Raw genomic sequence first — 288,358 nt, forward strand, 5'->3', positions numbered from 1 at the left:
TATGTGATGGAAAAACTTTTGCACCTTTATTGTATTTTATGCATCTGGCGTTGACTTCTAAGGCCCTAGCTATTCGATTTGGTGGAGCAACGCCCGAGAGTGGAGCCTAGGTTGCCCGGTACGTAGAAAAGACCATCACTTTCACACGGGTTGCAATTATTCCTGTTACAGGATGGAAAGACTGTTGTATTTTTATTGTATTTTATACTTCAGGCGTTGACTTCTAAGGCCCCAGCTATTCGATCTGGTCGAGCAACGCCCTAGAGTGAAGCCTAGGTTGCCCGGAACGTAGAAATGACCATAACTTCCACACTGGTTGCAGTTATTCGTTTTATACGGTGGAAAAGCTGTTGTATTTATATCGTATTTTATGCCTCTGGCGTTGACTTCTAAGGCCCTAAGTATTCAATCTGTTGGTGCAACGCCCAAGGGTGAAGCCTATGTTGCCCGGAAAGTAGAAATGACGTTAACTTTTATACTGGTTGTAATTATTCCTTTTATACGATGGAAAAACTGTTTTATTTATTTTGTATTTTATGCTTCAGGCGTTGACTGCTAAGGCCCTAACTATTCGATCTGGTTGCATAACGTCCTAGAGTGAAGCCTAGGTTGCCCGGAACGTAGAAATGGCCATAACATTCACACTGGTTGCTATCATTCGTTTTACACGATGGAAAAACTGTTATATTTATATTGTATTTTATGCTTCTGGCGTTGACTTCTGAGGCCCTAACTGTTCGATCTGGTGGAACAACTCCCTAGGGTGAAGCCTAGGTTGCTCGGAAAGTAGAAATGACCAGAAGTTTCATACTGGTTCTAATTATTCGTTTTATACGATGGAAAAACTGTTGTATTTATATTGTATTTTAAGCTTCTGGCGTTGACTTCTAAGGCCCTAGCTGTTCGATCTAGTGGAGCAACGCCCTAGAGTGAAGCCGAGGTTGCCCGGAAAGGAGAAATGACCATCACTTTCAAACTGGTTGCAATTAATCCTTTTATACGATGGAAAAGCTGTTGTATTTATATCGTATTTTATGCTTCTGGCGTTTACTTCTAAGGACCTAACTATTCGATCTGGTGGAGTAACGCCATAGAGTGAAGCCTAGGTTGCTCGGAATGTAGAAATGATCATAACTATCACACTGCTTGCAATTATTCGTTTTATACGATGGAAACGCTGTTGTATTTATATTGTTTTTTATGTCTCTGGCGTTGACTTCTAAGGCCGTAGCTATTAGATGTGGTGGAGCAACGCCATAGAGTGACGCCTAGGGTGCTCGGAACGTAGAAATAACCATTACTTTCACACTGGTTGAAATTATTCGTTTTATACGGTGGAAAAGCTGTTGTATTTATATCGTTTTTTATGCTTCTGGCGTTGACTTATTTGGCCGTAACTATTCGGTCTGGTGGAGCAACGCAACAGAGTGAAGCCTAGGTTGCCCGGAACGTAGAATTGGCCATCACATTCAAACAGGTTGCAACTATTCCTGTTATATGGTGGAAACACTGTTGTGTTTTTTTTGCATTTTATGGTTCGGGCGTTGACTTCTAAGGCCCTAACTATTCAATCTGTTGGAGCAACGCCCTAGGGCGAAGCCTAGGTTGCTCGGAAAGTAGAAATGACCATAAGTTTCATACTGGTTGCAATTCTTCGTTTTATACGATGGAAGAGCTGTTGTATTTATATTGTATTTTATGCTTCTGGCTTGACTTCTAAGGCACTAACTATTCGATCTGGTGGAGCAACTCACTAGAGTGAAGCCTAGGTTGCCCGGAACGTAGAATTGGCCATCACTTTCAAACTGGTTGCAATTATTCCTGTTATATGATGTAAACACTGTTGTATTTTTATTGCATTTTATGCTACGGGCGTTGACTTCTAAGGCCCAAACTATTCAATCTGCTGGAGCAACGCCCTAGGGTGAAGCCTAGGTTGCTGGGAAAGTAGAAATGACCATAAGTTTCATACTGGCTGCAATTATTCGTTTTATACGATGGAAAAACTGTTGTATTTATATTGTATTTTATGCTTCTGGCGTTTACTTCTAAGGCCCTAACTATTCGATCTGGTGGAACAACGCCCTACAGTGAAGCCTAGATTGCCTGGAACGTAGAAATGACCATCACTTTCACACGGGTTGCAATTATTCGTTTTATACAATGGAAAAGCTGTTGCATCTTTATTGTATTTTATTCATCTGGGGTTGACATCTAGGGCCGTAGCTATTAGATGTGGTGGAACAACGCCCTAGTGTGAAGCCTAGGTTGCCCGGAACGTAGAAATGTCCATAACTTTTACACCGGTAGCAATAATTCGTTTTATACAATGGAAAAACCGTTCTATTTATTTGGTATTTTATGCTTCGGGCGTTGACTTCTAAGCTCCTAACTATTCAATCTGTTGGAGCAACGCCCTAGGGTGAAGCCTAGGTTGCCCGGAAATTATAAATGACCATAACTTTCACACTGGTTGCAATTATTCGTTTATACGATGGAAAAGCTGTTGCATCTTTATTGTATTTTATGCTTCTGGCGTTGATTTCAAAGGCCCAGCTATTCGATCTGGTGGAGCAACGACCTAGAGTGAAGCCTATGTTGCCCGGAACGTAGAAATGACCATTACATTCACACTGGTTGCAATTATTCGTCTTATACGATGGATAAGCTGTTGTATTTATATCGTATTTTATTCTTCTGGCGTTGACTTCTTAGGCCCTAACTATTCCATCTGGTGGAACAACGCCCTTGGGTGAAGCCTAGGTTGCGCGGAACGTAGCAATGACCATAACTTTCACACTGGTAGCAATTATTCGTTTTATACGATGGAAAAACTGTTCTATTTATTTTGTATTTTGTGCTTTGGGCGTTGACATCTAAGGCCCTAGCTATTCGATCTGGTCGAGCAACGTTCTAGAGTGAAGCCTAGGTTGCCCGGAACGTAGAAATGACCATAACTTCCACACTGGTTGCAGTTATTCGTTTTATACGATGGAAAAGCTGTTGTATTCATATCGTATTTTATGCCTCTGGCGTTAACTTCTTAGGCCCTAACTGTTCGATCCGGTGGAACAACGTCCAAGGGTGAAGCCAACGATGCCCGGAAAGTAGAAATGACCATAACTTTCACACTGGTTGCAATTATTCGTTTTATACGATGGAAAAGCTGTGGCATCTTTATTGTATTTTATTCATCTGTGGTTGACTTCTAAGGCCGTAGCTATTAGATGTGGTGGAGAAACGCCCTAGAGTGACGCATAGGTTGCCCGGAACGTAGAAATAACCATTACTTTCACAATGTTTGCAATTATTCATTTTATACGATGGAAAAGCTTTTGTACTTATACTGCAATTTATTCTTCTGGCGTTGACTTCTAAGGCCCTAGCTATTCGATCTGGTCGAGCAACGCCATAGAGTGAAACCTAGGTTGCCCGGAACGTAGAAATGACCATAACGTTCACACTGGTAGCAAGTATGCGTTTTATACGATGGAAAAACTGTTTTATTTATTTTGTATTTTATGCTTCTGGCGTTGACTTCTAAGGCCCTAGCTATTCGATGTGGTGGAGCAACGCCCTAGAGTGAAGCCTAGGTTGCCCGGAACGGAGAAATGACCATAACTTTCACACCGGTAGCAATTATTCGTTTTATACGATGGAAAAACTGTTCTATTTATTTTGTATTTTATGCTTCGGGCGTTGACTTCTAAGGCCCTAAGTATTCAATCTGTTGGTGCAACGCCCAAGGGTGAAGCCTATGTTGCCCGGAAAGTAGAAATGACGTTACCTTTTATACTGATTGTAATTATTCCTTTTATACGATGGAAAAACTGTTTTATTTATTTTGTATTTTATGCTTCAGGCGTTGACTGCTAAGGCCCTAACTATTCGATCTGGTTGCATAACGTCCTAGAGTGAAGCCTAGGTTGCCCGGAACGTAGAAATGGCCATAACATTCACACTGGTTGCTATCATTCGTTTTACACGATGGAAAAACTGTTATATTTATATTGTATTTTATGCTTCTGGCGTTGACTTCTGAGGCCCTAACTGTTCGATCTGGTGGAACAACTCCCTAGGGTGAAGCCTAAGTTGCTCGGAAAGTAGAAATGACCAGAAGTTTCATACTGGTTCTAATTATTCGTTTTATACGATGGAAAAACTGTTGTATTTATATTGTATTTTAAGCTTCTGGCGTTGACTTCTAAGGCCCTAGCTGTTCGATCCAGTGGAGCAACGCCCTAGAGTGAAGCCGAGGTTGCCCGGAAAGGAGAAATGACCATCACTTTCAAACTGGTTGCAATTAATCCTTTTATACGATGGAAAAGCTGTTGTATTTATATCGTATTTTATGCTTCTGGCGTTTACTTCTAAGGACCTAACTATTCGATCTGGTGGAGTAACGCCATAGAGTGAAGCCTAGGTTGCTCGGAATGTAGAAATGATCATAACTATCACACTGCTTGCAATTATTCGTTTTATACGATGGAAACGCTGTTGTATTTATATTGTATTTTATGCCTCTGGCGTTGACTTCTAAGGCCGTAGCTATTAGATGTGGTGGAGCAACGCCATAGAGTGACGCCTAGGGTGCTCGGAACGTAGAAATAACCATTACTTTCACACTGGTTGAAATTATTCGTTTTATACGGTGGAAAAGCTGTTGTATTTATATCGTTTTTTATGCTTCTGGCGTTGACTTATTTGGCCGTAACTATTCGGTCTGGTGGAGCAACGCAACAGAGTGAAGCCTAGGTTGCCCGGAACGTAGAATTGGCCATCACATTCAAACTGGTTGCAACTATTCCTGTTATATGGTGGAAACACTGTTGTGTTTTTTTTGCATTTTATGGTTCGAGCGTTGACTTCTAAGGCCCTAACTATTCAATCTGTTGGAGCAACGCCCTAGGGTGAAGCCTAGGTTGCTCGGAAAGTAGAAATGACCATAAGTTTCATACTGGTTGCAATTCTTCGTTTTATACGATGGAAGAGCTGTTGTATTTATATTGTATTTTAAGCTTCTGGCGTTGACTTCTAAGGCACTAACTATTCGATCTGGTGGAGCAACTCACTAGAGTGAAGCCTAGGTTGCCCGGAACGTAGAATTGGCCATCACTTTCAAACTGGTTGCAATTATTCCTGTTATATGATGTAAACACTGTTGTATTTTTATTGCATTTTATGCTACGGGCGTTGACTTCTAAGGCCCAAACTATTCAATCTGCTGGAGCAACGCGCTTGGGTGAAGCCTAGGTTGCTGGGAAAGTAGAAATGACCATAAGTTTCATACTGGCTGCAATTATTCGTTTTATACGATGGAAAAACTGTTGTATTTATATTGTATTTTATGCTTCTGGCGTTGACTTCTAAGGCCCTAACTATTCGATCTGGTGGAACAACGCCCTATAGTGAAGCCTAGATTGCCTGGAACGTAGAAATGACCATCACTTTCACACGGGTTGCAATTATTCGTTTTATACAATGGAAAAGCTGTTGCATCTTTATTGTATTTTATTCATCTGGGGTTGACATCTAAGGCCGTAGCTATTAGATGTGGTGGTACAACGCCCTAGTGTGAAGCCTAGGTTGCCCGGAACGTAGAAGTGTCCATAACTTTTACACCGGTAGCAATAATTCGTTTTATACAATGGAAAAACCGTTCTATTTATTTGGTATTTTATGCTTCGGGCGTTGACTTCTAAGCTCCTAACTATTCAATCTGTTGGAGCAACGCCCTAGGGTGAAGCCTAGGTTGCCCGGAAATTATAAATGACCATAACTTTCACACTGGTTGCAATTATTCGTTTTATACGATGGAAAAGCTGTTGCATCTTTATTGTATTTTATGCTTCTGGCGTTGATTTCAAAGGCCCAGCTATTCGATCTGGTGGAGCAACGACCTAGAGTGAAGCCTATGTTGCCCGGAACGTAGAAATGACCATTACATTCACACTGGTTGCAATTATTCGTCTTATACGATGGATAAGCTGTTGTATTTATATCGTATTTTATGCTTCTGGCGTTGACTTCTTAGGCCCTAACTATTCCATCTGGTGGAACAACGCCCTTGGGTGAAGCCTAGGTTGCGCGGGACGTAGCAATGACCATAACTTTCACACTGGTAGCAACTATTCGTTTTATACGATGGAAAAACTGTTCTATTTATTTTGTATTTTATGCTTTGGGCGTTGACTTCTAAGGCCCTAGCTATTCGACCTGGTCGAGCAACGCCCTAGAGTGAAGCCTAGGTTGCCCGGAACGTAGGAATGACCATAACTTCCACACTGGTTGCAGTTATTCGTTTTATACGATGGAAAAGCTGTTGTATTTATATCGTATTTTATGCCTCTGGCGTTAACTTCTTAGGCCCTAACTATTTCATCGGGTGGAACAACGCCCTAGGGTGAAGCCTAGGTTGCGCGGAACGTAGAAATGACCATAACTTTCACACTGGTAGCAATTATTCGTTTTACACGATGGAAAAACTGTTTTATTTTTTTTGTATTTTATGCTTCTTGCGTTGACTTCTAAGGCCCTAACTATTCGATCTGGTGGAGCAACGCCCTAGAGTGAAGCTTAGGTTGCCCGGAACGGAGAAATGACCATAACTTTCAAACCGGTAGCAATTATTCGTGTTATACGATGGAAAAACTGTTCTGTTTATTTTGTATTTTATGTTTCGGGCGTTGACTTCTAAGACCCTAACTATTCAATCTGTTGGTGCAACGCCCTAGGGTGAAGCCTAGGTTGCCCGGAAAGTAGAAATGACGTTAACTTTCACACTGGTTGCTATTATTCGTTTTAGACGATGGAAAAACGGTTATATTTATATTGTATTTGATGCTTCTGGCGTTGACTTCTAAGGCCCTAACTATTCGATCCGGTGGAGCACCGCCCTAGAGTGAAGCCTAGGTTGCCCGGAAAGTAGAAATGACCATAGCTTTCACACTGGTTGTAATTATTCGTTTTATACGATGGAAAAGCTGTGGCATCTTTATTGTATTTTATTCATCTGGCGTTGACTTCTAAGGCCGTAGCTATTAGATGTGGTGGAGCAACGCCCTAGAGTGACGCCTAGGTTGGCCGGAACGTAGAAATGACCATTACTTTCACAATGTTTGCAATTATTCATTTTATACGATGGAAAAGCTTTTGTACTTATATTGTATTTTGTTCTTCTGGCGTTGACTTCTTAGGCCCTAACTATTCGATCTGGTGGTACAACGCCCTAGAGTGAAGACTTGGTTGCCCGGAACATGGAAATGACCATGACTTTAACACTGTTTGCAGTTATTCCTTTTATACGATGGAAAAACTTTTGCATCTTTATTGTATTTTATGCTTCTGGCGTTAACTTCTAAGGCCCTAGCTATTCGATTTGGTGGAGCAACACCCCAGAGTGGAGCCTAGGTTGCCCGGTACGTAGAAATGACCATTACTTTCACACTGCTTGCAAATATACATTATATACGATGGAAAATCTGTTGTATTTATGTTGTATTTTATGCTTCTGGCGTTGACTTCTGAGGCCTTAACTGTTCGATCTGGTGGAGCAGCGCCATAGAGTGACGCCTAGGGTTCTCGGAACGTAGAAATAACCATTACTTTCACACTGGTTGAAATTATTCGTTTTATACGGTGGAAAAGCTGTTGTATTTATATCGTTTTTTATGCTTCTGGCGTTGACTTCTTTGGCCGTAACTATTCGGTCTGGTGGAGCAACGCAACAGAGTGAAGCCTAGGTTGCCCGGAACGTAGAATTGGCCATCACATTCAAACTGGTTGCAATTATTCATGTTATATGGTGGAAACACTGTTGTGTTTTTTTTGCATTTTATGGTTCGGGCGTTGACTTCTAAGGCCCTAACTATTCAATCTGTTGGAGCAACGCCCTAGTGTGAAGCCTAGGTTGCTCGGAAAGTAGAAATGACCATTACATTCACACTGGTTGCAATTATTCGTCTTATACGATGGATAAGCTGTTGTATTTATATCGTATTTTATGCTTCGGGCGTTGACTTCTAAGGCCCTAACTATTCGATCTGGTGGAGCAACGCCCTAGACTGAAGCCTAGGTTGCCCGGAACGTAGAAATGACCATAACTTTCACACTGGTTGCAATTATTCGTTTTATACGATGGAAAAGCTGTGGCATCTTTATTGTATTTTATTCATCTGTGGTTGACTTCTAAGGCCGTAGCTATTAGATGTGGTGGAGAAACGCCCTAGAGTGACGCATAGGTTGCCCGGAACGTAGAAATAACCATTACTTTCACAATGTTTGCACTTATTCATTTTATACGATGGAAAAGCTTTTGTACTTATACTGCAATTTATTCTTCTGGCGTTGACTTCTAAGGCCCTAGCTATTCGATCTGGTCGAGCAACGCCATAGAGTGAAACCTAGGTTGCCCGGAACGTAGAAATGACCATAACGTTCACACTGGTAGCAAGTATTCGTTTTATACGATGGAAAAACTGTTTTATTTATTTTGTATTTTATGCTTCTGGCGTTGACTTCTAAGGCCCTAACTATTCGATGTGGTGGAGCAACGCCCTAGAGTGAAGCCTAGGTTGCCCGGAACGGAGAAATGAACATAACTTTCACAGCGGTAGCAATTATTCGTTTTATACGATGGAAAAACTGTTCTATTTATTTTGTATTTTATGCTTCGGGCGTTGACTTCTAAGGCCCTAAGTATTCAATCTGTTGGTGCAACGCCCAAGGGTGAAGCCTATGTTGCCAGGAAAGTAGAAATGACGTTAACTTTTATACTGGTTGTAATTATTCCTTTTATATGATGGAAAAACTGTTTTATTTATTTTGTATTTTATGCTTCAGGCGTTGACTGCTAAGGCCCTAACTATTCGATCTGGTTGCATAACGTCCTAGAGTGAAGCCTAGGTTGCTCGGAACGTAGAAATGGCCATAACATTCACACTGGTTGCTATCATTCGTTTTACACGATGGAAAAACTGTTATATTTATATTGTATTTTATGCTTCTGGCGTTGACTTCTGAGACCCTAACTGTTCGATCTGGTGGAACAACTCCCTAGGGTGAAGCCTAGGTTGCTCGGAAAGTAGAAATGACCAGAAGTTTCATACTGGTTCTAATTATTCGTTTTACACGATGGAAAAACTGTTATATTTATATTGTATTTTATGCTTCTGGCTTGACTTCTAAGGCACTAACTATTCGATCTGGTGGAGCAACTCACTAGAGTGAAGCCTAGGTTGCCCGGAACGTAGAATTGGCCATCACTTTCAAACTGGTTGCAATTATTCCTGTTATATGATGTAAACACTGTTGTATTTTTATTGCATTTTATGCTACGGGCGTTGACTTCTAAGGCCCAAACTATTCAATCTGCTGGAGCAACGCCCTAGGGTGAAGCCTAGGTTGCTGGGAAAGTAGAAATGACCATAAGTTTCATACTGGCTGCAATTATTCGTTTTATACGATGGAAAAACTGTTGTATTTATATTGTATTTTATGCTTCTGGCGTTGACTTCTAAGGCCCTAACTATTCGATCTGGTGGAACAACGCCCTACAGTGAAGCCTAGATTGCCTGGAACGTAGAAATGACCATCACTTTCACACGGGTTGCAATTATTCGTTTTATACAATGGAAAAGCTGTTGCATCTTTATTGTATTTTATTCATCTGGGGTTGACATCTAGGGCCGTAGCTATTAGATGTGGTGGAACAACGCCCTAGTGTGAAGCCTAGGTTGCCCGGAACGTAGAAATGTCCATAACTTTTACACCGGTAGCAATAATTCGTTTTATACAATGGAAAAACCGTTCTATTTATTTGGTATTTTATGCTTCGGGCGTTGACTTCTAAGCTCCTAACTATTCAATCTGTTGGAGCAACGCCCTAGGGTGAAGCCTAGGTTGCCCGGAAATTATAAATGACCATAACTTTCACACTGGTTGCAATTATTCGTTTTATACGATGGAAAAGCTGTTGCATCTTTATTGTATTTTATGCTTCTGGCGTTGATTTCAAAGGCCCAGCTATTCGATCTGGTGGAGCAACGACCTAGAGTGAAGCCTATGTTGCCCGGAACGTAGAAATGACCATTACATTCACACTGGTTGCAATTATTCGTCTTATACGATGGATAAGCTGTTGTATTTATATCGTATTTTATTCTTCTGGCGTTGACTTCTTAGGCCCTAACTATTCCATCTGGTGGAACAACGCCCTTGGGTGAAGCCTAGGTTGCGCGGAACGTAGCAATGACCATAACTTTCACACTGGTAGCAATTATTCGTTTTATACGATGGAAAAACTGTTCTATTAATTTTGTATTTTGTGCTTTGGGCGTTGACATCTAAGGCCCTAGCTATTCGATCTGGTCGAGCAACGCCCTAGAGTGAAGCCTAGGTTGCCCGGAACGTAGAAATGACCATAACTTCCACACTGGTTGCAGTTATTCGTTTTATACGATGGAAAAGCTGTTGTATTCATATCGTATTTTATGCCTCTGGCGTTAACTTCTTAGGCCCTAACTGTTCGATCCGGTGGAACAACGTCCTAGGGTGAAGCCAACGATGCCCGGAAAGTAGAAATGACCATAACTTTCACACTGGTTGCAATTATTCGTTTTATACGATGGAAAAGCTGTGGCATCTTTATTGTATTTTATTCATCTGTGGTTGACTTCTAAGGCCGTAGCTATTAGATGTGGTGGAGAAACGCCCTAGAGTGACGCATAGGTTGCCCGGAACGTAGAAATAACCATTACTTTCACAATGTTTGCAATTATTCATTTTATACGATGGAAAAGCTTTTGTACTTATACTGCAATTTATTCTTCTGGCGTTGACTTCTAAGGCCCTAGCTATTCGATCTGGTCGAGCAACGCCATAGAGTGAAACCTAGGTTGCCCGGAACGTAGAAATGACCATAACGTTCACACTGGTAGCAACTATTCGTTTTATACGGTGGAAAAACTGTTCTATTTATTTTGTATTTTATGCTTTGGGCGTTGACTTCTAAGGCCCTAGCTATTCGACCTGGTCGAGCAACGCCCTAGAGTGAAGCCTAGGTTGCCCGGAACGGAGAAATGACCATAACTTTCACACCGGTAGCAATTATTCGTTTTATACGATGGAAAAACTGTTCTATTTATTTTGTACTTTATGCTTCGGGCGTTGACTTCTAAGGCCCTAAGTATTCAATCTGTTGGTGCAACGCCCAAGGGTGAAGCCTAGGTTGCGCGGAACGTAGAAATGACCATAACTTTCACACTGGTAGCAATTATTCGTTTTACACGATGGAAAAACTGTTTTATTTTTTTTGTATTTTATGCTTCTTGCGTTGACTTCTAAGGCCCTAACTATTCGATCTGGTGGAGCAACGCCCTAGAGTGAAGCTTAGGTTGCCCGGAACGGAGAAATGACCATAACTTTCAAACCGGTAGCAATTATTCGTGTTATACGATGGAAAAACTGTTCTGTTTATTTTGTATTTTATGTTTCGGGCGTTGACTTCTAAGACCCTAACTATTCAATCTGTTGGTGCAACGCCCTAGGGTGAAGCCTAGGTTGCCCGGAAAGTAGAAATGACGTTAACTTTCACACTGGTTGCTATTATTCGTTTTAGACGATGGAAAAACGGTTATATTTATATTGTATTTGATGCTTCTGGCGTTGACTTCTAAGGCCCTAACTATTCGATCCGGTGGAGCACCGCCCTAGAGTGAAGCCTAGGTTGCCCGGAAAGTAGAAATGACCATAGCTTTCACACTGGTTGTAATTATTCGTTTTATACGATGGAAAAGCTGTGGCATCTTTATTGTATTTTATTCATCTGGCGTTGACTTCTAAGGCCGTAGCTATTAGATGTGGTGGAGCAACGCCCTAGAGTGACGCCTAGGTTGCCCGGAACGTAGAAATGTCCATAACTTTTACACCGGTAGCAATAATTCGTTTTATACAATGGAAAAACCGTTCTATTTATTTGGTATTTTATGCTTCGGGCGTTGACTTCTAAGCTCCTAACTATTCAATCTGTTGGAGCAACGCCCTAGGGTGAAGCCTAGGTTGCCCGGAAATTATAAATGACCATAACTTTCACACTGGTTGCAATTATTCGTTTTATACGATGGAAAAGCTGTTGCATCTTTATTGTATTTTATGCTTCTGGCGTTGATTTCAAAGGCCCAGCTATTCGATCTGGTGGAGCAACGACCTAGAGTGAAGCCTATGTTGCCCGGAACGTAGAAATGACCATTACATTCACACTGGTTGCAATTATTCGTCTTATACGATGGATAAGCTGTTGTATTTATATCGTATTTTATGCTTCTGGCGTTGACTTCTTAGGCCCTAACTATTCCATCTGGTGGAACAACGCCCTTGGGTGAAGCCTAGGTTGCGCGGAACGTAGCAATGACCATAACTTTCACACTGGTAGCAATTATTCGTTTTATACGATGGAAAAACTGTTCTGTTTATTTTGCATTTTATGTTTCGGGCGTTGACTTCTAAGACCCTAACTATTCAATCTGTTGGTGCAACGCCCTAGGGTGAAGCCTAGGTTGCCCGGAAAGTAGAAATGACGTTAACTTTCATACTGGTTGCAATTATTCGTTCTATACGATGGAAAAACCGTTGTATTTATATTGTATTTTATGCTTCGGGCATTGACTTCTAACGCCCTAACTATTCAATCTGTTGGACCAACGCCCTAGGGTGAAGCCTAGGTTGCCCGGAAAGTAGAAATGACCATAACTTTCATCCTGGTTACAATTATTCCAGCTATGCGATGGAAAAACTTTTGCACCTTTATTGTATTTTATGCTTCTGGCGTTGACTTCTAAGGCCCTAGCTATTCGATTTGGTGGAGCAACGCCCGAGAGTGGAGCCTAGGTTGCCCGGTACGTAGAAAAGACCATCACTTTCACACGGGTTGCAATTACTTCTGTTATAGGATGGAAAGACTGTTGTATTTTTATTGTATTTTATACTTTAGGCGTTGACTTCTAAGGCCCCAGCTATTCGATCTGGTCGAGCAACGCCCTAGAGTGAAGCCTAGGCTGCCCGGAACGTAGAAATGACCATAACTTCCACACTGGCTGCAATTATTCGTTTTATACGATGGAAAAGCTGTTGTATTTATATCGTATTTTATGCTTCTGGCGTTGACTTCTTAGGCCCTATCTATTCCATCTGGTGGAACAACGCCCTCGGGTGAAGCCTAGGTTGCGCGGAACGTAGAAATGACCATAACTTTCACACTGGTAGCACTTATTCGTTTTATACGACGGAAAAACTGTTTTATTTATTTTGTATTTTATGCTTCTGGCGTTGATTTCTAAGGCCCTAACAATTCGATCTGGTGGAGCAACGCCCTAGAGTGAAGCCTAGGTTGCCCGGAACGGAGAAATGACCATAACTTTCACACCGGTATTAATTATTCGCTTTATACGATGGAAAAACTGTTCTATTTATTTTGTATTTTATGCTTCGGGCGTTGACTTCTAAGGGCCTAACTATTCAATCTGTTGGTGCAACGCCCAAGGGTGAAGCCTATGTTGCCCCGAAAGTAGAAATGACGTTAACTTTCATACTGGTTGCAATTATTCGTTTTATACGGTGGAAAAACTGTTTTATTTATTTTGTATTTTATGCTTCGGGCGTTGACTTCTAAGGCCCTAGCTATTCGACTTGGTGGAGCAACACCCGAGAGTGGAGCCCAGGTTGCCCGGTCCGTAGAAATGACCATTACTTTCACACTGTTTGCAAATATACATTATATACGATGGAAAATCTGTTGTATTTATGTTGTATTTTATGCTTCTGGCGTTGACTTCTTAGGCCCTAACTATTTGATCTGGTGGAGTACCGCCCTAGATTGAAGCCTAGGTTGCCCGGAACGTAGAAAAAACCATTACCTTCACACTGGTTGCAATTATCCGTTTTATACGATGGAAAAACTGTTCTATTTATTTTGTATTTTATGCTTCGGGCGTTGACTTCTAAGGGCCTAACTATTCAATCTGTTGGTGCAACGCCCAAGGGTGAAGCCTATGTTGCCCCGAAAGTAGAAATTACGTTAACTTTCATACTGGTTGCAATTATTCGTTTTATACGATGGAAAAGCTTTTGTACTTATATTGCATTTTATTCTTCTGGCGTTGACTTCTTAGGCCCTAACTATTCGATCTGGTGGAACAACGCCCTAGAGTGAAGACTAGGTTGCCCGGAACATGGAAATGACCATAACTTTCACACTGGTAGCAATTATTCGTTTTATACGATGGAAAAACTGTTTTATTTATTTTGTATTTTATGCTTCTGGCTTTGACTTCTAAGGCCCTAACTATTCGATCTGTTGGTGCAACGCCCTAGAGTGAAGCCTAGGTTGCCCGGAACGGAGAAATGACCATAACTTTCACACCGGTGGCAATTATTCGTTTTATACGATGGAAAAACTGTTCTGTTTATTTTGTTTTTATGCTTCGGGCGTTGTCTTCTAAGGCCCTAACTATTCAATCTATTGGTGCAACGCCCTAGGGTGAAGGCTAGGTTGCGCGGAACGTAGAAATGACCATAACTTTTACACTGGTAGCAATTATTCGTTTTATACAATGGAAAAACTGTTCTATTTATTTTGCATTTTATGCTTCGGGCGTTGACTTCTAAGGCCCTAACTGATTGACCTGGTGGAGCAACGCCCTACAGTGAAGCCTAGATTGCCCGGAACGTTGAAATGACCATAACTTTCACACTGGTTGTTATTATTCGTTTTATACAATGGAAAAACTGTTATATTTATATTGTATTTTATTCTTATGGCGTTGAATTCTAAGTCACTAGCTATTCGATCTGGTGGAGCAACGTCCTAAAGTGATACCTAGGTTGCCCGGAACGTAGAAATGACCATAACTTCCACACTGGTTGCAATTATTCGTTTTATACGATGGAAGAGCTGTTGTATTTATATCGTATTTTATGCTTCTGGCGTTGACTTCTAAGGACCTAACTATTCTATCTGGTGGCACAACGCCCTAGAGTGAAGCCTAGGTTGCCCGGAACGTAGAAATGACCATAACGTTCACACTGGTAGCAATTATTCGTTTTATACGATGGGAAGACTGTTATATTTATATTGTATTTTATGCTTCTGGCGTTGACTTCTTAGGCCCTAACTGTTCGATCTGGTGGAACAACGCCCTAGGGTGAAGCCTAGGATGCCTGGAAAGTAGAAATGACCTTAACTTTCACACTGGTTGCAATTATTCGTTTTATACGATGGAAAAGCTGTGGCACCTTTATTGTATTTTATTCATCTGCGGTTGACTTCTAAGTTCGTAGCTATTAGATGTGGTGGAGCAACGCTCTAGAGTGACGCCTAGGATGGCCGGAACGTAGAAATGACCATTACTTTCACAATATTTGCAATTATTCATTTTATACGATGGAAAAGCTTTTGTACTTATATTGTATTTTAATCTTCTGGCGTTGACTTCTTAGGCCCTAACTATTCGATCTGGTGGAACAACGCCCTAGAGTGAAGACTTGGTTGCCCGGAACATGGAAATGACCATTACTTTAACACTGTTTGCAGTTATTCCTTTTATACGATGGAAAAACTTTTGCATCTTTATTGTATTTTATGCCTCTGGCGTTGACTTCTAAGGCCCTAGCTATTCGATTTGGTGGAGCAACACCCGAGAGTGGAGCCTAGGTTGCCCTGTACGTAGAAATGACCATTACCTTCACACTGTTTGCAAATATACATTATATACGATGGAAAATCTGTTGTATTTATGTTGTATTTTATGCTTCTAGCGTTGACTTCTTAGGCCCTAACTATTTGATCTGGTGGAGCACCGCCCTAGATTGAAGCCTAGGTTGCCCGGAACGTAGAAAAAACCATTACCTTCACACTGGTTGCAATTATTCGTTTTATACGATGGAAAAACTGTTCTATTTATTTTGTATTTTATGCTTCGGGCGTTGACTTCTAAGGGCCTAACTATTCAATCTGTTGGTGCAACGCCCAAGGGTGAAGCCTATGTTGCCCCGAAAGTAGAAATTACGTTAACTTTCATACTGTTTGCAATTATTCGTTTTATACGATGGAAAAGCTGTGGCATGTTTATTGTATTTTATTCATCTGGGGTTGACTTCTAAGGCCGTAGCTATTAGATGTGGCGGAGCAACGCCATAGAGTGACGCCTAGGTTGCCCGGAACGTAGAAATGACCATTACCTTCACAGTGGTTGCAATTATTCATTTTATACGATGGAAAAGCTTTTGTACTTATATTGCATTTTATTCTTCTGGCGTTGACTTCTTAGGCCCTAACTATTCGATCTGGTGGAACAACGCCCTAGAGTGAAGACTAGGTTGCCAGGAACATGGAAATGACCATAACTTTCACACTGGTAGCAATTATTCGTTTTATACGATGGAAAAACTGTTTTATTTATTTTGTATTTTATGCTTCGGGCGTTGACTTCTAAGGCCCTAACTATTCAATCTATTGGTGCAACGCCCCAGGGTGAAGCCTCGGTTGCCCGGAAAGTAGAAATGACGTTAGCTTTCATACTGGTTGCAATTATTCGTTTTATACGATGGAAAAACTGTTGTATTTATATTGTATTTTATGCTTCGGGCATTGACTTCTAAGGCCCTAACTATTCAATCTGTTGGAGCAACGCCCTAGGTTGAAGCCTAGGTTGCCCGGAAAATAGAAATGACCATAACTTTCATCCTGGTTGCAATTATTCGTTTTATACGATGGAAAAACTGTTGTATTTATATAGTGTTTTATGCTTCTGGCGTTGACTTCTTAGGCCCTACCTATTCCATCTGGTGGAACAACGCCCTCGGGTTAAGCCTAGGTTGGGCGGAACGTAGAAATGACCATAACCTTCACACTGGCAGCAATTATTCGTTTTATACGATGGTAAAACTGTTTTATTTATTTGGTATTTTATGCTTCCTGCGTTGACTTCTAAGGCCCTAACTATTTGATCTGGTGGAGCACCGCCCTAGAGTGCAGCCTAGGTTGCCCGGAACGTGGTAAAGACCATTACCTTCACACAGGTTGCAATTATTCGTTTTATACGTTGGAAAAACTATTCTATTTATTTCGTATTTTATGCTTCGAGCGTTGACTTCTAAGGCCCTAACTATTCAATCTGTTGGTGCAACGCCCAAGGGTGAAGCCTATGTTGCCCGGAAAGTAGAAATGACGTTAACTTTTATACTGGTTGCAATTATTCGTTTTATACGATGGAAAAACTGTTGTATTTATATAGTGTTGTATGCTTCTGGCGTTGACTTCTTAGGCCCTAACCATTCCATCTGGTGGAACAACGCCCTAGGGTGAAGCCCAGGTTGCCTGGAACGTAGAAATGACCGTCACTTTCACACGGGTTGCAATTATTCCTGTTATAGGATGGAAAGACTGTTGTATTTTTATTGTATTTTATACTTCAGGCGTTGACTTCTAAGGCCCTAGCTATTCGATCTGGTCGAGCAACGTCCTAGAGTGAAGCCTAGGTTGCCCGGAACGTAGAAATGACCATAACTTCCACACTTGTTGCAATTATTCGTTTTATACGATGGAAATGCTGTTGTATATATATCGCATTTTATGCTTCTGGCGTTGACTTCTTAGGCCCTAACTATTCCCTCTGGCGGATCAACGCCCTAGAGTGAAACCTACGTTGCCCGGAACTTAGAAATGACTATTACTTTCACACTGGTTGCAATTATTCGTTTTATACGATGGAAAAACTGTTCCATTTATTTTGTATTTTATGCTTCGGGCGTTGACTTCTGAGGCCCTAACTATTCGATCTGGTCGAGCAATGCCTTAGAGGGAAGCCTAGGTTGCGCGGAACGTAGAAATGACCATAACTTTCACACTGGTAGCAATTATTCGTTTTATACGATGGAAAAACTGTTTTATTTATTTTGTATTTTATGCTTCGGGCGTTGACTTCTAAGGTCCTAACTATTCAATCTGTTGGAGCAACGCCATAGGGTGAAGCCTAGGTTGCCCGGAAAGTAGAAATGACCATAACTTTCACACTGGTTGCAATTATTCGTTTTATACGACGGAAAAGCTGTTGCATCTTTAATGTATTTTATTCTACTGGCGTTGACTTCAAAGGCCGTAGCTATTAGATGTGGTGGAGCAACGCCCTAGAGTGACACCTAGGTTGCCCGGAACGTAGAAATGACCATTACTTTCACAATGTTTGCAATTATTCGTTTTATACGATTGAAAAGCTGTTGTATTTATATTGTATTTTATGCTTCTGGCGTTGACTTCTTGGGCCCTAACTATTCCCTCTGGTGGATCAACGCCCTAGAGTGAAACCTACGTTGCCCGGAACGTAGAAATGACCATTACCTTCACACTGGTTGCAACTATTCCTGTTATACAGTGGAAAAACTGCTGTATTTATATTGTATTTTATGCCTCTGGCGTTGACTTCTAAGGCCGTAGCTATTAGATATGGTGGACCAACGCCCTAGAGAGACGCCTAGGGTGCTCGGAACGTAGAAATGACCATTACTTTCACACTGGTTCCAATTATTCGTTATATACGATGGAAAAGCTGTTGTATTTATATCGTATTTTATGCTTCTGGCGTTGACTTCTTAGACCGTAACTATTCGGTCTGGTGGAGCAACGCCCTGGAGTGAAACCTAGGTTGCCCGGTACGTAGAAATGACCATAACTTTCACACTGGTTGCAATTATTCGTTTTATACGACGGAAAAGCTGTTGCATCTTTAATGTATTTTATTCTACTGGCGTTGACTTCAAAGGCCGTAGCTATTAGATGTGGTGGAACAACGCCCTAGAGTGAAGCCTAGGTTGCCCGGAACATGGAAATGACCATTACTTTCACACTGTTTGCAAATATACATTATATACGGTGGAAAAACTGTTCTATTTATTTTGTATTTTTAATGCTTCGGGCGTTGACTTCTAAGGCCCTAGCTATTCGGTCTGGTCGAGCAACGCCCTAGAGTGAAGCCTAGGTTGCCCGGAACGTAGAAATGACCTTAACTTTCATCCTGATTGCAATTATTCGTTTTATATGATGGAAAAACTGTTGTATTTATATTGTATTTTATGCTTCTGGCGTTCACTTCTTAGGCTCTAACTATTCGATCTGGTGGAACAACGCCCTAGAGTGAAGTCTAGGTTGCCCGGAACGTAGAAACGACCATTACCTTAACACTGTTTGCAAATATACGTTATATGCGATGGAAAAGCTGTTGTACTTGTATTGTAAGTTATGCTTCTGGCGTTGACTTCTTAGGCCCTAACTATTTGATCTGGTGGAGCACCGCCCTAGGGTGAAGCCTAGGTTGCCCGGAACGTAGACCATACCATCACATTCACAACGGTTGCAATTATTTCTGTTATACGATGGAAAAACTGTTGCACCTTTATTGTATTTTATGCTTCTGGCGTTGACTTCTTAGGCCCTAACTACTCGATCTGGTGGAGCAACGCCCTAGAGTGACACCTAGGTTGCCCGGAACGTTGAAATGACCATTACTTTCACAATGTTTGCAATTATTCGTTTTATACGATTGAAAAGCTGTTGTATTTATATTGTATTTTATGCTTCTGGCGTTGACTTCTTGGGCCCTAACTATTCCCTCTGGTGGATCAACGCCCTAGAGTGAAACCTACGTTGCCCGGAACGTAGAAATGACCATTACCTTCACACTGGTTGCAACTATTCCTGTTATACAATGGAAAAACTGCTCTATTTATATTGTATTTTATGCCTCTGGTGTTGACTTCTAAGGCCGTAGCTATTAGATATGGTGGAGCAACGCCCTAGAGAGACGCCTAGGGTGCTCGAAACGTAGAAATGACCATTACTTTCACACTGGTTGCAATTATTCGTTATATACGATGGAAAAGCTGTTGTATTTATATCGTATTTTATGCTTCTGGCGTTGACTTCTTAGACCGTAACTATTCGGTCTGGTGGAGCAACGCCCTGGAGTGAAACCTAGGTTGCCCGGTACGTAGAAATGACCATTACTTTCACACTGGTTGCAATTATTCCTGTTATACGACGGAAAAACTGTTGTATTTTTATTGCATTTTATGCTTCGGCATTGACTTTTAAGGCCCTAACTATTCAATCTGTTGGAGCAACGCCCTAGGGTGAATCCTAGGTTGCCCGGAACGTAGAAATGACCATTACATTCACACTGGTTGCAATTATTCCTGTTATACGATGGAAAAACTGTCGTATTTTTATTGTATTCTATGCTTCTGGCGTTTAATTCTAAGGCCCTAACTATTCGATCTGGTGGAGCAACGACCTAGAGTGAAGCCTAGGTTGCCCGGAACGTAGAAATGACCATTACATTCACACTGGTTGCAATTATTCGTTTTATACGATGGAAAAACTGTTTTATTTATTTTGTATTTTATGCTTCTGGCGTTGACTTCTAAGGGCCTAACTATTCAATCTGTTGGAGCAACGCCCTATGGTGAAGCCTAGGTTTCCCGGAAAGTAGAAATGACCATAACTTTCACACTGGTTGCAATTATTCGTTTTATACGATGGAAAAGCTGTTGCATCTTTATTGTATTTTATTCTTCTGGCGTTGACTTCTAAGGCCGTAGCTATTAGATGCGGTGGAGCAACGCCCTAGGGTGACACCTAGGTAGCCCGGAACGTAGAAATGACCATTACTTTCACAATGTTTGCAATTATTCATTTTATACGATGGAAAAACTGTTGTATTTTTATTGTATTTTATGCTTCGGGCATTGACTTCTTAGGCCCTAACTATTCGATCTGGTGGAACAACGCCCTAGGGTGAAGCCTAGGTTGCCCGGAACATGGAAATGACCTTAACTTTCATCCTGATTGCAATTATTCGTTTTATATGATGGAAAAACTGTTGTATTTATATTGTATTTTATGCTTCTGGCGTTCACTTCTTAGGCTCTAACTATTCGATCTGGTGGAACAACGCCCTAGGGTGAAGCCTAGGTTGCCCGGAACTTAGAAATGACCATAACTTTCACACTGGTAGCAATTACTCGTTTTATACAGTGGATAACCTGTTCTATCTGTATTGTATTTTATGTTTCGGGCGTTGACTTCTAAGGCTCTAACTGTTTGATCTGGTGGACCAACGCCCTAGAGTGAAGCCTAGGTTGCCCGGAACGTAGAAATGACGATATCTTTCACACTGTTTGCAATTATTCATTTTATTCGATGGCAAAGCTGTTGTATTTATATTGTATTTTATGCTTCTGGCATTGACTTCTTAGGCCCTAACTATTCGATCTGGTGGAGCAACACCCTAGAGTGAAGCCTAGCTTACCGGAACGTCGAAATGACCAGAACTCTCACACTGGTTGCAATTATTCGTTTTATACGATGGAAAAGCTGTTGTATTTATATCGTATTTTATGCTTCTGGCGTTCACTTCTTAGGCCCTAACTATTCGATCTGGTGGAACAACGCCCTAGAGTGAAGCCTAGGTTGCTCGGAATGTAGAAATGACCATCACTTTCACACTGGTTGCAATTATTCGTTTTATACGATGGAAAAACTGTTGCATCTTTATCGTATTTTATGCTTCTGGCGTTGACTTCTTACGCCGTAACTATTCGACCTGGTGGAGCAACGCCCTGCAGTGAAACCTAGGTTGCCCGGAACGTAGAAATGACCACTACTATCACACTGGTTGCAAATTATTCCTGCTATACGATGGAAAAGCTGTTGTATTTTTATTGCATTTTATGCTTCTGGCATTCACTTCTTAGGCCCTAAGTATTCGATCTGGTGGAGCAACGGCCTATGGTGAAGTCTAGGTTGCCCGGAACGTAGAAATGACAATAACTTTTACACTGGTAGCAATTACACGTTTTATACAATGGAAAACCTGTTGTATTAATTTTGTATTTAATGCTTCGGGCGTTGACTTCTAAGGCCCTAACTGTTTGATCTGGTGGAGCAACGCCCTAGAGGGAAGCCTAGGTTGCGCGGAACGTAGAAATAACCATAACCTTCACACTGGTTGCAATTATTTGTTTTATACGATGGAAAAGCTGTTGTATTTATATCGTATTTTATGCTTCTGGCGTTGACTTCTTAGGCCCTAACTATTCCATCTGGTGGAACAACGCCCTATAGTAAAGCCCAGGTTGCGCGGAACGTAGAAATGACCATAACTTTCACACTGGTAGCAATTATCCGTTTTATACGATGGAAGAACTGTTATATTTATATTGCATTTTATGCTTCGGGCATTGACCTCTAAGGCCCTAACTATTCAATCTGTTGGAGCAACGCCCTAGGGTGAAGCCTAGGTTGCCCGGAAAGTAGACATGACCATAACTTTCATACTGGTTGCAATTATTCGTTTTATATGATGGAAAGGCTGTAGCATCATTAATGTATTTTATTCATCTGGGATTGACTTCTAAGGCCCTAACTATTCGATCAGGTGGAGCACCGCCCTAGAGTGCAGCCTAGGTTGCCCGGAACGTAGAAATGACCATAACTTTTACACTGGTAGCAATTATTCGTTTTATACAATGGAAAAACTGTTCTATTTATTTTGTATTTAATGCTTCGGGCGATGACTTCTAAGGCCCTAACTGTCTGATCTGGTAGAGCAACGCCCTGGAGTGAAGCCCAGGTTGCCTGGAACGTAGAAATGACCATCACTTTCGCACGGGTTGCAATTATTCCTGTCATAGGATGGATAGACTGTTGTATTTTTATTGTATTTTATACTTCAGGCGTTGACTTCTGAGGCTGTTGCTATTCGATGTTGTGGAAGAACGCCATAGAGTGAAGCCTAGGTAGCCCGGAACGTAGAAATGTCCATATCTTTCACTGTTTGCAATTATTCACTTTATACGGTGGAAAAACTGTTGCATCTTTATCGTATTTTATGCTTCTGGCGTTGACTTCTTAGGCCGTAACTATTCGATCTGGTGGAGCAACGCCCTGGAGTGAAACCTAGGTTGCCCGGAACGTAGAAATGACCACTACTATCACACTGGTTGCAAATTATTCCTGCTATACGATGGAAAAGCTGTTGCATTTTTATTGCATTTTCTGCTTCTGGCGTTCACTTCTTAGGCCCTAACTATTCGATCTGGTGGAACAACGGCCTAGGGTGAAGCCTAGGTTGCCCGGAACGTAGAAATGACCATAACTTTCACACTGGTTGCAATAGTTCGTTTTATACGATGGAAAAACTGTTGCATCTTTATCGTATTTTATGCTTCTGGCGTTCACTTCATAGGCCCTAACTATTCAATCTGTTGGAGCAACGCCCTAGGGTCAAGCCTAGGTTGCCCGGAACGTAGAAATGACCATAACTTTCTCACTGGTGGCAATTATTTGTTTTACACATGGAGAAACTGTTCTATTTTTTTGTATTTTATGCTTCGGGCGTTGACTTCTAAGGCCCTAGCTATTCGATCTGGTGGAGCAACGCCCTAGAGTGAAACCTAGGTTACCCGGAACGTAGAAATGACCAGTACCTTCACACTGATTGCAGTTACTCCTGTTGTACGATGGAAAATCTGTTGCATCTTTATTGTATTTTATGCTTCTGGCGTTGACTTATAAGGCCCTAACTATTCGATCTGGTGGAGCAACGCCCTAGAGTGACGCCTAGGTTACCCGGAACGTAGAAATGACCATTACTTTCACACTGTTTGCAATTATTCGTTTTATACGTTGGGAAAGCCGTTGTATTTATATTGTATTTTATGCTTCTGGCGTTGACTTCTAAGGCCGTAGCTATTAGATGTGGTGGAGCAAAGCCCTAGAGCGACGCCTAGGTTGCCCGGAATGTAGAAATGACCATTACTTTCACAATGTCTGCAATTATTCATTTTATACGATGGAAAAACTGTTGTACATATATTGTATTTTATCCTTCTGGCGTTGAATTCTAAGTGCCTAGCTATTCGATCTGGTGGAGCAACGACCTAGGGCGAAACCTAGGTTACCCGGACCGTAGAAATGACCAGTACTTTAATCCAGGTTGCAATTATTCGTTTTATATGATGGAAAAACTGTTGTATTTATATAGTGTTTTATGCTTCTGGCGTTTACTTCTAAGGACCTAACTATTCGGTCTGGTGGAGCAACGCCCTGGATTGAAACCTAGGTTGCCCGGAACGTAGAATTGGCCATCACTTTCAAACTGGTTGCAATTATTCCTCTTATATGATGGAAACACCGTTGTATTTTTTTTGCATTTTATGGTTCGGGCGTTGACTTCTAAGGCCCTAACCATTCAATCTGTTGGGGCAACGCCCTAGGGTGAAGCCTAGGTTGCTCGGAAAGTAGAAATGACCATAAGCTTCATACTGGTTGCAATTATTTGTTTTATACGATGGAAAACCTGTTGTATTTATATTGTATTTTATGCTTCTGGCGTTGACGCCTAAGGCAGTAACTATTCGATCTGGTGGAGTAACGCCCTAGAGTGAAGCCTAGGTTACCCGGAACGTAGAATTGGCCACCACATTCAAACTGGTTGCAATTATTCCTGTTATATGACGGAAACACTGTTGTATTTTTATTGCATTTTATGCTTCGGGCGTTGACTTCTAAGGCCCTAACTATTCAATCTGTTGGAGCAACGCCCTAGGGTGAAGCCCAGGTTGCTCGGAAAGTAGAAATGACCATAAGTTTCATACTGGTTGCAATTATTCGTTTTATACGATGGAAAAGCTGTTGTATTTATATTGTATTTTATACTTCTGGCGTTGACTTCTAAGGCCCCAGCTGTTCGATCTAGTGGGGCAACGCCATAGGGTGAAGCCGAGGTTGCCCGGAAAGGAGAAATGACCATCACTTTCAAACTGGTTGCCATTAATCCTTTTATACGATGGAAAGGCTGTTGTATTTATATCGTATTTTATGCTTCTGGCGTTTACTTCTAAGGACCTAACTATTCGATCTGGTGGAGCAACGCCCTAGACTGAAGCCTAGGTTGCTCGGAATGTAGAAATGACCATAACAATCACACTGCTTGCAATTATTCGTTTTATACGATGGAAACGCTGTTGTATTTATATTGTATTTTATGCCTCTGGCGTTGACTTCTAAGGCCGTAGCTATTAGATGTGGTGGAGCAACGCCCTAGAGTGACGCATAGGGTGCTCGGAACGTAGAAATGACCATTACTTTCACACTGGTTGCAATTATTCGTTTTATACGATGGAAAAGCTGTTGTATTTATATCGTTTTTTATGCTTCTGGCGTTGACTTCTTAGGCCGTAACTATTCGGTCTGGTGGAGCAACGCCCTGGAGTGAAACCTAGGTTGCCCGGAACGTAGAATTGTCCATCACTTTCAAACTGGTTGCAATTATACCTGTTATGTGATGGAAACACTGCTGTATTTTTTTTTTGCATTTTATGGTTCGGGCGTTGACTTCTTAGGCCCTAACTATTCAATCTGTTGGAGCAACGCCCTAGGGTGAAGCCTAGGTTGCTCGGAAAGTAGAAATGACCATAACTTTCACACTGGTTGCTATTATTCGTTTTATACGATGGAAAAACTGTTATATTTATATTGTATTTTATGCTTCTGGCGTTGACTTCTTAGGCCTTAACTATTCGATCTGGTGGTGCAACACTGTAGAGTGAAGCCAAGGTTGCCCGGAACGTAGAAATGACCATTACTTTCACACTGTTTGCAATTATTCCTTTTATACGATGGAAAAGCTGTTGTATTTAAATCGTATTTTATGCTTCTGGCGTTGACTTCTAAGGACCTAACTATTCGATCTGGTGGAGCAACGCCCTAGAGTGAAGCCTATGTTGCTCGGAATGTAGAAATGACCATAACTTGTACACTGGGAGCAATTATTCGTTTTATACAATGGAAAAACTGTTCTATTTATTTTGTATTTAATGTTTCGGGCGTTGACTTCTAAGGCCCTAACTGTTTGATCTGGTGGAGCAACGCCCTAGAGTGAAGCCTAGGTTGCCCGGAACGTAGAATTGGCCATAACTTTCACACTGGTTGCTATTATTCGTTTTATACGATGGAAAAACTGTTATATTTATATTGTATTTTATTCTTCTGGCGTTGACTTCTTAGGCCCTATCTATTCGATCTGGTGGAGCAATGCCTCAGAGTTAAGTCTAGGATGCCCGAAACGCCGAAATAATCATTACTTTCACGCTTGTTGCAATTGTTCCTGTTATACGATGAAAAGACTGTTGTATTTTTATTGTATTTTATGCTTCAGGCGTTGACTTCTAAGGCCCTAACTGTTTGATCTGGTGGAGCGACGCCCTAGAGTGAAGCCTAGGTTGCCCGGAACGTAGAATTGGCCATCACTTTCACACGGGTTGCAATTATTCCTGTTATAGGGTGGAAAGACTGTTGTATTTTTATTGCATTTTATGCTTCGGGCGTTGACTTCTAAGGCCCTAGCTATTCGATCTAGTGGAGCAACGCCCTAGAGTGAAGCCTAGGTTGCTCGGAATGTAGAAATGACCATAACTTTCACACTGGTTGCAATTATTCGTTTTATACGATGGAAACGCTGTTGTATTTATATTGTATTTTATGCCTCTGGCGTTGACTTCTAAGGCCGTAGCTATTAGATGTGGTGGAGCAACGCCCTAGAGTGAAGCCTAGGTTGCCCGGAACGTAGAAATGACCATTACTTCCACATGGGTTGCAATTATTCGTTTTATACGATGGAAAAGCAGTTGTATCTATATCGTATTTTATGCTTCTGGCGTTTACTTCTTAGGCCCTAACTAAACGATCTGGTGGAACAACGCCCTAGAGTGAAGCCTAGGTTGCCTGGAACGTAGAAATGACCATCACTATCACACGGGTTGCAATTATTCCTGTTATAGGATAGAAAGACTGTTGTATTTTTATTGTATTTTATACTCCAGGCGGTGACTTCTGAGGCCGTAGCTATTCGATGTGGTGGAAGAACGCAATAGAGTGATGCCTAGGTTGCCCGGAACGTAGAACTGACCATCACTTTCACACGGGTCGCTATTATTCCTGTTATAGGATGGAAAGACTGTTGTATTTTTATTGCATTTTATGCTTCTGGCGTTGCCTTCTAAGGCCCTAACTATTCAATCTGTTGGAGCAACACACTAGGGTGATGCCTAGGGTGCTCGGAACGTAGAAATGACCATTCCTTTCACACTCGTTGCAATTATTCGTTTTATACGATGGAAAAGCTGTTGTATTTATATCGTATTTTATGCTTCTGGCGTTGACTTCTAAGGCCCTAACTGTTCGATCTGGTGGAACAACGCCCTAGAGTGAAGCCTAGGTTGCCTGGAACGTAGAAATGACCATTACTTTCACACTGTTTGCAATTATTCCTTCTACACGATGTAAAAGCTGTTGTATTTATATCGTATTTTATGCTTCTGGCGTTTACTTCTAAGGACCTAACTATTCGATCTGGTGGAGCAACGCCCTAGAGTGAAGCCGAGGTTGCTCGGAATGTAGAATTGGCCATCACTTTCAAACTGGTTGCAATTATTCCTGTTATATGGTGGAAACACTGTTGTATTTTTATTGTATTTTATGCTTCAGGCGTAGGCTTCTTAATCAGTAGCTATTCGATATGGTGGAGCACCGCCCTAGAGTGAAGCCTAGGTTGCTCGGAACGTAGAAATGACCACTACTTTCACACTGTTTGCAATTATTCATTTAATACGATGGAAAAGCTGTTGTATTTATATCGTATTTTATGCTTCGGGCGTTGACTTCTTAGGCCCTAACATTTCGATCTAGTGGAGCAACGCCCTACAGTGAAGCCTAGGTTGCCCGGGACGTAGATATGACCATAACCTTCACACAGGTTGCAGTTATTCGTTTTATACGATGGAAAAGCTGTTGTATTTATATTGTATTTTATGCTTCTGGCGTTCACTTCTTAGGCCCTAACTATTCGATCTGGTGGAACAACGCCCTAGGGTGAAGCCTAGGTTGCCCGGAACGTAGAAATGACCATAACTTTTACACTGGTAGCAATTATTCGTTTTATAAAATGGAAAAACTGTTCTATTTATTTTGTATTTAATGCTTCGGGCGTTGGCTCCTAAGGCCCTAACTGTTTGATCTGGTGGAGCGACGCCATAGAGTGAAACCTAGGTTGCCCGGGACGTAGAAATGACCACAACTTTCACACTGGTTGCTATTATTCGTTTTATACGATGGAAAAACTGTTATATTTATATTGTATTTTATTCTTCTGGCGTTCACTTCTTAGGCCCGAACTATTCGATCTGGTGGAACAACGCCCTAGGGTGAAGCCTAGGTTGCCCGGAACGTAGAATTGACCATAAATTTTACACTGGTAGCAATTATTCGTTCTATACAATGGAAAAACTGTTCTATTATTTTGTATTTTATGCTTCGGGCGTTGACTTCTAAGGCCCTAACTGTTTGATCTGGTGGAGCAACGCCCTAGAGTGAAGGCTAGGTTGCCCGGTACGTAGAAATGACCATCACTTTCAAATTGGTTGCAATTATTCGTTTTATACGATGGAAACGCTGTTGCATTTATATCGTATTTTATGCTTCTGGCGTTGACTTCTTAGGCCCTAACTATTCCATCAGGCGGAACAACGCCCTAGGGTGAAGCCTAGGTTGCCCGGCAAGTAGAAATGACCATAACTTTCACACTGGCAGCAATTATTCGTTTTATACGATGGAAAAACTGTTCTATTTATCTTGTATTTTATGCTACGGGAGTTGACTTCTAAGGCCCTAACTATTCGATCTGGTGGAGCAACGCCCTCGAGTGAAGTGTAGGTTGCCCGGTACGTATAAATGACCATCACTTTCAAATTGGTTGCAATTATTCCTGTTATATGATGGAAATACTGTTGTATTTTTATTGCATTATATGCTTCGGGCATTGACTTCTAAGGCCCTAACTATACAATCTGTTGGAGCAGCGCCCTAGGGTGAAGCCTAGGTTGCCCGGAAAGTAGAAATGACCATAACTTTCATACTGGTTGCAATTATTCGTTTTATATGATGGAAAAACTGTTGTATTTATATTGTATTTTATGCTTCTGGCGTTCACTTCTTAGGCCCTAACTATTCGATCTGGTGGAACAACGGCCTAGGGTGAAGCCTATGTCGCCCGGAACGTAGAAATGACCATAATTTATACACTGGTAGCAATTATTCGTTTTATACAATGGAAAAACTGTTCTATTTATTTTGTATTTAATGCTTCGGGAGTTGGCTTCTAAGGCCCTAACTGTTTGACCTGGTGGAGCAACGCCCTATAGTGAAGCCTAGGTTGCGCGGTACGTAGAAATGACCATCACTTTCAAACTGGTTGCAATTATTCGTTTTATACGATGGAAAAGCTGTTGTATTTATATCGTATTTTATGCTTCTGGCGTTGACTTCTTGGGACCTAACTATTCCATCAGGTGGAACAACGCCCTAGGGTGAAGCCTAGGTTGCCCGGAAAGTAGAAATGACCATAACCTTCACACTGGTAGCAATTATTCGTTTTATACGATGGAAAAGCTGTTGTATTTATATTGTATTTTATGCTTCTGGCGTTGACTTCTAAGGCCCTAACTGTTTCGTCTGGTGGAGCAACGACCTAGAGTGAAGCCTAGGTTGCCCGGTACGTAGAAATGACCATCACCTTCAAACTGGTTGCAATTATACGTTTTATACGATGGAAAAGTTGTTGTATTTATATCGTATTTTATGCTACTGGCGTTGACTTCTTAGGCCCTAACTATTCGATCTGGTGGAACAACGCCCTAGAGTGAAGCCTAGGTTGCCCCGAACGCAGAAATGACCATCACCTTCACACGGGTTGCAATTATTCCTGTCATAGGATGGAAAGACTGTTGTATTTTTATTGTATTTTAGACTTCAGGTGTTGACTTCTGAGGCCGTAGCTATTCGATGTGGTGGAACAACGCCATAGAGTGAAGCGTAGGTTGCCCGGTACGTATAAATGACCATCACTTTCAAATTGGTTGCAATTATTCCTGTTATATGATGGAAATACTGTTGTATTTTTATTGCATTATATGCTTCGGGCATTGACTTCTAAGGCCCTAACTATACAATCTGTTGGAGCAGCGCCCTAGGGTGAAGCCTAGGTGGCCCGGCAAGTAGAAATGACCATAACTTTCACACTGGCAGCAATTATTCGTTTTATACGATGGAAAAACTGTTCTATTTATCTTGTATTTTATGCTACGGGAGTTGACTTCTAAGGCCCTAACTATTCGATCTGGTGGAGCAACGCCCTCGAGTGAAGCGTAGGTTGCCCGGTACGTATAAATGACCATCACTTTCAAATTGGTTGCAATTATTCCTGTTATATGATGGAAATACTGTTGTATTTTTATTGCATTATATGCTTCGGGCATTGACTTCTAAGGCCCTAACTATACAATCTGTTGGAGCAGCGCCCTAGGGTGAAGCCTAGGTTGCCCGGAAAGTAGAAATGACCATAACTTTCATACTGGTTGCAATTATTCGTTTTATATGATGGAAAAACTGTTGTATTTATATTGTATTTTATGCTTCTGGCGTTCACTTCTTAGGCCCTAACTATTCGATCTGGTGGAACAACGGCCTAGGGTGAAGCCTATGTCGCCCGGAACGTAGAAATGACCATAATTTATACACTGGTAGCAATTATTCGTTTTATACAATGGAAAAACTGTTCTATTTATTTTGTATTTAATGCTTCGGGAGTTGGCTTCTAAGGCCCTAACTGTTTGACCTGGTGGAGCAACGCCCTATAGTGAAGCCTAGGTTGCGCGGTACGTAGAAATGACCATCACTTTCAAACTGGTTGCAATTATTCGTTTTATACGATGGAAAAGCTGTTGTATTTATATCGTATTTTATGCTTCTGGCGTTGACTTCTTGGGACCTAACTATTCCATCAGGTGGAACAACGCCCTAGGGTGAAGCCTAGGTTGCCCGGAAAGTAGAAATGACCATAACCTTCACACTGGTAGCAATTATTCGTTTTATACGATGGAAAAGCTGTTGTATTTATATTGTATTTTATGCTTCTGGCGTTGACTTCTAAGGCCCTAACTGTTTCGTCTGGTGGAGCAACGACCTAGAGTGAAGCCTAGGTTGCCCGGTACGTAGAAATGACCATCACCTTCAAACTGGTTGCAATTATACGTTTTATACGATGGAAAAGTTGTTGTATTTATATCGTATTTTATGCTACTGGCGTTGACTTCTTAGGCCCTAACTATTCGATCTGGTGGAACAACGCCCTAGAGTGAAGCCTAGGTTGCCCCGAACGCAGAAATGACCATCACCTTCACACGGGTTGCAATTATTCCTGTCATAGGATGGAAAGACTGTTGTATTTTTATTGTATTTTAGACTTCAGGTGTTGACTTCTGAGGCCGTAGCTATTCGATGTGGTGGAACAACGCCATAGAGTGAAGCGTAGGTTGCCCGGTACGTATAAATGACCATCACTTTCAAATTGGTTGCAATTATTCCTGTTATATGATGGAAATACTGTTGTATTTTTATTGCATTATATGCTTCGGGCATTGACTTCTAAGGCCCTAACTATACAATCTGTTGGAGCAGCGCCCTAGGGTGAAGCCTAGGTGGCCCGGCAAGTAGAAATGACCATAACTTTCACACTGGCAGCAATTATTCGTTTTATACGATGGAAAAACTGTTCTATTTATCTTGTATTTTATGCTACGGGAGTTGACTTCTAAGGCCCTAACTATTCGATCTGGTGGAGCAACGCCCTCGAGTGAAGCGTAGGTTGCCCGGTACGTATAAATGACCATCACTTTCAAATTGGTTGCAATTATTCCTGTTATATGATGGAAAAACTGTTGTATTTATATTGTATTTTATGCTTCTGGCGTTCACTTCTTAGGCCCTAACTATTCGATCTGGTGGAACAACGGCCTAGGGTGAAGCCTATGTCGCCCGGAACGTAGAAATGACCATAATTTATACACTGGTAGCAATTATTCGTTTTATACAATGGAAAAACTGTTCTATTTATTTTGTATTTAATGCTTGGGGAGTTGGCTTCTAAGGCCCTAACTGTTTGACCTGGTGGAGCAACGCCCTATAGTGAAGCCTAGCTGCGCGGTACGTAGAAATGACCATCACTTTCAAACTGGTTGCAATTATTCGTTTTATACGATGGAAAAGCTGTTGTATTTATATCGTATTTTATGCTTCTGGCGTTGACTTCTTGGGACCTAACTATTCCATCAGGTGGAACAACGCCCTAGGGTGAAGCCTAGGTTGCCCGGAAAGTAGAAATGACCATAACTTTCACACTGGTAGCAATTATTCGTTTTATACGATGGAAAAGCTGTTGTATTTATATTGTATTTTATGCTTGTGGCGTTGACTTCTAAGGCCCTAGCTTTTCGATCTAGTGGAGCAACGCCCTAGAGTGAAGCCTAGGTTGCCCGGGACGTAGAAATGACCATCACTTTCAAACTGGTTGCAATTAATCCTGTTATACGATGGAAAAACTGTTGTATTTTTATTGCATTTTATGATTCGGGCATTGACTTCTAAGGCCCAAACTATTCAGTCTGTTGGCGCAACGCCCCAGGGTGAAGCCTAGGTTGCCCGGAAAGTAGAAATGACCATAACTTTCATACGGGTTGCAATTATTCGTTTTATATGATGGAAAAACTGTTGTATTTATATTGTATTTTATGCTTCTGGCGTTCACTCCTTAGGCCCTAACTATTCGACCTGGTGGAACAACGGCCTAGGGTGAAGCCTAGGTAGCCCGGAACGTAGAAATGACCATAACTTTCACACTGGCAGCAATTATTCGTTTTATACGATGGAAAAACTGTTCTATTTATCTTGTATTTTATGCTACGGGAGTTGACTTCTAAGGCCCTAACTATTCGATCTGGTGGAGCAACGCCCTCGAGTGAAGTGTAGGTTGCCCGGTACGTATAAATGACCATCACTTTCAAATTGGTTGCAATTATTCCTGTTATATGATGGAAATACTGTTGTATTTTTATTGCATTATATGCTTCGGGCATTGACTTCTAAGGCCCTAACTATACAATCTGTTGGAGCAGCGCCCTAGGGTGAAGCCTAGGTTGCCCGGAAAGTAGAAATGACCATAACTTTCATACTGGTTGCAATTATTCGTTTTATATGATGGAAAAACTGTTGTATTTATATTGTATTTTATGCTTCTGGCGTTCACTTCTTAGGCCCTAACTATTCGATCTGGTGGAACAACGGCCTAGGGTGAAGCCTATGTCGCCCGGAACGTAGAAATGACCATAATTTATACACTGGTAGCAATTATTCGTTTTATACAATGGAAAAACTGTTCTATTTATTTTGTATTTAATGCTTCGGGAGTTGGCTTCTAAGGCCCTAACTGTTTGACCTGGTGGAGCAACGCCCTATAGTGAAGCCTAGCTGCGCGGTACGTAGAAATGACCATCACTTTCAAACTGGTTGCAATTATTCGTTTTATACGATGGAAAAGCTGTTGTATTTATATCGTATTTTATGCTTCTGGCGTTGACTTCTTGGGACCTAACTATTCCATCAGGTGGAACAACGCCCTAGGGTGAAGCCTAGGTTGCCCGGAAAGTAGAAATGACCATAACTTTCACACTGGTAGCAATTATTCGTTTTATACGATGGAAAAGCTGTTGTATTTATATTGTATTTTATGCTTGTGGCGTTGACTTCTAAGGCCCTAGCTTTTCGATCTAGTGGAGCAACGCCCTAGAGTGAAGCCTAGGTTGCCCGGGACGTAGAAATGACCATCACTTTCAAACTGGTTGCAATTAATCCTGTTATACGATGGAAAAACTGTTGTATTTTTATTGCATTTTATGATTCGGGCATTGACTTCTAAGGCCCAAACTATTCAGTCTGTTGGCGCAACGCCCCAGGGTGAAGCCTAGGTTGCCCGGAAAGTAGAAATGACCATAACTTTCATACGGGTTGCAATTATTCGTTTTATATGATGGAAAAACTGTTGTATTTATATTGTATTTTATGCTTCTGGCGTTCACTCCTTAGGCCCTAACTATTCGATCTGGTGGAACAACGGCCTAGGGTGAAGCCTAGGTAGCCCGGAACGTAGAAATGACCATAACTTTCACACTGGCAGCAATTATTCGTTTTATACGATGGAAAAACTGTTCTATTTATCTTGTATTTTATGCTACGGGAGTTGACTTCTAAGGCCCTAACTATTCGATCTGGTGGAGCAACGCCCTCGAGTGAAGTGTAGGTTGCCCGGTACGTATAAATGACCATCACTTTCAAATTGGTTGCAATTATTCCTGTTATATGATGGAAATACTGTTGTATTTTTATTGCATTATATGCTTCGGGCATTGACTTCTAAGGCCCTAACTATACAATCTGTTGGAGCAGCGCCCTAGGGTGAAGCCTAGGTTGCCCGGAAAGTAGAAATGACCATAACTTTCATACTGGTTGCAATTATTCGTTTTATATGATGGAAAAACTGTTGTATTTATATTGTATTTTATGCTTCTGGCGTTCACTTCTTAGGCCCTAACTATTCGATCTGGTGGAACAACGGCCTAGGGTGAAGCCTATGTCGCCCGGAACGTAGAAATGACCATAATTTATACACTGGTAGCAATTATTCGTTTTATACAATGGAAAAACTGTTCTATTTATTTTGTATTTAATGCTTCGGGAGTTGGCTTCTAAGGCCCTAACTGTTTGACCTGGTGGAGCAACGCCCTATAGTGAAGCCTAGGTTGCGCGGTACGTAGAAATGACCATCACTTTCAAACTGGTTGCAATTATTCGTTTTATACGATGGAAAAGCTGTTGTATTTATATCGTATTTTATGCTTCTGGCGTTGACTTCTTGGGACCTAACTATTCCATCAGGTGGAACAACGCCCTAGGGTGAAGCCTAGGTTGCCCGGAAAGTAGAAATGACCATAACCTTCACACTGGTAGCAATTATTCGTTTTATACGATGGAAAAGCTGTTGTATTTATATTGTATTTTATGCTTCTGGCGTTGACTTCTAAGGCCCTAACTGTTTCGTCTGGTGGAGCAACGACCTAGAGTGAAGCCTAGGTTGCCCGGTACGTAGAAATGACCATCACCTTCAAACTGGTTGCAATTATACGTTTTATACGATGGAAAAGTTGTTGTATTTATATCGTATTTTATGCTACTGGCGTTGACTTCTTAGGCCCTAACTATTCGATCTGGTGGAACAACGCCCTAGAGTGAAGCCTAGGTTGCCCCGAACGCAGAAATGACCATCACCTTCACACGGGTTGCAATTATTCCTGTCATAGGATGGAAAGACTGTTGTATTTTTATTGTATTTTAGACTTCAGGTGTTGACTTCTGAGGCCGTAGCTATTCGATGTGGTGGAACAACGCCATAGAGTGAAGCGTAGGTTGCCCGGTACGTATAAATGACCATCACTTTCAAATTGGTTGCAATTATTCCTGTTATATGATGGAAATACTGTTGTATTTTTATTGCATTATATGCTTCGGGCATTGACTTCTAAGGCCCTAACTATACAATCTGTTGGAGCAGCGCCCTAGGGTGAAGCCTAGGTGGCCCGGCAAGTAGAAATGACCATAACTTTCACACTGGCAGCAATTATTCGTTTTATACGATGGAAAAACTGTTCTATTTATCTTGTATTTTATGCTACGGGAGTTGACTTCTAAGGCCCTAACTATTCGATCTGGTGGAGCAACGCCCTCGAGTGAAGCGTAGGTTGCCCGGTACGTATAAATGACCATCACTTTCAAATTGGTTGCAATTATTCCTGTTATATGATGGAAATACTGTTGTATTTTTATTGCATTATATGCTTCGGGCATTGACTTCTAAGGCCCTAACTATACAATCTGTTGGAGCAGCGCCCTAGGGTGAAGCCTAGGTTGCCCGGAAAGTAGAAATGACCATAACTTTCATACTGGTTGCAATTATTCGTTTTATATGATGGAAAAACTGTTGTATTTATATTGTATTTTATGCTTCTGGCGTTCACTTCTTAGGCCCTAACTATTCGATCTGGTGGAACAACGGCCTAGGGTGAAGCCTATGTCGCCCGGAACGTAGAAATGACCATAATTTATACACTGGTAGCAATTATTCGTTTTATACAATGGAAAAACTGTTCTATTTATTTTGTATTTAATGCTTCGGGAGTTGGCTTCTAAGGCCCTAACTGTTTGACCTGGTGGAGCAACGCCCTATAGTGAAGCCTAGGTTGCGCGGTACGTAGAAATGACCATCACTTTCAAACTGGTTGCAATTATTCGTTTTATACGATGGAAAAGCTGTTGTATTTATATCGTATTTTATGCTTCTGGCGTTGACTTCTTGGGACCTAACTATTCCATCAGGTGGAACAACGCCCTAGGGTGAAGCCTAGGTTGCCCGGAAAGTAGAAATGACCATAACCTTCACACTGGTAGCAATTATTCGTTTTATACGATGGAAAAGCTGTTGTATTTATATTGTATTTTATGCTTCTGGCGTTGACTTCTAAGGCCCTAACTGTTTCGTCTGGTGGAGCAACGACCTAGAGTGAAGCCTAGGTTGCCCGGTACGTAGAAATGACCATCACCTTCAAACTGGTTGCAATTATACGTTTTATACGATGGAAAAGTTGTTGTATTTATATCGTATTTTATGCTACTGGCGTTGACTTCTTAGGCCCTAACTATTCGATCTGGTGGAACAACGCCCTAGAGTGAAGCCTAGGTTGCCCCGAACGCAGAAATGACCATCACCTTCACACGGGTTGCAATTATTCCTGTCATAGGATGGAAAGACTGTTGTATTTTTATTGTATTTTAGACTTCAGGTGTTGACTTCTGAGGCCGTAGCTATTCGATGTGGTGGAACAACGCCATAGAGTGAAGCGTAGGTTGCCCGGTACGTATAAATGACCATCACTTTCAAATTGGTTGCAATTATTCCTGTTATATGATGGAAATACTGTTGTATTTTTATTGCATTATATGCTTCGGGCATTGACTTCTAAGGCCCTAACTATACAATCTGTTGGAGCAGCGCCCTAGGGTGAAGCCTAGGTGGCCCGGCAAGTAGAAATGACCATAACTTTCACACTGGCAGCAATTATTCGTTTTATACGATGGAAAAACTGTTCTATTTATCTTGTATTTTATGCTACGGGAGTTGACTTCTAAGGCCCTAACTATTCGATCTGGTGGAGCAACGCCCTCGAGTGAAGCGTAGGTTGCCCGGTACGTATAAATGACCATCACTTTCAAATTGGTTGCAATTATTCCTGTTATATGATGGAAAAACTGTTGTATTTATATTGTATTTTATGCTTCTGGCGTTCACTTCTTAGGCCCTAACTATTCGATCTGGTGGAACAACGGCCTAGGGTGAAGCCTATGTCGCCCGGAACGTAGAAATGACCATAATTTATACACTGGTAGCAATTATTCGTTTTATACAATGGAAAAACTGTTCTATTTATTTTGTATTTAATGCTTGGGGAGTTGGCTTCTAAGGCCCTAACTGTTTGACCTGGTGGAGCAACGCCCTATAGTGAAGCCTAGCTGCGCGGTACGTAGAAATGACCATCACTTTCAAACTGGTTGCAATTATTCGTTTTATACGATGGAAAAGCTGTTGTATTTATATCGTATTTTATGCTTCTGGCGTTGACTTCTTGGGACCTAACTATTCCATCAGGTGGAACAACGCCCTAGGGTGAAGCCTAGGTTGCCCGGAAAGTAGAAATGACCATAACTTTCACACTGGTAGCAATTATTCGTTTTATACGATGGAAAAGCTGTTGTATTTATATTGTATTTTATGCTTGTGGCGTTGACTTCTAAGGCCCTAGCTTTTCGATCTAGTGGAGCAACGCCCTAGAGTGAAGCCTAGGTTGCCCGGGACGTAGAAATGACCATCACTTTCAAACTGGTTGCAATTAATCCTGTTATACGATGGAAAAACTGTTGTATTTTTATTGCATTTTATGATTCGGGCATTGACTTCTAAGGCCCAAACTATTCAGTCTGTTGGCGCAACGCCCCAGGGTGAAGCCTAGGTTGCCCGGAAAGTAGAAATGACCATAACTTTCATACGGGTTGCAATTATTCGTTTTATATGATGGAAAAACTGTTGTATTTATATTGTATTTTATGCTTCTGGCGTTCACTCCTTAGGCCCTAACTATTCGATCTGGTGGAACAACGGCCTAGGGTGAAGCCTAGGTAGCCCGGAACGTAGAAATGACCATAACTTTTACACTGTTAGCAATTATTCGTTTTATACAATGGAAAAACTGTTCTATTTATTTTGTATTTTATGCTTCGGGCGTTGACTTCTAAGGCCCTAAGTGTTTCGTCTGGTGGAGCGACGCCCTAGAGTGAAAGCTAGGTTGCCCGGAACGTAGAAATGACCATAACTTTCACACTGGTTGCTATTATTCGTTTTATACGAAAGAAAAACTGTTATATTTATATTGTATTTTATTCTTCTGGCGTTCACATCTTAGGCCCGAACTATTCGATCTGGTGGAACAACGCCCTTGGGTGAAGCCTAGGTTGCCCGGAAAGTAGAAATGACCATAACTTTCACACTGGTAGCAATTATTCGTTTTATACGATGGAAAAGCTGTTGTATTTATATTGTATTTTATGCTTGTGGCGTTGACTTCTAAGGCCCTAGCTTTTCGATCTAGTGGAGCAACGCCCTAGAGTGAAGCCTAGGTTGCCCGGGACGTAGAAATGACCATCACTTTCAAACTGGTTGCAATTAATCCTGTTATACGATGGAAAAACTGTTGTATTTTTATTGCATTTTATGATTCGGGCATTGACTTCTAAGGCCCAAACTATTCAGTCTGTTGGCGCAACGCCCCAGGGTGAAGCCTAGGTTGCCCGGAAAGTAGAAATGACCATAACTTTCATACGGGTTGCAATTATTCGTTTTATATGATGGAAAAACTGTTGTATTTATATTGTATTTTATGCTTCTGGCGTTCACTCCTTAGGCCCTAACTATTCGATCTGGTGGAACAACGGCCTAGGGTGAAGCCTAGGTAGCCCGGAACGTAGAAATGACCATAACTTTTACACTGTTAGCAATTATTCGTTTTATACAATGGAAAAACTGTTCTATTTATTTTGTATTTTATGCTTCGGGCGTTGACTTCTAAGGCCCTAACTGTTTCGTCTGGTGGAGCGACGCCCTAGAGTGAAAGCTAGGTTGCCCGGAACGTAGAAATGACCATAACTTTCACACTGGTTGCTATTATTCGTTTTATACGAAAGAAAAACTGTTATATTTATATTGTATTTTATTCTTCTGGCGTTCACATCTTAGGCCCGAACTATTCGATCTGGTGGAACAACGCCCTTGGGTGAAGCCTAGGTTGCCCGGAACGTAGAAATGACCATAACTTTTACACTGGTAGCAATTATGCGTTTTATACAATGGAATAACTGTTCTATTTATTTTGTATTTTATGCTTCGGGCGTTGACTTCTAAGGCCCTAACTGTTTCGTCTGATGGAGCAACGCCCTAGAGTGAAGCCTAGGTTGCCCGGTACGTAGAAATGACCATCACCTTCAAACTGGTTGCAATTATTCGTTTTATACGATGGAAAAGTTGTTGTATTTATATCGTATTTTATGCTACTGGCGTTGACTTCTTAGGCCCTAACTATTCGATCTGGTGGAACAACGCCCTAGAGTGAAGCCTAGGTTGCCTGGAACGCAGAAATGACCATCACCTTCACACGGGTTGTAATTATTCCTGTCATAGGATGGAAAGACTGTTGTATTTTTATTGTATTTTAGACTTCAGGTGTTGACTTCTGAGGCCGTAGCTATTCGATGTGGTGGAACAACGCCATAGAGTGAAGCCTAGGTTGCCCGGAACGTAGAAATGACCATAACTTTTACACTGGTAGCAATTATTCGTTTTACACAATGGAAAAACTCTTCTATTTATCTTGTATTTTATGCTTCGGGCGTTGACTTCTGAGGCCCTAACTGTTTGATCTGGTGGAGCAACGCCCTAGAGTGAAGCCTAGGTTGCCCGGAAAGTAGAAATGACCATAACTTTCACACTGGTAGCAATTATTCGTTTTATACGATGGAAAAGCTGTTGTATTTATATCGTATTTTATGCTTCTGGCGCTGACTTCTAAGGCCGTAACTATTCGATCTGGTGGAGCAACGCCTAGAGTGACGCCTAGGGTGCTCGGAACGTAGAAATGACCATAACTTTCATACTGATTGCAATTATTCGTTTTATATGATGGAAAAACTGTTGTATTTATATTGTATTTTATGCTTCTGGCGTTCACTTCTTAGGCCCTAACTATTCGATCTGGTGGAACAACAGCCTAGGGTGAAGCCTAGGTTGCCCGGAACGTAGAAATGACCATAACTTTTACACTGGTAGCAATTATTCGTTTTATACAATGGAAAAACAGTTCTATTTATTTTGTATTTAATGCTTCGGGCGTTGGCTCCTAAGGCCCTAACTGTTTGGTCTGGTGGAGCAACGCCCTCGAGTGACGCCTAGGGTGCTCGGAACGTAGAAGTGACCATAACTTTCATACAGGTTGCAATTATTCGTTTTATATGATGGAAAAACTGTTGTATTTATATTGTATTTTATGCTTCTGGCGATCACTTCTTAGGCCCTAACTATTCGATCTGGTGGAACAACGGCCTAGGGTGAAGCCTAGGTTGCCCGGAACGTAGAAATGACCATAACTTTACACTGGTAGCAATTATTCATTTTATAAAATGGAAAAACTGTTCTATTTATTTTGTATTTAATGCTTCGGGCGTTGACTTCTAAGGCCCTAACTGTTTGATCTGGTGGAGCAACGCCCTAGAGTGAAGCCTAGCTTGCCCGGTACGTAGAAATGACCATCACTTTCAAATTGGTTGCAATTATTCGTTTTATACGATGGAAACGCTGTTGTATTTATATCGTATTTTATGCTTCTGGCGTTGACTTCTTAGGCCCTAACTATTCCATCAGGCGGAACAACGCCCTAGGGTGAAGCCTAGGTTGCCCGGCAAGTAGAAATGACCATAACTTTCACACTGGCAGCAATTATTCGTTTTATACGATGGAAAAACTGTTCTATTTATCTTGTATTTTATGCTACGGGAGTTGACTTCTAAGGCCCTAACTATTCGATCTGGTGGAGCAACGCCCTCGAGTGAAGCGTAGGTTGCCCGGTACGTATAAATGACCATCACTTTCAAATTGGTTGCAATTATTCCTGTTATATGATGGAAATACTGTTGTATTTTTATTGCATTATATGCTTCGGGCATTGACTTCTAAGGCCCTAACTATACAATCTGTTGGAGCAGCGCCCTAGGGTGAAGCCTAGGTTGCCCGGAAAGTAGAAATGACCATAACTTTCATACTGGTTGCAATTATTCGTTTTATATGATGGAAAAACTGTTGTATTTATATTGTATTTTATGCTTCTGGCGTTCACTTCTTAGGCCCTAACTATTCGATCTGGTGGAACAACGGCCTAGGGTGAAGCCTATGTCGCCCGGAACGTAGAAATGACCATAATTTATACACTGGTAGCAATTATTCGTTTTATACAATGGAAAAACTGTTCTATTTATTTTGTATTTAATGCTTCGGGAGTTGGCTTCTAAGGCCCTAACTGTTTGACCTGGTGGAGCAACGCCCTATAGTGAAGCCTAGGTTGCGCGGTACGTAGAAATGACCATCACTTTCAAACTGGTTGCAATTATTCGTTTTATACGATGGAAAAGCTGTTGTATTTATATCGTATTTTATGCTTCTGGCGTTGACTTCTTGGGACCTAACTATTCCATCAGGTGGAACAACGCCCTAGGGTGAAGCCTAGGTTGCCCGGAAAGTAGAAATGACCATAACCTTCACACTGGTAGCAATTATTCGTTTTATACGATGGAAAAGCTGTTGTATTTATATTGTATTTTATGCTTCTGGCGTTGACTTCTAAGGCCCTAGCTTTTCGATCTAGTGGAGCAACGCCCTAGAGTGAAGCCTAGGTTGGCCGGGACGTAGAAATGACCATCACTTTCAAACTGGTTGCAATTAATCCTGTTATACGATGGAAAAACTGTTGTATTTTTATTGCATTTTATGATTCGGGCATTGACTTCTAAGGCCCAAACTATTCAGTCTGTTGGCGCAACGCCCCAGGGTGAAGCCTAGGTTGCCCGGAAAGTAGAAATGACCATAACTTTCATACGGGTTGCAATTATTCGTTTTATATAATGGAAAAACTGTTGTATTTATATTGTATTTTATGCTTCTGGCGTTCACTCCTTAGGCCCTAACTATTCGATCTGGTGGAACAACGGCCTAGGGTGAAGCCTAGGTAGCCCGGAACGTAGAAATGACCATAACTTTTACACTGTTAGCAATTATTCGTTTTATACAATGGAAAAACTGTTCTATTTATTTTGTATTTTATGCTTCGGGCGTTGACTTCTAAGGCCCTAACTGTTTCGTCTGGTGGAGCGACGCCCTAGAGTGAAAGCTAGGTTGCCCGGAACGTAGAAATGACCATAACTTTCACACTGGTTGCTATTATTCGTTTTATACGATGGAAAAACTGTTGTATTTATATTGTATTTTATTCTTCTGGCGTTCACATCTTAGGCCCGAACTATTCGATCTGGTGGAACAACGCCCTTGGGTGAAGCCTAGGTTGCCCGGAACGTAGAAATGACCATAACTTTTACACTGGTAGCAACTATGCGTTTTATACAATGGAATAACTGTTCTATTTATTTTGTATTTTATGCTTCGGGCGTTGACTTCTAAGGCCCTAACTGTTTCGTCTGGTGGAGCAACGACCTAGAGTGAAGCCTAGGTTGCCCGGTACGTAGAAATGACCATCACCTTCAAACTGGTTGCAATTATACGTTTTATACGATGGAAAAGTTGTTGTATTTATATCGTATTTTATGCTACTGGCGTTGACTTCTTAGGCCCTAACTATTCGATCTGGTGGAACAACGCCCTAGAGTGAAGCCTAGGTTGCCCCGAACGCAGAAATGACCATCACCTTCACACGGGTTGCAATTATTCCTGTCATAGGATGGAAAGACTGTTGTATTTTTATTGTATTTTAGACTTCAGGTGTTGACTTCTGAGGCCGTAGCTATTCGATGTGGTGGAACAACGCCATAGAGTGAAGCGTAGGTTGCCCGGTACGTATAAATGACCATCACTTTCAAATTGGTTGCAATTATTCCTGTTATATGATGGAAATACTGTTGTATTTTTATTGCATTATATGCTTCGGGCATTGACTTCTAAGGCCCTAACTATACAATCTGTTGGAGCAGCGCCCTAGGGTGAAGCCTAGGTTGCCCGGAAAGTAGAAATGACCATAACTTTCATACTGGTTGCAATTATTCGTTTTATATGATGGAAAAACTGTTGTATTTATATTGTATTTTATGCTTCTGGCGTTCACTTCTTAGGCCCTAACTATTCGATCTGGTGGAACAACGGCCTAGGGTGAAGCCTATGTCGCCCGGAACGTAGAAATGACCATAATTTATACACTGGTAGCAATTATTCGTTTTATACAATGGAAAAACTGTTCTATTTATTTTGTATTTAATGCTTCGGGAGTTGGCTTCTAAGGCCCTAACTGTTTGACCTGGTGGAGCAACGCCCTATAGTGAAGCCTAGGTTGCGCGGTACGTAGAAATGACCATCACTTTCAAACTGGTTGCAATTATTCGTTTTATACGATGGAAAAGCTGTTGTATTTATATCGTATTTTATGCTTCTGGCGTTGACTTCTTGGGACCTAACTATTCCATCAGGTGGAACAACGCCCTAGGGTGAAGCCTAGGTTGCCCGGAAAGTAGAAATGACCATAACCTTCACACTGGTAGCAATTATTCGTTTTATACGATGGAAAAGCTGTTGTATTTATATTGTATTTTATGCTTCTGGCGTTGACTTCTAAGGCCCTAACTGTTTCGTCTGGTGGAGCAACGACCTAGAGTGAAGCCTAGGTTGCCCGGTACGTAGAAATGACCATCACCTTCAAACTGGTTGCAATTATACGTTTTATACGATGGAAAAGTTGTTGTATTTATATCGTATTTTATGCTACTGGCGTTGACTTCTTAGGCCCTAACTATTCGATCTGGTGGAACAACGCCCTAGAGTGAAGCCTAGGTTGCCCCGAACGCAGAAATGACCATCACCTTCACACGGGTTGCAATTATTCCTGTCATAGGATGGAAAGACTGTTGTATTTTTATTGTATTTTAGACTTCAGGTGTTGACTTCTGAGGCCGTAGCTATTCGATGTGGTGGAACAACGCCATAGAGTGAAGCGTAGGTTGCCCGGTACGTATAAATGACCATCACTTTCAAATTGGTTGCAATTATTCCTGTTATATGATGGAAATACTGTTGTATTTTTATTGCATTATATGCTTCGGGCATTGACTTCTAAGGCCCTAACTATACAATCTGTTGGAGCAGCGCCCTAGGGTGAAGCCTAGGTGGCCCGGCAAGTAGAAATGACCATAACTTTCACACTGGCAGCAATTATTCGTTTTATACGATGGAAAAACTGTTCTATTTATCTTGTATTTTATGCTACGGGAGTTGACTTCTAAGGCCCTAACTATTCGATCTGGTGGAGCAACGCCCTCGAGTGAAGCGTAGGTTGCCCGGCACGTATAAATGACCATCACTTTCAAATTGGTTGCAATTATTCCTGTTATATGATGGAAAAACTGTTGTATTTATATTGTATTTTATGCTTCTGGCGTTCACTTCTTAGGCCCTAACTATTCGATCTGGTGGAACAACGGCCTAGGGTGAAGCCTATGTCGCCCGGAACGTAGAAATGACCATAATTTATACACTGGTAGCAATTATTCGTTTTATACAATGGAAAAACTGTTCTATTTATTTTGTATTTAATGCTTGGGGAGTTGGCTTCTAAGGCCCTAACTGTTTGACCTGGTGGAGCAACGCCCTATAGTGAAGCCTAGCTGCGCGGTACGTAGAAATGACCATCACTTTCAAACTGGTTGCAATTATTCGTTTTATACGATGGAAAAGCTGTTGTATTTATATCGTATTTTATGCTTCTGGCGTTGACTTCTTGGGACCTAACTATTCCATCAGGTGGAACAACGCCCTAGGGTGAAGCCTAGGTTGCCCGGAAAGTAGAAATGACCATAACTTTCACACTGGTAGCAATTATTCGTTTTATACGATGGAAAAGCTGTTGTATTTATATTGTATTTTATGCTTGTGGCGTTGACTTCTAAGGCCCTAGCTTTTCGATCTAGTGGAGCAACGCCCTAGAGTGAAGCCTAGGTTGCCCGGGACGTAGAAATGACCATCACTTTCAAACTGGTTGCAATTAATCCTGTTATACGATGGAAAAACTGTTGTATTTTTATTGCATTTTATGATTCGGGCATTGACTTCTAAGGCCCAAACTATTCAGTCTGTTGGCGCAACGCCCCAGGGTGAAGCCTAGGTTGCCCGGAAAGTAGAAATGACCATAACTTTCATACGGGTTGCAATTATTCGTTTTATATGATGGAAAAACTGTTGTATTTATATTGTATTTTATGCTTCTGGCGTTCACTCCTTAGGCCCTAACTATTCGATCTGGTGGAACAACGGCCTAGGGTGAAGCCTAGGTAGCCCGGAACGTAGAAATGACCATAACTTTTACACTGTTAGCAATTATTCGTTTTATACAATGGAAAAACTGTTCTATTTATTTTGTATTTTATGCTTCGGGCGTTGACTTCTAAGGCCCTAACTGTTTCGTCTGGTGGAGCGACGCCCTAGAGTGAAAGCTAGGTTGCCCGGAACGTAGAAATGACCATAACTTTCACACTGGTTGCTATTATTCGTTTTATACGAAAGAAAAACTGTTATATTTATATTGTATTTTATTCTTCTGGCGTTCACATCTTAGGCCCGAACTATTCGATCTGGTGGAACAACGCCCTTGGGTGAAGCCTAGGTTGCCCGGAACGTAGAAATGACCATAACTTTTACACTGGTAGCAATTATGCGTTTTATACAATGGAATAACTGTTCTATTTATTTTGTATTTTATGCTTCGGGCGTTGACTTCTAAGGCCCTAACTGTTTCGTCTGATGGAGCAACGCCCTAGAGTGAAGCCTAGGTTGCCCGGTACGTAGAAATGACCATCACCTTCAAACTGGTTGCAATTATTCGTTTTATACGATGGAAAAGTTGTTGTATTTATATCGTATTTTATGCTACTGGCGTTGACTTCTTAGGCCCTAACTATTCGATCTGGTGGAACAACGCCCTAGAGTGAAGCCTAGGTTGCCTGGAACGCAGAAATGACCATCACCTTCACACGGGTTGTAATTATTCCTGTCATAGGATGGAAAGACTGTTGTATTTTTATTGTATTTTAGACTTCAGGTGTTGACTTCTGAGGCCGTAGCTATTCGATGTGGTGGAACAACGCCATAGAGTGAAGCCTAGGTTGCCCGGAACGTAGAAATGACCATAACTTTTACACTGGTAGCAATTATTCGTTTTACACAATGGAAAAACTCTTCTATTTATCTTGTATTTTATGCTTCGGGCGTTGACTTCTGAGGCCCTAACTGTTTGATCTGGTGGAGCAACGCCCTAGAGTGAAGCCTAGGTTGCCCGGAAAGTAGAAATGACCATAACTTTCACACTGGTAGCAATTATTCGTTTTATACGATGGAAAAGCTGTTGTATTTATATCGTATTTTATGCTTCTGGCGCTGACTTCTAAGGCCGTAACTATTCGATCTGGTGGAGCAACGCCTAGAGTGACGCCTAGGGTGCTCGGAACGTAGAAATGACCATAACTTTCATACTGATTGCAATTATTCGTTTTATATGATGGAAAAACTGTTGTATTTATATTGTATTTTATGCTTCTGGCGTTCACTTCTTAGGCCCTAACTATTCGATCTGGTGGAACAACAGCCTAGGGTGAAGCCTAGGTTGCCCGGAACGTAGAAATGACCATAACTTTTACACTGGTAGCAATTATTCGTTTTATACAATGGAAAAACAGTTCTATTTATTTTGTATTTAATGCTTCGGGCGTTGGCTCCTAAGGCCCTAACTGTTTGGTCTGGTGGAGCAACGCCCTCGAGTGACGCCTAGGGTGCTCGGAACGTAGAAGTGACCATAACTTTCATACAGGTTGCAATTATTCGTTTTATATGATGGAAAAACTGTTGTATTTATATTGTATTTTATGCTTCTGGCGATCACTTCTTAGGCCCTAACTATTCGATCTGGTGGAACAACGGCCTAGGGTGAAGCCTAGGTTGCCCGGAACGTAGAAATGACCATAACTTTACACTGGTAGCAATTATTCATTTTATAAAATGGAAAAACTGTTCTATTTATTTTGTATTTAATGCTTCGGGCGTTGACTTCTAAGGCCCTAACTGTTTGATCTGGTGGAGCAACGCCCTAGAGTGAAGCCTAGGTTGCCCGGTACGTAGAAATGACCATCACTTTCAAATTGGTTGCAATTATTCGTTTTATACGATGGAAACGCTGTTGTATTTATATCGTATTTTATGCTTCTGGCGTTGACTTCTTAGGCCCTAACTATTCCATCAGGCGGAACAACGCCCTAGGGTGAAGCCTAGGTTGCCCGGCAAGTAGAAATGACCATAACTTTCACACTGGCAGCAATTATTCGTTTTATACGATGGAAAAACTGTTCTATTTATCTTGTATTTTATGCTACGGGAGTTGACTTCTAAGGCCCTAACTATTCGATCTGGTGGAGCAACGCCCTCGAGTGAAGCGTAGGTTGCCCGGTACGTATAAATGACCATCACTTTCAAATTGGTTGCAATTATTCCTGTTATATGATGGAAATACTGTTGTATTTTTATTGCATTATATGCTTCGGGCATTGACTTCTAAGGCCCTAACTATACAATCTGTTGGAGCAGCGCCCTAGGGTGAAGCCTAGGTTGCCCGGAAAGTAGAAATGACCATAACTTTCATACTGGTTGCAATTATTCGTTTTATATGATGGAAAAACTGTTGTATTTATATTGTATTTTATGCTTCTGGCGTTCACTTCTTAGGCCCTAACTATTCGATCTGGTGGAACAACGGCCTAGGGTGAAGCCTATGTCGCCCGGAACGTAGAAATGACCATAATTTATACACTGGTAGCAATTATTCGTTTTATACAATGGAAAAACTGTTCTATTTATTTTGTATTTAATGCTTCGGGAGTTGGCTTCTAAGGCCCTAACTGTTTGACCTGGTGGAGCAACGCCCTATAGTGAAGCCTAGGTTGCGCGGTACGTAGAAATGACCATCACTTTCAAACTGGTTGCAATTATTCGTTTTATACGATGGAAAAGCTGTTGTATTTATATCGTATTTTATGCTTCTGGCGTTGACTTCTTGGGACCTAACTATTCCATCAGGTGGAACAACGCCCTAGGGTGAAGCCTAGGTTGCCCGGAAAGTAGAAATGACCATAACCTTCACACTGGTAGCAATTATTCGTTTTATACGATGGAAAAGCTGTTGTATTTATATTGTATTTTATGCTTCTGGCGTTGACTTCTAAGGCCCTAGCTTTTCGATCTAGTGGAGCAACGCCCTAGAGTGAAGCCTAGGTTGGCCGGGACGTAGAAATGACCATCACTTTCAAACTGGTTGCAATTAATCCTGTTATACGATGGAAAAACTGTTGTATTTTTATTGCATTTTATGATTCGGGCATTGACTTCTAAGGCCCAAACTATTCAGTCTGTTGGCGCAACGCCCCAGGGTGAAGCCTAGGTTGCCCGGAAAGTAGAAATGACCATAACTTTCATACGGGTTGCAATTATTCGTTTTATATAATGGAAAAACTGTTGTATTTATATTGTATTTTATGCTTCTGGCGTTCACTCCTTAGGCCCTAACTATTCGATCTGGTGGAACAACGGCCTAGGGTGAAGCCTAGGTAGCCCGGAACGTAGAAATGACCATAACTTTTACACTGTTAGCAATTATTCGTTTTATACAATGGAAAAACTGTTCTATTTATTTTGTATTTTATGCTTCGGGCGTTGACTTCTAAGGCCCTAACTGTTTCGTCTGGTGGAGCGACGCCCTAGAGTGAAAGCTAGGTTGCCCGGAACGTAGAAATGACCATAACTTTCACACTGGTTGCTATTATTCGTTTTATACGATGGAAAAACTGTTGTATTTATATTGTATTTTATTCTTCTGGCGTTCACATCTTAGGCCCGAACTATTCGATCTGGTGGAACAACGCCCTTGGGTGAAGCCTAGGTTGCCCGGAACGTAGAAATGACCATAACTTTTACACTGGTAGCAACTATGCGTTTTATACAATGGAATAACTGTTCTATTTATTTTGTATTTTATGCTTCGGGCGTTGACTTCTAAGGCCCTAACTGTTTCGTCTGGTGGAGCAACGACCTAGAGTGAAGCCTAGGTTGCCCGGTACGTAGAAATGACCATCACCTTCAAACTGGTTGCAATTATACGTTTTATACGATGGAAAAGTTGTTGTATTTATATCGTATTTTATGCTACTGGCGTTGACTTCTTAGGCCCTAACTATTCGATCTGGTGGAACAACGCCCTAGAGTGAAGCCTAGGTTGCCCCGAACGCAGAAATGACCATCACCTTCACACGGGTTGCAATTATTCCTGTCATAGGATGGAAAGACTGTTGTATTTTTATTGTATTTTAGACTTCAGGTGTTGACTTCTGAGGCCGTAGCTATTCGATGTGGTGGAACAACGCCATAGAGTGAAGCGTAGGTTGCCCGGTACGTATAAATGACCATCACTTTCAAATTGGTTGCAATTATTCCTGTTATATGATGGAAATACTGTTGTATTTTTATTGCATTATATGCTTCGGGCATTGACTTCTAAGGCCCTAACTATACAATCTGTTGGAGCAGCGCCCTAGGGTGAAGCCTAGGTGGCCCGGCAAGTAGAAATGACCATAACTTTCACACTGGCAGCAATTATTCGTTTTATACGATGGAAAAACTGTTCTATTTATCTTGTATTTTATGCTACGGGAGTTGACTTCTAAGGCCCTAACTATTCGATCTGGTGGAGCAACGCCCTCGAGTGAAGCGTAGGTTGCCCGGTACGTATAAATGACCATCACTTTCAAATTGGTTGCAATTATTCCTGTTATATGATGGAAAAACTGTTGTATTTATATTGTATTTTATGCTTCTGGCGTTCACTTCTTAGGCCCTAACTATTCGATCTGGTGGAACAACGGCCTAGGGTGAAGCCTATGTCGCCCGGAACGTAGAAATGACCATAATTTATACACTGGTAGCAATTATTCGTTTTATACAATGGAAAAACTGTTCTATTTATTTTGTATTTAATGCTTGGGGAGTTGGCTTCTAAGGCCCTAACTGTTTGACCTGGTGGAGCAACGCCCTATAGTGAAGCCTAGGTTGCGCGGTACGTAGAAATGACCATCACTTTCAAACTGGTTGCAATTATTCGTTTTATACGATGGAAAAGCTGTTGTATTTATATCGTATTTTATGCTTCTGGCGTTGACTTCTTGGGACCTAACTATTCCATCAGGTGGAACAACGCCCTAGGGTGAAGCCTAGGTTGCCCGGAAAGTAGAAATGACCATAACTTTCACACTGGTAGCAATTATTCGTTTTATACGATGGAAAAGCTGTTGTATTTATATTGTATTTTATGCTTGTGGCGTTGACTTCTAAGGCCCTAGCTTTTCGATCTAGTGGAGCAACGCCCTAGAGTGAAGCCTAGGTTGCCCGGGACGTAGAAATGACCATCACTTTCAAACTGGTTGCAATTAATCCTGTTATACGATGGAAAAACTGTTGTATTTTTATTGCATTTTATGATTCGGGCATTGACTTCTAAGGCCCAAACTATTCAGTCTGTTGGCGCAACGCCCCAGGGTGAAGCCTAGGTTGCCCGGAAAGTAGAAATGACCATAACTTTCATACGGGTTGCAATTATTCGTTTTATATGATGGAAAAACTGTTGTATTTATATTGTATTTTATGCTTCTGGCGTTCACTCCTTAGGCCCTAACTATTCGATCTGGTGGAACAACGGCCTAGGGTGAAGCCTAGGTAGCCCGGAACGTAGAAATGACCATAACTTTTACACTGTTAGCAATTATTCGTTTTATACAATGGAAAAACTGTTCTATTTATTTTGTATTTTATGCTTCGGGCGTTGACTTCTAAGGCCCTAACTGTTTCGTCTGGTGGAGCGACGCCCTAGAGTGAAAGCTAGGTTGCCCGGAACGTAGAAATGACCATAACTTTCACACTGGTTGCTATTATTCGTTTTATACGAAAGAAAAACTGTTATATTTATATTGTATTTTATTCTTCTGGCGTTCACATCTTAGGCCCGAACTATTCGATCTGGTGGAACAACGCCCTTGGGTGAAGCCTAGGTTGCCCGGAACGTAGAAATGACCATAACTTTTACACTGGTAGCAATTATGCGTTTTATACAATGGAATAACTGTTCTATTTATTTTGTATTTTATGCTTCGGGCGTTGACTTCTAAGGCCCTAACTGTTTCGTCTGATGGAGCAACGCCCTAGAGTGAAGCCTAGGTTGCCCGGTACGTAGAAATGACCATCACCTTCAAACTGGTTGCAATTATTCGTTTTATACGATGGAAAAGTTGTTGTATTTATATCGTATTTTATGCTACTGGCGTTGACTTCTTAGGCCCTAACTATTCGATCTGGTGGAACAACGCCCTAGAGTGAAGCCTAGGTTGCCTGGAACGCAGAAATGACCATCACCTTCACACGGGTTGCAATTATTCCTGTCATAGGATGGAAAGACTGTTGTATTTTTATTGTATTTTAGACTTCAGGTGTTGACTTCTGAGGCCGTAGCTATTCGATGTGGTGGAACAACGCCATAGAGTGAAGCCTAGGTTGCCCGGAACGTAGAAATGACCATAACTTTTACACTGGTAGCAATTATTCGTTTTACACAATGGAAAAACTCTTCTATTTATCTAGTATTTTATGCTTCGGGCGTTGACTTCTGAGGCCCTAACTGTTTGATCTGGTGGAGCAACGCCCTAGAGTGAAGCCTAGGTTGCCCGGAAAGTAGAAATGACCATAACTTTCACACTGGTAGCAATTATTCGTTTTATACGATGGAAAAGCTGTTGTATTTATATCGTATTTTATGCTTCTGGCGCTGACTTCTAAGGCCGTAACTATTCGATCTGGTGGAGCAACGCCTAGAGTGACGCCTAGGGTGCTCGGAACGTAGAAATGACCATAACTTTCATACTGATTGCAATTATTCGTTTTATATGATGGAAAAACTGTTGTATTTATATTGTATTTTATGCTTCTGGCGGTCACTTCTTAGGCCCTAACTATTCGATCTGGTGGAACAACAGCCTAGGGTGAAGCCTAGGTTGCCCGGAACGTAGAAATGACCATAACTTTTACACTGGTAGCAATTATTCGTTTTATACAATGGAAAAACAGTTCTATTTATTTTGTATTTAATGCTTCGGGCGTTGGCTCCTAAGGCCCTAACTGTTTGGTCTGGTGGAGCAACGCCCTCGAGTGACGCCTAGGGTGCTCGGAACGTAGAAGTGACCATAACTTTCATACAGGTTGCAATTATTCGTTTTATATGATGGAAAAACTGTTGTATTTATATTGTATTTTATGCTTCTGGCGATCACTTCTTAGGCCCTAACTATTCGATCTGGTGGAACAACGGCCTAGGGTGAAGCCTAGGTTGCCCGGAACGTAGAAATGACCATAACTTTACACTGGTAGCAATTATTCATTTTATAAAATGGAAAAACTGTTCTATTTATTTTGTATTTAATGCTTCGGGCGTTGGCTCCTAAGGCCCTAACTGTTTGATCTGGTGGAGCGACGCCCTAGAGTGAAACCTAGGTTGCCCGGAACGTAGAAATGACCACAACTTTCACACTGGTTGCTATTATTCGTTTTATACGATGGAAAAACGGTTCTATTTATCTTGTATTTTATGCTACGGGAGTTGACTTCTAAGGCACTAACTGTTTGATCTGGTGGAGCAACGCCCTAGAGTGAAGGCTAGGTTGCCCGGTACGTAGAAATGACCATCACTTTCAAACTGGTTGCAATTATTCGTTTTATACGATGGAAACGCTGTTGTATTTATATCGTATTTTATGCTTCTGGCGTTGACTTCTTAGGCCCTAACTATTCCATCAGGCGGAACAACGCCCTAGGGTGAAGCCTAGGTTGCCCGGCAAGTAGAAATGACCATAACTTTCACACTGGCAGCAATTATTCGTTTTATACGATGGAAAAACTGTTCTATTTATCTTGTATTTTATGCTACGGGAGTTGACTTCTAAGGCCCTAACTATTCGATCTGGTGGAGCAACGCCCTCGAGTGAAGCGTAGGTTGCCCGGTACGTATAAATGAACATCACTTTCAAATTGGTTGCAATTATTCCTGTTATATGATGGAAATACTGTTGTATTTTTATTGCATTATATGCTTCGGGCATTGACTTCTAAGGCCCTAACTATACAATCTGTTGGAGCAGCGCCCCAGGGTGAAGCCTAGGTTGCCCGGAAAGTAGAAATGACCATAACTTTCATACTGGTTGCAATTATTCGTTTTATATGATGGAAAAACTGTTGTATTTATATTGTATTTTATGCTTCTGGCGTTCACTTCTTAGGCCCTAACTATTCGATCTGGTGGAACAACGGCCTAGGGTGAAGCCTATGTCGCCCGGAACGTAGAAATGACCATAACTTATACACTGGTAGCAATTATTCGTTTTATACAATGGAAAAACTGTTCTATTTATTTTGTATTTAATGCTTCGGGAGTTGGCTTCTAAGGCCCTAACTGTTTGACCTGGTGGTGCAACGCCCTATAGTGAAGCCTAGGTTGCGCGGTACGTAGAAATGACCATCACTTTCAAACTGGTTGCAATTAATCCTGTTATACGATGGAAAAACTGTTGTATTTTTATTGCATTTTATGATTCGGGCATTGACTTCTAAGGCCCAAACTAATCAATCTGTTGGCGCAACGCCCCAGGGTGAAGCCTAGGTTGCCCGGAAAGTAGAAATGACCATAACTTTCATACTGGTTGCAATTATTCGTTTTATATGATGGAAAAACTGTTGTATTTATATTGTATTTTATGCTTCTGGCGTTCACTCCTTAGGCCCTAACTATTCGATCTGGTGGAACAACGGCCTAGGGTGAAGCCTAGGTAGCCCGGAACGTAGAAATCACCATAACTTTTACACTGTTAGCAATTATTCGTTTTATACAATGGAAAAACTGTTCTATTTATTTTGTATTTAATGCTTCGGGCGTTGGCTTCTAAGGCCCTAACTGTTTCATCTGGTGGAGCAACGCCCTAGAGTGAAAGCTAGGTTGCCCGGAACGTAGAAATGACCATAACTTTCACACTGGTTGCTATTATTCGTTTTATACGATGGAAAAACTGTTATATTTATATTGTATTTTATTCTTCTGGCGTTCACATCTTAGGCCCGAACTATTCGATCTGGTGGAACAACGCCCTTGGGTGAAGCCTAGGTTGCCCGGAACGTAGAAATGACCATAACTTTTACACTGGTAGCAATTATCCGTTTTATACAATGGAATAGCTGTTCTATTTATTTTGTATTTTATGCTTCGGGCGTTGACTTCTAAGGCCCTAACTGTTTCGTCTGGTGGAGCAACGCCCTAGAGTGAAGCCTAGGTTGCCCGGTACGTAGAAATGACCATAACTTTCATACTGGTTGCAATTATTCGTTTTATACAATGGAAAAACTGTTCTATTTATTTTGTATTTAATGCTTCGGGCGTTGGCTTCTAAGGCCCTAACTGTTTCATCTGGTGGAGCAACGCCCTAGAGTGAAAGCTAGGTTGCCCGGAACGTAGAAATGACCATAACTTTCACACTGGTAGCAATTATTCGTTTTGTACGATGGAAAAGCTGTTGTATTTATATCGTATTTTATGCTTCTGGCGCTGACTTCTAAGGCCGTAACTATTCGATCTGGTGGAGCAACGCCTAGAGTGACGCCTAGGGTGCTCGGAACGTAGAAATGACCATAACTTTCATACTGGTTGCAATTATTCGTTTTATATGATGGAAAAACTGTTGTATTTATATTGTATTTTATGCTTCTGGCGTTCACTTCGTAGGCCCTAACTATTCGATCTGGTGGAACAACAGCCTAGGGTGAAGCCTAGGTTGCCCGGAACGTAGAAATGACCATAACTTTTACACTGGTAGCAATTATTCGTTTTATACAATGGAAAAACTGTTCTATTTATCTTGTATTTAATGCTTCGAGAGTTGGCTTCTAAGGCCCTAACTGTTTGACCTGGTGGAGCAACGCCCTATAGTGAAGCCTAGGTTGTGCGGTACGTAGAAATGACCATCACTTTCAAACTGGTTGCAATTATTCGTTTTATACGATGGAAAAGCTGTTGTATTTATATCGTATTTTATGCTTCTGGCGTTGACTTCTTGGGACCTAACTATTCCATCAGGTGGAACAACGCCCTAGGGTGAAGCCTAGGTTGCCCGGAAAGTAGAAATGACCATAACTTTCACACTGGTAGCAATTATTCGTTTTATACGATGGAAAAGCTGTTGTATTTATATTGTATTTTATGCTTCTGGCGTTGACTTCTAAGGCCCTAGCTTTTCGATCTAGTGGAGCAACGCCCTAGAGTGAAGCCTAGGTTGCCCGGAACGTAGAAATGACCATCACTTTCAAACTGGTTGCAATTAATCCTGTTATACGATGGAAAAACTGTTGTACTTTTATTGCATTTTATGATTCGGGCATTGACTTCTAAGGCCCAAACTATTCAATCTGTTGGCGCAACGCCCCAGGGTGAAGCCTAGGTTCCCCGGAAAGTAGAAATGACCATAACTTTCATACTGGTTGCTATTATTCGTTTTATATAATGGAAAAACTGTTGTATTTATATTGTATTTTATGCTTCTGGCGTTCATTCCTTAGGCCCTAACTATTCGATCTGGTGGAACAACGGCCTAGGGTGAAGCCTAGGTAGCCCGGAACGTAGAAATGACCATAACTTTTACACTGTTAGCAATTATTCGTTTTATACAATGGAAAAACTGTTCTATTTATTTTGTATTTAATGCCTCGGGCGTTGGCTTCTAAGGCCCTAACTGTTTGATCTGGTGGAGCAACGCCCTAGAGTGAAAGCTAGGTTGCCCGGATCGTAGAAATGACCATAACTTTCACACTGGTTGCTATTATTCGTTTTATACGATGGAAAAACTGTTATATTTATATTGTATTTTATTCTTCTGGCGTTCACATCTTAGGCCCGAACTATTCGATGTGGTGGAAGAACGCCATAGAGTGAAGCCTAGGTTGCCCGCAACGTAGAAATGACCATAACTTTCATACTGGTTGCAATTATTCGTTTTATATGATGGAAGAACTGTTGTATTTATATTGTATTTTATGCTTCTGGGGTTCACTTCTTAGGCCCTAACTATTCGATCTGGTGGAACAACAGCCTAGGGTGAAGCCTAGGTTGCCCGGAACGTAGAAATGACCATAGCTTTTACACTGGTAGCAATTATTCGTTTTATACAATGGAAAAACTGTTCTATTTATTTTGTATTTAATGCTTCGGGCGTTGGCTCCTAAGGCCCTAACTGTTTGATCTGGTGGAGCAACGCCCTCGAGTGATGCCTAGGTTGCCCGGAACGTAGAATTGACCATAAATTTTACACTGGTTGCAATTATTCGTTTTATACAATGGAAAAACTGTTCTATTATTTTGCATTTTATGCTTCGGGCGTTGACTTCTAAGGCCCTAACTGATTGATCCGGTGGAGCAACGCCCTAGACAGAAGGCTAGGTTGCCCGGTACGTAGAAATGACCATCACTTTCAAACTGGTTGCAATTATTCGTTTTATGCGATGGAAACGCTGTTGTATTTATATCGTATTTTATGCTTCTGGCGTTGACTTCTTAGGCCCTAACTATTCCATCAGGCGGAACAACGCCCTAGGGTGAAGCCTAGGTTGCCCGGCAAGTAGAAATGACCATAACTTTCACACTGGCAGCAATTATTCGTTTTATACGATGGAAAAACTGTTCCATTTATCTTGTATTTTATGCTACGGGAGTTGACTTCTAAGGCCCTAACTATTCGATCTGGTGGAGCAACGCCCTCGAGTGAAGCGTAGGTTGCCCGGTACGTATAAATGACCATCACTTTCAAATTGGTTGCAATTATTCCTGTTATATGATGGAAATACTGTTGTATTTTTATTGCATTATATGCTTCGGGCATTGACTTCTAAGGCCCTAACTATACAATCTGTTCGAGCAGCGCCCTAGGGTGAAGCCTAGGTTGCCCGGAAAGTAGAAATGACCATAACTTTCATACTGGTTGCAATTATACGTTTTATATGATGGAAAGGCTTTTGTATTTATATTGTATTTTATGCTTCTGGCGTTCACTTCTTAGGCCCTAACTATTCGATCTGGTGGAACAACGGCCTAGGGTGAAGCCTATGTCGCCCGGAACGTAGAAATAACCATAACTTATACACTGGTAGCAATTATTCGTTTTATACAATGGAAAAACTGTTCTATTTATTTTGTATTTAATGCTTCGGGAGTTGGCTTCTAAGGCCCTAACTGTTTGACCTGGTGGAGCAACGCCCTATAGTGAAGCCTAGGCTGCGCGGTACGTAGAAATGACCATCACTTTCAAACACGTTGCAATTATCCGTTTTATACGATGGAAAAGCTGTTGTATTTAAATCGTATTTTATGCTTCTGGCGTTGACTTCTTGGGACCTAACTATTCCATCAGGTGGAACAACGTCCTAAGGTGAAGCCTAGGTTGCCTGGAACGCAGAAATGACCATCACCTTCACACGGGTTGCAATTATTCCTGTCATAGGATGGAAAGACTGTTGTATTTTTATTGTATTTTAGACTTCAGGTGTTGACTTCTGAGGCCGTAGCTATTCGATGTGGTGGAAGAACGCCATAGAGTGAAGCCTAGGTTGCCCGGAACGTAGAAATGACCATAACTTTTACACTGGTAGCAATTATTCGTTTTACACAATGGAAAAACTCTCCTATTTATCTTGCATTTTATGCTTCGGGCGTTGACTTCTGAGGCCCTAACTGTTTGATCTGGTGGAGCAACGCCCTAGAGTGAAGCCTAGGTTGCCCGGAAAGTAGAAATGACCATAACTTTCACACTGGTAGCAATTATTCGTTCTATACGATTGAAAAGCTGTTGCATTTATATCGTATTTTATGCTTCTGGCGCTGACTTCTAAGGCAGTAACTATTCGATCTCGTGGAGCAACGCCTAGAGTGACGCCTAGGGTGCCCGGAACGTAGAAATGACCATAACTTTTACACTGGTAGCAATTATTCGTTTTATACAATGGAAAAACTGTTCTATTTATTTTGTATTTAATGCTTCGGGCGTTGGCTCCTAAGGCCCTAACTGTTTGATCTGGTCGAGCAACGCCCTCGAGTGACGCCTAGGGTGCTCGGAACGTAGAAGTGACCATAACTTTCATACAGGTTGCAATTATTCGTTTTATATGATGGAAAAACTGTTGTATTTATATTGTATTTTATGCTTCTGGCGTTCACTTCTTAGGCCCTAACTATTCGATCTGGTGGAACAACGGCCTAGGGTGAAGCCTAGGTTGCCCGGAACGTAGAAATGACCTTAACTTTTACACTCGTAGCAATTATTCGTTTTATAAATTGGAAAAACGGTTCTATTTATCTTGTATTTTATGCTACGGGAGTTGACTTCTAAGGCCCTAACTATTCGATCTGGTGGAGCAACGCCCTCGAGTGAAGCGTAGGTTGCCCGGTACGTATAAATGACCATCACTTTCAAATTGGTTGCAGTTATTCCTGTTATATGATGGAAATACTGTTGTATTTTTATTGCATTATATGCTTCGGGCATTGACTTCTAAGGCCCTAACTATACAATCTGTTGGAGCAGCGCCCTAGGGGGAAGCCTAGGTTGCCCGGAAAGTAGAAATGACCATAACTTTTATACTGGTAGCAATTATTCGTTTTACACAATGGAAAAACTCTTCTATTTATCTTGTATTTTATGCTTCGGGCGTTGACTTCTGAGACCCTAACTGTTTGATCTGGTGGAGCAACGCCCTAGAGTGAAGCCTAGGTTGCCCGGAAAGTAGAAATGACCATAACTTTCACACTGGTAGCAATTATTCGTTTTATACGATGGAAAAGCTGTTGTATTTATATCGTATTTTATGCTTCTGGCGCTGACTTCTAAGGCCGTAACTATTCGATCTGGTGGAGCAACGCCGTGGAGTGATGCCTAGGTTGCCCGGAACATAGAAATGACCATAAATTTTACACTGGTAGCAATTATTCGTTTTATACGATGGAAAAACTGTTATATTTATATTGTATTTTATTCTTCTGGCGTTCACATCTTAGGCCCGAACTATTCGATCTGGTGGAACAACGCCCTTGGGTGAAGCCTAGGTTGCCCGGAACGTAGAAATGACCATAACTTTTATACTGGTAGCAATTATTCGTTTTACACAATGGAAAAACTCTTCTATTTATCTTGTATTTTATGCTTCGGGCGTTGACTTCTGAGGCCCTAACTGTTTGATCTGGTGGAGCAACGCCCTAGAGTGAAGCCTAGGTTGCCCGGAAAGTAGAAATGACCATAACTTTCACACTGGTAGCAATTATTCGTTTTATACGATGGAAAAGCTGTTGTATTTATATCGTATTTTATGCTTCTGGCGCTGACTTCTAAGGCCGTAACTATTCGATCTGGTGGAGCAACGCCGTGGAGTGATGCCTAGGTTGCCCGGAACATAGAAATGACCACTACTATCACACTGGTTGCATATTACTCCTGCTACACGATGGAAGAACTGTTGTATTTTTATTGCATTTTATGCTTCTGGCGTTCACTTCTTAGGCCCTAACTATTCGATCTGGTGGAACAACGCCCTAGAGTGAGGCCTAGGTTGCTCGGAATGTAGAAATGACCATAACTTTCACACTGGTTGCAATTATTCGTTTTATACAATGGAAAAACTGTTGCATCTTTATCGTATTTTATGCTTCTGGCGTTGACTGCTTAGGCCGTAACTATTCGATCTGGAGGAGCAACGCCCTGGAGGGAAACCTAGGTTGCCCGGAACGTAGAAATGACCATAAATTTTACACTGGTAGCAATTATTCGTTTTATACAATGGAAAAACCGTTCTATTTATTTTGTGTTTTATGCTTCGGGCGTTGGCTTCTAAGGCCCTAACTGTATGATCTGGTGGAGCAACGCCCTAGAGTGAAGCCTAGGTTGCCTGGAACTTAGAAATGACCATAACTTTCACACTGGTTGCTATTATTCGTTTTATACGATGGAAAAACTGTTATATTTATATTGTATTTTATGCTACTGGCGTTGACTACTGAGGCCGTGGCTATTCGATGTGGTGGAAGAACGCCACAGAGTGAAGCCTAGGTAGCCCGGAACGTAGAAATGACCATAACTTTCACACTGGTTGCAATTATTCCTGTCATAGGATGGAAAGACTGTTGTATTTTTATTGTATTTTAGACTTCAGGTGTTGACTTCTGAGGCCGTAGCTATTCGATGTGGTGGAAGAACGCCATAGAGTGAAGCCTAGGTTGCCCGGAACGTAGAAATGACCATAACTTTTATACTGGTAGCAATTATTCGTTTTACACAATGGAAAAACTCTTCTATTTATCTTGTATTTTATGCTTCGGGCGTTGACTTCTGAGGCCCTAACTGTTTGATCTGGTGGAGCAACGCCCTAGAGTGAAGCCTAGGTTGCCCGGAAAGTAGAAATGACCATAACTTTCACACTGGTAGCAATTATTCGTTTTATACGATGGAAAAGCTGTTGTATTTATATCGTATTTTATGCTTCTGGCGCTGACTTCTAAGGCCGTAACTATTCGATCTGGTGGAGCAACGCCGTGGAGTGATGCCTAGGTTGCCCGGAACGTAGAAATGACCATAAATTTTACACTGGTAGCAATTATTCGTTTTATACAATGGAAAAACCGTTCTATTTATTTTGTGTTTTATGCTTCGGGCGTTGGCTTCTAAGGCCCTAACTGTATGATCTGGTGGAGCAACGCCCTAGAGTGAAGCCTAGGTTGCCTGGAACTTAGAAATGACCATAACTTTCACACTGGTTGCTATTATTCGTTTTATACGATGGAAAAACTGTTATATTTATATTGTATTTTATGCTACTGGCGTTGACTACTGAGGCCGTGGCTATTCGATGTGGTGGAAGAACGGCACAGAGTGAAGCCTAGGTAGCCCGGAACGTAGAAATGACCATAACTTTCACACTGGTTGCTGTTATTCGTTCTATACGATGGAAGAACTGTTATATTTATATTGTATTTTATGCTTCAGGCGTAGACTCCTAAGGCCGTAGCTATTCGATATGTTGGACCACCGCCCTAGAGTGAAGCCTAGGTTGCTCGGAACGTAGAAATGACCATAACTTTCACACTGGTTGCTATTATTCGTTTTATACGATGGAGAAGCTCACTTTATATCGTATTTTATGCTTCTGACCTTGACTTCTTAGGCCGTAACTATTCGGTCTGGTGGAGCAACGCCCTGTAGTGAAACCTAGGTTGCCCGGAACGTAGAATTGGCCATCACTTTCAAACTGGTTGCAATTATTCCTGTTATATGATGGAAACACTGTTGTACTTTTTTTGCATTTTATGGTTCGGGCGTTGACTTCTAACGCCCTAACTATTCAATCTGTTGGAGCAACGCCCTAGAGTGAAGAATAGGTTGCTCGGAAAGTAGAAATGACCATAAGTTTCATACTGGTTGCAATTATTCGTTTTATACGATGGAAAAACTGTTGTATTTATATTGAATTTTATGCTTCTGGCGTTCACTTCTTAGGCCCTAACTATTCGATCTGGTGGAGCAACGCCCTAGGGTGAAGCCTAGGTTGCCCGGAACGTAGAAATGACCATAACTTTTACACTGTTTGCAATTATACCTTTTATACGATGGAAAAGCTGTTGTATTTATATTGTATTTTATGCTTCTGGCGTTGACTTCTAAGGCCCTAGCTATTCGATCTAGTGGAGCAACGCCCTAGAGTGAAGCCTAGGTTGCCCGGAAAGGAGAAATCACCATCACTTTCAAACTGGTTGCAATTATTCCTGTTATATGATGGAAACACTGTTGTATTTTTTTTGTATTTTATGGTTCGGGCGTTGACTTCTAAGGCCGTACCTGCTTGATCTGGTGGAGCAACGCCCTAGAGTGAAGCCTAGCTTGCCCGGAACGTAGAAATGACCATAACTTTAACACTGGTTTCTATTATTCGTTTTATACGATGGAAAAACTGTTATATTTATATTGTATTTTATGCTTCTGGCGTTCACTTCTTAGGCCCTAACTATTCGATCTGGTGGAACAACTCCGTAGAGTGAAGCCTAGGTTGCCCGGAACGTAGAAATGACCATTACTTTCACACTGTTTGCAATCATTCCTTTTATACAATGGAAAAGCTGTTGTATTTATATCGTATTTTATGCTTCTGGCGTTGACATCTAAGGACCTAACTATTCGATCTGGTGGAGCAGCGCCCTAGAGTGAAGCCTAGGTTTCTCGGAATGTAGAAATGACCATTACTTTCACACTGGTTGCAATCATTCGTTTTATACGATGGAAAAGCTGTTGTATTTATATTGTATTTTATGCCTCTGGCGTTGACTTCTAAGGCCGTAGCTATTAGATGTGGTGGAGCAACGCCCTAGAGTGACGCCTAGGGTGCTCGGAACGTAGAAATGATCATAACTGTTACACTGGTAGCAATTATTCGTTTTACACAATGGAAAAACTCTTCTATTTATCTTGTATTTTATGCTTCGGGCGTTGACTTCTGAGGCCCTAACTGTTTGATCTGGTGGAGCAACGCCCTAGAGTGAAGCCTAGGTTGCCCGGTACGTAGAAATGACCATCACTTTCAAACTGGTTGCAATTATTCGTTCTATACGATGGAAAAGCTGTTGCATTTATATCGTATTTTATGCTTCTGGCGTTGACTTCTTAGGCCCTAACTATTCCATCAGGTGGAACAACGCCCTAGGGTGTAGCCTAGGTTGGCCGGAAAGTAGAAATGACCATAACTTTCACACTGGTAGCAATAATTCGTTTTATACGATGGAAAAGCTGTTGTATCTATATCGTATTTTATGCTTCTGGCGTTGACTTCTTAGGCCCTAACTATTCCATCATGTGGAACAACGCCCTAGGGTGAAGCCTAGGTTGCCCGGAAAGTAGAAATGACCATAACTTACACGGGTTGCAATTATTCCTGTTATAGGATGGAAAGACTGTTGTATTTTTATTGTATTTTAGACTTCAGGTGTTGACTTCTGAGGCCGTAGCTATTCGATGTGGTGGAAGAACGCCATAGAGTGAAGCCTAGGTTGCCCGGAACGTAGAAATGACCATAACTTTTACACTGGTAGCAATTATTCGTTTTACACAATGGAAAAACTGTTCTATTTATTTTGTATTTTATGCTTCGGGCGTTGACTTCTAAGGCCCTAACTGTTTCGTCTGGTGGAGCAACGCCCTAGAGTGAAGCCTAGGTAGCCCGGTACGTAGAAATGACCATCACCTTCAAACTGGTTGCAATTATTCGTTTTATACGATGGAAAAGTTGTTGTATTTATATCGTATTTTATGCTACTGGCGTTGACTTCTTAGGCCCTAACTATTCGATCTGGTGGAACAACGCCCTAGAGTGAAGCCTAGGTTGCCTGGAACGCAGAAATGACCATCACCTTCACACGGGTTGCAATTATTCCTGTTATAGGATGGAAAGACTGTTGTATTTTTATTGTATTTTAGACTTCAGGTGTTGACTTCTGAGGTCGTAGCTATTCGATGTGGTGGAAGAACGCCATAGAGTGAAGCCTAGGTTGCCCGGAACGTAGAAATGACCATAACTTTTACACTGGTAGCAATTATTCGTTTTACACAATGGAAAAACTCTTCTATTTATCTTGTATTTTATGCTTCGGGCGTTGACTTCTGAGGCCCTAACTGTTTGATCTGTTGGAGCAACGGCCTAGACAGAAGCCTAGGTTGCCCGGTACGTAGAAATGACCATCACTTTCAATCTGGTTGCAATTATTCGTTTTATACGATGGAAAAGCTGTTGTATTTATATCGTATTTTATGCTTCTGGCGTTGACTTCTTAGGCCCTAACTATTCCATCAGGTGGAACAACGCCCTAGGGTGTAGCCTAGGTTGGCCGGAAAGTAGAAATGACCATAACTTTCACACTGGTAGCAATAATTCGTTTTATACGATGGAAAAGCTGTTGTATCTATATCGTATTTTATGCTTCTGGCGTTGACTTCTTAGGCCCTAAGTATTCCATCATGTGGAAGAACGCCCTAGGGTGAAGCCTAGGTTGCCCGGAAAGTAGAAATGACCATAACTTACACGGGTTGCAATTATTCCTGTTATATGATGGAAAGATTGTTGTATTTTTATTGCATTTTATGCTTCGGGCGTTGACTTCTAAGTCCCTAACTGTTTCGTCTGGTGGAGCAACGCCCTAGAGTGAAGCCTAGGTTGCCCGGTACGTAGAAATGACCATCACCTTCAAACTGGTTGGAATTATTCGTTATATACGATGGAAAAGTTGTTGTATTTATATCGTATTTTATGCTACTGGCGTTGACTTCTTAGGCCCTAACTATTCGATCTGGTGGAACAACGCCCTAGAGTGAAGCCTAGGTTGCCTGGAACGCAGAAATGACCATCACCTTCACACGGGTTTCAATTATTCCTGTTATAGGATGGAAAGACTGTTGTATTTTTATTGTATTTTAGACTTCAGGTGTTGACTTCTGAGGCCGTAGCTATTCGATGTGGTGGAAGAACGCGATAGAGTGAAGCCTAGGTTGCCCGGTACGTAGAAATGACCATCACTTTCAAACTGGTTGCAATTATTCGTTTTATACGATGGAAAAGCTGTTGTATTTATATCGCATTTTATGCTTCTGGCGTTGACTTCTTAGGCCGTAACTATTCCATCAGGTGGAACAACGCCCTAGGGTGTAGCCTAGGTTGGCCGGAAAGTAGAAATGACCATAACTTACACGGGTTGCAATTATTCCTGTTATATGATGGAAAGGCTGGTGTATTTTTATTGCATTTTATGCTTTGGGCTTTGACTTCTAAGGCCCTAGCTATTCAATCTGTTGGAGCAACGCCCTAGGGTGAAGCCTAGGTTGCCCGGAAAGTAGAAATGACCATAACTTTCACACTGGTTGCTATTATTCGTTTTATACGATGGAAAAACTGTTATATTTATATTGTATTTTATTCTTCTGGCGTTCACATCTTAGGCCCGAACTATTCGATCTGGTGGAACAACGCCCTTGGGTGAAGCCTAGGTTGCCCGGAACGTAGAAATGACCATAACTTTCACACTGGTTGCTATTATTCGTTTTATACGATGGAAAAACTGTTATATTTATATTGTATTTTATGCTTCTGGCGTTGACTTCTTAGGCCGTAACTATTCGATCTGGTGGAGCAACGCCCTGGAGTGAGACCTAGGATGCCCGGTACGTAGAAATGACCACTACTATCACACTGGTTGCAAAATATTCCTGCTATACGATGGAAAAACTGTTGCATCTTTATTGTATTTTATGCTTCTGGCGTTGACTTCTAAGGCCCTAACTATTCGATCAGGTGGAGCAACGCCCTAGAGTGAAGCCTAGGTTGCTCGGAATGTAGAAATGACCATAACTTTCACACTGGTTGCAATTATCCATTTTGTACGATGGAAAAACTGTTGTACTTATATTGTGTTTTATTCTTATGGCGTTGAATTCTAAGTCCCTAGCTATTCGATCTGGAGGAGCAACGCCCTAGAGTGACGCTTATGTTGCTCGGAACGTAGAAATGACCATTACTTTCACACTGGTTGCAATTATTCGTTTTATACGATGGTAAAGCTGTTGTATTTATATCGTATTTTATGCTTCTGGCGTTGACTTCTTAGGACATAACTATTCAATCTGGTGGAGCATCGCCCTGGATTGAAACCTAGGTTGCCCGGAACGTAGAAATGACCATTACTTTCCCAATGGTTGCAATTATTCCTCTTATACGATGGAAAAACTGTTGTATTTTAATTGTATTTTATGTTTTTAGCGATGAATTATAAGTCCCTAGCTATTCGATCTGGAGGAGCAACGCCCTAGAGTGACGCCTAGGTTGCTCGGAACGTAGAAATGACCATTACTTTCACACTGGTTGCAATTATTCGTTTTATACGATGGTAAAGCTGTTGTATTTATATCGTATTTTATGCTTCTGGCGTTGACTTCTTAGGACATAACTATTCAATCTGGTGGAGCATCGCCCTGGATTGAAACCTAGGTTGCCCGGAACGTAGAAATGACCATTACTTTCACACTGGTTGCAATTATTCCTGTTATACGATGGAAAAACTGTTGTACTTTTATTGCATTCTATGTTTCGGGCATTGACTTCTAAGGCCCAAACTATTCAATCTGTTGGCGCAATGCCCCAGGGTGAAGCCTAGGTTGCCCGGAAAATAGAAATGACCATAACTTTCAAACTGGTTGGAATTATTCGTTTTATACGATGGAAAAGTTGTTGTATTTATATCGTATTTTATGCTACTGGCGTTGACTTCTTAGGCCCTAACTATTCGATCTGGTGGAACAACGCCCTAGAGTGAAGCCTAGGTTGCCTGGAACGCAGAAATGACCATCACCTTCACACGGGTTTCAATTATTCCTGTTATAGGATGGAAAGACTGTTGTATTTTTATTGTATTTTAGACTTCAGGTGTTGTCTTCTGAGGCCGTAGCTATTCGATGTGGTGGAAGAACGCGATAGAGTGAACCCTAGGTTGCCCGGTACGTAGAAATGACCATCACTTTCAAACTGGTTGCAATTATTCGTTTTATACGATGGAAAAGCTGTTGTATTTATATCGTATTTTATGCTTCTGGCGTTGACTTCTTAGGCCCTAACTATTCCATCAGGTGGAACAACGCCCTAGGGTGTAGCCTAGGTTGGCCGGAAAGTAGAAATGACCATAACTTTCACACTGGTAGCATTAATTCGTTTTATTCGATGGAAAAGCTGTTGTATCTATATCGTATTTTATGCTTCTGGCGTTGACTTCTTAGGCCCTAACTATTCCATCATGTGGAACAACGCCCTAGGGTGAAGCCTAGGTTGCCCGGAAAGTAGAAATGACCATAGCTTACACGGGTTGCAATTATTCCTGTTATATGATGGAAAGGCTGGTGTATTTTTATTGCATTTTATGCTTTGGGCTTTGACTTCTAAGGCCCTAGCTATTCAATCTGTTGGAGCAACGCCCTAGGGTGAAGCCTAGGTTGCCCGGAAAGTAGAAAGGACCATAACTTTCACACTGGTTGCTATTATTCGTTTTATACGATGGAAAAACTGTTATATTTATATTGTATTTTATTCTTCTGGCGTTCACATCTTAGGCCCGAACTATTCGATCTGGTGGAACAACGCCCTTGGGTGAAGCCTAGGTTGCCCGGAACGTAGAAATGACCATAACTTTCACACTGGTTGCATTTATTCGTTTTATACGATGGAAAAACTGTTGCATCTTTATCGTATTTTATGCTTCTGGCGTTGACTTCTTAGGCCGTAGCTATTAGATGTGGTGGAGCAACGCCCTAGAGTGATGCCTATGTTGCCCGGAACGTAGAAATGACCATTACTTTCACAATGTTTGCAATTATTCATTTTATACGATGGAAAAACCGTTGTATTCATATGGTATTTTATGCTTTTAGCGATTAATTATAAGTCCCTAGCTATTCGATCTGGAGCAGCAACGCCCTAGAGTGACGCCTAGGTTGCTCGGAACGTAGAAATGACCACTACTTTCACACTGTTTGCAATTATTCATTTAATACGATGGAAATGCTGTTGTATTTATATCGTATTTTATGCTTCTGGCGTTGACTTCTTAGGCCGTAACTATTCGATCTGGTGGAGCAACGCCCTGGAGTGAGACCTAGGATGCCCGGTACGTAGAAATGACCACTACTATCACACTGGTTGCAAAATATTCCTGCTATACGATGGAAAAACTGTTGCATCTTTATTGTATTTTATGCTTCTGGCGTTGACTTCTAAGGCCCTAACTATTCGATCAGGTGGAGCAACGCCCTAGAGTGAAGCCTAGGTTGCTCGGAATGTAGAAATGACCATAACTTTCACACTGGTTGCAATTATCCATTTTGTACGATGGAAAAACTGTTGTATTTTAATTGTATTTTATGCTTTTAGCGATTAATTATAAGTCCCTAGCTATTCGATCTGGAGGAGCAACGCCCTAGAGTGACGCCTAGGTTGCTCGGAACGTAGAAATGACCATTACTTTCACACTGGTTGCAATTATTCGTTTTATACGATGGTAAAGCTGTTGTACTTATATCGTATTTTATGCTTCTGGCGTTGACTTCTTAGGACATAACTATTCAATCTGGTGGAGCATCGCCCTGGATTGAAACCTAGGTTGCCCGGAACGTAGAAATGACCATTACTTTCACAATGGTTGCAATTATTCCTCTTATACGATGGAAAAACTGTTGTATTTTAATTGTATTTTATGTTTTTAGCGATGAATTATAAGTCCCTAGCTATTCGATCTGGAGGAGCAACGCCCTAGAGTGACGCCTAGGTTGCTCGGAACGTAGAAATGACCATTACTTTCACACTGGTTGCAATTATTCGTTTTATACGATGGTAAAGCTGTTGTATTTATATCGTATTTTATGCTTCTGGCGTTGACTTCTTAGGACATAACTATTCAATCTGGTGGAGCATCGCCCTGGATTGAAACCTAGGTTGCCCGGAACGTAGAAATGACCATTACTTTCACACTGGTTGCAATTATTCCTGTTATACGATGGACAAACTGGTGTATTTTAATTGTATTTTATGCTTTTAGCGATGAATTATAAGTCCCTAGCTGTTCGATCTGGTGGAGCAACGCCCTAGAGTGACGCCTAGGTTGGTCGGAACGTAGAAATGACCATTACTTTCACACTGGTAGCAATTATTCGTTTTATACGATGGAAAAACTGTTCTATTTATTTTGCAATTTATGCTTCCGGCATTGACTTCTAAGGCCCTAACTATTCAATCTGTTGGAGCAACGCCCTAGGGTGAAGTCTAGGTTGCCCGGAAAGTAGAAATGACCATATCTTTAATACAGGTTGCAATTACTCGTTTTATACGATGAAAAAACTGTTGTATTTATATTGTATTTTATGCTTCTGGCGTTCACTTCTTAGGCCCTAACCATTCGATCTGGTGGTGCAACGCCCTAGAGTGAAGCCTAGGTTGCCTGGAACGCAGAAATGACAATCACTTTCACACGGGTTGCAATTATTCCTGTTATAGGATGGAAAGACAGTTGTATTTTTATTTTATTCTATGCTTCTGGCGTTTAATTCTAAGTCGCTAGCTATTTGATCAGGTGGAGCAACGCCCTAGGGTGAAGCCTAGGTTGCCCGGGACGTAGAAATGACCATAACTTTTACACTGGTAGCAATTATTCGTTTTATACAATGGAAAAACCGTTCTATTTATTTTGTGTTTTATGCTTCGGGCGGTGACTTCTAAGGCCCTAACTGTTTGATCTGGTGGTACAACGCCCTACAGTGAAGCCTAGGTTGCCCGGAACGTAGAAATGACCATTACTTTCACACTGTTTGCTATTATTCATTTTGTACGATGGAAAAGATGTTGTTTTTATATTGTAGTTTATGCCTCTGGCGTTGACTTCTAAGGCCGTAGCTATTAGATGTGGTGGAGCAACGCCCTAGAGTGACGCCTAGGTTGCCCGGAACGTAGAAATGACCATTACTTTCACAACGTATGCAACTACTCATTTTATACGATAGAATAACTGTTGTACTTATGTTGTGTTTTATCGTTCTGGCGTTGAATTCTAAGTCGCTAGCTACTCGATCTGGTAGAGCAACGGCCTATGGTGAAGCCTAGGTTGCCCGGAAAGTAGAAACGACCACAACTTTCACACTGGTTGCAATTATTCGTTTTATACGATTGAAAAGCTGTTGCAACTTTATTGTATTTTATTCTTCTGGCGCTGACTTCTAAGGCCGTAGCTATTAGATGTGGTGGAGCAACGCCCTAGAGTGATGCCTATGTTTCCCGGAACGTAGAAATGACCATTACTTTCACAATGTTTGCAATTATTCATTTTATACGATGGAAAAGCTGTTGTATTTATATCGTATTTTATGCTTCTGGCGTTGTCTTCTTAGGCCCTAACTATTCGATCTGGAGGAACAACGCCGTAGAGTGAAGCCTAGTTTGCCCGGAACGTAGAAATGACCATAACTTTCACACTGGTTGCAATTATTCCTGTTATACGATGGAAAAACTGTTGTATTTTAATTGTATTTTATGCTTTTAGCGATGAATTAGAAGTCCCTAGCTATTCGATCTGGTGGAGCAACGCCCTAGAGTGACGCCTAGGTTGCTCGGAACGTAGAAATGACCATTACTTTCACACTGGTAGCAATTATTCGTTTTATACGATGGAAAAACTGTTCTATTTATTTTGCATTTTATGCTTCCGGCATTGACTTCTAAGGCCCTAACTATTCAATCTGTTGGAGCAACGCCCTAGGGTGAAGTCTAGGTTGCCCGGAAAGTAGAAATGACCACATCTTCAATACTGGTTGCAATTATTCGTTTTATAAGCTGAAAAAACTGTTGTATTTATATTGTATTTTATGCTTCTGGCGTTCACTTCTTAGGCCCTAGCTATTCGATCTGGTGGAGCAACGCCCTAGCGTGGAACCTAGGTTACCCGGAACGTAGAAATGACCAGTACTTTCATACTGTTTGCAGTTATTCATGTTATACGATGGAAAAACTTTTGCATCGTTATTTATTTTATGCTTCTGGCGTTGACTTCTTAGGCCCTAACTATTCGATCTGGTGGAGCAACTCTCTAGAGTGAAGCCTAGGTTTCCCGGAACGTTGAAATGACCATAACTTTCACACTGGTTGCTATCATTCGTTTTATACGATGGAAAAACTGTTATATTTATATTGTATTTTATGCTTCTGGCGTTGAGTTCTTAGGGCCTAACTTTTCGATCTGGTGGAACAACGCCCTAGAGTGAAGCCTAGGTTACCCGGAACGTAGAAATGGCCATCACTTTCAAACTGTTTGCAGTTATTCCTGTTATATGATGGAAAAACTGTTGTGCTTTTATTGCATTTTATGCTTCGGTCATTGACTTTTAAGGACCTAACTATTCAATCTGTTGGAGCAGCGACCTAGGGTGAAGCCTAGGTTGCCCGGAAAGTAGAAATGGCCAGTACTTTCACACTGTTTGCAGTTATTCCTGTTATACGATGGAAAAACTGTTGTATTTTTATTGTATTCTATGCTTCTGGCGTTTAATTCTAAGTCACTAGCTATTTGATCTGGTGGAGCAACGACCTAGAGTGAAGCCTAGGTTGCCCGGAACGAAGAAATGACCATCACTTTCAAACTGCTTCCAATTATTCCTGTTATATGATGGAAAAACTGTTGTATTTTTATTGCATTTTATGCTTCGGGCATTGACTTCTAAGGTCCTAACTATTCAATCTGTTGGAGCAGCGACCTAGGGTGAAGCCTAGGTTGCCCGGAAAGTAGAAATGGCCAGTACTTTCACACTGTTTGCAGTTATTCCTGTTATACGATGGAAAAACTGTTGTATTTTTATTGTATTCTATGCTTCTGGCGTTTAATTCTAAGTCACTAGCTATTTGATCTGGTGGAGCAACGACCTAGAGTGAAGCCTAGGTTGCCCGGAACGTAGAAATGACCATTACTTTCACACTGGTTGCTATTATTCGTTTTATGCAATGGAAAAACTGTTATATTTATATTGTATTTTATGCTTCTGGCGTTGACTTCTTTGGCCCTAACTGTTCGATATAGTGGAACAACGCCCTATAGAGAAGCCTAGGTTGCCCGGAACGAAGAAATGACCATCACTTTCAAACTGGTTGAAATTATTCCTGTTATATGACGGAAAAACTGTTGTACTTTTATTGCATTTTATGCTTCGGGTATTGACTTCTAAGGTCCTAACTATTCAATCTGTTGGAGCAACGACCTAGGGTGAAGCCTAGGTTGCCCGGAAAGTGGAAATGACCACAACTTTCACACTGGTTGCAATTATTCGTTTTATACGATTGCAAAGCTGTTGCAACTTTATTGTATTTTATTCCTCTGGCGTTGACTTCTAAGGCCGTAGCTATTAGATGTGGTGGAGCAACGCCCTAGAGTGATGCCTAGGTTGCCCGGAACGTAGAAATGACCATTACTTTCACACTGGTTGCAATTATTCCTGTTATACGATGGAAAAACTGTTGTATTTTAATTGTATTTTATGCTTTTAGCGATGAATTATAAGTCCCTAGCTATTCGATCTGGTGGAGCAACGCCCTAGAGTGACGCCTAGGTTGCTCGGAACGTAGAAATGACCATTACTTTCACACTGTTTGCTATTATTCATTTTGTACGATGGAAAAGATGTTGTTTTTATATTGTATTTTATGCCTCTGGCGTTGACTTCTAAGGCCGTAGCTATTAGATGTGGTGGAGCAACGCCCTAGAGTGACGCCTAGGTTGCTCGGAACGTAGAAATGACCATTACTTTCACACTGGTAGCAATTATTCGTTTTATACGATGGAAAAACTGTTCTACTTATTGTGCATTTTATGCTTCCGGCATTGACTTCTAAGGCCCTAACTATTCAATCTGTTGGAGCAACGCCCTAGGGTGATGTCTAGGTTGCCCGGAAAGTAGAAATGACCACATCTTCAATACTGGTTGCAATTATTCGTTTTATACGATGAAAAAACTGTTGGATTTATATTGTATTTTATGCTTCTGGCGTTCACTTCTTAGGCCCTAACTATTCGATCTGGTGGAACAACGCCCTAGGGTGAAGCCTAGGTTGCCCGGAACGTAGAAATGACCATAACTTTCACACTGGTTGCAATTATTCATTTTATACGATGGAAAAACTGTTGTACTTATTTTGTATTTTATTCTTATGGCGTTGAATTCTAAGTCCCTAGCTATTCGATCCGGTGGAGCAACGCCCTAGCGTGAAACCTAGGTTACCCGGAACGTAGAAATGACCAGTACTTTCATACTGTTTGCAGTTATTCCTGTTATACGATGGAAAAACTTTTGCATCTGTATTTATTTTATGCTTCTGGCGTTGACTTCTAAGGCCCTAGCTATTCGGTTTGGTGGAGCAACGCCCTAGAGTAGAACCTAGGTTGCCCGGTACGTAGAAATGACCATTGCTTTCACACTGTTTGCAAATATACATTATATATGATGGAAAATCTGTTGTATTTGTGTTGTATTTTGTGCTTCTGGCGTTGACTTCTTAGGCCCTAACTATTTGATCTTGTGGAGCATCTCCCTAGAGTGAAGCCTAGGTTGCCCAAAACGTAGAAATGACCATAACTTCCACACTGGTTGCAATTATTCGCTTTATACGATGGAAAAGCTGTTGTATTTATATCGTATTTTATGCTTCTGGCGTTGACTTCTTAGGCCCTAACTGTTCCATCTGGTGGAACAACGCCCTAGGGTAAAGCCCAGGTTCCGCGGACCGTAGAAATGACCATAACTTTCACACAGGTAGCAATTATTAGTTTTATACGATGGAAAAACTGTTTTATTTATTTTGTATTTTATGCTTCAGGCGTTGACTTCTAAGGCCCTAACTATCCGATCTGGTGGAGCAACTCTCTAGAGTGAAGCCTAGGTTGCCCGGAACGTAGAAACGACCATAACTTTCACAGTGGTTGCCATCATTCGTTTTATACGATGGAAAAACTGTTATATTTATATTGTATTTTATGCTTCTGGCGTTGACTTCTTAGGGCCTAACTTTTCGTTCTGGTGGAACAACGCCCTAGAGTGAAGCCTAGGTTACCCGGAACGTAGAAATGGCCATCACTTTCAAACTGTTTGCAGTTATTCCTGTTATATGATGGAAAAACTGTTGTGCTTTTATTGCATTTTATGCTTCGGTCATTGACTTTTAAGGACCTAACTATTCAATCTGTTGCAGCAACACTCTAGAGTGAATCCTAGGTTGCCCGGAACGTAGAAATGACCGTTACATTCACACTGTTTGCTATTATTCCTGTTATACGATGGAAAAACTGTTGTATTTTTATTGTATTCTATGCTTCTGGCGTTTAATTCTAAGTCACTAGCTATTTGATCTGGTGGAGCAACGACCTAGAGTGAAGCCTAGGTTGCCCGGAACGAAGAAATGACCATCACTTTCAAACTGGTTGAAATTATTCCTGTTATATGATGGAAAAACTGTTGTATTTTTATTGCATTTTATGCTTCGGGCATTGACTTCTAAGGTCCTAACTATTCAATCTGTTGCAGCAACGACCTAGGGTGAAACCTAGGTTGCCCGGAAAGTAGAAATGACCACAACTTTCACACTGGTTGCAATTATTCGTTTTATACGATTGCAAAGCTGTTGCAACTTTATTGTATTTTATTCCTCTGGCGTTGACTTCTAAGGCCGTAGCTATTAGATGTGGTGGAGCAACGCCCTAGAGTGATGCCTAGGTTGCCCGGAACGTAGAAATGACCATTACTTTCACAATGTTTGCAATTATTCATTTTATACGATGGAAAAACTGTTATATTTATATTGTATTTTATACTTCGGGCGTTGACTTCTAAGGCCCTAACTATGCAATCTGTTGGATCAACGCCCTAGAATGAAGCCTAGGTTGCTCGGAATGTAGAAATGACCATTACTTTCACAATGTTTGCAATTATTCATTTCATACGATGGAAAAACTGTTGTATTTATATCGTATTTTATGCTTCTGGCGTTGACTTCTTAGGACATAACTATTCAATCTGGTGGAGCATCGCCCTGGATTGAAACCTAGGTTGCCCGGAACGTAGAAATGACCATCACTTTCACACTGGTTGCAATTATTCCTGTTATACGATGGAAAAACTGTTGTATTTTAATTGTATTTTATGCTTTTAGCGATGAATTGTAAGTCCCTAGCTATTCGATCTGGTGGAGCAACGCCCTAGAGTGACGCCTAGGTTGCTCGGAACGTAGAAATGACCATTACTTTCACACTGGTAGCAATTATTCGTTTTATACGATGGAAAAACTGTTCTACTTATTGTGCATTTTATGCTTCCGGCATTGACTTCTAAGGCCCTAACTATTCAATCTGTTGGAGCAACGCCCTAGGGTGAAGTCTAGGTTGCCCGGAAAGTAGAAATGACCACATCTTCTATACTGGTTGCAATTATTCGTTTTATACGATGAAAAAACTGTTGGATTTATATTGTATTTTATGCTTCTGGCGTTCACTTCTTAGGCCCTAACTATTCGATCTGGTGGAACAACGCCCTAGGGTGAAGCCTAGGTTGCCCGGAACGTAGAAATGACCATAACTTTCACACTGGTTGCAATTATTCATTTTATACGATGGAAAAACTGTTGTACTTATTTTGTATTTTATTCTTATGCCGTTGAATTCTAAGTCCCTAGCTATTCGATCCGGTGGAGCAACGCCCTAGCGTGAAACCTAGGTTACCCGGAACGTAGAAATGACCAGTACTTTCATACTGTTTGCAGTTATTCCTGTTATACGATGGAAAAACTTTTGCATCTGTATTTATTTTATGCTTCTGGCGTTGACTTCTAAGGCCCTAGCTATTCGGTTTGGTGGAGCAACGCCCTAGAGTAGAACCTAGGTTGCCCGGTACGTAGAAATGACCATTACTTTCACACTGTTTGCAAATATACATTATATATGATGGAAAATCTGTTGTATTTGTGTTGTATTTTGTGCTTCTGGCGTTGACTTCTTAGGCCCTAACTATTTGATCTTGTGGAGCATCTCCCTAGAGTGAAGCCTAGGTTGCCCAAAACGTAGAAATGACCATAACTTCCACACTGGTTGCAATTATTCGCTTTATACGATGGAAAAGCTGTTGTATTTATATCGTATTTTATGCTTCTGGCGTTGACTTCTTAGGCCCTAACTGTTCCATCTGGTGGAACAACGCCCTAGGGTAAAGCCCAGGTTGCGCGGACCGTAGAAATGACCATAACTTTCACACTGGTAGCAATAATTAGTTTTATACGATGGAAAAACTGTTTTACTTATTTTGTATTTTATGCTTCAGGCGTTGACTTCTAAGGCCCTAACTATTCGATCTGGTGGAGCAACTCTCTAGAGAGAAGCCTAGGTTGCCCGGAACGTAGAAATGACCATAACTTTCACACTGCTTGCTATCATTCGTTTTATACGATGGAAAAACTGTCATATTTATATTGTATTTTATGCTTCTGGCGTTGACTTCTTAGGGCCTAACTTTTCGATCTGGTGGAACAACGCCCTAGAGTGAAGCCTAGGTTACCCGGTACGTAGAAATGACCACTACTATCACACTGGTTGCAAAATATTCCTGCTATACGATGGAAAAACTGTTGCATCTTTATTGTATTTTATGCTTTTAGCGATGAATTATAAGTCCCTAGCTATTCGATCTGGAGGAGCAACGCCCTAGAGTGAAACCTAGGTTACCCGGAACGTAGAAATGACCAGTACTTTCATACTGTTTGCAGTTATTCCTGTTATACGATGGAAAAACTTTTGCACCTTTATTGTATTTTATGCTTCTGGCGTTGACTTCTAAGGCCCTAGCTATTCGATTTGGTGGAGCAACGCCCTAGAGTGGAACCTAGGTTGCTCTGTACGTAGAAATGACCATTACTTTCACACTGTTTGCAAATATACATTATATATGATGGAAAATCTGTTGTATTTATGTTGTATTTTATGCTTCTGGCGTTGACTTCTTAGGGCCTAACTGTTCGATCTGGTGGAACAACGCCCTAGAGTGAAGCCTAGGTTACCCGGAACGTAGAAATGTCCATCACTTTCAAACTGTTTGCAATTATTCCCGTTATATGATGGAAAAACTGTTGTATTTTTATTGCATTTTATGCTTCGGGCATTGATTTGAAAGGCCAAAACTATTCAATCTGTTGGAGCAACGCCCTAGAGTGAATCCTAGGTTGCCCGGAACGTAGAAATGACCATTACATTCACACTGGTTGCAATTATTCCTGTTATACGAAGGAAAAACTGTTGTATTTTTATTGTATTCTATGCTTCTGGCGTTTAATTCTAATTCGCGAGCTATTTGATCTGGTGGAGCAACGACCTAGAGTGAAGCCTAGGTTGCCCGGAACGTAGAAATGACCATTACTTTCTCACTGTTTGCTATTATTCATTTTGTACGATGGAAAAGCTGTTGTATTTATATTGTATTTTATGCCTCTGGCGTTGACTTCTAAGGCCGTAGCTATTAGATGTGGTGGAGCAACGCCCTAGAGTGACGCCTAGGTTGCCCGGAACGTAGAAATGACCATTACTTTCACACTGTTTGCTATTATTCATTCTGTACGATCGAAAAGCTGTTGTATTTATATTGTATTTTATGCCTCTGGCGTTGACTTCTAAGGCCGTAGCTATTAGATGTGGTGGAGCAACGCCCTAGAGTGACGCCTAGGTTGCCCGGAACGTAGAAATGACCATTACTTTCACAATGTTTGCAACTACTCATTTTATACGATGGAATAACTGTTGTACTTATGTTGTGTTTTATCGTTCTCGCGTTGAATTCTAAGTCCCTAGCTATTCAATCTGGTGGAGCAACGCCCTAGAGTGACGCCTAGGTTGCTCGGAACGTAGAAATGACCATTACTTACACACTGGTTGCCATTATTCCTGTTATACGATGGAAAAGCTGTTGTATTTTAATTGTATTTTATGCTTTTAGCGATGAATTATAAGTCCCTAGCTATTCGATCTGGAGGAGCAACGCCCCAGAGTGACGCCTAGGTTGCTCGGAACGTAGAAATGACCATTACTTTCACACTGGTAGCAATTATTCGTTTTATACGATGGAAAAACTGTTCTATTTATTTTGCATTTTATGCTTCCGGCATTGACTTCTAAGGCCCTAACTATTCAATCTGTTGGAGCAACGCCCTAGGGTGAAGTCTAGGTTGCCCGGAAAGTAGAAATGACCACACCTTCAATACTGGTTGCAATTATTCGTTTTATACGATGAAAAAACTGTTGTATTTATATTGTATTTTATGCTTCTGGCGTTCACTTCTTAGGCCCAAACTATTCGATCTGGTGGAACAACGCCCTAGGGTGAAGCCTAGGTTGCCCGGAACGTAGAAATGACCATAACTTTCACACTGGTTGCAATTATTCACTTTATACGATGGAAAAACTGTTGTACTTATTTTGTATTTTATTCTTATGGCGTTGAATTCTAAGTCCCTAGCTATTCGATCTGGTGGAGCAACGCCCTAGCGTGAAACCTAGGTTAGCCGGAACGTAGAAATGACCAGTACTTTCATACTGTTTGCAGTTATTCCTGTTATACGATGGAAATACTTTTGCATCTTTATTTATTTTATGCTTCTGGCGTTGACTTCTAAGGCCCTAGCTATTCGGTTTGGTGGAGCAACGCCCTAGAGTAGAACCTAGGTTGCCTGGTACGTGGAAATGACCATTACTTTCACACTGTTTGCAAATATACATTATATATGATGGAAAATCTGTTGTATCTGTGTTGTATTTTGTGCTTCTGGCGTTGACTTCTTAGGCCCTAACTATTTGATCTTGTGGAGCATCTCCCTAGAGTGAAGCCTAGGTTGCCCGAAACGTAGAAGTGACCATAACTTCCACACTGGTTGCAATTAATCGCTTTATACGATGGAAAAGCTATTGTATTTATATCGTATTTTATGCTTCTGACGTTGACTTCTTAGGCCCTAACTGTTCCATCTGGCGGAACAACGCCCTAGGGTAAAGCCCAGGTTGCGCGGACCGTAGAAATGACCATAACTTTCACACTGGTAGCAATTATTAGTTTTATACGATGGAAAAACTGTTTTATTTATTTTGTATTTTATGCTTCAGGCGTTGAGTTCTAAGGCCCTAACTATTCGATCTGGTGGAGCAACTCTCTAGAGTGAAGCCTAGGTTGCCCGGAACGTAGAAATGACCATAACTTTCACACTGGTTGCTATCATCCGTTTTATACGATGGAAAAACTGTTATATTTATATTGTATTTTATGCTTCTAGCGTTGACTTCTTAGGGCCTAACTTTTCGATCTGGTGGAACAACGCCCTAGAGTGAAGCCTAGGTTACCCGGAACGTAGAAATGGCCATCACTTTCAAACTGTTTGCAGTTATTCCTGTTATATGACGGAAAAACTGTTGTGCTTTTATTGCATTTTATGCTTCGGTCATTGACTTTTAAGGACCTAACTATTCAATCTGTTGGAGCAACGCTCTAGAGTGAATCCTAGGTTGCCCGGAACGTAGAAATGACCATTACATTCACACTGTTTGCTATTATCCCTGTTATACGATGGAAAAACTGTTGTATTTTTATTGTATTCTATGCTTCTGGCGTTTAATTCTAAGTCACTATCTATTTGATCTGGTGGAGCAACGACCTAGAGTGAAGCCTAGGTTGCCCGGAACGTAGAAATGACCATTACTTTCACACTGTTTGCTATTATTCATTCTGTAAGATCGAAAAGCTGTTGTATTTATATTGTATTTTATGCCTCTGGCGTTGACTTCTAAGGCCGTAGCTATTAGATGTGGTGGAGCAACGCCCTAGAGTGACGCCTAGGTTGCCCGGAACGTAGAAATGACCATTACTTTCACAATGTTTGCAACTACTCATTTTATACGATGGAATAACTGTTGTACTTATGTTGTGTTTTATCGTTCTGGCGTTGAATTCTAAGTCCCTAGCTATTCGATCTGGTGGAGCAACGCCCTAGAGTGACGCCTAGGTTGCTCGGAACGTAGAAATGACCATTACTAACACACTGGTTGCCATTATTCCTGTTATACGATGGAAAAGCTGTTGTATTTTAATTGTATTTTATGCTTTTAGCGATGAATTATAAGTCCCTAGCTATTCGATCTGGAGGAGCAACGCCCTAGAGTGACGCCTAGGTTGCTCGGAACGTAGAAATGACCATTACTTTCACACTGTTTGCTATTATTCATTCTGTAAGATCGAAAAGCTGTTGTATTTATATTGTATTTTATGCCTCTGGCGTTGACTTCTAAGGCCGTAGCTATTAGATGTGGTGGAGCAACGCCCTAGAGTGACGCCTAGGTTGCCCGGAACGTAGAAATGACCATTACTTTCACAATGTTTGCAACTACTCATTTTATACGATGGAATAACTGTTGTACTTATGTTGTGTTTTATCGTTCTGGCGTTGAATTCTAAGTCCCTAGCTATTCGATCTGGTGGAGCAACGCCCTAGAGTGACGCCTAGGTTGCTCGGAACGTAGAAATGACCATTACTAACACACTGGTTGCCATTATTCCTGTTATACGATGGAAAAGCTGTTGTATTTTAATTGTATTTTATGCTTTTAGCGATGAATTATAAGTCCCTAGCTATTCGATCTGGAGGAGCAACGCCCTAGAGTGACGCCTAGGTTGCTCGGAACGTAGAAATGACCATTACTTTCACACTGGTTGCAATTATTCGTTTTATACGATGGTAAAGCTGTTGTATTTATATCGTATTTTATGCTTCTGGCGTTGACTACTTAGGACATAACTATTCAATCTGGTGGAGCATCGCCCTGGATTGAAACCTAGGTTGCCCGGAACGTAGAAATGACCATTACTTTCACACTGGTTGCAATTATTCTTGTTATACGATGGAAAAACTGTTGTATTTTAATTGTATTTTATGCTTTTAGCGATGAATTATAAGTCCCTCGCTATTCGATCTGGTGGAGCAACGCCCTAGAGTGACGCCTAGGTTGCTCGGAACGTAGAAATGACCATTACTTTCACACTGGTAGCAATTATTCGTTTTATAGGATGGAAAAACTGTTCTATTTATTTTGCATTTTATGCTTCCGTCATTGACTTCTAAGGCCCTAACTATTCAATCTGTTGGAGCAACGCCCTAGGGTGAAGTCTAGGTTGCCCGGAAAGTAGAAATGACCACACCTTCAATACTGGTTGCAATTATTCGTTTTATACGATGAAAAAACTGTTGTATTTATATTGTATTTTATGCTTCTGGCGTTCACTTCTTAGGCCCAAACTATTCGATCTGGTGGAACAACGCCCTAGGGTGAAGCCTAGGTTGCCCGGAACGTAGAAATGACCATAACTTTCACACTGTTTGCAATTATTCATTTTATACGATGGAAAAACTGTTGTACTTATTTTGTATTTTATTCTTATGGCGTTGAATTCTAAGTCCCTAGCTATTCGATCTGGTGGAGCAACGCCCTAGCGTGAAACCTAGGTTATCCGGAACGTAGAAATGAGAAGTACATTCACACTGTTTGCTATTATTCATTTTGTACGATGGAAAAGCTGTTGTATTTATATTGTATTTTATGCCTCTGGCGTTGACTTCTAAGGCCGTAGCTATTAGATGTGGTGGAGCAACGCCCTAGAGTGACGCCTAGGTTGCCCGGAACGTAGAAATGACCATCACATTCAAACTGGTTGCAATTACTCCTGTTATATGATGGAAAAACTGTTGTACTTTTATTGCATTTTATGCTTCGGGCATTGACTTCTAAGGCCCTAACTATTCAATGTGTTGGAGCAACGCCCTAGGGTGAAGCCTAGGTTGCCCGGAAAGTAGAAAAGACCATAACTTTCATCCTGGTTGCAATTATTCGTTTTATATGATGGAAAAACTGTTTTATTTATTTTGTATTTTATGCTTCAGGCGTTGACTTCTAACGCCCTAACTATTCGATCTGGTGGAGCAACTCCCTAGAGTGAAGCCTAGGTTGCCCGGAACGTAGAAATGACCATAACTTTCACACTGGTTGCTATCATTCGTTTTATACGATGGAAAAACTGTTATATTTATATTGTATTTTATGCTTCTGGCGTTTAATTCTAAGTCGCTAGCTATTTGATCAGGTGGAGCAACGCCCTAGAGTGTTGCCTAGATTGCCCGGAACGTTGAAATAACCATAACTTTCACACTCGTTGTTATTATTCGTTTTATACGATGGAAAAACTGTTATATTTGTATTGTATTTTATTCTTATGGCGTTGAATTCTAAGTCCCTAGCTATTCGACCTGGTGGAGCAACGCCCTAGAGTGATACCTAGGTTACCCGGAACATAGAAATGACCAGTACTTTCACACTGTTTGCAGTTATTCCTGTTATACGATGGCAAAACTGTTGCATCTTTATTGTATTTTATGCTTCTGGCGTTGACTTCTAGGGCCCTAACTATTCGATCAGGTGGAGCAACGCCCTAGAGTGAAGCCTACGTTCCTCGGAATGTAGAAATGTCCATAGCTTTCACACTGGTTGCAATTATTCATTTTATACGATGGAAAAACTGTTGTACTTATATTGTATTTTATGCTTCTGGCGTTCACTTCTTAGGCCCAAACTATTCGATCTGGTGGAACAACGCCCTAGGGTGAAGCCTAGGTTGCCCGGAACGTAGAAATGACCATAACTTTCACACTGTTTGCAATTATTCATTTTATACGATGGAAAAACTGTTGTACTTATTTTGTATTTTATTCTTATGGCGTTGACTTCTTTGGCCCTAACTGTTCGATAGAGTGGAACAACGCCCTAGAGTGAAGCCTAGGTTGCCCGGAACGAAGAAATGACCATCACCTTCAAACTGGTTGCAATTATTCCTGTTATACGATGGAAAAACTGTTGCATCTTTATTGTATATTATGCATCTGGCGTTGACTTCTAAGGCCGTAATTATTCCATGTGGTGGAGCAACGCCCTAGAGTGAAGCCTAGGCTGCCCGGAACGTAGAAATGACCATAACTTCCACACTGGTAGCAATTATTCGTTTTATACGATGGAAAAACTGTACTATTTATTTTGTATTTTATGCTCCAGGCGTTGACCTCTCAGGCCCTAGCTATTCGATCTGGTGGAGCAACGCCCTAGAGTGAAGCCTAGGTTGCCCGGAACGTAGAAATGAACATCACTTTCAAACTGGTTGCAATTATTCCTGTTATATGATGTAAAAACTGTTGTATTTTGATTGCATTTTATGTTTCAGGCATTGACTTCTAGGGCCCTAACTATTCAATCAGTTGGAGCAACGCCCTAGGGTGAATCCTAGGTTGCCCGGAAAGTAGAAATGAACATAACTTTCACAGTGATTGCTATTATTCGTTTTATACAATGGAAAAACCGTTCCATTTATTTTGTATTTTATGCTTCGGGCGTTGACTTCTAAGGCCCTAACTGTTGAATCTGGTGGAGCAACGCCCTAGAGTGAAGCCTAGGTTGCCCGGAATGCAGAAATGACCATAACATTCGCACTGGTTGCAAATATTCCTGTTCTACGATGGACAAACTGTTGTATTTATATCGTATTTTATGCTTCTGGCGTTGACTTCTAATGACCCAACTATTCGATCTGGAGGAGCAACGCTCTAGAGTGAAGTCTAGGTTGCTCGGAATGTAGGAATGACCATAAATTTCACACTGGTTGTTATTATTCGTTTTATACGATGGAGATACTGTTATATTTATATTGTATTTTATTCTTATGGCGTTGAATTCTAAGTCCCTAGCTATTCGATCTGGTGGAGCAACGCCCGAGAGTGATACCTAGGTTACCCGGAAGGTAGAAATGACCAGTACTTTCACACTGTTTGCAGTTGTTCCTGTTATACGATGGAAAAACTGTTGCATCTTTATTGTATTTCATGCTTCTGGCGTTGACTTCTAAGGCCCTAACTACTCGATCAGGTGGAGCAACGCCCTAGAGTGAAACCTAGGTTACCCGGAACGTAGAAATGACCAGTACTTTCATACTGTTTTCAGTTATTCCTGTTATACGATGGAAAAACTTTTGCATCTTTATTGTATTTTATGCTTCTGGCGTTGACTTCTAAGGCCCTAGCTATTCGATTTGGTGGAGCAACGCCCTAGAGTGGAACCTAGGTTGCTCTGTACGTAGAAATGACCATTACTTTCACACTGTTTGCAAATATACATTATATATGATGGAAAATCTGTTGTATTTATGTTGTATTTTATGCTTCTGGCGTTGACTTCTTAGGGCCTAACTGTTCGATCTGGTGGAACAACGCCCTAGAGTGAAGCCTATGTTACCCGGAACGTAGAAATGGCCATCACTTTCAAACTGTTTGCAATTATTCCCGTTATATGATGGAAAAACTGTTGTATTTTTATTGCATTTTATGCTTCGGGCATTGATTTGAAAGGCCAAAACTATTCAATCTGTTGGAGCAACGCCCTAGAGTGAATCCTAGATTGCCCGGAACGTAGAAATGACCATTACATTCACACTGGTTGCAATTATTCCTGTTATACGAAGGAAAAACTGTTGTATTTTTATTGTATTCTATGCTTCTGGCGTTTAATTCTAATTCGCGAGCTATTTGATCTGGTGGAGCAACGACCTAGAGTGAAGCCTAGGTTGCCCGGAACGTAGAAATGACCATTACTTTCACACTGTTTGCTATTATTCATTTTGTACGATGGAAAAGCTGTTGTATTTATATTGTATTTTATGCTTCTGGCGTTGACTTCTTAGGCCGTAACTATTCGATCCGGTGGAGCAACGCCCTGGAGTGAAACCTGGGTTGCCCGGAACGTAGAAATGACCACTACCATCACACTGGTTGCAAATTATTCCTGCTATACGATGTAAAAACTGTTGTATTTTTATTGCATTTTATGCTTCGGGCATTGACTTCTAAGGCCCTAACTATTCAATGTGTTGGAGCAACGCCCTAGGGTGAAGCCTAGGTTGCCCGGAAAGTAGAAAAGACCATAACTTTCATCCTGGTTGCAATTATTCGTCTTATATGATGGAAAAACTGTTTTATTTATTTTGTATTTTATGCTTCAGGCGTTGACTTCTAACGCCCTAACTATTCGATCTGGTGGAGCAACTCCCTAGAGTGAAGCCTAGGTTGCCCGGAACGTAGAAATGACCATAACTTTCAAACTGGTTGCAATTAATCCTGTTATACGCTGGAAAAACTGTTGTATTTTTATTGCATTTTATGCTTCTGGCGTTCACTTCTTAGGCCCTAACTATTCGATCTGGTGGAACAACGGCCTATGGTGAAGCCTAGCTTGCCCGGAACGTAAAAATGACCATTACTTTCACACTATTTGCAATTATTCCTTTTATACGATGGAAAAACTGTTATATTTGTATTGTATTTTATTCTTATGGCGTTGAATTCTAAGTCCCTAGCTATTCGACCTGGTGGAGCAACGCCCTAGAGTGAATCCTAGGTTGCCCGGAACGTAGAAATGACCATTACATTCACACTGGTTGCAATTATTCCTGTTATACGATGGAAAAACTGTTGTATTTTAATTGTATTTTATGCTTTTAGCGATGAATTATAAGTCCCTAGCTATTCGATCTGGTGGAGCAACGCCCTAGAGTGACGCCTAGGTTGCTCGGAACGTAGAAATGACCATTACTTTCACACTGGTAGCAATTATTCGTTTTATACGATGGAAAAACTGTTCTATTTATTTTGCATTTTATGCTTCCGGCATTGACTTCTAAGGCCCTAACTATTCAATCTGTTGGAGCAACGCCCTAGGGTGAAGTCTAGGTTGCCCGGAAAGTAGAAATGACCACATCTTCAATACTGGTTGCAATTATTCGTTTTATACGATGAAAAAACTGTTGTATTTATATTGTATTTTATGCTTGTGGCGTTCACCTCTTAGGCCCTAACTATTCGATCTGGTGGAACAACGCCCTAGGGTGAAGCCTAGGTTGCCCGGAACGTAGAAATGGCCATAACTTTCACACTGGTTGCAATTATTCACTTTATACGATGGAAAAACTGTTGTACTTATTTTGTATTTTATTCTTATGGCGTTGAATTCTAAGTCCCTAGCTATTCGATCTGGTGGAGCAACGCCCTAGCGTGAAACCTAGGTTAGCCGGAACGTAGAAATGACCAGTACTTTCATACTGTTTGCAGTTATTCCTGTTATACGATGGAAATACTTTTGCATCTTTATTTATTTTATGCTTCTGGCGTTGACTTCTAAGGCCCTAGCTATTCGGTTTGGTGGAGCAACGCCCTAGAGTAGAACCTAGGTTGCCTGGTACGTGGAAATGACCATTACTTTCACACTGTTTGCAAATATACATTATATATGATGGAAAATCTGTTGTATCTGTGTTGTATTTTGTGCTTCTGGCGTTGACTTCTTAGGCCCTAACTATTTGATCTTGTGGAGCATCTCCCTAGAGTGAAGCCTAGGTTGCCCGAAACGTAGAAATGACCATAACTTCCACACTGGTTGCAATTAATCGCTTTATACGATGGAAAAGCTATTGTATTTATATCGTATTTTATGCTTCTGACGTTGACTTCTTAGGCCCTAACTGTTCCATCTGGTGGAACAACGCGCTAGGGTAAAGCCCAGGTTGCGCGGGCCGTAGAAATGACCATAACTTTCACACTGGTAGCAATTATTAGTTTTATACGATGGAAAAACTGTTTTATTTATTTTGTATTTTATGCTTCAGGCGTTGAGTTCTAAGGCCCTAACTATTCGATCTGGTGGAGCAACTATCTAGAGTGAAGCCTAGGTTGCCCGGAACGTAGAAATGACCATAACTTTCACACTGGTTGCTATCATCCGTTTTATACGATGGAAAAACTGTTATATTTATATTGTATTTTATGCTTCTGGCGTTGACTTCTTAGGGCCTAACTTTTCGATCTGGTGGAACAACGCCCTAGAGTGAAGCCTAGGTTACCCGGAACGTAGAAATGGCCATCACTTTCAAACTGTTTGCAGTTATTCCTGTTATATGACGGAAAAACTGTTGTGCTTTTATTGCATTTTATGCTTCGGTCATTGACTTTTAAGGACCTAACTATTCAATCTGTTGGAGCAACGCTCTAGAGTGAATCCTAGGTTGCCCGGAACGTAGAAATGACCATTACATTCACACTGTTTGCTATTATCCCTGTTATACGATGGAAAAACTGTTGTATTTTTATTGTATTCTATGCTTCTGGCGTTTAATTCTAAGTCACTATCTATTTGATCTGGTGTAGCAACGACCTAGAGTGAAGCCTAGGTTGCCCGGAACGTAGAAATGACCATTACTTTCACACTGTTTGCTATTATTCATTCTGTAAGATCGAAAAGCTGTTGTATTTATATTGTATTTTATGCCTCTGGCGTTGACTTCTAAGGCCGTAGCTATTAGATGTGGTGGAGCAACGCCCTAGAGTGACGCGTAGGTTGCCCGGAACGTAGAAATGACCATTACTTTCACAATGTTTGCAACTACTCATTTTATACGATGGAATAACTGTTGTACTTATGTTGTGTTTTATCGTTCTGGCGTTGAATTCTAAGTCCCTAGCTATACGATCTGGTGGAGCAACGCCCTAGAGTGACGCCTAGGTTGCTCGGAACGTAGAAATGACCATTACTTACACACTGGTTGCCATTATTCCTGTTATACGATGGAAAAGCTGTTGTATTTTAATTGTATTTTATGCTTTTAGCGATGAATTATAAGTCCCTAGCTATTCGATCTGGAGGAGCAACGCCCTAGAGTGACGCCTAGGTTGCTCGGAACGTAGAAATGACCATTACTTTCACACTGGTTGCAATTATTCGTTTTATACGATGGTAAAGCTGTTGTATTTATATCGTATTTTATGCTTCTGGCGTTGACTACTTAGGACATAACTATTCAATCTGGTGGAGCATCGCCCTGGATTGAAACCTAGGTTGCCCGGAACGTAGAAATGACCATTACTTTCACACTGGTTGCAATTATTCTTGTTATACGATGGAAAAACTGTTGTATTTTAATTGTATTTTATGCTTTTAGCGATGAATTATAAGTCCCTCGCTATTCGATCTGGTGGAGCAACGCCCTAGAGTGACGCCTAGGTTGCTCGGAACGTAGAAATGACCATTACTTTCACACTGGTAGCAATTATTCGTTTTATAGGATGGAAAAACTGTTCTATTTATTTTGCATTTTATGCTTCCGTCATTGACTTCTAAGGCCCTAACTATTCAATCTGTTGGAGCAACGCCCTAGGGTGAAGTCTAGGTTGCCCGGAAAGTAGAAATGACCACACCTTCAATACTGGTTGCAATTATTCGTTTTATACGATGAAAAAACTGTTGTATTTATATTGTATTTTATGCTTCTGGCGTTCACTTCTTAGGCCCAAACTATTCGATCTGGTGGAACAACGCCCTAGGGTGAAGCCTAGGTTGCCCGGAACGTAGAAATGACCATAACTTTCACACTGTTTGCAATTATTCATTTTATACGATGGAAAAACTGTTGTACTTATTTTGTATTTTATTCTTATGGCGTTGAATTCTAAGTCCCTAGCTATTCGATCTGGTGGAGCAACGCCCTAGCGTGAAACCTAGGTTATCCGGAACGTAGAAATGAGAAGTGCATTCACACTGGTTGCTATTATTCGTTTTATACAATGGAAAAACTGTTATATTTATATTGTATTTTATGCTTCTGGCGTTGACTTCTTTGGCCCTAACTGTTCGATATAGTGGAACAACGCCCTAGAGTGAAGCCTAGGTTGCCCGGAACGAAGAAATGACCATCACCTTCAAACTGGTTGCAATTATTCCTGTTATACGATGGAAAAACTGTTGCATCTTTATTGTATTTTATGCATCTGGCGTTGACTTCTAAGGCCGTAACTATTCCATCTGGTGGAGCAACGCCCTCGAGTGAAGCCTAGGTTGCCCGGAACGTAGAAATGACCATAACTTCCACACTGGTAGCAATTATTCGTTTTATACGATGGAAAAACTGTACTATTTATTTTGTATTTTATGCTCCGGGCGTTGACCTCTCAGGCCCTAGCTATTCGATCTGGTGGAGCAACGCCCTAGAGTGAAGCCTAGGTTGCCCGGAACGTAGAAATGAACATCACTTTCAAACTGGTTGCAATTATTCCTGTTATATGATGTAAAAACTGTTGTATTTTGATTGCATTTTATGTTTCAGGCATTGACTTCTAGGGCCCTAACTATTCAATCAGTTGGAGCAACGCCCTAGGGTGAATCCTAGGTTGCCCGGAAAGTAGAAATGAACATAACTTTCACAGTGATTGCTATTATTCGTTTTATACAATGGAAAAACCGTTCCATTTATTTTGTATTTTATGTTTCGGGCGTTGACTTCTAAGGCCCTAACTGTTGAATCTGGTGGAGCAACGCCCTAGAGTGAAGCGTAGGTTGACCGGAATGCAGAAATGACCATAACATTCGCACTGGTTGCAAATATTCCTGTTCTACGATGGACAAACTGTTGTATTTATATCGTATTTTATGCTTCTGGCGTTGACTTCTAAGGACCCAACTATTCGATCTGGAGGAGCAACGCTCTAGAGTGAAGTCTAGGTTGCTCGGAATGTAGGAATGACCATAAATTTTACACTGGTTGTTATTATTCGTTTTATACGATGGAGATACTGTTATATTTATATTGTATTTTATTCTTATGGCGTTGAATTCTAAGTCCCTAGCTATTCGATCTGGTGGAGCAACCCCCGAGAGTGATACCTAGGTTACCCGGAAGGTAGAAATGACCAGTACTTTCACACTGTTTGCAGTTGTTCCTGTTATACGATGGAAAAACTGTTGCATCTTTATTGTATTTCATGCTTCTGGCGTTGACTTCTAGGGCCATAACTACTCGATCAGGTGGAGCAACGCCCTAGAGTGAAGCCTAGGTTACCCGGAACGTAGAAATGACCAGTACTTTCATACTGTTTTCAGTTATTCCTGTTATACGATGGAAAAACTTTTGCATCTTTATTGTATTTTATGCTTCTGGCGTTGACTTCTAAGGCCCTAGCTATTCGATTTGGTGGAGCAACGCCCTAGAGTGGAACCTAGGTTGCTCTGTACGTAGAAATGACCATTACTTTCACACTGTTTGCAAATATACATTATATATGATGGAAAATCTGTTGTATTTATGTTGTATTTTATGCTTCTGGCGTTGACTTCTTAGGGCCTAACTGTTCGATCTGGTGGAACAACGCCCTAGAGTGAAGCCTAGGTTACCCGGAACGTAGAAATGGCCATCACTTTCAAACTGTTTGCAATTATTCCCGTTATATGATGGAAAAACTGTTGTATTTTTATTGCATTTTATGCTTCGGGCATTGATTTGAAAGGCCAAAACTATTCAATGTGTTGGAGCAACGCCCTAGGGTGAAGCCTAGGTTGCCCGGAAAGTAGAAAAGACCATAACTTTCATCCTGGTTGCAATTATTCGTTTTATATGATGGAAAAACTGTTTTATTTATTTTGTATTTTATGCTTCAGGCGTTGACTTCTAACGCCCTAACTATTCGATCTGGTGGAGCAACTCCCTAGAGTGAAGCCTAGGTTGCCCGGAACGTAGAAATGACCATAACTTTCACACTGGTTGCTATCATTCGTTTTATACGATGGAAAAACTGTTATATTTATATTGTATTTTATGCTTCTGGCGTTTAATTCTAAGTCGCTAGCTATTTGATCAGGTGGAGCAACGCCCTAGAGTGTTGCCTAGATTGCCCGGAACGTTGAAATAACCATAACTTTCACACTCGTTGTTATTATTCGTTTTATACGATGGAAAAACTGTTATATTTGTATTGTATTTTATTCTTATGGCGTTGAATTCTAAGTCCCTAGCTATTCGACCTGGTGGAGCAACGCCCTAGAGTGATACCTAGGTTACCCGGAACATAGAAATGACCAGTACTTTCACACTGTTTGCAGTTATTCCTGTTATACGATGGAAAAACTGTTGCATCTTTATTGTATTTTATGCTTCTGGCGTTGACTTCTAGGGCCCTAACTATTCGATCAGGTGGAGCAACGCCCTAGAGTGAAGCCTACGTTCCTCGGAATGTAGAAATGACCATAACTTTCACACTGGTTGCAATTATTCATTTTATACGATGGAAAAACTGTTGTACTTATTTTGTATTTTATTCTTATGGCGTTGAATTCTAAGTCCCTAGCTATTCGATCTGGTGGAGCAACACGCTAGAGTGAAACCTAGGTTACCCGTAACGGAGAAATGACCAGTACTTTCATACTGTTTGCAGTTATTCCTGTTACACGATGGAAAAACTTTTGCATCTTTATTGTATTTTATGCTTCGGGCATTGATTTGAAAGGCCCTAACTATTCAATCTGTTGGAGCAACGCCCTAGAGTGGAACCTAGGTTGCTCTGTACGTAGAAATGACCATTACTTTCACACTGTTTGCAAATATACATTATATAGGATGGAAAATCTGTTGTATTTATGTTGTATTTTATGCTTCTGTCGTTGACTTCTTAGGCCCTAACTATTTGATCTTGTGGTGCACCGCGCTAGAGTGAAGCCTAGGTGGCCCGAAACGTAGAAATGACCATAACTTCCACACTGGTTGCAATTATTCGCTTTATGCGATGGAAAAACTGTTTTATTTATTTTGTACTTTATGCTACGGGCGTTGACTTCTAAGGCCGTAACTATTCGATCTGGTGGAGCAACGCCCTAGAGTGAAGCCCAGGTTGCCCGGAAAGTAGAAATGAACATAACTTTCACACTGATTGCTATTATTCGTTTTATACAATGGAAAAACCGTTCCATTTATTTTGTATTTTATGCTTCTGGCGTTGACTTCTAAGGCCCTAACTGTTGAATCTGGTGGAGCAATGCCCTAGAGTGAATCCTAGGTTGCCCGGAATGCAGAAAAGACCATAACTTTCGCAATGGTTGCAAATATTCATTTTATACGATGGAAAAACTGTTGTATCTATTTTGTATTTTATTCTTATGGCGTTGAATTCTAAGACCCTAGCTATTCGATCTGGTGGAGCAACGCCCTAGAGTGAAACCTAGGTTACCCGGAACGTAGAAATGACCAGTACTTTCATACTGTTTGCAGTTATTCCTGTTATACGATGGATAAACTTTTGCATCTTTATTGTATTTTATGCTTCTGGCGTTGACTTCTAAGGCCCTAGCTATTCGATTTGGAGGAGCACCGCCCTAAAGTGGAACCTAGGTTGCTCTGTACGTAGAAATGACCATTACTTTCACACTGTTTGCAAATATACATTATATATGGTGGAAGAACTGTTGTATTTATATTGTATTTTATGCTTCTGGCGTTCACTTCTTAGGCCCTAACTGTTCGATCTGGTGGATCAACGCCCTAGGGTGAAGCCTAGGTTGCCCGGAACGTAGAAATGACCATACCTTATACACTGGTAGCAATTATTCGTTCTATACAATGGAAAGACAGTTCTATTTATTTTGTGTTTTATGCTTCGGGCGTTGACTTCTAAGGCCCTAACTGTTTTATCTGGTGGAACAACGCCCTAGAGTGAAGCCTAGGTTGCTCGGAATCTAGAAATGACCATTAGTTTCACACTGGTTGCAATCATTCGTCTAATACGATGGAAAAGCTGTTGTACTTATATTGTATTTTGTGCCTCTGGCGTTGACTTCTAAGGCCGTAGCTATTAGATGTGGTGGAGCAACGCCCTAGAGTGACGCCTAGGGTGCTCGGAACGTAGAAATGACCATTACTTTCACACTGGTTGCAATTATTCGTTTTATACGATGGAAAAACTGTTGCATTTATATTGTATTTTATGCTTCTGGCGTTCACTTCTTAGGCCCTAACTATTCGATCTGGTGGAGCAACGCCCTAGAGCGAAGCCTAGGTGTTTCGGAACGTAGAAATGACCATTACTTTCACACTGGTTGCAATTATTCGTTTTATACGATGGAAAAACTGTTGCATTTATATTGTATTTTATGCTTCTGGCGTTCACTTCTTAGGCCCTAACTATTCGATCTGGTGGAGCAACGCCCTAGAGCGAAGCCTAGGTGTTTCGGAACGTAGAAATGACCATCACTTTCAAACTGGTTGCAATTAACCCTGCTATACGATGGAAAAACTGTTGTATTTTTATTGCATTTTATGCTTCGGGCGTTGACTTCTAAGGCCCTAACTATTCAATCTGTTGGAGCAACGCCCTAGGGCGAAGCCTAGGTTGCCCGGAACGTAGAAATGACCATCACTTTCAAACTGGTTGCAATTAACCCTGCTATACGATGGAAAAACTGTTGTATTTATATTGTATTTTATGCTTCTGGCGTTCACTTCTTAGGCCCTAACTATTCGATCTGGTGGAACAACACCGTAGAGTGAAGCCTAGGTTGCCCGGAACGTAGAAATGACCATTACTTTCACACTGTTTGCAATTATTCCTTTTATACGATGGAAATGCTGTTGTATTTATATTGTATTTTATGCCTCTGGCGTTGACTTCTAAGGCCGTAGCTATTAGATGTGGTGGAGCAACGCCCTAGAGTGACGCCTAGGGTGCTCGGAACGTATAAATGACCATTACCTTCACACTGGTTGCAATTATTCGTTTTATACGATGGAAAAGCTGTTGTATTTATATTGTATTTTATGCTTCTGGCGTTGACTTCTAAGGCCCTACCTATTCGATCTAGTGGAGCAACGCCCTAGAGTGAAGCCTAGGTTGCCCGGAAAGGAGAAATGACCATCACTTTCAAACTGGTTGCAATTATTCCTGTTATATGATGGAATAACTGTTCTATTTATCTTGTATTTTATGCTTCTGGCGTTCACTTCTTAGGCCCTAACTATTCGATCTGGTGGAACAACACCGTAGAGTGAAGGCTAGGTTGCCCGGAACGTAGAAATGACCATTACTTTCACACTGTTTGCAATTATTCCTTTTATACAATGGAAAAGCTGTTGTATTTATATCGTATTTTATGCTTCTGGCGTCGACATCTAAGGACCTAACTATTCGATCTGGTGGAGCAGCGCCCTAGAGTGCAGCCTAGGTTGCTCGGAATGTAGAAATGACCATTACTTTCACACTGGTTGCAATCATTCGTTTTATACGATGGAAAAGCTGTTGTACTTATATTGTATTTTGTACCTCTGGCGTTGACTTCTAAGGCCGTAGCTATTAGATGTGGTGGAGCAACGCCCTAGAGTGACGCCTAGGGTGCTCGGAACGTAGAAATGACCATTACTTTCACACTGGTTGCAATTATTCGTTTTATACGATGGAAAAACTGTTGCATTTATATTGTATTTTATGCTTCTGGCGTTCACTTCTTAGGCCCTAACTATTCCATCAGGTGGAACAACACCCTAGGGTGAAGCCTAGGTTGCCCGGCAAGTAGAAATGACCATAACTTTCACACTGGCAGCAATTATTCGTTTTATACGATGGAATAACTGTTCTATTTATCTTGTATTTTATGCTTCGGGCGTTGACTTCTAAGGCCCTAACTATTCGATCTGGTGGAGCAACGCCCTCGAGTGAAGCCTAGGTTGTCCGGTACGTATAAATGACCATCACTTTCAAATTGGTTGCAATTATTCCTGTTATATGATGGAAAAACTGTTGTATTTTTATTGCATTTTATGCTTCGGGCATTGACTTCTAAGGCCCTAACTATACAATCTGTTGGAGCAGCGCCCTAGGGTGAAGCCTAGGTTGCCCGGAAAGTAGAAATGACCATAACTTTCATACTGGTTGCAATTATTCGTTTTATATGATGGAAAAACTATTGTATTTATATTGTATTTTATGCTTCTGGCGTTCACTTCTTAGGCCCTAACTATTCGATCTAGTGGAGCAACGCCCTAGAATGAAGCCTAGATTGCCCGGAACGTAGAAATGACCATCACTTTCAAACTGGTTGCAATTAATCCTGTTATACGATGGAAAAACTGTTGTATTTTTATTGCATTTTATGCTTCGGGCATTGCCTTCTAAGGCCCAAACTATTCAATCTGTTGGAGCTACGCCCCAGGGTGAAGCCTAGGTTGCCCTGAAAGTAGAAATGACCATAACTTTCATACTGGTTGCAATTATTCGTTTTATATGATGGAAAAACTGTTGTATTTATATTGTATTTTATGCTTCTGGCGTTCACTCCTTAGGCCCTAACTATTCGATCTGGTGAAACAACACCGTAGAGTGAAGCCTAGGTTGCCCGGAACGTAGAAATGACCATTACTTTCACACTGGTTGCAATCATTCGTCTAATACGATGGAAAAGCTGTTGTACTTATATTGTATTTTGTGCCTCTGGCGTTGACTTCTAAGGCCGTAGCTATTAGATGTGGTGGAGCAACGCCCTAGAGTGACGCCTAGGGTGCTCGGAACGTAGAAATGACCATTACTTTCACACTGGTTGCAATTATTCGTTTTATACGATGGAAAAACTGTTGCATTTAGATTGTATTTTATGCTTCTGGCGTTCACTTCTTAGGCCCTAACTATTCGATCTGGTGGAGCAACGCCCTAGAGCGAAGCCTAGGTGTTTCGGAACGTAGAAATGACCATCACTTTCAAACTGGTTGCAATTAACCCTGTTATACGATGGAAAAACTGTTGTATTTTTATTGCATTTTATGCTTCGGGCGTTGACTTCTAAGGCCCTAACTATTCAATCTGTTGGAGCAACGCCCTAGGGCGAAGCCTAGGTTGCCCGGAACGTAGAAATGACCATAACTTTAACACTGGTTTCTATTATTCGTTTTATACGATGGAAAAACTGTTATATTTATATTGTATTTTATGCTTCTGGCGTTCACTTCTTAGGCCCTAACTATTCGATCTGGTGGAACAACACCGTAGAGTGAAGCCTAGGTTGCCCGGAACGTAGAAATGACCATTACTTTCACACTGTTTGCAATTATTCCTTTTATACGATGGAAATGCTGTTGTATTTATATTGTATTTTATGCCTCTGGCGTTGACTTCTAAGGCCCTAACAATTCAATCTGTTGGAGCAACGCCCTAGGGCGAAACCTAGGTTGCCCGGAACGTAGAAATGACCATTACTTTCACACTGGTTGCAATCATTCGTTTTATACGATGGAAAAGCTGTTGTATTTATATTGTATTTTATGCCTCTGGCGTTGACTTCTAAGGCCGTAGCTATTAGATGTGGTGGAGCAACGCCCTAGAGTGACGCCTAGGGTGCTCGGAACGTATAAATGACCATTACCTTCACACTGGTTGCAATTATTCGTTTTATACGATGGAAAAGCTGTTGTATTTATATTGTATTTTATGCTTCTGGCGTTGACTTCTAAGGCCCTACCTATTCGATCTAGTGGAGCAACGCCCTAGAGTGAAGCCTAGGTTGCCCGGAAAGGAGAAATGACCATCACTTTCAAACTGGTTGCAATTATTCCTGTTATATGATGGAATAACTGTTCTATTTATCTTGTATTTTATGCTTCTGGCGTTCACTTCTTAGGCCCTAACTATTCGATCTGGTGGAACAACACCGTAGAGTGAAGGCTAGGTTGCCCGGAACGTAGAAATGACCATTACTTTCACACTGTTTGCAATTATTCCTTTTATACAATGGAAAAGCTGTTGTATTTATATCGTATTTTATGCTTCTGGCGTCGACATCTAAGGACCTAACTATTCGATCTGGTGGAGCAGCGCCCTAGAGTGCAGCCTAGGTTGCTCGGAATGTAGAAATGACCATTACTTTCACACTGGTTGCAATCATTCGTTTTATACGATGGAAAAGCTGTTGTACTTATATTGTATTTTGTACCTCTGGCGTTGACTTCTAAGGCCGTAGCTATTAGATGTGGTGGAGCAACGCCCTAGAGTGACGCCTAGGGTGCTCGGAACGTAGAAATGACCATTACTTTCACACTGGTTGCAATTATTCGTTTTATACGATGGAAAAACTGTTGCATTTATATTGTATTTTATGCTTCTGGCGTTCACTTCTTAGGCCCTAACTATTCCATCAGGTGGAACAACACCCTAGGGTGAAGCCTAGGTTGCCCGGCAAGTAGAAATGACCATAACTTTCACACTGGCAGCAATTATTCGTTTTATACGATGGAATAACTGTTCTATTTATCTTGTATTTTATGCTTCGGGCGTTGACTTCTAAGGCCCTAACTATTCGATCTGGTGGAGCAACGCCCTCGAGTGAAGCCTAGGTTGTCCGGTACGTATAAATGACCATCACTTTCAAATTGGTTGCAATTATTCCTGTTATATGATGGAAAAACTGTTGTATTTTTATTGCATTTTATGCTTCGGGCATTGACTTCTAAGGCCCTAACTATACAATCTGTTGGAGCAGCGCCCTAGGGTGAAGCCTAGGTTGCCCGGAAAGTAGAAATGACCATAACTTTCATACTGGTTGCAATTATTCGTTTTATATGATGGAAAAACTATTGTATTTATATTGTATTTTATGCTTCTGGCGTTCACTTCTTAGGCCCTAACTATTCGATCTAGTGGAGCAACGCCCTAGAATGAAGCCTAGATTGCCCGGAACGTAGAAATGACCATCACTTTCAAACTGGTTGCAATTAATCCTGTTATACGATGGAAAAACTGTTGTATTTTTATTGCATTTTATGCTTCGGGCATTGCCTTCTAAGGCCCAAACTATTCAATCTGTTGGAGCTACGCCCCAGGGTGAAGCCTAGGTTGCCCTGAAAGTAGAAATGACCATAACTTTCATACTGGTTGCAATTATTCGTTTTATATGATGGAAAAACTGTTGTATTTATATTGTATTTTATGCTTCTGGCGTTCACTCCTTAGGCCCTAACTATTCGATCTGGTGGAACAACGGCCTAGGGTGAAGCCTAGGTAGCCCGGAACGTAGAAATGACCATAACTTTTACACTGCTAGCAATTATTCGTTTTATACAATGGAAAAACTATTCTATTTATTTTGTATTTAATGCTTCGGGCGTTGGCTTCTAAGGCCCTAACTGTTTGATCTGGTGGAGCAACGCCCTAGAGTGAAACCTAGGTTGCCCGGTACGTAGAAATGACCATCACCTGCAAACTGGTTGCAATTATTCGTTTTATACGATGGAAAAGTTGTTGTATTTATCTCGTATTTTATGCTTCTGGCGTTGACTTCTTAGGCCCTAACTATTCGATCTGGTGGAACAACGCCCTAGAGTGAAGCCTAGGTTGCCTGGAACGCAGAAATGCGCATAAGTTTCATAGTGGTTGCAATTATTCGTTTTATACGATGGAAAAACTGTTGTATTTATATTGTATTTTATGCTTCTGGCGATCACTTCTTAGGCCCGAACTATTCGATCTGGTGGAACAACGCCCTAGGGTGAAGCCTAGGTAGCCCGGAACGTAGAAATGGCCATAACTTTTACACGGGTAGCAATTATTCGTTTCATACAATGGAAAAACTCTTCTATTTATCTTGTATTTTATGCTTCGGGCGTTGACTTCTAAGGCCCTAACTGTTTGATCTGGTGGAGCAACGCCCTAGAGTGAAGCCTATATTGCCCGGTACATAGAAATGACCATCACTTTCAAACTGGTTGCAATTAATCCTGTCATACGATGGAAAAACTGTTGTATTTTTATTGCATTTTATGCTTCGGGCATTGCCTTCTAAGGCCCAAACTATTCAATCTGTTGGAGCTACGCCCCAGGGTGAAGCCTAGGTTGCCCGGAAAGTAGAAATGACCATAACTTTCATACTGGTTGCAATTATCCGTTTTATATGATGGAAAAACTGTTGTATTTATATTGTATTTTATGCTTCTGGCGTTCACTCCTTAGGCCCTAACTATTCGATCTGGTGGAACAACGGCCTAGGGTGAAGCCTAGGTAGCCCGGAACGTAGAAATGACCATAACTTTTACACTGCTAGCAATTATTCGTTTTATACAATGGAAAAACTATTCTATTTATTTTGTATTTAATGCTTTGGGCGTTGGCTTCTAAGGCCCTAACTGTTTGATCTGGTGGAGCAACGCCCTAGAGTGAAACCTAGGTTGCCCGGTACGTAGAAATGACCATCACCTGCAAACTGGTTGCAATTATTCGTTTTATACGATGGAAAAGTTGTTGTATTTATATCGTATTTTATGCTTCTGGCGTTGACTTCTTAGGCCCTAACTATTCGATCTGGTGGAACAACGCCCTAGAGTGAAGCCTAGGTTGCCTGGAACGCAGAAATGACCATCACCTTCACACGGGTTGCAATTATTCCTGTTATAGGATGGAAAGACTGTTGTATTTTTATTGTATTTTAGACTTCAGGTGTTGACTTCTGAGGCCGTAGCTATTCGATGTGGTGGAAGAACGCCATAGAGTGAAGCCTAGGTTGCCCGGAACGTAGAAATGCGCATAAGTTTCATAGTGGTTGCAATTATTCGTTTTATACGATGGAAAAACTGTTGTATTTATATTGTATTTTATGCTTCTGGCGATCACTTCTTAGGCCCGAACTATTCGATCTGGTGGAACAACGCCCTAGGGTGAAGCCTAGGTAGCCCGGAACGTAGAAATGGCCATAACTTTTACACTGGTAGCAATTATTCGTTTCATACAATGGAAAAACTCTTCTATTTATCTTGTATTTTATGCTTCGGGCGTTGACTTCTAAGGCCCTAACTGTTTGATCTGGTGGAGCAACGCCCTAGAGTGAAGCCTATATTGCCCGGTACGTAGAAATGACCATCACCTTCACACGGGTTACAATTATTCCTGTTATAGGATGGAAAGACTGTTGTATTTTTATTGTATTTTATACTTATAGGCGTTGACTGCTGAGGCCGTAGCTATTCGATGTGGTCGAAGAACGCCGTACAGTGAAGCCTAGGTTGCCCGGACCGTAGAAATGACCATAAGTTTCATACTGGTTTCAATTATTCGTTTTATAGGATGGAAAAACTGTTGCATTTATATCGTATTTTATGCTTCTGGCGTTCACTTCTTAGGCCCTAACTATTCGATCTGGTGGAACATTCCCCTAGAGTGAAGCCTAGGTTGCCCGGAACGTAGAAATGACCATAACTTTTGCACTGGTTGCTATCATTCGTTTTATACGATAGAAAAACTGTTATATTTATATTGTATTTTACGCTTCTGGCGTTGACTTCTTAGGCCCTAACTGTTCGATCTGGTGGAACAACGCCCTAGGGTGAAGCCTAGGTTGCCCGGAAAGTAGAAATGACCATAACTTTCACACTGGTTGCAATTATTCGTTTTATACGATGGAAAAGCTGTGGCACCATTATTGTATTTTATTCATCTGGGGTTGACTTCTAAGGCCGTAGCTATTAGGTGTGGTGGAGCAACGCCCTAGGGTGACGCCTAGGTTGCCCGGAACGTAGAAATGACCATTACTTTCACAATGTTTGCAATTATTCATTTTATACGATGGAAAAACTTTTGTACTTATATTGTATTTTATTCTTCTGGCGTTGACTTCTTAGGCCCTAACTATTCGATCTAGTGGAACTACGCCCTAGAGTGACGACTTGGTTGCCCGGAACATGGAAATGACCACTACTTTCACACTGTTTGCAAATATACATTATATACGATGGAAAAGCTGTTGTATTTATATTGTGTTTTATGCTTCTGGCGTTGACTTCTTAGGCCCTAACTATTTAATCTGGTAGAGCAACGCCCTAGAGCGAAGCCTAGGTGTTTCGGAACGTAGAAATGACCATCACTTTCAAACTGGTTGCAATTAACCCTGTTATACGATGGAAAAACTGTTGTATTTTTATTGCATTTTATGCTTCGGGCGTTGACTTCTAAGGCCCTAACTATTCAATCTGTTGGAGCAACGCCCTAGGGCGAAGCCTAGGTTGCCCGGAACGTAGAAATGACCATAACTTTAACACTGGTTTCTATTATTCGTTTTATACGATGAAAAAACTGTTATATTTATATTGTATTTTATGCTTCTGGCGTTCACTTCTTAGGCCCTAACTATTCGATCTGGTGGAACAACACCGTAGAGTGAAGCCTAGGTTGCCCGGAACGTAGAAATGACCATTACTTTCACACTGTTTGCAATTATTCCTTTTATACGATGGAAATGCTGTTGTATTTATATTGTATTTTATGCCTCTGGCGTTGACTTCTAAGGCCCTAACAATTCAATCTGTTGGAGCAACGCCCTAGGGCGAAACCTAGGTTGCCCGGAACGTAGAAATGACCATTACTTTCACACTGGTTGCAATCATTCGTTTTATACGATGGAAAAGCTGTTGTATTTATATTGTATTTTATGCCTCTGGCGTTGACTTCTAAGGCCGTAGCTATTAGATGTGGTGGAGCAACGCCCTAGAGTGACGCCTAGGGTGCTCGGAACGTATAAATGACCATTACCTTCACACTGGTTGCAATTATTCGTTTTATACGATGGAAAAGCTGTTGTATTTATATTGTATTTTATGCTTCTGGCGTTGACTTCTAAGGCCCTACCTATTCGATCTAGTGGAGCAACGCCCTAGAGTGAAGCCTAGGTTGCCCGGAACGTAGAAATGACCATTACTTTCACACTGTTTGCAATTATTCCTTTTATACAATGGAAAAGCTGTTGTATTTATATCGTATTTTATGCTTCTGGCGTCGACATCTAAGGACCTAACTATTCGATCTGGTGGAGCAGCGCCCTAGAGTGCAGCCTAGGTTGCTCGGAATGTAGAAATGACCATTACTTTCACACTGGTTGCAATCATTCGTTTTATACGATGGAAAAGCTGTTGTACTTATATTGTATTTTGTACCTCTGGCGTTGACTTCTAAGGCCGTAGCTATTAGATGTGGTGGAGCAACGCCCTAGAGTGACGCCTAGGGTGCTCGGAACGTAGAAATGACCATTACTTTCACACTGGTTGCAATTATTCGTTTTATACGATGGAAAAACTGTTGCATTTATATTGTATTTTATGCTTCTGGCGTTCACTTCTTAGGCCCTAACTATTCCATCAGGTGGAACAACACCCTAGGGTGAAGCCTAGGTTGCCCGGCAAGTAGAAATGACCATAACTTTCACACTGGCAGCAATTATTCGTTTTATACGATGGAATAACTGTTCTATTTATCTTGTATTTTATGCTTCGGGCGTTGACTTCTAAGGCCCTAACTATTCGATCTGGTGGAGCAACGCCCTCGAGTGAAGCCTAGGTTGTCCGGTACGTATAAATGACCATCACTTTCAAATTGGTTGCATTTATTCCTGTTATATGATGGAAAAACTGTTGTATTTTTATTGCATTTTATGCTTCGGGCATTGACTTCTAAGGCCCTAACTATACAATTTGTTGGAGCAGCGCCCTAGGGTGAAGCCTAGGTTGCCCGGAAAGTAGAAATGACCATAACTTTCATACTGGTTGCAATTATTCGTTTTATATGATGGAAAAACTATTGTATTTATATTGTATTTTATGCTTCTGGCGTTCACTTCTTAGGCCCTAACTATTCGATCTAGTGGAGCAACGCCCTAGAATGAAGCCTAGATTGCCCGGAACGTAGAAATGACCATCACTTTCAAACTGGTTGCAATTAATCCTGTTATACGATGGAAAAACTGTTGTATTTTTATTGCATTTTATGCTTCGGGCATTGCCTTCTAAGGCCCAAACTATTCAATCTGTTGGAGCTACGCCCCAGGGTGAAGCCTAGGTTACCCTGAAAGTAGAAATGACCATAACTTTCATACTGGTTGCAATTATTCGTTTTATATGATGGAAAAACTGTTGTATTTATATTGTATTTTATGCTTCTGGCGTTCACTCCTTAGGCCCTAACTATTCGATCTGGTGGAACAACGGCCTAGGGTGAAGCCTAGGTAGCCCGGAACGTAGAAATGACCATAACTTTTACACTGCTAGCAATTATTCGTTTTATACAATGGAAAAACTATTCTATTTATTTTGTATTTAATGCTTCGGGCGTTGGCTTCTAAGGCCCTAACTGTTTGATCTGGTGGAGCAACGCCCTAGAGTGAAACCTAGGTTGCCCGGTACGTAGAAATGACCATCACCTGCAAACTGGTTGCAATTATTCGTTTTATACGATGGAAAAGTTTTTGTATTTATCTCGTATTTTATGCTTCTGGCGTTGACTTCTTAGGCCCTAACTATTCGATCTGGTGGAACAACGCCCTAGAGTGAAGCCTAGGTTGCCTGGAACGCAGAAATGCGCATAAGTTTCATAGTGGTTGCAATTATTCGTTTTATACGATGGAAAAACTGTTGTATTTATATTGTATTTTATGCTTCTGGCGATCACTTCTTAGGCCCGAACTATTCGATCTGGTGGAACAACGCCCTAGGGTGAAGCCTAAGTAGCCCGGAACGTAGAAATGGCCATAACTTTTACACGGGTAGCAATTATTCGTTTCATACAATGGAAAAACTCTTCTATTTATCTTGTATTTTATGCTTCGGGCGTTGACTTCTAAGGCCCTAACTGTTTGATCTGGTGGAGCAACGCCCTAGAGTGAAGCCTATATTGCCCGGTACGTAGAAATGACCATCACTTTCAAACTGGTTGCAATTAATCCTGTTATACGATGGAAAAACTGTTGTATTTTTATTGCATTTTATGCTTCGGGCATTGCCTTCTAAGGCCCAAACTATTCAATCTGTTGGAGCTACGCCCCAGGGTGAAGCCTAGGTTGCCCGGAAAGTAGAAATGACCATAACTTTCATAATGGTTGCAATTATTCGTTTTATATGATGGAAAAACTGTTGTATTTATATTGTATTTTATGCTTCTGGCGTTCACTCCTTAGGCCCTAACTATTCGATCTGGTGGAACAACGGCCTAGGGTGAAGCCTAGGTAGCCCGGAACGTAGAAATGACCATAACTTTTACACTGCTAGCAATTATTCGTTTTATACAATGGAAAAACTATTCTATTTATTTTGTATTTAATGCTTCGGGCGTTGGCTTCTAAGGCCCTAACTGTTTGATCTGGTGGAGCAACGCCTTAGAGTGAAACCTAGGTTGCCCGGTACGTAGAAATGACCATCACCTGCAAACTGGTTGCAATTATTCGTTTTATACGATGGAAAAGTTGTTGTATTTATATCGTATTTTATGCTTCTGGCGTTGACTTTTTAGGCCCTAACTATTCGATCTGGTGGAACAACGCCCTAGAGTGAAGCCTAGGTTGCCTGGAACGCAGAAATGACCATCACCTTCACACGGGTTGCAATTATTCCTGTTATAGGATGGAAAGACTGTTGTATTTTTATTGTATTTTAGACTTCAGGTGTTGACTTCTGAGGCCGTAGCTATTCGATGTGGTGGAAGAACGCCATAGAGTGAAGCCTAGGTTGCCCGGAACGTAGAAATGCGCATAAGTTTCATAGTGGTTGCAATTATTCGTTTTATACGATGGAAAAACTGTTGTATTTATATTGTATTTTATGCTTCTGGCGTTCACTTCTTAGGCCCTAACTATTCGATCTGGTGGAGCAACGCCCTAGAGCGAAGCCTAGGTGTTTCGGAACGTAGAAATGACCATCACTTTCAAACTGGTTGCAATTAACCCTGCTATACGATGGAAAAACTGTTGTATTTTTATTGCATTTTATGCTTCGGGCGTTGACTTCTAAGGCCCTAACTATTCAATCTGTTGGAGCAACGCCCTAGGGCGAAGCCTAGGTTGCCCGGAACGTAGAAATGACCATCACTTTCAAACTGGTTGCAATTAACCCTGCTATACGATGGAAAAACTGTTGTATTTTTATTGCATTTTATGCTTCGGGCGTTGACTTCTAAGGACCTAACTATTCGATCTGGTGGAGCAGCGCCCTAGAGTGAAGCCTAGGTTGCTCGGAATGTAGAAATGACCATTACTTTCACACTGGTTGCAATCATTCGTTTTATACGATGGAAATGCTGTTGTATTTATATTGTATTTTATGCCTCTGGCGTTGACTTCTAAGGCCCTAACTATTCAATCTGTTGGAGCAACGCCCTAGGGCGAAACCTAGGTTGCCCGGAACGTAGAAATGACCATAACTTTAACACTGGTTTCTATTATTCGTTTTATACGATGGAAAAACTGTTATATTTATATTGTATTTTATGCTTCTGGCGTTCACTTCTTAGGTCCTAACTATTCGATCTGATGAAACAACACCGTAGAGTGAAGCCTAGGTTGCCCGGAACGTAGAAATGACCATTACTTTCACACTGGTTGCAATCATTCGTCTAATACGATGGAAAAGCTGTTGTACTTATATTGTATTTTGTGCCTCTGGCGTTGACTTCTAAGGCCGTAGCTATTAGATGTGGTGGAGCAACGCCCTAGAGTGACGCCTAGGGTGCTCGGAACGTAGAAACGACCATTACTTTCACACTGGTTGCAATTATTCGTTTTATACGATGGAAAAACTGTTGCATTTAGATTGTATTTTATGCTTCTGGCGTTCACTTCTTAGGCCCTAACTATTCGATCTGGTGGAGCAACGCCCTAGAGCGAAGCCTAGGTGTTTCGGAACGTAGAAATGACCATCACTTTCAAACTGGTTGCAATTAACCCTGTTATACGATGGAAAAACTGTTGTATTTTTATTGCATTTTATGCTTCGGGCGTTGACTTCTAAGGCCCTAACTATTCAATCTGTTGGAGCAACGCCCTAGGGCGAAGCCTAGGTTGCCCGGAACGTAGAAATGACCATAACTTTAACACTGGTTTCTATTATTCGTTTTATACGATGGAAAAACTGTTATATTTATATTGTATTTTATGCTTCTGGCGTTCACTTCTTAGGCCCTAACTATTCGATCTGGTGGAACAACACCGTAGAGTGAAGCCTAGGTTGCCCGGAACGTAGAAATGACCATTACTTTCACACTGTTTGCAATTATTCCTTTTATACGATGGAAATGCTGTTGTATTTATATTGTATTTTATGCCTCTGGCGTTGACTTCTAAGGCCCTAACAATTCAATCTGTTGGAGCAACGCCCTAGGGCGAAACCTAGGTTGCCCGGAACGTAGAAATGACCATTACTTTCACACTGGTTGCAATCATTCGTTTTATACGATGGAAAAGCTGTTGTATTTATATTGTATTTTATGCCTCTGGCGTTGACTTCTAAGGCCGTAGCTATTAGATGTGGTGGAGCAACGCCCTAGAGTGACGCCTAGGGTGCTCGGAACGTATAAATGACCATTACCTTCACACTGGTTGCAATTATTCGTTTTATACGATGGAAAAGCTGTTGTATTTATATTGTATTTTATGCTTCTGGCGTTGACTTCTAAGGCCCTACCTATTCGATCTAGTGGAGCAACGCCCTAGAGTGAAGCCTAGGTTGCCCGGAAAGGAGAAATGACCATCACTTTCAAACTGGTTGCAATTATTCCTGTTATATGATGGAATAACTGTTCTATTTATCTTGTATTTTATGCTTCTGGCGTTCACTTCTTAGGCCCTAACTATTCGATCTGGTGGAACAACACCGTAGAGTGAAGGCTAGGTTGCCCGGAACGTAGAAATGACCATTACTTTCACACTGTTTGCAATTATTCCTTTTATACAATGGAAAAGCTGTTGTATTTATATCGTATTTTATGCTTCTGGCGCCGACATCTAAGGACCTAACTATTCGATCTGGTGGAGCAGCGCCCTAGAGTGCAGCCTAGGTTGCTCGGAATATAGAAATGACCATTACTTTCACACTGGTTGCAATCATTCGTTTTATACGATGGAAAAGCTGTTGTACTTATATTGTATTTTGTACCTCTGGCGTTGACTTCTAAGGCCGTAGCTATTAGATGTGGTGGAGCAACGCCCTAGAGTGACGCCTAGGGTGCTCGGAACGTAGAAATGACCATTACTTTCACACTGGTTGCAATTATTCGTTTTATACGATGGAAAAACTGTTGCATTTATATTGTATTTTATGCTTCTGGCGTTCACTTCTTAGGCCCTAACTATTCCATCAGGTGGAACAACACCCTAGGGTGAAGCCTAGGTTGCCCGGCAAGTAGAAATGACCATAACTTTCACACTGGCAGCAATTATTCGTTTTATACGATGGAATAACTGTTCTATTTATCTTGTATTTTATGCTTCGGGCGTTGACTTCTAAGGCCCTAACTATTCGATCTGGTGGAGCAACGCCCTCGAGTGAAGCCTAGGTTGTCCGGTACGTATAAATGACCATCACTTTCAAATTGGTTGCAATTATTCCTGTTATATGATGGAAAAACTGTTGTATTTTTATTGCATTTTATGCTTCGGGCATTGACTTCTAAGGCCCTAACTATACAATCTGTTGGAGCAGCGCCCTAGGGTGAAGCCTAGGTTGCCCGGAAAGTAGAAATGACCATAACTTTCATACTGGTTGCAATTATTCGTTTTATATGATGGAAAAACTATTGTATTTATATTGTATTTTATGCTTCTGGCGTTCACTTCTTAGGCCCTAACTATTCGATCTAGTGGAGCAACGCCCTAGAATGAAGCCTAGATTGCCCGGAACGTAGAAATGACCATCACTTTCAAACTGGTTGCAATTAATCCTGTTATACGATGGAAAAACTGTTGTATTTTTATTGCATTTTATGCTTCGGGCATTGCCTTCTAAGGCCCAAACTATTCAATCTGTTGGAGCTACGCCCCAGGGTGAAGCCTAGGTTGCCCTGAAAGTAGAAATGACCATAACTTTCATACTGGTTGCAATTATTCGTTTTATATGATGGAAAAACTGTTGTATTTATATTGTATTTTATGCTTCTGGCGTTCACTCCTTAGGCCCTAACTATTCGATCTGGTGGAACAACGGCCTAGGGTGAAGCCTAGGTAGCCCGGAACGTAGAAATGACCATAACTTTTACACTGCTAGCAATTATTCGTTTTATACAATGGAAAAACTATTCTATTTATTTTGTATTTAATGCTTCGGGCGTTGGCTTCTAAGGCCCTAACTGTTTGATCTGGTGGAGCAACGCCCTAGAGTGAAACCTAGGTTGCCCGGTACGTAGAAATGACCATCACCTGCAAACTGGTTGCAATTATTCGTTTTATACGATGGAAAAGTTGTTGTATTTATATCGTATTTTATGCTTCTGGCGTTGACTTCTTAGGCCCTAACTATTCGATCTGGTGGAACAACGCCCTAGAGTGAAGCCTAGGTTGCCTGGAACGCAGAAATGACCATCACCTTCACACGGGTTGCAATTATTCCTGTTATAGGATGGAAAGACTGTTGTATTTTTATTGTATTTTAGACTTCAGGTGTTGACTTCTGAGGCCGTAGCTATTCGATGTGGTGGAAGAACGCCATAGAGTGAAGCCTAGGTTGCCCGGAACGTAGAAATGCGCATAAGTTTCATAGTGGTTGCAATTATTCGTTTTATACGATGGAAAAACTGTTGTATTTATATTGTATTTTATGCTTCTGGCGATCACTTCTTAGGCCCGAACTATTCGATCTGGTGGAACAACGCCCTAGGGTGAAGCCTAGGTAGCCCGGAACGTAGAAATGGCCATAACTTTTACACTGGTAGCAATTATTCGTTTCATACAATGGAAAAACTCTTCTATTTATCTTGTATTTTATGCTTCGGGCGTTGACTTCTAAGGCCCTAACTGTTTGATCTGGTGGAGCAACGCCCTAGAGTGAAGCCTATATTGCCCGGTACGTAGAAATGACCATCACCTTCACACGGGTTACAATTATTCCTGTTATAGGATGGAAAGACTGTTGTATTTTTATTGTATTTTATACTTATAGGCGTTGACTGCTGAGGCCGTAGCTATTCGATGTGGTCGAAGAACGCCGTACAGTGAAGCCTAGGTTGCCCGGACCGTAGAAATGACCATAAGTTTCATACTGGTTTCAATTATTCGTTTTATAGGATGGAAAAACTGTTGTATTTATATCGTATTTTATGCTTCTGGCGTTCACTTCTTAGGCCCTAACTATTCGATCTGGTGGAACATTGCCCTAGAGTGAAGCCTAGGTTGCCCGGAACGTAGAAATGACCATAACTTTTGCACTGGTTGCTATCATTCGTTTTATACGATAGAAAAACTGTTATATTTATATTGTATTTTACGCTTCTGGCGTTGACTTCTTAGGCCCTAACTGTTCGATCTGGTGGAACAACGCCCTAGGGTGAAGCCTAGGTTGCCCGGAAAGTAGAAATGACCATAACTTTCACACTGGTTGCAATTATTCGTTTTATACGATGGAAAAGCTGTGGCACCATTATTGTATTTTATTCATCTGGGGTTGACTTCTAAGGCCGTAGCTATTAGGTGTGGTGGAGCAACGCCCTAGGGTGACGCCTAGGTTGCCCGGAACGTAGAAATGACCATTACTTTCACAATGTTTGCAATTATTCATTTTATACGATGGAAAAACTTTTGTACTTATATTGTATTTTATTCTTCTGGCGTTGACTTCTTAGGCCCTAACTATTCGATCTAGTGGAACTACGCCCTAGAGTGACGACTTGGTTGCCCGGAACATGGAAATGACCACTACTTTCACACTGTTTGCAAATATACATAATATACGATGGAAAAGCTGTTGTATTTATATTGTGTTTTATGCTTCTGGCGTTGACTTCTTAGGCCCTAACTATTTAATCTGGTAGAGCACCGCCCTAGAGTGAAGCATAGGTTGCCTGGAACGTGGAAATGACCATTACTTTCACACTGTTTACAGTTATTCCTGTTATACGATGGAAAAGCTTTTGCATCTTTATTGTATTTTATGCTTCTGGCGTTGACTTCTCAGGCCCTAACTACTCGATCTGGTGGAGCAACGCCCTAGACTGAAGGCTAGGTTGCCCGGAACGTAGAAATGACCATTACATTCACACTGCTTGCAATTATTCGTCTTATACGATGGAAAAGCTGTTGTATTTATATCGTATTTTATGCTTCTGGCGTTGACTTCTTAGGCCCTAACTATTCCATCTGGTGGAACAACTCCCTTGGGTGAAGCCTAGGTTGCGCGGAACGCAGCATTGACCATAACTTTTACACTGGTAGCAATTATTCGTTTTATACAATGGAAAAACTGTTCTATTTATTTTGCATTTTATGCTTCGGGCGTTGACTTCTAAGGCCCTAACTGATTGATCTGGTGGAGCGTCGCCCTAGAGTGAAGCCTGGATTGACCGGAACGTTGAAACGACCATAACTTTCACACTGGTTGCTATTATTCGTTTTATACGATGGAAAAACTGTTATATTTATATTGTATTTTATTCTTATGGCGTTGAATTCTAAGTCCCTAGCTATTCGATCTGTTGGAGCAACGCCCTAGAGTGATACATAGGTTACCCGGAACGTAGAAATGACCAGTACTTTCACACTGTTTGCAGTTATTCCTGTTATACGATGGAAAAACTTTTGCATCTTTATTGTATTTTATGCTTCTGGCGTTGACTTCTTAGGCCCTAACTATTTGATCTGGTGGAGCACCGCCCTAGAGTAAAGCCTAGGTTGCCCGGAACGTAGAAATGACCATAACTTCCACACTGGTAGCAATTATTCGTTTTATACGATGGAAAAGGTGTTTTATTTATTTTGTATTTTATGCTTCGGGCGTTCACTTCTAAGGCCCTAACTATTCGATCTGGTGGAGCAATGCCCTACAGTGAAGTCTAGGTTGCCCGGAACGTAGAAGTGACCATAACTTTCACACTGGTTGCTATCATTCGTTTTATACAATGGAAAAACTGTTCTATTTATTTTGTGTTTAATGCTTCGGGCGTTGACTTCTAAGGCCCTAACTGTTTGATCTGGTGGAGCAACGCCCTAGGGTGAAGCCTATGTTGCCCGGAACGTAGAAATGACCAGTACTTTCACACTGTTTGCAGTTATTCCTGTTATACGATGGAAAAACTTTTGCATCTTTATTGTATTTTATGCTTCTGGCGTTGACTTCTACGGCCCTAGCTATTCGGTTTGGTGGAGCAACGCCCTAGAGTGGAGCCTAGGTTGCCCGATACGTAAAAATGACCATTACCTTCACACTGTTTGCAAATATACATTATATACGATAGAAAATCTGTTGTATTTATGTTGTATTTTATGCTTCTGGCGTTGACTTCTTAGGCCCTAACTATTTGATCTGGTGGAGCACCGCCCTAGAGTAAAGCCTAGGTTGCCCGGAACGTAGAAATGACCATAACTTCCACACTGGTAGCAATTATTCGTTTTATACGATGGAAAAGGTGTTTTATTTATTTTGTATTTTATGCTTCGGGCGTTCACTTCTAGGGCCCTAACTATTCGATCTGGTGGAACAACGCCCTAGGGTGAAGCCTAGGTAGCCCGGAACGTAGAAATGGCCATAACTTTTACACGGGTAGCAATTATTCGTTTCATACAATGGAAAAACTCTTCTATTTATCTTGTATTTTATGCTTCGGGCGTTGACTTCTAAGGCCCTAACTGTTTGATCTGGTGGAGCAACGCCCTAGAGTGAAGCCTATATTGCCCGGTACGTAGAAATGACCATCACTTTCAAACTGGTTGCAATTAATCCTGTTATACGATGGAAAAACTGTTGTATTTTTATTGCATTTTATGCTTCGGGCATTGCCTTCTAAGGCCCAAACTATTCAATCTGTTGGAGCTACGCCCCAGGGTGAAGCCTAGGTTGCCCGGAAAGTAGAAATGACCATAACTTTCATACTGGTTGCAATTATTCGTTTTATATGATGGAAAAACTGTTGTATTTATATTGTATTTTATGCTTCTGGCGTTCACTCCTTAGGCCCTAACTATTCGATCTGGTGGAACAACGGCCTAGGGTGAAGCCTAGGTAGCCCGGAACGTAGAAATGACCATAACTTTTACACTGCTAGCAATTATTCGTTTTATACAATGGAAAAACTATTCTATTTATTTTGTATTTAATGCTTCGGGCGTTGGCTTCTAAGGCCCTAACTGTTTGATCTGGTGGAGCAACGCCCTAGAGTGAAACCTAGGTTGCCCGGTACGTAGAAATGACCATCACCTGCAAACTGGTTGCAATTATTCGTTTTATACGATGGAAAAGTTGTTGTATTTATATCGTATTTTATGCTTCTGGCGTTGACTTCTTAGGCCCTAACTATTCGATCTGGTGGAACAACGCCCTAGAGTGAAGCCTAGGTTGCCTGGAACGCAGAAATGACCATCACCTTCACACGGGTTGCAATTATTCCTGTTATAGGATGGAAAGACTGTTGTATTTTTATTGTATTTTAGACTTCAGGTGTTGACTTCTGAGGCCGTAGCTATTCGATGTGGTGGAAGAACGCCATAGAGTGAAGCCTAGGTTGCCCGGAACGTAGAAATGCGCATAAGTTTCATAGTGGTTGCAATTATTCGTTTTATACGATGGAAAAACTGTTGTATTTATATTGTATTTTATGCTTCTGGCGATCACTTCTTAGGCCCGAACTATTCGATCTGGTGGAACAACGCCCTAGGGTGAAGCCTAGGTAGCCCGGAACGTAGAAATAGGCCATAACTTTCACACTGGTAGCAATTATTCGTTTCATACAATGGAAAAACTCTTCTATTTATCTTGTATTTTATGCTTCGGGCGTTGACTTCTAAGGCCCTAACTGTTTGATCTGGTGGAGCAACGCCCTAGAGTGAAGCCTATATTGCCCGGTACGTAGAAATGACCATCACCTTCACACGGGTTACAATTATTCCTGTTATAGGATGGAAAGACTGTTGTATTTTTATTGTATTTTATACTTATAGGCGTTGACTGCTGAGGCCGTAGCTATTCGATGTGGTCGAAGAACGCCGTACAGTGAAGCCTAGGTTGCCCGGACCGTAGAAATGACCATAAGTTTCATACTGGTTTCAATTATTCGTTTTATAGGATGGAAAAACTGTTGTATTTATATCGTATTTTATGCTTCTGGCGTTCACTTCTTAGGCCCTAACTATTCGATCTGGTGGAACATTGCCCTAGAGTGAAGCCTAGGTTGCCCGGAACGTAGAAATGACCATAACTTTTGCACTGGTTGCTATCATTCGTTTTATACGATAGAAAAACTGTTATATTTATATTGTATTTTACGCTTCTGGCGTTGACTTCTTAGGCCCTAACTGTTCGATCTGGTGGAACAACGCCCTAGGGTGAAGCCTAGGTTGCCCGGAAAGTAGAAATGACCATAACTTTCACACTGGTTGCAATTATTCGTTTTATACGATGGAAAAGCTGTGGCACCATTATTGTATTTTATTCATCTGGGGTTGACTTCTAAGGCCGTAGCTATTAGGTGTGGTGGAGCAACGCCCTAGGGTGACGCCTAGGTTGCCCGGAACGTAGAAATGACCATTACTTTCACAATGTTTGCAATTATTCATTTTATACGATGGAAAAACTTTTGTACTTATATTGTATTTTATTCTTCTGGCGTTGACTTCTTAGGCCCTAACTATTCGATCTAGTGGAACTACGCCCTAGAGTGACGACTTGGTTGCCCGGAACATGGAAATGACCACTACTTTCACACTGTTTGCAAATATACATTATATACGATGGAAAAGCTGTTGTATTTATATTGTGTTTTATGCTTCTGGCGTTGACTTCTTAGGCCCTAACTATTTAATCTGGTAGAGCACCGCCCTAGAGTGAAGCATAGGTTGCCTGGAACGTGGAAATGACCATTACTTTCACACTGTTTACAGTTATTCCTGTTATACGATGGAAAAGCTTTTGCATCTTTATTGTATTTTATGCTTCTGGCGTTGACTTCTCAGGCCCTAACTACTCGATCTGGTGGAGCAACGCCCTAGACTGAAGGCTAGGTTGCCCGGAACGTAGAAATGACCATTACATTCACACTGCTTGCAATTATTCGTCTTATACGATGGAAAAGCTGTTGTATTTATATCGTATTTTATGCTTCTGGCGTTGACTTCTTAGGCCATAACTATTCCATCTGGTGGAACAACTCCCTTGGGTGAAGCCTAGGTTGCGCGGAACGCAGCATTGACCATAACTTTCACACTGCTTGCAATTATTCGTCTTATACGATGGAAAAGCTGTTGTATTTATATCGTATTTTATGCTTCTGGCGTTGACTTCTTAGGCCCTAACTATTCGATCTGGTGGAGCAACGCCCTAGAGTGAAGCCTAGGTTGCGCGGAAAGTAGAAATGACCATAACTTTCATACTGGTTGCAATTATTCGTTTTATATGATGGAAAAACTGTTGTATTTATATTGTATTTTATGCTTCTGGCGTTCACTTCTTAGGCCCTAGCTATTCGATCTGGCGGAACAACGCCCTAGGGTGAAGCCTAGGTTGCCCGGAACGTAGAAATGACCATAACTTTTACACTGGTAGCAATTATTCGTTTTATACAATGGAAAAACTGTTCTATTTATTTTGCATTTTATGCTTCGGGCGTTGATTTCTAAGGCCCTAACTGATTGATCTGGTGGAGCGTCGCCCTAGAGTGAAGCCTGGATTGACCGGAACGTTGAAACGACCATAACTTTCACACTGGTTGCTATTATTCGTTTTATACGATGGAAAAACTGTTATATTTATATTGTATTTTATTCTTATGGCGTTGAATTCTAAGTCCCTAGCTATTCGATCTGTTGGAGCAACGCCCTAGAGTGAAACCTAGGTTACCCGGAACGTAGAAATGACCAGTACTTTCACACTGTTTGCAGTTATTCCTGTTATACGATGGAAAAACTTTTGCATCTTTATTGTATTTTATGCTTCTGGCGTTGACTTCTTAGGCCCTAACTATTTGATCTGGTGGAGCACCGCCCTAGAGTAAAGCCTAGGTTGCCCGGAACGTAGAAATGACCATAACTTCCACACTGGTAGCAATTATTCGTTTTACACGATGGAAAAGGTGTTTTATTTATTTTGTATTTTATGCTTCGGGCGTTCACTTCTAAGGCCCTAACTATTCGATCTGGTGGAGCAATGCCCTACAGTGAAGTCTAGGTTGCCCGGAACGTAGAAGTGACCATAACTTTCACACTGTTTGCTATCATTCGTTTTATACAATGGAAAAACTGTTCTATTTATTTTGTGTTTAATGCTTCGGGCGTTGACTTCTAAGGCCCTAACTGTTTGATCTGGTGGAGCAACGCCCTAGGGTGAAGCCTATGTTGCCCGGAACGTAGAAATGACCAGTACTTTCACACTGTTTGCAGTTATTCCTGTTATACGATGGAAAAACTTTTGCATCTTTATTGTATTTTATGCTTCTGGCGTTGACTTCTACGGCCCTAGCTATTCGGTTTGGTGGAGCAACGCCCTAGAGTGGAGCCTAGGTTGCCCGATACGTAAAAATGACCATTACCTTCACACTGTTTGCAAATATACATTATATACGATAGAAAATCTGTTGTATTTATGTTGTATTTTATGCTTCTGGCGTTGACTTCTTAGGCCCTAACTATTTGATCTGGTGGAGCACCGCCCTAGAGTAAAGCCTAGGTGGCCCGGAACGTAGAAATGACCATAACTTCCACACTGGTAGCAATTATTCGTTTTATACGATGGAAAAGGTGTTTTATTTATTTTGTATTTTATGCTTCGGGCGTTCACTTCTAAGGCCCTAACTATTCGATCTGGTGGAGCAATGCCCTAGAGTGAAGTCTAGGTTGCCCGGAACGTAGAAGTGACCATAACTTTCACACTGGTTGCTATCATTCGTTTTATACAATGGAAAAACTGTTCTATTTATTTTGTGTTTAATGCTTCGGGCGTTGACTTCTAAGGCCCTAACTGTTTGATCTGGTGGAGCACCGCCCTAGGGTGAAGCCTATGTTGCCCGGAACGTAGAAACGACCATAACTTTCACACTGGTTGCTATTATTCGTTTTAGACGATGGAAAAACTGTTATATTTATATTGTATCTCATGCTTCTGGCGTTGACTTCTTAGGCCCTAGCTATTCGATCTGTTGGAGCAACGCCCTAGAGTGAAACCTAAGTTACCCGGAACGTAGAAATGACCAGTACTTTCACACTGTTTGCAGTTATTCCTGTTATACGATGGAAAAACTTTTGCATCTTTATTGTATTTTATGCTTCTGGCGTTGACTTCTATGGCCCTAGCTATTCGGTTTGGTGGAGCAACGCCCTAGAGTGGAGCCTAGGTTGCCCGGTACGTAGAAATGACCATTACTTTCACACTGTTTGCAAATATACATTATATACGATAGAAAATCTGTTGTATTTATGTTGTATTTTATGCTTCTGGCGTTGACTTCTTAGGCCCTAACTATTTGATCTGGTGGAGCACCGCCCTAGAGTAAAGCCTAGGTTGCCCGGAACGTAGAAATGACCATAACTTCCACACTGGTAGCAATTATTCGTTTTATACGTTGGAAAAGGTGTTTTATTTATTTTGTATTTTATGCTTCGGGCGTTGACTTCTTAGGCCCTAACTATTTGATCTGGTGGAGCACCGCCCTAGAGTGAAGCCTAGCTTGCCCGGAACGTAGAAAAGATCATTACCTTCACACTGGTTGCAATTACTCCTGTTTTACGATGAAAAAGCTGTTGCATCTTTATTGTATTTTATGCATCTGGCGTTGACTTCTTAGGCCCTAACTGTTCGATCTGGTGGAACAACGCCCTAGGGTGAAGCCTAGGTTGCCCGGAACGTAGATATGACCATAACCTTCACACAGGTTGCAATTATTCGTCTTATACGATGGAAAAGCTGTTGTATTTATATCGTATTTTATGCTTCTGGCGTTGACTTCTTAGGCCCTAACTATTCGATCTGGTGGAACAACGGCCTAGTGTGAAGCCTAGGTTGCCTGGAACGTAGAAATGACCATTACTTTCACACTGTTTACAGTTATTCCTGTTATACGATGGAAAAGCTTTTGCATCTTTATTTTATTTTATGCTTCTGGCGTTGACTTCTTAGGCCCTAACTACTCGATCTGATGGAGTATCGCCCTAGAGTGAAGCCTAGGTTGCCCGGAACGTAGAAATGACCATTACTTCCACACTGTTTGCAAATATACATTATATACGATGGAAAAGCTGTTGTATTTATATTGTGTTTTATGCTTCTGGCGTTGACTTCCTAGGCCCTAACAATTTAATCTGGTAGACCACCGCCCTAGAGTGAAGCATAGGTTGCCCGGAACGTAGAACATACCATTACCTTCACACTGGTTGCTATTATTCGTTTTGTACGATGGAAAAACTGTTATATCTATATTGTATTTTATGCTTCTGGCGTTGACTGCTAAGGCCCTAACTATTCCAACTGGTGGAGCAACGCCCTAGAGTGAAGCCTAGGCTGCCCGGAACGTAGAAATGACCATAACTTTCACACTGGTTGCTATTATTCGTTTTGTACGATGGAAAAACTGTTATATCTATATTGTATTTTATGCTTCTGGCGTTGACTTCTTAGGCCCTAACTATTCGATCTGGTGGAACAACGCCCTAGAGTGAAGTCTAGGTTGCCCGGAACATGGAAATGACCATTACTTTCACACTGTTTGCAAATATACATTATATACGATGGAAAAGCTGTTGTATTTATATTGTGTTTTATGCTTCTGGCGTTGACTTCTTAGGCCCCAGCTATTTAATCTGGTAGAGCACCGCCCTAGAGTGAAGCATAGGTTGCCCGGAACGTAGAACATACCATTACCTTCACACTGGTAGCAGTTATTCGTTTTATACAATGGAAAAACTGTTCTATTTATTTTGTGTTTAATGCTTCGGGCGTTGACTTCTAAGGTCCTAACTGTTTGATCTGGTGGAGCAACGCCCTAGAGTGAAGCCTATGTTGCCGGGAACGTAGAAATGACCATAACTTTCACACTGGTTGCTATTATTCGTTTTAGACGATGGAAATACTGTTATGTTTATATTGTATTTTATGCTTCTGGCGTTGCCTTCTTAGGCCCTAACTATTCGATGCATTGTGGAACAACGCCCTAGAGTGAAGCCTAGGTTGCCTGGAACGTAGAAATGACCATCACTTTCACACGGGTTGCAATTTTTCCTGTTATAGGATGGAAAGACTGTTGTATTTTTATTGTATTTTATACTTCAGGCGTTGACTTCTAAGGCCGTAGCTATTAGGTGCGGTGGAGCAACGCCCTATAGTGATGCCTAGGTTGCCCGGAACGTAGAAATGACCATTACTTTCACAATATTTGCAAGTATGCATTTTATGCGATGGAAAAACTTTTGTGCTTATATTGTATTTTATCCTTCTGGCGTTGACTTCTTAGGCCCTAACTATTCGATCTGGTGGAACAACGCCCTAGAGTGAAGACTAGGTTGCCCGGAACATGGAAATGACCATTACTTTCACACTGTTTGCAAATATACATTATATACGATGGAAAAGCTGTTGTATTTATATTGTGTTTTATGCTTCTGGCGTTGACTTCCTAGGCCCTAACTATTTAATCTGGTAGACCACCGCCCTAGAGTGAAGCATAGGTTGCCCGGAACGTAGAACATACCATTACCTTAACACTGGTTGCAATTATTCCTGTTTTACGATGGAAAAACTGTTGCATCTTTATTGTACTTTATGCTTCTGGCGTTGACTTCTAAGGCCCTAACTATTCCATCTGGTGGAGCAACGCCCTAGAGTGAAGCCTAGGTTGCTCGGAATGTAGAAATGACCATAACTTTCACACTGTTTGCAATTATTCCTTTTATACGATGGAAAGGCTGTTGTATTTATATCGTATTTTATGCATCTGGAGTTGACTTCTTAGGCCCTAACTATTCCATCTGGAGGAGCAACGCCCTAGAGTGAAGCCTAGATTGCCCGGAACGTTGAAATGACCATAACTTTCACACTGGTTGTTATTATTCGTTTTATACTATGGAAAAGCTGTTGTATTTATATCGTATTTTATGCTTCTGGCGTTGACTTCTTAGGCCCTAACTATTCGATATGTTGGAGCACCGCCCTAGAGTGAAGCCTAGGTTGCTCGGAACGTAGAAATGACCATTACCTTCACACTGTTTGCAATTATTCCTTTTATACGATGGAAAAGCTGTTGTATTTATATCGTATTTTATACCTCTGGCGTTGACTTCTAAGGACCTAGCTATTCTATCTGGTGGAGCAACGCCCTAGACCGAAACCTAGGTTGCTCGGAATGTAGAAATGACCATAACTTTCACACTGGTTGCAATTATTCGTTTTATACGATTGAAAAACTGTTGCATCATTATCGTATTTTATGCTTCTGGCGTTGACTTCTTAGGCCGTAACTATTCGATCTGGTGGAGCAGCGCCCTGGAGTGAAACCTAGGTTGCCCGGTACGCAGAAATGACCACTACTATCACACTGGTTGCAAATTATTCCTGCTATACGATGGAAAAACTGTTGCATCTTTATTGTATCTTATGCTTCTGGCGTTGACTTCTAAGGCCCTAACTATTCGATCAGGTGGAGTAACGCCCTAGAGTGAAGCCTAGGTTGCTCGGAATGTAGAAATGACCATAACTTTCACACTGTTTGCAATTATTCCTTTTATACGATGGAAAAGCTGTTGTATTTATATCGTATTTTATGCTTCTGGCGTTGACTTCTTAGGACATACCTATACGATCTGGTGGAGCAACGCCCTGGAGTGAAACCTAGGTTGCCCGGAACGTAGAAATGACCATTACTTTCACACTGGTTGCAATTATTCCTGTTATACGATGGAAAAACTGTTGTATTTTAATTGTATTTTATGCTTTTAGCGATGAATTATAAGTCCCTAGCTATTCGATCTGGTGGAGCAACGCCCTAGAGTGACGCCTAGGTTGCTCGGAACGTAGAAGTGACCATTACTTTCACACTGGTAGCAATTATTCGTTTTATACGATGGAAAAACTGTTGTATTTATTTTGCATTTTATGCTTCCGGCATTGACTTCTAAGGCCCTAACTATTCAATCTGTTGGAGCAACGCCCTAGGGTGAAGTCTAGGTTGCCCGGAAAGTAGAAATGACCATATCTTTTACACTGGTAGCAATTATTCGTTTTATACAATGGAAAAACTGTTCTATTTATTTTGCATTTTATGCTTCGGGCGTTGACGTCTAAGGCCCTAACTGATCGATCTGGTGGAGCATCGCCCTTGAGAGAAGCCTCGGTTGGTCGGAATGTAGAAATGACCATAAGTTTCACACTGGTTGCAATTATTCATTTTATACGATGGAAAAACTGTTGTACTTATATTCTATTTTATTCTTATGGCGTTGAATTCTAAGTCCCTCCCCTATTCGATCTGGTGGAGCAACGCCCTAGAGTGAAACCTAGGTTACCCGGAACGTAGAAATGACCAGTACTTTCATACTGTTTGCAGTTATTCCTGTTATACGATGGAAAAACTGTTGCATCTTTATTGTATTTTATGCTTCTGGCGTTGACTTCTAAGGCCCTAACTATTCGATCTGGTGGAGCAACGCCCTAGAGCGAAACCTAGGTTGCTCGGAATGTAGAAATGACCATAACTTTCACACTGGTTGCAATTACTCGTTTTATACGATTGAAAAACTGTTGCATCATTATCGTATTTTATGCTTCTGGCGTTGACTACTTAGGCCGTAACTGTTCGATCTGGTGGAACAACGCCCTAGGGTGAAGCCTAGGTTGCCCGGAAAGTAGAAATGACCATAACTTTCACACTGGTTGCAATTATTCCTGTTATAGGACTGTCGAATTTTTATTGTATTTTATACTTCAGGCGTTGACTTCTGAGGCCGTAGCTATTCGATGTGGTGGAAGAACACCGTACAGTGAAGCCTAGGTTGCCCGGAACGTGGAAATGACCATAAGTTTCATACTGGTTGCAATTATTCGTTTTATACGATGGAAAAACTGTTATATTTATATTGTATTTTATGCTTCTGGCGTTGACTTCTGAGGCCGTTGCTATTCGATGTGGTGGAAGAACGCCATAGAGTGAAGCCTAGGTAGCCCGGAACGTAGAAATGACCATATCTTTCGCACTGTTTGCAATTATTCATTTTATACGATGGCAAAGCTGTTGTATTTATATTGTATTTTATGCTTCTGGCGTTGACTTCTTAGGCCCTAACTATTCCATCTGGTGGAACAACGCCCTAGGGTGAAGCCTAGGTTGCGCGGAACGTAGAAATGACCATAACCTTCACACTGATTGCTATTATTCGTTTTATACGATGGAAAGACTGTTACATCTATATTGTATTTTATGCTTCTGGCGTTGACTTCTTAGGCCCTAACTATTCGATCTGGTGGAGCATCGCCCTAGAGAGAAGCCTAGTTTACCTGAAACGTAGAAATGACCAGTACTTTCATACTGTTTGCAGTTATTCCTGTTATACGATGGAAAAACTGTTGCATCTTTATTGTATTTTATGCTTCTGGCGTTGACTTCTTAGGCCGTAACTATTCGATCTGGTGGAGCAACGCCCTAGAGTGAAACCTAGGTTGCCCGGAACGTAGAAATGACCATTACTTTCACACTGGTTGCAATTATTCCTGTTATACGATGGAAAAACTGTTGTATTTTAATTGTATTTTATGCTTTTAGCGATGAATTATAAGTCCCTAGCTATTCGATCTGGTGGAGCAACGCCCTAGAGTGAAGCCTAGGTTGCCCGGTCCGTAGAAATGACCATAACTTCCACACTGGTTGCAATTATTCGTTTTATACGATGGAAAGGCTGTTATGTTTATATTGTATTTTATGCTTCTGGCGTTGACTTCTGGGGCCGTTGCTATTCGATGTGGTGGAAGAACGCCATAGAGTGAAGCCTAGGTAGCCCGGAACGTAGAAATGTCCATATCTTTCGCACTGTTTGCAATTATTCATTTTATACGGTGGCAAAGCTGTTGTATTTATATTGTATTTTATGCTTCTGCCGTTGACTTCTTAGGCCCTAACTATTCGATCTGGTGGAGCAATGCCTCACAGATAAGTCTAGGATGCCCGAAACGCCGAAATGATCATTAGTATCACGCTTGTTGCAATTATTCCTGTTATACGATGAAAAGACTGTTGTATTTTTATTGTATTTTATGCTTCAGTCGTAGACTCCTAAGGCCGTAACTATTCGATATGTTGGAGCACCGCCCTAGAGTGAAGCCTAGGTTGCTCGGAACGTAGAAATTACCATAAATTCCACACTGGTTGCAATTATTCGTTTTATGCGATGGAAAGGCTGTTGTATTTATATCGTATTTTATGCATCTGGAGTTGACTTCTTAGGCCCTAACTATTCCATCTGGAGGAGCAACGCCCTAGAGTGAAGCCTAGATTGCCCGGAACGTTGAAATGACCATAACTTTCACACTGGTTGTTATTATTCGTTTTATACTATGGAAAAGCTGTTGTATTTATATCGTATTTTATGCTTCTGGCGTTGACTTCTTAGGCCCTAACTATTCGATATGTTGGAGCACCGCCCTAGAGTGAAGCCTAGGTTGCTCGGAACGTAGAAATGACCATTACCTTCACACTGTTTGCAATTATTCCTTTTATACGATGGAAAAGCAGTTGTATTTATATCGTATTTTATACCTCTGGCGTTGACTTCTAAGGACCTAGCTATTCTATCTGGTGGAGCAACGCCCTAGAGCGAAACCTAGGTTGCTCGGAATGTAGAAATGACCATAACTTTCACACTGGTTGCAATTATTCGTTTTATACGATTGAAAAACTGTTGCATCATTATCGTATTTTATGCTTCTGGCGTTGACTTCTTAGGCCGTAACTATTCGATCTGGTGGAGCAACGCCCTGGAGTGAAACCTAGGTTGCCCGGTACGCAGAAATGACCACTACTATCACACTGGTTGCAAATTATTCCTGCTATACGATGAAAAAACTGTTGCATCTTTATTGTATCTTATGCTTCTGGCGTTGACTTCTAAGGCCCTAACTATTCGATCAGGTGGAGTAACGCCCTAGAGTGAAGCCTAGGTTGCTCGGAATGTAGAAATGACCATAACTTTCACACTGTTTGCAATTATTCCTTTTATACGATGGAAAAGCTGTTGTATTTATATCGTATTTTATGCTTCTGGCGTTGACTTCTTAGGACATACCTATACGATCTGGTGGAGCAACGATCTGGAGTGAAACCTAGGTTGCCCGGAACGTAGAAATGACCATTACTTTCACACTGGTTGCAATTATTCCTGTTATACGATGGAAAACCTGTTGTATTTTAATTGTATTTTATGCTTTTGGCGATGAATTATAAGTCCCTAGCTATTCGATCTGGTGGAGCAACGCCCTAGAGTGACGCCTAGGTTGCTCGGAACGTAGAAGTGACCATTACTTTCACACTGGTAGCAATTATTCGTTTTATACGATGGAAAAACTGTTGTATTTATTTTGCATTTTATGCTTCCGGCATTGACTTCTAAGGCCCTAACTATTCAATCTGTTGGAGCAACGCCCTAGGGTGAAGTCTAGGTTGCCCGGAAAGTAGAAATGGCCATATCTTTTACACTGGTAGCAATTATTCTTTTTATACAATGGAAAAACTGTTCTATTTATTTTGCATTTTATGCTTCGGGCGTTGACGTCTAAGGCCCTAACTGATCGATCTGGTGGAGCATCGCCCTTGAGAGAAGCCTAGGTTGGTGGGAATGTAGAAATGACCATAAGTTTCACACTGGTTGCAATTATTCATTTTATACGATGGAAAAACTGTTGTACTTATATTCTATTTTATTCATATGGCGTTGAATTCTAAGTCCCTCCCCTATTCGATCTGGTGGAGCAACGCCCTAGAGTGAAACCTAGGTTACCCGGAACGTAGAAATGACCAGTACTTTCATACTGTTTGCAGTTATTCCTTTTATACGATGGAAAAACTGTTGCATCTTTATTGTATTTTATGCTTCTGGCGTTGACTTCTAAGGCCCTAACTATTCGATCTGGTGAAGCAACAACCTAGAGTGAAGTCTAGGTTGCCCGGAACGTAGAAGTGACAATAACTTTCACACTGGTTGCTATCATTCGTTTTATACGATGCAAGAACTCTTATATTTATATTGTATTTTATGCTTCTGGCGTTGACTACTTAGGCCCTAACTGTTCGATCTGGTGGAACAACGCCCTAGGGTGAAGCCTAGGTTGCCCGGAAAGTAGAAATGACCATAACTTTCACACTGGCTGCAATTATTCCTGTTATAGGACTGTTGAATTTTTATTGTATTTTATACTTCAGGCGTTGACTTCTGAGGCCGTTGCTATTCGATGTGGTGGAAGAACACCGTACAGTGAAGCCTAGGTTGCCCGGAACGTAGAAATGACCATAAGTTTCATACTGGTTGCAATTATTCGTTTTATACGATGGAAAAACTGTTGTACTTTTATTGTATTTTATTCTTCAGGCGTTGACTTCTGAGGCCGTAGCTACTCGATGTGGTGGAAGAACGCCATGCAGTGAAGCCTAGGTTGCGCGGAACGTAGAAATGACCATAACCTTCACACTGATTGCTATTATTCGTTTTATACGATGGAAAGACTGTTACATCTATATTGTATTTTATGCTTCTGGCGTTGACTTCTTAGGCCCTAACTATTCGATCTGGTGGAGCATCGCCCTAGAGAGAAGCCTAGTTTACCTGAAACGTAGAAATGACCAGTACTTTCATACTGTTTGCAGTTATTCCTGTTATACGATGGAAAAACTGTTGCATCTTTATTGTATTTTATGCTTCTGGCGTTGACTTCTTAGGCCCTAACTATTCGATCTTGTGGAACAACGCCCTAGAGTGAAGCCTAGGTTGCCTGGAACGTAGAAATGACCATCACTTTCACACGGGTTGCAATTATTCCTGTTATAGGATGGAAAGACTGTTGTACTTTTATTGTATTTTATTCTTCAGGCGTTGACTTCTGAGGCCGTAGCTACTCGATGTGGTGGAAGAACGCCATGCAGTGAAGCCTAGGTTGCCCGGAACGTAGAAATGATCATAAGTTTCATACTGGTAGCAATTATTCGTTTTATACAATGGAAAAACCGTTCCATTTATTTTGTGTTTTAAGCTTCGGGCGTTGACTTCTAAGGCCCTAACTGTTTGATCTGGTGGAACAACGCCCTAGAGTGAAGCCTAGGTTGCCCGGAACGTAGAAATGACCATAACTTTCACACTGGTTGCTATTATACGTTTTATACAATGGAAAAACTGTTATATTTATATTGTATTTTATGCTTCTGGCGTTGACTTCTGAGGCCGTTGCTATTCGATGTGGTGGAAGAACGCCATAGAGTGAAGCCTTGGTTGCTCGGAATGTAGAAATGACCATAACTTTCACACTGGTTGCAATTATTCGTTTTATACGATTGAAAAACTGTTGCATCATTATCGTATTTTATGCTTCTGGCGTTGACTTCTTAGGCCGTAACTATTCGATCTGGTGGAGCAACGCCCTAGAGTGAAAACTAGGTTGCCCGGAACGTAGAAATGACCATTACTTTCACACTGGTTGCAATTATTCCTGTTAGACGATGGAAAAACTGTTGTGTTTTAATTGTATTTTATGCTTTTAGCGATGAATTATAAGTCCCTAGCTATTCGATCTGGTGGAGCAACGCCATAGAGTGAAGCCTAGGTTGCACGGTCCGTAGAAATTACCTTAACTTTCACACTGGTTGCAATTATTCCTGTTATACGATGGAAAAACTGTTGTATTTTAATTGTATTTTATGCTTTTAGCGCTGAATTATAAGTCCCTAGCTATTCGATCTGGTGGAGCAACGCCCTAGAGTGAAGCCTAGGTTGCCCGGTCCGTAGAAATGACCATAACTTCCACACTGGTTGCAATTATTCGTTTTATACGATGGAAAGGCTGTTATATTTATATTGTATTTTATGCTTCTGGCGTTGACTTCTGAGGCCGTTGCTATTCGATGTGGTGGAAGAACGCCATAGAGTGAAGCCTAGGTAGCCCAAAACGTAGAAATGTCCATATCTTTCGCACTGTTTGCAATTATTCATTTTATACGGTGGCAAAGCTGTTGTATTTTTATTGTATTTTATGCTTCAGTCGTAGACTCCTAAGGCCGTAACTATTCGATATGTTGGAGCACCGCCCTAGAGTGAAGCCTAGGTTGCTCGGAACGTTGAAATGACCATAACCTTCACACTGGTTGTTATTATTCGTTTTATACTATGGAAAAGCTGTTGTATTTATATCGTATTTTATGCTTCTGGCGTTTTCTTCTTAGGCCCTAACTATTCGATATGTTGGAGCACCGCGCTAGAGTGAAGCCTAGGTTGCTCGGAACGTAGAAATGACCATTACCTTCACACTGTTTGCAATTATTCCTTTTATACGATGGAAAAGCTGTTGTATTTATATCGTATTTTATACCTCTGGCGTTGACTTCTAAGGACCTAGCTATTCTATCTGGTGGAGCAACGCCCTAGAGCGAAACCTAGGTTGCTCGGAATGTAAAAATGACCATAACTTTCACACTGGTTGCAATTATTCGTTTTATACGATTGAAAAACTGTTGCATCATTGTCGTATTTTATGCTTCTGGCGTTGACTTCTTAGGCCGTAACTATTCGATCTGGTGGAGCAACGCCCTGGAGTGAAACCTAGGTTGCCCGGTACGCAGAAATGACCAGTACTTTCATACTGTTTGCAGTTATTCCTGTTATACGATGGAAAAACTGTTGCATCTTTATTGTATCTTATGCTTCTGGCGTTGACTTCTAAGGCCCTAACTATTCGATCAGGTGGAGTAACGCCCTAGAGTGAAGCCTAGGTTGCTCGGAATGTAGAAATGACCATAACTTTCACACTGTTTGCAATTATTCCTTTTATACGATGGAAAAGCTGTTGTATTTATATCGTATTTTATGCTTCTGGCGTTTACTTCTTAGGACATACCTATACGATCTGGTGGAGCAACGCCCTGGAGTGAAACCTAGGTTGCCCGGAACGTAGAAATGACCATTACTTTCACACTGGTTGCAATTATTCCTGTTATACGATGGAAAAACTGTTGTATTTTAATTGTATTTTATGCTTTTAGCCATGAATTATAAGTCCCTAGCTATTCGATCTGGTGGAGCAACGCCCTAGAGTGACGCCTAGGTTGCTCGGAACGTAGAAGTGACCATAACTTCCACACTGGTTGCAATTATTCGTTTTATACGATGGAAAGGCTGTTATATTTATATTGTATTTTATGCTTCTGGCGTTGACTTCTGAGGCCGTTGCTATTCGATGTGGTGGAAGAACGCCATAGAGTGAAGCCTAGGTAGCCCGGAACGTAGAAATGTCCATACCTTTCGCACTGTTTGCAATTATTCATTTTATACGGTGGCAAAGCTGTTGTATTTATATTGTATTTTACGCTTCTGCCGTTGACTTCTTAGGCCCTAACTATTCGATCTGGTGGAGCAATGCCTCACAGATAAGTCTAGGATGCCCGAAACGCCGAAATGATCATTAGTATCACGCTTGTTGCCATTATTCCTGTTATACGATGAAAAGACTGTTGTATTTTTATTGTATTTTATGCTTCAGTCGTAGACTCCTAAGGCCGTAACTATTCGATATGTTGGAGCACCGCCCTAGAGTGAAGCCTAGGTTGCTCGGAACGTAGAAATTACCATAAATTCCACACTGGTTGCAATTATTCGTTTTATGCGATGGAAAGGCTGTTGTATTTATATCGTATTTTATGCATCTGGAGTTGACTTCTTAGGCCCTAACTATTCCATCTGGAGGAGCAACGCCCTAGAGTGAAGCCAAGATTGCCCGGAACGTTGAAATGACCATAACTTTCACACTGGTTGTTATTATTTGTTTTATACTATGGAAAAGCTGTTGTATTTATATCGTATTTTATGCTTCTGGCGTTGACTTCTTAGGCCCTAACTATTCGATATGTTGGAGCACCGCCCTAGAGTGAAGCCTAGGTTGCTCGGAACGTAGAAATGACCATTACCTTCACACTGTTTGCAATTATTCCTCTTATACGATGGAAAAGCAGTTGTATTTATATCGTATTTTATACCTCTGGCGTTGACTTCTAACGACCTAGCTACTCTATCTGGTGGAGCAACGCCCTAGAGCGAAACCTAGGTTGCTCGGAATGTAGAAATGACCATAACTTTCACACTGGTTGCAATTATTCGTTTTATACGATTGAAAAACTGTTGCATCATTATCGTATTTTATGCTTCTGGCGTTGACTTCTTAGGCCGTAACTATTCGATCTGGTGGAGCAACGCCCTGGAGTGAAACCTAGGTTGCCCGGTACGCAGAAATGACCACTACTATCACACTGGTTGCAAATTATTCCTGCTATACGATGGAAAAACTGTTGCATCTTTATTGTATCTTATGCTTCTGGCGTTGACTTCTAAGGCCCTAACTATTCGATCAGGTGGAGTAACGCCCTAGAGTGAAGCCTAGGTTGCTCGGAATGTAGAAATGACCATAACTTTCACACTGTTTGCAATTATTCCTTTTATACGATGGAAAAGCTGTTGTATTTATATCGTATTTTATGCTTCTGGCGTTGACTTCTTAGGACATACCTATACGATCTGGTGGAGCAACGCCCTGGAGTGAAACCTAGGTTGCCCGGAACGTAGAAATGACCATTACTTTCACACTGGTTGCAATTACTCCTGTTATACGATGGAAAGCCTGTGGTATTTTAATTGTATTTTATGCTTTTAGCGATGAATTATAAGTCCCTAGCTATTCGATCTGGTGGAGCAACGCCCTAGAGTGACGCCTAGGTTGCTCGGAACGTAGAAGTGACCATTACTTTCACACTGGTAGCAATTATTCGTTTTATACGATGGAAAAACTGTTGTATTTATTTTGCATTTTATGCTTCCGGCATTGACTTCTAAGGCCCTAACTATTCAATCTGTTGGAGCAACGCCCTAGGGTGAAGTCTAGGTAGCCCGGAAAGTAGAAATGGCCATATCTTTTACACTGGTAGCAATTATTCTTTTTATACAATGGAAAACCTGTTCTATTTATTTTGCATTTTATGCTTCGGGCGTTGACGTCTAAGGCCCTAACTGATCGATCTGGTGGAGCATCGCCCTTGAGAGAAGCCTAGGTTGGTCGGAATGTAGAAATGACCATAAGTTTCACACTGGTTGCAATTATTCATTTTATACGATGGAAAAACTGTTGTACTTATATTCTATTTTATTCTTATGGCGTTGAATTCTAAGTCCCTCCCCTATTCGATCTGGTGGAGCAACGCCCTAGAGTGAAACCTAGGTTACCCGGAACGTAGAAATGACCAGTACTTTCATACTGTTTGCAGTTATTCCTGTTATACGATGGAAAAACTGTTGCATCTTTATTGTATTTTATGCTTCTGGCGTTGACTTCTAAGGCCCTAACTATTCGATCTGGTGAAGCAACAACCTAGAGTGAAGTCTAGGTTGCCCGGAACGTAGAAGTGACCATAACTTTCACACTGGTTGCTATCATTCGTTTTATACGATGCAAGAACTCTTATATTTATATTGTATTTTATGCTTCTGGCGTTGACTACTTAGGCCCTAACTGTTCGATCTGGTGGAACAACGCCCTAGGGTGAAGCCTAGGTTGCCGGGAAAGTAGAAATGACCATAACTTTCACACTGGTTGCAATTATTCCTGTTATAGGACTGTTGAATTTTTATTGTATTTTATACTTCAGGCGTTGACTTCTGAGGCCGTAGCTATTCGATGTGGTGGAAGAACACCGTACAGTGAAGCCTAGGTTGCCCGGAACGTAGAAATGACCATAAGTTTCATACTGGTTGCAATTATTCGTTTTATACGATGGAAAAGCTGTTATATTTATATTGTATTTTATGCTTCTGGCGTTGACTTCTGAGGCCGTTGCTATTCGATGTGGTGGAAGAACGCCATAGAGTGAAGCCTAGGTAGCCCGGAACGTAGAAATGACCATATCTTTCGCACTGTTTGCAATTATTCATTTTATACGATGGCAAAGCTGTTGTATTTATATTGTATTTTATGCTTCTGGCGTTGACTTCTTAGGCCCTAACTATTCCATCTGGTGGAACAACGCCCTAGGGTGAAGCCTAGGTTGCGCGGAACGTAGAAATGACCATAACCTTCACACTGATTGCTATTATTCGTTTTATACGATGGAAAGACTGTTACATCTATATTGTATTTTATGCTTCTGGCGTTGACTTCTTAGGCCCTAACTATTCGATCTGGTGGAGCATCGCCCTAGAGAGAAGCCTAGTTTACCTGAAACGTAGAAATGACCAGTACTTTCATACTGTTTGCAGTTATTCCTGTTATACGATGGAAAAACTGTTGCATCTTTATTGTATCTTATGCTTCTGGCGTTGACTTCTAAGGCCCTAACTATTCGATCAGGTGGAGTAACGCCCTAGAGTGAAGCCTAGGTTGCTCGGAATGTAGAAATGACCATAACTTTCACACTGTTTGCAATTATTCCTTTTATACGATGGAAAAGCTGTTGTATTTATATCGTATTTTATGCTTCTGGCGTTTACTTCTTAGGACATACCTATACGATCTGGTGGAGCAACGCCCTGGAGTGAAACCTAGGTTGCCCGGAACGTAGAAATGACCATTACTTTCACACTGGTTGCAATTATTCCTGTTATACGATGGAAAAACTGTTGTATTTTAATTGTATTTTATGCTTTTAGCCATGAATTATAAGTCCCTAGCTATTCGATCTGGTGGAGCAACGCCCTAGAGTGACGCCTAGGTTGCTCGGAACGTAGAAGTGACCATAACTTCCACACTGGTTGCAATTATTCGTTTTATACGATGGAAAGGCTGTTATATTTATATTGTATTTTATGCTTCTGGCGTTGACTTCTGAGGCCGTTGCTATTCGATGTGGTGGAAGAACGCCATAGAGTGAAGCCTAGGTAGCCCGGAACGTAGAAATGTCCATACCTTTCGCACTGTTTGCAATTATTCATTTTATACGGTGGCAAAGCTGTTGTATTTATATTGTATTTTACGCTTCTGCCGTTGACTTCTTAGGCCCTAACTATTCGATCTGGTGGAGCAATGCCTCACAGATAAGTCTAGGATGCCCGAAACGCCGAAATGATCATTAGTATCACGCTTGTTGCCATTATTCCTGTTATACGATGAAAAGACTGTTGTATTTTTATTGTATTTTATGCTTCAGTCGTAGACTCCTAAGGCCGTAACTATTCGATATGTTGGAGCACCGCCCTAGAGTGAAGCCTAGGTTGCTCGGAACGTAGAAATTACCATAAATTCCACACTGGTTGCAATTATTCGTTTTATGCGATGGAAAGGCTGTTGTATTTATATCGTATTTTATGCATCTGGAGTTGACTTCTTAGGCCCTAACTATTCCATCTGGAGGAGCAACGCCCTAGAGTGAAGCCAAGATTGCCCGGAACGTTGAAATGACCATAACTTTCACACTGGTTGTTATTATTCGTTTTATACTATGGAAAAGCTGTTGTATTTATATCGTATTTTATGCTTCTGGCGTTGACTTCTTAGGCCCTAACTATTCGATATGTTGGAGCACCGCCCTAGAGTGAAGCCTAGGTTGCTCGGAACGTAGAAATGACCATTACCTTCACACTGTTTGCAATTATTCCTCTTATACGATGGAAAAGCAGTTGTATTTATATCGTATTTTATACCTCTGGCGTTGACTTCTAACGACCTAGCTACTCTATCTGGTGGAGCAACGCCCTAGAGCGAAACCTAGGTTGCTCGGAATGTAGAAATGACCATAACTTTCACACTGGTTGCAATTATTCGTTTTATACGATTGAAAAACTGTTGCATCATTATCGTATTTTATGCTTCTGGCGTTGACTTCTTAGGCCGTAACTATTCGATCTGGTGGAGCAACGCCCTGGAGTGAAACCTAGGTTGCCCGGAACGTAGAAATGACCATTACTTTCACACTGGTTGCAATTATTCCTGTTATACGATGGAAAACCTGTTGTATTTTAATTGTATTTTATGCTTTTGGCGATGAATTATAAGTCCCTAGCTATTCGATCTGGTGGAGCAACGCCCTAGAGTGACGCCTAGGTTGCTCGGAACGTAGAAGTGACCATTACTTTCACACTGGTAGCAATTATTCGTTTTATACGATGGAAAAACTGTTGTATTTATTTTGCATTTTATGCTTCCGGCATTGACTTCTAAGGCCCTAACTATTCAATCTGTTGGAGCAACGCCCTAGGGTGAAGTCTAGGTTGCCCGGAAAGTAGAAATGGCCATATCTTTTACACTGGTAGCAATTATTCTTTTTATACAATGGAAAAACTGTTCTATTTATTTTGCATTTTATGCTTCGGGCGTTGACGTCTAAGGCCCTAACTGATCGATCTGGTGGAGCATCGCCCTTGAGAGAAGCCTAGGTTGGTGGGAATGTAGAAATGACCATAAGTTTCACACTGGTTGCAATTATTCATTTTATACGATGGAAAAACTGTTGTACTTATATTCTATTTTATTCTTATGGCGTTGAATTCTAAGTCCCTCCCCTATTCGATCTGGTGGAGCAACGCCCTAGAGTGAAACCTAGGTTACCCGGAACGTAGAAATGACCAGTACTTTCATACTGTTTGCAGTTATTCCTTTTATACGATGGAAAAACTGTTGCATCTTTATTGTATTTTATGCTTCTGGCGTTGACTTCTAAGGCCCTAACTATTCGATCTGGTGAAGCAACAACCTAGAGTGAAGTCTAGGTTGCCCGGAACGTAGAAGTGACAATAACTTTCACACTGGTTGCTATCATTCGTTTTATACGATGCAAGAACTCTTATATTTATATTGTATTTTATGCTTCTGGCGTTGACTACTTAGGCCCTAACTGTTCGATCTGGTGGAACAACGCCCTAGGGTGAAGCCTAGGTTGCCCGGAAAGTAGAAATGACCATAACTTTCACACTGGCTGCAATTATTCCTGTTATAGGACTGTTGAATTTTTATTGTATTTTATACTTCAGGCGTTGACTTCTGAGGCCGTTGCTATTCGATGTGGTGGAAGAACACCGTACAGTGAAGCCTAGGTTGCCCGGAACGTAGAAATGACCATAAGTTTCATACTGGTTGCAATTATTCGTTTTATACGATGGAAAAACTGTTATATTTATATTTTATTTTATGCTTCTGGCGTTGACTTCTGAGGCCGTTGCTATTCGATGTGGTGGAAGAACGCCATAGAGTGAAGCCTAGGTAGCCCGGAACGTAGAAATGACCATACCTTTCGCACTGTTTGCAATTATTCATTTTATACGATGGCAAAGCTGTTGTATTTATATTGTATTTTATGCTTCTGGCGTTGACTTCTTAGGCCCTAACTATTCCATCTGGTGGAACAACGCCCTAGGGTGAAGCCTAGGTTGCGCGGAACGTAGAAATGACCATAACCTTCACACTGATTGCTCTTATTCGTTTTATACGATGGAAAGACTGTTACATCTATATTGTATTTTATGCTTCTGGCGTTGACTTCTTAGGCCCTAACTATTCGATCTGGTGGAGCATCGCCCTAGAGAGAAGCCTAGTTTACCTGAAACGTAGAAATGACCAGTACTTTCATACTGTTTGCAGTTATTCCTGTTATACGATGGAAAAACTGTTGCATCTTTATTGTATTTTATGCTTCTGGCGTTGACTTCTTAGGCCCTAACTATTCGATCTTGTGGAACAACGCCCTAGAGTGAAGCCTAGGTTGCCTGGAACGTAGAAATGACCATCACTTTCACACGGGTTGCAATTATTCCTGTTATAGGATGGAAAGACTGTTGTACTTTTATTGTATTTTATTCTTCAGGCGTTGACTTCTGAGGCCGTAGCTACTCGATGTGGTGGAAGAACGCCATGCAGTGAAGCCTAGGTTGCCCGGAACGTAGAAATGATCATAAGTTTCATACTGGTAGCAATTATTCGTTTTATACAATGGAAAAACCGTTCCATTTATTTTGTGTTTTATGCTTCGGGCGTTGACTTCTAAGGCCCTAACTGTTTGATCTGGTGGAACAACGCCCTAGAGTGAAGCCTAGGTTGCCCGGAACGTAGAAATGACCATAACTTTCACACTGGTTGCTATTATACGTTTTATACAATGGAAAAACTGTTATATTTATATTGTATTTTATGCTTCTGGCGTTGACTTCTGAGGCCGTTGCTATTCGATGTGGTGGAAGAACGCCATAGAGTGAAGCCTTGGTTGCTCGGAATGTAGAAATGACCATAACTTTCACACTGGTTGCAATTATTCGTTTTATACGATTGAAAAACTGTTGCATCATTATCGTATTTTATGCTTCTGGCGTTGACTTCTTAGGCCGTAACTATTCGATCTGGTGGAGCAACGCCCTAGAGTGAAACCTAGGTTGCCCGGAACGTAGAAATGACCATTACTTTCACACTGGTTGCAATTATTCCTGTTAGACGATGGAAAAACTGTTGTGTTTTAATTGTATTTTATGCTTTTAGCGATGAATTATAAGTCCCTAGCTATTCGATCTGGTGGAGCAACGCCATAGAGTGAAGCCTAGGTTGCACGGTCCGTAGAAATTACCATAACTTTCACACTGGTTGCAATTATTCCTGTTATACGATGGAAAAGCTGTTATATTTATATTGTATTTTATGCTTCTGGCGTTGACTTCTGAGGCCGTTGCTATTCGATGTGGTGGAAGAACGCCATAGAGTGAAGCCTAGGTAGCCCAAAACGTAGAAATGTCCATATCTTTCGCACTGTTTGCAATTATTCATTTTATACGGTGGCAAAGCTGTTGTATTTTTATTGTATTTTATGCTTCAGTCGTAGACTCCTAAGGCCGTAACTATTCGATATGTTGGAGCACCGCCCTAGAGTGAAGCCTAGGTTGCTCGGAACGTTGAAATGACCATAACCTTCACACTGGTTGTTATTATTCGTTTTATACTATGGAAAAGCTGTTGTATTTATATCGTATTTTATGCTTCTGGCGTTTTCTTCTTAGGCCCTAACTATTCGATATGTTGGAGCACCGCGCTAGAGTGAAGCCTAGGTTGCTCGGAACGTAGAAATGACCATTACCTTCACACTGTTTGCAATTATTCCTTTTATACGATGGAAAAGCTGTTGTATTTATATCGTATTTTATACCTCTGGCGTTGACTTCTAAGGACCTAGCTATTCGATCAGGTGGAGTAACGCCCTAGAGTGAAGCCTAGGTTGCTCGGAATGTAGAAATGACCATAACTTTCACACTGTTTGCAATTATTCCTTTTATACGATGGAAAAGCTGTTGTATTTATATCGTATTTTATGCTTCTGGCGTTTACTTCTTAGGACATACCTATACGATCTGGTGGAGCAACGCCCTGGACTGAAACCTAGGTTGCCCGGAACGTAGAAATGACCATTACTTTCACACTGGTTGCAATTATTCCTGTTATACGATGGAAAAACTGTTGTATTTTAATTGTATTTTATGCTTTTAGCCATGAATTATAAGTCACTAGCTATTCGATCTGGTGGAGCAACGCCCTAGAGTGACGCCTAGGTTGCTCGGAACGTAGAAGTGACCATAACTTCCACACTGGTTGCAATTATTCGTTTTATACGATGGAAAGGCTGTTATATTTATATTGTATTTTATGCTTCTGGCGTTGACTTCTGAGGCCGTTGCTATTCGATGTGGTGGAAGAACGCCATAGAGTGAAGCCTAGGTAGCCCGGAACGTAGAAATGTCCATACCTTTCGCACTGTTTGCAATTATTCATTTTATACGGTGGCAAAGCTGTTGTATTTATATTGTATTTTACGCTTCTGCCGTTGACTTCTTAGGCCCTAACTATTCGATCTGGTGGAGCAATGCCTCACAGATAAGTCTAGGATGCCCGAAACGCCGAAATGATCATTAGTATCACGCTTGTTGCCATTATTCCTGTTATACGATGAAAAGACTGTTGTATTTTTATTGTATTTTATGCTTCAGTCGTAGACTCCTAAGGCCGTAACTATTCGATATGTTGGAGCACCGCCCTAGAGTGAAGCCTAGGTTGCTCGGAACGTAGAAATTACCATAAATTCCACACTGGTTGCAATTATTCGTTTTATGCGATGGAAAGGCTGTTGTATTTATATCGTATTTTATGCATCTGGAGTTGACTTCTTAGGCCCTAACTATTCCATCTGGAGGAGCAACGCCCTAGAGTGAAGCCAAGATTGCCCGGAACGTTGAAATGACCATAACTTTCACACTGGTTGTTATTATTCGTTTTATACTATGGAAAAGCTGTTGTATTTATATCGTATTTTATGCTTCTGGCGTTGACTTCTTAGGCCCTAACTATTCGATATGTTGGAGCACCGCCCTAGAGTGAAGCCTAGGTTGCTCGGAACGTAGAAATGACCATTACCTTCACACTGTTTGCAATTATTCCTCTTATACGATGGAAAAGCAGTTGTATTTATATCGTATTTTATACCTCTGGCGTTGACTTCTAACGACCTAGCTACTCTATCTGGTGGAGCAACGCCCTAGAGCGAAACCTAGGTTGCTCGGAATGTAGAAATGACCATAACTTTCACACTGGTTGCAATTATTCGTTTTATACGATTGAAAAACTGTTGCATCATTATCGTATTTTATGCTTCTGGCGTTGACTTCTTAGGCCGTAACTATTCGATCTGGTGGAGCAACGCCCTGGAGTGAAACCTAGGTTGCCCGGAACGTAGAAATGACCATTACTTTCACACTGGTTGCAATTATTCCTGTTATACGATGGAAAACCTGTTGTATTTTAATTGTATTTTATGCTTTTGGCGATGAATTATAAGTCCCTAGCTATTCGATCTGGTGGAGCAACGCCCTAGAGTGACGCCTAGGTTGCTCGGAACGTAGAAGTGACCATTACTTTCACACTGGTAGCAATTATTCGTTTTATACGATGGAAAAACTGTTGTATTTATTTTGCATTTTATGCTTCCGGCATTGACTTCTAAGGCCCTAACTATTCAATCTGTTGGAGCAACGCCCTAGGGTGAAGTCTAGGTTGCCCGGAAAGTAGAAATGGCCATATCTTTTACACTGGTAGCAATTATTCTTTTTATACAATGGAAAAACTGTTCTATTTATTTTGCATTTTATGCTTCGGGCGTTGACGTCTAAGGCCCTAACTGATCGATCTGGTGGAGCATCGCCCTTGAGAGAAGCCTAGGTTGGTGGGAATGTAGAAATGACCATAAGTTTCACACTGGTTGCAATTATTCATTTTATACGATGGAAAAACTGTTGTACTTATATTCTATTTTATTCTTATGGCGTTGAATTCTAAGTCCCTCCCCTATTCGATCTGGTGGAGCAACGCCCTAGAGTGAAACCTAGGTTACCCGGAACGTAGAAATGACCAGTACTTTCATACTGTTTGCAGTTATTCCTTTTATACGATGGAAAAACTGTTGCATCTTTATTGTATTTTATGCTTCTGGCGTTGACTTCTAAGGCCCTAACTATTCGATCTGGTGAAGCAACAACCTAGAGTGAAGTCTAGGTTGCCCGGAACGTAGAAGTGACAATAACTTTCACACTGGTTGCTATCATTCGTTTTATACGATGCAAGAACTCTTATATTTATATTGTATTTTATGCTTCTGGCGTTGACTACTTAGGCCCTAACTGTTCGATCTGGTGGAACAACGCCCTAGGGTGAAGCCTAGGTTGCCCGGAAAGTAGAAATGACCATAACTTTCACACTGGCTGCAATTATTCCTGTTATAGGACTGTTGAATTTTTATTGTATTTTATACTTCAGGCGTTGACTTCTGAGGCCGTTGCTATTCGATGTGGTGGAAGAACACCGTACAGTGAAGCCTAGGTTGCCCGGAACGTAGAAATGACCATAAGTTTCATACTGGTTGCAATTATACGTTTTATACGATGGAAAAACTGTTATATTTATATTTTATTTTATGCTTCTGGCGTTGACTTCTGAGGCCGTTGCTATTCGATGTGGTGGAAGAACGCCATAGAGTGAAGCCTAGGTAGCCCGGAACGTAGAAATGACCATACCTTTCGCACTGTTTGCAATTATTCATTTTATACGATGGCAAAGCTGTTGTATTTATATTGTATTTTATGCTTCTGGCGTTGACTTCTTAGGCCCTAACTATTCCATCTGGTGGAACAACGCCCTAGGGTGAAGCCTAGGTTGCGCGGAACGTAGAAATGACCATAACCTTCACACTGATTGCTCTTATTCGTTTTATACGATGGAAAGACTGTTACATCTATATTGTATTTTATGCTTCTGGCGTTGACTTCTTAGGCCCTAACTATTCGATCTGGTGGAGCATCGCCCTAGAGAGAAGCCTAGTTTACCTGAAACGTAGAAATGACCAGTACTTTCATACTGTTTGCAGTTATTCCTGTTATACGATGGAAAAACTGTTGCATCTTTATTGTATTTTATGCTTCTGGCGTTGACTTCTTAGGCCCTAACTATTCGATCTTGTGGAACAACGCCCTAGAGTGAAGCCTAGGTTGCCTGGAACGTAGAAATGACCATCACTTTCACACGGGTTGCAATTATTCCTGTTATAGGATGGAAAGACTGTTGTACTTTTATTGTATTTTATTCTTCAGGCGTTGACTTCTGAGGCCGTAGCTACTCGATGTGGTGGAAGAACGCCATGCAGTGAAGCCTAGGTTGCCCGGAACGTAGAAATGATCATAAGTTTCATACTGGTAGCAATTATTCGTTTTATACAATGGAAAAACCGTTCCATTTATTTTGTGTTTTATGCTTCGGGCGTTGACTTCTAAGGCCCTAACTGTTTGATCTGGTGGAACAACGCCCTAGAGTGAAGCCTAGGTTGCCCGGAACGTAGAAATGACCATAACTTTCACACTGGTTGCTATTATACGTTTTATACAATGGAAAAACTGTTATATTTATATTGTATTTTATGCTTCTGGCGTTGACTTCTGAGGCCGTTGCTATTCGATGTGGTGGAAGAACGCCATAGAGTGAAGCCTTGGTTGCTCGGAATGTAGAAATGACCATAACTTTCACACTGGTTGCAATTATTCGTTTTATACGATTGAAAAACTGTTGCATCATTATCGTATTTTATGCTTCTGGCGTTGACTTCTTAGGCCGTAACTATTCGATCTGGTGGAGCAACGCCCTAGAGTGAAACCTAGGTTGCCCGGAACGTAGAAATGACCATTACTTTCACACTGGTTGCAATTATTCCTGTTAGACGATGGAAAAACTGTTGTGTTTTAATTGTATTTTATGCTTTTAGCGATGAATTATAAGTCCCTAGCTATTCGATCTGGTGGAGCAACGCCATAGAGTGAAGCCTAGGTTGCACGGTCCGTAGAAATTACCATAACTTTCACACAGGTTGCAATTATTCCTGTTATACGATGGAAAAACTGTTGTATTTTAATTGTATTTTATGCTTTTAGCGCTGAATTATAAGTCCCTAGTTATTCGATCTGGTGGAGCAACGCCCTAGAGTGAAGCCTAGGTTGCCCGGTCCGTAGAAATGACCATAACTTCCACACTGGTTGCAATTATTCGTTTTATACGATGGAAAGGCTGTTATATTTATATTGTATTTTATGCTTCTGGCGTTGACTTCTGAGGCCGTTGCTATTCGATGTGGTGGAAGAACGCCATAGAGTGAAGCCTAGGTAGCCCAAAACGTAGAAATGTCCATATCTTTCGCACTGTTTGCAATTATTCATTTTATACGGTGGCAAAGCTGTTGTATTTTTATTGTATTTTATGCTTCAGTCGTAGACTCCTAAGGCCGTAACTATTCGATATGTTGGAGCACCGCCCTAGAGTGAAGCCTAGGTTGCTCGGAACGTTGAAATGACCATAACCTTCACACTGGTTGTTATTATTCGTTTTATACTATGGAAAAGCTGTTGTATTTATATCGTATTTTATGCTTCTGGCGTTTTCTTCTTAGGCCCTAACTATTCGATATGTTGGAGCACCGCGCTAGAGTGAAGCCTAGGTTGCTCGGAACGTAGAAATGACCATTACCTTCACACTGTTTGCAATTATTCCTTTTATACGATGGAAAAGCTGTTGTATTTATATCGTATTTTATACCTCTGGCGTTGACTTCTAAGGACCTAGCTATTCTATCTGGTGGAGCAACGCCCTAGAGCGAAACCTAGGTTGCTCGGAATGTAAAAATGACCATAACTTTCACACTGGTTGCAATTATTCGTTTTATACGATTGAAAAACTGTTGCATCATTGTCGTATTTTATGCTTCTGGCGTTGACTTCTTAGGCCGTAACTATTCGATCTGGTGGAGCAACGCCCTGGAGTGAAACCTAGGTTGCCCGGTACGCAGAAATGACCACTACTATCACACTGGTTGCAAATTATTCCTGCTATACGATGGAAAAACTGTTGCATCTTTATTGTATCTTATGCTTCTGGCGTTGACTTCTAAGGCCCTAACTATTCGATCAGGTGGAGTAACGCCCTAGAGTGAAGCCTAGGTTGCTCGGAATGTAGAAATGACCATAACTTTCACACTGTTCGCAATTATTCCTTTTATACGATGGAAAAGCTGTTGTATTTATATCGTATTTTATGCTTCTGGCGTTGACTTCTTAGGACATACCTATACGATCTGGTGGAGCAACGCCCTGGAGTGAAACCTAGGTTGCCCGGAACGTAGAAATGACCATTACTTTCACACTGGTTGCAATTATTCCTGTTATACGATGGAAAAACTGTTGTATTTTAATTGTATTTTATGCTTTTAGCCATGAATTATAAGTCCCTAGCTATTCGATCTGGTGGAGCAACGCCCTAGAGTGACGCCTAGGTTGCTCGGAACGTAGAAGTGACCATAACTTTCACACTGGTTGCTATCATTCGTTTTATACGATGCAAGAACTCTTATATTTATATTGTATTTTATGCTTCTGGCGTTGACTGCTTAGGCCCTAACTGTTCGATCTGGTGGAACAACGCCCTAGGGTGAAGCCTAGGTTGCCCGGAAAGTAGAAATGACCATAACTTTCACACTGGTTGCAATTATTCCTGTTATAGGACTGTTGAATTTTTATTGTATTTTATACTTCAGGCGTTGACTTCTGAGGCCGTAGCTATTCGATGTGGTGGAAGAACACCGTACAGTGAAACCTAGGTTGACCGGAACGTAGAAATGACCATAAGTTTCATACTGGTTGCAATTATTCGTTTTATACAATGGAAAAACTGTTATATTTATATTGCATTTTATGCTTCTGGCGTTGACTTCTGAGGCCGTTGCTATTCGATGTGGTAGAAGAACGCCATAGAGTGAAGCCTAGGTAGCCCGGAACGTAGAAATGACCATATCTTTCGCACTGTTTGCAATTATTCATTTTATACGATGGCAAAGCTGTTGTATTTATATTGTATTTTATGCTTCTGGCGTTGACTTCTTAGGCCCAAACTATTCCATCTAGTGGAACAACGCCCTAGGGTGAAGCCTAGGTTGCGCGGAACGTAGAAATGACCATAACCTTCACACTGATTGCTATTATTCGTTTTATACGATGGAAAGGCTGTTACATCTATATTGTATTTTATGCTTCTGGCGTTGACATCTTAGGCCCTAACTATTCGATCTGGTGGAGCATCGCCCTAGAGAGAAGCCTAGGTTACCGGGAACGTAGAAATGACCAGTACTTTCATACTGTTTGCAGTTATTCCTGTTATACGATGGAAAAACTGTTGCATCTTTATTGTATTTTATGCTTCTGGCGTTGACTTCTTAGGCCCTAACTATTCGATCTTGTGGAACAACGCCCTAGAGTGAAGCCTAGGTTGCCTGGAACGTAGAAATGACTATCACTTTCACACGGGTTGCAATTATTCCTGTTATAGGATGGAAAGACTGTTGTATTTTTATTGTATTTTATACTTCAGGCGTTGACTTCTGAGGCCGTAGCTACTCGATGTGGTGGAAGAACGCCATGCAGTGAAGCCTAGGTTGCCCGGAACGTAGAAATGACCATAAGTTTCATACTGGTAGCAATTATTCGTTGGTTAAACAATGGAAAAACCGTTCCATTTATTTTGTGTTTTATGCTTCGGGCGTTGACTTCTAAGGCCCTAACTGTTTGGTCTGGTGGAACAACGCCCTAGAGTGAAGCCTAGGTTGCCCGGAACGTAGAAATGAACATAACTTTCACACTGGTTGCTATTATTCGTTTTATACAATGGAAAAACTGTTATATTTATATTGTATTTTATGCTTCTGGCGTTGACTTCTGAGGCCGTTGCTATTCGATGTGTTGGAAGAACGCCATAGAGTGAAGCCTTGGTTGCTCGGAATGTAGAAATGACCATAACTTTCACACTGGTTGCAATTATTCGTTTTATACGATTGAAAAACTGTTGCATCATTATCGTATTTTATGCTTCTGGCGTTGACTTCTTAGGCCGTAACTATTCGATCTGGTGGAGCAACGCCCTGGAGTGAAACCTAGGTTGCCCGGTACGCAGAAATGACCACTACTATCACACTGGTTGCAAATTATTCCTGCTATACGATGGAAAAACTGTTGCATCTTTATTGTATTTTATGCTTCTGGCGTTGACTTCTAAGGCCCTAACTATTCGATCAGGTGGAGCAACGCCCTAGAGTGAACCTAGGTTGCCCGGAACGTAGAAATGACCATTACTTTCACACTGGTTGCAATTATTCCTGTTATACGATGGAAAAACTGTTGTATTTTAATTGTATTTTATGGTTTTAGCGATGAATTATAAGTCCCTAGCTATTCGATCTGGTGGAGCAACGCCCTAGAGTGAAGCCTAGGTTGCCCGGTCCGTAGAAATGACCATAACTTCCACACTGGTTGCAATTATTCGTTTTATACGATGGAAAGGCTGTTATGTTTATATTGTATTTTGTGCTTCTGGCGTTGACTTCTGAGGCCGTTGCTATTCGATGTGGTGGAAGAACGCCATAGAGTGAAGCCTAGGTAGCCCGGAACGTAGAAATGTCCATATCTTTCGCACTGTTTGCAATTATTCATTTTATACGGTGGCAAAGCTGTTGTATTTATATTGTATTTTATGCTTCTGCCGTTGACTTCTTAGGCCCTAACTATTCGATCTGGTGGAGCAATGCCTCACAGATAAGTCTAGGATGCCCGAAACGCCGAAATGATCATTAGTATCACGCTTGTTGCAATTATTCCTGTTATACGATGAAAAGACTGTTGTATTTTTATTGTATTTTATGCTTCAGTCGTAGACTTCTAAGGCCGTAGCTATTCGATATGTTGGAGCACCGCCCTAGAGTGAAGCCTAGGTTGCTCGGAACGTAGAAATGACCATTACTTTCACACTGTTTGCAATTATTCCTTTTATACGATGGAAAAGCTGTTGTATTTATATCGTATTTTATACTTCTGGCGTTGACTTCTAAGGACCTAGCTATTCTCTCTGGTGGAGTAACGCCCTAGAGCGAAACCTAGGTTGCTCGGAATGTAGAAATGACCATAACATTCACACTGGTTGCAATTATTCGTTTTATACTATGGAAAAACCGTTGTATTTATATCGTATTTTATGCTTCTGGCGTTGACTTCTTAGGACATACATATACGATCTGGTGGAGCAACGCCCTGGAGTGAAGCCTAGGTTGCCCGGAACGTAGAAATGACCATTACTTTCACACTGGTTGCAATTATTCCTGTTATACGATGGAAAAACTGTTGTATTTTAATTGTATTTTATGCTTTTAGCGATGAATTATAAGTCCCTAGCTATTCGATCTGGTGGAGCAACGCCCTAGAGTGACGCCTACGATGCTCGGAACGTAGAAGTGACCATTACTTTCACACTGGTAGCAATTATTCGTTTTATACGATGGAAAAACTGTTGTATTTATTTTGCATTTTATGCTTCCGGCATTGACTTCTAAGGCCCTAACTATTCAATCTGTTGGAGCAACGCCCTAGGGTGACGCCTAGGTTGCCCGGAAAGTATAAATGACCATATCTTTTACACTGGTAGCAATTATTCGTTTTATACAATGGAAAAACTGTTCTATTTATTTTGCATTTTATGCTTCGGGCGTTGACGTCTAAGGCCCTAACTGATCGATCTGGTGGAGCATCGCCCTAGAGAGAAGCCTAGGTTGGTCGGAATGTAGAAATGACCATAACTTTCACACTGGTTGCAATTATTCGTTTTATACGTTGGAAACGCTGTTGTATTTATATCGTACTTTATGCTTCTGGCGTTTACTTCTAAGGACCTAACTATTCGATCTGCTGGAGCAACGCCCTAGAGTGAATCCTAGGTTGCTCGGAATGTAGAAATGACCATAACTTTCACACTTGTTGCAATTATTCGTTTTATACGATGGAAATGCTGTTGTATTTATATCGTATTTTATGCTTCTGGCGTTTACTTCTAAGGACCTAACTATTCGATCTGGTGGAGCAACGCCCTAGAGTGAATCCTAGGTTGCTCGGAATGTAGAAATGACCATAACTTTCACACTGGTTGCAATTATTCGTTTTATACGATGGAAACGCTGTTGTATTTATATTGTACTTTATGCCTCTGGCGTTGACTTCTAAGGCCGTAGCGATTAGATGTGGTGGAGCAACGCCCTGGAGTGACGCCTAGGGTGCTCGGAACGTAGAAATGACCATTACTTTCACACTGGTTGCAATTATTCGTTTTATACGATGGAAAGGCTGTTGTATTTATATCGTATTTTATGCTTCTGGCGTTTACTTCTAAGGACCTGCCTATTCGATCTGGTGGAGCAACGCCCTAGAGTGAATCCTAGGTTGCTCGGAATGTAGAAATGACCATAACTTTCACACTGGTTGCAATTATTCGTTTTATACGACGGAAACGCTGTTGTATTTATATTGTACTTTATGCCTCTGGCAATGACTTCTAAGGCCGTGGCTATTAGATGTGGTGGAGCAATGCCCTAGAGTGACGCCTAGGGTGCTCGGAACGTAGGAATGACCATAACTTTCACACTTGTTGCAATTATTCGTTTTATACGATGGAAACGCTGTTGTATTTATATCGTATTTTATGCTTCTGGCGTTTACTTCTAAGGACCTAACTATTCGATCTGGTGGAGCAACGCCCTAGAGTGAATCCTAGGTTGCTCGGAATGTAGAAACGACTATAACTTTCACACTGGTTGTAATTATTCGTTTTATACGATGGAAACGCTGTTGTATTTATATTGTACTTTATGCCTCTGGCGTTGACTTCTAAGGCCGTAGCTATTAGATGTGGTGGAGCAACGCCCTAGAGTGACGCCTAGGGTGCTCGGAACGTAGAAATGACCATTACTTTCAAACTGGTTGCAATTATTCGTTTTATACGATGGAAAAACTGTTGTATTTATATTGTATTTTATGCTTCTGGCGTTGACATCTAAGTCCCTAGCTATTCGATCTGGTGGAGCAACGCCCTAGAGTGACGCCTAGGTTGCTCGGAACGTAGAAGTGACCATTACTTTCACACTGGTAGCAATTATTCGTTTTATACGATGGAAAAACTGTTGTATTTATTTTGCATTTTATGCTTCCGGCATTGACTTCTAAGGCCCTAACTATTCAATCTGTTGGAGCAACGCCCTAGGGTGAAGTCCAGGTTGCCCGGAAAGTAGAAATGGCCATATCTTTTACACTGGTAGCAATTATTCTTTTTATACAATGGAAAAACTGTTCTATTTATTTTGCATTTTATGCTTCGGGCGTTGACGTCTAAGGCCCTAACTGATCGATCTGGTGGAGCATCGCCCTTGAGAGAAGCCTAGGTTGGTGGGAATGTAGAAATGACCATAAGTTTCACACTGGTTGCAATTATTCATTTTATACGATGGAAAAACTGTTGTACTTATATTCTATTTTATTCTTATGGCGTTGAATTCTAAGTCCCTCCCCTATTCGATCTGGTGGAGCAACGCCCTAGAGTGAAACCTAGGTTACCCGGAACGTAGAAATGACCAGTACTTTCATACTGTTTGCAGTTATTCCTTTTATACGATGGAAAAACTGTTGCATCTTTATTGTATTTTATGCTTCTGGCGTTGACTTCTAAGGCCCTAACTATTCGATCTGGTGAAGCAACAACCTAGAGTGAAGTCTAGGTTGCCCGGAACGTAGAAGTGACAATAACTTTCACACTGGTTGCTATCATTCGTTTTATACGATGCAAGAACTCTTATATTTATATTGTATTTTATGCTTCTGGCGTTGACTACTTAGGCCCTAACTGTTCGATCTGGTGGAACAACGCCCTAGGGTGAAGCCTAGGTTGCCCGGAAAGTAGAAATGACCATAACTTTCACACTGGCTGCAATTATTCCTGTTATAGGACTGTTGAATTTTTATTGTATTTTATACTTCAGGCGTTGACTTCTGAGGCCGTTGCTATTCGATGTGGTGGAAGAACACCGTACAGTGAAGCCTAGGTTGCCCGGAACGTAGAAATGACCATAAGTTTCATACTGGTTGCAATTATTCGTTTTATACGATGGAAAAACTGTTATATTTATATTTTATTTTATGCTTCTGGCGTTGACTTCTGAGGCCGTTGCTATTCGATGTGGTGGAAGAACGCCATAGAGTGAAGCCTAGGTAGCCCGGAACGTAGAAATGACCATACCTTTCGCACTGTTTGCAATTATTCATTTTATACGATGGCAAAGCTGTTGTATTTATATTGTATTTTATGCTTCTGGCGTTGACTTCTTAGGCCCTAACTATTCCATCTGGTGGAACAACGCCCTAGGGTGAAGCCTAGGTTGCGCGGAACGTAGAAATGACCATAACCTTCACACTGATTGCTATTATTCGTTTTATACGATGGAAAGACTGTTACATCTATATTGTATTTTATGCTTCTGGCGTTGACTTCTTAGGCCCTAACTATTCGATCTGGTGGAGCATCGCCCTAGAGAGAAGCCTAGTTTACCCGAAACGTAGAAATGACCAGTACTTTCATACTGTTTGCAGTTATTCCTGTTATACGATGGAAAAACTGTTGCATCTTTATTGTATTTTATGCTTCTGGCGTTGACTTCTTAGGCCCTAACTATTCGATCTTGTGGAACAACGCCCTAGAGTGAAGCCTAGGTTGCCTGGAACGTAGAAATGACCATCACTTTCACACGGGTTGCAATTATTCCTGTTATAGGATGGAAAGACTGTTGTACTTTTATTGTATTTTATTCTTCAGGCGTTGACTTCTGAGGCCGTAGCTACTCGATGTGGTGGAAGAACGCCATGCAGTGAAGCCTAGGTTGCCCGGAACGTAGAAATGATCATAAGTTTCATACTGGTAGCAATTATTCGTTTTATACAATGGAAAAACCGTTCCATTTATTTTGTGTTTTATGCTTCGGGCGTTGACTTCTAAGGCCCTAACTGTTTGATCTGGTGGAACAACGCCCTAGAGTGAAGCCTAGGTTGCCTGGAACGTAGAAATGACTATCACTTTCACACGGGTTGCAATTATTCCTGTTATAGGATGGAAAGACTGTTGTATTTTTATTGTATTTTATACTTCAGGCGTTGACTTCTGAGGCCGTAGCTACTCGATGTGGTGGAAGAACGCCATGCAGTGAAGCCTAGGTTGCCCGGAACGTAGAAATGACCATAAGTTTCATACTGGTAGCAATTATTCGTTGGTTAAACAATGGAAAAACCGTTCCATTTATTTTGTGTTTTATGCTTCGGGCGTTGACTTCTAAGGCCCTAACTGTTTGGTCTGGTGGAACAACGCCCTAGAGTGAAGCCTAGGTTGCCCGGAACGTAGAAATGAACATAACTTTCACACTGGTTGCTATTATTCGTTTTATACAATGGAAAAACTGTTATATTTATATTGTATTTTATGCTTCTGGCGTTGACTTCTGAGGCCGTTGCTATTCGATGTGTTGGAAGAACGCCATAGAGTGAAGCCTTGGTTGCTCGGAATGTAGAAATGACCATAACTTTCACACTGGTTGCAATTATTCGTTTTATACGATTGAAAAACTGTTGCATCATTATCGTATTTTATGCTTCTGGCGTTGACTTCTAAGGCCCTAACTATTCGATCAGGTGGAGCAACGCCCTAGAGTGAACCTAGGTTGCCCGGAACGTAGAAATGACCATTACTTTCACACTGGTTGCAATTATTCCTGTTATACGATGGAAAAACTGTTGTATTTTAATTGTATTTTATGGTTTTAGCGATGAATTATAAGTCCCTAGCTATTCGATCTGGTGGAGCAACGCCCTAGAGTGAAGCCTAGGTTGCCCGGTCCGTAGAAATGACCATAACTTCCACACTGGTTGCAATTATTCGTTTTATACGATGGAAAGGCTGTTATGTTTATATTGTATTTTGTGCTTCTGGCGTTGACTTCTGAGGCCGTTGCTATTCGATGTGGTGGAAGAACGCCATAGAGTGAAGCCTAGGTAGCCCGGAACGTAGAAATGTCCATATCTTTCGCACTGTTTGCAATTATTCATTTTATACGGTGGCAAAGCTGTTGTATTTATATTGTATTTTATGCTTCTGCCGTTGACTTCTTAGGCCCTAACTATTCGATCTGGTGGAGCAATGCCTCACAGATAAGTCTAGGATGCCCGAAACGCCGAAATGATCATTAGTATCACGCTTGTTGCAATTATTCCTGTTATACGATGAAAAGACTGTTGTATTTTTATTGTATTTTATGCTTCAGTCGTAGACTTCTAAGGCCGTAGCTATTCGATATGTTGGAGCACCGCCCTAGAGTGAAGCCTAGGTTGCTCGGAACGTAGAAATGACCATTACTTTCACACTGTTTGCAATTATTCCTTTTATACGATGGAAAAGCTGTTGTATTTATATCGTATTTTATACTTCTGGCGTTGACTTCTAAGGACCTAGCTATTCTCTCTGGTGGAGTAACGCCCTAGAGCGAAACCTAGGTTGCTCGGAATGTAGAAATGACCATAACATTCACACTGGTTGCAATTATTCGTTTTATACTATGGAAAAACCGTTGTATTTATATCGTATTTTATGCTTCTGGCGTTGACTTCTTAGGACATACATATACGATCTGGTGGAGCAACGCCCTGGAGTGAAGCCTAGGTTGCCCGGAACGTAGAAATGACCATTACTTTCACACTGGTTGCAATTATTCCTGTTATACGATGGAAAAACTGTTGTATTTTAATTGTATTTTATGCTTTTAGCGATGAATTATAAGTCCCTAGCTATTCGATCTGGTGGAGCAACGCCCTAGAGTGACGCCTACGATGCTCGGAACGTAGAAGTGACCATTACTTTCACACTGGTAGCAATTATTCGTTTTATACGATGGAAAAACTGTTGTATTTATTTTGCATTTTATGCTTCCGGCATTGACTTCTAAGGCCCTAACTATTCAATCTGTTGGAGCAACGCCCTAGGGTGACGCCTAGGTTGCCCGGAAAGTATAAATGATCATATCTTTTACACTGGTAGCAATTATTCGTTTTATACAATGGAAAAACTGTTCTATTTATTTTGCATTTTATGCTTCGGGCGTTGACGTCTAAGGCCCTAACTGATCGATCTGGTGGAGCATCGCCCTAGAGAGAAGCCTAGGTTGGTCGGAATGTAGAAATGACCATAACTTTCACACTGGTTGCAATTATTCGTTTTATACGTTGGAAACGCTGTTGTATTTATATCGTACTTTATGCTTCTGGCGTTTACTTCTAAGGACCTAACTATTCGATCTGCTGGAGCAACGCCCTAGAGTGAATCCTAGGTTGCTCGGAATGTAGAAATGACCATAACTTTCACACTTGTTGCAATTATTCGTTTTATACGATGGAAATGCTGTTGTATTTATATCGTATTTTATGCTTCTGGCGTTTACTTCTAAGGACCTAACTATTCGATCTGGTGGAGCAACGCCCTAGAGTGAATCCTAGGTTGCTCGGAATGTAGAAATGACCATAACTTTCACACTGGTTGCAATTATTCGTTTTATACGATGGAAACGCTGTTGTATTTATATTGTACTTTATGCCTCTGGCGTTGACTTCTAAGGCCGTAGCGATTAGATGTGGTGGAGCAACGCCCTGGAGTGACGCCTAGGGTGCTCGGAACGTAGAAATGACCATTACTTTCACACTGGTTGCAATTATTCGTTTTATACGATGGAAAGGCTGTTGTATTTATATCGTATTTTATGCTTCTGGCGTTTACTTCTAAGGACCTGCCTATTCGATCTGGTGGAGCAACGCCCTAGAGTGAATCCTAGGTTGCTCGGAATGTAGAAATGACCATAACTTTCACACTGGTTGCAATTATTCGTTTTATACGACGGAAACGCTGTTGTATTTATATTGTACTTTATGCCTCTGGCAATGACTTCTAAGGCCGTGGCTATTAGATGTGGTGGAGCAATGCCCTAGAGTGACGCCTAGGGTGCTCGGAACGTAGGAATGACCATAACTTTCACACTTGTTGCAATTATTCGTTTTATACGATGGAAACGCTGTTGTATTTATATCGTATTTTATGCTTCTGGCGTTTACTTCTAAGGACCTAACTATTCGATCTGGTGGAGCAACGCCCTAGAGTGAATCCTAGGTTGCTCGGAATGTAGAAACGACTATAACTTTCACACTGGTTGTAATTATTCGTTTTATACGATGGAAACGCTGTTGTATTTATATTGTACTTTATGCCTCTGGCGTTGACTTCTAAGGCCGTAGCTATTAGATGTGGTGGAGCAACGCCCTAGAGTGACGCCTAGGGTGCTCGGAACGTAGAAATGACCATTACTTTCAAACTGGTTGCAATTATTCGTTTTATACGATGGAAAAACTGTTGTATTTATATTGTATTTTATGCTTCTGGCGTTGACATCTAAGTCCCTAGCTATTCGATCTGGTGGAGCAACGCCCTAGAGTGACGCCTAGGTTGCTCGGAACGTAGAAGTGACCATTACTTTCACACTGGTAGCAATTATTCGTTTTATACGATGGAAAAACTGTTGTATTTATTTTGCATTTTATGCTTCCGGCATTGACTTCTAAGGCCCTAACTATTCAATCTGTTGGAGCAACGCCCTAGGGTGAAGTCCAGGTTGCCCGGAAAGTAGAAATGGCCATATCTTTTACACTGGTAGCAATTATTCTTTTTATACAATGGAAAAACTGTTCTATTTATTTTGCATTTTATGCTTCGGGCGTTGACGTCTAAGGCCCTAACTGATCGATCTGGTGGAGCATCGCCCTTGAGAGAAGCCTAGGTTGGTGGGAATGTAGAAATGACCATAAGTTTCACACTGGTTGCAATTATTCATTTTATACGATGGAAAAACTGTTGTACTTATATTCTATTTTATTCTTATGGCGTTGAATTCTAAGTCCCTCCCCTATTCGATCTGGTGGAGCAACGCCCTAGAGTGAAACCTAGGTTACCCGGAACGTAGAAATGACCAGTACTTTCATACTGTTTGCAGTTATTCCTTTTATACGATGGAAAAACTGTTGCATCTTTATTGTATTTTATGCTTCTGGCGTTGACTTCTAAGGCCCTAACTATTCGATCTGGTGAAGCAACAACCTAGAGTGAAGTCTAGGTTGCCCGGAACGTAGAAGTGACAATAACTTTCACACTGGTTGCTATCATTCGTTTTATACGATGCAAGAACTCTTATATTTATATTGTATTTTATGCTTCTGGCGTTGACTACTTAGGCCCTAACTGTTCGATCTGGTGGAACAACGCCCTAGGGTGAAGCCTAGGTTGCTCGGAATGTAGAAACGACTATAACTTTCACACTGGTTGTAATTATTCGTTTTATACGATGGAAACGCTGTTGTATTTATATTGTACTTTATGCCTCTGGCGTTGACTTCTAAGGCCGTAGCTATTAGATGTGGTGGAGCAACGCCCTAGAGTGACGCCTAGGGTGCTCGGAACGTAGAAATGACCATTACTTTCAAACTGGTTGCAATTATTCGTTTTATACGATGGAAAAACTGTTGTATTTATATTGTATTTTATGCTTCTGGCGTTGACATCTAAGGCACTAGCTATTCTATCTGGTGGAGCAACGCCCTAGAGTGAAGCCTAGGTTGCCCGGAACGTAGAATTGGCCATCACTTTCACACTGGTTGCAATTATTCGTTTTAGACGATGGAAACGCTGTTGTATTTATATTGTACTTTATGCCTCTGGCGTTGACTTCTAAGGCCGTAGCTATTAGATGTGGTGGAGCAACGCCCTAGAGTGACGCCTAGGGTGCTCGGAACGTAGAAATGACCATTACTTTCACACTGGTTGCAATTACTCGTTTTATACGATGGAAAAGCTGTTGTATTTATATCGTATTTTTTGCTTCTGGCGTTGACTTCTTAGTCCGTAACTATTCGGTCTGGTGGAGCAACGCCCTGGAGTGAAACCTAGGTTGCCCAGAACGTAGAATTGGCCACCACTTTCAAACTGGTTGCAATTATTCTTGTTATATGATGGAAACACTGTTGTATTTTTTTTGCATTTTATGGTTCGGGCGTTGACTTCTAAGGCCCTAACTATTCCATCTGGTGGAGCAACGCCCTAGGGTGAAGGGTAGGTTGCCCTGTACGTAGAAATGACCATAACTTTGACACTGGTAGCAATTATTCGTTTTATACTATGGAAAAACCGTTCCATTTATTTTGTGTTTTATGCTTCGGGCGTTGACTTCTAAGGCCCTAACTGTTCGATCTGGTGGAACAACGCCCTAGAGTGAAACCTAGGTTGCCCGGTACGCAGAAATGACCACTACTATCACACTGGTTGCAAATTATTCCTGCTATACGATGGAAAAACTGTTGCATCTTTATTGTATCTTATGCTTCTGGCGTTGACTTCTAAGGCCCTAACTATTCGATCAGGTGGAGTAACGCCCTAGAGTGAAGCCTAGGTTGCTCGGAATGTAGAAATGACCATAACTTTCACACTGTTTGCAATTATTCCTTTTATACGATGGAAAAGCTGTTGTATTTATATCGTATTTTATGCTTCTGGCGTTGACATCTAAGGCACTAGCTATTCTATCTGGTGGAGCAACGCCCTAGAGTGAAGCCTAGGTTGCCCGGAACGTAGAATTGGCCATCACTTTCACACTGGTTGCAATTATTCGTTTTAGACGATGGAAACGCTGTTGTATTTATATTGTATTTAATGCTTCGGGCGTTGACTTCTAAGGCCCTAACTGTTTGATCTGGTGGAGCAACGCCCTAGAGTGAAGCGTAGGTTGCCTGGAATGTAGAAATGACCATCACTTTCTCACGGGTTGCAATTATTCCTGTTATAGGATGGAAAGACTGTTGTATTTTTATTGTATTTTATACTTCAGGCGTTGACTTCTGAGGCCGTAGCTATTCGATCTGGTGGAGCAACGCCCTAGAGTAAAGCCCAGGTTGTGCGGAACGTAGAAATGACCATAACTTTCACACTTGTAGCAATTATTCGTTTTATACAATGGAAAAACTGTTCATTTATTTTGTATTTAATGCTTCGGGCGTGGACTTCTAAGGCCCTAACTATTCGATCAGGTGGAGCAACGCCCTAGAGTGAAGCCTAGGTTGCTCGAAATGTAGAAATGACCATAACTTTCACACTGGTTGCCATTATTCATTTTATACGATGGAAAAACTGTTGTACTTATATTGTATTTTATTCTAATGGCGTTGATTTCTAAGTCCCTAGCTATTCGATCTGGTGGAGCAACGCCCTAGAGTGAAACCTAGGTTACCCGGAACGTAGAAATGACCAGTACTTTCATACTGTTTGCAGTTATTCCTGTTATACGATGGAAAAACTTTTGCATCTTTATTGTATTTTAAGCTTCTGGCGTTGACTTCTAAGACCCTAGATATTCGATTTGGTGGAGCACCGCCCTAGAGTGAAGCCTAGGTTGCTCGGAACGTAGAAATGACCATAACTTTCACACTGGTTGCTATCATTCGTTTTACATGATGGAAAAACTGTTGTATTTATATTGTATTTTATGCTTCTGGCGTTCACTTCTTAGGCCCTAACTATTCGATCTGGTGGAACAACGGCCTAGGGTGAAGACTAGGTTGCCCGGAACGTAGATATGACCATAACCTTCACACAGGTTGCAATTATTCGTTTTATACGGTGTAAAGGCTGTTGTACTTATTTTGTATTTTATTCTTCTGGTGTTGATTTCTTAGGCCCTAACTATTCGATCTGGTGGCACAACGCCGTAGAGTGAAGCCTAGGTTGCCCGGAACGTAGAAATGACCATTACTTTCACACTGTTTGCAATTATTCCTTTTATACGATGGAAAAGCTGCTGTATTTATATCGTATTTTATGCTTCTGGCGTTGACTTCTAAGGCCCTAACTATTCAACCTGTTGGAGCAACGCCCTAGAGTAAAGCCTAGGTTGCTCGGAACGTAGAAATGACCAGAACTTTCACACTGGTAGCAATTATTCGTTTTATACGATGGAACAACTGTTCTATTTATTTTGTATTTCATGCTTCGGGCGTTGACTTCTAAGGCCCTAACTATTCAATCTGTTGGAGCAACGCCCTAGGGTGAAGCCTAGGTTGCCCGGAAAGTAGAAATGACCATAACTTTCATACTGGTTGCAATTATTCGTTTTATACGATGGAAAAACTGTTGTATTTATATTGTATTTTATGCTTCTGGCGCTGACTTCTAGGGCACTACCTATTCGATCTGGTGGAGCAGCGCCCTAGAGTGAAGCCTAGGTTGCCCGGCACGTAGAAATGACCATAACTTTCACACTGGTAGCAGTTATTCGTTTTATACAATGGAAAAACTGTTCTATTTATTCTGTAGTTTATGCTTCGGGCGTTGACTTCTAAGGCCCTAACTATTCGATCTGGTTTAGCCACACCCTAGGGTGAAGGCAAGCTTGCTCGGAACGTAGGACATACCATTACCTTCACACTGGTTGCAATTATTCCTGTTATACGATGGAAAAACTGTTGCATCCTTATTGTATTTTATGCTTCTGGCGTTGACTTCTAAGGCCCTATCTATTCCAACTGGTGGAGCAACGCGCCAGAGTGAAGCCTAGGTTGCCCGGAACGTAGAAATGATCATAACTTTCACACTGTTTGCTATTATTCGTTTTATACGATGGAGAAACTGTTGTACTTATATTGTATTTTATTCTTATGGCGTTGAATTCTAAGTCCCTAGCTATGCGATCTGGTGGAGCAACGCCCTAGAGTGAAACCTAGGTTGCCCGGAACGTAGAAATTACCATACCTTTCACACTGGTTGCAATTATTCCTGTTATACGGTGGAAAAACTCTTGTATATTTATAGTATTTTATGCTTCGGGCGTTGACTTCTATGGCCCTACCTATTCGATTTGGTGGAGCAACACCCTACAGTGAAGCCTAGGTTGTCAGGAACGTAGAAATGAACATAACTTTCACACTGGTAGCAATTATTCGTTTTATACAATGGAAATACTATTCTATTTATTTTGTATTTTTTGCTTCGGGCGTTGACTTCTAAGGCCCTAGCTATTCGAACTGGTAGAGCAACGCCCTAGAGTGAAGCCTAGGTTGCCCGGAACGTAGAAATGGCCAGAACTCTCACACTGGTTGCAATTTATCCTGTTATACGATGGAAAAACTGTTGTATTTATATTGCATTTTATGCTTCTGGCGTTCACTTCCTAGGCCCTAACTATTCGATCTGGTAGAACAACGACCTAGGGTGAAGCCCAGGTTGCCCGGAACGTAGAAATGACCCTAACTTTTACACTGGTACCAATTATTCGTTTTATACAATGGAAAAACTGTTCTATTTATCTTGTATTTAGTGCTTCGGGCGTTGGCTTCTAAGGCCCTAACTATTCGATCTGGTGGAACAACGCCCTAGAGTGAAGCCTAGGTAGCCTGGAACGTAGAAATGACCATCACTTTCACACGGGTTGCCATTATTCCTGTTATAGGATGGAAAGACTGTTGTATTTTTATGGTATTTTATACTTCAGGCGTCGACTTCTGAGGCTGTAGCTATTCGATGTGGTGGAAGAACGCCATAGAGTGAAGCCTAGGTTGCCCGGAACGTAGAAATGACCATAAGCTTCATACTGGTTGCAATTATTCGTTTTATACGTTGGAAACGTTGTTGTATTTATATCGTATTTTATGCTTCTGGCGTTTACTTCTAAGGACCTAACTATTCGATCTGCTGGAGCAACGCCCTAGAGTGAATCCTAGGTTGCTCGGAATGTAGAAATGACCATAACTTTCACACTTGTTGCAATTATTCGTTTTATACGATGGAAACGCTGTTGTATTTATATCGTATTTTATGCTTCTGGCGTTTACTTCTAAGGACCTAACTATTCGATCTGGTGGAACAACGCCCTAGAGTGAATCCTAGGTTGCTCGGAATGTAGAAATGACCATAACTTTCACACTGGTTGCAATTATTCGTTTTATACGATGGAAACGCTGTTGTATTTATATTGTACTTTATGCCTCTGGCGTTGACTTCTAAGGCCGTAGCTATTAGATGTGGTGGAGCAACGCCCTAGAGTGACGCCTAGGGTGCTCGGAACGTAAAAATGACCATTACTTTCACACTGGTTGCAATTATTCGTTTCATATGATGGAAAAACTGTTGTATTTATATTGAATTTTATGCTTCGGGCATTGACTTCTAAGGCCCTAACTATTCAATCTGTCGGATCAACGCCCTGGGGTGAAGCCTAGGTTGCCCGGAAAGGAGAAATGACCATCACTTTCAAACTGGTTGCAATTAATCTTGTTATACGATGGAAAAACTGTTGTATTTTTATTGCATTTTATGCTTCTGGCGTTCACTTCTTAGGCCCTAACTATTCGATCTGGTAGAACAACAGCCTAGGGTGAAGCCTAGCTTGCCCGGAACGTAGAAATGACCATAACTTTCACACTGGTTGCAATTATTCGTTTTATACGTTGGAAACGCTGTTGTATTTATATCGTATTTTATGCTTCTGGCGTTTACTTCTAAGGACCTAACTATTCGATCTGCTGGAGCAACGCCCTAGAGTGAATCCTAGGTTGCTCGGAATGTAGAAATGACCATAACTTTCACACTTGTTGCAATTATTCGTTTTATACGATGGAAATGCTGTTGTATTTATATCGTATTTTATGCTTCTGGCGTTTACTTCTAAGGACCTAACTATTCGATCTGGTGGAGCAACGCTCTAGAGTGAATCCTAGGTTGCTCGGAATGTAGAAATGACCATAACTTTCACACTGGTTGCTATCATTCGTTTTACATGATGGAAAAACTGTTGTATTTATATTGTATTTTATGCTTCTGGCGTTCACTTCTTAGGCCCTAACTATTCGATCTGGTGGAACAACGGCCTAGGGTGAAGACTAGGTTGCCCGGAACGTAGATATGACCATAACCTTCACACAGGTTGCAATTATTCGTTTTATACGGTGTAAAGGCTGTTGTACTTATTTTGTATTTTATTCTTCTGGTGTTGATTTCTTAGGCCCTAACTATTCGATCTGGTGGCACAACGCCGTAGAGTGAAGCCTAGGTTGCCCGGAACGTAGAAATGACCATTACTTTCACACTGTTTGCAATTATTCCTTTTATACGATGGAAAAGCTGCTGTATTTATATCGTATTTTATGCTTCTGGCGTTGACTTCTAAGGCCCTAACTATTCAACCTGTTGGAGCAACGCCCTAGAGTAAAGCCTAGGTTGCTCGGAACGTAGAAATGACCAGAACTTTCACACTGGTAGCAATTATTCGTTTTATACGATGGAACAACTGTTCTATTTATTTTGTATTTCATGCTTCGGGCGTTGACTTCTAAGGCCCTAACTATTCAATCTGTTGGAGCAACGCCCTAGGGTGAAGCCTAGGTTGCCCGGAAAGTAGAAATGACCATAACTTTCATACTGGTTGCAATTATTCGTTTTATACGATGGAAAAACTGTTGTATTTATATTGTATTTTATGCTTCTGGCGCTGACTTCTAGGGCACTACCTATTCGATCTGGTGGAGCAGCGCCCTAGAGTGAAGCCTAGGTTGCCCGGCACGTAGAAATGACCATAACTTTCACACTGGTAGCAGTTATTCGTTTTATACAATGGAAAAACTGTTCTATTTATTCTGTAGTTTATGCTTCGGGCGTTGACTTCTAAGGCCCTAACTATTCGATCTTGTTTAGCCACACCCTAGGGTGAAGGCAAGCTTGCTCGGAACGTAGGACATACCATTACCTTCACACTGGTTGCAATTATTCCTGTTATACGATGGAAAAACTGTTGCATCCTTATTGTATTTTATGCTTCTGGCGTTGACTTCTAAGGCCCTATCTATTCCAACTGGTGGAGCAACGCGCCAGAGTGAAGCCTAGGTTGCCCGGAACGTAGAAATGACCATAACTTTCACACTGTTTGCTATTATTCGTTTTATACGATGGAGAAACTGTTGTACTTATATTGTATTTTATTCTTATGGCGTTGAATTCTAAGTCCCTAGCTATGCGATCTGGTGGAGCAACGCCCTAGAGTGAAACCTAGGTTGCCCGGAACGTAGAAATTACCATACCTTTCACACTGGTTGCAATTATTCCTGTTATACGGTGGAAAAACTCTTGTATATTTATAGTATTTTATGCTTCGGGCGTTGACTTCTATGGCCCTACCTATTCGATTTGGTGGAGCAACACCCTACAGTGAAGCCTAGGTTGTCAGGAACGTAGAAATGAACATAACTTTCACACTGGTAGCAATTATTCGTTTTATACAATGGAAATACTATTCTATTTATTTTGTATTTTTTGCTTCGGGCGTTGACTTCTAAGGCCCTAGCTATTCGAACTGGTAGAGCAACGCCCTAGAGTGAAGCCTAGGTTGCCCGGAACGTAGAAATGGCCAGAACTCTCACACTGGTTGCAATTTATCCTGTTATACGATGGAAAAACTGTTGTATTTATATTGCATTTTATGCTTCTGGCGTTCACTTCCTAGGCCCTAACTATTCGATCTGGTAGAACAACGACCTAGGGTGAAGCCCAGGTTGCCCGGAACGTAGAAATGACCCTAACTTTTACACTGGTACCAATTATTCGTTTTATACAATGGAAAAACTGTTCTATTTATCTTGTATTTAGTGCTTCGGGCGTTGGCTTCTAAGGCCCTAACTATTCGATCTGGTGGAACAACGCCCTAGAGTGAAGCCTAGGTAGCCTGGAACGTAGAAATGACCATCACTTTCACACGGGTTGCCATTATTCCTGTTATAGGATGGAAAGACTGTTGTATTTTTATGGTATTTTATACTTCAGGCGTCGACTTCTGAGGCTGTAGCTATTCGATGTGGTGGAAGAACGCCATAGAGTGAAGCCTAGGTTGCCCGGAACGTAGAAATGACCATAAGCTTCATACTGGTTGCAATTATTCGTTTTATACGTTGGAAACGTTGTTGTATTTATATCGTATTTTATGCTTCTGGCGTTTACTTCTAAGGACCTAACTATTCGATCTGCTGGAGCAACGCCCTAGAGTGAATCCTAGGTTGCTCGGAATGTAGAAATGACCATAACTTTCACACTTGTTGCAATTATTCGTTTTATACGATGGAAACGCTGTTGTATTTATATCGTATTTTATGCTTCTGGCGTTTACTTCTAAGGACCTAACTATTCGATCTGGTGGAACAACGCCCTAGAGTGAATCCTAGGTTGCTCGGAATGTAGAAATGACCATAACTTTCACACTGGTTGCAATTATTCGTTTTATACGATGGAAACGCTGTTGTATTTATATTGTACTTTATGCCTCTGGCGTTGACTTCTAAGGCCGTAGCTATTAGATGTGGTGGAGCAACGCCCTAGAGTGACGCCTAGGGTGCTCGGAACGTAAAAATGACCATTACTTTCACACTGGTTGCAATTATTCGTTTCATATGATGGAAAAACTGTTGTATTTATATTGAATTTTATGCTTCGGGCATTGACTTCTAAGGCCCTAACTATTCAATCTGTCGGATCAACGCCCTGGGGTGAAGCCTAGGTTGCCCGGAAAGGAGAAATGACCATCACTTTCAAACTGGTTGCAATTAATCTTGTTATACGATGGAAAAACTGTTGTATTTTTATTGCATTTTATGCTTCTGGCGTTCACTTCTTAGGCCCTAACTATTCGATCTGGTAGAACAACAGCCTAGGGTGAAGCCTAGCTTGCCCGGAACGTAGAAATGACCATAACTTTCACACTGGTTGCAATTATTCGTTTTATACGTTGGAAACGCTGTTGTATTTATATCGTATTTTATGCTTCTGGCGTTTACTTCTAAGGACCTAACTATTCGATCTGCTGGAGCAACGCCCTAGAGTGAATCCTAGGTTGCTCGGAATGTAGAAATGACCATAACTTTCACACTTGTTGCAATTATTCGTTTTATACGATGGAAATGCTGTTGTATTTATATCGTATTTTATGCTTCTGGCGTTTACTTCTAAGGACCTAACTATTCGATCTGGTGGAGCAACGCTCTAGAGTGAATCCTAGGTTGCTCGGAATGTAGAAATGACCATAACTTTCACACTGGTTGCAATTATTCGTTTTATACGATGGAAACGCTGTTGTATTTATATTGTACTTTATGCCTCTGGCGTTGACTTCTAAGGCCGTAGCTATTAGATGTGGTGGAGCAACGCCCTAGAGTGACGCCTAGGGTGCTCGGAACGTAGAAATGACCATTACTTTCACACTGGTTGCAATTATTCGTTTTATACGATGGAAAGGCTGTTGTATTTATATCGTATTTTATGCTTCTGGCGTTTACTTCTAAGGACCTACCTATTCGATCTGGTGGAGCAACGCCCTAGAGTGAATCCTAGGTTGCTCGGAATGTAGAAATGACCATAACATTCACACTGGTTGCAATTATTCGTTTTATACGACGGAAACGCTGTTGTATTTATATTGTACTTTATGCCTCTGGCAATGACTTCTAAGGCCGTGGCTATTAGATGTGGTGGAGCAATGCCCTAGAGTGACGCCTAGGGTGCTCGGAACGTAGGAATGACCATAACTTTCACACTTGTTGCAATTATTCGTTTTATACGATGGAAACGCTGTTGTATTTATATCGTATTTTATGCTTCTGGCGTTTACTTCTAAGGACCTAACTATTCGATCTGGTGGAGCAACGCCCTAGAGTGAATCCTAGGTTGCTCGGAATGTAGAAACGACTATAACTTTCACACTGGTTGTAATTATTCGTTTTATACGATGGAAACGCTGTTGTATTTATATTGTACTTTATGCCTCTGGCGTTGACTTCTAAGGCCGTAGCTATTAGATGTGGTGGAGCAACGCCCTAGAGTGACGCCTAGGGTGCTCGGAACGTAGAAATGACCATTACTTTCAAACTGGTTGCAATTATTCGTTTTATACGATGGAAAAACTGTTGTATTTATATTGTATTTTATGCTTCTGGCGTTGACATCTAAGGCACTAGCTATTCTATCTGGTGGAGCAACGCCCTAGAGTGAAGCCTAGGTTGCCCGGAACGTAGAATTGGCCATCACTTTCACACTGGTTGCAATTATTCGTTTTAGACGATGGAAACGCTGTTGTATTTATATTGTACTTTATGCCTCTGGCGTTGACTTCTAAGGCCGTAGCTATTAGATGTGGTGGAGCAACGCCCTAGAGTGACGCCTAGGGTGCTCGGAACGTAGAAATGACCATTACTTTCACACTGGTTGCAATTACTCGTTTTATACGATGGAAAAGCTGTTGTATTTATATCGTATTTTTTGCTTCTGGCGTTGACTTCTTAGTCCGTAACTATTCGGTCTGGTGGAGCAACGCCCTGGAGTGAAACCTAGGTTGCCCAGAACGTAGAATTGGCCACCACTTTCAAACTGGTTGCAATTATTCTTGTTATATGATGGAAACACTGTTGTATTTTTTTTGCATTTTATGGTTCGGGCGTTGACTTCTAAGGCCCTAACTATTCCATCTGGAGGAGCAACGCCCTAGGGTGAAGCGTAGGTTGCGCGGAACGTAGAAATGACCATAACTTTCACACTGATTGCTATTATTCGTTTTATACGATGGAAAGACTGTTACATCTATATTGTATTTTATGCTTCTGGCGTTAACTTCTTAGGCCCTAACTATTCCATCTGGTGGAACAACGCCCTAGGGTGAAGCCTAGGTTGCACGGAACGTAGAAATGACCATAACTTTCACACTGATTGCTATTATTCGTTTTATACGATGGAAAGACTGTTACATCTATACTGTATTTTATGCTTCTGGCGTTGACTTCTTAGGCCCTAACTATTCGATCTGGTGGAGCATCGCCCTAGAGAGAAGCCTAGGTTGGTCGGAATGTGGAAATGACCATAAGTTTCACACTGGTTGCAATTATTCATTTTATACGATGGAAAAACTGTTGTACTTATATTCTATTTTATTCTTATGGCGTTGAATTCTAAGTCCCTCACTACTCGATCTGGTGGAGCAACGCCCTAGAGTGAAACCTAGGTTACCCGGAACGTAGAAATGACCAGTACTTTCATACTGTTTGCAGTTATTCCTGTTATACGATGGAAAAACTGTTGCATCTCTTTGTATTTTATGCTTCTGGCGTTTACTTCTTAGGCCCTAACTATTCCATCTGGTGGAGGAACGCCCTAGGGTGAAGGGTAGGTTGCCCTGTACGTAGAAATGACCATAACTTTGACACTGGTAGCAATTATTCGTTTTATACTATGGAAAAACCGTTCCATTTATTTTGTGTTTTATGCTTCGGGCGTTGACTTCTAAGGCCCTAACTGTTCGATCTGGTGGAACAACGCCCTAGAGTGAAACCTAGGTTGCCCGGTACGCAGAAATGACCACTACTATCACACTGGTTGCAAATTATTCCTGCTATACGATGGAAAAACTGTTGCATCTTTATTGTATCTTATGCTTCTGGCGTTGACTTCTAAGGCCCTAACTATTCGATCAGGTGGAGTAACGCCCTAGAGTGAAGCCTAGGTTGCTCGGAATGTAGAAATGACCATAACTTTCACACTGTTTGCAATTATTCCTTTTATACGATGGAAAAGCTGTTGTATTTATATCGTATTTTATGCTTCTGGCGTTGACATCTAAGGCACTAGCTATTCTATCTGGTGGAGCAACGCCCTAGAGTGAAGCCTAGGTTGCCCGGAACGTAGAATTGGCCATCACTTTCACACTGGTTGCAATTATTCGTTTTAGACGATGGAAACGCTGTTGTATTTATATTGTATTTAATGCTTCGGGCGTTGACTTCTAAGGCCCTAACTGTTTGATCTGGTGGAGCAACGCCCTAGAGTGAAGCGTAGGTTGCCTGGAATGTAGAAATGACCATCACTTTCACACGGGTTGCAATTATTCCTGTTATAGGATGGAAAGACTGTTGTATTTTTATTGTATTTTATACTTCAGTCGTTGACTTCTGAGGCCGTAGCTATTCGATCTGGTGGAGCAACGCCCTAGAGTAAAGCCCAGGTTGTGCGGAACGTAGAAATGACCATAACTTTCACACTTGTAGCAATTATTCGTTTTATACAATGGAAAAACTGTTCATTTATTTTGTATTTAATGCTTCGGGCGTGGACTTCTAAGGCCCTAACTATTCGATCAGGTGGAGCAACGCCCTAGAGTGAAGCCTAGGTTGCTCGAAATGTAGAAATGACCATAACTTTCACACTGGTTGCCATTATTCATTTTATACGATGGAAAAACTGTTGTACTTATATTGTATTTTATTCTAATGGCGTTGATTTCTAAGTCCCTAGCTATTCGATCTGGTGGAGCAACGCCCTAGAGTGAAACCTAGGATACCCGGAACGTAGAAATGACCAGTACTTTCATACTGTTTGCAGTTATTCCTGTTATACGATGGAAAAACTTTTGCATCTTTATTGTATTTTAAGCTTCTGGCGTTGACTTCTAAGACCCTAGTTATTCGATTTGGTGGAGCACCGCCCTCGAGTGAAGCCTAGGTTGCCCGGAACGTAGAAATGACCATAACTTTCACACTGGTTGCTATCATTCGTTTTACATGATGGAAAAACTGTTGTATTTATATTGTATTTTATGCTTCTGGCGTTCACTTCTTAGGCCCTAACTATTCGATCTGGTGGAACAACGGCCTAGGGTGAAGACTAGGTTGCCCGGAACGTAGATATGACCATAACCTTCACACAGGTTGCAATTATTCGTTTTATACGGTGTAAAGGCTGTTGTACTTATTTCGTATTTTATTCTTCTGGTGTTGATTTCTTAGGCCCTAACTATTCGATCTGGTGGCACAACGCCGTAGAGTGAAGCCTAGGTTGCCCGGAACGTAGAAATGACCATTACTTTCACACTGTTTGCAATTATTCCTTTTATACGATGGAAAAGCTGCTGTATTTATATCGTATTTTATGCTTCTGGCGTTGACTTCTAAGGCCCTAACTATTCAACCTGTTGGAGCAACGCCCTAGAGTAAAGCCTAGGTTGCTCGGAACGTAGAAATGACCAGAACTTTCACACTGGTAGCAATTATTCGTTTTATACGATGGAACAACTGTTCTATTTATTTTCTATTTCATGCTTCGGGCGTTGACTTCTAAGGCCCTAACTATTCAATCTGTTGGAGCAACGCCCTAGGGTGAAGCCTAGGTTGCCCGGAAAGTAGAAATGACCATAACTTTCATACTGGTTGCAATTATTCGTTTTATACGATGGAAAAACTGTTGTATTTATATTGTATTTTATGCTTCTGGCGCTGACTTCTAGGGCACTACCTATTCGATCTGGTGGAGCAGCGCCCTAGAGTGAAGCCTAGGTTGCCCGGCACGTAGAAATGACCATAACTTTCACACTGGTAGCAGTTATTCGTTTTATACAATGGAAAAACTGTTCTATTTATTCTGTAGTTTATGCTTCGGGCGTTGACTTCTAAGGCCCTAACTATTCGATCTGGTTTAGCCACACCCTAGGGTGAAATCAAGCTTGCTCGGAACGTAGGACATACCATTACCTTCACACTGGTTGCAATTATTCCTGTTATACGATGGAAAAACTGTTGCATCCTTATTGTATTTTATGCTTCTGGCGTTGACTTCTAAGGCCCTATCTATTCCAACTGGTGGAGCAACGCGCCAGAGTGAAGCCTAGGTTGCCCGGAACGTAGAAATGACCATAACTTTCACACTGTTTGCTATTATTCGTTTTATACGATGGAGAAACTGTTGTACTTATATTGTATTTTATTCTTATGGCGTTGAATTCTAAGTCCCTAGCTATGCGATCTGGTGGAGCAACGCCCTAGAGTGAAACCTAGGTTGCCCGGAACGTAGAAATTACCATACCTTTCACACTGGTTGCAATTATTCCTGTTATACGGTGGAAAAACTCTTGTATATTTATAGTATTTTATGCTTCGGGCGTTGACTTCTATGGTCCTACCTATTCGATTTGGTGGAGCAACACACTACAGTGAAGCCTAGGTTGTCAGGAACGTAGAAATGAACATAACTTTCACACTGGTAGCAATTATTCGTTTTATACAATGGAAATACTATTCTATTTATTTTGCATTTTTTGCTTCGGGCGTTGACTTCTAAGGCCCTAGCTATTCGATCTGGTAGAGCAACGCCCTAGAGTGAAGCCTAGGTTGCCCGGAACGTAGAAATGGCCAGAACTCTCACACTGGTTGCAATTTATCCTGTTATACGATGGAAAAACTGTTGTATTTATATTGCATTTTATGCTTCTGGCGTTCACTTCCTAGGCCCTAACTATTCGATCTGGTAGAACAACGGCCTAGGGTGAAGCCCAGGTTGCCCGGAACGTAGAAATGACCCTAACTTTTACACTGGTACCAATTATTCGTTTTATACAATGGAAAAACTGTTCTATTTATCTTGTATTTAGTGCTTCGGGCGTTGGCTTCTAAGGCCCTAACTATTCGATCTGGTGGAACAACGCCCTAGAGTGAAGCCTAGGTAGCCTGGAACGTAGAAATGACCATCACTTTCACACGGGTTGCCATTATTCCTGTTATAGGATGGAAAGACTGTTGTATTTTTATGGTATTTTATACTTCAGGCGTCGACTTCTGAGGCTGTAGCTATTCGATGTGGTGGAAGAACGCCATAGAGTGAAGCCTAGGTTGCCCGGAACGTAGAAATGACCATAAGCTTCATACTGGTTGCAATTATTCGTTTTATACGATGGAAAAACTGTTGTATTTATATTGCATTTTATGCTTCTGGCGTTCACTTCTTAGGCCCTAACTATTCGATCTGGTGGAACAACGCCCTAGGGTGAAGCCTAGGTTGCCCGGAACGTAGAAATGACCATAACTTTTACACTGGTAGCAATTATTCGTTTTATACGATGGAAGAGCTGTTGTATTTATATTGTATTTTATGCCTCTGGCGTTGACTTCTAAGGCCGTAGCTATTAGATGTGGTGGAGCAACGCCCTAGAGTGACGCCTAGGGTAATCGGAACGTAGAAATGAACATTACTTTCACACTGGTGGCAATTATTTGTTTTATACGATGGAAAAGCTGTTGTATTTATATCGTATTTTATACTTCTGGCGTTGACTTCTTAGGCCGTAACTATTCGATCTGGTGGAACAACGCCGTAGAGTGAAGCCTAGGTTGCCCGGATCGTAGAAATGACCATTACTTTCACACTGTTTGCAATTATTCCTTTTATACGATGGAAAAGCTGTTGTATTTATATCGTATTTTATGCTCCTGGCGTTGACTTCTAAGGACCTAACTATTCGATCTGGTGGAGCAACGCCCTAGAGTGAAACCTAGGTTGCCCGGAACGTAGAAATTACCATACCTTTCACACTGGTTGCAATTATTCCTGTTATACGGTGGAAAAACTCTTGTATATTTATAGTATTTTATGCTTCGGGCGTTGACTTCTATGGCCCTACCTATTCGATTTGGTGGAGCAACACCCTACAGTGAAGCCTAGGTTGTCAGGAACGTAGAAATGAACATAACTTTCACACTGGTAGCAATTATTCGTTTTATACAATGGAAATACTGTTCTATTTATTTTGTATTTTTTGCTTCTGGCGTTGACTTCTAAGGCCCTAGCTATTCGATCTGGTAGAGCAACGCCCTAGAGTGAAGCCTAGGTTGCCCGGAACGTAGAAATGGCCAGAACTCTCACACTGGTTGCAATTTATCCTGTTATACGATGGAAAAACTGTTGTATTTATATTGCATTTTATGCTTCTGGCGTTCACTTCCTAGGCCCTAACTATTCGATCTGGTAGAACAACGGCCTAGGGTGAAGCCCAGGTTGCCCGGAACGTAGAAATGACCCTAACTTTTACACTGGTACCAATTATTCGTTTTATACAATGGAAAAACTGTTGTATTTATATTGCATTTTATGCTTCTGGCGTTCACTTCTTAGGCCCTAACTATTCGATCTGGTGGAACAACGCCCTAGGGTGAAGCCTAGGTTGCCCGGATCGTAGAAATGACCATTACTTTCACACTGTTTGCAATTATTCCTTTTATACGATGGAAAAGCTGTTGTATTTATATCGTATTTTATGCTCCTGGCGTTGACTTCTAAGGACCTAACTATTCGATCTGGTGGAGCAACGCCCTAGAGTGAAGCCTAGGTTGCCGGAAACGTAGAAATGACCATTACTTTCACAATGTTTGCAATTATTCATTTTATACGATGGAAAAACTGTTGTACTTATATTGTATTTTATCCATCTGGCGTTGACTTCTAAGGCCGTAGCTATTAGATGTGGTGGAGCATCGCCCTAGAGTGACGCTTAGGGTGCTCGGAACGTAGAAATGACCATTACTTTCACACTGTTTGCAATTATTCATTTTATACGATGGAAAAGCTGTTCTATTTATTTTGTATTTTATGCTTCGGGTGTTGACTTCTAAGCCCCTAACTATGCGATCTGGTGGTGCAACGCCCTAGAGTGAAGCCTAGGTTGCCCGGAACGTAGAAATGATCATCAGCTTCACACTGGTTGCAATTATTCCTGTTATACGATGGAAAAAACTGTTGTATTTATATTGCATTTTATGCTTCTGGCGTTCACTTCCTAGGCCCTAACTATTCGATCTGGTAGAACAACGGCCTAGGGTGAAGCCTAGGTTCCCCGGAACGTAGAAAATACCCTAACTTTTACACTGTTACCAATTATTCGTTTTATACAATGGAAAAACTGTTCTATTTATCTTGTATTTAGTGCTTCGGGCGTTGGCTTCTAAGGCCCTAACTGTTTGATCTGGTGGAACAACGCCCTAGAGTGAAGCCTAGGTAGCCTGGAACGTAGAAATGACCATCACTTTCACACGGGTTGCCATTATTCCTGTTATAGGATGGAAAGACTGTTGTATTTTTATGGTATTTTATACTTCAGGCGTCGACTTCTGAGGCTGTAGCTATTCGATGTGGTGGAAGAACGCCATAGAGTGAAGCCTAGGTTGCCCGGAACGTAGAAATGACCATAACTTTCACACTGTTTGCTATTATTCGTTTTATACGATGGAAAAACTGTTGTACTTATATTGTATTTTATTCTTATGGCGTTGAATTCTAAGTCCCTAGCTATGCGATCTGGTGGAGCAACGCCCTAGAGTGAAACCTAGGTTGCCCGGAACGTAGAAATTACCATACCTTTCACACTGGTTGCAATTATTCCTGTTATACGGTGGAAAAACTCTTGTATATTTATAGTATTTTATGCTTCGGGCGTTGACTTCTATGGCCCTACCTATTCGATTTGGTGGAGCAACACCCTACAGTGAAGCCTAGGTTGTCAGGAACGTAGAAATGAACATAACTTTCACACTGGTAGCAATTATTCGTTTTATACAATGGAAATACTGTTCTATTTATTTTGTATTTTTTGCTTCGGGCGTTGACTTCTAAGGCCCTAGCTATTCGATCTGGTAGAGCAACGCCCTAGAGTGAAGCCTAGGTTGCCCGGAACGTAGAAATGGCCAGAACTCTCACACTGGTTGCAATTTATCCTGTTATACGATGGAAAAACTGTTGTATTTATATTGCATTTTATGCTTCTGGCGTTCACTTCCTAGGCCCTAACTATTCGATCTGGTAGAACAACGGCCTAGGGTGAAGCCCAGGTTGCCCGGAACGTAGGAATGACCCTAACTTTTACACTGGTACCAATTATTCGTTTTATACAATGGAAAAACTGTTCTATTTATCTTGTATTTAGTGCTTCGGGCGTTGGCTTCTAAGGCCCTAACTATTCGATCTGGTGGAACAACGCCCTAGAGTGAAGCCTAGCTAGCCTGGAACGTAGAAATGACCATCACTTTCACACGGGTTGCCATTATTCCTGTTATAGGATGGAAAGACTGTTGTATTTTTATGGTATTTTATACTTCAGGCGTCGACTTCTGAGGCTGTAGCTATTCGATGTGGTGGAAGAACGCCATAGAGTGAAGCCTAGGTTGCCCGGAACGTAGAAATGACCATAAGCTTCATACTGGTTGCAATTATTCGTTTTATACGATGGAAAAACTGTTGTATTTATATTGCATTTTATGCTTCTGGCGTTCACTTCTTAGGCCCTAACTATTCGATCTGGTGGAACAACGCCCTAGGGTGAAGCCTAGGTTGCCCGGAACGTAGAAATGACCATAACTTTTACACTGGTAGCAATTATTCGTTTTATACGATGGAAGAGCTGTTGTATTTATATTGTATTTTATGCCTCTGGCGTTGACTTCTAAGGCCGTAGCTATTAGATGTGGTGGAGCAACGCCCTAGAGTGACGCCTAGGGTAATCGGAACGTAGAAATGAACATTACTTTCACACTGGTGGCAATTATTTGTTTTATACGATGGAAAAGCTGTTGTATTTATATCGTATTTTATACTTCTGGCGTTGACTTCTTAGGCCGTAACTATTCGATCTGGTGGAACAACGCCGTAGAGTGAAGCCTAGGTTGCCCGGATCGTAGAAATGACCATTACTTTCACACTGTTTGCAATTTTTCATTTTATGCGATGGCAAAGCTGTTGTATATATATTGTATTTTATGCTTCTGGCGTTAACTTCTTAGGCCCTGACTATTCGATCGGGTGGAACAACGCCCTAGAGTGGAGCCTAGGTTGCCCGGAACGTAGGACATACCATTACATTCACACTGGCTGCAATTACTCCTGTTATACGATGGAAAAACTGTTGTATCTTTATTGTATTTTATGCTTCTGGCGTTTAATTCTAAGTCCCTAGCTATTCGATCTGGTGGAGCAACACCCTACAGTGAAGCCTAGGTTGCCCGGAACGTATATATGACCATAACCTACACACAGGTTGCAATTATTCGTTTTATACGATGGAAAGACTGTTCCATTTATTTTGTAGTTTATGCTTCTGGCGCTGACTTCTACAGCCCTAACTCTTCGATCTGGTGGAGCAACGCATCAGAGTTAAGTCTAGGATGCCCGAAACGTCGAAATGATCATTACTTTCATACTGGTTGCAATTTGTCATGCTATACGATGGAAAAACTGTTGCATTTTTATTGTATTTTCTGCTTCTGGCTTTGACTTCTAAGGTCGTAGCTATTCCATCTGGTGGAGCAATGCCTCAGAGTTAAGTCTAGGATGCCCGGAACGGAGAAATGACCATAACTTTCACACTGGTTGCAATAATTCGTTTTATACGATGGAAAGCTGTTGTATTTATATCGTGTTTTATGTTTCTGGCGTTGACTTCTTAATCCCTAACTTTTCCATCTGGTGGAACAACGCCAAAGGGTGAAGCCTAGGTTGCCCGGAACGTAGAAATGACCATAACTTTCACACTGGTTGCAACTATCCATGCTATACATTGGAATAACTGTTGCATCTTTATTGTATTTTATGCTTCTGGCGTTGACTTCTTAGGCCCTAACTATTCCATCTGGTGGAACGACGCCCTAGAGTGAAGCCTAGGTTGCCGAGAACGTTGAAATGACCATCACTTTCACACTGGTTGCAATTATTGCTGTTATACGATGGAAAAACTCTTGTATATTTATTGTATTTTATGCTTCGGGCGTTGACTTCGATGGCCCTACCTATTCGATTTGGTGGAGCAACACCCTACAGTGAAGCCTAGATTGTCAGAAACGTAGAACTGAACATAACTTTCACACTGGTAGCAATTATTCGTTTTATACAATGGAAAAACTGTTCTATTTATTTTGTATTTTATGCTTCGGGCGTTGACTTCTAAGGCCCTCACTATTCGATCTGGTGGAGCAACGCCCTAGAGTGAAGCCTAGGTTACCGGGAACGTAGAAATGACCAGAACTTTCACACTGGTTGCTATTATTCGTTTTATACGATGGAAAAACTGTTATATTTATATTGTATTTTATGCTTCTGGCGTTGACTTCTTAGGCCCTAACTTTTCGTTCTGGTGGAACAACGCCCTAGAGTTAAGTCTAGGATGCCCGAAACGTCGAAATGATCGTTACTTTCGCACTGGTTGCAATTAGTCATGCTATACGATGGAAAAACTGTTCTATTTGTTTTGTATTTTATGCTTCGGGCGTTGACTTCTAAGGCCCTAACTATTCGATCTGGTGGTGCAACGCACTAGAGTGAAGCCTAGGTTGCCTGGAACGGAGAAATAACCATAACTTTCACACTGGTTGCTATTATTCGTTTTATACGATGGAAAAGCTGTTGTATTTATATCGTATTTTATGCTCCTGGCGTTGACTTCTAAGGACCTAACTATTCGATCTGGTGGAGCAACGCCCTAGAGTGAAGCCTAGGTTGCCGGAAACGTAGAAATGACCATTACTTTCACAATGTTTCCAATTATTCATTTTATACGATGGAAAAACTGTTGTACTTATATTGTATTTTATCCATCTGGCGTTGACTTCTAAGGCCGTAGCTATTAGATGTGGTGGAGCATCGCCCTAGAGTGACGCCTAGGGTGCTCGGAACGTAGAAATGATCATTACTTTCACACTGTTTGCAATTATTCATTTTATACGATGGAAAAGCTGTTCTATTTATTTTGTATTTTATGCTTCGGGCGTTGACTTCTAAGCCCCTAACTATTCGATCTGGTGGTGCAACGCACTAGAGTGAAGCCTAGGTTGCCTGGAACGGAGAAATAACCATAACTTTCACACTGGTTGCTATTATTCGTTTTATACGATGGAAAACCTGTTATATTTATATTGTATTTTAAGCTTCTGGCGTTGACTTCTTAAGCCCTAACTATTCTACCTGGTGGAACAACGCCCTAGAGTGAAGCCTAGGTTGCCCGGAACGTATATATGACCATAACCTACACACAGGTTGCAATTATTCTTTTATACGATGGAAAGACTGTTCCATTTATTTTGTAGTTTATGCTTCTGGCGCTGACTTCTACAGCCCTAACTCTTCGATCTGGTGGAGCAACGCATCAGAGTTAAGTCTAGGATGCCCGAAACGTCGAAATGATCATTACTTTCAAACTGGTTGCAATTTGTCATGCTATACGATGGAAAAACTGTTGCATTTTTATTGTATTTTCTGCTTCTGGCTTTGACTTCTAAGGTCGTAGCTATTCCATCTAGTGGAGCAATGCCTCAGAGTTAAGTCTAGGATGCCCGGAACGGAGAAATGACCATAACTTTCACACTGGTTGCAATAATTCGTTTTATACGATGGAAAGCTGTTGTATTTATATCGTGTTTTATGTTTCTGGCGTTGACTTCTTAGGCCCTAACTTTTCCATCTGGTGGAACAACGCCCTAGGGTGAAGCCTAGGTTGCCCGGAACGTCGAAATGACCATAACTTTCACACTGGTTGCAACTATCCATGCTATACAATGGAATAACTATTGCATCTTTATTGCATTTTATTCTTCTGGCGTTGACTTCTTAGGCCCTAACTATTCCATCTGGTGGAACGACGCCCTAGAGTGAAGCCTAGGTTGCCGAGAGCGTTGAAATGACCATCACTTTCACACTGGTTGCAATTATTGCTGTTATACGATGGAAAAACTCTTGTATATTTATTGTATTTTATGCTTCGGGCGTTGACTTCTATGGCCCTACCTATTCGATTTGGTGGAGCAACACCCTACAGTGAAGCCTAGATTGTCAGAAACGTAGAAATGAACATAACTTTCACACTGGTAGCAATTATTCGTTTTATAGAATGGAAAAACTGTTCTATTTATTTTGTATTTTATGCTTCGGGCGTTGACTTCTAAGGCCCTAACTATTCGATCTGGTGGAGCAACGCCCTAGAGTGAAGCCTAGGTTGCCGGGAACGTAGAAATGACCAGAACTTTCACACTGGTTGCTATTATTCGTTTTATACGATGGAAAAACTGTTATATTTATATTGTATTTTATGCTTCTGGCGTTGACTTCTTAGGCCCTAACTTTTCGATCTGGTGGAACAACGCCCTAGAGTTAAGTCTAGGATGCCCGAAACGTCGAAATGATCGTTACTTTCGCACTGGTTGCAATTAGTCATGCTATACGATGGAAAAACTGTTCTATTTGTTTTGTATTTTATGCTTCGGGCGTTGACTTCTAAGGCCCTAACTATTCAATCTGTTGGAGCAACGCCCTAGGGTGAAGCCTAGGCTGCCCGGAAAGTAGAAATGACCATAACTTTCATACTGGTTGCAATTATTCGTTTTATACGATGGAAAAACTGTTGTATTTAAATTGTATTTTATGCTTCTGGCGCTGACTTCTAGGGCACTACCTATTCGATCTGGTGGAGCAGCGCCCTAGAGTGAAGCCTAGGTTGCCCGGCACGTAGAAATGACCATAACTTTCACACTGGTAGCAGTTATTCGTTTTATACAATGGAAAAACTGTTCTATTTATTTTGTAGTTTATGCTCCGGGCGTTGACTTCTAAGGCCCTAACTATTCGATCTGGTTTAGCCACACCCTAGGGTGAAGGCAAGCTTGCTCGGAACGTAGGACATACCATTACCTTCACACTGGTTGCAATTATTCCTGTTATACGATGGAAAAACTGTTTCATCTTTATTGTATTTTATGCTTCTGGCGTTGACTTCGAAGGCCCTATCTATTCGAACTGGTGGAGCAACGCCCCAGAGTGAAGCCTAGGTTGCCCGGAACGTAGAAATGACCATAACTTTCACACTGGTTGCAATTATTCGTTTTATACGACGGAAAAGCAGTGGTATTTATATCGTATTTTATGCTTCTGGCGTAGACTTCTTAGGCCCTAACTATTCGATCTGGTGAAGCAAGACCCTACAGTGAAGCCTAGTTTGCCCGGAACGTAGAAATGACCATAACTTTCACACTGGTTGCTATTATTCGTTTTATACGATGGAAAAACTGTTATATTTATATTGTATTTTATGCTTCTGGCGTTAACTTCTTAGGCCCTGACTATTCGATCGGGTGGAACAACGCCCTAGAGTGGAGCCTAGGTTGCCCGGAACGTAGGACATACCATTACATTCACACTGGCTGCAATTACTCCTGTTATACGATGGAAAAACTGTTGTATTTTTATTGTATTTTATGCTTCTGGCGTTTAATTCTAAGTCCCTAGCTATTCGATCTGGTGGAGCAACACCCTACAGTGAAGCCTAGGTTGCCCGGAACGTAGAAATGACCATAACTTTCACACTGGTTGCAATAATTCGTTTTATACGATGGAAAGCTGTTGTATTTATATCGTGTTTTATGGTTCTGGCGTTGACTTCTTAATCCCTAACTTTTCCATCTGGTGGAACAACGCCCTAGGGTGAAGCCTAGGTTGCCCGGAACGTAGAAATGACCATAACTTTCACACTGGTTGCAACTATCCATGCTATACATTGGAATAACTGTTGCATCTTTATTGTATTTTATGCTTCTGGCGTTGACTTCTTAGGCCCTAACTATTCCATCTGGTGGAACGACGCCCTAGAGTGAAGCCTAGGTTGCCGAGAACGTTGAAATGACCATCACTTTCACACTGGTTGTAATTATTGCTGTTATACGATGGAAAAACTCTTGTATATTTATTGTATTTTATGCTTCGGGCGTTGACTTCGATGGCCCTACCTATTCGATTTGGTGGAGCAACACCCTACAGTGAAGCCTAGATTGTCAGAAACGTAGAACTGAACATAACTTTCACACTGGTAGCAATTATTCGTTTTATACAATGGAAAAACTGTTCTATTTATTTTGATCGTTATGCTTCGGGCGTTGACTTCTAAGGCCCTCACTATTCGATCTGGTGGAGCAGCGCCCTAGAGTGAAGCCTAGGTTACCGGGAACGTAGAAATGACCAGAACTTTCACACTGGTTGCTATTATTCGTTTTATACGATGGAAAAACTGTTATATTTATATTGTATTTTATGCTTCTGGCGTTGACTTCTTAGGCCCTAACTTTTCGTTCTGGTGGAACAACGCCCTAGAGTTAAGTCTAGGATGCCCGAAACGTCGAAATGATCGTTACTTTCGCACTGGTTGCAATTAGTCATGCTATACGATGAAAAACTGTTCTATTTGTTTTGTATTTTATGCTTCGGGCGTTGACTTCTAAGGCCCTAACTATTCGATCTGGTGGTGCAACGCACTAGAGTGAAGCCTAGGTTGCCTGGAACGGAGAAATAACCATAACTTTCACACTGGTTGCTATTATTCGTTTTATACGATGGAAAAGCTGTTGTATTTATATCGTATTTTATGCTCCTGGCGTTGACTTCTAAGGACCTAACTATTCGATCTGGTGGAGCAACGCCCTAGAGTGAAGCCTAGGTTGCCGGAAACGTAGAAATGACCATTACTTTCACAATGTTTCCAATTATTCATTTTATACGATGGAAAAACTGTTGTACTTATATTGTATTTTATCCATCTGGCGTTGACTTCTAAGGCCGTAGCTATTAGATGTGGTGGAGCATCGCCCTAGAGTGACGCCTAGGGTGCTCGGAACGTAGAAATGACCATTACTTTCACACTGTTTGCAATTATTCATTTTATACGATGGAAAAGCTGTTCTATTTATTTTGTATTTTATGCTTCGGGCGTTGACTTCTAAGCCCCTAACTATTCGATCTGGTGGTGCAACGCACTAGAGTGAAGCCTAGGTTGCCTGGAACGGATTAATAACCATAACTTTCACACTGGTTGCTATTATTCGTTTTATACGATGGAAAACCTGTTATATTTATATTGTATTTTAAGCTTCTGGCGTTGACTTCTTAAGCCCTAACTATTCTACCTGGTGGAACAACGCCCGAGAGTGAAGCCTAGGTTGCCCGGAACGTAGAAATGACCATAACTTTCACACTGGTTGCAACTATCCATGCTATACAATGGAATAACTATTGCATCTTTATTGCATTTTATGCTTCTGGCGTTGACTTCTTAGGCCCTAACTATTCCATCTGGTGGAACGACGCCCTAGAGTGAAGCCTAGGTTGCCGAGAGCGTTGAAATGACCATCACTTTCACACTGGTTGCAATTATTGCTGTTATACGATGGAAAAACTCTTGTATATTTATTGTATTTTATGCCTCGGGCGTTGACTTCTATGGCCCTACGTATTCGATTTGGTGGAGCAACACCCTACAGTGAAGCCTAGATTGTCAGAAACGTAGAAATGAACATAACTTTCACACTGGTAGCAATTATTCGTTTTATACAATGGAAAAACTGTTCTATTTATTTTGTATTTTATGCTTCGGGCGTTGACTTCTAAGGCCCTAACTATTCGATCTGGTGGAGCAACGCCCTAGAGTGAAGCCTAGGTTGCCGGGAACGTAGAAATGACCAGAACTTTCACACTGGTTGCTATTATTCGTTTTATACGATGGAAAAACTGTTATATTTATATTGTATTTTATGCTTCTGGCGTTGACTTCTTAGGCCCTAACTTTTCGATCTGGTGGAACAACGCCCTAGAGTTAAGTCTAGGATGCCCGAAACGTCGAAATGATCGTTACTTTCGCACTGGTTGCAATTAGTCATGCTATACGATGGAAAAACTGTTCTATTTGTTTTGTATTTTATGCTTCGGGCGTTGACTTCTAAGGCCCTAACTATTCAATCTGTTGGAGCAACGCCCTAGGGTGAAGCCTAGGCTGCCCGGAAAGTAGAAATGACCATAACTTTCATACTGGTTGCAATTATTCGTTTTATGCGATGGAAAAACTGTTGTATTTATATTGTATTTTATGCTTCTGGCGCTGACTTCTAGGGCACTACCTATTCGATCTGGTGGAGCAGCGCCCTAGAGTGAAGCCTAGGTTGCCCGGCACGTAGAAATGACCATAACTTTCACACTGGTAGCAGTTATTCGTTTTATACAATGGAAAAACTGTTCTATTTATTTTGTAGTTTATGCTTCGGGCGTTGACTTCTAAGGCCCTAACTATTCGATCTGGTTTAGCCACACCCTAGGGTGAAGGCAAGCTTGCTCGGAACGTAGGACATACCATTACCTTCACACTGGTTGCAATTATTCCTGTTATACGATGGAAAAACTGTTTCATCTTTATTGTATTTTATGCTTCTGGCGTTGACTTCGAAGGCCCTATCTATTCGAACTGGTGGAGCAACGCCCCAGAGTGAAGCCTAGGTTGCCCGGAACGTAGAAATGACCATAACTTTCACACTGGTTGCAATTATTCGTTTTATACGACGGAAAAGCAGTGGTATTTATATCGTATTTTATGCTTCTGGCGTAGACTTCTTAGGCCCTAACTATTCGATCTGGTGGAGCAACGCCCTAGAGTGAAACCTAGTTTGCCCGGAACGTAGAAATGACCATAACTTTCACACTGGTTGCTATTATTCGTTTTATACGATGGAAAAACTGTTATATTTATATTGTATTTTATGCTTCTGGCGTTGCCTTCTTATGCCCTAACTGTTCGATCTGGTGGAACAACGCCCTAGAGTGAAGCCTAGGTTACCCGGAACGTAGAAATGACCAGTACTTTCACACTGTTTGCAATTATTCCTTCTATACGATGGAAAAACTGTTGCATCTTTATTGCATTTTATGCTTCCGGCGTTGACTTCTAAGGCCCTAACTATTCAATCTGTTGGAGCAACGCCCTAGGGTGAAGCCTAGGTTGTCCGGAACGTAGAAGTGACCATCACTTCCATACTGGTAGCAGTTATCCGTTTTATACGATGGAAAGACTGTTGTGTTTATATTGAATTTTATGCTTCTGGCGTTGACTTCTAAGGCACTAACTATTCGATCTGGTGGAGCAACGCCCTAAGGTAAAGCCTAGGTTGCCCGGAACGTAGAAGTGACCATCACTTTCAAACTGTTTGCAATTAATCCTTTTATACGATGGAAGAACTGATGTATTTTTATTGCATTTTATGCTTCTGGCGTTGACTTCTAAGGCCCTAACTATTCAGTCTGTTGGAGCAACGCCCTAGGGTGAAGCCTAGGTTGTCCGGAACGTAGAAATGATGTTAACTTTCGTACTGGTTGCAATTACTTGTTTTATACGATTGAAAAACTGTTGTATTTATATTGTATTTTATGCTTCTGGCGTTGACTTCTTATGCCCTAACTACTCCATCTGGTGGAACAACGCCCTATGGTAAAGCCTAGGTTGCCCGGAACGTAGAAATGACCATAACTTTCACACCGGTAGCAATTATTCGTTTTATACGATGGAAAAACTGTTCTATTTATTTTGTATTTTATACTTCGGGCGTTGACTTCTAAGGCCCTAAATATTCAATCTGTTGAAGCAACGCCCTAGGGTGAAGCCTAGGTTGCCCGGAAAGTAGAAATGACCATAGCTTTCATACTGGTTGCAACTTTCGTTTTATATGATGGAAAGCTGCTGTATTTATATTGTATTTTATGCTTCTGTCGTTGACGTCTAAGGCCGTATCTATTAGATGTGGTGGAGCAACGCACTAGAGTGACGCCTAGGTTGTCCGGAACGTAGAAATGACCATTACTTTCGCAATGTTTGCAATTATACATTTTATTCGATGGAAAAACTGTTGTATTTATGTTGTATTTTATCCTTCTGGCGTTGACTTCTTAGGCCCTAACATTTCGATCTGGTGGAGCAACGCCCTACTGTGAAGCCTAGGTTGCCCGGAACGTGGATATGACCATAACCTTCACACAGGTTGCAATTACTCGTTTTATACGGTGTAAAGGCTGTTGTGTTTATTTTGTATTTTATTCTTCTGGTGTTGACTTCTTAGGCCCTAACATTTCGATCTGGTGGAGCAACGCCCTAGGGTGAAGCCGAGGTTGCCCGGAACATAGAAATGACCATAACTTTCACACTGGTTGCAATTATTCGTTTTATACGATGGAAAAGCTGTTGTATTTATATCGTATTTTATGCTTCTGGCGTTGACTTCTTAGGCCCTAACTATTCCATCTGGTGGAACAACGCCCTAGGGAGAAGCGTAGGTTGCCCGGAAAGTGGAAGTGACCATAACTTTCACACTGGTAGCAATTATTCGTTTTATACGATGGAAAAACTGTTCTATTTATTTTGTATTTTATGCTCCGGGCGTTGACTTCTAAGGCCCTAACTATTCGATCAGGTGGAGCAACGCCCTGGAGTGAAGCCTAGGTTGCCCGGTACGTAGAAATGACCATAACTTTCATACTGGCTGCTATTGTTCCTTTTATACGATGGAAAAACTGTTATATTTATATTGTATTTTATGCTTCTGGCGTTGACTCCTTAGGCCCTAACTATTCGATCTGGTGGAACAACGCCCTTGAGTGAAGCCTAGGTAGCCTGGAACGTAGAAATGAGCTTCACTTTCACACGGGTTGCCATTATTCCTGTTATAGGATGGAAAAACTGTTGTATTTTTATGGTATTTTATACTTCTGGCGTTGACTTCTAAGGACCTAACTATTCGATCTGGTGGAGCAACGCCCTAGAGTGAAGCCTAGGTTGCCGGAAACGTAGAAATGACCATTACTTTCACAATGTTTGCAATTATTCATTTTATACGATGGAAAAACTGTTGTACTTATATTGTATTTTATCCATCTGGCGTTGACTTCTAAGGCCGTAGCTATTAGATGTGGTGGAGCATCGCCCTAGAGTGACGCCTAGGGTGCTCGGAACGTAGAAATGACCATTACTTTCACAGTGTTTGCAATTATTCATTTTATACGATGGAAAAGCTGTTCTATTTATTTTGTATTTTATGCTTCGGGCGTTGACTTCTAAGCCCCTAACTATTCGATCTGGCGGTGCAACGCACTAGAGTGAAGCCTAGGTTGCCTGGAACGGAGAAATAACCATAACTTTCACACTGGTTGCTATTATTCGTTTTATACGATGGAAAAGCTGTTCTATTTATTTTGTATTTTATGCTTCGGGCGTTGACTTCTAAGCCCCTAACTATTCGATCTGGTGGTGCAACGCACTAGAGTGAAGCCTAGGTTGCCTGGAACGGAGAAATAACCATAACTTTCACACTGGTTGCTATTATTCGTTTTATACGATGGAAAACCTGTTATATTTATATTGTATTTTAAGCTTCTGGCGTTGACTTCTTAAGCCCTAACTATTCTATCTGGTGGAACAACGCCCTAGAGTGAAGCTTAGGTTGCCCGGAACGTAGAAATGATCATCACTTTCACACTGGTTGCAATTATTCCTGTTATACGATGGAAAAACTCTTGTATATTTATTGTATTTTATGTTCCGCGCGTTGACTTCTATGGCCCTGCCTAATCGATCTGTTGGAGCAACACCCTACAGTTAAGTCTAGGTTGCCCGGAACGTAGAAATAAACATAACTTTCACACTGGCAGCAATTATTCGCTTTTTACAATGGAAAAACTGTTCTATTTATTTTGTATTTTATGCTTCGGCCGTGGACTTCTAAGGCCCTAACTACTCGATCTGGTGGAGCAACGCCCTAGAGTGAAGCATAGGTTGCCCGGAACGTAGAAATGACCTTTACTTTCACACTGGTTGCAATTATTCCTGTTATACGATGGCAAAGCTGTTGTATTTATATTGTATTTTATGCTTGTGTCGTTGACTTCTAAGGCCGTAGCAATTAGTTGTGGTGGAGCAACGGCCTAGAGTGACGCCTAGGTTGCCGGAACTTAGAAATGACCATTACTTTCACAATGTTTGCAATTATTCATTTTATACAATGGAAAAACTGTTGTACTTATATTGTATTTTATACTTCTGCCGTTGAATTCTATGTCCCTAGCTATTCGATCTGGTGGAGCTACGCCCTAGAATGAAACCTAGGTTACCCGGAACATAGAAATGACCAGTACTTTCACACTGTTTGCAGTTATTCCTGTTATTCGATGGAAAAACTGTTGCATCTTTATTGTATTTTATGCTTCTGGCGTTGACTTCTAAGGCCGTAGCTATTAGATGTGGTGGACCAACGCCGTAGAGTGACGCCCAGGTTGCCCGGAACGTAGAAATGTCCATTACTTTCACAGTGGTTGCAATTATTCGTTTTATACGATGGAAAAACTGTAATATTTACATTGTATCTTATGCTTCTGGCGTTGACTTCTTAGGCCCTAACAATTCGATCTGGTGGAACAACGCCCTAGAGTGAAGCCTAGGTTGCCTGGAACGTACAAATGACCATCACTTCCAAACGGGTTGCAATTATTCCTGTTATAGGATGGAAAGACTGTTGTATTTTTATTGTATTTTATGCTTCACGCGTTGACTTCTGAGGCCGTAGCTATTCGATGTGGTGGAAGAACGCCATAGAGCGAAGCCTAGGTTGCCCGGAACGTAGAAATGACCATAACTTTCATACTGTTTGCAATTATTCGTTTTATGAGATGGAAAAACTGTTGTATTTATATTGTATTTTATGCTTCTGGCGTTGACTTCTAAGGCACTAGTTATTCGATCTGGTGGAGCAACGCCCCAGGGTGATGCCTAGGTTGCCCGGAACGTAGAAATGACCATTACTTTCGCAATGTTTGCAATTATACATTTTATTCGATGGAAAAACTGTTGTATTTATGTTGTATTTTATCTTTCTGGCGTTGACTTCTTAGGCCCTAACATTTCGATCTGGTGGAGCAACGCCCTACTGTGAAGCCTAGGTTGCCCGGAACGTGGATATGACCATAACCTTCACACAGGTTGCAATTATTCGATTTCTACGATGGCAAAGCTGTTGTTTTTATATTGTATTTTATGCTTCCGGTGCTGACTTCTTAGACCCTAACTCTTCGATCTGGTGGAGCAACGCCTCAGAGTTAGGTCTAGGATGCCCGAAACGTCGAAATGATCGTTACTTTCGCACTGGTTGCAATTGGTCATGCTATACAATGGAAAAACTGTTGTATTTATACTGTATTTTATGCTTCTGGCGTTGACTTCTAAGGCCGTAGCTGTTCGATGTGGTGGAGCAACGCCCTAGAGTGAAGCCTAGGTTGCCCGGAACGTAGAAATGACCATAACTTTCACACCGGTAGCAATTATACGTTTTATACAATGGAAAAACTATACTACTTATTTTGTATTTTATGCTTCGGGCGTTGACTTCTAAGGCCCTAACTATTCAATCTGTTGGAGCAACGCCCTAGGGTGAAGCCTAGGTTGCTGGGAAAGTAGAAATGACGTTAACTTTCATACTGGTTGCAATTACTCGTTCTATACGATTGAAAAACTGTTATATTTATATTGTATTTTATGCATCTGGCGTTGCCTTCTTAGGCCCTAGCTGTTCGATCTGGTGGAGCAACGCCCTAGAGTGGAGCCTAGGTTACCCGGAACGTAGAAATGAACAGTACTTTCACACTGTTTGCAGTTATTCCTGTTATACGATGGAAAAACTGTTGCATTTTTATTGAATTTTATGCTTCTGGCGTTGACTTCTAAGGCCCTCACTATTCTATGTGGTGGATCAACGCCCTAGAGTGAAGCCTAGGTTGCTCGGAATGTAGAAATGTCCATAACATTCACACTGGTTGAAATTATTCGTTTTAAACGATGGAAAAACTGTTATATTTATATTGTATTTTATGCTTCGGCCGTTGACTTCTAAGTCCCTAACTATTCAATCTGTTGGATCAACGCCCTAGAGTGAAGCCTAGGTTGCTCGGAATGTAGAAATGACAATAACATTCACACTAGTTGAAATTATTCGTTTAATACGATGGAAAAGCAGTTGCATCTTTATTGTATTTTATGCTTCTGGCGTTGACTTCTAAGGCCCTAACTATTCGATCTGGTGGAGCAACGCCCTAGAGTGAAGCCTAGGTTGCCCGGAACGTAGAAATGACCATCACTTTCAAACTGGTTGCAATTAATCCTTTTATACGATAGAAAAACAGTTGTATTTTTATTGCATTTTATGCTTCTGGCGTTGACTTCTAAGGCCCTAACTATTCGATCTGGTGGAGCAACGCCCTAGAGTGAAGCCTAGGTTGCCCGGAACGTAGAAATGACCATCACTTTCATACTGGTTGCAATTACTCGTTTTATACGATTGAAAAACTGTTGTATTTATATTGTATTTTATGCTTCTGGCGTTGACTTCTTATGCCCTAACTATTCCATCTGGTGGAACAACGCCCTATGGTGAAGCCTAGGTTGCCCGGAACGTAGAAATGACCATAACTTTCACACCGGTAGCAATTATTCGTTTTATACGATGGAAAAGCTGTTCTATTTATTTTGTATATTATGCTTCGGGTGTTGACTTCTAAGGCCCTAACTATTCAATCCGTTGGAGCAACGCCCTAGGGTGAAGCCTAGCTTGCCCGGAAAGTAGAAATGACGTTAACTTTCATACTGGTTGCAATTATTCGTTTTATACGATGGAAAAACTGTTATATTTATATTGTATTTTATGCATCTGGCGTTGCCTTCTTAGGCCCTAGCTGTTCGATCTGGTGGAGCAACGCCCTAGAGTGGAGCCTAGGTTACCCGGAACGTAGAAATGACCAGTACTTTCACATTGTTTGCAGTTACTCCTGTTATACGATGGAAAAACTGTTGCATTTTTATTGAATTTTATGCTTCTGGCGTTGATTTCTTAGGGCCTAACTATTCAATCTGGTGGAACAACACCCTAGAGTGACGCCTAGGTTGCCCGGAACGTAGAAATGACCATAACTTTCACACTGGTAGCAATTATTCGTTTTATACAATGGAAAAACTGTTCTGTTTATTTTGTATTTTATGCTTCGGGCGTTCACTTCTAAGGCCCTAACTGTTTGATCTGGTGGAGCAACGCCCTAGAGTGAAGCCTAGGTTGCCCGGAACGTAGAAATGACCATAACTTTCACACTGGTTGCTATTATTCGTTCTATACGATGGAAAAACAGTTTTACTTATATTGTATTTTATGCTTCTGGCGTTGACTTCTAAGGCTCTAACAATTCGATCTGGTGGAGCAACGCCCTAGAGTGAAGCCTAGGTTGCCCGGAACGAAGAAATGACCATCACTTTCAAACTGGTTGCAATTATTCCTGTTAAATGATGGAAAAACTGTTGTATTTTTATTGCATTTTATGCTACGGGCATTGACTTCTAAGGTCCTAACTATTCAGTCTGTTGGAGTAACGCCCTAGGGTGAAGCCTACGTTGCGCGGAAAGTAGAAATGACAGTAACTTTCACACTGGGTGCAATTATTCGTTTAATACGATGGAAAAACTGTTATATTTATATTGTATTTAATGCTACTGGCGTTGACTTCTAAGGCACTAACTATTCGATCTGGTGAAGCAACGCCCGAGGGTGTAGCCTAGGTTGCCCGTAAAGTAGAAATGACCATAGCTTTCATACTGGTTGCAATTATTCGTTCCATACGATGGAAAAACTGTTATATTTATATTGTATCTTATGCTTCTGGCGTTGACTTCTTAGGCCCTAACAATTCGATCTGGTGGAAAAACGCCCTAGAGTGAAGCCTAGGTTGCTCGGAATGTAGAAATGACCATAAGTCTCATACTGGTTGCAATTATTCGTTTTATACGATGGAAAAGCTGTTGCATCTTTATTGTATTTTATGCTTCTGTCTTTGACGTCTAAGGCCGTAGCTATTAGATGTGGTGGAGCAGCGCACTAGAGTGACGCCTAGGTTGCCTGGAACGTGGAATGACCATTACTTCCGCAATGTTTGCAATTATTCATTTTATACGATGGGAAAACTGTTGTACTTATATTGTATTTTATGCTTCTGGCGTTGACTTCTTAGGCCCTAACAATTCGATCTGGTGGAACAACGCCCTAGAGTGAAGCCTAGGTTGCCTGGAACGTACAAATGACCATCACTTTCACACGGGTTGCAATTATTCCTGTTATAGGACGGAAAGACTGTTGTATTTTTATTGTATTTTATGCTTCAGGCGTTGACTTCTGAGGCAGCAGCTATTCGATGTGGTGGAAGAACGCCATAGAGTGAAGCCTAGGTTGCCCGGAACGTAGAAATGACCATCACTTTCAAACTGGTTGCAATTATTCCTGTTATATGATGGAAAAACTGTTGTATTTTTATTGCATTTTATGCTACGGGCATTGACTTCTAAGGTCCTAACTATTCAATCTGTTGGAGCCACGCCCTAGGGTGAAGCCTACGTTTCGCGGAAAGTAGAAATGACAATAACTTTCACACTGGGTGCAATTATTCGCTTAACACGATGGAAAAACTGTTATATTTATATTGTATTTAATGCTTCTGGCGTTGACTTCTTAGCCCCTAACTATTCCATCTGGTGGAACAACGCAATAGAGTGAAGCCTAGGTTGCCCGGAACGTAGAATTGGCCATCACTTTCAAACTGGTTGCAATTATTCCTGTTATATGATGGAAACACTGTTGTATTTTTATTGCATTTTATGCTTCGGGCGTTGACTTCTAAGGACCTAGCTATTCAATCTGTTGGTGCAACGCCCTAGGGTTGAAGCCTAGGTTGCTCGGAAAGTAGAAATGACCATAAGTTTCATACTGGTTGCAATTATTTGTTTTATACGATGGAAAAACTGTTGTATTTTTATTGTATTTTATGCTTCTGGCGTTGACTTCTAAGGCACTAACTATTCGATCTGGTGAAGTAACGCCCGAGGGTGTAGCCTAGGTTGCCCGTAAAGTAGAAATGACCATAGCTTTCATACTGGTTGCAATTATTCGTTTTATATGATGGAAAAACTGTTCTATTTATATTGTATTTTATGCTTCTGGCGTTCACTTCTTAGGCCCTAACTATTCGATCTGGTGGAACAACGCCCTATGGTGACGCCTAGGTTGACCGGAACGTAGAAATGACCATAACTTCCACACCGGTAGCAATTATTCGTTTTACACGATGGAAAAACTGTTCTATTTATTTTGTATTTTATGCATCGGGCGTTGACTTCTAAGGCCCTAGCTATTCGATCTGGTGGAGCAACGGCCTAGAGTGAAGCCTAGGTTGCCCGGAACGTAGATATGACCATAACCTTCACACAGGTTGCAATTATTCGTTTTATACGATTGAAAGACTGTTGTATTTTTATTGTTTTTTCTGCTTCTGTATTTGAATTCTAAGGTCCTAGCTATTCGATCTGGTGGGTCAACGTCCAAGAGTGAAGCCTAGGTTGCCCGGAACGTAGAAATGACCATTACCTTCACGCTTGCTGCAATTATTCCTGTTATACGATGAAAAAACTGTTGTATTTTTATTGCATTTTATGCTTCAGGCGTTGACTTCTACGGCCGTAGCTATTCGATGTGGCGGAGTAACGCCCTAGAGTGAAACCTGGGTTACCCGAATCGTAGAAATGACCATCACTTTCACACTGGTTGCAATTATTCCTGTTATACGATGGTAAGACTGTTGTATTTTTATTGTATTGTATGCTTCAGGCGATGACTTCTAAGGCCCAAACTATTCGATCTGGTGGAACAACGCCCTGGAGCGAAGCCTAGGTTGCGCGGAACGTAGAAATGACCATAACTTTCACACTGGTAGCAATTATTCGTTTTATACATGGAAAAACTCTTGTATATTTATTGTATTTTATGCTTCTGGCGTTGACTTCTTAGGCCCTAACTATTCGACCTGGTGGAGCAACGTCCTAGAGTGAAGCCTAGGTTGCCCGGAACGTAGAAATGACCATAACTTTCACACTGGTACCATTATTCGTTTTATACGATGGAAAAGCTGCTGTATTTATATCGTATTTTATGCTTCTGGCGTTGACTTCTTAGGCCCTAACTATTCCATCTGGTGGAACAACGCACTAGGGTGAAGCCTAGGTTGCCCGGAACGTAGAAATGACCATAACTTTCACACTGGTAGCAATTATTCGTTTTATACATGTAAGAACTGTTCTATTTATTTTGTACTTTATGATTCTGGCGTTGACTTCTAAGGCCCCAACTATTCGATCTGGAGGTACAACGCCCTACAGTGAAGCCTAGGTTGTCCGGAACGTAGATATGACCATAACTTTCACACTGGAAACAATTAGTTTTATACGATGGAATAACTGTTATATTTATATTGTATTTTATGCTTCTGGCGTCGACTTCTTAGGCCCTATCTATTCGATCTGGTGGAACAACGCCCCAGAGTGAAGCCTAGGTTGCCCGGAACGTAGAAATGACCAACACTTTCACACTGGTTGCAATAATTCCTGTTATACGATGGAAAAACTCTTGTATATTTATCGTATTTTATGCTCGGGCGTTGACTTCTATGGCCCTACCTATTCGACCTGGTGGAGCAACACCCTACAGTGAGGCCTAGTTTGTCAGGAACGTAGATATGACCATAACCTTCACACAGGTTGCAATTATTCGTTTTATACGATTGAAAGACTGTTGTATTTATTTTGTAGTTTATGCTTCTGGCGTTGAATTCCAAGGCCCTAACACTTCGACCTGGTGGAGCAATGCCTCAGACTTAAGTCTAGGATGCCCGAAACGTCGAAATGATCGTTACTTTCACACTGGTTGCAAGTATTCATGCTATACGATTGAAGAACTGTTGCATTTTTATTGTATTTTCTGCTTCTGTATTTGAATTCTAAGGTCCTATCTATTCGATCTGGTGGGGCAACGTACAAGAGTGAAGCCTAGGTTGCCCGGAACGTAGAAATGACCATAACTTTCACACAGGAAGCAATTATTCGTTTTATACATGGAAAAGCTGTTCTATTTATTTTGTATTTTATGCTTCGGGCGTTGACTTCTAAGGCCCTAGCTATTCGATCTGGTGGAGCAACGGCCTAGAGTGAAGCCTAGGTTGCCCGGAACGTAGAAATGACCATAACTTTCACACTGGTTGCCATTATTCGTTTTATACGATGGAAAATCTGTTGTATCTATATCGTATTTTATGCTTCTGGCGTTGACATCTTAGGCCCCAACTATTCCATCTGGTGGAACAACGCCCTATGGTGAAGCCTAGGTTGCCCGGAACGTAGAAATGATCATAACTTTCACACTGGAAACAATTATTAGTTTTATACGATGGAATAACTGTTACATTTATATTGTATTTTATGCTTCTGGCGTCGACTTCTTAGGCCCTAACTATTCGATCTGGTGGAACAACGCCCCAGAGTGAAGCCTATGTTGCCCGGAACGTAGAAATGACCATCACTTTCACACTGGTTGCAATAATTCCTGTTATACGATGGAAAAACTGTAGCATCTTTATTGTATTTTATGCTTCTGGCGTTGACTTCTTAGGCCCTAACTGTTCCATCTGGTGGAACAACGCCCTAGGGAGAAGCCTAGGTTGCCCGGAACGTAGAAATGAGCAACTCTTTCACACTGGTAGCAATTATTCGTTTTATACATGGAAAAGCTGTTATATATATATTGCATTTTATGCTTCTGGCATTGAATTCTAAGTCCATAGCTATTCGATCTGGTGGAGCAACGCCCTAGAGTGAAGCCTAGGTTGCCCGGAACGTAGAAATGACCATTGCTTTCACAATGTATGCAATTATTCATTTTATTCGGTGGAAAAACTGTTGTACTTGGATTGTATTTTATTCTTCTGGCGTTGAATTCTAAGTCCCTAGCTATTCGATCTGGTGGAGCAACGCCCTAGAGTGAAACCTCGATTACCCGGAACGTAGAAATGACCTGTACTTTCACACTGTTTGCAATTATTCCTGTTAAACGATGGAACAACTGTTGCATCTTTATTGCATTTTATGCTTCTGGCGTTGACTTCTTAGGCCCTAACTATTCGATCTGTTGGAGCAACGCCCTAGGGTGAAGCCTAGGTTGCCCGGAAAGTAGAAATGACGTTAACTTTCATACTGGTTGCAATTATTCGTTTTATACGATGGAAAAACTGTTGTATTTATATTGTATTTTATGCATCTGGCGTTGACTTCTAAGGCACTAACTATTCGATCTAGTGGATCAACGCCCTACAGTGAAGCCTAGGTTGCCCGGTACGTAGAAATGACCATCACTCTCAAACTGGTTGCAATTATTCCTGTCATATGATGGAAAAACTGTTGTATTTTTATTGCATTTTATGCTTCGGGCATTGACTTCTAAGGCCCTAACTATTCAATCTGTGGGAGCAACGCCCTAGGGTGAAGCCTAGGTTGCCCGGAAAGTAGAAATGACGTTAACTTTCATACTGGTTGCAATTATTCGTTTTATACGATGGAAAAACTGTTGTATTTATATTGTATTTTATGCATCTGGCGTTGACTTCTAAGGCACTAACTATTCGATCTAGTGGATCAACGCCCTACAGTGAAGCCTAGGTTGCCCGGTACGTAGAAATGACCATCACTCTCAAACTGGTTGCAATTATTCCTGTCATATGATGGATAAACTGTTGTATTTTTATTGCATTTTATGCTTCGGGCATTGACTTCTAAGGCCCTAACTATTCAATCTGTTGGAGCAACGCCCTAGGGTGAAGCCTAGGTTGCCCGGAACGTAGAAATGACCATAACTTTCACACAGGTTGCAATTATTCGTTTTATACGATGGAAAAGCTGTTGTATTTACATCGTATTTTATGCTTCTGGCGTTGACTTCTTAGGCCCTAACTATTCAATCTGTTGGAGCAACGCCCTAGGGTGAAGCCTAGGTTGCCCGGAACGTACAAAAGACCATAACTTTTACACTGGTAGCAATTATTCGTTTTATACAATGTAAAAACTGTTGTATTTATGTTGTATTTAATGCTTCGGGCGTTGACTTCTAAGGCCCTAACTGTTTGATCTGGAGGAGCCCGCCCTAGAGTGAAGCCTAGGCCGCTCGGAACGTAGAAATGACCATAACTTTCACACTGGTTTCTATTATTCGTTTTATACGATGGAAAAACTGTTGTATTTATATTGTATTTTATGCATCTGGCGTTGATTTCTTAGTCCCGAACTATTCGATCTGGTGCAACAACGTCCTAGAGTGAAGCCTAGGTTGCTTGGAACGTAGAAATGACCATCACTTTCACACGGGTTGCAATTATTCCTGTTATAGGATGGAAAGACTGTTGTATTTTTATTGTATTTAATACTTCAGGCGTTGACTTCTGTGGCCGTAGCTATTCGATGTGGTGGTAGAACGCCATAGAGTGAAGCCTAGGTTGCCCGGAAAGTAGAAATGACCATAAGTTTCATACTGGTTGCAATTATACGTTTTATACAATGTAAAAACTGGTCTATTTATTTTGTATTTAATGCTTCGGGCGTTGACTTCTAAGGCCCTAACTGTTTGATCTGGAGGAGCCCGCCCTAGAGTGAAGCCTAGGCCGCTCGGAACGTAGAAATGACCATAAGTTTCACACTGGTTTCTATTATTCGTTTTATACGATGGAAAAACTGTTATATTTATATTGTATTTTATGCTTCTGGCGTTGATTTCTTAGGCCCGAACTATTCGATCTGGTGCAACAACGTCCTAGAGTGAAGCCTAGGTTGCCTGGAACGTAGAAATGACCATCACTTTCACACGGGTTGCAATTATTCCTGTTATAGGATGGAAAGACTGTTGTATTTTTATTGTATTTAATGCTTCAGGCGTTGACTTCTGTGGCCGTAGCTATTGGATGTGGTGGTAGAACGCCATAGAGTGAAGACTAGGTTGCCCGGAAAGTAGAAATGACCATAAGTTTCATACTGGTTGCAATTATTCGTTTTATACGATGGAAAAACTGTTGTATTTATATTGTATTTTATGCTTCTGGCGTTCACTTCTTAGGCCCTAACTATTCGATCTGGTGGAACAACACCCTAGAGTGACGCCTAGGTTGCCCGGAACGTAGAAATGACCATAACTTTCACACTGGTAGCAATTATTCGTTTTATACAATGGAAAAACTGTTCTGTTTATTTTGTATTTTATGCTTCGGGCGTTCACTTCTAAGGCCCTAACTGTTTGATCTGGTGGAGCAACGCCCTAGAGTGAAGCCTAGGTTGCCCGGAACGTAGAAATGACCATAACTTTCACACTGGTTGCTATTATTCGTTCTATACGATGGAAAAACAGTTTTACTTATATTGTATTTTATGCTTCTGGCGTTGACTTCTAAGGCTCTAACAATTCGATCTGGTGGAGCAACGCCCTAGAGTGAAGCCTAGGTTGCCCGGAACGAAGAAATGACCATCACTTTCAAACTGGTTGCAATTATTCCTGTTAAATGATGGAAAAACTGTTGTATTTTTATTGCATTTTATGCTACGGGCATTGACTTCTAAGGTCCTAACTATTCAGTCTGTTGGAGTAACGCCCTAGGGTGAAGCCTACGTTGCGCGGAAAGTAGAAATGACAGTAACTTTCACACTGGGTGCAATTATTCGTTTAATACGATGGAAAAACTGTTATATTTATATTGTATTTAATGCTACTGGCGTTGACTTCTAAGGCACTAACTATTCGATCTGGTGAAGCAACGCCCGAGGGTGTAGCCTAGGTTGCCCGTAAAGTAGAAATGACCATAGCTTTCATACTGGTTGCAATTATTCGTTCCATACGATGGAAAAACTGTTATATTTATATTGTATCTTATGCTTCTGGCGTTGACTTCTTAGGCCCTAACAATTCGATCTGGTGGAAAAACGCCCTAGAGTGAAGCCTAGGTTGCTCGGAATGTAGAAATGACCATAAGTCTCATACTGGTTGCAATTATTCGTTTTATACGATGGAAAAGCTGTTGCATCTTTATTGTATTTTATGCTTCTGTCTTTGACGTCTAAGGCCGTAGCTATTAGATGTGGTGGAGCAGCGCACTAGAGTGACGCCTAGGTTGCCTGGAACGTGGAATGACCATTACTTCCGCAATGTTTGCAATTATTCATTTTATACGATGGGAAAACTGTTGTACTTATATTGTATTTTATGCTTCTGGCGTTGACTTCTTAGGCCCTAACAATTCGATCTGGTGGAACAACGCCCTAGAGTGAAGCCTAGGTTGCCTGGAACGTACAAATGACCATCACTTTCACACGGGTTGCAATTATTCCTGTTATAGGACGGAAAGACTGTTGTATTTTTATTGTATTTTATGCTTCAGGCGTTGACTTCTGAGGCAGCAGCTATTCGATGTGGTGGAAGAACGCCATAGAGTGAAGCCTAGGTTGCCCGGAACGTAGAAATGACCATCACTTTCAAACTGGTTGCAATTATTCCTGTTATATGATGGAAAAACTGTTGTATTTTTATTGCATTTTATGCTACGGGCATTGACTTCTAAGGTCCTAACTATTCAATCTGTTGGAGCCACGCCCTAGGGTGAAGCCTACGTTTCGCGGAAAGTAGAAATGACAATAACTTTCACACTGGGTGCAATTATTCGCTTAACACGATGGAAAAACTGTTATATTTATATTGTATTTAATGCTTCTGGCGTTGACTTCTTAGCCCCTAACTATTCCATCTGGTGGAACAACGCAATAGAGTGAAGCCTAGGTTGCCCGGAACGTAGAATTGGCCATCACTTTCAAACTGGTTGCAATTATTCCTGTTATATGATGGAAACACTGTTGTATTTTTATTGCATTTTATGCTTCGGGCGTTGACTTCTAAGGACCTAGCTATTCAATCTGTTGGTGCAACGCCCTAGGGTTGAAGCCTAGGTTGCTCGGAAAGTAGTAATGACCATAAGTTTCATACTGGTTGCAATTATTTGTTTTATACGATGGAAAAACTGTTGTATTTTTATTGTATTTTATGCTTCTGGCGTTGACTTCTAAGGCACTAACTATTCGATCTGGTGAAGTAACGCCCGAGGGTGTAGCCTAGGTTGCCCGTAAAGTAGAAATGACCATAGCTTTCATACTGGTTGCAATTATTCGTTTTATATGATGGAAAAACTGTTCTATTTATATTGTATTTTATGCTTCTGGCGTTCACTTCTTAGGCCCTAACTATTCGATCTGGTGGAACAACGCCCTATGGTGACGCCTAGGTTGACCGGAACGTAGAAATGACCATAACTTCCACACCGGTAGCAATTATTCGTTTTACACGATGGAAAAACTGTTCTATTTATTTTGTATTTTATGCATCGGGCGTTGACTTCTAAGGCCCTAGCTATTCGATCTGGTGGAGCAACGGCCTAGAGTGAAGCCTAGGTTGCCCGGAACGTAGATATGACCATAACCTTCACACAGGTTGCAATTATTCGTTTTATACGATTGAAAGACTGTTGTATTTTTATTGTTTTTTCTGCTTCTGTATTTGAATTCTAAGGTCCTAGCTATTCGATCTGGTGGGTCAACGTCCAAGAGTGAAGCCTAGGTTGCCCGGAACGTAGAAATGACCATTACCTTCACGCTTGCTGCAATTATTCCTGTTATACGATGAAAAAACTGTTGTATTTTTATTGCATTTTATGCTTCAGGCGTTGACTTCTACGGCCGTAGCTATTCGATGTGGCGGAGTAACGCCCTAGAGTGAAACCTGGGTTACCCGAATCGTAGAAATGACCATCACTTTCACACTGGTTGCAATTATTCCTGTTATACGATGGTAAGACTGTTGTATTTTTATTGTATTGTATGCTTCAGGCGATGACTTCTAAGGCCCAAACTATTCGATCTGGTGGAACAACGCCCTGGAGCGAAGCCTAGGTTGCGCGGAACGTAGAAATGACCATAACTTTCACACTGGTAGCAATTATTCGTTTTATACATGGAAAAACTCTTGTATATTTATTGTATTTTATGCTTCTGGCGTTGACTTCTTAGGCCCTAACTATTCGACCTGGTGGAGCAACGTCCTAGAGTGAAGCCTAGGTTGCCCGGAACGTAGAAATGACCATAACTTTCACACTGGTACCATTATTCGTTTTATACGATGGAAAAGCTGCTGTATTTATATCGTATTTTATGCTTCTGGCGTTGACTTCTTAGGCCCTAACTATTCCATCTGGTGGAACAACGCACTAGGGTGAAGCCTAGGTTGCCCGGAACGTAGAAATGACCATAACTTTCACACTGGTAGCAATTATTCGTTTTATACATGTAAGAACTGTTCTATTTATTTTGTACTTTATGATTCTGGCGTTGACTTCTAAGGCCCCAACTATTCGATCTGGTGGTACAACGCCCTACAGTGAAGCCTAGGTTGTCCGGAACGTAGATATGACCATAACTTTCACACTGGAAACAATTAGTTTTATACGATGGAATAACTGTTATATTTATATTGTATTTTATGCTTCTGGCGTCGACTTCTTAGGCCCTATCTATTCGATCTGGTGGAACAACGCCCCAGAGTGAAGCCTAGGTTGCCCGGAACGTAGAAATGACCAACACTTTCACACTGGTTGCAATAATTCCTGTTATACGATGGAAAAACTCTTGTATATTTATCGTATTTTATGCTCGGGCGTTGACTTCTATGGCCCTACCTATTCGACCTGGTGGAGCAACACCCTACAGTGAGGCCTAGTTTGTCAGGAACGTAGATATGACCATAACCTTCACACAGGTTGCAATTATTCGTTTTATACGATTGAAAGACTGTTGTATTTATTTTGTAGTTTATGCTTCTGGCGTTGAATTCCAAGGCCCTAACACTTCGACCTGGTGGAGCAATGCCTCAGACTTAAGTCTAGGATGCCCGAAACGTCGAAATGATCGTTACTTTCACACTGGTTGCAAGTATTCATGCTATACGATTGAAGAACTGTTGCATTTTTATTGTATTTTCTGCTTCTGTATTTGAATTCTAAGGTCCTATCTATTCGATCTGGTGGGGCAACGTACAAGAGTGAAGCCTAGGTTGCCCGGAACGTAGAAATGACCATAACTTTCACACAGGAAGCAATTATTCGTTTTATACATGGAAAAGCTGTTCTATTTATTTTGTATTTTATGCTTCGGGCGTTGACTTCTAAGGCCCTAGCTATTCGATCTGGTGGAGCAACGGCCTAGAGTGAAGCCTAGGTTGCCTGGAACGTAGAAATGACCATCACTTTCACACGGGTTGCAATTATTCCTGTTATAGGATGGAAAGACTGTTGTATTTTTATTGTATTTAATGCTTCAGGCGTTGACTTCTGTGGCCGTAGCTATTGGATGTGGTGGTAGAACGCCATAGAGTGAAGACTAGGTTGCCCGGAAAGTAGAAATGACGTTAACTTTCATACTGGTTGCAATTATTCGTTTTATACGATGGAAAAACTGTTGTATTTATATTGTATTTTATGCATCTGGCGTTGACTTCTAAGGCACTAACTATTCGATCTAGTGGATCAACGCCCTACAGTGAAGCCTAGGTTGCCCGGTACGTAGAAATGACCATCACTCTCAAACTGATTGCAATTATTCCTGTCATATGATGGAAAAACTGTTGTATTTTTATTGCATTTTATGCTTCGGGCATTGACTTCTAAGGCCCTAACTATTCAATCTGTTGGAGCAACGCCCTAGGGTGAAGCCTAGGTTGCCCGGAACGTAGAAATGACCATAACTTTCACACAGGTTGCAATTATTCGTTTTATACGATGGAAAAGCTGTTGTATTTATATCGTATTTTATGCTTCTGGCGTTGACTTCTTAGGCCCTAACTATTCAATCTGTTGGAGCAACGCCCTAGGGTGAAGCCTAGGTTGCCCGGAACGTACAAAAGACCATAACTTTTACACTGGTAGCAATTATTCGTTTTATACAATGTAAAAACTGTTCTATTTATGTTGTATTTAATGCTTCGGGCGTTGACTTCTAAGGCCCTAACTGTTTGATCTGGAGGAGCCCGCCCTAGAGTGAAGCCTAGGCCGCTCGGAACGTAGAAATGACCATAACTTTCACACAGGTTGCAATTACTCGTTTTATACGATGGAACAACTGTTGTATTTTTATTATATTTTACGCTTCTGGCGCTGACGTCTAAGTGCCTCGCTATTTGATCTGGTGGAGCAACACCCTAGAGCGAAACCTAGGTTGCCCGGAACGTAGAAATGACCATTACATTCACACTGGTTGCATTATTCGCTTTATGCAATGGAAAGACTGTTCTATTTATATTGTATTTTATGCTTCTGGCGTTGAATTCTATGTCCCTAACTATTCGATCTGGTGGAACAACGCCCTAGAGTGAAACCTGGGTTGCCCTGATCGTAGAAATGACCATCACTTTCACACTGGTTGCAATTATTCCTGTTACACCATGGAAGGACTGTTGTATTTTTATACTATTTTATGCTTCTGGCGTTGACTTCTTAGGCCCTAACTATTCGATCTCGTGGCACAAAGCACTAGAGTGAAGCCTTGGTTGCACGGAACGTAGAAATGACCATAACTTTCACACTGGTTGCAATTATTCGCTTTATGCGATGGAAAAACTGTTGTATTTATATTGTATTTTATGCTTCTGGAGTTGACTTCTTAGGTCCTAACTATACGATCTGGTGGAGCAACGCCCTAGAGTGAAGTCTAGGTTGCCCGGAACGTAGAAATGACCATAACTCTCACACGGTTTGCAATTATACATTTTATACGATGGAAAAGCTGCTGCATCTTTATTGTATTTTATGCTTCTCGCCTTGACTTCTAGGGCCGTAGCTATTCGATGTGGTGGAGGAACGCCCTAGAGCGAAGCCTAGGTTGCCCGGAACGTAGAAATGACCATTACTATCACACTGGTTGCAATTATTCAAGTTATACGATGGAAAAACTGCTGTATTTTTATTGTATTTTATGTTTCTGGCGTTGACTTCTAAGGTCCTAGCTACTCGATCTCGTGGGGCAACGTCCAAGAGTGAAGCATATGTTGCTCGAAGCGTGGAAGTGACCATTACATTCACACTGGTTGCAATTATTCTTTTTATACGATGGAAAAACTGTTGTATTTTTACTGTATTATATGCGTCTGGAGTTGTTTTCTAAAGCCCAAACTATTGGACCTGGTGGTGCAACGCCCTAGAGCGAAGCCTAGGTTGCCCGGAACGTAGAAATGACCATTACTATCACACTGGTTGCAATTATTCCAGTTATACGATGGAAAAACTGCTGTATTTTTATTGTATTTTATGTTTCTGGCGTTGACGTCTAAGGTCCTAGCTACTCGATCTCGTGGGACAACGTCCAAGAGTGAAGCATATGTTGCTCGAAGCGTGGAAGTGACCATTACATTCACACTGGTTGCAATTATTCTTTTTATACGATGGAAAAACTGTTGTATTTTTACTGTATTATATGCGTCTGGAGTTGTTTTCTAAAGCCTAAACTATTGGACCTGGTGGTGCAACGCCCTAGTGCGAAGCCTAGGTTGCACGGAACGTAGAAATGCCCATTACATTCACACTGGTTGTAATTATTCCTGTTTTTCGATGGAACAACTGTTGTATTTATATTGTATTTTATGCTCCTGGCGTTGTCCTCGAAGTCCCTGGCTATTCGGTCTGGTGGATCAACGCCCTAGAGTGAAGCCTAGGTTACCCGGAACGTAGAAATGACCAGTACTTTCACACTGGTTGCAGTTATTCCTGTTATACGACAGGAAAACTGTTGCATTTTTATTGTATGTTATGTTTCTGGCGTTGACTTCTAAGGTCCTAGCTATTCGATCTCGTGGGGCAACGTCCGAGAGTGAAGCCTAGGTTGCACGGAACGTAGAAATGCCCATTACTTTCACACAGGTTGCAATTATTCCTGTTATACGATGAAAAAACTGTTGTATTTTTATTGTATTTTATGCTCTTGGCGATGACCTCCAAGTCCCTAACTATTCGATCTGGTGGAACAACGCCCTAGAGTGAAGCCTGGGTTGCCCAGAACGTAGAAATGACCATACCTTTCGCACTGTTTCCAAATATTCATTATATACGATGAAAAGCTGCTGTATTTATATTGCATTTTATGCTTCTGGCGTTGACTTCTTAGGACCTAACAGTTTGATCTGGAGGAGCTCCGCCCTAGAGTGAAGCCTAGGTTGCCCGGAACGTAGAAAAGACCATTACCTTCACACTGGGTGCAATTGTTCCTGTTATACGATAGAAGGACTGTTGTACTTTTATTGTATTTTATGCTTTGGGCGTTGACTTCTAAGGCCCTAGCTATTCGGTTTGGTGGAGCAACGCCCTAGAGAGAAGCCTAGGGTGCCCGAAACGTAGAAATGGCCAGTACTTTCACACTGGTTGCAGTAATTCCTGTTATACGACGGAAAAACTGTTGCATTTTTATTGTATTTAATACTTCAGGCGTTGACTTCTGTGGCCGTAGCTATTCGATGTGGTGGTAGAACGCCATAGAGTGAAGCCTAGGTTGCCCGGAAAGTAGAAATGACCATAAGTTTCATACTGGTTGCAATTATTCGTTTTATACGATGGAAAAACTGTTGTATTTATTTGTATTTTATGCTTCTGGCGTTCACTTCTTAGGCCCTAGCTATTCGATTTAGTGTAGCAACGCCCCAGAGTGAAGCCTAGGTTGCCCGAAACGTAGAAGTGACCATTACTTTCACACTGGTTGCAATTATTCCTGTTATACGATGGAAGGACTGTTGTATTTTTACTGTATCTTATGCGTCTGCAGTAGTTTTCTAAGGCCCTAGCTATTGGACCTGGTGGTGCGACGCCCTAGTGCGAATCCTAGGTTGCATGGAACGTAGAAATGCCCATTACATTCACACTGGTTGCAATTATTCCTGTTATACGATGGAACAACTGTTGTATTTTTATTATATTTTACGCTTCTGGCGCTGACGTCTAAGTGCCTAGCTATTCGATCTGGTGGAGCAACACCCTAGAGCGAAACCTAGGTTGCCCGGAACGTAGAAATGACCATTACATTCACACTGGTTGCATTATTCGCTTTATGCAATGGAAAAACTGTTCTATTTATATTGTATTTTATGCTTCTGGCGTTGAATTCTATGTCCCTAACTATTCGATCTGGTGGAACAACGCCCTAGAGTGAAACCTGGGTTGCCCTGATCGTAGAAATGACCATCACTTTCACACTGGTTGCAATTATTCATGTTATACCATGGAAGGACTGTTGCATCTTTATTGTATTTTATGTTCCGGGCGCTGACTTCTAAGGCCCTAACTATTCGATCTGGTGGAGCAACGCCCTAGAGTGAAGACTAGGTCGCCCGGAACGTACAAATGACCATACCTTTCACTCTGGTTGCAATAATTCCTGTTATACGATGGAAAAGCTGTTGTACTTTTATTGTATTTTATGCTTTGGGCGTTGACTTCTAAGGCCCTAGCTATTCGGTTTGGTGGAGCAACGCCCTAGAGTGAAGCCTAGGGTGCCCGAAACGTAGAAATGGCCAGTACTTTCACACTGGTTGCAGTAATTCCTGTTATACGACGGAAAAACTGTTGCATTTTTATTGTATTTAATACTTCAGGCGTTGACTTCTGTGGCCGTAGCTATTCGATGTGGTGGTAGAACGCCATAGAGTGAAGCCTAGGTTGCCCGGAAAGTAGAAATGACCATAAGTTTCATACTGGTTGCAATTATTCGTTTTATACGATGGAAAAACTGTTGTATTTATTTGTATTTTATGCTTCTGGCGTTCACTTCTTAGGCCCTAGCTATTCGATTTAGTGTAGCAACGCCCCAGAGTGAAGCCTACATTGCCCGGAACATTGAAATGACCATTACTTTCACACTGGTTGCAATTATTCCTGTTATACGATGGAAAAACTGCTGTATTTTTATTGTATTTTATGTGTCTGGCCTTGACTTCTAAGGTCCTAGCTATTCGATCTCGTGGGGCAACGTCCAAGAGTGAAGCTTATGTTGCCCGAAGCGTGGAAATGACCATTACTTTCACACTGGTTGCAATTATTCTTTTTATACGATGGAAAAACTGTTGTATTTTTACTGTATTATATGCGTCTGGAGTTGTTTTCTAATGCCTAAACTATTCGACCTGGTGGTGCAACGCCCTAGTGCGAAGCCTAGGTTGCACGGAACGTAGAAATGCCCATTACTTTCACACTGGTTGCAATTATTCCTGTTATACGATGGAAGAACTGTTGCATCTTTATTGTATTTTATGTTCCGGGCGCTGACTTCTAAGGCCCTAACTATTCGATCTGGTGGAGCAACGCCCTAGAGTGAAGACTAGGTCGCCCGGAACGTACAAATGACCATACCTTTCCCTCTGGTTGCAATAATTCCTGTTATACGATGGAAAAGCTGTTGTACTTTTATTATATTTTATGCTTTGGGCGTTGACTTCTAAGGCCCTAGCTATTCGGTTTGGTGGAGCAACGCCCTAGAGTGAAGCCTAGGGTGCCCGAAACGTAGAAATGGCCAGTACTTTCACACTGGTTGCAGTAATTCCTGTTATACGACGGAAAAACTGTTGCATTTTTATTGTACTTTATGCTTCTGTCGTTGACTTCTAAGGCCCTACGTATTCGATCTGGTGGAGCAACGCCCTAGAGTGAAGCCTAGGTAGCTCGGAAAGTAGAAATGACCATCAGTTTCATACTGGTTGCAATTATTCTATTTATACGATGGAAAAGCTGTTGTATTTATATTGTATTTTATGCTTCTGGCGTTGACTTCTAAGGCACTAACTATTCGATCTGGTGGAGCAACGCCCTAGAGTGAAGCCTAGGTTGCCCGGAACGTAGAATTGGCCATCACTTTCAAACTGGTCGCAATTATTCCTGTTATATGATGGAAACACTGTTGTATTTTTATTGCATTATATGCTTCGGGCGTTGACTTCTAAGGCCCTAACTGTTCAATCCGTTGGAGCAACGCTCTAGGGTGAAGCCTAGGTTGCTCGGAACGTAGAAATGACCATAAGTTTCATACTGATTGCAATTATTTGTTTTATACGATGGAAAAGCTGTTGTATTTATATCGTATTTTATGCTTCTGGCGTTGACTTCTTAGGCCCTAGCTATTCCATCTAGTGGAGCAACGCCCTAGAGTGAAGTCTAGGTTGCCCGGAATGGAGAAATGCCCATCACTTTCAAACTGGTTGCAATTAATTCTGTTATACATTGGAAAAACTGTTGTATTTTTATTGGATTTTATGCTTCTGGTGTTCACTTCTTAGGCCCTAACTATTCGATCTGGTGTAACAACGGCCTAGGGTGAAGCCTAGCTTGCCCGGAACGTAGAAATGACCATTACCTTCAGACTGTTTGCAATTATTCCTGCTATACGATGGAAAAACTGTTGTATATATATTGTAATTTATGCTTCTGGCGTTGACGTCCTATTCCCTAACGATTCGATCTGGTGGAGCAACGTCCAAGGGTGAAGCCTATGTTGCCCAGAACGTAGGAATGACCATAACATTCTCACTGGTTCCAATTATTCGTTTTATACGATGGAAAAGCTGTTGTATTTATATTGTATTTTATGCTTCTGGCGTTGACTTCTTAGGCCCTAACTATTCGATCTGGTGGAGCAATGCCTCTGAGATAAGACTAGGATTCCCGAAACGCCGAAATGATCATTAGTTTCACACTGGTGGCAATTATTTATGCTATACAATGGAAAAACTGCTGTACTTATATTGCATTTTATGCTTCTTGCGTTGTCTTCTAAGGCTCTAACTTTTCGATCTGGTGGAGCAATGCGTCAGAGTTAAGTCTAGGGTGCGCGAAACGCCGAAATGATCATTACTTTCACACTGGTTGCAATCATCACTGCTATACGATGGAAAGACTGTTGTATCTATTTTGTATTTCGTGCTTCTGGCGTTGACTTCTTAGGCCCTCACTATAAGACCTGGTGGACCAACGCCCTAGAGTGAACCCTAGGTTGCCCGGAACGTAGAAATGAACATATCTTTCACACTGGTTGCTGTTATTCCTGTTATACGATGGAAAAGCTGTTGTATTTATATTGTATTTTATGCTTCTGGCGTTGACTTCTAAGGCCCTAGCTATTCGATCTGGTGGAACAACGGCCTAGGGTGAAGCCTAGCTTGCCCGGAACGTAGAAATGACCATTACCTTCAGACTGTTTGCAATTATTTCTGCTATACGATGGAAAAACTGTTGTATATATATTGTAATTTATGCTTCTGGCGTTGACGTCCTATTCCCTAACGATTCGATCTGGTGGAGCAACGTCCAAGGGTGAAGCCTATGTTGCCCAGAACGTAGGAATGACCATAACATTCTCACTGGTTCCAATTATTCGTTTTATACGATGGAAAAGCTGTTGTATTTATATTGTATTTTATGCTTCTGGCGTTGACTTCTTAGGCCCTAACTATTCGATCTGGTGGAGCAATGCCTCTGAGATAAGACTAGGATTCCCGAAACGCCGAAATGATCATTAGTTTCACACTGGTGGCAATTATTTATGCTATACAATGGAAAAACTGCTGTACTTATATTGCATTTTATGCTTCTTGCGTTGTCTTCTAAGGCTCTAACTTTTCGATCTGGTGGAGCAATGCGTCAGAGTTAAGTCTAGGGTGCGCGAAACGCCGAAATGATCATTACTTTCACACTGGTTGCAATCATCACTGCTATACGATGGAAAGACTGTTGTATCTATTTTGTATTTCGTGCTTCTGGCGTTGACTTCTTAGGCCCTCACTATAAGACCTGGTGGACCAACGCCCTAGAGTGAACCCTAGGTTGCCCGGAACGTAGAAATGAACATATCTTTCACACTGGTTGCTGTTATTCCTGTTATACGATGGAAAAGCTGTTGTATTTATATTGTATTTTATGCTTCTGGCGTTGACTTCTAAGGCCCTAGCTATTCGACCTAGTGGAGCAACGCCCTAGAGTGAAGCCTAGGTTGCCCGGATCGTAGAAATGAACATTACCTTCGCGCTTGTTGCAATCATACCTGTTATACGATGAAAAAACTGTTGTATTTTTATCGTATTTTATGATTCAGGCGTTGACTTCTAAGGCCGTAGCTATTCGATGTGGTGGATCAACGCCATAGAGTCAAGCCTAGGCTTCCCGGAACGTAGAAATGGCCACATCTTTCACACAGGTTGCAATTATTCCTGTTATACGATGGAAAAACTGTTGTATTTATATTGTAATTTATGCTTCTGGCGTTTACTTCTAAGGACCTAACTATTCGATCTGGTGGAGCAACGCCCTAGAGTGGATCCTAGGTTGCTCGGAATGTAGAAATGACCATAACTTTCACACTGGTTGCAATTATTCGTTTTATACGATGGAAACGCTGTTGTATTTATATTGTATTTTATGCTTCTGGCGTTGACTTCTAAGGCGCTAGCTGTTCGATCTGGTGGAGCAACGCCCTAGAGTGAAGCCTAGGTTGCTCGGAAAGTAGAAATGACCATCAGTTTCATACTGGTTGCAATTATTCTATTTATACGATGGAAAAGTTGTTGTATTTATATTGTATTTTATGCTTCTGGCGTTGACTTCTAAGGCACTAACTATTCGGTCTGGTGGAGCACCGCCCTGGAGTGAAACCTAGGTTGCCCGGAACGTAGAATTGGCCATCACTTTCAAACTGGTCGCAATTATTCCTGTTATATGATGGAAACACTGTTGTATCTTTTTTGCATTTTATGGTTCGGGCGTATAGTTCTAAGGCCCTAACTATTCAATCTGTTGGAGCAACGCCCTAGGGTGAAGCCTAGGTTGCTCGGAAAGTAGAAATGACCATAAGTTTCTTACTGGTTGCAATTATTCGTTTTATACGATGGAAAAACTGTTGTATTTATATTGTATCTTATGCTTCTGGCGTTGACTTCTAAGGCCCTAGCTGTTCGATCTAGTGGAGCAACGCCCTAGAGTGAAGCCTAGGTTGCCCGGAAAGGAGAAATGACCATCACGTTCAAACTGGTTGCAATTAATCCTTTTATACGATGGACATGCTGTTGTATTTATATCGTATTTTATGCTTCTGGCGTTTAGTTCTAAGGACCTAACTATTCGATCTGGTGGAGCAACGCCCTAGAGTGGATCCTAGGTTGCTCGGAATGCAGAAATGACCATAACTTTCACACTGGTTGCAATTATTCGTTTTATACGATGGAAACGCTGTTGTATTTATATTGTACTTTATGCCTCTGGCGTTGACTTCTAAGGCCGTAGCTATTAGATGTGGAGGAGCAACGCCCTAGAGTGACGCCTAGGGTGCTCGGAACGTAGAAATGACCATTACTTTCACACTGGTTGCAATTATTCGTTTTATACGATGGAAAAGCTGTTGTATTTATATCGTATTTTATGCTTCTGGCGTTGACTTCTTAGGCCGTAACTATTCGGTCTGGTGGAGCAACGCCCTGGAGTGAAACCTAGGTTGCCCGGAACGTAGAATTGGCCATCACTTTCAAACTGGTCGAAATTATTCCTGTTATATGATGGAAACACTGTTGTATTTTTTTTGCATTTTATGGTTCGGGCGTAGGCTTCTAAGGCCCTAACTATTCAATCTGTTGGAGCAACGCCCTAGGGTGAAGCCTAGGTTACTAGGAAAGTAGAAATGACCATAAGTTTCATACTGGTTGCAATTATTCGTTTTATACGATGGAAAAGCTGCTGTATTTATATCGTATTTTATGCTTCTGGCGTTGACTTCTAAGGCTCTAACTATTCGATATGGTGGAGCAACGCCCTAGAGTGAAGCCTAGGTTGCCCGGAACGTAGAATTGGCCATCACTTTCAAACTGGTCGAAATTATTCCAGTTATATGATGGAAACACTGTTGTATTTTTTTTGTATTCTATGGTTCGGGCGTAGACTTCTAAGGCCCTAACTATTGAATCTGTTGGAGCAACGCCCTAGGGTGAAGCCTAGGTTGCTCGGAAAGTAGAAATGACCATAAGTTTCATACTGGTTGCAATTATTCTATTTATACGATGGAAAAGCTGTTGTATTTATATTGTATTTTATGCTTCTGGCGTTGACTTCTAAGGCACTAACTATTCGATCTGGTGGAGCAACGCCCTAGAGTGAAGCCTAGGTTGCCCGGAACGTAGAATTGGCCATCACTTTCAAACTGGTCGCAATTACTCCTGTTATATGATGGAAACACTGTTGTATTTTTTTTGCATTTTATGGTTCGGGCGTTGACTTCTAAGGCCCTTACTATTCAATCTGATGGAGCAAGGCCGTAGGGTGAAGCCTAGGTTGCCCGGAAAGGAGAAATGACCATCACGATCAAGCTGGATGCAATTAATTCTTTTATACGATGGAAAAGCTGTTGTATTTATATCGTATTTTATGCTTCTGGCGTTTACTTCTAAGGACCTAACTATTCGATCTGGTGGAGCAACGCCCTAGAGTGGATCCTAGGTTGCTCGGAATGTAGAAATGACCATAACTTTCACACTGGTTGCAATTATTCGTTTTATACGATGGAAACGCTGTTGTATTTATATTGTACTTTATGCCTCTGGCGTTGACTTCTAAGGCCGTAGCTATCAGATGTGGATGAGCAACGCCCTAGAGTGACGCCTAGGGTGCTCGGAACGTAGAAATGACCATTAGTTTCACACTGGTTGCAATTATTCGTTTTATACGATGGAAAAGCTGTTGTATTTATATCGTATTTTATGCTTCTGGCGTTGACTTCTTAGGCCGTAACTATTCGGTCTGGTGGAGCAACGCCCTGGAGTGAAACCTAGGTTGCCCGAAACGTATTATTGGCCATCACTTTCAAACTGGTTGCAATTATTCTTGTTATATGATGGAAACACTGTTGTATTTTTTTTGAATTTTATGGTTCGGGCGTTGACTTCTAAGGCCCTAACTATTCAATCCGTTGGACGAACGCCCTAGGGTGAAGCCTAGGTTGCTCGGAAAGTAGAGATGACCATATGTTTCATACTGGTTGCAATTATTTGTTTCATACGATGGAAAAACTCTTGTATTTATATTGTATTTTATGCTTCTGGCGTTGACTTCTAAGGCACTAACGATTCGATCTGGTGGAGCAACGCCCTAGAGTGAAGCCTAGGTTGCCCGGAACGTAGAATTGGCCATCTCCTTCAAACTGGTCGAAATTATTCCTGTTATATGATGGAAACACTGTTGTATTTTTTTTGCATTTTATGGTTCGGGCGTTGACTTCTAAGGCCCTAACTATTCAATCTGTTGGAGCTACGCCCTAGGGTGAAGCCTAGGTTGCTAGGAAAGTAGAAATGACCATAACTTTCACACTGGTTGCAATTATTCGTTTTATACGATGGAAACGCTGTTTATTTATATTGTACTTTATGCCTCTGGCGTTGACTTCTAAGGCCGTAGCTATTAGCTGTGGAGGAGCAACGCCCTAGAGTGACGCCTAGTGTGCTCGGAACGTAGAAATGACCATTACTTTCACACTGGTTGCAATTATTCGTTTTATACGATGGAAAAGCTGTTGTATTTATATCGTATTTTATGCTTCTGGCGTTGACTTCTAAGGCCCTAACTATTCAATCCGTTGGACGAACGCCCTAGGGTGAAGCCTAGGTTGCTCGGAAAGTAGAGATGACCATATGTTTCATACTGGGTGCAATTATTTGTTTCATACGATGGAAAAACTCTTGTATTTATATTGTATTTTATGCTTCTGGCGTTGACTTCTAAGGCACTAACGATTCGATCTGGTGGAGCAACGCCCTAGAGTGAAGCCTAGGTTGCCCGGAACGTAGAATTGGCCATCTCCTTCAAACTGGTCGAAATTATTCCTGTTATATGATGGAAACACTGTTGTATTTTTTTTGCATTTTATGGTTCGGGCGTTGACTTCTAAGGCCCTAACTATTCAATCTGTTGGAGCTACGCCCTAGGGTGAAGCCTAGGTTGCTAGGAAAGTAGAAATGACCATAAGTTTGATACTGGTTGCAATTATTCTTTTTATACGATGGAAAAGCTGTTGTATTTATATTGTATTTTATGCTCCTGGCGTTGACTTCTAAGGCACTAACTATTCGATTTGGTGGAGCAACGCCCTAGAGTGATGCCTAGGTTGCTCGGAACGTAGAATTGGCCATCACTTTCCAAATTGGTTGCAATTATTCCTGTTATATGATGGAAACGCTGTTGTATTTTTTTTGCATTTTATGGTTCGGGCGTTGACTTCTAAGGCCCTAACTATTCAATCTGTTGGAGCAAGGCCCTAGGGTGAAGCCTAGGTTGCCCGGAAAGGAGAAATGACCATCACGTTCAAACTGGTTGCAATTAATCCTTTTATACGATGGAAAAGCTGTTGTATTTATATCGTATTTTATGCTTCTGGCGTTTACTTCTAAGGACCTAACTATTCGATCCGGTGGAGCAACGCCCTAGAGTGGATCCTACGTTGCTGGGAATGTAGAAATGACCATAACTTTCACACTGGTTGCAATTATTCGTTTTATACGATGGAAACGCTGTTTATTTATATTGTACTTTATGCCTCTGGCATTGACTTCTAAGGCCGTAGCTATTAGCTGTGGAGGAGCAACGCCCTAGAGTGACGCCTAGTGTGCTCGGAACGTAGAAATGACCATTACTTTCACACTGGTTGCAATTATTCGTTTTATACGATGGAAAAGCTGTTGTATTTATATCGTATTTTATGCTTCTGGCGTTGACTTCTTAGGCCGTAACTATTCGGTCTGGTGGAGCAACGCCCTGGAGTGAAACCTAGGTTGCCCGGAACGTAGAATTGGCCATCACTTTCAAACTGGTTGCAATTATTCTTGTTATATGATGGAAACACTGTTGTATTTTTTTTGCATTTTATGGTTCGGGCGTTGACTTCTAAGGCCCTAACTATTCAATCCGTTGGACGAACGCCCTAGGGTGAAGCCTAGGTTGCTCGGAAAGTGGAGATGACCATATGTTTCATACTGGTTGCAATTATTCGTTTTATACGATGGAAAAGCTGTTGTATTTATATTGTATTTTATGCTTCTGGCGTTGACTTCTAAGGCACTAACTATTCGATCTGGTGGAGCAACACCCTAGAGTGAAGCCTAGGTTGCCCGGAACGTAGAATTGGCCATCACTTTCAAACTGGCCGCAATTATTCCTGTTATACGATGGAAGCACTGTTGTATTTTTTTTGCATTTTATGGTTCGGGCGTAGAGTTCTAAGGCCCTAACTATTCAATCTGTTGGAGCAACGCCCTAGGGTGAAGCCTAGGTTGCTAGGAAAGTAGAAATGACCATACGTTTCATACTGGTTGCAATTATTCGTTTTATACGATGGAAAACCTGTTGTATTTATATTGTATTTTATGCTTCTGGCGTTGGCTTCTAAGGCACTATCTATTCGATCTGGTGGAGCAACGCCCTAGATAGAAGCCTAGTTTGCCCGGAACGTAGAATTGGCCATCACTTTCAAACTGGTTGCAATTATTCCTGTTATATGACGGAAACACTGTTGTATTTTTTTTGCATTTTATGGTTCGGGCGTTCACATCTAAGGCCCTAACTATTCAATCTGTTGGAGCAAGGCCCTAGGGTGAAGCCTAGGTTGCTCGGTAAGTAGAAATGACCATAAGTTTCATACTGGTTGCAATTATTCGTTTTATACGATGGAAAAACTGTTGTACTTATATTGTATTTTATGCTTCTGGCGTTGACTTCTAAGGCACTATCTATTCGATCTGGTGCAGCAACGCCCTAGAGTGAAGCCTAGGTTGCCCGGAACGTAGAACTGGCCATCACTTTCAAACTGGTCGCAATTATTCCTGTTATATGATGGAAACACTGTAGTATTTTTTTTTGCATTTTATGGCTCGGGCGTAGAGTTCTAAGGCCCTGGCTATTCAATCTGTTGGAGCAACGCCCTAGGGTGAAGCCTAGGTTGCTAGGAAAGTAGAAATGACCATAAGTTTCATACTTGTGGCAATTATTCGTTTTATACGATGGAAAAGCTGTTGTATTTATATTGTATTTTATGCTTCTGGCGTTGACTTCTAAGGCACTAACTATTCGATACGGTGGAGCAACGCCCTAGAGTGAAGCCTAGGTTGCCCGGAACGTAGAATTGGCCATCACTTTCCAAATTGGTTGCAATTATTCCTGTTATATGATGGAAACACTGTTGTATTTTCTTTGCATTTTATGGTTCGGGCGTTGACTTCTAAGGCCCTGACTATTCAATCTGTTGGAGCAAGGCCGTAGGGTGAAGCCTAGGTTGCTCGGAAAGTAGAAATGACCATAAGTTTCATACTGGTTGCAATTATTTGTTTTATACGATGGAAAAGCTGTTGTATTTATATTGTATTTTATGCTTCTGGTGTTGACTTCTAAGGCACTAACTATGCGATCTGGAGGAGCAACGCCCTAGAGTGAAGCCTAGGTTGCTCGGAATGTAGAAATGACGATAACTTTCACACTTGTTGCAATTATTCGTTTTATACGATGGAAACGCTGTTGTTTTTTTTTTGCACTTTATGGTTCGGGCGTTGACTTCTAAGGCCCTAACTATTCAATCTGTTGGAGCAACGCCCTAGGGTGAAGCCTAGGTTGCTCGGAAAGTAGAAATGACCATAAGTTTCATACTGGTTGCAATTATTCGTTTTATACGATGGAAAAACAGTTGTATTTATATTGTATTTTATGCTTCTGGCGTTGACTTCTAAGGCACTATCTATTCGATCTGGTGGAGCAACGCCCTAGAGCGAAGCGTAGGTTGCCCGGAACGTAGTATTGGCAATCACTTCCAAACTGGTTGCAATTATTCCTGTTATATGATGGAAACACTGTTGTATTTTTTTTGCATTTTATGGTTCGGGCGTTGACTTCTAAGGTCCTAACTACTCAATCTGTTGGAGCAACGCCCTAGGGTGAAGCCTAGGTTGCTCGGAAAGTAGAAATGACCATAAGTTACATACTGGTTGCAATTATTCGTTTTATACGATGGAAAAACTGTTGTATTTATATTGTATTTTATGCTTCTGGCGTTGACTTCTAAGGCGCTAACTATTCGATCTGGTGGAGCAACGCCCTAGAGTGAAGCCTAGGTTGCCCGGAACGTAGAATTGGCCATCACTTTCAAACTGGTTGCAATTATTCCTGTCATATGATGGATACACTGTTGTATTTATATTGTATTTTATGCTTCTGGCGTTGACTTCTAAGGCACTAACTATTCGATACGGTGGAGCAACGCCCTAGAGTGAAGCCTAGGTTGCCCGGAACGTAGAATTGGCCATCACTTTCCAAATTGGTTGCAATTATTCCTGTTATATGATGGAAACACTGTTGTATTTTTTTTGCATTTTATGGTTCGGGCGTTGACTTCTAAGGCCCTGACTACTCAATCTGTTGGAGCAAGGCCCTAGGGTGAAGCCTAGGTTGCTCGGAAAGTAGAAATGACCATAAGTTTCATACTGGTTGCAATTATTCGTTTTATACGATGGAAAAACTGTTGTACTTATATTGTATTTTATGCTTCTGGCGTTGACTTCTAAGGCACTATCTATTCGATCTGGTGGAGCAACGCCCTAGAGTGAAGCCTAGGTTGCCCGGAACGTAGACCTGGCCATCACTTTCAAACTGGTCGCAATTATTCCTGTTATATGATGGAAACACTGTAGTATTTTTTTTTGCATTTTATTGCTCGGGCGTAGAGTTCTAAGGCCCTAACTATTCAATCTGTTGGAGCAACGCCCTAGGGTGAAGCCTAGGTTGCAAGGAAAGTAGAAATGACCATAAGTTTCATACTTGTGGCAATTATTCGTTTTATACGATGGAAAAGCTGTTGTATTTATATTGTATTTAATGCTTCTGGCGTTGACTTCTAAGGCACTAACCATTCGATATGGTGGAGCAACGCCCTAGTGTGAAGCCTAGGTTGCCCGGAACGTAGAATTGGCCATCACTTTCCAAATTGGTTGCAATTATTCCTGTTATATGATGGAAACACTGTTGTATTTTTTTTGCATTTTATGGTTCGGGCGTTGACTTCTAAGGCCCTAACTATTCAATCTGTTGGAGCAAGGCCCTAGGGTGAAGCCTAGCTTTCTCGGAAAGTAGAAATGACCATAAGTTTCATACTGGTTGCAATTATTCGTTTTATACGATGGAAACACTGTTGTATTTTTATTGCATTTTATGCTTCGGGCGTTGACTTCTAAGGCCCTAACTATTCAATCTGTTGGAGCAACGCCCTAGGGTGAAGCCTAGGTAGCTCGGAAAGTAGAAATGACCATAAGTTTCATACTGGTTGCAATTATTCGTTTGATACGGTGGAAAAGCTGTTGTATTTATATTGTATTTTTTGCTTCTGGCGTTGACTTCTAAGGCGCTAACTATTCGTTATGGTGGAGCAACGCCCTAGAGTGAAGCCTAGGTTGCCCTGAACGTAGAATTGGCCATCACTTTCCAAATTGGTTGCAATTATTCCTGTTATATGATGGAAACACTGTTGTATTTTTTTTGCATTTTATGGTTCGGACGTTGACTTCTAAGGCCCTAACTATTCAATCTGTTGGAGGAAGGCCCTAGGGTGAAGCCTAGGTTGCCCGGAACGTAGAAATGACCATTACTTTCACACTGTTTTGCAATTATTCCTTTTATACGATGGAAAAGCTGTTGCATTTATATCGTATTTTATGCTTCTGGCGTTTACTTCTAAGGACGTAACTATTCGATCTGGTGGAGCAACGCCCTAGAGTGAATCCTAGGTTGCTCGGAATGTAGAAATGACCATAACTTTCACACTGGTTGCAATTATTCGTTTTATGCGATGGAAACGCTGTTGTATTTATATCGTATTTTATGCCTCTGGCGTTGACTTCTAAGGCACTAGCTATTCGATCTGGTGGAGCAACGCCCTAGAGTGAAGCCTAGGTTGCCCGGAACGTAGAATTGGCCATCACTTTCAATCTGGTCGAAATTATTCCTGTTATATGATGGAAACACTGTTGTATTTATATTGTATTTTATGCTTCTGGCATTGTCTTCTAAGGCACTAACTATTCAATCTGTTGGAGCAACGCCCTAGGGTGAAGCCTAGGTTGCTCGGAAAGTAGAAATGACCATAAGTTTCATACTGGTAGCAATTATTCGTTTTATACGATGGAAAAGCTGTTGTATTTATATTGTATTTTATGCTTCTGGCGTTGACTTCTAAGGCACTAACTATTCGATACGGTGGAGCAACGCCCTAGAGTGAAGCCTAGGTTGCCCGGAACGTAGAATTGGCCATCACTTTCCAAATTGGTTGCAATTATTCCTGTTATATGATGGAAACACTGTTGTATTTTCTTTGCATTTTATGGTTCGGGCGTTGACTTCTAAGGCCCTGACTATTCAATCTGTTGGAGCAAGGCCGTAGGGTGAAGCCTAGGTTGCTCGGAAAGTAGAAATGACCATAAGTTTCATACTGGTTGCAATTATTTGTTTTATACGATGGAAAAGCTGTTGTATTTATATTGTATTTTATGCTTCTGGTGTTGACTTCTAAGGCACTAACTATGCGATCTGGAGGAGCAACGCCCTAGAGTGAAGCCTAGGTTGCTCGGAATGTAGAAATGACGATAACTTTCACACTTGTTGCAATTATTCGTTTTATACGATGGAAACGCTGTTGTTTTTTTTTTGCACTTTATGGTTCGGGCGTTGACTTCTAAGGCCCTAACTATTCAATCTGTTGGAGCAACGCCCTAGGGTGAAGCCTAGGTTGCTCGGAAAGTAGAAATGACCATAAGTTTCATACTGGTTGCAATTATTCGTTTTATACGATGGAAAAACAGTTGTATTTATATTGTATTTTATGCTTCTGGCGTTGACTTCTAAGGCACTATCTATTCGATCTGGTGGAGCAACGCCCTAGAGCGAAGCGTAGGTTGCCCGGAACGTAGTATTGGCAATCACTTCCAAACTGGTTGCAATTATTCCTGTTATATGATGGAAACACTGTTGTATTTTTTTTGCATTTTATGGTTCGGGCGTTGACTTCTAAGGTCCTAACTACTCAATCTGTTGGAGCAACGCCCTAGGGTGAAGCCTAGGTTGCTCGGAAAGTAGAAATGACCATAAGTTACATACTGGTTGCAATTATTCGTTTTATACGATGGAAAAACTGTTGTATTTATATTGTATTTTATGCTTCTGGCGTTGACTTCTAAGGCGCTAACTATTCGATCTGGTGGAGCAACGCCCTAGAGTGAAGCCTAGGTTGCCCGGAACGTAGAATTGGCCATCACTTTCAAACTGGTTGCAATTATTCCTGTCATATGATGGATACACTGTTGTATTTATATTGTATTTTATGCTTCTGGCGTTGACTTCTAAGGCACTAACTATTCGATACGGTGGAGCAACGCCCTAGAGTGAAGCCTAGGTTGCCCGGAACGTAGAATTGGCCATCACTTTCCAAATTGGTTGCAATTATTCCTGTTATATGATGGAAACACTGTTGTATTTTTTTTGCATTTTATGGCTCGGGCGTAGAGTTCTAAGGCCCTAACTATTCAACCTGTTGGAGCAAGGCCCTAGGGTGAAGCCTAGGTTTCTCGGAAAGTAGAAATGACCATAAGTTTCATACTGGTTGCAATTATTCGTTTTATACGATGGAAACACTGTTGTATTTTTATTGCATTTTATGCTTCGGGCGATGACTTCTAGGGCCCTAACTATTCCATCTGTTGGAGCAACGCCCTAGGGTGAAGCCTAGGGAGCTCGGAAAGTAGAAATGACCATAAGTTTCATACTGGTTGCAATTATTCGTTTGATACGGTGGAAAAGCTGTTGTATTTATATTGTATTTTATGCTTCTGGCGTTGACTTTTAAGGCACTAACTATTCGATCTGGTGGAGCAACGCCCTAGAGTGAAGCCCAGGTTGCCTGGAACGTAGAATTGGCCATGACTTTCAAACTGGTCGCAATTATTCCTGTTATATGATGGAAACACTGTTTTTTTTTTTTGCATTTTATGGTTCGGGCGTGGAGTTCTAAGGCCCTAACTATTCAATCTGTTGGAGCAACGCCCGAGGGTGAAGCCTAGGTTGCTAGGAAAGTAGAAATGACCAAAAGTTTCATACTGGTTGCAATTATTCGTTTTATACGTTGGAAAAGCTGTTGTATTTATATTGTATTTTTTGCTTCTGGCGTTGACTTCTAAGGCACTAACTATTCGTTATGGTGGAGCAACGCCCTAGAGTGAAGCCTAGGTTGCCCTGAACGTAGAATTGGCCATCACTTTCCAAATTGGTTGCAATTATTCCTGTTATATGATGGAAACACTGTTGTATTTTTTTTGCATTTTATGGTTCGGACGTTGACTTCTAAGGCCCTAACTATTCAATCTGTTGGAGGAAGGCCCTAGGGTGAAGCCTAGGTTGCCCGGAACGTAGAAATGACCATTACTTTCACACTGTTTTGCAATTATTCCTTTTATACGATGGAAAAGCTGTTGTATTTATATCGTATTTCATGCTTCTGGCGTTTACTTCTAAGGACGTAACTATTCGAACTGGTGGAGCAACGCCCTAGAGTGAATCCTAGGTTGCTCGGAATGTAGAAATGACCATAAATTTCACACTGGTTGCAATTATTCGTTTTATGCGATGGAAACGCTGTTGTATTTATATCGTACTTTATGCTTCTGGCGTTGACTTCTAAGGCACTAGCTATTCGATCTGGTGGAGCAACGCCCTAGAGTGAAGCCTAGGTTGCCCGGAACGTAGAATTGGCAATCACTTTCAATCTGGTCGAAATTATTCCTGTTATATGATGGAAACACTGTTGTATTTTTTTTGTATTTTATGGTTCGGGCGTAGACTTCTAAGGCCCTAACTATTCAATCTCTTGGAGCAACGCCCTAGGGTGAAGCGTAGGTTGCTCGGAATGTAGAAATGACCATAAGTTTCATACTGGTTGCAATTATTCGTTTTATACGATGGAAAGGCTGTTGTATTTATATTGTATTTTATGCTTCTGGCATTGTCTTCTAAGGCACTAACTATTCAATCTGTTGGAGCAACGCCCTAGGGTGAAGCCTAGGTTGCTCGGAAAGTAGAAATGACCATCAGTTTCATACTGGTAGCAATTATTCGTTTTATACGATGGAAAAGCTGTTGTATTTATATTGTATTTTATGCTTCTGGCGTTGACTTCTAAGGCACTAACTATTCGATACGGTGGAGCAACGCCCTAGAGTGAAGCCTAGGTTGCCCGGAACGTAGAATTGGCCATCACTTTCCAAATTGGTTGCAATTATTCCTGTTATATGATGGAAACACTGTTGTATTTTTTTTGCATTTTATGGTTCGGGCGTTGACTTCTAAGGCCCTGACTATTCAATCTGTTGGAGCAAGGCCCTAGGGCGAAGCCTAGGTTGCTCGGAAAGTAGAAATGACCATAAGTTTCATACTGGTTGCAATTATTCGTTTTATACGATGGAAAAACTGTTGTACTTATATTGTATTTTATGCTTCTGGCGTTGACTTCTAAGGCACTATCTATTCGATCTGGTGGAGCAACGCCCTAGAGTGAAGCCTAGGTTGCCCGGAACGTAGAATTGGCCATCACTTTCCAAATTGGTTGCAATTATTCCTGTTATATGATGGAAACACTGTTGTATTTTTTTTGCATTTTATGGTTCGGGCGTTGACTTCTAAGGCCCTAACTATTCAATCTGTTGAAGCAAGGCCCTAGGGTGAAGCCTAGGTTTCTCGGAAAGTAGAAATGACCATAAGTTTCATACTGGTTGCAATTATTCGTTTTATAAGATGGAAACACTGTTGTATTTTTATTGCATTTTATGCTTCGGGCGTTGACTTCTAAGGCCCTAACTATTCCATCTGTTGGAGCAACGCCCTAGGGTGAAGCCTAGCTTGCCCGGAACGTAGAAATGACCATTACTTTCACACTGTTTGCAATTATTCCTTTGATACGATGGAAAAGCTGTTGTATTTATATCGTATTTTATGCTTCTGGCGTTTACTTCTAAGGACCTAACTATTCGATCTGGTGGAGCAACGCCCTAGAGTGAATCCTAGGTTGCTCGGAATGTAGAAATGACCATAACTTTCACACTTGTTGCAATTATTCGTTTTATACGATGGAAACGCTGTTGTATTTTGATTGTACTTTATGCTTCTGGCGTTTACTTCTAAGGACCTAACTATTCGATCCGTTGGAGCAACGCCCTAGGGTGAAGCCCAGGTTGCTCGGAAAGTAGAAATGACCATATGTTTCATACTGGTTGCAATTATTTGTTTTATACGATGGAAAAACTGTTTTATTTATATTGTATTTTATGCTTCTGGCGTTGACTTCTAAGGCACTAACTATTCGATCTGGTGGAGCAACGCCCTAGAGTGACGCCTAGGGTGCTCGAAACGTAGAAATGACCATTACTTTCACACTGGTTGCAATTATTCGTTTTATACGATAGAAAAGCTGTTGTATTTATATCGTGTTTTATGCTTCTGACGTTTGCTTCTAAGGACCTAACTATTCGATCTGGTGGAGCAACGCCCTAGCGTGAATCCTAGGTTGCTCGGAATGTAGAAATGACCATAACTTTCACACTGGTTGCAATTATTCGTTTTAGACGATGGAAACGCTGTTGTATTTATATTGTACTTTATGCCTCTGGCGTTGACTTCTAAGGCCGTAGGTATTAGATGTGGTGGAGCAACGCCCTAGAGTGACGCCTAGGGTGCTCGGAACGTAGAAATGACCATTACTTTCACACTGGTTGCAATTATTCGTTTTATACGATGGAAAAGCTGTTGTATTTATATCGTATTTTATGCTTCTGGCGTTGACCTCTTAGTCCGTAACTATTCGGCCTGGTGGAGCAACGCCCTGGCGTGAAACCTAGGTTGCCCGGAACGTATAATTGGCCATCACTTTCAAACTGTTTGCAATTATTCCTGTTATATGATGGAAACACTGTTGTATTTTTTTTGCATTTTATGGTTCGGGCGTTGACTTCTAAGGCCCTAACTGTTCAATCCGTTTGAGCATCGCCCTAGGGTGAAGCCTAGGTTGCTCGGAAAGTAGAAATGACCATAAGTTTCATACTGGTTGCAATTATTCGTTTTATACGATGGAAAAACTGTTGTATTTATATTGTATTTTATGCTTCTGGCGCTGACTTCTAAGGCCCTAGCTGTTCGATCTAGTGGAGCAACGCCCTAGAGTGAAGCCTAGGTTGCCCGGAAAGGAGAAATGACCATCACGTTCAAACTGGTTGCAATTAATCCTTTTATACGATGGAAAAGCTGTTGTATTTATATCGTATTTTATGCTTCTGGCGTTTACTTCTAAGGACCTAACTACTCGATCTGGAGGAGCAACGCCCTAGAGTGAATCCTAGGTTCCTCGGAATGTGGTAATGACCATAACTTTCACACTGGTTGCAATTATTCGTTTTATACGATGGAAACGCTGTTGTATTTATATTGTATTTTATGCCTTTGGCGTTGACTTCTAAGGCCGTAGCTATTAGATGTGGTGGAGCAACGCCCTAGAGTGACGCCTAGGGTGCTTGGATCGTAGAAATGACCACTACTTTCACACTGGTTGCAATTATTCGTTTTATAGGATGGAAAAGCTGTTGTACTTATATCGTATTTTATGCTTCTGGCGTTGACTTCTTAGGCCGTAACTATTCGGTCTGGTGGAGCAAAGCCCTGGAGTGAAACCTAGGTTGCCCGGAACGTAGAATTGGCCATCACTTTCAAACTGGTGGCAATTATTCCTGTTATATGATGGAAACACTGTTGTATTTTTTTTGCATTTTATGGTTCGGGCGTTGACTTCTAAGGCCCTAACTATTCAATCTGTTGGAGCAAGGCCCTAGGGTGAAGCCTAGGTTTCTCGGAAAGTAGAAATGACCATAAGTTTCATACTGGTTGCAATTATTCGTTTTATACGATGGAAACACTGTTGTATTTTTATTGCATTTTATGCTTCGGGCGTTGACTTCTAAGGCCCTAACAATTCAATCTGTTGGAGCAACGCCCTAGGGTGAAGCCTAGGTAGCTCGGAAAGTAGAAATGACCATAAGTTTCATACTGGTTGCAATTATTCGTTTGATACGGTGGAAAAGCTGTTGTATTTATATTGTATTTTATGCTTCTGGCGTTGACTTTTAAGGCACTAACTATTCGATCTGGTGGAGCAACGCCCTAGAGTGAAGCCCAGGTTGCCTGGAACGTAGAATTGGCCATGACTTTCAAACTGGTCGCAATTATTCCTGTTATATGATGGAAACACTGTTGTATTTTTTTTGCATTTTATGGTTCGGGCGTGGAGTTCTAAGGCCCTAACTGTTCAATCTGTTGGAGCAACGCCCTAGGGTGAAGCCTAGGTTGCTAGGAAAGTAGAAATGACCAAAAGTTTCATACTGGTTGCAATTATTCGTTTTATACGTTGGAAAAGCTGTAGTATTTATATTGTATTTTTTGCTTCTGGCGTTGACTTCTAAGGCACTAACTATTCGTTATGGTGGAGCAACGCCCTAGAGTGAAGCCTAGGTTGCACTGAACGTAGAATTGGCCATCACTTTCCAAATTGGTTGCAATTATTCCTGTTATATGATGGAAACACTGTTGTATTTTTTTTGCATTTTATGGTTCGGACGTTGACTTCTAAGGCCCTAACTATTCAATCTGTTGGAGGAAGGCCCTAGGGTGAAGCCTAGGTTGCCCGGAACGTAGAAATGACCATTACTTTCACACTGTTTTGCAATTATTGCTTTTATACGATGGAAAAGCTGTTGAATTTATATCGTACTTTATGCTTCTGGCGTTTACTTCTAAGGACGTAACTATTCGATCTGGTGGAGCAACGCCCTAGAGTGAATCCTAGGTTGCTCGGAATGTAGAAATGACCATAAGTTTCATACTGGTTGCAATTACTCGTTTTATACGGTGGAAAGGCTGTTGTATTTATATTGTATTTTATGCTTCTGGCATTGTCTTCTAAGGCACTAACTATTCGATCTGGTGGAGCAAGCCCTAGAGTGAATCCTAGGTTGCTCGGAACGTAGGAATGACCATTACTTTCACACTGGTTGCAATTATTCGTTTTATACGATGGAAAAGCTGTTGTATTTATATCGTATTTTATGCTTCTGTCGTATACTTCTAAGGACCTATCTATTCGAGCTGGTGGAGCAACGCCCTAGTGTGAATCCTAGGTTGCTCGGAATGTAGAAATGACCATAACTTTCACACTTGTTGCAATTATTCGTTTTATACGATGGAAACGCTGTTGTATTTATATTGTACTTTATGCTTCTGGCGTTTACTTCGAAGGACCTAACTATTCGATCCTTTGGAGCAACGCCCTAGGGTGAAGCCTAGGTTGCTCGGAAAGTAGAAATGACCATATGTTTCATACTGGTTGCAATTATTTGTTTTGTACGATGGAAAAACTGTTGTATTTATAGTGTATTTTATGCTTCTGGCGTTGACTTCTAAGGCACTAACTATTCGATCTGGTGGAGCAACGCCCTAGAGTGACGCCTAGGGTGCTCGAAACGTAGAAATGACCATTACTTTCACACTGGTTGCAATTATTCGTTTTATACGATAGAAAAGCTGTTGTATTTATATCGTATTTTATGCTTCTGGCGTTTGCTTCTAACGATGGAAAATCTGTTGTATTTATGTTGTATTTTATGCTTCTGGCGTTGACTTCTTAGGCCCTAACTATTTGATCTGGGGAGCACCGCTCTAGAGTAAAGCCTAGGTTGCGCGGAACGTAGAAATGACCATAACTTTTACACTGGTAGCAATTATTCGTTTTATACAATGGAAAAACTGTTCTATTTATTTTGTATTTTATGCATCGGGCGTTGACTTCTAACGCCCTAACTGTTGAATCTGGTGGAGCAACGCCCTAGAGTGAAGCCTAGGTTGCCCGGAACGCAGAAATGACCACAACTTTCGCACTGGTTGCAAATATTCCTGTTCCACGATGGACAAACTGTTGTATTTATATCGTATTTTATGCTTCTGGCGTTGACTTCTAAGGACCTAACTATTCGATCTGGTGGAGCAACGCTCTAGAGTGATGTCCAGGTTGCTCAGAATGTAGGAATGACCATAAATTTCACACTGGCTGCAATTATTCGTTTTATACGATGGAAAAACTGTTGCATCTTTATCGTATTTTATGCTTCTGGCGTGGACTTCTAAGGCCCTAACTATTCGATCTGGTGGAGTAACGCCCTAGAGTGAAGCCTAGGTTGCCCGGAACGTAGAAATGACCATAACTTTTATACTGGTAGCAATTATTCGTTTTATACAATGGAAAAACTGTTCTATTTATTTTGTATTTTATGCTTCGGGCGTTGACTTCTAACGCCCTAACTGATTGATCTGGTGGAGCAACGCCCTAGAGTGAAGCCTAGATTGCCCGGATCGTTGAAATGACCGTAACCTTCACACTGGTTGCTATTATTCGTTTTATACGATGGAAAAACTGTTATATTTATATTGTATTTTATTCTTATGGCGTTGACTTCTTAGGCCCTAACTATTCGATCTGGAGGAGCAACGCCCTAGAGTGAATCCTAGGTTGCCCGGAACGTATAAATGACCATTACATTCACGCTGGTTGCAATTATTCGGTTTATACGATGGAAAAACTGTTGCATCTTTATCGTATTTTATGCTTCTGGCGTGGACTTCTAAGGCCCTAACTATTCGATCTGGTGGAGCAACGCCCTAGAGTGAAGCCTAGGTTGCCCGAAACCCAGAAATGACCATAACTTTCGCACTGGTTGCAAATATTCCTGTTCTACGATGGACAAACTGTTGTATTTATATCGTATTTTATGCTTCTGGCGTTGACTTCTACGGACCTAACTATTCGATTTGGTGGAACAACGCCCTAGGGTGAAGCCTAGGTTGCCCGGAACGTAGAAATGACCATAACTTTCACACTGGTAGCAATTATTCGTATTATACGATGGAAAAACTGTTCTATTTATTTTGTATTTTATGCTTCGGGCGTTGACTTCTAAGGCCCTAGCTATTCGATCTGGTGGAGCAACGCCCTAGAGTGAAACCTAGGTTGCCCTTAACGTAGAAATGACCATCACTTTCAAACTGGTTGGAATGATTCCTGTTATACGATCGAAAAACTGTTGTATTTTTATTGCATTTTATGCTTCGGGCGTTGACTTCTAAGGCCCTAACTATTCAATGTGGTGGAGCAACGCCCTAGGGTGAAGCCTAGGTTGCCCGGAAAGTAGAAATGACCATTACTTTCACAATGTTTGCAATTATTCATTTTATACGATGGAAGCACTGTTGTACTTATATTGATATTATTCTTCTGGCGTTGACTTCTTAGGCCCTAACTATTCGATCTGGTGGAGCAACGCCCTAGAGTGAAGCCCAGGTTGCCCGGAACATGAAAATGACCATTACTTTCACACTGTTTGCAAATATACATTATATACGATGGAAAAGCTGTTGTATTTATATTGTATTTTATGCTTCTGGCGTTGGCTTCTAAGGTACTAACTATTCGATCAGGTGGAGCAATGCCCTAGAGTGAAGCCTAGGTTGCCCCGAACGTAGAAATGACCATCACATTCAAACTGGTTCCAATTATTCCTGTTATATGATGGAAGAACTGTTGTACTTTTATTGCATTTTATGCTTCGGGCATTGAGTTCTAAGGCCCTAACTATTCAATCTGTTGGAGCAGCGCCCTAGGGTGAAGCCTAGGTTGCCCGGAAACTAGAAATGACCATAACTTTCACAATGTTTGCAAGTATTCATTTTATACAATGAAAAAACTGTTGTACATATATTGTATTTTATCCTTCTGGCGTTGAATTCTAAGTCCCTAGCTATTCGACCTATTGGAGCGACGCCCTCGAGTGAAACCTAGGTTGCCCGGAAAGTAGAAATGACCATAACTTTCACACTGGTTGCAATTATTCGTTTTATACGATTGAAAAAGTGTTGTATTTATATTGTATTTCATGCTTCTGGAGTTGACTCCTTAGGCCCTAACTATGCCCTCTGGCGGATCAACCCCTAGAGTGAAGCCTACGTTGCCCGGAACGTAGAAATGACCATTACTTTCACACTGGTTGCAATTATTCCTGTTATACGATGGAAAAACTGTTGTATTTTAATTGTATTTTGTGCTTTTAGAGATGAATTCTAAGTCCCTAGCTATTCGATCTGGTGGAGCAACGCCCTAGAGTGACGCCTAGGTTGCTCGGAACGTAGAAATGACCATTACTTTCACACTGGTTGCAATTATCCGTTTTATACGATGGAAAAGCTGTTGTATTTATATCGTATTTTATGCTTCGGGCGTTGACTTCTAAGGCCCTAACTATTCAATCTGTTGGAGCAACGCCCTAGAGTGAAGCCTAGGTTGCCCGGAACGTAGAAATGACAATAGGTTTCATACTGGTTGCAATTATTCCTGTTATACAATGGAAAAACTGTTGCATCTTTATTGTGTTTTATGCATCTGGCGTTGACTTCTAAGGCCCTAACTATTGCATCTGGTGGAGCAACGCCCTAGAGTGAAGCCTAGGCTGCCCGGAACGTGGAAATGACCATAACTTCCACACTGGTAGCAATTATTCGTTTTATACGAAGCAAAAACTGTATTATTTATTTTGAATTTTATGCTCCGGGCGTTGACTTCTAAGGCCCTAGCTATTCGACCTGGTGGAGCAACGCCCTAGAGTGAAGCCTAGGTTGCCCTGAACGTAGAAATGAACATCACTTTCAAAATGGTTGCAATTATTCCTGTTATATTATATAAAAACTGTTGTATTTTGGTTGCATTTTATGCCTCGGTCATTGACTTCTAGGGCCCTAACTATTCAATCTGTTGGAGCAACGCCCTAGGGTGAATCCTAGGTTGCCCGGAAAGTAGAAATGACCATAACTTTCACACTGATTGCTATTATTCGTTTTATACAATGGAAAAACTGTTCCATTTATATTGTATTTCATGCTTCTGGAGTTGACTCCTTAGGCCCTAACTATGCCCTCTGGCGGATCAACCCCTAGAGTGAAGCCTACGTTGCCCGGAACGTAGAAATGACCATAGGTTTCATACTGGTTGCAATTATTCCTGTTATACAATGGAAAAACTGTTGCATCTTTATTGTGTTTTATGCATCTGGCGTTGACTTCTAAGGCCCTAACTATTGCATCTGGTGGAGCAACGCCCTAGAGTGAAGCCTAGGCTGCCCGGAACGTGGAAATGACCATAACTTCCACACTGGTAGCAATTATTCGTTTTATACGAAGCAAAAACTGTATTATTTATTTTGAATTTTATGCTCCGGGCGTTGACTTCTAAGGCCCTAGCTATTCGACCTGGTGGAGCAACGCCCTAGAGTGAAGCCTAGGTTGCCCTGAACGTAGAAATGAACATCACTTTCAAAATGGTTGCAATTATTCCTGTTATATTATATAAAAACTGTTGTATTTTGGTTGCATTTTATGCCTCGGTCATTGACTTCTAGGGCCCTAACTATTCAATCTGTTGGAGCAACGCCCTAGGGTGAATCCTAGGTTGCCCGGAAAGTAGAAATGACCATAACTTTCACACTGATTGCTATTATTCGTTTTATACAATGGAAAAACTGTTCCATTTATTTTGTATTTTATGCTTCGGGCGTTGACTTCTAAGGCCCTAACTGTTGATTCTGTTGGAGCAACGCCCTAGAGTGAAGCCTAGGTTGCCCGGAACGCAGAAATGACCATAACTTTCGCACTGGTTGCAAATATTCCTGTTCTACGATGGACAAACTGTTGTATTTATATCGTATTTTATGCTTCTGGCGTTGACTTCTAAGGACCTAACTATTCGATCTGGTGGAGCAACGCTCTAGAGTGAAGTCTAGGTTGCTCGGAATGTAGGAATGACCATAAAGTTCACACTGGTTGCAATTATTCGTTTTATACGATGGAAAAGCTGTTGCATCTTTATTGTATTTTATTCTTCTGGCGTTGACTTCTAAGGCCCTAACTATTCAATCTGTTGGAGCAACGCCCTAGAGTGAAGCCTAGGTTGCCCGGAACGTAGAAATGACCATAGGTTTCATACTGGTTGCAATTATTCCTGTTATACAATGGAAAAGCTGTTGCATCTTTATTGTGTTTTATGCATCTGGCGTTGACTTCTAAGGCCCTAACTATTGCATCTGGTGGAGCAACGCCCTAGAGTGAAGCCTAGGCTGCCCGGAACGTGGAAATGACCATAACTTCCACACTGGTAGCAATTATTCGTTTTATACGAAGCAAAAACTGTATTATTTATTTTGAATTTTATGCTCCGGGCGTTGACTTCTAAGGCCCTAGCTATTCGACCTGGTGGAGCAACGCCCTAGAGTGAAGCCTAGGTTGCCCTGAACGTAGAAATGAACATCACTTTCAAAATGGTTGCAATTATTCCTGTTATATTATATAAAAACTGTTGTATTTTGGTTGCATTTTATGCCTCGGTCATTGACTTCTAGGGCCCTAACTATTCAATCTGTTGGAGCAACGCCCTAGGGTGAATCCTAGGTTGCCCGGAAAGTAGAAATGACCATAACTTTCACACTGATTGCTATTATTCGTTTTATACAATGGAAAAACTGTTCCATTTATTTTGTATTTTATGCTTCGGGCGTTGACTTCTAAGGCCCTAACTGTTGATTCTGTTGGAGCAACGCCCTAGAGTGAAGCCTAGGTTGCCCGGAACGCAGAAATGACCATAACTTTCGCACTGGTTGCAAATATTCCTGTTCTACGATGGACAAACTGTTGTATTTATATCGTATTTTATGCTTCTGGCGTTGACTTCTAAGGACCTAACTATTCGATCTGGTGGAGCAACGCTCTAGAGTGAAGTCTAGGTTGCTCGGAATGTAGGAATGACCATAAAGTTCACACTGGTTGCAATTATTCGTTTTATACGATGGAAAAGCTGTTGCATCTTTATTGTATTTTATTCTTCTGGCGTTGACTTCTAAGGCCGTAACTATTAGATGTGGTGGAGCAACGCCCTAGAGTGACGCCTAGGTTGCCCGGAACGTAGAAATGACCATTACTTTCACAATGTTTGCAATTATTCATTTTATACGATGGAAAAACTGTTGTATTCATATTGTATTTTATGCTTCTGGCGTTGACTTCTAAGGTACTAACTATTCGATCTGGTGGAGCAACGCCCTAGGGTGACGCCTAGGTTGCTGGCAACGTAGAAATGACCATTACTTTCACACTGGTTGCAATTATCCGTTTTATACGATGGAAAATCTGTTGTATTTGTATCGTATTTTATGCTTCTGGCGTTGACTTCTTATGACGAAACTATTCGATCTGGTGGAGCAACGCCATGGAGTGAAACCTAGGTTGCGCGGAACGTAGAAATGACCATAACTTTTACACTGGTAGCAATTATTCGTTTTATACAATGGAAAAACTGTTCTATTTATTTTGTATTTTATGCTTCGGGCGTTGACTTCTAACGCTCTAACTGTTGAATCTGGTGGAGCAACGCCCTAGAGTGAAGCCTAGGTTGCCCGAAACGCAGAAATGACCATAACTTTCGCACTGGTTGCAAATATTCCTGTTCTACGATGGACAAACTGTTGTATTTATATTGTATTTTATGCTTCTGGCGTTGACTTCTAAGGACCTAACTATTCGATCTGGTGGAGCAACGCCCTAGAGTGAAGCCTAGATTGCCCGGAACGTTGAAATGACCATAATCTGCACACTGGTTGCTATTATTCGTTTTATACGATGGAAAAACTGTTATATTTATATTGTATTTTATTCTTATGGCGTTGACTTCTTTGGCCCTAACTGTCCGATGTGGTGGAACAACGCCCTAGAGTGAAGCCTATGATGCCCGGAACGAAGAAATGACCATCACTTTCAAAATGGTTGCAATTATTCCTGTTATATGATGGAAAAACTGTTGTATTTTTATTGCATCTTATGCTTCGGGCAATGACTTCTAAGGTCGTAACTATTCAATCTGTTGAAGCAACGACCTAGGGTGAAGCCTAGGTTGCCCGGAAAGTAGAAATGACCATCACTTTCACACGGCTTGCAATTATTCCTGTTATAGGATGGAAAGACTATTGTATTTTTATTGTATTTTATACTTCTGGCGCTGACTTCTAAGGACCTAACTATTCGATCTGGTGGAGCAACGCCCTAGAGTGAAGCCTAGGTTGCTCGGAATGTAGAAATGACCATAACTTTCCCACTGGTTGCAATTATTCGTTTTATACGATGGAAAAGCTGTTGCATCTTTATCGTATTTTATGCTTCTCGCGGTGACTTCTTAGGCCGTAGCTATTCGATCTGGTGGAGCAACGCCCTAGAGTGACGCCTAGGTTGCCCGGAACGTAGAAATGACCATTACTTTCACAATGATTGCAATTATTCATTTTATACGATGGCAAAACTTTTGTACTTATATTGCATTTTATTCTTCTGGCGTTGACTTCTTAGGCCCTAACTATTCGATCTGGTGGAACAGCGCCCTAGAGTGAAGACTAGGTTGCCCGAAACATGGAAATGACCATTACTTTCACACTGTTTGCGAATATACATTATATACGATGGAAAATCTGTTGTATTTATGTTGTAATTTATGCTTCTGGCGTTGACTTCTTAGGCCCTAATTATTTGATCTGGGGAGCACCGCCCTAGAGTAAAGCCTAGGTTACCCGGAACGTAGAAATGACCATAACTTCCACACTGGTAGCAATTATTCGTTTTATACGATGGAAAATGTGTTTTATTTATTCTGTATTTTATGCTTCGGGCGTTGACTTCTAAGGCCCTAACTATTCGATCTGGTGCAGCAACGCCCTAGAGTGAATTCTAGGTTGCCCGGAACGTAGAAGTGACCATAACTTTCACACTGGTTGCTATCATTCGTCTTATACGATAGAAAAACTGTTACATTTATAATGTATTTTATGCTTCTGGCGTTGACTTCTTAGGCCCTAACTGTTCGATCTGGTGGAACAACGTCCTAGGGTGAAGCCTAGGTTGCACGGAAAGTAGAAATGACCATAACTTTCACACTGGTTGCAATTGTTCGTTTTATACGATGGAAAAGCTGTGGCATCTTTATTGTATTTTATTCATCTGGGGCTGACTTCTAAGGCCGTAGCTGTTAGATGTGGTGGAGCAACGCCCTAGAGTGACGCCTGGGTTGCCCGGAACGTAGAAACGACCATTACTTTCGCAATGTTTGCAACTGCTCATTTTATACGATGGAATAACTGTTGTACTTATGTTGTATTTTGTCCTTCTGGCGTTGAATTCTAAGTCCCTAGCTTCTCGGTCTGGTAGAGCAACGCGCTAGAGTGAAACCTAGGTTATCCGGAACGTAGAAATGACCATTACTTTCACAATGTCTGAAATTATTCATTTTATACGATGGAAAAACTGTTGTATTCATATTGTATTTTATGCTTCTGGCGTTGACTTCTAAGGTACTAACTATTCGATCTGGTGGTGCAACGCCCTAGAGTGAAGCCTAGGTTGCCCGCAACGTAGAAATGACCATCACATTCAAACTGGTTGCAATTACTCCTGTTATACGATGGAAAAACTGTTGTATTTTAATTGTATTTTATGCTTTTAGCGATGAATTCTAAGTCCCTAGCTATTCGATCTGGTGGAGCAACGCCCTAGGGTGACGCCTAGGTTGCTCGCAACGTAGAAATGACCATTACTTTCACACTGGTTGCAATTATCCGTTTTATACGATGGAAAATCTGTTGTATTTGTATCGTATTTTATGCTTCTGGCGTTGACTTCTTATGACGAAACTATTGGATCTGGTGGAGCAACGCCATGGAGTGAAACCTAGGTTGGGCGGAACGTAGAAATGACCATAACTTTTACACTGGTAGCAATTATTCGTTTTATACAATGGAAAAACTGTTCTATTTATTTTGTATTTTATGCTTCGGGCGTTGACTTCTAACGCTCTAACTGTTGAATCTGGTGGAACAACGCCCTAGAGTGAAGCCTAGGTTGCCCGCAACGCAGAAATGACCATAACTTTCGCACTGGTTGCAAATATTCCTGTTCCACGATGGACAAACTGTTGTATTTATATCGTATTTTATGCTTCTGGCGTTGACTTCTAAGGACCTAACTATTCGATCTGGTGGAGCAACGCTCTAGAGTGATGTCCAGGTTGCTCAGAATGTAGGAATGACCATAAATTTCACACTGGCTGCAATTATTCGTTTTATACGATGGAAAAACTGTTTCATCTTTATTGTATTTTATGCTTCTGGCGCGGACTTCTGAGGCTCTAACTATTCGATCTGGTGGAGCAACGCCCTAGAGTGAAGCCTAGGTTTCCCGGAACGTAGAAATGACCATTACTTTTACACTGGTAGCAATTATTCGTTTTATACAATGGAAAAACTGTTCTATTTATTTTGTATTTTATGCTTCGGGCGTTGACGTCTAACGCCCTAACTGATTGATCTGGTGGAGCAACGCCCTAGAGTGAAGCCTAGATTGCCCGGAACGTTGAAATGACCATAATCTGCACACTGGTTGCTATTATTCGTTTTATACGATGGAAAAACTGTTATATTTATATTGTATTTTATTCTTATGGCGTTGACTTCTTTGGCCCTAACTGTCCGATGTGGTGGAACAACGCCCTAGAGTGAAGCCTAGGATGCCCGGAACGAAGAAATGACCATCACTTTCAAAATGGTTGCAATTATTCCTGTTATATGATGGAAAAACTGTTGTATTTTTATTGCATTTTATGCTTCGGGCAATGACTTCTAAGGTCGTAACTATTCAATCTGTTGAAGCAACGACCTAGGGTGAAGCCTAGGTTGCCCGGAAAGTAGAAATGACCATAACTTTCACACTGGTTGCAACTACTCGTTTTATACGATGGAAAAGCTGTTTTATCTTTATCGTATTTTATTCTTCTGGCGTTGACTTCTAAGGCCGTAACTATTAGATGTGGTGGAGCAACGCCCTAGAGTGACGCCTAGGTTGCCCGGAACGTAGAAATGACCATTACTTTCACAATGTTTGCAATTATTCATTTTATACGATGGAAAAACTGTTGTATTCATATTGTATTTTATGCTTCTGGCGTTGACTTCTAAGGTACTAACTATTCGATCTGTTGGAGCAACGCCCTAGAGTGAAGCCTAGGTTGCCCGCAACGTAGAAATGACCATCACATTCAAACTGGTTGCAATTACTCCTGTTATATGATGGAAAAACTGTTGTACTTTTATTGCATTTTATGTTTCGGGCATTGACTTCTAAGGCCCTAACTATTCAATGTGTTGGAGCAACGCCCAAGGGTGAAGCCTAGGTTGCCCGGAAAGTAGAAATGACCATAACTTTCATCCTGGTTGCAATTATTCGTTTTATATGATGGAAAAACTTTTGTATTTATATTGTATTTTATTCTTATGCCGTTGAATTCTAAGTCCCTAGAGATTCGACCTGCTGGAGCAACGGCCTAGAGTGAAACCTATGTTACCCGGAACGTGGAAATGACCAGTACTTTCACACTGTTTACAGTTATTCCTGTTATACGATGGAAAAGCTTTTGCATCTTTATTGTATTTTATGCTTCTGGCGTTGACTTCTAAGGCCCTAACTACTCGATCTGGTGGAGCAACGCCCTAGAGTGAAGCCTAGGTTGCCCAAACGTAGAAATGACCAGTACATTCACACTGGTTGCAATTATTCGTCTTATACGATGGAAAAGCTGTTGTATTTATATCGTATTTTATGCTTCTGGCGTTGACTTCTTAGGCCCTAACTATTCCATCTGGTGGAACAACGCCCTAGGGTGAAGCCTAGGTTGCCCGGAACGTAGAAATGACCATGACATTTACACTGGTTGCTATCATCCGTTCTATACGATAGAAAAGCTGTTATATTTATATTGTATTTTATGCTTCTGGCGTTGACTTCTTAGGCCCTAACTGTTCGATCTGGTGGAACAACGCCCTAGGGTGAAGCCTAGGTTGCCCGGAAAGTAGAAATGACCATAACTTTCACACTGGTTGCAATTATTCGTTTTATACGATGGAAAAGCTGTTGCATCTTTATCGTATTTTATGCTTCTCGCGGTGACTTCTTAGGCCGTAGCTATTCGATCTGGTGGAGCAACGCCCTAGAGTGACGCCTAGGTTGCCCGGAACGTAGAAATGACCATTACTTTCACAATGATTGCAATTATTCATTTTATACGATGGAAAAACTTTTGTACTTATATTGCATTTTATTCTTCTGGCGTTGACTTCTTAGGCCCTAACTATTCGATCTGGTGGAACAACGCCCTAGAGTGAAGACTAGGTTGCCCGGAACATGGAAATGACCATTACTTTCACACTGTTTGCGAATATACATTATATACGATGGAAAATCTGTTGTATTTATGTTGTATTTTATGCTTCTGGCGTTGACTTCTTAGGCCCTAACTATTTGATCTGGGGAGCACCGCTCTAGAGTAAAGCCTAGGTTGCGCGGAACGTAGAACTGACCATAACTTTTACACTGGTAGCAATTATTCGTTTTATACAATGGAAAAACTGTTCTATTTATTTTGTATTTTATGCATCGGGCGTTGACTTCTAACGCCCTAACTGTTGAATCTGGTGGAGCAACGCCCTAGAGTGAAGCCTAGGTTGCCCGGAACGCAGAAATGACAACAACTTTCGCACTGGTTGCAAATATTCCTGTTCCACGATGGACAAACTGTTGTATTTATATCGTATTTTATGCTTCTGGCGTTGACTTCTAAGGACCTAACTATTCGATCTGGTGGAGCAACGCTCTAGAGTGATGTCCAGGTTGCTCAGAATGTAGGAATGACCATAAATTTCACACTGGCTGCAATTATTCGTTTTATACGATGGAAAAACTGTTGCATCTTTATCGTATTTTATGCTTCTGGCGTGGACTTCTAAGGCCCTAACTATTCGATCTGGTGGAGTAACGCCCTAGAGTGAAGCCTAGGTTGCCCGGAACGTAGAAATGACCATAACTTTTACACTGGTAGCAATTATTCGTTTTATACAATGGAAAAACTGTTCTATTTATTTTGTATTTTATGCTTCGGGCGTTGACTTCTAACGCCCTAACTGATTGATCTGGTGGAGCAACGCCCTAGAGTGAAGCCTAGATTGCCCGGATCGTTGAAATGACCGTATCCTTCACACTGGTTGCTATTATTCGTTTTATACGATGGAAAAACTGTTATATTTATATTGTATTTTATTCTTATGGCGTTGACTTCTTAGGCCCTAACTATTCGATCTGGAGGAGCAACGCCCTAGAGTGAATCCTAGGTTGCCCGGAACGTATAAATGACCATTACATTCACGCTGGTTGCAATTATTCGGTTCATACGATGGAAAAACTGTTGCATCTTTATCGTATTTTATGCTTCTGGCGTGGACTTCTAAGGCCCTAACTATTCGATCTGGTGGAGCAACGCCCTAGAGTGAAGCCTAGGTTGCCCGAAACCCAGAAATGACCATAACTTTCGCACTGGTTGCAAATATTCCTGTTCTACGATGGACAAACTGTTGTATTTATATCGTATTTTATGCTTCTGGCGTTGACTTCTACGGACCTAACTATTCGATTTGGTGGAACAACGCCCTAGGGTGAAGCCTAGGTTGCCCGGAACGTAGAAATGACCATAACTTTCACACTGGTAGCAATTATTCGTTTTATACGATGGAAAAACTGTTCTATTTATTTTGTATTTTATGCTTCGGGCGTTGACTTCTAAGGCCCTAGCTATTCGATCTGGTGGAGCAACGCCCTAGAGTGAAACCTAGGTTGCCCTTAACGTAGAAATGACCATCACTTTCAAACTGGTTGGAATGATTCCTGTTATACGATCGAAAAACTGTTGTATTTTTATTGCATTTTATGCTTCGGGCGTTGACTTCTAAGGCCCTAACTATTCAATGTGGTGGAGCAACGCCCTAGGGTGAAGCCTAGGTTGCCCGGAAAGTAGAAATGACCATTACTTTCACAATGTTTGCAATTATTCATTTTATACGATGGAAGCACTGTTGTACTTATATTGATATTATTCTTCTGGCGTTGACTTCTTAGGCCCTAACTATTCGATCTGGTGGAGCAACGCCCTAGAGTGAAGCCTAGGTTGCCCGGAACATGAAAATGACCATTACTTTCACACTGTTTGCAAATATACATTATATACGATGGAAAAGCTGTTGTATTTATATTGTATTTTATGCTTCTGGCGTTGGCTTCTAAGGTACTAACTATTCGATCAGGTGGAGCAATGCCCTAGAGTGAAGCCTAGGTTGCCCCGAACGTAGAAATGACCATCACATTCAAACTGGTTCCAATTATTCCTGTTATATGATGGAAGAACTGTTGTACTTTTATTGCATTTTATGCTTCGGGCGTTGACTTGTAAGACCCTAACTATTCAATCTGTTGGAGCGACGCCCTCGAGTGAAACCTAGGTTGCCCGGAAAGTAGAAATGACCATAACTTTCACACTGGTTGCAATTATTCGTTTTATACGATTGAAAAAGTGTTGTATTTATATTGTATTTCATGCTTCTGGAGTTGACTCCTTAGGCCCTAACTATGCCCTCTGGCGGATCAACCCCTAGAGTGAAGCCTACGTTGCCCGGAACGTAGAAATGACCATTACTTTCACACTGGTTGCAATTATTCCTGTTATACGATGGAAAAACTGTTGTATTTTAATTGTATTTTATGCTTTTAGAGATGAATTCTAAGTCCCTAGCTATTCGATCTGGTGGAGCAACGCCCTAGAGTGACGCCTAGGTTGCTCGGAACGTAGAAATGACCATTACTTTCACACTGGTTGCAATTATCCGTTTTATACGATGGAAAAGCTGTTGTATTTATATCGTATTTTATGCTTCGGGCGTTGACTTCTAAGGCCCTAACTATTCAATCTGTTGGAGCAACGCCCTAGAGTGAAGCCTAGGTTGCCCGGAACGTAGAAATGACCATAGGTTTCATACTGGTTGCAATTATTCCTGTTATACAATGGAAAAACTGTTGCATCTTTATTGTGTTTTATGCATCTGGCGTTGACTTCTAAGGCCCTAACTATTGCATCTGGTGGAGCAACGCCCTAGAGTGAAGACTATGCTGCCCGGAACGTGGAAATGACCATAACTTCCACACTGGTAGCAATTATTCGTTTTATACGAAGCAAAAACTGTATTATTTATTTTGAATTTTATGCTCCGGGCGTTGACTTCTATGGCCCTAGCTATTCGACCTGGTGGAGCAACGCCCTAGAGTGAAGCCTAGGTTGCCCTGAACGTAGAAATGAACATCACTTTCAAAATGGTTGCAATTATTCCTGTTATATTATATAAAAACTGTTGTATTTTGGTTGCATTTTATGCCTCGGTCATTGACTTCTAGGGCCCTAACTATTCAATCTGTTGGAGCAACGCCCTAGGGTGAATCCTAGGTTGCCCGGAAAGTAGAAATGACCATAACTTTCACACTGATTGCTATTATTCGTTTTATACAATGGAAAAACTGTTCCATTTATTTTGTATTTTATGCTTCGGGCGTTGACTTCTAAGGCCCTAACTGTTGATTCTGTTGGAGCAACGCCCTAGAGTGAAGCCTAGGTTGCCCGGAACGCAGAAATGACCATAACTTTCGCACTGGTTGCAAATATTCCTGTTCTACGATGGACAAACTGTTGTATTTATATCGTATTTTATGCTTCTGGCGTTGACTTCTAAGGACCTAACTATTCGATCTGGTGGAGCAACGCTCTAGAGTGAAGTCTAGGTTGCTCGGAATGTAGGAATGACCATAAAGTTCACACTGGTTGCAATTATTCGTTTTATACGATGGAAAAGCTGTTGCATCTTTATTGTATTTTATTCTTCTGGCGTTGACTTCTAAGGCCCTAACTATTCAATCTGTTGGAGCAACGCCCTAGAGTGAAGCCTAGGTTGCCCGGAACGTAGAAATGACCATAGGTTTCATACTGGTTGCAATTATTCCTGTTATACAATGGAAAAACTGTTGCATCTTTATTGTGTTTTATGCATCTGGCGTTGACTTCTAAGGCCCTAACTATTGCATCTGGTGGAGCAACGCCCTAGAGTGAAGCCTAGGCTGCCCGGAACGTGGAAATGACCATAACTTCCACACTGGTAGCAATTATTCGTTTTATACGAAGCAAAAACTGTATTATTTATTTTGAATTTTATGCTCCGGGCGTTGACTTCTAAGGCCCTAGCTATTCGACCTGGTGGAGCAACGCCCTAGAGTGAAGCCTAGGTTGCCCTGAACGTAGAAATGAACATCACTTTCAAAATGGTTGCAATTATTCCTGTTATATTATATAAAAACTGTTGTATTTTGGTTGCATTTTATGCCTCGGTCATTGACTTCTAGGGCCCTAACTATTCAATCTGTTGGAGCAACGCCCTAGGGTGAATCCTAGGTTGCCCGGAAAGTAGAAATGACCATAACTTTCACACTGATTGCTATTATTCGTTTTATACAATGGAAAAACTGTTCCATTTATTTTGTATTTTATGCTTCGGGCGTTGACTTCTAAGGCCCTAACTGTTGATTCTGTTGGAGCAACGCCCTAGAGTGAAGCCTAGGTTGCCCGGAACGCAGAAATGACCATAACTTTCGCACTGGTTGCAAATATTCCTGTTCTACGATGGACAAACTGTTGTATTTATATCGTATTTTATGCTTCTGGCGTTGACTTCTAAGGACCTAACTATTCGATCTGGTGGAGCAACGCTCTAGAGTGAAGTCTAGGTTGCTCGGAATGTAGGAATGACCATAAAGTTCACACTGGTTGCAATTATTCGTTTTATACGATGGAAAAGCTGTTGCATCTTTATTGTATTTTATTCTTCTGGCGTTGACTTCTAAGGCCGTACCTATTAGATGTGGTGGAGCAACGCCCTAGAGTGACGCCTAGGTTGCCCGGAACGTAGAAATGACCATTACTTTCACAATGTTTGCAATTATTCATTTTATACGATGGAAAAACTGTTGTATTCATATTGTATTTTATGCTTCTGGCGTTGACTTCTAAGGTACTAACTATTCGATCTGGTGGAGCAACGCCCTAGAGTGAAGCCTAGGTTGCCCGCAACGTAGAAACGACCATCACATTCAAACTGGTTGCAATTACTCCTGTTATATGATGGAAAAGCTGTTGCATCTTTATTGTATTTTATGCTTCTGGCGTTGACTTCTAAGGACCTAACTATTCGATATGGCGGATCAACGCCCTAGGGTGAAGCCTAGGTTGGCCGGAATGTAGAAATGTCCATAACTTTCACACTGGTTGCAATTATTCCTTTTATACGATTAAAAAGCTGTTGTATTTATATTGTATTTTATGCTTCTGGCGTTGACTTCTTAGGCCCTAACTATTCCCTCTGGTGGATCAACGCCCTAGAGTGAAACCTACCTTGCCGGGAACGTAGAAATGACCATTACATTCACACTGGTTGCAATTACTCCTGTTATACGATGGAAAAACTGTTGTATTTTAATTGTATTTTATGCTTTTAGCGATTAATTCTAAGTCCCTAGCTATTCGATCTGGTGGAGCAACGCCCTAGAGCGACGCCTAGGTTGCTCGGAACGTAGAAATGACCATTACTTTCACACTGGTTGCAATTATCCGTTTTATACGATGGAAAAGCTGTTGAATTTGTATCGTATTTTATGCTTCTGGCGTTGACTTCTTATGACCAAACTATTCGATCTGGTGGAGCAACGCCCTAGGGTGAAGCCTAGGTTGCCCGGAAAGTAGAAATGACCATAACTTTCATCCTGGTTGCAATTATTCGTTTTGTATAATGGAAAAACTGTTGTATTTATATTATATTTTGTGCTGCTGGCGTTCACTTCTTAGGCCATAACTATTCGATTTGGTGGAACAACGCCCTAGGGTGAAGCCTAGGTTGCCCGGAACGTAGAAATGACCATAACTTTCACACTGGTAGCAATTATTCGTTTTATGCGATGGAAAAACTGTTCTATTTATTTTGTATTTTATGCTTCGGGCGTTGACTTCTAAGGCCCTAGCTATTCGATCTGGTGGAACAACGCCCTAGAGTGAAACCTAGGTTACCCGGAACGTAGAAATGACCAGTACTTTCACAATGTTAGCAAGTATTCATTTTATACGATGGAAAAACTGTTGTACATATATTGTGTTTTATTCTTCTGGCGTTGACTTCTCAGGCTCTAACTATTCGATCTGGTGTAACAACGCCCTAGAGTGAAGCCTAGGTTGCCCTTAACGTAGAAATGACCATCACTTTCAAACTGGTTGGAATGATTCCTGTTATACGATCGAAAAACTGTTGTATTTTTATTGCATTTTATGCTTCGGGCGTTGACTTCTAAGGCCCTAACTATTCAATATGGTGGAGCAACGCCCTAGGGTGAAGCCTAGGTTGCCCGGAAAGTAGAAATGACCATAACTTTCACACTGGTTGCAATTATTCGTTTTATACGATGGAAAAGCTGTTGCATCTTTATTGTATTTTATTCTTCTGGCGTTGACTTCTAAGGCCGTAACTATTAGATGTGGTGGAGCAACGCCCTAGAGTGACGCCTAGGTTGCCCGGAACGTAGAAATGACCATTACTTTCACAATGTTTGCAATTATTCATTTTATACGATGGAAAAACTGTTGTATTCATATTGTATTTTATGCTTCTGGCGTTGACTTCTAAGGTACTAATTATTCGATCTGGTGGAGCAACGCCCTAGAGTGAAGCCTAGGTTGCCCGCAACGTAGAAATGACCATCACATTCAAACTGGTTGCAATTACTCCTGTTATACGATGGAAAAACTGTTGTATTTTAATTGTATTTTATGCTTTTAGCGATGAATTCTAAGTCCCTAGCTATTCGATCTGGTGGAGCAACGCCCTAGAGTGACGCCTAGGTTGCTCGCAACGTAGAAATGACCATTACTTTCACACTGGTTGCAATTATCCGTTTTATACGATGGAAAATCTGTTGTATTTGTATCGTATTTTATGCTTCTGGCGTTGGCTTCTTATGACGAAACTATTCGATCTGGTGGAGCATCGCCATGGAGTGAAACCTAGGTTGCGCGGAACGTAGAAATGACCATAACTTTTACACTGGTAGCAATTATTCGTTTTATACAATGGAAAAACTGTTCTATTTATTTGGTATTTTATGCTTCGGGCGTTGACTTCTAACGCCCTAACTGTTGAATCTGGTGGAGCAACGCCCTAGAGTGAAGCCTAGGTTGCCCGGAACGCAGAAATGACCATAACTTTCGCACTGGTTGCAAATTTTCCTGTTCCACGATGGACAAACTGTTGTATTTATATCGTATTTTATGCTTCTGGCGTTGACTTCTAAGGACCTAACTATTCGATCAGGTGGAGCAACGCTCTAGAGTGATGTCCAGGTTGCTCAGAATGTAGGAATGACCATAAATTTCACACTGGCAGCAATTATTCGTTTTATACGATGGAAAAACTGTTGCATCTTTATCGTATTTTATGCTTCTGGCGTGGACTTCTAAGGCCCTAACTATTCGATCTGGTGGACTAACGCCCTAGAGTGAAGCCTAGGTTGCCCGGAACGTAGAAATGACCATAACTTTTACACTGGTAGCAATTATTCGTTTTATACAATGGAAAAACTGTTCTATTTATTTTGTATTTTATGCTTCGGGCGTTGACTTCTAACGCCCTAACTGATTGATCTGGTGGAGCAACGCCCTAGAGTGAAGCCTAGATTGCCCGGAACGTTGAAATGACCGTAACCTTCACACTGGTTGCTATTATTCGTTTTATACGATGGAAAAACTGTTATATTTATATTGTATTTTATTCTTATGGCGTTGACTTCTTAGGCCCTAACTATTCGATCTGGTGGAGCAACGCCCTAGAGTGAATCCTAGGTTGCCCGGAACGTAGAAATGACCATTACATTCACGCTGGTTGCAATTATTCGGTTTATACGATGGAAAAACTGTTGCATCTTTATCGTATTTTATGCTTCTGGCGTGGTCTTCTAAGGCCCTAACTATTCGATCTGGTGGAGCAACGCCCTAGAGTGAAGCCTAGGTTGCCCGAAACGCAGAAATGACCATAACTTTCATCCTGGTTGCAATTATTCGTTTTGTATAATGGAAAAACTGTTGTATTTATATTATATTTTGTGCTGCTGGCGTTCACTTCTTAGGCCATAACTATTCGATTTGGTGGAACAACGCCCTAGGGTGAAGCCTAGGTTGCCCGGAACGTAGAAATGACCATAACTTTCACACTGGTAGCAATTATTCGTTTTATACGATGGAAAGACTGTTTCATCTTTATTGTATTTTATGCTTCTGGCGCCGACTTCTAAGGCCCTAACTATTCGATCTGGTGGAGCAGCGCCCTAGAGTGAAGCCTACGTTGCCGGGAACGTAGAAATGACCATTACATTCACACTGGTTGCAATTACTCCTGTTATACGATGGAAAAACTGTTGTATTTTAATTGTATTTTATGCTTTTAGCGATGAATTCTAAGTCCCTAGCTATTCGATCTGGTGGAGCAACGCCCTAGAGTGACGCCTAGGTTGCTCGGAACGTAGAAATGACCATTACTTTCACACTGGTTGCAATTATTCCTGTTATACGATGGAAAAACTGTTGTATTTTATTGTATTTTATGCTTTTAGAGATGAATTCTAAGTCCCTAGCTATTCGATCGGGTGGAGCAACGCCCTAGAGTGACGCCTAGGTTGCTCGGAACGTAGAAATGACCATTACTTTCACACTGGTTGCAATTATCCGTTTTATACGATGGAAAAGCTGTTGTATTTATATCGTATTTTATGCTTCGGGCGTTGACTTCTAAGGCCCTAACTATTCAATCTGTTGGAGCAACGCCCTAGAGTGAAGCCTAGGTTGCCCGGAACGTAGAAATGACCATAGGTTTCATACTGGTTGCAATTATTCCTGTTATATTATATAAAAACTGTTGTATTTTGATTGCATTTTATGCCTCGGGCATTGACTTCTAGGGCCCTAACTATTCAATCTGTTGGAGCAACGCCCTAGGGTGAATCCTAGGTTGCCCGGAAAGTAGAAATGACCATTACTTTCACACTGATTGCTATTATTCGTTTTATACAATGGAAAAACTGTTCCATTTATTTTGTATTTTATGCTTCGGGCGTTGACTTCTAAGGCCCTAACTGTTGATTCTGTTGGAGCAACGCCCTAGAGTGAAGCCTAGGTTGCCCGGAACGCAGAAATGACCATAACTTTCGCACTGGTTGCAAATATTCCTGTTCTACGATGGACAAACTGTTGTATTTATATCGTATTTTATGCTTCTGGCGTTGACTTCTAAGGACCTAACTATTCGATCTGGTGGAGCAACGCTCTAGAGTGAAGTCTAGGTTGCTCGGAATGTAGGAATGACCATAAATTTCACACTGGTTGCAATTATTCGTTTTATACGATGGAAAAGCTGTTGCATCTTTATTGTATTTTATTCTTCTGGCGTCGACTTCTAAGGCCGTAACTATTAGATGTGGTGGAGCAACGCCCTAGAGTGACGCCTAGGTTGCCCGGAACGTAGAAATGACCATTACTTTCACAATGTTTGCAATTATTCATTTTATACGATGGAAAAAGTGTTGTATTCATATTGTATTTTATGCTTCTGGCGTTGACTTCTAAGGTACTAACTATTCGATCTGGTGGAGCAACGCCCTAGAGTGAAGCCTAGGTTGCCCGCAACGTAGAAATGACCATCACATTCAAACTGGTTGCAATTACTCCTGTTATATGATGGAAAAACTGTTGTACTTTTATTGCATTTTATGTTTCGGGCATTGACTTCTAAAGCCCTAACTATTCAATGTGTTGGAGCAACGCCCAAGGGTGAAGCCTAGGTTGCCCGGAAAGTAGAAATGACCATAACTTTCATCCTGGTTGCAATTATTCGTTTTATATGATGGAAAAACTTTTGTATTTATATTGTATTTTATGCTTCTGGCGTTGACTTCTAAGGCCCTAACTATTCGATCTGGCGGATCAACGCCCTAGGGTGAAGCCTAGGTTGGCCGGAATGTAGAAATGTCCATAACTTTCACACTGGTTGCAATTATTCCTTTTATACGATTGAAAAGCTGTTGTATTTATATTGTATTTTATGCTTCTGGCGTTGACTTCTTAGGCCCTAACTATTCCCTCTGGTGGATCAACGCCCTAGAGTGAAACCTACGTTGCCGGGAACGTAGAAATGACCATTACATTCACACTGGTTGCAATTATTCCTGTTATACGATGGAAAAACTGTTGTATTTTAATTGTATTTTATGCTTTTAGCGATGAATTCTAAGTCCCTAGCTATTCGATCTGGTGGAGCAACGCCCTAGAGTGACGCCTAGGTTGCTCGGATCGTAGAAATGACCATTACTTTCACACTGGTTGCAATTATTCCTGTTATACGATGGAAAAACTGTTGTATTTTATTGTATTTTATGCATTTAGAGATGAATTCTAAGTCCCTAGCTATTCGATCGGGTGGAGCAACGCCCTAGAGTGACGCCTAGGTTGCTCGGAACGTAGAAATGACCATTACTTTCACACTGGTTGCAATTATCCGTTTTATACGATGGAAAAGCTGTTGTATTTATATCGTATTTTATGCTTCGGGCGTTGACTTCTAAGGCCCTAACTATTCAATCTGTTGGAGCAACGCCCTAGAGTGAAGCCTAGGTTGCCCGGAACGTAGAAATGACCATAGGTTTCATACTGGTTGCAATTATTCCCGTTATACAATGGAAAAGCTGTTGCATCTTTATTGTGTTTTATGCATCTGGCGATGACTTCTAAGGCCCTAACTATTGCATCTGGTGGAGCAACGCCCTAGAGTGAAGCCTAGGCTGCCCGGAACGTGGAAATGACCATAACTTCCACACTGGTAGCAATTATTCGTTTTATACGAAGCAAAAACTGTACTATTTATTTTGAATTTTATGCTCCGGGCGTTGACTTCTAAGGCCCTAGCTATTCGATCTGGTGGAGCAACGCCCTAGAGTGAAGCCTAGGTTGCCCTGAACGTAGAAATGTACATCACTTTCAAAATGGTTGCAATTATTCCTGTTATATTATATAAAAACTGTTGTATTTTGATTGCATTTTATGCCTCGGGCATTGACTTCTAGGGCCCTAACTATTCAATCTGTTGGAGCAACGCCCTAGGGTGAATCCTAGGTTGCCCGGAAAGTAGAAATGACCATTACTTTCACACTGATTGCTATTATTCGTTTTATACAATGGAAAAACTGTTCCATTTATTTTGTATTTTATGCTTCGGGCGTTGACTTCTAAGGCCCTAACTGTTGATTCTGTTGGAGCAACGCCCTAGAGTGAAGCCTAGGTTGCCCGGAACGCAGAAATGACCATAACTTTCGCACTGGTTGCAAATATTCCTGTTCTACGATGGACAAACTGTTGTATTTATATCGTATTTTATGCTTCTGGCGTTGACTTCTAAGGACCTAACTATTCGATCTGGTGGAGCAACGCTCTAGAGTGAAGTCTAGGTTGCTCGGAATGTAGGAATGACCATAAATTTCACACTGGTTGCAATTATTCGTTTTATACGATGGAAAAGCTGTTGCATCTTTATTGTATTTTATTCTTCTGGCGTTGACTTCTAAGGCCGTAACTATTAGATGTGGTGGAGCAACGCCCTAGAGTGACGCCTAGGTTGCCCGGAACGTAGAAATGACCATTACTTTCACAATGTTTGCAATTATTCATTTTATACGATGGAAAAACTGTTGTATTCATATTGTATTTTATGCTTCTGGCGTTGACTTCTAAGGTACTAACTATTCGATCTGGTGGAGCAACGCCCTAGAGTGAAGCCTAGGTTGCCCGCAACGTAGAAATGACCATCACATTCAAACTGGTTGCAATTACTCCTGTTATATGATGGAAAAACTGTTGTACTTTTATTGCATTTTATGTTTCGGGCATTGACTTCTAAAGCCCTAACTATTCAATGTGTTGGAGCAACGCCCAAGGGTGAAGCCTAGGTTGCCCGGAAAGTAGAAATGACCATAACTTTCATCCTGGTTGCAATTATTCGTTTTATATGATGGAAAAACTTTTGTATTTATATTGTATTTTATGCTTCTGGCGTTGACTTCTAAGGCCCTAACTATTCGATCTGGCGGATCAACGCCCTAGGGTGAATCCTAGGTTGCCCGGAAAGTAGAAATGACCATAACTTTCACACTGGTAGCAATTATTCGTTTTATACGATGGAAAGACTGTTTCATCTTTATTGTATTTTATGCTTCTGGCGCCGACTTCTAAGGCCCTAACTATTCGATCTGGTGGAGCAACGCCCTAGAGTGAAGCCTAGGTTGCCCGGAACGTAGAAATGACCATTACTTTCACAATGTTTGCAATTATTCATTTTATACGATGGAAAAACTGTTGTATTCATATTGTATTTTAAGCTTCTGGCGTTGACTTCTAAGGTACTAACTATTCGATCTGGTGGAGCAACGCCCTAGAGTGAAGCCTAGGTTGCCCGCAACGTAGAAATGACAATCACATTCAAACTGGTGGCAATTACTCCTGTTATATGATGGAAAAACTGTTGTACTTTTATTGCATTTTATGTTTCGGGCATTGACTTCTAAAGCCCTAACTATTCAATGTGTTGGAGCAACGCCCAAGGGTGAAGCCTAGGTTGCCCGGAAAGTAGAAATGACCATAACTTTCATCCTGGTTGCAATTATTCGTTTTATATGATGGAAAAACTTTTGTATTTATATTGTATTTTATGCTTCTGGCGTTGACTTCTAAGGCCCTAACTATTCGATCTGGCGGATCAACGCCCTAGGGTGAAGCCTAGGTTGGCCGGAATGTAGAAATGTCCATAACTTTCACACTGGTTGCAATTATTCCTTTTATACGATTGAAAAGCTGTTGTATTTATATTGTATTTTATGCTTCTGGCGTTGACTTCTTAGGCCCTAACTATTCCCTCTGGTGGATCAACGCCCTAGAGTGAAACCTACGTTGCCGGGAACGTAGAAATGACCATTACATTCACACTGGTTGCAATTATTCCTGTTATACGATGGAAAAACTGTTGTATTTTAATTGTATTTTATGCTTTTAGCGATGAATTCTAAGTCCCTAGCTTTTCGATCTGGTGGAGCAACGCCCTAGAGTGAAGCCTAGGTTGCTCGGAACGTAGAAATGACCATTACTTTCACACTGGTTGCAATTATTCCTGTTATACGATGGAAAAACTGTTGTATTTTATTGTATTTTATGCTTTTAGAGATGAATTCTAAGTCCCTAGCTATTCGATCTGGTGGAGCAACGCCCTAGAGTGACGCCTAGGTTGCTCGGAACGTAGAAATGACCATTACTTTCACACTGGTTGCAATTATCCGTTTTATACGATGGAAAAGCTGTTGAATTTGTATCGTATTTTATGCTTCTGGCGTTGACTTCTTATGACCAAACTATTCGATCTGGTGGAGCAACGCCTTAGGGTGAAGTCTAGGTTGCCCGGAAAGTAGAAATGACCATAACTTTCATCCTGGTTGCAATTATTTGTTTTGTATAATGGAAAAACTGCTGTATTTATATTATATTTTGTGCTGCTGGCGTTCACTTCTTAGGCCATAACTATTCGATTTGGTGGAACAACGCCCTAGGGTGAAGCCTAGGTTGCCCGGAACGTAGAAATGACCATAACTTTCACAATGTTAGCAAGTATTCATTTTATACGATGGAAAAACTGTTGTACATATATTGTGTTTTATTCTTCTGGCGTTGACTTCTCAGGCCCTAACTATTCGATCAGGTGGAGCAATGCCCTAGAGTGAAGCCTAGGTTGCCCCGAACGTAGAAATGACCATCACATTCAAACTGGTTCCAATTATTCCTGTTATATGATGGAAGAACTGTTGTACTTTTATTGCATTTTATGCTTCGGTCATTGAGTTCTAAGGCCCTAACTATTCAATCTGTTGGAGCAGCGCCCTAGGGTGAAGCCTAGGTTGCCCGGAAAGTAGAAATGACCATAACTTTCACAATGTTTGCAAGTATTCATTTTATACAATGAAAAAACTGTTGTACATATATTGTATTTTATCCTTCTGGCGTTGAATTCTAAGTCCCTAGCTATTCGACCTATTGGAGCGACGCCCTCGAGTGAAACCTAGGTTGCCCGGAACGTAGAAATGACCATAACTTTCACACTGGTTGCAACTATCCGCTTTATACAATGGAAAAGCTGTTGAATTTGTATCGTATTTTATGCTTCTGGCGTTGACTTCTTATGACCAAACTATTCGATCTGGTGGAGCAACGCCCTAGGGTGAAGCCTAGGTTGCCCGGAAAGTAGAAATGACCATAACTTTCATCCTGGTTGCAATTATTCGTTTTGTATAATGGAAAAACTGTTGTATTTATATTATATTTTGTGCTGCTGGCGTTCACTTCTTAGGCCATAACTATTCGATTTGGTGGAACAACGCCCTAGGGTGAAGCCTAGGTTGCCCGGAACGTAGAAATGACCATTACTTTCACACTGGTTGCAATTATTCCTGTTATACGATGGAAAAACTGTTGTACTTTAATTGTATTTTATGCTTTTAGCGATGAATTCTAAGTCCCTAGCTATTCGATCTGGTGGAGCAACGCCCTAGAGTGACGCCTAGGTTGCTCGGAACGTAGAAATGACCATAGGTTTCATACTGGTTGCAATTACTCCTGTTATACAATGGAAAAACTGTTGCATCTTTATTGTGTTTTATGCATCTGGCGTTGACTTCTAAGGCCCTAACTATTGCATCTGGTGGAGCAACGCCCTAGAGTGAAGCCTAGGCTGCCCGGAACGTGGAAATGACCATAACTTCCACACTGGTAGCAATTATTCGTTTTATACGAAGCAAAAACTGTACTATTTATTTTGAATTTTATGCTCCGGGCGTTGACTTCTAAGGCCCTAGCTATTCGATCTGGTGGAGCAACGCCCTAGAGTGAAGCCTAGGTTGCCCTGAACGTAGAAATGGACATCACTTTCAAAATGGTTGCAATTATTCCTGTTATATTATATAAGAACTGTTGTATTTTGATTGCATTTTATGCCTCGGGCATTGACTTCTAGGGCCCTAACTATTCAATCTGTTGGAGCAACGCCCTAGGGTGAATCCTAGGTTGCCCGGAAAGTAGAAATGACCATAACTTTCACACTGATTGCTATTATTCGTTTTATACAATGGAAAAACTGTTCCATTTATTTTGTATTTTATGCTTCGGGCGTTGACTTCTAAGGCCCTAACTGTTGATTCTGTTGGAGCAACGCCCTAGAGTGAAGCCTAGGTTGCGCGGAACGCAGAAATGACCAGTACTTTCATACTGTTTGCAGTTATTCCTGTTATACGATGGAAAAACTGTTGCATCTTTATTGTATTTTATTCTTCTGGCGTTGACTTCTAAGGCCGTAACTATTAGATGTGGTGGAGCAACGCCCTAGAGTGACGCCTATGTTGCCCGGAACGTAGAAATGACCATTACTTTCACAATGTTTGCAATTATTCATTTTATACGATGGAAAAACTGTTGTATTCATATTGTATTTTATGCTTCTGGCGTTGACTTCTAAGGCCCTAACTATTCGATCAGGTGGAGCAACACCCTAGAGTGAAGCCTAGGTTGCTCGGAACGTAGAAATGACCATTACTTTCACACTGGTTGCAATTATCCGTTTTATACGATGGAAAAGCTGTTGAATTTGTATCGTATTTTATGCTTCTGGCGTTGACTTCTTATGACCAAACTTTTCGATCTGGTGGAGCAACGCCCTAGGGTGAAGCCTAGGTTGCCCGGAAAGTAGAAATGACCATAACTTTCATCCTGGTTGCAATTATTCGTTTTGTCTAATGGAAAAACTGTTGTATTTATATTGTATTTTGTGCTGCTGGCGTTCACTTCTTAGGCCACAACTATTCGATTTGGTGGAACAACGCCCTAGGGTGAAGCCTAGGTTGCCCGGAACGTAGAAATGACCAGAACTTTCACACTGGTAGCAATTATTCGTTTTATACGATGGAAAAACTGTTCTATTTATTTTGTATTTTATGCTTCGGGCGTTGACTTCTAAGGCCCTAGCTATTCGATCTGGTGGAGGAACGCCCTAGAGTGAAACCTAGGTTACCCGGAACGTAGAAATGACCAGTACTTTCACAATGTTAGCAAGTATTCATTTTATACGATGGAAAAACTGTTGTACATATATTGTGTTTTATTCTTCTGGCGTTGACTTCTCAGGCCCTAACTATTCGATCAGGTGGAGCGATGCCCTAGAGTGAAGCCTAGGTTGCCCCGAACGTAGAAATGACCATCACATTCAAACTGGTTCCAATTATTCCTGTTATATGATGGAAGAACTGTTGTACTTTTATTGCATTTTATGCGTCGGGCATTGAGTTCTAAGGCCCTAACTATTCAATCTGTTGGAGCAGCGCCCTAGGGTGAAGCCTAGGTTGCCCGGAAAGTAGAAATGACCATAACATTCACAATGTTTGCAAGTATTCATTTTATACAATGAAAAAACTGTTGTACATATATTGTATTTTATGCTTTTAGAGATGAATTCTAAGTCCCTAGCTATTCGATCTGGTGGAGCAACGCCCTAGAGTGACGCCTAGGTTGCTCGGAACGTAGAAATGACCATTACTTTCACACTGGTTGCAATTATCCGTTTTATACGATGGAAAAGCTGTTGTATTTATATCGTATTTTATGCTTCGGGCGTTGACTTCTAAGGCCCTAACTATTCAATCTGTTGGAGCAACGCCCTAGAGTGAAGCCTAGGTTGCCCGGAACGTAGAAATGACCATAGGTTTCATACTGGTTGCAATTATTCCTGTTATACAATGGAAAAACTGTTGCATCTCTATTGTGTTTTATGCATCTGGCGTTGACTTCTAAGGCCCTAACTATTGCATCTGGTGGAGCAACGCCCTAGAGTGAAGCCTAGGCTGCCCGGAACGTGGAAATGACCATAACTTCCACACTGGTATCAATTATTCGTTTTATACGAAGCAAAAACTGTACGATTTATTTTGAATTTTATGCTCCGGGCGTTGACTTCTAAGGCCCTAGCTATTCGATCTGGTGGAGCAACGCCCTAGAGTGAAGCCTAGGTTGCCCTGAACGTAGAAATGAACATCACTTTCAAAATGGTTGCAATTATTCCTGTTATGTTATATAAAAACTGTTGTATTTTGATTGCATTTTATGCCTCGGGCATTGACTTCTAGGGCCCTAACTATTCAATCTGTTGGAGCAACGCCCTAGGGTGAATCCTAGGTTGCCCGGAAAGTAGAAATGACCATAACTTTCACACTGATTGCTATTATTCGTTTTATACTATGGAAAAACTGTTGCATCTTTATTGTATTTTAGGCTTCTGGCGTTGACTTCTTAGGCCCTACCTATTCGATCTGGTGGAACAACGCCCTAGGGTGAAGCCTAGGTTGCCGGGAACATGGAAATGACCATAACTTTCACACTGATTGCTATTATTCGTTTTATACAATGGAAAAACTGTTCCATTTATTTTGTATTTTATGCTTCGGGCGTTGACTTCTAAGGCCCTAACTGTTGATTCTGTTGGAGCAACGCCCTAGAGTGAAGCCTATGTTGCCCGGAAGGTAGAATTGGCCATCACTTTCAAACTGGTTGCAATTATTCGTTTTATACGATGCAAACGCTGTTGTATTTATATCGTATTTTATGCTTCTCGCGTTGACTTCTTCGGCCGTAACTATTCGGTCTGGTGGAGCAACGCCCTGGAGTGAAACCTAGGTTGCCCGGAACGTAGAATTGGCCATCACTTTCAAACTGGTTGCAATTATTGCTGTTATATGATGGAAACACTGTTGTATTTTTTTGAATTTTATATTTCGGGCGTTGACTTCTAAGGCCCTAACTATTCAATCCGTTGGAGCAACGCCCTAGAGTGAAGCCTAGGTTGCCCGGAAAGGAGAAATGACCATCACTTTCAAACTGGTTGCAATTAATCCTGTTATACGATGGAAAAACTGTTGTATTTTTATTGCATTTTATGCTTCTGGCGTTCACTTCTTAGGCCCTAACTATTCGATCTGGTGGAACAACGGCCTAGGGTGAAGCCTAGCTTGCCCGGAACGTAGAAATGACCACTACTTTCACACTGTTTGCAAGTATTCCTTTTATACGATGGAAAAGCTGTTGTATTTATATCGTATTTAATGCTTCTGGCGTTTACTTCTAAGGACTTAACTATTCGATCTGGTGGAGCAACGCCCTAGAGTGAAGCCTAGGTTGCTCGGAATGTAGAAATGACCATAACTTTCACACAGGTTACAATTATTCGTTTTATACGATGGAAAAGCTGTTGTATTTATATCGTATTTTATGCTTCTGGCGTTGACTTCTTAGGCGGTAACTATTCGGTCTGGTGGAGCAACGCCCTGGAGTGAAACCTAGGTTGCCCGGAACGTAGAATTGGTCATCACTTTCAAACTGGTTGCAGTTATTCCTGATATATGATGGCAACACTGTTGTATTTTTTTTGCATTTTATGCTTCGGGCGTTGGCTTCTAAGGCCCTAACTATTCAATCTGTTGGAGCAACGCCCTAGGGTGAAGCCTAGGTTGCTCGGAAAGTAGAAATGACCATCAGTTTCATACTGTTTGCAATTATTCGTTTTATACGATGGAAAAACTGTTGTATTTTTATTGCACTTTATGCTTCTGGCGTTCACTTCTTAGGCCCTAACTATTCGATCTGGTGGAACAACGGCCTAGGGTGAAGCCTAGCTTGCCCGGAACGTAGAAATGACCACTACTTTCACACTGTTTGCAAGTATTCCTTTTATACGATGGAAAAGCTGTTGTATTTATATCGTATTTAATGCTTCTGGCGTTTACTTCTAAGGACTTAACTATTCGATCTGGTGGAGCAACGCCCTAGAGTGAAGCCTAGGTTGCTCGGAATGTAGAAATGACCATAACTTTCACACTGGTTGATATTATTCATTTTATACGATGGAAACGCTGTTGTATTTATATCGTATTTTATGATTCTGGCGTTTACTTCTAAGGACATAACTATTCGATCTGGTGGAGCAACTCCCTAGAGTGAAGCCTAGGTTGCTCGGACTGTAGAAATGACCATAACTTTCACACTGGTTGCAATTATTCGTTTTATACGATGGAAAAGCTGTTGTATTTATATCGTATTTTATGCTTCTGGCGTTGACTTCTTAGGCCCTAACTATTCGATCTGGTGGAACAACGCAGTAGAGTGAAGCCTAGGTTGCCCGGAACGTAGAAATGACCATTACTTTCACACTGGTTGCAATTATTCCTGTTATAAGATGGAAAGACTGTTATATTTATATTGTATTTTATGCTTCTGGCGTTCACTTCTTAGGCCCTAACTATTCGATCTGGTGGGACAACGCCGTAGAGTGAAGCCTAGGTTGCCTGGAACGTAGAAATGACCATCACTTTCACACGGGTTGCAATTATTCCTGTTATAGGATGGAAAGACTGTTGTATTTTTATTGTATTTTATACTTCAGGCGTTGAATTCTGAGGCCGTAGCTATTCGATGTGGTGGAAGAACGCCATAGAGTGAAGCCTAGGTTGCCCGGAACGTAGAAATGACCATAAGTTTCATACTGGTTGCAATTATTCGTTTTATACGATGGAAAAGCTGTTGTATTTATATTGTATTTTATGCTTCTGGCGTTGACTTCTAAGGCACTAACTATTCGATCTGGTGGAGCAACGCCCTAGAGTGGAGCCTAGGATGCCCGGAACGTAGAATTGGCCATCACTTTCCAAATTGGTTGCAATTATTCCTGTTATATTATGGAAACACTGTTGTATTTTTATTGCATTTTATGGTTCGGGCGTAGACTTCTAAGGCCCTAACTATTCAATCTGTTGGAGCAACGCCCTAGGGTGAAGCCTAGGTTGCTCGGAAAGTAGAAATGACCATAAGTTTCATACTGGTTGCAATTATTCGTTTTATACGATGGAAAAGCTGTTGTATTTATATTGTATTTTATGCTTCTGGCGTTGACTTCTAAGGCACTAACTATTCGATCTGATGGAGCAACGCCCTAGAGTGAAGCCTGGGTTGCCCGGAACGTAGAATTGGTCATCACTTTCAGACTGGTTGCAATTATTACTGTTATATGATGGAAACACTGTTGTATTTTTATTGCATTTTATGCTTCGGGCGTTGACTTCTAAGGCCCTAACTATTCAATCTGTTGGAGCAACGCCCTAGGGTGAAGCCTAGGTTGCTCGGAAAGTAGAAATGACCATCAGTTTCATACTGTTTGCAATTATTCGTTTTATACGATGGAAAAACTGTTGTATTTATATTGTATTTTATGCTTCTGGCGTTGACTTCTAAGGCCCTAGCAATTCGACCTAGTGGAGCAACGCCCTAGAGTGAAGCCTAGGTTGCCCGGAAAGGAGAAATGACCATCACTTTCAAACTGGTTGCAATTAATCCTGTTATACGATGGAAAAACTGTTGTATTTATATTGCATTTTATGCTTCTGGCGTTCACTTCTTAGGCCCTAACTATTCGATCTGGTGGAACAACGGCCTAGGGTGAAGCCTAGCTTGCCCGGAACGTAGAAATGACCACTACTTTCACACTGTTTGCAAGTATTCCTTTTATACGATGGAAAAGCTGTTGTATTTATATCGTATTTAATGCTTCTGGCGTTTACTTCTAAGGACTTAACTATTCGATCTGGTGGAGCAACGCCCTAGAGTGAAGCCTAGGTTGCTCGGAACGTAGAAATGACCATAACTTTCACACTGGTTACAATTATTCGTTTTATACGATGGAAAAGCTGTTGTATTTATATCGTATTTTATGCTTCTGGCGTTGACTTCTTAGGCCGTAACTATTCGGTCTGGTGGAGCAACGCCCTGGAGTGAAACCTAGGTTGCCCGGAACGTAGAATTGGCCATCACTTTCAAACTGGTTGCAATTATTCCTGTTATATGATGGAAACACTGTTGTATTTATTTTGCATTTTATGGTTCGGGCGTTGACTTCTAAGGCCCTAACTATTCAATCCGTTGGAGGAACGCCCTAGGGTGAAGCCTAGGTTGCTCGGAAAGTAGAAATGACCATAAGTTTCATACTGGTTGGAATTATTCGTTTTATACGATGGAAAAGCTGTTGTATTTATATTGTATTTTCTGCCTCTGGCGTTGACTTCTAATGCCGTAGCTATTAGATGTGGTGGAGCAACGCCCTAGAGAGAGGCCTAGGGTGCTCGGAACGTAGAAATGACCATTACTTTCACACTGGTTGCAATTATTCGTTATATACGATGGAAAAGCTGTTGTATTAATATCGTATTTTATGCTTCTGGCGTTGACTTCTTAGGCCGTAACTATTCGGTCTGGTGGAGCAACGCCCTGGAGTGAAAACTAGGTTGCCCAGAACGTAGAATTGGCCATCACTTTCAAACTGGTTGCAATTATTGCTGCTATATGATGGAAACACTGTTCTATTTTTTTTGCATTTTATGGTTCGGGCGTTGACTTCTAAGGCCCTAACTATTCAATCCGTTGGAGCAACGCCCTAGGGTGAAGCCTAGGTTGTTCGGAAAGTAGAAATGACCATAAGTTTCATACTGGTTGCAATTATTCGTTTTATACGATGGAAAAACTGTTGTATTTATATTGCATTTTATGCTTCTGGCGTTGACTTCTAAGGCACTAACTATTCGATCTGGTGGAGCAACGCCCTAGAGTGAAGCTTAGGTTGCCCGGAAGGTAGAATTGGCCATCACTTTCACACTGGTTGTAATTATTCGTTTTATACGATGGAAAAGCTGTTGTATTTATATTGTATTTTATGCCTCTGGCGTTGACTTCTAACGCCCTAACTATTCAATCTGTTGGAGCAGCGCCCTAGGGTGAAGCCTAGGTTGTTCGGAAAGTAGAAATGACCATAGGTTTCATACTGGTTGCAATTATTCGTTTTATACGATGGAAAAACTGTTGTATTTATATCGTATTTTATGCTTCTGGCGTTGACTTCTAAGGCACTAACTATTCGATCAGGTGGAGCAACGCCATAGAGTGAAGCCTAGGCTGCCCGGAAGGTAGAATTGGCCATCACTTTCAAACTGGTTTCAATTATTCGTTTTATACGATGGAAAAACTGTTGTATTTATAATGTATTTTATGCTTCTGGCGCTGACTTCTAAGGCCCTAGCTGTTCGATCTAGTGCAGCAACGCCCTAGAGTGAAGCCTAGGTTGCCCGGAAGGGAGAAATGACCATTACGTTCAAACTGGTTGCAATTAATCCTTTTATACGATGGAAAAGCTGTTGTATCTATATTGTATTTTATGCTTCTGGCGTTTACTTCTAAGGACCTAACTATTCGATCTGGTGGAGCAACGCCCTAGAGTGGATCCTAGGTTGCCCGGAAGGGACAAATGACCATCACGTTCAAACTGGTTGCAATTAATCCTTTAATACGATGGAAAAGCTGTTGTATCTATATTGTATTTTATGCTTCTGGCGTTTGCTTCTAAGGACCTAACTATTCGATCTGGTGGAGCAACGCCCTAGAGTGAATCCTAGGTTGCTCGGAATGTAGAAATGACCATAACTTTCACACTGGTTGCAATTATTCGTTTTATACGATGCAAACGCTGTTGTATTTATATCGTATTTTATGCTTCTGGCGTTTACTTCTAAGGACCTAACTATTCGATCTGGTGGAGCAACGCCCTAGAGTGGATCCTAGGTTGCTCGGAATGTAGAAGTGACCATAACTTTCACACTGGTTGCAATTATTCGTTTTATACGATGGAAACGCTGTTGTATTTATATTGTACTTTATGCCTCTGGCGTTGACTTCTAAGGCCGTAGCTATTAGATGTGGTGGAGCAACGCCCTAGAGTGACGCCTATGGTGCTCGGAACGTAGAAATGACCATTACTTTCACACTGGTTGCAATTATTCGTTTTATACGATGGAAAAGCTGTTGTATTTATATCGCATTTTATGCTTCTCGCGTTGACTTCTTCGGCCGTAACTATTCGGTCTGGTGGAGCAACGCCCTGGAGTGAAACCTAGGTTGCCCGGAACGCAGAATTGGCCATCACTTTCAAACTGCTTGCAATTATTCCTGTTATATGATGGAAACACTGTTTTATTTTTTTTGCATTTTATATTTCGGGCGTTGACTTCTAAGGCCCTAACTATTCAATCCGTTGGAGCAACGCCCTAGGGTGAAGCCTAGGTTGTTCGGAAAGTAGAAATGACCATAAGTTTCATACTGGTTGCAATTATTCGTTTTATACGATTGAGAAGCTGTTGTATTAATATTGTATTTTATGCCTCTGGCGTTGACTTCTAAGGCCGTAGCTATTAGATGTGGTGGAGCAACGCCCTAGAGAGACGCCTAGGGTGCTCGGAGCGTAGAAATGACCATTACTTTCACACTGGTTGCAATTATTCGTTTTATACGATGGAAAAGCTGTTGTATTTATATCGTATTTTATGCTTCTCGCGTTGACTTCTTCGGCCGTAACTATTCGGTCTGGTGGAGCAACGCCCTGGAGTGAAACCTAGGTTGCCCGGAACGTAGAATTGGCCATCACTTTCAAACTGGTTGCAATTATTGCTGTTATATGATGGAAACACTGTTGTATTTTTTTTGCATTTTATATTTCGGGCGTTGACTTCTAAGGCCCTAACTATTCAATCCGTTGGAGCAACGCCCTAGGGTGAAGCCTAGGTTGCTCGGAAAGTAGAAATGACCATAAGTTTCATACTGGTTGCAATTATTCGTGTTATGCGATGGAAAAACTGTTGTATTCATATTGTATTTCATGCTTCTCGCGTTCACTTCTAAGGCACAAACTATTCGATCTGGTGGAGCAACGCCCTAGAGTGAAGCCTATGTTGCCCGGAAGGTAGAATTGGCCATCACTTTCAAACTGGTTGCAATTATTCGTTTTATACGATGCAAACGCTGTTGTATTTATATCGTATTTTATGCTTCTCGCGTTGACTTCTTCGGCCGTAACTATTCGGTCTGGTGGAGCAACGCCCTGGAGTGAAACCTAGGTTGCCCGGAACGTAGAATTGGCCATCACTTTCAAACTGGTTGCAATTATTGCTGTTATATGATGGAAACACTGTTGTATTTTTTTGAATTTTATATTTCGGGCGTTGACTTCTAAGGCCCTAACTATTCAATCCGTTGGAGCAACGCCCTAGAGTGAAGCCTAGGTTGCCCGGAAAGGAGAAATGACCATCACTTTCAAACTGGTTGCAATTAATCCTGTTATACGATGGAAAAACTGTTGTATTTTTATTGCATTTTATGCTTCTGGCGTTCACTTCTTAGGCCCTAACTATTCGATCTGGTGGAACAACGGCCTAGGGTGAAGCCTAGCTTGCCCGGAACGTAGAAATGACCACTACTTTCACACTGTTTGCAAGTATTCCTTTTATACGATGGAAAAGCTGTTGTATTTATATCGTATTTAATGCTTCTGGCGTTTACTTCTAAGGACTTAACTATTCGATCTGGTGGAGCAACGCCCTAGAGTGAAGCCTAGGTTGCTCGGAATGTAGAAATGACCATAACTTTCACACAGGTTACAATTATTCGTTTTATACGATGGAAAAGCTGTTGTATTTATATCGTATTTTATGCTTCTGGCGTTGACTTCTTAGGCGGTAACTATTCGGTCTGGTGGAGCAACGCCCTGGAGTGAAACCTAGGTTGCCCGGAACGTAGAATTGGTCATCACTTTCAAACTGGTTGCAGTTATTCCTGATATATGATGGCAACACTGTTGTATTTTTTTTGCATTTTATGCTTCGGGCGTTGGCTTCTAAGGCCCTAACTATTCAATCTGTTGGAGCAACGCCCTAGGGTGAAGCCTAGGTTGCTCGGAAAGTAGAAATGACCATCAGTTTCATACTGTTTGCAATTATTCGTTTTATACGATGGAAAAACTGTTGTATTTTTATTGCACTTTATGCTTCTGGCGTTCACTTCTTAGGCCCTAGCTATTCGATCTGGTGGAACAACGGCCTAGGGTGAAGCCTAGCTTGCCCGGAACGTAGAAATGACCACTACTTTCACACTGTTTGCAAGTATTCCTTTTATACGATGGAAAAGCTGTTGTATTTATATCGTATTTAATGCTTCTGGCGTTTACTTCTAAGGACTTAACTATTCGATCTGGTGGAGCAACGCCCTAGAGTGAAGCCTAGGTTGCTCGGAACGTAGAAATGACCATAACTTTCACACTGGTTACAATTATTCGTTTTATACGATGGAAAAGCTGTTGTATTTATATCGTATTTTATGCTTCTGGCGTTGACTTCTAAGGCCCTAGCAATTCGACCTAGTGGAGCAACGCCCTAGAGTGAAGCCTAGGTTGCCCGGAAAGGAGAAATGACCATCACTTTCAAACTGGTTGCAATTAATCCTGTTATACGATGGAAAAACTGTTGTATTTTTATTGCATTTTATGCTTCTGGCGTTCACTTCTTAGGCCCTAACTATTCGATCTGGTGGAACAACGGCCTAGGGTGAAGCCTAGCTTGCCCGGAACGTAGAAATGACCACTACTTTCACACTGTTTGCAAGTATTCCTTTTATACGATGGAAAAGCTGTTGTATTTATATCGTATTTAATGCTTCTGGCGTTTACTTCTAAGGACTTAACTATTCGATCTGGTGGAGCAACGCCCTAGAGTGAAGCCTAGGTTGCTCGGAATGTAGAAATGACCATAACTTTCACACTGGTTACAATTATTCGTTTTATACGATGGAAAAGCTGTTGTATTTATATCGTATTTTATGCTTCTGGCGTTGACTTCTTAGACAGTAACTATTCGGTCTGGTGGAGCAACGCCCTGGAGTGAAACCTAGGTTGCCCGGAACGTAGAATTGGCCATCACTTTCAAACTGGTTGCAATTATTCCTGTTATATGATGGAAACACTGTTGTATTTTTTTTGCATTTTATGGTTCGGTCGTTGACTTCTAAGGCCCTAACTATTCAATCCGTTGGAGCAACGCCCTAGGGTGAAGCCTAGGTTGCTCGGAAAGTAGAAATGACCATAAGTTTCATACTGGTTGCAATTATTAGTTTTATACGTTGGAAAAACTGTTGTATCTGTATTGTATTTTATGCTTCGGGCGTTCACTTCTTAGGCCCTAACTATTCGATCTGGTGGAGCAACGCCCTTGGGTGAAGCCTAGGTTGCCCGGAACGTAGAAATGACCATAACTTTTACACTGGTAACAATTATTCCTTTTATACAATGGAAAAACTGTTGTATTTATTTTGTATTTTATGCTTCGGGCGTTGACTTCTAAGGCCCTAGCTGTTTGATCTGGCGGAGCAACGCCCTAGAGTGAAGCCTAGGTTGCCCGGAACGTAGAAATGACCATAACTTTCACACTGGTTGCTATTATTCGTTTTATACGATGGAAAAACCGTTATATTTATTTTGTATTTTATGCTTCTGACGTTCACTTCTTAGGCCCTAACTATTCGATCTGGTGGAGCAACGCCGTAGAGTGAAGCCTAGGTTGCCCGGAACATAGAAATGACCATTACTTTCACACTGCTGGCAATTATTCCTTTTATACGATGGAAAAGCTGTTGCATTTATATCGTATTTTATGCTTCTGGCGTTTACTTCTAAGGACCTAACTATTCGATCTGGGGGAGCAACGCCCTAGAGTGAAGCCTAGGGTGCTCGGAACGTAGAAATGACCATTACTTTCACACTGGTTGCAATTATTCGTTTTATACGATGGAAAAGCTGTTGTATTTATATCGTATGTTATGCTTCTGGCGTTGACTTCTTAGGCCTTAACGATTCGTTCTGGTGGAGCAACGCCCTGGAGTGAAACCTAGGTTGCCCGGAACGTAGAATTGGCCATCACTTTCAAACTGGTTGCAATTATTCCTGTTATAAGATGGAAACACTGTTGTATTTTTTTTGCATTTTATGCTTCTGGCGTTCACTTCTTAGGCCCTAACTATTCGATCTGGTGGAACAACGGCCTAGGGTGAAGCCTAGCTTGCCCGGAACGTAGAAATGACCACTACTTTCACACTGTTTGCAAGTATTCCTTTTATACGATGGAAAAGCTGTTGTATTTATATCGTATTTAATGCTTCTGGCGTTTACTTCTAAGGACTTAACTATTCGATCTGGTGGAGCAACGCCCTAGAGTGAAGCCTAGGTTGCTCGGAACGTAGAAATGACCATAACTTTCACACTGGTTACAATTATTCGTTTTATACGATGGAAAAGCTGTTGTATTTATATCGTATTTTATGCTTCTGGCGTTGACTTCTTAGGCCGTAACTATTCGGTCTGGTGGAGCAACGCCCTGGAGTGAAACCTAGGTTGCCCGGAACGTAGAATTGGCCATCACTTTCAAACTGGTTGCAATTATTCCTGTTATATGATGGAAACACTGTTGTATTTATTTTGCATTTTATGGTTCGGGCGTTGACTTCTAAGGCCCTAACTATTCAATCCGTTGGAGGAACGCCCTAGGGTGAAGCCTAGGTTGCTCGGAAAGTAGAAATGACCATAAGTTTCATACTGGTTGGAATTATTCGTTTTATACGATGGAAAAGCTGTTGTATTTATATTGTATTTTCTGCCTCTGGCGTTGACTTCTAATGCCGTAGCTATTAGATGTGGTGGAGCAACGCCCTAGAGAGACGCCTAGGGTGCTCGGAACGTAGAAATGACCATTACTTTCACACTGGTTGCAATTATTCGTTATATACGATGGAAAAGCTGTTGTATTAATATCGTATTTTATGCTTCTGGCGTTGACTTCTTAGGCCGTAACTATTCGGTCTGGTGGAGCAACGCCCTGGAGTGAAAACTAGGTTGCCCAGAACGTAGAATTGGCCATCACTTTCAAACTGGTTGCAATTATTGCTGCTATATGATGGAAACACTGTTCTATTTTTTTTGCATTTTATGGTTCGGGCGTTGACTTCTAAGGCCCTAACTATTCAATCCGTTGGAGCAACGCCCTAGGGTGAAGCCTAGGTTGTTCGGAAAGTAGAAATGACCATAAGTTTCATACTGGTTGCAATTATTCGTTTTATACGATGGAAAAACTGTTGTATTTATATTGCATTTTATGCTTCTGGCGTTGACTTCTAAGGCACTAACTATTCGATCTGGTGGAGCAACGCCCTAGAGTGAAGCTTAGGTTGCCCGGAAGGTAGAATTGGCCATCACTTTCACACTGGTTGTAATTATTCGTTTTATACGATGGAAAAGCTGTTGTATTTATATTGTATTTTATGCCTCTGGCGTTGACTTCTAACGCCCTAACTATTCAATCTGTTGGAGCAGCGCCCTAGGGTGAAGCCTAGGTTGTTCGGAAAGTAGAAATGACCATAGGTTTCATACTGGTTGCAATTATTCGTTTTATACGATGGAAAAACTGTTGTATTTATATCGTATTTTATGCTTCTGGCGTTGACTTCTAAGGCACTAACTATTCGATCAGGTGGAGCAACGCCATAGAGTGAAGCCTAGGCTGCCCGGAAGGTAGAATTGGCCATCACTTTCAAACTGGTTTCAATTATTCGTTTTATACGATGGAAAAACTGTTGTATTTATAATGTATTTTATGCTTCTGGCGCTGACTTCTAAGGCCCTAGCTGTTCGATCTAGTGCAGCAACGCCCTAGAGTGAAGCCTAGGTTGCCCGGAAGGGAGAAATGACCATTACGTTCAAACTGGTTGCAATTAATCCTTTTATACGATGGAAAAGCTGTTGTATCTATATTGTATTTTATGCTTCTGGCGTTTACTTCTAAGGACCTAACTATTCGATCTGGTGGAGCAACGCCCTAGAGTGGATCCTAGGTTGCCCGGAAGGGACAAATGACCATCACGTTCAAACTGGTTGCAATTAATCCTTTAATACGATGGAAAAGCTGTTGTATCTATATTGTATTTTATGCTTCTGGCGTTTGCTTCTAAGGACCTAACTATTCGATCTGGTGGAGCAACGCCCTAGAGTGAATCCTAGGTTGCTCGGAATGTAGAAATGACCATAACTTTCACACTGGTTGCAATTATTCGTTTTATACGATGCAAACGCTGTTGTATTTATATCGTATTTTATGCTTCTGGCGTTTACTTCTAAGGACCTAACTATTCGATCTGGTGGAGCAACGCCCTAGAGTGGATCCTAGGTTGCTCGGAATGTAGAAGTGACCATAACTTTCACACTGGTTGCAATTATTCGTTTTATACGATGGAAACGCTGTTGTATTTATATTGTACTTTATGCCTCTGGCGTTGACTTCTAAGGCCGTAGCTATTAGATGTGGTGGAGCAACGCCCTAGAGTGACGCCTATGGTGCTCGGAACGTAGAAATGACCATTACTTTCACACTGGTTGCAATTATTCGTTTTATACGATGGAAAAGCTGTTGTATTTATATCGCATTTTATGCTTCTCGCGTTGACTTCTTCGGCCGTAACTATTCGGTCTGGTGGAGCAACGCCCTGGAGTGAAACCTAGGTTGCCCGGAACGCAGAATTGGCCATCACTTTCAAACTGCTTGCAATTATTCCTGTTATATGATGGAAACACTGTTTTATTTTTTTTGCATTTTATATTTCGGGCGTTGACTTCTAAGGCCCTAACTATTCAATCCGTTGGAGCAACGCCCTAGGGTGAAGCCTAGGTTGTTCGGAAAGTAGAAATGACCATAAGTTTCATACTGGTTGCAATTATTCGTTTTATACGATTGAGAAGCTGTTGTATTAATATTGTATTTTATGCCTCTGGCGTTGACTTCTAAGGCCGTAGCTATTAGATGTGGTGGAGCAACGCCCTAGAGAGACGCCTAGGGTGCTCGGAGCGTAGAAATGACCATTACTTTCACACTGGTTGCAATTATTCGTTTTATACGATGGAAAAGCTGTTGTATTTATATCGTATTTTATGCTTCTCGCGTTGACTTCTTCGGCCGTAACTATTCGGTCTGGTGGAGCAACGCCCTGGAGTGAAACCTAGGTTGCCCGGAACGTAGAATTGGCCATCACTTTCAAACTGGTTGCAATTATTGCTGTTATATGATGGAAACACTGTTGTATTTTTTTTGCATTTTATATTTCGGGCGTTGACTTCTAAGGCCCTAACTATTCAATCCGTTGGAGCAACGCCCTAGGGTGAAGCCTAGGTTGCTCGGAAAGTAGAAATGACCATAAGTTTCATACTGGTTGCAATTATTCGTGTTATGCGATGGAAAAACTGTTGTATTCATATTGTATTTCATGCTTCTCGCGTTCACTTCTAAGGCACAAACTATTCGATCTGGTGGAGCAACGCCCTAGAGTGAAGCCTATGTTGCCCGGAAGGTAGAATTGGCCATCACTTTCAAACTGGTTGCAATTATTCGTTTTATACGATGCAAACGCTGTTGTATTTATATCGTATTTTATGCTTCTCGCGTTGACTTCTTCGGCCGTAACTATTCGGTCTGGTGGAGCAACGCCCTGGAGTGAAACCTAGGTTGCCCGGAACGTAGAATTGGCCATCACTTTCAAACTGGTTGCAATTATTGCTGTTATATGATGGAAACACTGTTGTATTTTTTTGAATTTTATATTTCGGGCGTTGACTTCTAAGGCCCTAACTATTCAATCCGTTGGAGCAACGCCCTAGAGTGAAGCCTAGGTTGCCCGGAAAGGAGAAATGACCATCACTTTCAAACTGGTTGCAATTAATCCTGTTATACGATGGAAAAACTGTTGTATTTTTATTGCATTTTATGTTTCTGGCGTTCACTTCTTAGGCCCTAACTATTCGATCTGGTGGAACAACGGCCTAGGGTGAAGCCTAGCTTGCCCGGAACGTAGAAATGACCACTACTTTCACACTGTTTGCAAGTATTCCTTTTATACGATGGAAAAGCTGTTGTATTTATATCGTATTTAATGCTTCTGGCGTTTACTTCTAAGGACTTAACTATTCGATCTGGTGGAGCAACGCCCTAGAGTGAAGCCTAGGTTGCTCGGAATGTAGAAATGACCATAACTTTCACACAGGTTACAATTATTCGTTTTATACGATGGAAAAGCTGTTGTATTTATATCGTATTTTATGCTTCTGGCGTTGACTTCTTAGGCGGTAACTATTCGGTCTGGTGGAGCAACGCCCTGGAGTGAAACCTAGGTTGCCCGGAACGTAGAATTGGTCATCACTTTCAAACTGGTTGCAGTTATTCCTGATATATGATGGCAACACTGTTGTATTTTTTTTGCATTTTATGCTTCGGGCGTTGGCTTCTAAGGCCCTAACTATTCAATCTGTTGGAGCAACGCCCTAGGGTGAAGCCTAGGTTGCTCGGAAAGTAGAAATGACCATCAGTTTCATACTGTTTGCAATTATTCGTTTTATACGATGGAAAAACTGTTGTATTTTTATTGCACTTTATGCTTCTGGCGTTCACTTCTTAGGCCCTAGCTATTCGATCTGGTGGAACAACGGCCTAGGGTGAAGCCTAGCTTGCCCGGAACGTAGAAATGACCACTACTTTCACACTGTTTGCAAGTATTCCTTTTATACGATGGAAAAGCTGTTGTATTTATATCGTATTTAATGCTTCTGGCGTTTACTTCTAAGGACTTAACTATTCGATCTGGTGGAGCAACGCCCTAGAGTGAAGCCTAGGTTGCTCGGAACGTAGAAATGACCATAACTTTCACACTGGTTACAATTATTCGTTTTATACGATGGAAAAGCTGTTGTATTTATATCGTATTTTATGCTTCTGGCGTTGACTTCTAAGGCCCTAGCAATTCGACCTAGTGGAGCAACGCCCTAGAGTGAAGCCTAGGTTGCCCGGAAAGGAGAAATGACCATCACTTTCAAACTGGTTGCAATTAATCCTGTTATACGATGGAAAAACTGTTGTATTTTTATTGCATTTTATGCTTCTGGCGTTCACTTCTTAGGCCCTAACTATTCGATCTGGTGGAACAACGGCCTAGGGTGAAGCCTAGCTTGCCCGGAACGTAGAAATGACCACTACTTTCACACTGTTTGCAAGTATTCCTTTTATACGATGGAAAAGCTGTTGTATTTATATCGTATTTAATGCTTCTGGCGTTTACTTCTAAGGACTTAACTATTCGATCTGGTGGAGCAACGCCCTAGAGTGAAGCCTAGGTTGCTCGGAATGTAGAAATGACCATAACTTTCACACTGGTTACAATTATTCGTTTTATACGATGGAAAAGCTGTTGTATTTATATCGTATTTTATGCTTCTGGCGTTGACTTCTTAGACAGTAACTATTCGGTCTGGTGGAGCAACGCCCTGGAGTGAAACCTAGGTTGCCCGGAACGTAGAATTGGCCATCACTTTCAAACTGGTTGCAATTATTCCTGTTATATGATGGAAACACTGTTGTATTTTTTTTGCATTTTATGGTTCGGTCGTTGACTTCTAAGGCCCTAACTATTCAATCCGTTGGAGCAACGCCCTAGGGTGAAGCCTAGGTTGCTCGGAAAGTAGAAATGACCATAAGTTTCATACTGGTTGCAATTATTAGTTTTATACGTTGGAAAAACTGTTGTATCTGTATTGTATTTTATGCTTCGGGCGTTCACTTCTTAGGCCCTAACTATTCGATCTGGTGGAGCAACGCCCTTGGGTGAAGCCTAGGTTGCCCGGAACGTAGAAATGACCATAACTTTTACACTGGTAACAATTATTCCTTTTATACAATGGAAAAACTGTTGTATTTATTTTGTATTTTATGCTTCGGGCGTTGACTTCTATGGCCCTAGCTGTTTGATCTGGCGGAGCAACGCCCTAGAGTGAAGCCTAGGTTGCCCGGAACGTAGAAATGACCATAACTTTCACACTGGTTGCTATTATTCGTTTTATACGATGGAAAAACCGTTATATTTATTTTGTATTTTATGCTTCTGACGTTCACTTCTTAGGCCCTAACTATTCGATCTGGTGGAGCAACGCCGTAGAGTGAAGCCTAGGTTGCCCGGAACATAGAAATGACCATTACTTTCACACTGCTGGCAATTATTCCTTTTATACGATGGAAAAGCTGTTGCATTTATATCGTATTTTATGCTTCTGGCGTTTACTTCTAAGGACCTAACTATTCGATCTGGGGGAGCAACGCCCTAGAGTGAAGCCTAGGGTGCTCGGAACGTAGAAATGACCATTACTTTCACACTGGTTGCAATTATTCGTTTTATACGATGGAAAAGCTGTTGTATTTATATCGTATGTTATGCTTCTGGCGTTGACTTCTTAGGCCTTAACGATTCGTTCTGGTGGAGCAACGCCCTGGAGTGAAACCTAGGTTGCCCGGAACGTAGAATTGGCCATCACTTTCAAACTGGTTGCAATTATTCCTGTTATAAGATGGAAACACTGTTGTATTTTTTTTGCATTTTATGCTTCTGGCGTTCACTTCTTAGGCCCTAACTATTCGATCTGGTGGAACAACGGCCTAGGGTGAAGCCTAGCTTGCCCGGAACGTAGAAATGACCACTACTTTCACACTGTTTGCAAGTATTCCTTTTATACGATGGAAAAGCTGTTGTATTTATATCGTATTTAATGCTTCTGGCGTTTACTTCTAAGGACTTAACTATTCGATCTGGTGGAGCAACGCCCTAGAGTGAAGCCTAGGTTGCTCGGAACGTAGAAATGACCATAACTTTCACACTGGTTACAATTATTCGTTTTATACGATGGAAAAGCTGTTGTATTTATATCGTATTTTATGCTTCTGGCGTTGACTTCTTAGGCCGTAACTATTCGGTCTGGTGGAGCAACGCCCTGGAGTGAAACCTAGGTTGCCCGGAACGTAGAATTGGCCATCACTTTCAAACTGGTTGCAATTATTCCTGTTATATGATGGAAACACTGTTGTATTTATTTTGCATTTTATGGTTCGGGCGTTGACTTCTAAGGCCCTAACTATTCAATCCGTTGGAGGAACGCCCTAGGGTGAAGCCTAGGTTGCTCGGAAAGTAGAAATGACCATAAGTTTCATACTGGTTGGAATTATTCGTTTTATACGATGGAAAAGCTGTTGTATTTATATTGTATTTTCTGCCTCTGGCGTTGACTTCTAATGCCGTAGCTATTAGATGTGGTGGAGCAACGCCCTAGAGAGACGCCTAGGGTGCTCGGAACGTAGAAATGACCATTACTTTCACACTGGTTGCAATTATTCGTTATATACGATGGAAAAGCTGTTGTATTAATATCGTATTTTATGCTTCTGGCGTTGACTTCTTAGGCCGTAACTATTCGGTCTGGTGGAGCAACGCCCTGGAGTGAAAACTAGGTTGCCCAGAACGTAGAATTGGCCATCACTTTCAAACTGGTTGCAATTATTGCTGCTATATGATGGAAACACTGTTCTATTTTTTTTGCATTTTATGGTTCGGGCGTTGACTTCTAAGGCCCTAACTATTCAATCCGTTGGAGCAACGCCCTAGGGTGAAGCCTAGGTTGTTCGGAAAGTAGAAATGACCATAAGTTTCATACTGGTTGCAATTATTCGTTTTATACGATGGAAAAACTGTTGTATTTATATTGCATTTTATGCTTCTGGCGTTGACTTCTAAGGCACTAACTATTCGATCTGGTGGAGCAACGCCCTAGAGTGAAGCCTAGGTTGCCCGGAAGGTAGAATTGGCCATCACTTTCACACTGGTTGTAATTATTCGTTTTATACGATGGAAAAGCTGTTGTATTTATATTGTATTTTATGCCTCTGGCGTTGACTTCTAACGCCCTAACTATTCAATCTGTTGGAGCAGCGCCCTAGGGTGAAGCCTAGGTTGTTCGGAAAGTAGAAATGACCATAGGTTTCATACTGGTTGCAATTATTCGTTTTATACGATGGAAAAACTGTTGTATTTATATCGTATTTTATGCTTCTGGCGTTGACTTCTAAGGCACTAACTATTCGATCAGGTGGAGCAACGCCATAGAGTGAAGCCTAGGCTGCCCGGAAGGTAGAATTGGCCATCACTTTCAAACTGGTTTCAATTATTCGTTTTATACGATGGAAAAACTGTTGTATTTATAATGTATTTTATGCTTCTGGCGCTGACTTCTAAGGCCCTAGCTGTTCGATCTAGTGCAGCAACGCCCTAGAGTGAAGCCTAGGTTGCCCGGAAGGGAGAAATGACCATTACGTTCAAACTGGTTGCAATTAATCCTTTTATACGATGGAAAAGCTGTTGTATCTATATTGTATTTTATGCTTCTGGCGTTTACTTCTAAGGACCTAACTATTCGATCTGGTGGAGCAACGCCCTAGAGTGGATCCTAGGTTGCCCGGAAGGGAGAAATGACCATCACGTTCAAACTGGTTGCAATTAATCCTTTAATACGATGGAAAAGCTGTTGTATCTATATTGTATTTTATGCTTCTGGCGTTTGCTTCTAAGGACCTAACTATTCGATCTGGTGGAGCAACGCCCTAGAGTGAATCCTAGGTTGCTCGGAATGTAGAAATGACCATAACTTTCACACTGGTTGCAATTATTCGTTTTATACGATGCAAACGCTGTTGTATTTATATCGTATTTTATGCTTCTGGCGTTTACTTCTAAGGACCTAACTATTCGATCTGGTGGAGCAACGCCCTAGAGTGGATCCTAGGTTGCTCGGAATGTAGAAGTGACCATAACTTTCACACTGGTTGCAATTATTCGTTTTATACGATGGAAACGCTGTTGTATTTATATTGTACTTTATGCCTCTGGCGTTGACTTCTAAGGCCGTAGCTATTAGATGTGGTGGAGCAACGCCCTAGAGTGACGCCTATGGTGCTCGGAACGTAGAAATGACCATTACTTTCACACTGGTTGCAATTATTCGTTTTATACGATGGAAAAGCTGTTGTATTTATATCGCATTTTATGCTTCTCGCGTTGACTTCTTCGGCCGTAACTATTCGGTCTGGTGGAGCAACGCCCTGGAGTGAAACCTAGGTTGCCCGGAACGCAGAATTGGCCATCACTTTCAAACTGGTTGCAATTATTCCTGTTATATGATGGAAACACTGTTTTATTTTTTTTGCATTTTATATTTCGGGCGTTGACTTCTAAGGCCCTAACTATTCAATCCGTTGGAGCAACGCCCTAGGGTGAAGCCTAGGTTGTTCGGAAAGTAGAAATGACCATAAGTTTCATACTGGTTGCAATTATTCGTTTTATACGATTGAGAAGCTGTTGTATTTATATTGTATTTTATGCCTCTGGCGTTGACTTCTAAGGCCGTAGCTATTAGATGTGGTGGAGCAACGCCCTAGAGAGACGCCTAGGGTGCTCGGAGCGTAGAAATGACCATTACTTTCACACTGGTTGCAATTATTCGTTTTATACGATGGAAAAGCTGTTGTATTTATATCGTATTTTATGCTTCTCGCGTTGACTTCTTCGGCCGTAACTATTCGGTCTGGTGGAGCAACGCCCTGGAGTGAAACCTAGGTTGCCCGGAACGTAGAATTGGCCATCACTTTCAAACTGGTTGCAATTATTGCTGTTATATGATGGAAACACTGTTGTATTTTTTTTGCATTTTATATTTCGGGCGTTGACTTCTAAGGCCCTAACTATTCAATCCGTTGGAGCAACGACCTAGGGTGAAGCCTAGGTTGCTCGGAAAGTAGAAATGACCATAAGTTTCATACTGGTTGCAATTATTCGTTTTATGCGATGGAAAAACTGTTGTATTCATATTGTATTTCATGCTTCTCGCGTTCACTTCTAAGGCACAAACTATTCGATCTGGTGGAGCAACGCCCTAGAGTGAAGCCTATGTTGCCCGGAAGGTAGAATTGGCCATCACTTTCAAACTGGTTGCAATTATTCGTTTTATACGATGCAAACGCTGTTGTATTTATATCGTATTTTATGCTTCTCGCGTTGACTTCTTCGGCCGTAACTATTCGGTCTGGTGGAGCAACGCCCTGGAGTGAAACCTAGGTTGCCCGGAACGTAGAATTGGCCATCACTTTCAAACTGGTTGCAATTATTGCTGTTATATGATGGAAACACTGTTGTATTTTTTTGAATTTTATATTTCGGGCGTTGACTTCTAAGGCCCTAACTATTCAATCCGTTGGAGCAACGCCCTAGAGTGAAGCCTAGGTTGCCCGGAAAGGAGAAATGACCATCACTTTCAAACTGGTTGCAATTAATCCTGTTATACGATGGAAAAACTATTGTATTTTTATTGCATTTTATGCTTCTGGCGTTCACTTCTTAGGCCCTAACTATTCGATCTGGTGGAACAACGGCCTAGGGTGAAGCCTAGCTTGCCCGGAACGTAGAAATGACCACTACTTTCACACTGTTTGCAAGTATTCCTTTTATACGATGGAAAAGCTGTTGTATTTATATCGTATTTAATGCTTCTGGCGTTTACTTCTAAGGACTTAACTATTCGATCTGGTGGAGCAACGCCCTAGAGTGAAGCCTAGGTTGCTCGGAATGTAGAAATGACCATAACTTTCACACAGGTTACAATTATTCGTTTTATACGATGGAAAAGCTGTTGTATTTATATCGTATTTTATGCTTCTGGCGTTGACTTCTTAGGCGGTAACTATTCGGTCTGGTGGAGCAACGCCCTGGAGTGAAACCTAGGTTGCCCGGAACGTAGAATTGGTCATCACTTTCAAACTGGTTGCAGTTATTCCTGATATATGATGGCAACACTGTTGTATTTTTTTTGCATTTTATGCTTCGGGCGTTGGCTTCTAAGGCCCTAACTATTCAATCTGTTGGAGCAACGCCCTAGGGTGAAGCCTAGGTTGCTCGGAAAGTAGAAATGACCATCAGTTTCATACTGTTTGCAATTATTCGTTTTATACGATGGAAAAACTGTTGTATTTATATTGTATTTTATGCTTCTGGCGTTGACTTCTAAGGCCCTAGCAATTCGACCTAGTGGAGCAACGCCCTAGAGTGAAGCCTAGGTTGCCCGGAAAGGAGAAATGACCATCACTTTCAAACTGGTTGCAATTAATCCTGTTATACGATGGAAAAACTGTTGTATTTTTATTGCATTTTATGCTTCTGGCGTTCACTTCTTAGGCCCTAACTATTCGATCTGGTGGAACAACGGCCTAGGGTGAAGCCTAGCTTGCCCGGAACGTAGAAATGACCACTACTTTCACACTGTTTGCAAGTATTCCTTTTATACGATGGAAAAGCTGTTGTATTTATATCGTATTTAATGCTTCGGGCGTTTACTTCTAAGGACTTAACTATTCGATCTGGTGGAGCAACGCCCTAGAGTGAAGCCTAGGTTGCTCGGAATGTAGAAATGACCATAACTTTCACACTGGTTACAATTATTCGTTTTATACGATGGAAAAGCTGTTGTATTTATATCGTATTTTATGCTTCTGGCGTTGACTTCTTAGACGGTAACTATTCGGTCTGGTGGAGCAACGCCCTGGAGTGAAACCTAGGTTGCCCGGAACGTAGAATTGGCCATCACTTTCAAACTGGTTGCAATTATTCCTGTTATATGATGGAAACACTGTTGTATTTTTTTTGCATTTTATGGTTCGGTCGTTGACTTCTAAGGCCCTAACTATTCAATCCGTTGGAGCAACGCCCTAGGGTGAAGCCTAGGTTGCTCGGAAAGTAGAAATGACCATAAGTTTCATACTGGTTGCAATTATTAGTTTTATACGTTGGAAAAACTGTTGTATCTGTATTGTATTTTATGCTTCGGGCGTTCACTTCTTAGGCCCTAACTATTCGATCTGGTGGAGCAACGCCCTTGCGTGAAGCCTAGGTTTCCCGGAACGTAGAAATGACCATAACTTTTACACTGGTAACAATTATTCCTTTTATACAATGGAAAAACTGTTGTATTTATTTTGTATTTTATGCTTCGGGCGTTGACTTCTAAGGCCCTAGCTGTTTGATCTGGCGGAGCAACGCCCTAGAGTGAAGCCTAGGTTGCCCGGAACGTAGAAATGACCATAACTTTCACACTGGTTGCTATTATTCGTTTTATACGATGGAAAAACCATTATATTTATTTTGTATTTTATGCTTCTGACGTTCACTTCTTAGGCCCTAACTATTCGATCTGGTGGAGCAACGCCGTAGAGTGAAGCCTAGGTTGCCCGGAACATAGAAATGACCATCACTTTCACACGGGTTGCAATTATTCCTGTTATAGGATGGAAAGACTGTTATATTTATATAGTGTTTTATGCTTCTTGCGTTTACTTCTAAGGACCTAACTACTCGACCTGGTGGAGCAACGCCCTAGAATGAAGCCTAGGTTGCTCGGAATGTAGAAATGACCATAACTTTCACACTGGTTGCAATTATTCGTTTTATACGATGGAAAAGCTGTTGTATTTATATCGTTTTTTATGCTTCTGGCGTTGACTTCTAAGGCTCTAACTATTCGATCTGGTGGAGCAACGCCCTAGAGGGAAGCCTAGGTTGCCCGCAACGTAGAATTGGCCATCACTTTCAGACTGCTTGCAATTATTCCTGTTATATGATGGAAACACTGTTGTATTTTTTTTGCATTTTATGGTTCGGGCGTTCACTTCTAAGGTCCTAACTATTGAATCTGTTGGAGCAACGCCCTAGGGTGAAGCCTAGCTTGCTCGGAAAGTAGAAATGACCATCAGTTTCATACTGGTTGCAATTATTCGTTTTATACGATGGAAAAACTGTTGAATTTATATTGTATTTTATGCCTCTGGCGTTGACTTCTAAGGCCCTAGCAATTCGGTCTATTGAAGCAACGCCCTAGAGTGAAGCCTAGGTTGCCCGGAAAGGAGAAATGACCATCACTTTCAAACTGGTTGCAATTAATAATGTTAAACATTGGAAAAACTGTTGTATTTTTATTGCATTTTATGCTTCTGGCGTTAACTTCTTAGGCCCTAACTATTCGAACTGGTGGAACAACGGCCTAGGGTGAAGCCTAGCTTGCCCGGAACGTAGAAATGACCATTACCTTCACACTGTTTGCAATTATTCCTTTTATACGATGGCAAAGCTGTTGTATTTATTACGTATTTTATGCTTCTGGCGTTTGCTTCTAAGGACCTAACTATTCGATCTGGTGGAGCAACGCCCTAGAGAGAATCCTAGGTTGCTGGGAATGTAGAAATGACCATAACTTTCACACTGGTTGCAATTATTCGTTTTATACGATGGAAACGCTGTTGTATTTATATTGTATTTTATGCCTCTGGCGTTGACTTCTAAGACACTATCTATTCGATCTGGTGGGGCAACGCCCTAGAGAGAAGCCTAGGTTGCGCGGAACGTAGAATTGGCCATCACTTTCATAGAGGTTGCAATTATTCGTTTTATACGATGGAAACGCTGTTGTATTTATATTGTACTTTATGCCTCTGGCGTTGACTTCTAAGGCCGTAGCTATTAGATGTGGTGGAGCAACGCCCTAGAGTGACGCCTAGGGTGCTCGGAACGTAGAAATGACCATTACTTTCACACTGGTTGCAATTATTCGTTTTATACGATGGAAAAGCTGTTGTATTTATATCGTATTTTATGCTTCTGGCGTTGACTTCTTAGGCCGTAACTATTCGGTCTGGTGGAGCAACGCCCTGGAGTGAAATCTAGGTTGCCCGGAAAGTAGAATTGGCCATCACTTTCAAACTGGTTGCAGTTATTCCTGTTATATGATGGAAACACTGTTGTATTTTTTTTGCATTTTATGGTTCGGCCGTAGACTTCTAAGGCCCTAACTATTGAATCCGTTGGAGGAACGCCCTAGGGTGAAGCCTAGGTTGCTCGGAAAGTAGAAATGACCATAAGTTTCATACTGGTTGGAATTATTCGTTTTATACGATGGAAAAGCTGTTGTATTTATATTGTATTTTCTGCCTCTGGCGTTGACTTCTAAGGCCGTAGCTATTAGATGTGGTGGAGCAACGCCCTAGAGAGACGCCTAGGGTGCTCGGAACGTAGAAATGACCATTACTTTCACACTGGTTGCAATTATTCGTTATATACGGTGGAAAAGCTGTTGTATTAATATCGTATTTTATGCTTCTGGCGTTGACTTCTTAGGCCGTAACTATTCGGTCTGATGGAGCAACGCCTTGGAGTGAAACCTAGGTTGCCCGGAACGTAGAATTGGCCATCACTTTCAAACTGGTTGCAATTATTGCTGCTATATGATGGAAACACTGTTCTATTTTTTTTGCATTTTATGGTTCGGGGCGTTGACTTCTAAGGCCCTAACTATTCAATCCGTTGGAGCAACGCCCTAGGGTGAAGCCTAGGTTGTTCGGAAAGTAGAAATGACCATAAGTTTCATACTGGTTGCAATTATTCGCTTTATACGATGGAAAAACTGTTGTATTTATATTGTATTTTATGCTTCTGGCGTTGACTTCTAAGGCACTAACTATTCGATCTGGTGGAGCGACGCCCTAGAGTGAAGCCTAGGTTGCCCGGAAGGTAGAATTGGCCATCACTTTCACACTGGTTGTAATTATTCGTTTTATACGATGGAAAAGCTGTTGTATTTATATTGTATTTTATGCCTCTGGCGTTGACTTCTAACGCCCTAACTATTCAATCTGTTGGAGCAGCGCCCTATGGTGAAGCCTAGGTTGCTCGGGAAGTAGAAATGACCATAAGTTTCATACTGGTTGCAATTATTCGTTTTATACGATGGAAAAGCTGTTGTATTTATATTGTATTTTATGCCTCTGGCGTTGACTTCTAACGCCCTAACTATTCAATCTGTTGGAGCAGCGCCCTATGGTGAAGCCTAGGTTGCTCGGGAAGTAGAAATGACCATAAGTTTCATACTGGTTGCAATTATTCGTTTTATACGATGGAAAAACTGTTGTATTTATATTGTATTTTATGCTTCTGGCGCTGACTTCTAAGGCCCTAGCTGTTCGATCTAGTGGAGCAACGCCCTAGAGTGAAGCCTAGGTTGCCCGGAAGGGAGAAATGACCATCACGTTCAAACTGGTTGCAATTAATCCTTTTATACGATGGAAAAGCTGTTGTATCTATATTGTATTTTATGCTTCTGGCGTTTACTTCTAAGGACCTAACTATTCGATCTGGTGGAGCAACGCCCTAGAGTGAAGCCTAGGTTACACGGAATGTGGAAATGACCATAACTTTCACACTGGTTGCAATTATTCGTTTTATACGATGGAAACGCTGTTGTATTTATATTGTATTTTATGCCTCTGGCGTTGACTTCTAAGGCACTATCTATTCGATCTGGTGGAGCAACGCCCTAGAGAGAGGCCTAGGTTGCCCGGAACATAGAATTGACCATCACGTTCAAACTGGTTGCAATTATTCCTGTTATATGATGGAAACACTGTTGTATTTTTTTTGGATTTTATGGTTCGGGCGTTCACTTCAAAGGTCCTAACTATTCAATCTGTTGGAGCAACGCCCTAGGGTGAAGCCTAGGTTGCTCGGAAAGTAGAAATGACCATCAGTTTCATACTGGTTGCAATTATTCGTTTTATACGATGGAAAAACTGTTGAATTTATATTGTATTTTATGCCTCTGGCGTTGACTTCTAAGGCCCTAGCAATTCGGTCTATTGAAGCAACGCCCTAGAGTGAAGCCTAGGTTGCCCGGAAAGGAGAAATGACCATCACTTTCAAACTGGTTGCAATTAATAATGTTAAACATTGGAAAAACTGTTGTATTTTTATTGCATTTTATGCTTCTGGCGTTAACTTCTTAGGCCCTAACTATTCGAACTGGTGGAACAACGGCCTAGGGTGAAGCCTAGCTTGCCCGGAACGTAGAAATGACCATTACCTTCACACTGTTTGCAATTATTCCTTTTATACGATGGCAAAGCTGTTGTATTTATTACGTATTTTATGCTTCTGGCGTTTGCTTCTAAGGACCTAACTATTCGATCTGGTGGAGCAACGCCCTAGAGAGAATCCTAGGTTGCTGGGAATGTAGAAATGACCATAACTTTCACACTGGTTGCAATTATTCGTTTTATACGATGCAAACGCTGTTGTATTTATATCGTATTTTATGCTTCTGGCGTTTACTTCTAAGGACCTAACTATTCGATCTGGTGGAGGAACGCCCTAGAGTGGATCCTAGGTTGCTCGGAATGTAGAAATGACCATAACTTTCACACAGGTTGCAATTATTCGTTTTATACGATGGAAACGATGTTGTATTTATATTGTACTTTATGCCTCTGGCGTTGACTTCTAAGGCCGTAGCTATTAGATGTGGTGGAGCAACGCCCTAGAGTGACGCCTAGGGTGCTCGGAACGTAGAAATGACCATTACTTTCACACTGGTTGCAATTATTCGTTTTATACGATGGAAAAGCTGTTGTATTTATATCGTATTTTATGCTTCTGGCGTTGACTTCTTAGGCCGTAACTATTCGGTCTGGTGGAGCAACGCCCTGGAGTGAAATCTAGGTTGCCCGGAAAGTAGAATTGGCCATCACTTTCAAACTGGTTGCAGTTATTCCTGTTATATGATGGAAACACTGTTGTATTTTTTTTGCATTTTATATTTCGGGCGTTGACTTCTAAGGCCCTAACTATTCAATCCGTTGGAGCAACGCCCTAGGGTGAAGACTAGGTTGCTCGGAAAGTAGAAATGACCATAAGTTTCATACTGGTTGCAATTATTCGTTTTATACGATGGAAAAACTGTTGTATTCATATTGTATTTTATTCTTGTGGCGTTCACTTCTAAGGCACTAACTATTCGATCTGGTGGAGCAACGCCCTAGAGTGAAGCCTAGGTTGCGCGGAACGTAGAATTGGTCATCACTTTCAAACTGGTTGCAATTATTCCTGTTATATCATGGAAACACTGTTGTATTTTTATTGCATTTTATGCTTCGGGCGTTGACTTCTAAGGCCCTAACTATTCAATCTGTTGGAGCAACGTCCTAGGGTGAAGCCTAGGTTGCTCGGAAAGTAGAAATGACAATCAGTTTCATACTGGTTACAATTATTCGTTTTATACGATGGAAAAGCTGTTGTATTTATATCGTATTTTATGCTTCTGGCGTTGACTTCTACGGCACTAACTATTCGATCTGGTGGAGCAACGCCCTGGAGTGAAACCTAGGATGCCCGGAACGTAGAATTGGCCATCACTTTCAAACTGGTTGCAATTATTCCTGTTATATGATGGAAACACTGTTGTATTTTTTTTGCATTTTATGGTTCGGGCGTTGACTTCTAAGGCCGTAACTATTCAATCCGTTGGAGCAACAACCTAGGGTGAAGCCTAGGTTGCTCGGAAAGTAGAAATGACCATAAGTTTCATACTGGTTGGAATTATTCGTTTTATACGATGGAAAAGCTGTTGTATTTATATTGTATTTTATGCCTCTGGCGTTGGCTTCTAAGGCCGTAGCTATTAGATATGGTGGAGCAACGCCCTAGAGAGACGCCTAGGGTGCTCGGAACGTAGAAATGACCATTACTTTCACACTGGTTGCAATTATTCGTTATATACGATGGAAAAGCTGTTGTATTTATATCGTATTTTATGCTTCTGGCGTTGACTTCTTAGGCCGTAACTATTCGGTCTGGTGGAGCAACGCCCTGGAGTGAAACCTAGGTTGCCCGGAACGTAGAATTGGCCATCACTTTCAAACTGGTTGCAATTATAGCTGCTATATGATGGAAACACTGTTGTATTTTTTTTGCATTTTATGGTTGGGGCGTTGACTTCTAAGGCCCTAACTATTCAATCCGTTGGAGCACCGCCCTAGGGTGAAGCCTAGGTTGCTGGGAAAGTAGAAATGACCATAAGTTTCATACTGGTTGCAATTATTCGTTTTATACGATGGAAAAACTGTTGTATTTATATTGTATTTTATGCTTCTGGCGTTGACTTCTAAGGCCCTAGCTGTTCGATCTAGTGGAGCAACGCCCTAGAGTGAAGCCTAGGTTGCCCGGAAGGGAGAAATGACCATCACGTTCAAACTGGTTGCAATTAATCCTTTTATACGATGGAAAAGCTGTTGTATTTATATTGTATTTTATGCTTCTGGCGTTTACTTCTAAGGACCTAACTATTCGATCTGGTGGAGCAACGCCCTAGAGTGAAGCCTAGGTTACCCGGAACGTAGAATTGGCCATCACTTTCAAACTGGTCGAAATTATTCCTGTTATATGATGGAAACACTGTTGTATTTTTTTTGCATTTTATGGTTCGGCCGTAGACTTCTAAGGCCCTAACTATTCAATCCGTTGGAGCAACGCCCTAGGGTGAAGCCTAGGTTGCTCGGAAAGTAGAAATGACCATAAGTTTCATACTGGTTGGAATTATTCGCTTTATACGATGGAAAAGCTGTTGTATTTATATTGTATTTTCTGCCTCTGGCGTTGACTTCTAAGGCCGTAGCTATTAGATGTGGTGGAGCAACGCCCTACAGAGACGCCTAGGGTGCTCGGAACGTAGAAATGACCATTACTTTCACACTGGTTGCAATTATTCGTTATATACGATGGAAAAGCTGTTGTATTAATATCGTATTTTATGCTTCTGGCGTTGACTTCTTAGGCCGTAACTATTCGGTCTGGTGGAGCAACGCCCTGGAGTGAAACCTAGGTTGCCCGCAACGTAGAATTGGCCATCACTTTCAAACTGGTTGCAATTATTGCTGCTATATGATGGAAACACTGTTCTATTTTTTTTGCATTTTATGGTTCGGGGCGTTGACTTCTAAGGCCCTAACTATTCAATCCGTTGGAGCAACGCCCTAGGGTGAAGCCTAGGTTGTTCGGAAAGTAGAAATGACCATAAGTTTCATACTGGTTGCAATTATTCGCTTTATACGATGGAAAAACTGTTGTATTTATATTGTATTTTATGCTTCTGGCGTTGACTTCTAAGGCACTAACTATTCGATCTGGTGGAGCGACGCCCTAGAGTGAAGCCTAGGTTGCCCGGAAGGTAGAATTGGCCATCACTTTCACACTGGTTGTAATTATTCGTTTTATACGATGGAAAAGCTGTTGTATTTATATTGTATTTTATGCCTCTGGCGTTGACTTCTAACGCCCTAACTATTCAATCTGTTGGAGCAGCATCCTATGGTGAAGCCTAGGTTGCTCGGGAAGTAGAAATGACCATAAGTTTCATACTGGTTGCAATTATTCGTTTTATACGATGGAAAAACTGTTGTATTTATATTGTATTTTATGCTTCTGGCGCTGACTTCTAAGGCCCTAGCTGTTCGATCTAGTGGAGCAACGCCCTAGAGTGAAGCCTAGGTTGCCCGGAAGGGAGAAATGACCATCACGTTCAAACTGGTTGCAATTAATCCTTTTATACGATGGAAAAGCTGTTGTATCTATATTGTATTTTATGCTTCTGGCGTTTACTTCTAAGGACCTAACTATTCGATCTGGTGGAGCAACGCCCTAGAGTGAATCCTAGGTTACACGGAATGTGGAAATGACCATAACTTTCACACTGGTTGCAATTATTCGTTTTATACGATGGAAACGCTGTTGTATTTATATCGTATTTTATGCTTCTGGCGTTGACTTCTTAGGCCGTAACTATTCGGTCTGGTGGAGCAACGCACTGGAGTGAAACCTAGGTTTCCCGGAACGTAGAATTGGCCATCACTTTCAAACTGGTTGCAATTATTGCTGTTATATGATGGAAACACTGTTGTATTTTTTTTGCATTTTATGGTACGGGCGTTGACTTCTAAGGCCCTAACTATTCAATCCGTTGGAGCAACGCCCTAGGGTGAAGCCTAGGTTGTTCGGAAAGTAGAAATGACCATAAGTTTCATACTGGTTGCAATTATTCGTTTTATACGATGGAAAAACTGTTGTATTTATATTGTATTTTATGCTTCTGGCGTTGACTTCTAAGGCCCTAGCTGTTCGATCTAGTGGAGCAACGCCCTATAGTGAAGCCTGGGATGCCCGGAATGTAGAATTCGCCATCACTTTCACACTGGTTGCAATTATTCGTTTTATACGATGGAAAAGCTGTAGTATTTATATTGTATTTTATGCTTCTGGCGTTGACTTCTAAGGCCCTAACTATTCAATCTGTTGGAGCAACGCCCTAGGGTGAAGCCTAGGTTGCTCGAAAAGTAGAAATGACCATAAGTTTCATACTGGTTGCAATTACTCGTTTTACACGATGGAAAAACTGTTGTATTTATATTGTATTTTATGCTTCTGGCGTTGACTTCTAAGGCCCTAGCTGTTCGATCTAGTGGAGCAACGCCCTAGAGCGAAGCCTAGGTTGCCCGGAAGGGAGAAATGACCATCACGTTCAAACTGGTTGCAATTAATCCTTTTATACGATGGAAAAGCTGTTGTATCTATATTGTATTTTATGCTTCTGGCGTTTACTTCTAAGGACCTAACTATTCGATCTGGTGGAGCAACGCCCTAGAGTGAAGCCTAGGTTACACGGAATGTGGAAATGACCATAACTTTCACACTGGTTGCAATTATTCGTTTTATACGATGGAAACGCTGTTGTATTTATATCGTATTTTATGCTTCTGGCGTTGACTTCTTAGGCCGTAACTATTCGGTCTGGTGGAGCAACGCACTGGAGTGAAACCTAGGTTTCCCGGAACGTAGAATTGGCCATCACTTTCAAACTGGTTGCAATTATTGCTGTTATATGATGGAAACACTGTTGTATTTTTTTTGCATTTTATGGTACGGGCGTTGACTTCTAAGGCCCTACCTATTCAATCCGTTGGAGCAACGCCCTAGGGTGACGCTTAGGTTGTTCGGAAAGTAGAAATGACCATAAGTTTCATACTGGTTGCAATTATTCGTTTTATACGATGGAAAAACTGTTGTATTTATATTGTATTTTATGCTTCTGGCGTTGACTTCTAAGGCACTAACTATTCGATCTGGTGCAGCAACGCCCTATAGTGAAGTCTGAGATGCCCGAATGGTAGAATTCGCCATCACTTTCACACTGGTTGCACTTATTCGTTTTATACGATGGAAAAGCTGTAGTATTTATATTGTATTTTATGCTTCTGGCGTTGACATCTAAGGCCCTAACTATTCAATCTGTTGGCGCAACGCCCTAGGGTGAAGCCTAGGTTGCTCGAAAAGTAGAAATGACCATAAGTTTCATACTGGTTATAATTATTCGTTTTATACGATGGAAAAACTGTTGTATTTATATTGTATTTTATGCTTCTGGCGTAGACTTCTAAGGCCCTAGCTGTTCGATCTAGTGGAGCAACGCCCTAGAGTGAAGCCTAGGTTGCCCGGAAGGGAGAAATGACCATCACGTTCAATCTGGTTGCAATTAATCCTTTTATACGATGGAAAAGCTGTTGTATCTATATTGTATTTTATGCTTCTGGCGTTTGCTTCTAAGGACCTAACTATTCGATCTGGTGGAGCAACGCCCTAGAGTGAATCCTAGGTTGCTCGGAATGTAGAAATGACTATAACTTTCACACTGGTTGCAATTATTCGTTTTATACGATGCAAACGCTGTTGTATTTATATCGTATTTTATGCTTCTGGCGTTTACTTCTAAGGACCTAACTATTCGATCTGGTGGAGGAACGCCCTAGAGTGGATCCTAGGTTGATCGGAATGTAGAAATGACCATAACTTTCACACAGGTTGCAATTATTCGTTTTATACGATGGAAACGATGTTGTATTTATATTGTACTTTATGCCTCTGGCGTTGACTTCTAAGGCCGTAGCTATTAGATGTGGTGGAGCAACGCCCTAGAGAGACGCCTAGGGTGCTCGGAGCGTAGAAATGACCATTACTTTCACACGGGTTGCAATTATTCGTTTTATACGATGGAAAAGCTGTTGTATTTATATCGTATTTTATGCTTCTCGCGTTGACTTCTTCGGCCGTAACTATTCGGTCTGGTGGAGCAACGCCCTGGAGTGAAACCTAGGTTGCCCGGAACGTAGAATTGGCCATCACTTTCAAACTGGTTGCAATTATTGCTGTTATATGATGGAAACACTGTTGTATTTTTTTGCATTTTATGCTTCGGGCGTTGACTTCTAAGGCCCTAACTATTCAATCTGTTGGAGCAACGTCCTAGGGTGAAGCCTAGGTTGCTCGGAAAGTAGAAATGACAATCAGTTTCATACTGGTTACAATTATTCGTTTTATACGATGGAAAAGCTGTTGTATTTATATCGTATTTTATGCTTCTGGCGCTGACTTCTACGGCACTAACTATTCGATCTGGTGGAGCAACGCCCTGGAGTGAAACCTAGGATGCCCGGAACGTAGAATTGGCCATCACTTTCAAACTGGTTGCAATTATTCCTGTTATATGATGGAAACACTGTTGTATTTTTTTTGCATTTTATGGTTCGGGCGTTGACTTCTAAGGCCGTAACTATTCAATCCGTTGGAGCAACAACCTAGGGTGAAGCCTAGGTTGCTCGGAAAGTAGAAATGACCATAAGTTTCATACTGGTTGGAATTATTCGTTTTATACGATGGAAAAGCTGTTGTATTTATATTGTATTTTATGCCTCTGGCGTTGGCTTCTAAGGCCGTAGCTATTAGATATGGTGGAGCAACGCCCTAGAGAGACGCCTAGGGTGCTCGGAACGTAGAAATGACCATTACTTTCACACTGGTTGCAATTATTCGTTATATACGATGGAAAAGCTGTTGTATTTATATCGTATTTTATGCTTCTGGCGTTGACTTCTTAGGCCGTAACTATTCGGTCTGGTGGAGCAACGCCCTGGAGTGAAACCTAGGTTGCCCGGAACGTAGAATTGGCCATCACTTTCAAACTGGTTGCAATTATAGCTGCTATATGATGGAAACACTGTTGTATTTTTTTTGCATTTTATGGTTGGGGCGTTGACTTCTAAGGCCCTAACTATTCAATCCGTTGGAGCACCGCCCTAGGGTGAAGCCTAGGTTGCTGGGAAAGTAGAAATGACCATAAGTTTCATACTGGTTGCAATTATTCGTTTTATACGATGGAAAAACTGTTGTATTTATATTGTATTTTATGCTTCTGGCGTTGACTTCTAAGGCCCTAGCTGTTCGATCTAGTGGAGCAACGCCCTAGAGTGAAGCCTAGGTTGCCCGGAAGGGAGAAATGACCATCACGTTCAAACTGGTTGCAATTAATCCTTTTATACGATGGAAAAGCTGTTGTATCTATATTGTATTTTATGCTTCTGGCGTTTACTTCTAAGGACCTAACTATTCGATCTGGTGGAGCAACGCCCTAGAGTGAAGCCTAGGTTACCCGGAACGTAGAATTGGCCATCACTTTCAAACTGGTCGAAATTATTCCTGTTATATGATGGAAACACTGTTGTATTTTTTTTGCATTTTATGGTTCGGCCGTAGACTTCTAAGGCCCTAACTATTCAATCCGTTGGAGCAACGCCCTAGGGTGAAGCCTAGGTTGCTCGGAAAGTAGAAATGACCATAAGTTTCATACTGGTTGGAATTATTCGCTTTATACGATGGAAAAGCTGTTGTATTTATATTGTATTTTCTGCCTCTGGCGTTGACTTCTAAGGCCGTAGCTATTAGATGTGGTGGAGCAACGCCCTACAGAGACGCCTAGGGTGCTCGGAACGTAGAAATGACCATTACTTTCACACTGGTTGCAATTATTCGTTATATACGATGGAAAAGCTGTTGTATTAATATCGTATTTTATGCTTCTGGCGTTGACTTCTTAGGCCGTAACTATTCGGTCTGGTGGAGCAACGCCCTGGAGTGAAACCTAGGTTGCCCGCAACGTAGAATTGGCCATCACTTTCAAACTGGTTGCAATTATTGCTGCTATATGATGGAAACACTGTTCTATTTTTTTTGCATTTTATGGTTCGGGCGTTGACTTCTAAGGCCCTAACTATTCAATCCGTTGGAGCAACGCCCTAGGGTGAAGCCTAGGTTGCTCGGAAAGTAGAAATGACCATAAGTTTCATACTGGTTGCAATTATTCGTTTTATACGATGGAGAAGCTGTTGTATTTATATTGTATTTTATGCCTCTGGCGTTGACTTCTAAGGCCCTAACTATTCAATCTGTTGGAGCAACGCCCTATGGTGAAGCCTAGGTTGCTCAGAAAGTAGAAATGACCATAAGTTTCATACTGGTTGCAATTACTCGTTTTATACGATGGAAAAACTGTTGTATTTATATTGTATGTTATGCTTCTGGCGTTGACTTCTAAGGCCCTAGCTGTTCGATCTAGTGGAGCAACGCCCTAGAGCGAAGCCTAGGTTGCCCGGAAGGGAGAAATGACCATCACGTTCAAACTGGTTGCAATTAATCCTTTTATACGATGGAAAAGCTGTTGTATCTATATTGTATTTTATGCTTCTGGCGTTTACTTCTAAGGACCTAACTATTCGATCTGGTGGAGCAACGCCCTAGAGTGAAGCCTAGGTTACACGGAATGTGGAAATGACCATAACTTTCACACTGGTTGCAATTATTCGTTTTATACGATGGAAACGCTGTTGTATTTATATCGTATTTTATGCTTCTGGCGTTGACTTCTTAGGCCGTAACTATTCGGTCTGGTGGAGCAACGCACTGGAATGAAACCTAGGTTTCCCGGAACGTAGAATTGGCCATCACTTTCAAACTGGTTGCAATTATTGCTGTTATATGATGGAAACACTGTTGTATTTTTTTTGCATTTTATGGTACGGGCGTTGACATCTAAGGCCCTAACTATTCAATCTGTTGGAGCAACGCCCTAGGGTGAAGCCTAGGTTGCTCGAAAAGTAGAAATGACCATAAGTTTCATACTGGTTACAATTATTCGTTTTATACGATGGAAAAACTGTTGTATTCATATTGTATTTTATGCTTGTGGCGTTCACTTCTAAGGCACTAACTATTCGATCTGGTGGAGCAACGCCCTAGAGTGAAGCCTAGGTTGCGCGGAACGTAGAATTGGTCATCACTTTCAAACTGGTTGCAATTATTCCTGTTATATGATGGAAACACTGTTGTATTTTTTTTGCATTTTATGGTTCGGGCGTTGACTTCTAAGGCCGTAACTATTCAATCCGTTGGAGCAACAACCTAGGGTGAAGCCTAGGTTGCTCGGAAAGTAGAAATGACCATAAGTTTCATACTGGTTGGAATTATTCGTTTTATACGATGGAAAAGCTGTTGTATTTATATTGTATTTTATGCCTCTGGCGTTGGCTTCTAAGGCCGTAGCTATTAGATATGGTGGAGCAACGCCCTAGAGAGACGCCTAGGGTGCTCGGAACGTAGAAATGACCATTCCTTTCACACTGGTTGCAATTATTCGTTATATACGATGGAAAAGCTGTTGTATTTATATCGTATTTTATGCTTCTGGCGTTGACTTCTTAGGCCGTAACTATTCGGTCTGGTGGAGCAACGCCCTGGAGTGAAACCTAGGTTGCCCGGAACGTAGAATTGGCCATCACTTTCAAACTGGTTGCAATTATAGCTGCTATATGATGGAAACACTGTTGTATTTTTTTTGCATTTTATGGTTGGGGCGTTGACTTCTAAGGCCCTAACTATTCAATCCGTTGGAGCACCGCCCTAGGGTGAAGCCTAGGTTGCTGGGAAAGTAGAAATGACCATAAGTTTCATACTGGTTGCAATTATTCGTTTTATACGATGGAAAAACTGTTGTATTTATATTGTATTTTATGCTTCTGGCGTTGACTTCTAAGGCCCTAGCTGTTCGATCTAGTGGAGCAACGCCCTAGAGTGAAGCCTAGGTTGCCCGGAAGGGAGAAATGACCATCACGTTCAAACTGGTTGCAATTAATCCTTTTATACGATGGAAAAGCTGTTGTATCTATATTGTATTTTATGCTTCTGGCGTATACTTCTAAGGACCTAACTATTCGATCTGGTGGAGCAACGCCCTAGAGTGAAGCCTAGGTTACCCGGAACGTAGAATTGGCCATCACTTTCAAACTGGTCGAAATTATTCCTGTTATATGATGGAAACACTGTTGTATTTTTTTTGCATTTTATGGTTCGGCCGTAGACTTCTAAGGCCCTAACTATTCAATCCGTTGGAGCAACGCCCTAGGGTGAAGCCTAGGTTGCTCGGAAAGTAGAAATGACCATAAGTTTCATACTGGTTGGAATTATTCGCTTTATACGATGGAAAAGCTGTTGTATTTATATTGTATTTTCTGCCTCTGGCGTTGACTTCTAAGGCCGTAGCTATTAGATGTGGTGGAGCAACGCCCTACAGAGACGCCTAGGGTGCTCGGAACGTAGAAATGACCATTACTTTCACACTGGTTGCAATTATTCGTTATATACGATGGAAAAGCTGTTGTATTAATATCGTATTTTATGCTTCTGGCGTTGACTTCTTAGGCCGTAACTATTCGGTCTGGTGGAGCAACGCCCTGGAGTGAAACCTAGGTTGCCCGCAACGTAGAATTGGCCATCACTTTCAAACTGGTTGCAATTATTGCTGCTATATGATGGAAACACTGTTCTATTTTTTTTGCATTTTATGGTTCGGGCGTTGACTTCTAAGGCCCTAACTATTCAATCCGTTGGAGCAACGCCCTAGGGTGAAGCCTAGGTTGCTCGGAAAGTAGAAATGACCATAAGTTTCATACTGGTTGCAATTATTCGTTTTATACGATGGAGAAGCTGTTGTATTTATATTGTATTTTATGCCTCTGGCGTTGACTTCTAAGGCCCTAACTATTCAATCTGTTGGAGCAACGCCCTATGGTGAAGCCTAGGTTGCTCAGAAAGTAGAAATGACCATAAGTTTCATACTGGTTGCAATTACTCGTTTTATACGATGGAAAAACTGTTGTATTTATATTGTATTTTATGCTTCTGGCGTTGACTTCTAAGGCCCTAGCTGTTCGATCTAGTGGAGCAACGCCCTAGAGCGAAGCCTAGGTTGCCCGGAAGGGAGAAATGACCATCACGTTCAAACTGGTTGCAATTAATCCTTTTATACGATGGAAAAGCTGTTGTATCTATATTGTATTTTATGCTTCTGGCGTTTACTTCTAAGGACCTAACTATTCGATCTGGTGGAGCAACGCCCTAGAGTGAATCCTAGGTTACACGGAATGTGGAAATGACCATAACTTTCACACTGGTTGCAATTATTCGTTTTATACGATGGAAACGCTGTTGTATTTATATCGTATTTTATGCTTCTGGCGTTGACTTCTTAGGCCGTAACTATTCGGTCTGGTGGAGCAACGCACTGGAGTGAAACCTAGGTTTCCCGGAACGTAGAATTGGCCATCACTTTCAAACTGGTTGCAATTATTGCTGTTATATGATGGAAACACTGTTGTATTTTTTTTGCATTTTATGGTACGGGCGTTGACTTCTAAGGCCCTAACTATTCAATCCGTTGGAGCAACACCCTAGGGTGAAGCTTAGGTTGTTCGGAAAGTAGAAATGACCATAAGTTTCATACTGGTTGCAATTATTCGTTTTATACGATGGAAAAACTGTTGTATTTATATTGAATTTTATGCTTCTGGCGTTGACTTCTAAGGCACTAACTATTCGATCTGGTGGAGCAACGCCCTATAGTGAAGTCTGAGATGCCCGGAAGGTAGAATTCGCCATCACTTTCACACTGGTTGCACTTATTCGTTTTATACGATGGAAAAGCTGTAGTATTTATATTGTATTTTATGCTTCTGGCGTTGACATCTAAGGCCCTAACTATTCAATCTGTTGGAGCAACGCCCTAGGGTGAAGCCTAGGTTGCTCGAAAAGTAGAAATGACCATAAGTTTCATACTGGTTACAATTATTCGTTTTATACGATGGAAAAACTGTTGTATTTATATTGTATTTTATGCTTCTGGCGTAGTCTTCTAAGGCCCTAGCTGTTCGATCTGGTGGAGCAACGCCCTAGGGTGAAGCCTAGGTTGCTCGGAAAGTAGAAATGACCATAAGTTTCATACTGGTTGGAATTATTCGTTTTATACGATGGAAAAGCTGTTGTATTTATATTGTATTTTATGCCTCTGGCGTTGGCTTCTAAGGCCGTAGCTATTAGATATGGTGGAGCAACGCCCTAGAGAGAAGCCTAGGGTGCTCGGAACGTAGAAATGACCATTACTTTCACACTGGTTGCAATTATTCGTTATATACGATGGAAAAGCTGTTGTATTTATATCGTATTTTATGCTTCTGGCGTTGACTTCTTAGGCCGTAACTATTCGGTCTGGTGGAGCAACGCCCTGGAGTGAAACCTAGGTTGCCCGGAACGTAGAATTGGCCATCACTTTCAAACTGGTTGCAATTATAGCTGCTATATGATGGAAACACTGTTGTATTTTTTTTGCATTTTATGGTTGGGGCGTTGACTTCTAAGGCCCTAACTATTCAATCCGTTGGAGCACCGCCCTAGGGTGAAGCCTAGGTTGCTGGGAAAGTAGAAATGACCATAAGTTTCATACTGGTTGCAATTATTCGTTTTATACGATGGAAAAACTGTTGTATTTATATTGTATTTTATGCTTCTGGCGTTGACTTCTAAGGCCCTAGCTGTTCGATCTAGTGGAGCAACGCCCTAGAGTGAAGCCTAGGTTGCCCGGAAGGGAGAAATGACCATCACGTTCAAACTGGTTGCAATTAATCCTTTTATACGATGGAAAAGCTGTTGTATCTATATTGTATTTTATGCTTCTGGCGTTTACTTCTAAGGACCTAACTATTCGATCTGGTGGAGCAACGCCCTAGTGTGAAGCCTAGGTTACACGGAATGTGGAAATGACCATAACTTTCACACTGGTTGCAATTATTCGTTTTATACGATGGAAACGCTGTTGTATTTATATCGTATTGTATGCTTCTGGCGTTGACTTCTTAGGCCGTAACTATTCGATCTGGTGGAGCAACGCCCTATAGTGAAGTCTGAGATGCCCGGAAGGTAGAATTCGCCATCACTTTCACACTGGTTGCATTTATTCGTTTTATACGATGGAAAAGCTGTAGTATTTATATTGTATTTTATGCTTCTGGCGTTGACATCTAAGGCCCTAACTATTCAATCTGTTGGAGCAACGCCCTAGGGTGAAGCCTAGGTTGCTCGAAAAGTAGAAATGACCATAAGTTTCATACTGGTTACAATTATTCGTTTTATACAATGGAAAAACTGTTGTATTTATATTGTATTTTATGCTTCTGGCGTTGACTTCTTAGGCCCTAACTATTCGATCTGGTGGAACAACGGCCTAGGGTGAAGCCTAGCTTGCCCGGAACGTAGAAATGACCATTACTTTCACACTGGTTACAATTATTCGTTTTATACGATGGAATAGCTGTTGTATTTATATCGTATTTTATGCTTCTGGCGTTCACTTCTTAGGCCCTAACTATTCGATCTGGTGGAACAACGGCCTAGGGTGAAGCCCAGCTTGCACGGAACGTAGAAATTACCATTACTTTCACACTGGTTACAATTATTCGTTTTATGCGATGGAAAAACTGTTGTATTTATATTGTATTTTATGCTTCTGGCGTTGACTTCTAAGGCCCTAGCTGTTCGATCTAGTGGAGCAACGCCCTAGAGTGAAGCCTAGGTTGCCCGGAAGGGAGAAATGACCATCACGTTCAAACTGGTTGCAATTATTCGTTTTATACGATGGAAAAACTGTTGTATTTATATTGTATTTTATGCTGCTGGTGTTGACTTCTAAGGCCCTAGCTGTTCGTTCTAGTGGAGCAACGCCCTAGCGTGATGCCTAGGTTGCACGGAAGGGAGAAATGACCATCACGTTCAAACTGGTTGCAATTAATCCTTTTATACGATGGAAAAGCTGTTGTATCTATATTGTATTTTATGCTTCTGGCGTTTACTTCTAAGGACCTAACTATTCGATCTGGTGGAGCAACGCCCTAGAGTGAAGCCTAAGTTACACGGAATGTGGAAATGACCATAACTTTCACACTGGTTGCAATTATTCGTTTTATACGATGGAAACGCTGTTGTATTTATATTGTATTTTATGCGTCTGGCGTTGACTTCTAAGGCACTATCTATTCGATCTGGTGGAGCAACGCCCTAGAGAGAAGCCTAGGTTGCCCGGAACGTAGAATTGACCATCACTTTCAAACTGGTTGCAATTATTCCTGTTATATGATGGAAACACTGTTGTATTTTTTTTGCATTTTATGGTTCGGGCGTTCACTTCTAAGGTCCTAACTATTCAATCTGGTGGAGCAACACCCTAGAGTGAAGCCTAGGTTACACGGAATGTGGAAATGACCATAACTTTCACACTGGTTGCAATTATTCGTTTTATACGATGGAAACGCTGTTGTATTTATATTGTATTTTATGCGTCTGGCGTTGACTTCTAAGGCACCATCTATTCGATCTGGTGGAGCAACGCCCTAGAGAGAAGTCTAGGTTGCCCGGAACGTAGAATTGACCATCACTTTCAAACTGGTTGCAATTATTCCTGTTATATGATGGAAACACTGTTGTATTTTTTTTGCATTTTATGGTTCGGGCGTTCACTTCTAAGG

The sequence above is a fragment of the Calliopsis andreniformis genome, unplaced genomic scaffold (assembly GCF_051401765.1).
Source record: "Calliopsis andreniformis isolate RMS-2024a unplaced genomic scaffold, iyCalAndr_principal scaffold0007, whole genome shotgun sequence".
Classification (NCBI taxonomy): domain Eukaryota; kingdom Metazoa; phylum Arthropoda; class Insecta; order Hymenoptera; family Andrenidae; genus Calliopsis; species Calliopsis andreniformis.